Source organism: Embiotoca jacksoni, unplaced genomic scaffold, assembly GCF_022577435.1.
Source record: "Embiotoca jacksoni isolate LCO1_2020_lvr unplaced genomic scaffold, fEmbJac1.0.p SCAF_17, whole genome shotgun sequence".
NCBI lineage: Eukaryota > Metazoa > Chordata > Actinopteri > Embiotocidae > Embiotoca > Embiotoca jacksoni.
This window is the reverse complement of record NW_027185307.1, coordinates 6,487,026-6,754,477: the sequence shown is the minus strand read 5'-3', so window position 1 is coordinate 6,754,477 and position 267,452 is coordinate 6,487,026. Positions and strand designations below refer to the sequence as shown.

At 41.5% G+C, this 267,452-nt stretch overlaps 13 protein-coding genes and 1 non-coding gene across 17 annotated transcripts in view; 5 read left to right on the top strand and 9 right to left on the bottom strand.

The window, feature by feature from the left end:
• Positions 1–45,032: 45,032 nt before the first annotated feature.
• Positions 45,033–58,002, top strand: tecrl2a (trans-2,3-enoyl-CoA reductase-like 2a). The gene is made up of 13 exons (XM_069151388.1): positions 45,033–45,243; positions 48,904–48,954; positions 49,227–49,278; positions 49,935–49,979; positions 51,312–51,415; positions 51,612–51,727; positions 55,004–55,109; positions 55,477–55,549; positions 55,680–55,723; positions 55,793–55,850; positions 56,096–56,184; positions 56,284–56,329; positions 56,439–58,002. The coding sequence occupies exons 1-13, from the start codon at positions 45,127–45,129 to the stop codon at positions 56,564–56,566; spliced, it is 1,029 nt and encodes a 342-aa protein (XP_069007489.1). The 5' UTR covers positions 45,033–45,126; the 3' UTR covers positions 56,567–58,002.
• Positions 58,003–58,114: 112 nt separating this feature from the next.
• On the bottom strand, positions 58,115–95,325 carry abca4a (ATP-binding cassette, sub-family A (ABC1), member 4a). The gene is made up of 50 exons (XM_069151387.1): positions 95,260–95,325; positions 93,609–93,702; positions 93,347–93,488; positions 93,014–93,153; positions 90,479–90,606; positions 89,850–90,047; positions 86,549–86,638; positions 84,396–84,630; positions 83,154–83,293; positions 80,580–80,696; positions 79,677–79,874; positions 77,016–77,221; positions 76,757–76,933; positions 76,306–76,528; positions 75,152–75,373; positions 74,449–74,653; positions 74,273–74,358; positions 73,820–74,024; positions 73,027–73,204; positions 72,231–72,362; positions 71,875–72,014; positions 71,639–71,776; positions 70,305–70,483; positions 69,949–70,051; positions 69,167–69,372; positions 68,893–68,947; positions 68,628–68,708; positions 67,885–68,042; positions 67,578–67,702; positions 67,309–67,407; positions 67,024–67,213; positions 66,777–66,871; positions 66,439–66,471; positions 66,116–66,221; positions 65,865–65,939; positions 64,620–64,789; positions 64,304–64,481; positions 64,089–64,204; positions 62,927–63,074; positions 62,711–62,834; positions 61,860–61,989; positions 61,558–61,678; positions 61,372–61,434; positions 61,178–61,284; positions 60,741–60,882; positions 59,969–60,103; positions 59,768–59,871; positions 59,361–59,453; positions 59,016–59,265; positions 58,115–58,852 (listed from the first exon to the last, which is right to left on the bottom strand). Exons 1-50 carry the CDS (start codon positions 95,323–95,325, stop codon positions 58,733–58,735), a joined length of 6,966 nt encoding a protein of 2,321 aa, XP_069007488.1. The 3' UTR covers positions 58,115–58,732.
• A 982-nt stretch (positions 95,326–96,307) lies between these two features.
• arhgap29a (Rho GTPase activating protein 29a) lies at positions 96,308–133,701 on the bottom strand. 3 transcript variants are annotated; one of them, XM_069151383.1, is made up of 23 exons: positions 133,462–133,701; positions 131,846–132,223; positions 115,953–116,096; positions 112,674–112,770; positions 111,957–112,029; positions 111,428–111,488; positions 110,938–111,084; positions 109,682–109,746; positions 109,456–109,566; positions 109,202–109,282; positions 107,971–108,153; positions 107,390–107,527; positions 107,064–107,254; positions 104,261–104,430; positions 103,627–103,755; positions 102,107–102,205; positions 101,694–101,857; positions 100,082–100,270; positions 99,469–99,606; positions 98,965–99,200; positions 98,536–98,851; positions 98,317–98,425; positions 96,308–98,203 (listed from the first exon to the last, which is right to left on the bottom strand). In XM_069151383.1, the coding sequence occupies exons 2-23, from the start codon at positions 132,120–132,122 to the stop codon at positions 97,242–97,244; spliced, it is 4,080 nt and encodes a 1,359-aa protein (XP_069007484.1). In that variant the 5' UTR covers positions 132,123–132,223; positions 133,462–133,701; the 3' UTR covers positions 96,308–97,241. The 3 variants fall into 3 exon arrangements, with proteins under 3 accessions (XP_069007484.1, XP_069007486.1, XP_069007487.1); XM_069151385.1 differs by having other exon boundaries at positions 98,317–98,422; XM_069151386.1 differs by lacking the exons at positions 115,953–116,096; positions 131,846–132,223; positions 133,462–133,701 and adding an exon at positions 113,755–114,090.
• Positions 133,702–138,028: 4,327 nt separating this feature from the next.
• On the top strand, positions 138,029–171,482 carry prkdc (protein kinase, DNA-activated, catalytic subunit). The gene is made up of 86 exons (XM_069151382.1): positions 138,029–138,300; positions 139,156–139,232; positions 139,315–139,419; positions 139,716–139,790; positions 140,060–140,168; positions 140,272–140,384; positions 140,604–140,703; positions 141,375–141,430; positions 141,547–141,577; positions 141,663–141,820; positions 141,981–142,127; positions 142,315–142,479; positions 142,552–142,720; positions 143,086–143,135; positions 143,268–143,384; positions 143,749–143,898; positions 144,108–144,217; positions 144,405–144,564; positions 144,771–144,857; positions 144,973–145,092; positions 145,399–145,558; positions 145,660–145,769; positions 145,912–145,999; positions 146,134–146,297; positions 146,440–146,592; positions 146,846–146,953; positions 147,119–147,345; positions 147,563–147,657; positions 148,127–148,229; positions 148,574–148,707; positions 148,896–149,126; positions 149,232–149,458; positions 149,554–149,762; positions 149,885–150,017; positions 150,231–150,389; positions 150,647–150,850; positions 150,969–151,157; positions 151,321–151,425; positions 151,531–151,698; positions 151,813–151,940; positions 152,539–152,746; positions 152,955–153,133; positions 153,235–153,403; positions 153,929–153,994; positions 154,079–154,142; positions 154,377–154,525; positions 154,699–154,839; positions 154,998–155,117; positions 155,245–155,388; positions 155,575–155,726; positions 156,128–156,259; positions 156,471–156,582; positions 156,849–156,973; positions 157,183–157,332; positions 157,757–157,930; positions 158,082–158,180; positions 158,465–158,675; positions 158,776–158,950; positions 159,070–159,270; positions 159,481–159,596; positions 159,742–159,873; positions 160,003–160,182; positions 160,409–160,617; positions 161,218–161,356; positions 161,443–161,631; positions 161,974–162,198; positions 162,351–162,459; positions 162,620–162,722; positions 162,811–162,973; positions 163,061–163,235; positions 163,348–163,541; positions 163,770–163,953; positions 164,758–164,918; positions 165,470–165,681; positions 165,772–165,859; positions 165,958–166,101; positions 167,056–167,263; positions 167,437–167,504; positions 168,141–168,361; positions 168,580–168,672; positions 168,995–169,084; positions 169,282–169,353; positions 169,450–169,651; positions 169,899–170,087; positions 170,631–170,770; positions 171,103–171,482. Exons 1-86 carry the CDS (start codon positions 138,138–138,140, stop codon positions 171,305–171,307), a joined length of 12,339 nt encoding a protein of 4,112 aa, XP_069007483.1. The 5' UTR covers positions 138,029–138,137; the 3' UTR covers positions 171,308–171,482.
• Positions 171,483–172,056: 574 nt separating this feature from the next.
• garem (GRB2 associated, regulator of MAPK1) lies at positions 172,057–181,631 on the bottom strand. 2 transcript variants are annotated; one of them, XM_069151380.1, is made up of 6 exons: positions 181,292–181,631; positions 179,800–179,940; positions 179,380–179,510; positions 177,653–178,855; positions 176,158–176,312; positions 172,057–176,030 (listed from the first exon to the last, which is right to left on the bottom strand). In XM_069151380.1, the coding sequence occupies exons 1-6, from the start codon at positions 181,410–181,412 to the stop codon at positions 175,184–175,186; spliced, it is 2,598 nt and encodes an 865-aa protein (XP_069007481.1). In that variant the 5' UTR covers positions 181,413–181,631; the 3' UTR covers positions 172,057–175,183. The 2 variants fall into 2 exon arrangements, with proteins under 2 accessions (XP_069007481.1, XP_069007482.1); XM_069151381.1 differs by having other exon boundaries at positions 172,057–176,027.
• A 695-nt stretch (positions 181,632–182,326) lies between these two features.
• Positions 182,327–191,356, top strand: ncf2 (neutrophil cytosolic factor 2). Its single transcript, XM_069151378.1, has 15 exons — positions 182,327–182,513; positions 182,751–182,833; positions 182,993–183,101; positions 183,369–183,503; positions 183,829–183,936; positions 184,176–184,235; positions 188,545–188,588; positions 188,829–188,970; positions 189,129–189,194; positions 189,465–189,519; positions 189,609–189,652; positions 189,762–189,910; positions 190,002–190,113; positions 190,930–191,047; positions 191,151–191,356. The coding sequence occupies exons 1-15, from the start codon at positions 182,340–182,342 to the stop codon at positions 191,240–191,242; spliced, it is 1,491 nt and encodes a 496-aa protein (XP_069007479.1). The 5' UTR covers positions 182,327–182,339; the 3' UTR covers positions 191,243–191,356.
• dph2 (diphthamide biosynthesis 2) lies at positions 191,347–194,797 on the bottom strand. Its single transcript, XM_069151379.1, has 6 exons — positions 194,590–194,797; positions 194,320–194,432; positions 193,707–193,927; positions 192,660–193,349; positions 191,914–192,096; positions 191,347–191,718 (listed from the first exon to the last, which is right to left on the bottom strand). The coding sequence occupies exons 1-6, from the start codon at positions 194,737–194,739 to the stop codon at positions 191,591–191,593; spliced, it is 1,485 nt and encodes a 494-aa protein (XP_069007480.1). The 5' UTR covers positions 194,740–194,797; the 3' UTR covers positions 191,347–191,590.
• Positions 194,798–195,026: 229 nt separating this feature from the next.
• mcur1 (mitochondrial calcium uniporter regulator 1) lies at positions 195,027–200,772 on the bottom strand. Its single transcript, XM_069151376.1, has 9 exons — positions 200,411–200,772; positions 198,982–199,098; positions 198,666–198,769; positions 197,879–197,980; positions 197,582–197,623; positions 197,347–197,418; positions 196,527–196,580; positions 196,225–196,339; positions 195,027–195,861 (listed from the first exon to the last, which is right to left on the bottom strand). Exons 1-9 carry the CDS (start codon positions 200,637–200,639, stop codon positions 195,806–195,808), a joined length of 891 nt encoding a protein of 296 aa, XP_069007477.1. The 5' UTR covers positions 200,640–200,772; the 3' UTR covers positions 195,027–195,805.
• Positions 200,773–202,475: 1,703 nt separating this feature from the next.
• On the bottom strand, positions 202,476–205,614 carry rgs9bp (regulator of G protein signaling 9 binding protein). Its single transcript, XM_069151377.1, has 3 exons — positions 205,519–205,614; positions 203,958–204,264; positions 202,476–202,852 (listed from the first exon to the last, which is right to left on the bottom strand). Exons 1-3 carry the CDS (start codon positions 205,612–205,614, stop codon positions 202,476–202,478), a joined length of 780 nt encoding a protein of 259 aa, XP_069007478.1.
• Positions 205,615–206,739: 1,125 nt separating this feature from the next.
• LOC138199162 (kinesin-like protein KIF20A) lies at positions 206,740–213,319 on the bottom strand. Its single transcript, XM_069151101.1, has 18 exons — positions 213,308–213,319; positions 213,110–213,205; positions 212,230–212,349; positions 212,003–212,141; positions 211,725–211,909; positions 211,539–211,608; positions 210,646–210,825; positions 210,444–210,555; positions 210,307–210,369; positions 209,852–209,998; positions 209,483–209,648; positions 209,218–209,397; positions 208,295–208,434; positions 207,986–208,151; positions 207,585–207,693; positions 207,293–207,363; positions 207,094–207,213; positions 206,740–206,955 (listed from the first exon to the last, which is right to left on the bottom strand). Exons 1-18 carry the CDS (start codon positions 213,317–213,319, stop codon positions 206,740–206,742), a joined length of 2,292 nt encoding a protein of 763 aa, XP_069007202.1.
• Positions 213,320–214,927: 1,608 nt separating this feature from the next.
• rps20 (ribosomal protein S20) lies at positions 214,928–216,585 on the bottom strand. Its single transcript, XM_069151375.1, has 4 exons — positions 216,476–216,585; positions 215,654–215,753; positions 215,395–215,468; positions 214,928–215,152 (listed from the first exon to the last, which is right to left on the bottom strand). The coding sequence occupies exons 1-4, from the start codon at positions 216,476–216,478 to the stop codon at positions 214,970–214,972; spliced, it is 360 nt and encodes a 119-aa protein (XP_069007476.1). The 5' UTR covers positions 216,479–216,585; the 3' UTR covers positions 214,928–214,969.
• Positions 215,537–215,608, bottom strand: LOC138199590 (small nucleolar RNA U54). The gene has a single exon (XR_011178357.1). It is a non-coding gene; the product is annotated as a small nucleolar RNA U54 (small nucleolar RNA).
• A 10,947-nt stretch (positions 216,586–227,532) lies between the features above and the next one.
• On the top strand, positions 227,533–238,659 carry LOC138199341 (ankyrin repeat and SAM domain-containing protein 6-like). The gene is made up of 18 exons (XM_069151374.1): positions 227,533–228,108; positions 229,075–229,293; positions 229,395–229,596; positions 229,924–230,074; positions 230,877–230,921; positions 231,059–231,263; positions 231,500–231,606; positions 232,581–232,732; positions 232,992–233,229; positions 233,429–233,478; positions 234,418–234,612; positions 234,708–234,870; positions 234,999–235,213; positions 235,354–235,546; positions 235,704–235,771; positions 236,025–236,141; positions 236,418–236,514; positions 236,629–238,659. Exons 1-18 carry the CDS (start codon positions 227,780–227,782, stop codon positions 236,676–236,678), a joined length of 2,796 nt encoding a protein of 931 aa, XP_069007475.1. The 5' UTR covers positions 227,533–227,779; the 3' UTR covers positions 236,679–238,659.
• Positions 238,660–247,502: 8,843 nt separating this feature from the next.
• ahrra (aryl-hydrocarbon receptor repressor a) overlaps positions 247,503–267,452 on the top strand; it is a 69,793-nt gene continuing 49,843 nt past the window's right edge. The window contains exons 1-3 of the mRNA XM_069151373.1: positions 247,503–247,805; positions 248,230–248,322; positions 250,620–250,801. Coding sequence (XP_069007474.1) covers positions 248,261–248,322; positions 250,620–250,801 — 244 coding nt within the window. The 5' untranslated portion in view covers positions 247,503–247,805; positions 248,230–248,260. The remainder of the gene's footprint in view (positions 247,806–248,229; positions 248,323–250,619; positions 250,802–267,452) is intronic.

Genomic DNA, 267,452 nt, shown 5'->3' with positions numbered 1-267,452 from the left:
TGTCCACGGACTGTTGTTCTCGTTATACTCCATAACGTCAAAATCTGCACTCTGATAGCGCTCTGCGGGTGATAGCATCGATTCTGTTCACTTTGTCACTCTGAAAATGACGTAATCGTTGTGTTACACGGATTTCTACGCACCTGTAGAAATCCGATTGGCATCACACTTCAAACCACCTCCAAACGTGGTTTGGATGCAATTTGCAAAAATCAATCTGGATAGACTCGATATGACAAAAAACTGATTTGGACCGACAGTCTGAACAAGGCCTAAAATTCCCACACTGAAGGTTATCCTTTTTTTGTTTCTGTTTTGAGAGACTGAAACCATGCGTAGGGAGTAATCCTATTTCATCATCCCATAATACCTTGTGTGAACTGTTGGTACAACTTCTGGTCACTCCTTTCACTGACTACAAGGGGATGGGAAGATAGCCTGAAGAACTGGCCATAACACATCATATTTAGCTACTTTATTGAGTCAGTTGCTACCGGGAAAGCAATGTGACAACCTAAAATGCGTTAGTTCAGCTTGACTGTTGTTGCAACAGCAGACAGTGAAACGCGTTCCTTTCATTTAAGATCTGAGGCTACTTCTTCAGTGTACATCTAGATGTGACAAGCTGTGGTCTCGTCATTTATTTTCAACAAAGGTCAAAAAAAAAAAAAGGGAAGACTTCTGTAGCATGCTGTTATCTCTTGTAGATGCCACTTCAGAGAAAGGAATAGATGTCCATGATTTCTGCAAGGTATCATGGGGCTTAAACATAAAATAGACCCGCTTCTTTCTGTTTATTATAATCAGTGAAAAGCTATGATGATGGTGGGGATGACAGTATGTCTCAGGAAGGGAGGAAGGGATCTCCGTGCACTCAATACGAGGCTTTCTGATGGCTTTAGTTGTCCTTTGGCATTCCAATAAACATAAAGTGGCAATGAGCCACTGTGATGATTCACACTGCTCGCCATAATTTCCCCTCTCCTTACCACCGTGTCTCTATCTCCAATAACAAGGAAGATGTGTACTTTACGGTCCCTGATGGTGAGTTTTGAATATGTCACAGCGTGCTCTATCTATTTTATGGGTAAACACAGTCACGTTTTCATGCACATATAATGAAAGACGCCTGAGGAAAAGCACATTTGTATGCACACTCATAAACAAACACAGACACATGCACAGGTGGACCATAATCTGTTCATTTCACCAGCTTTCATCATTAATCACAGGGAATGGCAGCATCAGTGACTGGCCACCGAGAGAGCCTTCAACAGCCTTTGATTTCGACTACAAAATCAGTAAGTTAACTAATTAGAAAAGACGTTTAAAACAATGTCAGGAAATGAAAGGTAATGTATCACCATGGCAGCACTGGTTATAAAAAATACAGCTTTACAATTTAGTTTTTTGGCTTGGAAGGGAAGCAATTTAGCCCTTGAAGCTGAATTGTGAGACACAAGAGCATCATAAAACTACTGTCGATAGAGAGTACAGAAATATATGTGACTTGCTACAAAAAAAAACTCGCAATCTATGGATTTAACTGAATTACATGACTCTGTGATTGGGTTTTTAAGAGCCCTCACTACTACCTTCCCTCATTTATTGATTCCCCATCTGGGGATTGAGGCTACAAGTGCCACGCAGTGAAATCACATGCATCCCCAACTCCACCGCGAACAACAACGACGAAAAGAGACAAAAAAAAAAACATCATCAGCGGGTTTTGATTGAATCAAAAATGGTTCTTGCAGAGAACTCCGTTAGCATTGATCTTTCCACTCCTCCTCCCTGTCCACAGCATGTGGCTGTTTTGCTGGCTGGCTGCTTATTCATAGAGGTAGGAGCATCAGATCAAACTTTGTATGTTTGACCACACACATCTTTATCTGTGCTCAGCGGCTGTCACAGGATACACAGCACCGGCCGGATGTGCTCCAATGGTTGCTATATCAGACTCTATCAGGACAGGCCTGCATTGGCTTCAGACGATTGGACTGACCTCTGATGTGTTTTTGATCCTTTCAGGGTCAAAACCAGAAAAGCACACAGAGGAGCTGTGCCAAGTGGAAAACTGGCCAACACACAAAACATTGTGGTAGAAATTGGTTTTTCCTTCGGTCATTTTAAATTAAGGATTGTCTAAGTGCTGGCAGGACTCTCTCTTACCACTTATATGTTAACAGCTGTCCAGCGCACAACCTCTAAAATAAGAGTCAGGACTGGTTGATGGTTATGTGAGAGGTGAAACCATTGTAGCAAATACAGCAGTATTTTCAGACTAAAGCAAAATGTACATACATCAAGTATAGCAACAAGTAGCAAGAACAACAGATATCCGAGGACAAGAAATAATTGGTCAATTGAGATTTTGGAAGACTTGGAAGCATTCCAAACAAAAGGTCAAAATGCATTGTTCATGCGATGCCACTATAAATAGGGATTGCTCAGGTTTAGGAAATTTGCTGTGATAATAGCCTGGAAATCCTTTTTGCATGAAGGTTCGCTCAGCCACTCTTTAGGGTGCACCAATCAGCAAATAATGGAGGTGGTTAAGTATGATGAAGTTGAAGTATGTATGTCTAAACATAGTTCCAAAAATGGCAGATGTGACCTGCATCATACGGTGGTCAATGCTAATTGGTAAAAGGCTGCTCCAGTAGTTTAAAAATTGACCAGAGGTCTCCTCCCATTAAGCTGCAATAACTGCTAACAATCTTCAATGCAGCGTGGCCAAGCAGACCCAATCTATTTACACAGAGGATTTGGGTCTGGTAATACCACACTAAATTACTGCAGTCATGGCTAAAGAAAAAACATTGTTGACTGCCATTCTGAAACAAAGTGATCATCCACCAGTGTTTTGTTGACTCATCCAACCACCCCAACCTCTTTCATCAGTAGACTCTATAATAACATCCTACTACCTCCCTCCAGTTGCGCATATTCCCTGCATGAATATATGGGTCTGGTATCGCTTCATAGGGAATTGTTGTCAGTCGTTTCATCCCAATGGGCGGAGACCTCGGGTTAATTTGGAAATCATTGGAGGAGCGTTTAACAAATCCGCACTAACCACCCTATATTGAAAAAAACACTTGAATTTAACATCGTTGGGACACGTTGTTCAAATGAACACACCCATGAAACGTCTTTATCACTGCAATGTAATGCAATGACTGATGCTGTAATTTTTCTTGAGATGACAGTCACAGTATTGTACATGCCAACTGTGTGACATCAGCGGTGAGAGTTTGTGGTTCTGGTTTATTTTCATGTCATGATTTAATTGGTGTGCTCCAAATGTCCTTTGAAGAAGTGTTATTTTTATGACGTGAATAATAACACACGAAGTTCTAAATTTGAAGCGCATGTTAGGTAGAGTACTGGAAGGCAATGTTAAAATGGATTGTTGAGCTGGATTTGAGATTCCCTTTGGAGGTTCTAGAAAAGGCAGTTTGTATTATATGGAGTACATATAACAGGTACATTTACTGTAACTTAGTCTCAAATTTGATATTCTTTGCAAATCTGTATATTAAGCCGTTTGTGGCAACATATATTTCCACATTATCTCAAGCAAAGGGCTTGTTTGACATTTCCCATAAATGCCATGGATAGACAGTGCATTAGTGTTCATTTAATGTTCTCTGTTGCTCTATCAGAGTCGCACGAAGGACTCGTGAAATTCCAATCGAACACATTCTGTACCGTAACAGTCCCCTGCAGTTTATTTTAACAGAGATCAATTGGCATTTTTCTGTTGTTCCTTTTTATTGATCCAAATGTTGCTGTGCAGGGCTGATGCCCACTGTTCCATTTCAGCTAAATTAATGAAAATTACCAAGAAAAGTCATTTTGCTCTCATGCTGTTAATGACTCGCTGGTATCTGTCAATAATCTTAGTGAGCCCATCATTGATTTTAAATTCACCTCATCCTTGATTAGGCTGACAAAAAAGGAAGCCTTGAAACTTCCACCATGAAATCCCTGTAAAATTTTACCATGAAGGGCTCCACTCAGAGCTGCTTTACTTTGTTTTCGGTGTCACCTGCCCAGATTTGATTGCTGTGGGCCCCTATGATGTATGCCAATTCCCTTAGAAGCTGGGAAGTTAAACTGAGAGTGTGCCGCAGCTCTGTGAGACTGGAAATTTCCTTCAAGTCGAGGACAGGAGGCAGGAAACGTCTGCCAGAACTACTTTACGTTCATATTACCAAATGCAACCTCCATCTTGGCTGACACATCAACAGAAGAAACTAAACTTTCTTTGATGAATTCTAATTGTATTGTGAATTTCCCCCTCCCCTCTCCCCCCTCCTCATCTCCCCGAAGCCCTAATGTAATATACGTTTTATGAGAGACATCCACAACCACTTCAGTCAAGTAAGAGTTCTGGTGCCACGTGATTGTCGATATCAAATGCTAATTTTTGTCTTGTGGATTGCTTTCTCTCTTTCCCCTTCCCTCTGCCCTTCACTCTACTTCTCACTTTCTATTGTGTGAGTTTCAAAGGCTGGAAAATTATCCACCATGGGAGTAATGACCTCACAACCTTGTTGGCCGCTCCAGTTGATAATTATCATGTCATCATGTATAAATTGTGTCGTCCAACGTGACATGACTCGACATGCCTCGAAGTGGAGCGAGATCATTATCTATCACCAAAAGAGGGCTGAAAGGTTGAGTGGAAAACAGGTAAAATTGTCGGATTACATTGCTTAAAACCTCCAGCTATTATCACACCGATAGCCTGGGAGTGTTTTTCATAGTATGCTTGTCAACAGTGCTTTAATGCTAGACATGTCAAACACCAGTAAATGGCTGATTTGAACTTTTCCCAGCTGTACAAATGTAACATTTATGTAATTACATATTTTTTGTTCTAATTACATTGACAGATTATTCTCTTAAATATCAGCATTTGAACAGCTAAGACTACGTGTACAGTCCTTGATGTGATGTGTTTTACCCTTACACACTAGCGTAAGAGCGAACGAGCCTACATGTGCACGTAGTTACAGTTGCTAAAATATGAATAGATAATCAGTATTTGGGGGAGGGGCTTAGCAAATTCTAAAAAATCTGTCAAATTCTTTATAACAGCAAGTCCCTGGGAACGGTGCCGGGCTGTGTGGTCATTTTTAGCATTTTGGCCAAGCTGCATTAATACAGCTTCTAAGTTCATCACATGATGTGAGAAGGAGTGACTTTAAAGAAATGTTTTAAACCATCATACACCCTGCAAAATTAGGTTTGGAAAATCTATAGGAAAGTATGATTATTTTATTTTATTCTATTCATGTCTGTGGGGAAGGCAGCACGGTGGAGCAGTGGTTATCAAAGTCTCCTCACAGCAAGAAGATTCTGGGTTTGAACCCGAGTTTGCATGTCCTTCCTGTGCCTGTGTGGGGTTTTACTGGATATTTGGTTGATTGGCGATTCTAAATTGGCCGCAGGTATAAATGTGAGAATGGATGGTTGTCTTTCTGTGTTAGCCCTGCGATGGACTTGTGTCCCATCCAGGAAGCTCCCCACCTTTTGTCCAATAGGCTCCAGTCACCCATGACCCTCAAGGATAAACATCTGTAGGGGAACAACATGAGATCTATGAGGTTATGTTTATTCTATTACACCAGTGAAATATGTATTTGTGAATAAGACATGAGAAAATATATACACCATGACGTTAGCTGGGACACAAGCTTTAATCATGAATCATCAGGTCTTGTGAATTTGCTTTTGGAAAGCATTGATCAAAATGCCCTAATGATCTAATGCGTGAAGTTGTTGGTGAATTAAGCATTATGTCTCAAAGGATGCATCAAAGTTTATGTTGGCTTTGAAAGTACAGCTACAAGGTTGCCAGAGATGATTCAGCTGACTCCTATTTTATCACCGTTTGTGCCGAAGATTTCATAAAAAAGGTTGTTTTGAACCCACAACGGCTAAGTTTAGCTGAATGCCATTAATCTCTCAGGCACATTTGGTTCTGGATGCCAAGTGCCATTTAAAAAGCTCACTCAATGGAAGAAAAAAAAAAAGATATCTGTTTTTCTTCCTTTCTTTCTTCTTTTTAGAAAGTTCACCCTTTGAAGACATTTAAAGTAAAAATGAAAGGCGCAACATCCATTTGAAAGGTAGTGGGGTGCTCTATTAGGACCCTTCGCAACAACAAAGCTGAAGAAATAAAGCCACAAGGTGAGACGTGTTTCTACCTTTTATCATTTTAATCCCTCGTTACTAGAAAGGAGAAAGTATCCGAGTGTGATTCAGCCTCAACCAAACCAAAAGTAAAAGAAACTTCCAATTTCATTTCATGTTGCAAAGTCCAGGTCTTGTTCTGATTTCCATATAAATCATCGAGAAACTTTGTTGTTGCTTTTGTGGTTGGTCTATGCACATCCCGTGTACTTCCGAGGATTGAGATTGTACATGTGAAGTGATGCTCTCTGCTTATACGGATAGGGAGAGGAACACATTTGTCAGGAGTTGGAATAACCTGTAGAAAATAACTTGGGTGAAAGCCTTTCACCCTGGGAGGAGCTGGATCACTGTCATCGACAGATTTTTAATAAGGCTCTGAAAAATAAAGCTGCCTGTGAGGTGTAAACAACTTGTTGAATGGTTGCCAGCAAAGAGACAGAAAAAACTAGGCACACACATAAACACCTGTCTCTTAAATACATATCAGATAACACAGCAGCAGGTCCAAGCAGACAAGGAAGGAGCTTTTCCCTCTCCGGTGTTAATGCATGAGAGTAAAGTCAACCATTTTAAACGCCATTTCAATGTCACAATCGTCATTATGCAGACGTCCAAGTGAATGTTGGTGCTCAATTAAGTTATAAGTGCTTTGGAGACGTTTATACTGACATGGAAATCAAGAGTTCAAAAGCTCTGAAAGGCAATTTACACACAGTCTATGTCAATAAACCCAGAGACCAGCCCAGGATGGGGGACACGTGTGTTTACCGGGCTCTTTATCACCAATCCCTGCTTCAGCTGACATGTGTCAACAGCAGGTAGTACATGAACAATTACAACAGCAAACAAATACTGCTTTGTTCTGAGTGGAAGGGGTACATGATAAACAAGAACGGGCACAGTCAACCCCTATCTGTTTGACATTTCACTTTTTTTTTTTTTTTTTTTTATCAAATATGTCTCGGGTAGGGCTGGGTGTCATTCAAAAATGTTCAATACCAGTACCAATACCAATATCTTGACTTTGATAGTAGTTCCTGAACGATACTTATTTCAATACTATTTTTATTAAATCCACTTTAAGAAAAAGTAAATGACACTACACATTTAGAAGGGGAGAGTGTAACCCAGGTTGTTTTCTGCAGCTACAATTTAAAGATTTTCTCTAAATGCCTCACATGCGAGTCGAAGCCAGACGCCGCAATTTACCGATGTTCCCTAAAAGCCTCACAAGCTATCATAGGTTCCAGAAAGCCAGCTGTCCTAGTACTTGTACTCTGTGCAATGACAATAACGTTGAATCTGAATCTGTGTACAGAGAGGTTTCCAGGCAGTTACTTAAATAACCCTGAAAGGTGTGGGCAAAAACTTGGTTTTAAAAGAGTGAAATAAGGCTTCTTTATGTAAAATTTATAGATTTAACCTAAATGGGAAATTAAGAGATTAAAATTAAGAGGTACCTGCTGTGGCTCAGACACTGATGAAACAAAAGTGCGTAAATGTGAAGGTAGCCAAGATATCAAAATTGTATGCCCAATTACAAGTTATTTTTTCAATAGTAGGTAGTACTGAACCAATTCAGGTGATGCCAAGAATTGAAGTTCAGCAACGAGCCCAATCACAGGTCTCTATTATTCTTACCATGTTTTAAATCTATTATAAGCCTATTTGAAGTCACAAAGTTCCCTTACATTTCACCATAGTTACACATTATCCCAAATTACAATCTTTTTTTATTTATTTATATATGTTCAACGTCATTCTCAAAATGTATAAACCAAATGTAAACTTATTTCATGTTTATGACTTTGTGCTTTTGGCACAACATGTAACTAACTGCTGCAACAGATGTGTCAGAAGATTTATTATAACATTTGCATTTAGCAGGCATTACCCACAGTTACTAAACAGGACAACATTTACAGCTTTAAACTCTGATATAGGTCATTCATAATTATTTAACAGAGAGCAACAAATCAAAAACATGAATCAAAGCTATAGCGCCTCCTAAAGAGCAGCAAGTTATTACATCATCTTTCCACAGAACTGTGACCTGAACCTATGTTAGCCAGACATTCAGGTGATATTGAACAAAGTAATTATTCTGATTCTATTCTGGAGGCTGGGTTATCAGTGAAGTAGCTCAGTTTGTTTTTATTCTGGGAAGATAACTGTATACTCTTTCATAATTCATTTCTATCTGGGCAGCTCCAGATATTTCACATTTGTTGCATCACTGCTCTTTGAGTTTTCCATCTGGAATACAGATTGACAAACTTATCTCTAACTGTCCGAAGTAATAACGCGCAGTCGTAAGTCCTCTGTTGTCGCGTAGTGTTGCCTTTCTGATCCACAAACCACATTGTCAGCGTGCCATTTTATAAGCCGCTGCGACCTCACCTGTTGTTGCCCCGCTCAGGTGATAAATGGCTTTCATATCAGGTTAGTGGCACAGCAAGATATACTGCAGGTGATACGATGTGCATCCTGCCAGAGCCGAGGGAGGGGAAATTCATTAACAAAAACAACCATGGACACAAATCATAGTTAGCATGTGCAGTATCAGGATGCCAGAGAGATTTATCAAAGCTTCTTTATTCGCTTTTTTTCCCCGTGTTTCGTGTATGTGAGACGTCTCACTTACAGAGCCGTGAAGCTAAAAACATTTATAGTTTTCTTTGACAACCTGCTTCGTGTGTTTTTCTTTCCTGTCTGATATTGTTAATTTAGCAGTGCGAGTCAAAACATTGGTATGGATTGAAGAGTGAATCATTTAGTAACACAAAGCCAAAGTGTGTCTGTGTTGAAACAGAGGAATTGGGAGGTTTGCTGCATTAGGGCCTTGCTTAACAGAAATTAGAAAGAAGACAGGGCTTAATGAGATGTAGCTAGGGATTCAACGCTGATGGTACTATTTTTCTACAATTCAATCCAGTAAAAAAATGAGCCGCTGTCATTGGCAACTTTGATTTATTCCCACAGGTGCGCATTAGTTTCAGAGCCGGTGCTTCTTCATGGCAAGCTGCCAGAGATTAACGACAGCACATCAATATGCTTCGTACAGAGACATCCTCACTGGATGTCTTCCTCCTTTGCTGTCTCAGCTACCGCTCCGCTTTTCTTACGTTCATTTCTGTCAGCTTTATGGAAGGGTAAGCCTGCAGTCAATGTCACTGTCAGTTAGTGTGGCTTAACTTTGTCTGTCACGGAGTTGAAACTTCATCTGTAGAGCCGTGTCCAGGTGGAATTACAGGAGAGTTCAGTCTTTCTGTATTATTCTTAAGTGTGGATTCCCTGTGCGCGGCGTGTCCGCTCTGTGAGCATGAGGGGCTTCACGGGTTTAGTCATTCAACAATGTGTTTTGGCAAAATGTCAAGCTGAGACACGAACTTTAACCCACAGATCAAATCAACATTATAAGTTGTGTGTCTGTTTCCTTTTTTAAGTATAGTACGTCCGGGGGAAAAATAAATAAATTAGACTACATTCTTGAAAAAGGAAAGAAAATTATTGAAACAAATCAATGCATGCAACATTAGTCCTGAGGAGTAATGGCCAAAACTATCAACAGTTAAACCAGTAAAGCGCAATGCAGCCCAGAAGCGCACATGGGTCCATTTAAGAATTTGAAGGTGGGGCCACTTCTGCAAAGACAATTTCAGACAAAAAACAGATTGATTATCACAGCTGTATATATATATATATATATATATATAGAGAGAGAGAGAGAGAGAGAGAGAGAGAGAGAGAGAGAGAGAGAGAGAGAGAGAGAGAGAGAGAGAGAGAGAATCTCTCTCTCTCTCTATATATATATATATATATACAGTATATATATATATTTGTTGAAATCTGTCAAAACAACATGTTTATTAAAAAATAATATTTCTTCCACCCATCACCTAGGTTTATTTCATTTGGCTGCTTTATTCTTAAAAATGACCAAGGAATAAGGCATGCTGGGAATTGATCATCTGTCTCTCCTCTGACCTCGCTTGCCTTTCATTTGTGATAAATTGTATTGAAATGCTGATATTTTCTTTTTTAATGATTCAACTTCAACAACACAAGCATTCACTTTGTGTTTGGGGTGAGGGGAGGGGCCCATGGAAACGGTGGCCAAATCTCAATTATGTTACGCTGCAGGTGGGAAGGTAAACATCAGTGGTGATTAGTTGAATTATGAGAAGCAGAAAATAATTATTCCCAAGTAGAGACACTGTTGATGATGTGTCTCAACAAGCTGAAATTGTTTTCCTTCTCTCTTCAACAATGTTTATCCCACAAATACAGTATGGTACAATACAAAGTCCCACCATAGTATCTTGCAGGATCTTACTCTCCTGAAGGAGACTTCACCTTCACTTTAATGTCTCCCTTGGTGCAGGGTGGTATGGCTGGATATAGTATCTGAGCTGTTGAATTAGAAAGTGACTGATCAGAAGCTTTAATGTCAGCCTGTCTTCACTCGCATAGACAAGGTGCTCTTTGCCAGTAAGGAAATTGTGCAGCATGATTGACACCCAAATCATGTGCAAAGAAAATGAAACCCGGAGGAGCCTCCGTGGACAGGACTCAGGTTATTGGACCACCACCTTCAAGGGCACACAGAAACAACATGGAACTGGGGACTGAAATTAAAACCAGTGCTGAGGAGGAAAGAAATCCCAACACAGCTGTTTGGGAGGGGATTAAAAATAATAAATAGCTCAACAATTATTGCAGTTACACTAATTAAAATGTCTTTCAATTAATCCTGTCTGACTCTGACCCGGTCGCATCGCTTAGTGTCTGGTTGGATGCTGTATCAAAACTCTGATCATGTTGAGGTATTGTATGAAACTGCACTGTGTTATTATGATGGACTGGGTTGTGTAATTATACCTGAATTTCATATAAAATTTGTATTACTTTACAAATGGGTGAACAAGAGTCTGTTTAATTTACAGACGAGTAACGTCACACACATCACATGAGTTACTGACTTATGTGATAAGTTTGATGGGTTACGTGACTTCTAAGAAATGCAGGTTGCCGTTAGCTTACTCATGGACTCCAACACCAGTCTCTCTGGTGAAAGTCTTGTGTTTGGGATAATATAAGTTAATACACGCAAGTAACGTCATGTCATCATGTACTTTAGTTACATGATCTTCATTACATATGTTACGTAATGGAAGTAAGTTATTTGTGCTACTGAAAAGAAATCCACATGACCTTTGCTTACTACTGGATCAAACACCAGTCTCCCAGGTGTGTTTAGGATAATATAACTAAATATACGCAACTAACATTACATACGACATGTACTTTAGGTAACTTATTTACATTAGCTAAAAGAAATCCACATTGACTTTTGCTTTTTCATGAACTCTCACGGATGAAAGTCCACGCCAAAGGGCACCATATCCATATCTTCCCAACAACCGCTTTGACACATCGTTAGTATTTGATGCCCTGGGAATGAGAACTGGATGGTGTATCCTCTAATCATAAACATTTATGCTTGAAATTCCTTGTGCACGATTTTTAAAAGAGTTGGCACACTCTTCTTTATAATGTATGTTCTCCCAAAAATCTGAATAAAGATTTGAATAAAAGCATGGGTCATACATTTGACCCCTTACTTTTTATAATCTGTTGATATCACAGAAGCTCAGATGGATCCGCATTGGATTCCTAAAGTTAATCACACTTCCCAGATATTCTATCGTCACTTTATACAAAAACACACCATTATTGAATATCAAATAGGTTGAGGTCGTGGAGGGCTACAGATAACTGGGTGTTCACCTTGACAACCGACTGGACTGGAAATGAAACACTGAGGCCATCTGCAGGAAGTCACAGAGCAGACTTCACTTCTTGAGGAAGCTTAGGGTCAATTAATGTGTGCAGCAAGATGTTGCAGAGCCGCCAGTAACTTGTTGCAATTTGCAGACATCTTTTGGAGCAGCAGCGTCAGAGCTGGTGACACCAGGAGATAAAGATAGCTGGCTCTGTGCTGGAGTCTGCAGCCTCTTGACTCATTTGTTAAGAGGAGGATGTTGCACAAATTGTTTTGCGTAACGGACGACACTTCACATCACCTGTTTGACCTGCTGGTCAGACAGCAGAGTGATTTCAGTCGACGGCTCCTTCAGCTCCGCTGCAGTGAGAACCACAAGAGAAAGTCAGTCCTGCTCTCTCTATATATATATAAATATATATATATATATATATATATATACTCATCCTGCATCAATGTTGTGAGTTCTGTGATCTATGTGAACTGATCCATCCAGCCGTCCATATCATCCCCCTTCTCTCCGCACAATGCTTTGTTCCCTAGTTACAAAAATAATGTATATCATACAGATATAAGTTTTAATAAAGAATTGATTGAAGGACTCTGTTTTTTTTTTGTTTTTTTTTAAACATATTATTCCATGGTTAATTGTATTGCAATGCTACTCTGCTTTCTTGGTTTGTCCTGTCACATTAAAGTAATATTACTGTTTTATTTAATTACTAGCTGCTCTGAACTGTAAACATGCTAATTTATTTCTGTAACACTCACATTTGTCCCAATAGAAACCTGGTATTTCAATATGAATAAACTACAATTTTTTATTGTAATGTATTGTCTATAATCTGAACATTGTAAACTTTGTTTTATAGAATATCATTTTGCCAGTACCCTTACGTTGGGTCACTATGAAAGAAACAAAACAGGAAAAACGTATAAACAATTTTTTTTTAAAAAGGATGACAAGATGAAATACTCATAATAACTATGTCACATTTTAAGAACCGGTGAAAATACAGTGAAAATGTCAACAAAATGTGTATTAAACCTCAAGACACACAAACAGAGAAATAAAAGAAGAATAAAGTGGAACAGAAGTTGAGATGGCAAAAAACAATTGCAGGTTGAGTTTCTCAAGCAAATAGAAAACCTCCTGGAGTTCAGTTTGTCAGAAAACTACTTCAGCTGTATCCAAAATAGCTGAGAGACATGAATTCTGCTGCCGTCTGACAGAAAGGACAGTGAGAGAGAGAGAGAGAGACAGACAGACAGACAGACAGACAGACAGACAGAGAGAGAGAGAGAGACAGAGAGAGACAGAGAGAGAGAGAGAGACAGAGACAGAGACAGATAGAGAGACAGAGAGAGAGAGAGGCAGAGAGAGAGAGCGCTGTCTGTTAACTGGGACACTGGGTGTCTACAGTTGCATTTATGATATTATGAATTTAGACAGAATATTCATTGAGGTGACAAAAAAAAAGAGAATAGACAGCTCATAATAAGCTTCATAAAAAGAAATCAGATTTCATGCAAATGAAAGGAAATTATATTTTGGAGGCAGTGTAATTAAATTACAAATTTGGATCACTTATTTCTGATTAACCCATCTAATTATTACCTGTGTTGATCATTTTGTCAGTTTAATCGATAATACTGCAACATGCACATGTGGATAAATGCCATTAATTAAAACGTACTTATTGTATGAAGTCGTCAAATAGCCTAAAAAAAAAAAACCTGGATTTATGACAATGTAGCAGCTAACAATTCTCCTGGCAGCTACTCAATTAAAATTGATAACATTTTGATATAATGTCACAAGATTTGGAATTGATTGCAAAGCTGAAAACAACTATGTCATCATACTGATGCCAATCGTCACCTCAGTGGCATCTCTTTCTATACAAAAAAAAAAAAAAAATCGTCCCACGTTTATGTTCCCGATGTTTTCGTTTATAGCCTAAACAGTGCAATTACCCACATTAATGTAATTTAGCCATTTAATTCCAAAGTATGGCAGTGCAGAAGAGTCGTGGATGAGTTCAGCAACCTTGTGGATGGTCTTTATCACATTCATAATAACGGAGGAGAGAGTAATTCTACTGATAATGAAATGTGACTCAATATATTCACCGACCTACTTGTCATTCTGCGCACACTCTGCTCAGTGTGTCACTTTTTTGGAGTAAATTAATCATTCCAGCTGTTATTTACATCCAGTCTGTCCACTGTTGTATCAGCTAAATTATTGCAATAAATCTCACTAATTCTGCAGTCTCTCTAGTTGAGATAAGTGGTGGACTTGCATGAGCTGTACCTCATCAAAACTTTGAGTCAAGAGATGTTTTCTCCTTCTCTTGTTTGCGTTGATAAAAGCCAACAGTATTGATCGGAGGCTTTACAAGAATTTAATGAGCCCCTTCTTACCAAGAAATATCCCTGATGATTAAACACACAACTAAACCAGCTTTCTGAAACACTATAAATGCAAATTTGGGTGGCTGTAATGCAAACACTCCTCCATTTGCATGGAGAAAGTCATATCCTGACTCATTTCTTTCTTAATTAAAAGGGATGCCTGATATCGTTCTCCTCTAATTGATAGAAGAAACCGAGGTAGAATTTGAGAACATAAAAGAGAATCCCTGACAGACACTTGTTACTTACACATGATCACAGGACTGCTGTTTTTGGTACTGCAGGGTTTTTAATCCAGGTCTCCAATTTGTTTTGCCCTTCATATTCAGCACCAGATTTACATGCATCCAATTCACTCCTACAATCTGTCTAATTAGCACAAAATTTACTAAGGCTGCAGCCAAATTCATAGTCAGTAACTGGGACTGCCCTCAAGCCACAATGTGAGTGAAGGAGACCTCAAAAGATCTAGATTAATGCTGGGACGTGTCTAAGATCAGAAAAAATATGAGAAAAAAAATGTAACTTCTGTGCTGTGTTCATCAAGTTTTGTAAAATCATCCAACAGAAGTCAAACTATAAGCAAGGAGAAGAAAGTTGATGGATTGATTTAGATAAAAAGGCCCACAACAGGGGTGCGCGATATGGCCCTAAAAAAAAATAATGATATTTCAGGTTATTTCTGTGATTATATTAATTAATATTCTTGTAGATATGACAACATAGCATGACAAAAAGAATTTGTTTTTTGCCCTCAAATATTCAGTAAAACCTCAACAAAAATTATTTCTGGGTTCTTTAGTTTGTAAACAACAACAGCAACTCTGATACAGACTGTATAAAATAAAGTTGCTTTCAGCCATGTTTGTTGGTGCTGTACACAAGTTACACATGAATGTATATCATACTATTACACTGCTTGTGTGCTTGTATGTCAACAAGTCAGAATATTGGCATTGGGACTAAAAATGTTTTTATTTTTTTTAAATCATGTCAAAAATATACCAAATTTATTATGAACGATCTGATATGGAACATCGCTAGTGCATTAATTAAAATACAGATTAAAAAAAAAATAAAAAAATAAAAAAAAATTCTATGAACCTGGTCAGACTGGAGCAGATGGGGGAGACCATCAATACGTAATAACAATCTTTGGAATATCATGTTCTCAACAATCGAATACACAGAAACGAGTCTAATCCACACCAGCATGAAGCTATGAAGAGCGCTGCTTTGAGTTAAATGTTGAAACTACCATGAGAGAGCACTAAATGCAAATCCAGCAAAGGCTGTTGGAAATGTCATTCATTTTCAGGTAACTGGTCATGAGCTACAAAATGTTGACCTGCTGGTGGTGCAGGGGATCACCAAAGTTCTTACACCTGATATCAAGGCGTCATGGAAATCCACCCAACAGTTATTGAGGTTTTTTTAATCTGAGTAAAAATGACAACCTTGTGCTGGAACTGAAGGAAAAGTCAGGAGTCAAAGTTACTGGGATTCATCATCTTGAAACAGTTGAACAGATTCTGTGCTAGTCAAAGTGGATTTTAAGATATTTCACCGTATACACTCAGAGGATCATTATAGTCATTACGATTCAGCCTCTGGGGAACAATAATATCTCTACCAAATGTTATAGCAATACATCCAATAGCTGTTGAAATATTTAACTAAAAACCAGAAAATGTTGATCTGATGGTGGCGTTCACGTACCCTACAAAGCAGACAGATTTTCAAAATCAGAAATGTATCTTGACAGGCTTCAAGTTACGCGTTTGTGGCCAAACCAGAGAGGTTGAGACCGATCGGCATCCTGAGAGAACCTGCTGGCAGCTTCAACAAAGGCAAGCAGCAACTGTTCATTCAAAAACAACACTTATTTGAACCTGTGCACTGACAGATGATTCATCAAATCACCTGCCAAAAAGTTTTTTGAAAGAACCTGCCTTTTTCCAAAGTTTCCAAGGGCGACTTCTCAGATGGTTCTCTGTAAAGAACAACACAGAATCATATAATTTAAGAATAAACTCTGCAGATAATAGTGTAGTTCTTTTTTTTGGTAAACTTTACCAATTTTAGTTGCCTGAGAGATAAAAACTTTTCAACTTTTCAAACTCTTAATGTTCTGATGCACGGTGATGCTGTGTTGCTCGAAATATTGATTGATTACATCTCAGATTTGAATGCTGCTGCTGGTGTTCATCTAATCCAGATCAAAGCTCAAAGATGTGAATCCAGAGCTCATATCTATTAGTGGAAAAGGGCTTCAAACTTCTCGTGCATGGGTTGAACTTCTCTCTCTCAGTATTGGACTCGAACAGAGCGACCTGATGGCATCCTGTGTTAATTCTTTAAAGTACTTCTATCCCCCCAGAATCTTTAAATGCTCTGACTTGCAGCCAAAATGTGTCAATCACCCGTGAAGCGTGTTGACGCCACTTTTCTCCCCCGGCTTTATAGGCTGTCAGGAGTGTGAAAGGCAACACTCCATCTTCCGATGTCCTCGCTCTCCCACAGACAGCACTTGTCTACAGTTTTAATTTCCATTTGAACAAGTTGAACAAAGTGCATATAAAGGCTATCTGAGTTATTCTGGTACAGCTCCCCTACCGTCCCTGAAAAATACCAGTGTTTAACATTCAGTACACGATTGAATGGCAGCGAGGTGAATCCTCTTGATCCCGCACTAAACATCAGCCCAGACAGGGTGATAACAGTTTGAGTGGACAGCCCCTGTTATGAAGAGTCCCGCAGGTATTCAAATAACGCAGAACAATAACACATGAAAGGCACAGAGTGAGGTTCAAAAGGCAGCATACTTCACGGGACAGCACACAGCGTACCAGCCCAAACAAACTGTCAGTTGCACCAACGTGTCTGCTACTGATGCCACCATTAAAAACTGACGATGATGCCAGAGGATGAGGTTAAAAGAAGATTATCTTCATAGCTGGATGTCAGGGACAAAAATGAATAAAAAAGATGGGAAAAAAAAAAAGGTTGTTTTTTTTATCTCACTGCTCCTTTAATCTCATTAAACAGTGTAACCAATTCAGTTTTATCAAAAGCAAAAATCCAAACATTTAAAAGCACCACACATCAGAAAATGTGAATATCACAGTGTAATATACGCTGTAGTTTAAACTGCAGAATTCCTAAGCTGTCATATCTTTGTCTACATTTAGAAAAATCCTTCTTACAGCTTCTTAACAGCAGACAACTGCCAAGTTGTAACAGGTAAAGGCACTAAATGGAAAGATAAAGTTGTATATTTTTGCAATGTTTTGGTCGCTCCACTACAGAAAATAAGCTAATTGAAGCCTGAAGTTGATATGATGTGTTTTAAAACTTAGGGCTCTGATGTAGTGATCAAAGTGCAGTCTAAAGCACAGGGTACAAACGCATTTAAGGCTTTTCAAAATCCACTTTTGCTATTTTAAAGGCAGATAATCTGAGTGCAAAGTAAGGTTTATGGTTCAAAGGGTTTGTACTTGTTCTCCTAATTAATCATGGGCATATTTTGGGCGTAACATGAAATAAACCAATCCGAGTGTCATCTCCCATTCCCTTTAAGAGACAGGTGAGCTTGCACCTTGGTGGATTGCTCTTATAACGGCTTCTGTGAGGAGGAAACAGATCTTCCCGTGCACAGGTTGAGCAAATCGATGTACACAGTAATGATGTTTTACATTGTAATATTTTATTTTAAAATTTTTTTCCATGTTTGTGTGCTGCTGCATATGTGTAACAAGCAGAGAGCATGCACGTTTGGCCCCCACCTATGTAGATACATATTACTATCTTAATGTACCCTTAAAATGACAGTAAAATACTTCACCATTGACCTAAAACAAGATTTTTATTGGGAAATCACTTCCAGCTGCTACAAGATGCATTAACAATGCACCAAACCCCATTTTAAAAACAACACACACACTGGTGCTCAGATGGACGCGAGTACATTTGCTATTTAAACAAATGTCGGCCCTGGATGTGACAACGACAACTGTGTCAGTCTGACACCAACAAAGACACTTCCACTTGGTGCTGCTTTTCATTGAGACCGAGCCCATATCTGCTCGTGATCAAGACCATGACTGGAAGTATCATATCCAGCCCCCATTTTCATTTATCTCCTGAGGGAAATATCTGACCCTTTACCTGCTGAAAGCTCCACTCGTAGTCGTCTGTCTGCCATTTGGAGCGGATGGGTTGTTCGCAATTGCTTTTCAGGTCTTTTTCCCAGAATGCAGCTGTTTGTATGGGATCCTTTAGGACAAACAAGCAGTCGTGCTCCATTGTTGATATTGAAATAATAAATATAACCACTTTAAATGACCACTTTTCATTAGTTTGAGGAATAAGTAAGATGCACCTTCATCGTGGGTGTGTATATTTTGGTTTTGTGACATTTCCATCATCTACATTCTGGGTGGCGAAGCACAAAACCGCTTCACGAATGTGCCCCTTTGGTGCTGCATTTGCTCTGCAGCCTACAGACTGAAGCCTGCTCCTCCCACATACAGAGATAGGGAAACTTAGTAAATTCGCTTGTTCTGCTCCAGGTCCAAGCTACGACTGACAATTTGTTTGGAGCAAGCCTTCATCCAACAGCACAAATACACAGATTCCATTGACCTCTGGTGTAATAGCTTTGAGCTCATGGTTGTGACAACCAGGGTCACTGCATACCAGCAGAGTTGCCGGGAAATTCCTTCCTACAATATGAAAATATAAAGCTCAGCAAAATGCCAGAAAATACCTGAACATCTGTAGTCGATCGGTATTTTCAATATATAGATAAAGATGGGGCTGGAATATATGGATTCCTACATTAAGATTTAAAATGAATAAAAAGTATCAGGGCACATTCAACACAGTTAAACCAGCATGCCCAGCACTGCATTGATCCTGCATAGATTGCATAAAAACATTGAATTAAAGGTGTCTTCCAATACAGACATCTGCGTATGTTTGTTTGTTTAGTAGTATACAATGTTCTGCTCCGATTTCTATAATTCATTGCAGTAACAAAAAATAGAGTAAGGTTGGAAACTCCTGTGGTTTCAGCGAGCTCATTTGCATTCTAGTGCACCACAGCAACAAGCTATGGTTTACCAAAGAGCTCAGGCGAGGGAGACACATTGAAGGAGCTCACAAGGCAGAAAAATAGAGAGGAATACAGAGCAGCAAAAAAACAGCAAGTAAGAATGCAAGGACATGTTGGACGGGCACGTCTCTCCCCGATTCAGGCCACATACCTGCAGGCTTCACTTTAGGGGGTCAATTAATACTGTTTTGTCTCCCTAATACCATTTCAATGTTGTGTGAATGTCAGCATTTGTTCTGTGAATTTAAAGAGCTTTGATGATAAATATAAGTACACGAGGATTAGAAGGGTGCAGTGCTGTGTTGTTTGAGGTCCTAAGATAGCTCTGGCTGTTACTGTTACTGTGATCAGAAACATAGGATCTAGAGGCACATTGTAGGACACACAAATGATTTAACTGTTTTTGTCTTGATTTGCAAATTTTAAACCAGGGTTATTCCATTTTAATAGCAAGTGGGATAAATAGGAAAATCACTCAGGGAGGTCGTGGGCCAAACTGAATACTTTATCAGTTAAAGGCTACAAATAACTGACAGTATGATGTTGACAGATATTTTACTACATGGAATAACTTAGTCACACGCATCCCCGTTCTTTAAGGGTATCATTATAATCAATTCCTGACTAGAGCCAGTACGGTTCCAGCTGGCAAAGTAAAATAAATACCGGTCAATCCATTTGCTCTAAAACTAGCAATTTTCACAATCAACTTTATGTCTCTTTAGCTTCAAAGGAGACATTTTGAAGCTTGTTGGTTGCTTACCAAACCTGAGTTTCTCTGTGGCCTGCCAGCCCAGACTGCAAGCGGGTGTAATGCTGTTTGCAGTTAATCATAGCCCGTGCTTTCGCTAACACAAACCCGGGGTTTCCCTGTTCCTCCCTCTCACTGCGCTATCCTGTCGCCGAGGTTACCACACAGACTGTATGACAAAAATCGACACCACCTGTATGACGTCACCCTTAGGTTTTAAAGCTCAGTGTGGATGCCCACAACCATTCCTTTCACTTACATCTTTATATGTAAATATGTATATGATTGACTAGCAGGCAGCCTCTAGCGGGCCACAGACAAATTAAAAAAGGGCCAAATCAGGCCGTTAAGTCACTACTTGAATAGGCCTCCTTTAGATATGTAGATGTGACCAGAGTCCTTCATGTGTGTAGTGCCTCCCTACAAGAACTTATTGATGTGACCATGTGAGATGTCCCTTCTCCCTTGGTTTCTTAGCTTTCTTGAACAAGGGGGGTTCTGCAATATTCTCACATATTATCATTATGTGTATCATTCAGTCAATAGCTCGCAGTATAAAGAGCGGTCCGGGCCATGGTGCATGCTCACAGGATGTAAAAACTCACTTTTGGTATTTTTTTTTTAAGCCCAAGAGCAACAATGGAGTACAGTAGAAAAACACTGACTGAATTGAAAGGAATGAATTGAAATATTTGCAGCTGTAGTACGGCTGATTCAAACATCATCATCATCAGGGATCAGATCAGTAGTTTCCCTTCACAATGAAACTACTGAAGTGAACCCCATGCTGATGCTAGACAGTTATGAGTGGATCTGCATTGCAAGTAGTTCCTAATTAGAAAATTAAGCCCTTACGTGGAAAGAGAGGGAATGTCAAACACAGACTACATAAGATGCGTGGTTACTGTGTAACTTTTGTTATAGGAGAAAGATTACCAGCCATGGGCAACTTTTACGTCAATTTTGGCCGAGACCGACTGACAAATTGGGAGAGTCCTGACATCTGCTTCGACAAACCCACTGTGAACGTCTTACCACATCCCAACTGCTCTACGTAGAACGTCAAAGTCAAGATCAAAAGGAGAACAGATGCTCTATCAAATTGGTTGGAATTGCCCCAAATTACAAGGAATTTCAAGGACTCCTGTGTGCTAGTGTGAATGCTAAAGTACTGGATACTGTAAAAACTAGGACTTCTTAGCTACACACATTAGAGCATTACGTGTATGTGGCATATTTCTATTCATTCAAGAGACAAAATGATTGACAGTGTGCCTGTAGGCTGTATGGTATTCAATAAGCAGATACATTCGGATAGAAAGTCCTCTCTGTCGTAAAATTAAAAAAAGCAGATTCAACTCTGCCCAACAGACTCCCATATTTCTTAACCCTCACCTTTGTCCTTGTCTCATTTTCCTTCCTCCCCTGCATTTCCACAAAACCACCCAATTGTGATGATGTCGGGTCAGAGGGAAGAATGAAGCAGGGCTGTAAGGAGATTCAGTCACACAGCTGCTGTGGCTACATAGCTAGTTTTGGTATTCAAAAGAAATGTTTGTCCAGCTCCCGTCAACATGACAAATATCTGTCTGCTTCAGAGCATCCACTGCCCCAACGTCTAATCGCTATAACTAGATCATCGGCTTTCAGTCGGGCTTTCAGTCGGGCTTTCAGTCGGGCTGCGGACATTAGGTGAGGCTGGACGAGGGTGAATTCACCCCCCCCCCCCCCACACACACACACACACACCCCTCTGAATCTCTCAAACTGCTATATATCATCAATCTGGGATCTTCAATGCATTCCACAGCTTATTTTGTGATGAAGTGTTGTAATTTACTTTCTTGGTGGAGCCACGTTTTTACTCAGCCTACCTCGTCTACCTCTATTTCAGCTCCTGATTTTCTATATTCTCTCAAATTACTTCCCGGGTCTCCATGATGGAGAGTGATGGTAAGCTCTTGTCCATGTAGAGAAAAAAAAGTGAGCGTGAGAGTGAGGAGAGAAAAGTGCCACAGAGTTGTAGCCATTTGTTCAAAATTTTTAAAAATAAATAAAGAAAAAAGCTGTTGAAGAGTGTTGTTATATTGTTTTTACATGCTACCGAGAACAGAATGACTGAGACAGGTGCTGTCATGGCTGCACAATATTTAATCACTTCGAGTAATATAATATAAGTAGGACTGGTTAGAAAACTTTAATACTTTTATGGCTCTGACCAATTTGCCTCGAATACTGTGGAGTATCAACAAATGCCGTCTCCTTTGGTAACACATTTCGATACCTAAGCTATCATGTTATGATTTTAAATCTTTTGTTACACAGGAGTAAATCTAAATCTATATCAATGAGCCACAGCATTTAACATACATACAGTGGTGCCTGAAAGTTTGTCAACCCTTTAGAGTTATCAATATTTCTGCATTAAATATGACCTAAAACATGAGAAAAAGAACCAGACAAAAATATTATAGTTGGCCATTTATTTTGGGGTGGGGGAAGTGAACCAATATTGCATATCTGTGATGGGGAAAAGTGTGATATAAATGTAAATAGATGGATGATTGGTGAAATTGTTGCTTTATTCCCTGTTGTTAAAACATCAGTTGAATTTTTTTATGAATACAAATGTGGTTACGTATTTGTGTACTGTATGTAAAGAGTTTTATAGTCAGCTTAGTAAAGCTGTATTTTCTTTCTCAGTGTTGTTGCATCAATGTGGCATCATCTCCCCGCTGCTAAAGTTTCTTCTTAACAGCCTCACGCTCGATGCCCCGTCGCTCTGACGCACCACAATGAGTAGCAGCCTCTCTGGATGCACTTTTATGGCTTTGACAATAGTGGCAAGTCTTCGCTTGCCTGTTTTTTGACAATCTAAAGGGCAGAACGAGTCAGAAAAATCTAAAAAGTTGTGAAATTTATCATTTTTGTGTGCGTTTCAGAAGACCTAAATCTTATAAAATGTTTTGATCTTGACATATATCCTGCCGAAACAAATTTACCTAAATATTTACCTCTTTCTATGCACCATTCATGACAATTGCATAACTTGACGGAGTTCTTTGGCTTCATACTGTGGTTTCTCTGCTTTTAAACAGCACGTCTTGTCTGCACCATGCCATGAGAGGCTTCTTAATGTTTCAGGGCTGTAGAAGTATTATCCAACGTGTCAGCATTTGGCACCAATTAACCAGGTTTATTTGCTTGTGTACCCCATTAAACTTGGCGAACAAAAGCTTGTCTGTCTCCGATATGGAAATACGAGTCGGTTTATCGGCCCCGTGAACATTTTGATGCCAGTTTGATCATGTAACATTCACCACATGAAATGACTGCAGTGACCACTATGATAATCTAAGTCTCATGAATGTTTACATCCACTATAGAAACAAGACAGTCTGGTGAGATATTGCAAAGACATTTTCATAAATGCCTCCTAAAGGCTCTCGTAATATCTAAGTTTACTACCATATGATTTGGAAGGTTATACGAGGAGTATTGTTGGTATCCATTATTGCTGCAGATGTTATGTTTGAGAACATATTGTTCTACCCACAGGGACAGTTAAGATGCCTTTGTGTGTGATATGATGTATTTACGTGTGCAGCTTTGACATATTTCGAGGTTTCAGATTCTTCATAGGTGTCTGCTGCTCTGCGGGGAGGAAATGCTGCTCTTGAAATGCACCATTACTTTCAAAGTTAAGCCTCAGCTGAAAACGAAAGTTGATGAGGTCTTGCAAAGTCTCAGTACTCTGAAAGACCCTGCCTTATCAGCTATAGGTAGGGTAATCTCAAACCTTTCTGAAATAAATCATTTCTTAAAGCACATTTTGCCGAGAGGATTTCATGAAATGCTTCTATCTTTTTTTCAGTGAATTTTAAGCCTGCTATTCCTTTTTTCCTACTTCTTTCCTGACGCCATTTATTCAGCAGCCTAACTTCTAGACCGTCTGTGCTGCAGGCTGAAGGGTCCAGGTTTAATCTCGCAACAATCAATGTCCATTGACAGATGCGTGCCCTGAACAAGTATCCCTGAGCAAGCAACTGACCCGAAACCTGATGTCTCAGTGTGAGTCGCCTTGGGTACGAATGTCACGTTCATTTTAAGTGAACAGTATTCCTGAGGGAGAGTTCCTCTCTGCAACATTTAGGGTCATTTTTAAATAGGAAACAGAATTACGGCCATTTTAAAGTATGTACTTGTTTTGAATTCTGTATTCTTTTTTATGTGTTTCTAAATAAACTGGAATAGTTTTGACCATCACTGACAGTAAAGGAAGCATCACCTTAAATCCAGCCTACTTGTGAATTGACCTCACATTGTACAATGTTTAAAAAGTACTGAGAGTGCTCCTGTTGCACAGCACTGAAATGTGCATAGAGTAGGGAGAAGCTATAAGTGAGTAAGTATCATCAGCACCCGTGTTACATTTATTTTGTGACCACTGCTACGTGCGTATTTGCAATTCTACTATGGACTTGAGCAGAAAGTGCAAATAAAATTTGGTGTCAAACTCATGCAATCAATGATCTAACCCAGTGTCACGGTAAAGTGTGAAATAGGCACGCCCGTCCACTACAGCAAAGCGTGAGATGGCTACGCATGGGGCTGTTTAGGCCTGAGAGTTAGACGTTTTGCTGTAGTGTGTCTATTACACGTTTTTTGGGCGTGAAACTTACATGTACGTAAATGTGATGTGGCTAAGGCTTCTGTGTGTTACCACAACGGAGATCTTGAGATCCGGTACATACAACATTTTTCAGCTGAGGTTGGAGGGGTGAATTAAGTCACTGTCTGCCATGTGGAATGAGGTTTTGTTTTCCTGTAAATCACATGGCTGACACGCATGTTTACTATACGCTTTACCATGATATCAAGCTGGCTGCTCAGGTGCTGATGTTGATCAAGTAACGCAGCTTGGAATACTTCTTAAGTTATTGCTTACCCCTGCTTCATGCGCAACACTGGGCTGCACTCCTTTCACGTGCAACGGGATCAGTGTCACAAGTTTTTTTTTATTGTGCTTCCAATGCTCATTGCATTCACCTGGATACCAGAGTTCAGTTAAGAAGCTGTATGTGCAGGCAGAGTGAGCAAAAGTCTAAATTAACAAAAGAAGAAGGCAGTGACAATAAACAAGTGAGCCCACACAGCATTCACGCAAGTCATTTATCAAGGAATTATATTCTGTTCTGCATCTTTCCCCCATCTGTTCAGTCTAGCTTCTTCCACTTTACTCTCTTTTTTCATCCATTTTGTGGGCCAAGCATGCTTTTAGGATTCAAAGTAAGTAAAAGGGAAGAAAAATACAACGTGGTGTGTCTTTGTATTTTACATGCTTAGCAGTTAGCACGAGGGGCAAGGATGGGTGTGGTCAGGAGGAGATGGAGGGCTGTGTGTGTGTTGGGGGGAGGGCGGTGGGGAGAGGTGGGGGAGGGGGGCAGGATAAAATCCAACAGTCAATTGAGTCGGCACGAACGTTATCTGGAAGTGCCACACGCTTCCTTCAGTGGGAATCCACTCCTCCCAGATCATTATGGGGCACGATGAGGAAGTAAAACGTCTCCCCGTAAAATAATCTATACGGTTGGGATTGAAATGATTGAGAGATTCTTGGGCTGCGGTGCCATTTTTAAGGGTCAACCATAAAAGACAAGGAACATCCGAGGCAGAAGAAAATCATTACTCTCCTGGTTTATGCCTGCTTATCGTGCTCCAACAGCCTTTCAGCTTAGAAGAAGAAAGAAACATATGCAGAGGTGAGGAAAATAATATTCTTGTGTTTTTATGGACACGGTGTTGAGGCTGCAACTCAAATTCCATCTCATCATTCCCACAGCTAATGTAAATTACTCACTGAAACCAAAACCTCAGAGGCAGCCAGTAGAGGGAAATAAATCTGATACCACTGTTCCAGCTAGGCTGCGAGGAAATGAATCACACAATAGACAGTGTCAAGTTTTAGGCGCTATTAGCAAACCAACTCAACACACTACTGAAGAGATGAATGGAGTGAAATGTTGAACTATGAACATCAAGGTTTAACACTGTGGGTCGTGGAAGAAACACCTTTAATTTGAGACTGAGCCACACAGGATAGTTATTCATCAGAGGCCCCAGGTGTTGCTAGATCACACAGTCATTGTCTTCAAAGACATCTTCCAAGCTACTAAATCACTCATACCAATCAAAGGCAACCCACAATATCTGCCAGGAAGCTTGAAGGATAAGGAAGAGAAAGCTCTTCCCATAGTTATTTCGTGAGGCAGGCATGGCTTTGCCTTTTGGCTACGTCTTCGTCTTTGCCTCCTGCTTTTCCACATCTGACAATCCTTGGGGGCTGGTGTGCATGAAAAAGTAAGAAACTGATTGAATTTATAGCATCCTGCTCTGCTTACAGTCTTCTCTGAGAGACACTCACATACCACAGCTGTGCGAGGAACAGCAGGTTAGTTCTGTTTGCGCTAAAACATAAAAAAGGATAGTCATAATGGCATGCCACTACAGAGCGCCGTACCATTATGGATTCAGGCTGCTACGTTCCTCTATGCAACTCCAAGCAGAATGGCAGATTGGTCGCGGCAGCATATGCGAGCTCTTTCTCATTTCAGCCTCCTCATTAGCTGCCCATGGTAGTGCGAGGACTGATGCTTAAAAACACCAGGGAAGGCTGATCATTTGCAGGTCCCTTGGCAGCGGCTGCTTAGTGGCTTAGTTTGAAAATTCATGTGAAATAAGTGTTCAGCCACAGGTGCCTCTCACCGCTCGATAACAATCACTTTTGGGACGCACACAGATCATTTGGCCCCAGGCTCGGTCACCTCCATCCTACATACATACATAAAGCTTTAATCTGACTTCACGGGGAGAACAATAAGCTCCAGGTCACCTTCACTGCCAAACCCTCTCTATTTCTTTCATAATGTTGGGATGAGTTTGGTTTGATGAGACATCAAAGCACATCAACTCTAAATAATTGAAGTATTTCACATTTAAAGAGAGGAGACATGAAAATGTGTTTTAAACATTGGCTGTTTTGGACGTCAATGAACGTTAAGATGGGTTGTCTGCTTACATTTTGAACAACCCCTATACGTCTGCCATTATCTACAGCAAGACCTTCAAAGGTAATTTTAGAAAAGACATGCAGTACACGCTCAGGCTGCAAAATACCTCACTGATTTGAAAGGGTTTAAATTGGTAAAGAAATGTGCAGTCAGTGACCATGTAGTTTTTGGTTCATTCTAAAACATCTTTTAAAGCTCTGCTCACTGGTCAAATAAGGCATGTGAGCTGCAGTTCAGAGAATTTAAACCAGGATAATGCTGTGGCTCTTCACACAAAAGAAACACGAGGGGAGAGCTGATCTTTTTAGCAATATAATTTATCTCTGTTTTGGTTTCAAGCAACTAGTTTGAGAAATATTTGCCACTTCATCAGCAGAAAGAGATATTTATTCTCAATGAGACCTTCCTGGTTAAATGCAGGTTAAATAAAATAAATAAATATATAAAAATGTTCCACTATGTTCACCGGGGAGTTGCAAATGTTGTCTGTCTGCAGTCTGGTGCTGAACAGGTCAAGTACAGGGTTATTATTTAATTTTCCAAAGAAAATAGTTGCCCCCTTAAGGCCAAAACAACAAAATCCTCCAACCTGTGCGTTCACGCTGGTCATTCTTTCCCAGCCTTAAATACAACCTACAGGAGTGTTAAATTAGCGCCCCACATTAGGGTTACAGTAAAATAGTGGTTAGGGTTCAAATGATGACTTGAACTGTGTTGTGCACTAAAGTTGCTGCCTCCTTACAGTTATGCAACCTTTGTTGTCATGGCAACAATAGACAGAGGGGTTTTTTTTTTGGTTTTTTTTAAACGGTCTCATCTCATGGTTAGAAATGGGCAACTAACACCACTGTCCTTAGCAAGCGTTGTGCAACCTTTGTTGTCATGGCAACAGTAGAGATGGTCTTGACTTGTGGTTTGCAACAGGAAGTGAACTCAGGTCTCCTGCAGCAAAGTCTACTGTTGTATCAAACCAGCCACTCATCCCACCTCCTCCCGACAAGGACAAACTCACATTTCCTTGACGTCGTCTGAACTGCATCACTTCTGCGGGGGACAAGTGATACATGTGATCATGTGATACAACCACTGAAGGTTTCCTAACTTCAAAAGGTAACTGGTTTGTAATAAGATGCTTGGACGTACGGGGTAATTTTTTGGGGGGGAATCTGGCATTTTCTGCCAAAACAATGCAAGGAGAGAAGGGACTGTGAGCTGCAAAAACACACACAAGTAGTGATGTGGTTGATATAAAATATTCATCATATCCCCTTTAGAGATATCATATCTTTTTAGATGAAATGTAGCAGAGGTCGTAGCGCGTCCTATTAACAGAAGCAATAGTTCTGACAGTTATGCTATTGAAGGCTCATCTGTTGCTTTTACTAAAAGACACCCCGTCACCACTCTGCAGGGTTTTATATTCATAACCATACCCTGACCGGAGGACGGGTGTCAAACACTTTTGACGGTGTGTCAAGTACAAGAAGCTAGTATGATAAATTCCCACATCTGTGCTGTGAGCAAGCAGCTTCCTGAATAAACCACGGACGAGTCTAAATGTGTGGACACCTCTTCTGTCGTGGCCAGGGACGGCAGCGTTGAATCAACCCCAGCAGGTGTGGAACAGCCTCGGGCTACGATATGGTGAGCTCTTACTGTCAGACCCAGAGGGGAAACGGTCCTGACAGCAGCAGTCAAATGATTTGAATCAGATGTCCCGATTAGTCTTTAAACTGACGTGTATGAAGAAGTTCAGCTGGGATCTTCAGAGAAGGGCTAACAATTAGCATGCTAATCAGTGCCGCCTAACGGAGCATTCTCACAGCTCAGCAGAATTCAAAAAGCAACCCTGTTGGTCAGCACCCCGAGGATGTATGGAGCTGCACCGCAGCAAGCATACTCAAGCAAGATTTATGAATTTGCCAAAGATATAAATTGCGCTTTAATTGCATGTTGACTTTTTGGAGAAAGTGTGATGAAATCCGTAGTAATCTTAAAAGCACTTTTCTGCGTGTTCACAAACTGCGGTGGATAGTTTGTCTGCTGGCTTCCTTTTTTTTCAATCAAAACTATTTTTGAAGTTTATAATGAGGGCGCCAGGGAAGGGATTTTAATGCAGCAACAGAGATCAAATGGGGAACAGAGGAAAAACAGCAAAGAAGAACGCCCAGTAACGGAGCTGCACGAACCGCGGGGACAACTGTGCATCAAAAAGCTTCAATGCACATGAACAACCACATTACACTGTAAATATCCAAGAGGTTCACTGATAGAACGACCAGCTGAACATGAACAAACCGCCTCCGATTCTTACAACCAAATCCTACTTTTCCATGTGAAATCACAATCATACCGTCATCACACAACAATGTAGTGTCGTATTAAATGTAAATGTAAATGCAATTCAAGACCTCGGAGAATTGAGAGTTGGCCTCATAAAAAGCGGCGCAGCATAATAGAATAACAGAATATGCTCAGTGTGTGTGTGTGTGTGTGTGTGTGTGTGTGTGTGTGTGTGTGTGTGTGTGTGTGTGCGAGATGAATTGTAAACTAGTTTGTATAAAAAGGCTTTTACTATATAAATGCAGTCCCATTATCACATTTCCATAACTTACCTTTACCACAGAAAAAGACAGCCAAGTTATTTACTATGATGGATGATCTATCTATAACAAGATGGGGTGTTCTGTGGGCTGTTGAAATTATCTGAAACTACTTGCAGCCTGACAGGTCGGAAATTAATCTCGAAATTAGGACGATGTAAAGTATATGCAATATTGTAGTTAATGGACCAAAGCATGCAACACCACTGGTGCAATCTTTTAAATCCAGCAGGCTGATCCACTATTTGTTGAAATAATTAAACTAGTCCATTATTAAGATTTGTTGACATCAGTGCTTTGGTCAGCAGTTTACATTTATTACCTTGGGATATGATGTACATTCTGGTTGAGTAAATTAAAAAAAACTGACCACATGTGGGGCTGGACGGTGATGACACCTTTATCATAACGGAGGTAAGAATGACTTTGAACCTATACAGAACAATCATAAATTAAAGGACTGAATAAACACAGTGAAGTGAGTGGGAACCAATATGAGATGAACCTAAAAACAAAAGTAAACTTTAATTAATAAAGTTAGAAATTAACTAAAATATGTAAAAGAATCAGATAATTTGGTCATCTCTTGGAACTCACGGTAATCTATAGCTTCAGGTGCTTTCATCCCCTTCAGGATGATTACATATGTTCTTAAGTACAATTTCAAGTGTCCTTGGGGGTATATATGTGACCCGGGAAGACTGTCAAACAGCCCTTTAAAATGCATTCCAGATTTAAACAAAGACATTAAAATACATTAGATCCTCAATAAAGCTTATAGACACATGCTCATAAAGAACACACGTTTTTTTCTAAACCCATGTACTGTACTGTAAGATGACTGTGAGGTATTAATGCAAAATTTTGAAAATCAAAGACAATATAAAAGAAGAAATGTGTGACGTGACAATCGGTAGTACAAAGTACTTTTAGGACAAATCTGTGATGATAACAGTCAAACCAGTGACTGAAAGGTCCATTGGGTTTTTATTCGTGTATAATCACAGAAAACTAAGAATTGTTGTGTTTTTGTCAGCGAAGAATGTGCCCTTATCTACATAGAGAGCGGGTCCTCCTGCGCCATGTTGCACCACCATGTTTCTACAAAAGCCCAGAAGGGACAAAGCAAACACTGGCTCTGGTGAAGTGCTTTTGTTTCTCCTGAGTTTTTCATCCACCGTAGATTCGCCCATACGTTTGGGAGAGGGAGAGGCGAGGAGTGTTTGTTGGAACGATCCAGTTGCAATTTGCAACCCCACCACTAGATGCCACTAAATCCAAAACAATGTTCCTTTAAAAGAATAGGTGTGTGTGTGTGTGTGTGTGTGTGTGTGTGTGTGTGTGTGTGTGTGTGTGTGTTTGAGTGGTTATGCTAAGGACTATCTCTTGTAGTCACTTCCCAGGAGTGACAAGTACCCAGGAATTAGACTGATGCATAAGTCTCCACAAAAGAACAACATGTCACTTTTTTTACACTTCAGTTTGTGTACTAATGAAATAAATGAGATATAATGTGTTAAATCATGCGTTAGCGTAGCTTTAGTTGTGCTTGACTAACCAAATCGGCAGAAGCCTCATGTCAATGTAATTAAATGTTATTGGTCTGTGTTTGTCAAGGAAGTGTATTAAAGAACCACAACACAATGATGAAAGTGATCATTTAGAAGGGAGCCAAGCACCTTTTGTTAAAAAACAGTGTTTCTCTGACTACAGACAATTATTACAATAATCTAACTGTAATTCCAGTAATATCTGTATTTTGAAAAATTGTAGTGTATCTGATTTTTGTGGCACTTGGCTCACTACTACGTTCTCATGTACTTTGCCCCCTCAACAGAAGAAAAAAAAAACAAAACAAAAACAGCAGCTCTAGAGAATTGTGAAAAAAAAAAATGTGTTTAGTTTATCAAAACTGCCGCATAAAAGACATGTTTATCACAGCAGCAGACATGTCACGGCTGACTAAAGAAAACCATTGAGAGGTCACAGAGGGAGCCATCTGTTCACGCAGCATGGGTAATTTCCCCCAAACATTTCAGCTGCAACACAAGCAGGTGGCAGGCTCTTTACAAAGTGTCACCATGTGATACTTTATAATTGCAACCAAAAAAAAAATACAAAATTCTCAAATTGGAAAATCTCCAGTGAGAAATTGTGGAAACAACATTTTCGTACTTTCACCAGCTTCAATATTTTCTGATTTGAACTCATTACAGATTTCCTCTGCTTGTCACTTAGCTGTTTTTCACTGACCACTTCACTCTGCTTGGCGCACAATTATCAATTTGTATCTGCAATTTGTCTTTTTCTCCGAATACTTTGTCCTTGTCCTGTTCTTATCCCTTCAGCATCATTGTGTTTCCTCCACTAATAGAATTCTGAAGTTACCCATTAAGGTGCTCTGGTTTTTCCGGTTCTTATCTGATGTCTTTAGCTGCCTCTCTGCCTTCACATGTGCTTCACTCTTTCTCCAAATCTGCTTCCATGGGTGGTTCGCCGTTTCCTCTCCATTAGCCTCTCTCTGTGCTCGACGTAGTCCATGTGTCTGCCTCCTCTGTGGGTCTGAATATTCCGTGCCAGTGGCTTTCGCTTTCCCACGTCTGTCATAGCTGTTCCACTTTCCTGCTCCTCTGGCTCTGACCTTTACCACACACTACTGGTTCTGCCCAGAAGGTCATTTCCATTTTCTCATTTTGACTTGAGGCTCTTTTCTTGCAGTTTAATGCCTAGATTTTCTCCCAGGTGGCTCTTAGTTAACAAGGAGCGCAACATCTCATTGCCTGCTAACATGCACAGTGAGACCCTCCTGGCTGAAGGTCTTGAATTTGATTTTATCCCAATGCCCCACCGAGCACCGTGAGGCATTTAGATGCTTATATTAACAGAAAATTGAAAATAAATGTCGTGACTTTTAAAATTTGGCTGCAGGTTTTCTTTCATTTGCACTTCAGCTGTTAAAACTGATGTGATTCCCATCAATCTGAAATAATAACTGTTGTTTAAATCTCCAGCATTAGTTAGTTACCAGGTTAGTGTGCGTGCATTTTCTAAACATGGCATTCTTTGATATTCTACAGTTTACTGACAAACGACAGTGAGCGCTGGAAGCCACACATCTGTGCCTTGTTCGAAAAGAATCAGGAATATCCTGCTGTTTGAACTGGCAGACGTCAAGCTGCAACTGTTGTTCAGCTAACATTGATGTACGCGGCAGGGATCCCTACAGCTGTCACAATCAGAAAATGTTAGTAGAAAATTAATTGTCGAAAATAATTGCAATTAACAGTTAAATTGTCTTTTCCTGTATATTTTATTCCACTATTATAGCATAAGCCTAATCATAGTTTAGTAATAAACCTTATGAAGAAGAAAAAGAAACATTCATTGTTTTTTAACACTGGAAGATAAATACAAATCTTTGCCTTTTAGGCTTTGTAAGGAAACAATTACACAAATATGACATAAATAACTTAAATAAGCCTAATACTATACATACAGAGACATTACTGAGAATGACAGGTACCAATAATCAAAATAAACAATGTACTGCTGTGGCACCAATTCTCCATTAATGTACCATGAATTTATAGCAGAAGATTGAGAGCAATGGGATGACAGCATTAAAAGAGTCGAACCTCAAACAGTACAAACCGACATGGAAATAATGAAGGAAATGTGACATTTTTGTGAGTTTCATCCATCTGGTTTATACAGATGAACGGGAATGATTCTATGATTATGCAAAATGATTGTGGTCAGCTCAAAATATCGCAATCAGGCAATTATGGACTAATTATGACAGAGCTTAGGATCCCTAAAGCAAATATTTTAAAACCGTGAGAACTTTTACGTGACATGATTGAACACGTTCTGTATTAAGTTAAAACTGGGCTGCTCAATATTTGTATTTTAACATTTATTCATACAGATGTTTTACATATTAGATTTGATTCAGCCAACATATGGTTTTGCTATTTCACAATATATTTAGAGACAGATTTATCGGAATATACAGTATATTTTGTTTCTAATTTTCTGTAAAACTATTTTGTTATTTCATTAAATGATTAAATTTTTATAAAATGTTGATTTGTTAAAGAAAAACAACAAACAAAATGATATAATTCTTTTAACTCTTGGCACTCTACTGTTGATTGCCTACCATCACCTACTGCTGGGGACGCCACCGCTAAAGACAAATGATGTTGTTATTTGGTAATTCAACACATTGGTACTTTAGAGATTCCTGATTATAGTAGGAATTTCTGACCATAATATAAAAATTACCTAAAACGTCAATCAACTGAACCAATATATAACAAATTCTAGCAAAGCATGATGGGATTTTCTGAATCAGATTGACTGTAAAATGCTAACACTGAACCCCGAATTGCTCCTGATGAACAACCCGGCTCCTTGCAACGTCATCTTTTTGTCATCGGCATGTATGTGAATGTTTCAAAGGGAGTGCTTTAGACAGAAAGCATTGTACAGATGAATAATTCCCCCCCCCCCCTTTTTTTTATAGCCCTTTTTAATACCTGTGTTGCTGGATACCCTAATTGTTTTGATCATTTTGTAAAAAAAAAATGACAAAAACTGATACAGGTCAAAGTTTTTAAAACCGGCAATCTTGCAGGTAACGATTACACAAGAGCTCCATAAATGTCGTAGTGGCAGTACTTCACACAAAATACTGGCATGAGAGTGCAACTCTACCATTTACGTTTTTTGGCTTGAAAAGTGAGCTTTTTAGCTTTGGTAGTGAAATGGTTTACAACACCAACGCCTCACTTGTAGTGCATTACTGGGCTATTGTTGAGTAGTTGAAAATGCATATTAAAATGTCACATTTCCAGCGCAGAGAGGCTATTTTCATCCTGAAAAGAGGGCAGGTCAGAAAGTGAGTTTTGAAAGTCAGAAATCGCAGCACTCTGCCAGGTAATCATTGAGTCATTGCTATTGATCGACAGCTCAATCACACCCACACATATACTTTGGTCACTTTGTGCCTTTGTCCACTAAAACTCTTGTTTACTGCACATTTGCTGAAATAGAAATTTGAGGGAACTTTGAAGGATAAATTTGTGAAGGAGTGCAGATAATGCTGCTGCAATTGCTGTTTGATATACAGTGCTACACTGATCCAGTCACTCAACTGGCTCACATATAGAAAACGAAAACACCAATCTTAGTCTATTTTTTTTTTTTTTTTTTTTTTGTCTGTTGTGTCTGTCCTCTTCTTTCTTTTGTCACTCAACTGCTAGAACCACAGCACCATAACAACACAGTCTCACAATGAAATGTTGGATAACGATGTGGTTTCACGGCACAAAACATATTCACAAACATGTTTCACAATAACGGCTCTCAAAATTGTGGTATGCCAATGTTTTTGCCCTTGGTCAATTCTTTTATTATTGGCCCGTCTTTGTTATGAGACTTTCCAACAAAACCCATTGATGGCACCAAAACCACATGGTTAGGTTCCAGTTCTGGGTCTGGGTTCAAATAAGTACGTGCCTTATATTCTAGCATTACTTATGAAATACCATTACAAACGTACTTATATCTGTTACGTCAGTTAAATCTTTTTTTTTTTTTACTTATTTACGTTACTTTAAATAAATTCACTGAATTTTTCTTTCAAACGGACTTGAACACTGGTGTCACGGCTGAAAATCGTGTGCGTGATCAAGCAACCCTCCTCCAGCCTCCTCCCTACACGAACACTTTAACTCTCCCGACCTCATCACACGACTTTCTCCTTCGACAACCCGGTCTGAAAACGTTGCGGGCGTTCTGTGAAACTAATAAGTTTTACACTGAGGACATGTGTAGCTGTCACACGGAGGTCGTGTCCTCTAAAAGCAACCTCGGCATAGTTTACGTTCTACTTTGAAACCTACATGATTAAATTTGACTACCTTCAGGCACGAGGTTGTTTCTAGCAGAATTTCAGGATATGGTAATATGCTCTACTTAAAGATTGAAAATTGTCATAGAAATTTGTAAAAATTCTAAATGAACCTTGCAGAAAATCTTTAAAAATGATTGTGCAGGGATTGACACATGATCTCTGTATCAAGAAATCCCAGCTAAAGCCCTGTTTGTAGCTACTCTAGAGGTCATGCTCGACCTATTTCTTCAACGTATACATGAAGTTCAGGTAAGGTAAGAATATAAACAGAAACATTTAATTCCAAATGCAGTAAAGACTCCGTTAAGAAAGAGAAGAGATGGAAAAGCAAAGACATCAATTTATCTTGTTCATGATTTGTTTCTTGTGTTATATCTTTCAGTAGTTTGACACAGAGGGAAAGAATATGTTCAAAAACAAAATCTGATTTACAGCCAAGAAAAAATTTAAAGGGTCCAGTAACGACTTGAGACCTTTTGGTTAATAATATTCAAATAAAATGCAATGCCAAGAAATCTAGGTTAACAAGTACACTATTGAGAAAGAGTTGGCAGCTATGGTTGTGTGTACACAAGGGCAACAACTCAAAGGCCAAAAACACAAAGCTACAAACACAATCAGAAAAATGTGATCTTTAAAACCGTGAACCAAAAGGAGAAGCAAATGGGCCCTTTGACTCTTCCAAAGTCTAAAGGCTCCAACGAAACTTTCAGAACAACTGCGAGTGCAACTGACTGATCTACCATCTGTCTGGACAATAACGATGACGTTACGCAAGTACAACTAATGAAAACAATGATGTGTGCGCTTGCAGTAGCACATGGTAATGGTTTGACTGATTACTTGGGATCTCTTCCGCAGCAGTGATAATATATTTTCCCTTTAGCGCTGACAAGGCAACAAAAAGCAGCAATGACACCCCTCCTTGAGAGAGACTCATATCTGCAGTTAATGTGGTGAAACATTTCCTTCATCTTTGTTGTGATGTCGACTTCAGTGCTGTTAACAACACACATTATTGTGTCTGCAGACTGAAGACTATGTATATCAAATTGTATATTGGTAGTATGAGAGACTTGAGGAAAACTGTATCAAAAATCCCAGCATTAAAAGTTTGATAATTATCATCAGAACAAGTAATATTAGCAGTAACAGCCACATAATATCACATTTTATAGCAACTTAACTTTTTCCTCTGCATCTTGTGTCAGTGTAATTATTAGATCAGGTCAGATAAACTCAGATTATACCTGCTAATATTTTTTAAGATGCAGAATTCGTGTTTTTTTTGCCACTTTTGAGATAAAATGGAATTTATACCATTTAAATTGTACACCATTAGATTCAGTTACTTTAATCATATTCATCAGCAACATGTTTTGCAGACTGAGCAAAAACCAATCACTCTGACATTGTATTGTGGTGAATGACTTACCTGCCAGACAAAAGTCTGCCATTTTCCATGCAAATTAATTTTGATTAAAGTCATTTCACAGAATTCTCATTATTTCTTTTTTAGCAACCCATTCGTTTTTTCTCAAAATTAAAATAAAAGGTTGTTTTTGCCTCATAAGGTACATTAGTGCTCCCACCTCTTGTAGTATCCTCTCACTTCATTTGGTTCTGAACTGATGAAGTGTGAAAGAAAAATTCTCGACAAAAGTGTCTCGCTGTACTGTGGAAACAACAGACTTCAGAACTTCACTTATAATTCAATCCCGATATATCAGCGATATCGGCTTGTCACAGATATCAGCATATGCAATGTTAGCCGACATGCCCCAATGTTAAACATTTTACTGAACGTAATGCAGAAAAAGATTCTTGGGGGAAATAAAAAAAAAAAAAAAAAAAAAAATTCCATTCATGTTTCAGTGCAGTTATTTATAATTATGAAATTCTCAGTGAACAATACTGTTTCAGTGCACTGATAGCAGTGTTGACAATAGAGCGAGAGAGATATCAACAGGACCCTTTTATCTGCCGATATCAGCACACTTTGGGCCCTTTAGTACCAATTGAGCATCGTTTAAACGCCACAGCCTACCTGAGTATTGTTGCTGACCGTGTCCGTCCCTTTATGACCACGGTGTACCATCTTCTGATGGCTACTTCCAGCAGGAAAACGCTCCATATCACAAAGCTCAAATCATCTCAAACTGGTTTCTTGAACATGACAATGAGTTCACTGGACTCCGACGGCCTTCACAGTCACCACATCTCAATCCAATAGAACCTTTGGGATGTGGTGGAACGGGAGATTCGCATCGTGGATGTGCAGCCGACAAATCTGCAGCAACTGCGTGATGCTATCATGTTAAAATGGACAAAAATCTCTGAGGAATGTTTCCAGTTTCTTGTTAAATCTATGCCACGAAGAATTAAGGCAGTTCTGAAGGCAAAAGGGGGTCCAACTCAATACTAGCAAAGTGTACCTGATAAAGTGGCCGGTATAAAGATTATCAGCCAATCTATCAAGTTTCTTTTTTATACCCTGTTATCAGTATGGGCCCCAAAAATCCAGCATCAGTCGGCTCTGCTCATAATTCAAACTCGTTTGACAAAAGCACACAACATAACTGATGACTTCAGATCACCTCTTTTCATTGATCTCAGTATTTATGTAATACTACGTTGTTACTAAATATTCAAACCTACAATGTTTTCAATTCATATTTTATGTTATTTACATATCCAAACAGTCACACCACATTTCTTTTAACAAAAGCATTAGTAAGTAAAATGGAAGAGAAAAATAGACCCAAAAAAAACGGGATTATGGTAATAAATTAGTTGATTTTGCATTATTTTCTCCTGGTTTTACTATTTTGAGAATATTCACTTGTAGTTTGTGTAGTTCAATTATGTATAACAGTATAATACATTTTTAAATCCTCCCAGATTTAGTTTTACTTGAAGCAAAACTTCAGACCTGGACAGTTAATTTTCAGTTCGCTTCACTCTGTATCGACACATCAAGAGGAGCAACAGGTTGGGTTGACTATTCTCCCTCATGAGCTCGGTACCTCAACCCAAACCAGGATCTGTGGAAGACGATCAAACAGAGATACATGAAAGACAGCGATTTAAGAATTTAAGAGATCCCGGATCTACCAAAAAAAAAAAAAACAGATTCTGCAGGTCACCTGTACCACTGAGTGCTGGGTCACTATCTCCCCCTACTGGAGAAACACCATTTGTGCTGGAGACCACAATCAAATAATGCGCCACCCGACCATATTAAACTAATATATAGTCTTCTAGGCGGCAGATTAGTTTATAGATTACACTGCGGTGTGAAAGGGTTGCTGCAGGGGTTTAATTGTTGGACAATAAAACTAATAAATACATGACTTTAAGCATGCAGCAGTTTTAATGAAAAACAAACTGTTCTATACCAGGCATGTAGACTGCTGGGCATGTTTGGATTCAAGCACTGGCATGAGAGGCTCTCATGTCCTCATGGGAACCAAGTGGGAGAAGTTCTGCAGGGCCCCCAGCCGTCCTATCCCACAAAACAGTGGGCTGCATTTCAGTTTAGGAGTGGACTGCTGTTTAGAATAATTAATGTAAAGTTAATTTGGCTGAAGGTGGGGTCTTTTCATTTTTTGTGTTGTCCTAAATCAGTACTATACTTCAGCCTTCCTTTGCATAGAAATTAAACAGTTCTATCAAAAAGCCAACTTTGGTTCATAAAGATACATTTTGCTGGATGACGACAGTTTTGTCTCTGTGTCAGAGCTTTATTAATCTATAATTTGATGCAGTACCGAAGTTTCATTAAGACATTAAGGGTTTAATTTAACACATTTAAACTTTAACACTGGAATATTATTCTGACTTGATTTGGGGAATGTGTCATAGTTTTGTTTTTTTGTTTTAAACTGATAAAGAACATTGAATGAAAACAATAATACCCAACACTGTCTGATCATAAGAGCTGGGTATCAATAAAAACTGCTAAATACTGGTACTGAGATCTTGAGTTTGGTACTAGTTCTTAGATGACACTTTTTTGGATAAAAATTGTATTAAGTTCATTTTAAGAAAAGGAAAACGACATCACCCATTGTAGTAAAAATCTTTAGTTTTCATGCAGTTCAGAGGAGTATGGTTTAAACAAAGGGTATTTTCTTTAGCTACAATTTTTAGTGTCCCCTGAATACCTCACATGCCTACTATTGGTAGATACTACAAGTTACAGATGTTCCCTAAACGCCACACGTGCTGACTATTAGTAGACAACTATTGGTGTCTATAGTTAACAGACGGCACCTCGACGACTTAAATGCCGGCTACACTTTAATTACAGATGTCCCCTAAATGTCTCCCACTATTGCTACACAACAAACTACGATGTCGCCTTAAAGCTTCACATGCTTTTGGTAGATGGAAGCTAAGTCTCAAGTTAGTGCAGCACACGCAACATGCAACACATACATGGCCAAAAAGTAAGTTTTTCATTGGAAAAAAAAAACAAAGTATAAGTATGGATGTAGCCTAGGTATTGGAATTTGTTACTAAAGGTATTTTTTGATATTAGACCGTATTTGAAGCCATTCAATCGGTGCCATAAATGCATCGAAGTTCGGCACCCCGTCCTACTCATGGATGTAAACATGACGACACGACTGTCTTGGACATTTCTTCAGTTTTCTCCAGCGGTGCCTCCACCGCTTCGACATCAAACTCCAGAGACTCGGAGCAGTGCATGGACACACACGGTCTTCCTACACCGGGTCGCAGCCTCATATCTCTGCAGGGGAAGTGGAAGGAGACATCCTGCCAGCCACCATCACTCCCCCTCACCCTGCAGTGAGCCAATTACATTTAGCCATAGCCTCTAGCCCCTTTCCATCTAAACTCCACATCTCTGCACACACAAAAAAAAGCCCCAAACTACAATGAACTGGCATCCTCGGAGGTTAGAGGGTGATGCAGCCTGATGGAAAAGTCAATAATGGCCGTTGGGAGCAGCAGGCGACAGGCCCCGGCTGTGATGTAGACTCTAAACTTTTGATCATAGAAGGCAACTGCAATGACTAAGCTTTAAACTGTTGAGAAACTGCAGGGTTCAACAAACTTTCCTCTGAAATATTCAACTCATTTTTTAAAAGTAAGCAAAAGTTTGTCTCCGCTAAACTGTAAACAGAGAAAATATTAAAAACCTATTGAGGTTAAAAAAAATAACAATTCCTCAGTGAATTGCAAAAGGCAAAGACATGATTCCAGGGACCTTTTTTGCAATGATAAATGATGCATTTGTCTTCAAAGTAACCTACTAATTAATGAACCTATCGCGTGGTCATCATATGAGTGACTGTGTGGTGGCGCATACAGCTGTGACTGGAAGTAAAGAGTACACAATTATAAATAATGATCAGCATTAGCGTCACGGTAATACCGGCCACACTCACCAGCAGAGGACAGTCTCATGCCATACAGAGGAAGAATCATATGAAGGTGGGAGAGTATGTCTTATCATGGAATCAACATATTCAGCTTCAAAGCCCTGAAACACCCGCGGTACGGTGAGAAGACCTCTTCTGAGCACTGTGTGTCTGCCATGTACGTTTGACTGATATCTCTCTCATTGCCCCGTTACATTTTAACTCGTTAGGTGTCGGGGAGTCACCATATCAGATTTTCCTTGATTATTGTGACCAAAATTATTCACATAACAATATTGTCACAATATTGATTGAAAATGTGATCGAAATAATTAGAATAATGATATCAGGATGAGTGCCACATTGTGAGGGAATTGATGATCGGTTGCTACTACTTGCAAAGACACAGATGAGAAGAGGCAGCACACTAAAGTCAATTTAAATGACTTCATAAATTTTGTCTCAAAGACTAATATTTAATGGTGGAAAAGTCCATTTTTATTCCAAATCTTTACATTTACAATGATTGTTATAGCTATACATATCACCTTTCCACCTAGTGTACTTGTGGTTTACAGCCATAGCCAAGTTCTAAACATGTTAGTTATATTACAAATAAATCACTTAAATCATCCATCACTTAGACCTATTCAATTCTGTTGCTTTATTTACATAAGTTATGAGGGAAGAGGGCATGCTGGGAAATGCTAAGTAGTTTGTGATATCTCATGTGTGGGGTGTTTGGGGTAAAAGGAGGGGCCAAGGAAAATTGTTTCCACCAGGGCCAATCAGCTCACCAGTTTCCATAAAAAACATATATCCACAAAAAAAAAAACATATGAGGCTGCAGAACGAAAGATGTGCTTTCATGGAAGTGACAACACTCTTGAGTGGAGAACAGCAACTGTGATATGTTTTCTGCATTTTGCTCGCTATTCCCTGTAAAGACGAGCTTCAGTGTCATAAAACGTATCAAGAAGGACTAAAGGAGCAACTTCACTGCAAACATACTCACAATGCGACTAGAGTTTCTAAAAGAACACTTACATTAAAACATTCATCACACAAAGAAAAGCTTTAAATTTGATATATTTTGCTCCATCTCTTTCATTAATATGTCACACGGTGTTACCAAAAGGATACAACACCTTGTTCATTTTGATATCCTCACGAAGAGAATGACAGACTCCACAAAGAACTGGTGAAAGGGTTTACGTTCAACAACGACTGCGACAGACAGACAGTGTTTTGCTGCGTCTCATCCTTCACTGAGTTCTACCTAGTTTACATTCGCCTGAGGCCTTTAGGTTCTCGTCCAGCTCCGTATCCAAGAGCCTCCTCTCTCCACAAATTGAATCCCCTCAGGCAGCACAACAACAACAGCGTGAATATATGCTCCACTTGATTTTCAGTGTCTGGAACCATTTTTGAAGGGGACAAGTGGAGAAAAACAGAGCTGAGCAAGCACATGTGGAAAAACTACAAGGCAAAGCAGGCTGGAAGAAAACCTCATTAAACAGGCGAAACAAACACAAAGTGTGGACATTTTTCACCAAGGCTGCATGACAGGGAGACTGAACTTTGGTCTTGTAGTACAAACAGCTTCAATCAATCATTATGTAGCCTCATATTTGTGTTTACTCATAAATGCATCTAATATAAACTTCTTGGCTGTGAATGCTCTGTCAAAACAGGTTCGGATTAATTGCTCTTGCGAAGTATACGCAAAATGTTTCGGACAGACCAGGGTTTGACAGAAGCGATGGTCCGGAGGCCAGTCAAATTTTATGCGGGGAAAGTTTATTTTAGAAATAATTATTATAGGTCATCTTATGAACTTGTGATTTGGAGTCATAGCCTATTTTATGTATCATTATCGGATTTAAATATAATGTTCTAAAACTGCATGCTATGTTAAAAACAAATATTATTTCAAACCATCACTTCAACCTAATAAATGTAGTTGCTTTATTCAAAAAAAAGTAACAAAGGAAGAAAGCATGCGGGGAAATGCTAATTAGATTGTCCAGTGGCCGTACTCCCTGCTGTGTGTGTGGGGCGAGGGGAAAGGCCCAAGAAAAATATTTTCACCGGGCGAATCAGTTATGTTACACTGCTTTGCCGGTACTTGAAAAACATGTCCACTAAAGAAAGCCGAAGCAAGAACAATTCTCCTCATGTCTTAAAATGTACTTTAATGATCATTCATCCACATTATTTGGCCCTCTGCTCACATTGAGGGGGGGGGGGGGGGGGTATCAGCTCAAAACATATGTCATATGGTGGTCATTGCCAATTGGTTAAAGGCTGCTTCAATAATCATAAAATTAACCAAAGATTGTACGCCAACAACTGGAAGCAATATTAAATGGAGCATGGTGATACCAGGCTACCTTATCTAGTTGTATATACACAAAATAGGTTTAGAACAAACACTAAAATGACTCACTGTAAAAATCACACTTACATAAACTGATATCAGATGAACTTTAAGTCCCCTTCTTTATTAAAAGCTCAGAATGCCAAAAGAAGGGACTGAAGATGTGTCTGTGTTTTGTTTGTATTGAACACCCATCAGTTATGTGATCATCCCAAAGTGCATTTCTAGGCTGCTATTCAAGTGATAAACTGAAAAATAAATATTGCACCGAGCGGCAAACATACAGTAAATGAGCTGCTCTCATCGTGGATACAAACATTTTACTGCTATAGTATTTATTATACTGCATTTACTTTCAATGGAAAACATATTTTATTCATGATGAAAATTAAAACGACACACAGGGTTTAACCAGGAAGAATATGAGGAAATGCATCGGAAGCCATAAACTATAAAATCTCAAACGATTTGGGTGCTACAGAGGGTTTGTCGTAAATGTGTTTGGATTGAACAATGCAGTGAAACACACGGTTGGGTTCCTCACGTCCACTCTGACAGGATCACTAGACTGTGATGGTGACTTTACACTGAACAACTCAAACAAGTTTTTAAAAACAGAATTCATTCACTCCATACTGCAATTTGGAGTAAACTCAAATGAACTGCATCTTTGACTTCCATACTGTATACATGGAGTACAGTTGGACCCCACACCTCTCTGCTTGTGTGGGATATTTTGGTGCTCAGTCCCCCCCCATCCCCCCCTGGTGGGTTCATCTTCTCCTGACACAATTGCAGCTTAAAACCAAGGTGGTTCGTTCGAGTCATAACTCTTCTGCAGGCGTTTGGTGGATTGCATTAATAGAGGACTACTTTGTTGTAGGTTTCAGTATTTTTAGGACATTTCATTTGAGACTTTCAGTAGGAAATGATGTATTCTGGAATGATTTTCTTCTGCCGTTTCTATGATGTTAGCTCCTCCGCTGTAACCACAGGAGATTTTAAAAGTTGAGTGTCATCTCGTGTTTTTCATTCTCTATTGGTATTCATGTACCTCCTCCTCAGCTGTCGTGGTCTCCGGTGGGTATCTGCTTACTTGAGCCGAGTTGGACTGTGTCAAGAAGAGCTTCCTTGCGAACAGAGCTACAGAGGTGAAAACAGGAAGCAGCAGCAGAAAGGAAAAGCCAGGCTGAGACCATGTGTCTGGAGTGCCTCTGGTGATTCTGTGTCCCAGCACTATCTCAGAGGAGGAGGGAGAGTGGGAGTGTAAATGTGTGAGAGAGAGAGAGAGTGAGTGTGAGTGTGTGTGTGTGTGTGTGTGTGTGTGTGTGTGTGTGTGTGTGTGTGTGTGTGTGTGTGTGTGTGTGTGTGTGTGTGAGAGGGAGAAAAGAAGACTGTGAAGAATAAGGGGTCAGTCCAGGGATTGTCCTCGAAAGGAGAGGAGCTATTTCTGCGTGTGTGTGTGAGAGAGAGAGAGAGAGGAATGAGTGTGTGTGTTGTGTTTGCTTGTGTACTTATGGTTAGGATTTTTGTTTCACCCTGTACTCAGAGGACAAAACGACAACCAGCCACCGCCATGAGCCGGACCACCTTCTTTGAGGTAAGTCAGTGTACAGTACGACTGACACTTGATTTACTGACATTCTCTGATTGTAAAGATTACAGCAAGAGACTTCTTCGAGCAATAAGAGGTTGGACAGAATCTGTGAAATCCTTAATGAGACTGAATGAATAATTTCTTTTTCATTTGCTGTTTTTAAGAATCAGGGAAGTTTCTGAAGTCCTGGTTTCCGTGCCAGATAAACTCAAAGCGGGGGCCGTTTTCGTGACTCAGTCTCGTCTCGCGGGCCTGACGAGCACTAACGAAGAAGTAGACAAGTAATTTGCTGTAAGTGCAGCGGGCCTATGAACTCCAGTTAATTACAACATGCTCTGGGATGTGTGCCATGCTCTCAGTTGCTGTTGCAGAAAGGCTGTAAGCCAAATTAGTAAATATTTAAAAGGCTCATGAGGATGATGTACGCTTTCTCAAGTCTGAGCACAGGAAAAAGTGCCGGCTGTTAATTTTTTTTTTTACAATGAAGTAAGTGAACTTGTTTCCAAAAGCTAAGCTTGTAATTAAACTAAGGATGATCATTTCAAGCACGAATACTCTATTTGACTACTATTTGAAGACCACTGCCCACAAACACGCATAAAGAGAAGGAGACTCACTCATGTCGTAAACTCAGGCTGAACTAATAATAACAAACTCTGAAAACCCTGCTGATGAGAAGCTCGTCTTTAGCTTCTTTTCTGAGATGATCTTTACTCTGCACATCTAACATCAATCTCACTTGTCGTAATGACAGCTGGCCACTGACTGAAATCTTTGGATGGACAATCTGCTCAGTGCTTCCCTCTCAAACGACTGTATATTCTTGGTAGACTTGCGATACGCTGGCTTTCCACAGCAAAGTTTTCACTGCACCTCATTTTACTGTTGTGAAGGAGTTCCACACTGAACATTTTTTCTGCAACGGTAGTCGTCTTTGCACGTTTCTGCTTTTTGTACCGTTGCATCTAATCTCACAGCACCACGTACGTTTTACCAACACCTGGTAGTGACGGGTTCTTTTCCTCTCTTTAAGCTAAGCTAATAACCCTCATTATGACTGTGTCACATATAAGCCAAACCATGATCTTTTCCTAAATGTAACCATGTGGTTTTTGGTGGCTAAATCGAAAGCATTTTGTGTTCATCTGAGACACACCAGCAGCATTTGACAACCCACGGGATAAGAACGGGTTTGATGTCTTTAGTACTTCCTTGTAGCAATTAATGAAACACCAGGAAACCGAGGCTTTCTTTTGAGCACCAGCAGCCTCGTCTTAGCCGACTGTCATTAAGGTTTCTTTATTCTCACATCCTGGACTTTTTGTAAATGTGCACCGGGTCAGATGCCCTTGGAAAATTTGGAAACTGATAACTAGTTCGTTGATTACTTTTTTAATTGAAAGAGAAATTCAGTTTCGTAAGTGAAAGTAAAAAGCACAATGATGTTATACTGAGCAGCCATCTGCAGCTAATAAGCTTCAACAGTATCATGCTCGGTGTCTACAGTAATGACCCCCGTGCTTCATGATCAGCCATGATTCACCTGCGTTCACATTAAGAGGAGCTATTATGGTTAAGAGACGAGTCCAGTTGGTTTCAATATTAAAGCAAGATATGTCCAAATCTAGCCAGCATAGAAAGATAAGTGTTCATTTGAAAATTCACCTGACATCCACAAAGCCCTCACAAGCACGTACATGCTGCGTATGACCTGCGCTGTCAACAGTGCCCCGTATGCCCATGAGAGGACCGGGGAATCCGATAATCACATTTACAAGGGCACAGCACGACTGTTTCACAACACGCGGCCCTTGCGGCCCCCCTGGATGTCCTCGCAGACACAGCAACATGTGCCACGAGGATGCAGCCGGGGAGGTTGGCGGACGGAAAGCAAAACAAACCCATTTCCCAGGCCGCCCTCCACTCAGACGTCAGCATGCTCCGATCCCGCAAAGCATGAACTCACACTGCAGAGAGTGACGATGAAACACAGTTTTATACGTAGAACAGTGAAACGTTTTACTTAAACCCTCGCTGCACCGGCAGACTGTTTAGATCGGACTTATGTTTTGGTTTTTTTTTTTAACTACGCAAACAGCAGAAGGTATCTACAGTATGTGGAGCGTTCCCTCGCTCTCTTCTCTCAACTGTGCACTCAGCAAATCTTTAGATGTCCATTAGTGGGTTATTACACCGTCCAGGAAAGGACCCAATTTAGCAAGACAGCTCTGCTGAGCAGCACAGTATGGAGTGCTTTCAGGGCAAATTGTGAGCCCACCCAGCTTCCTCCTTGCATATGCTGTACATCACCACTGACACGGTCTAATTAAGATGGGGGAAAAAAATGTGTGCAAGACAGCAACACAATTCTCTTTTTTGTCTAACAACCTCAAGCATCCACATTACTCAGACAGAGATCACTGTACTTAATAAGGGAAACCAAACTGGACACGCTTAGGGAGGTCGAAGAACGTCAAATGAGGTTATATTTTCATTGTTTTAATTGTAGTTTGCTCAAGAAATTTAATCGAGTTGCTGTGTGTGTTTTGTACAATCAAACTTTCTATCCAGATGTTTATATTTTATTCAAAGGGGCTCTGATTTCATTTCATGTTTTTACAATAATGGCTACATGTCCAACAGTACCTATTTTGCATTTGTGAGTAAATGCATTGTGTGTTAAGGCAGCTGGAAGTGGGAAAGTTCCCATTTGGGAATGTCCCACTTCCCAGTTGAAAGTGTTCACAAACAGGCAACATGGCAGCCAGAAGAGTGACAAACCACCTCGTCATCGTCCCTATAAACCAACACAGAGACTCAATGAAGCTCAGGAGGTCAATATCATTTATACACGACATATCTACACCTTGTGAAGTACTGTCATTTAAACCTCTAACAGCTCGCAAACTAGGTAGGCTAGCCAAACCAGGTCTGGCGCCTTCCTCCCATTTTCAGAGCACGTACATTTCTTCCTTCAACCACAAACACTGACATTTCAAGTGATGTCAAATCTACTCTCAAAAACCTCCCACTTTCTTTTGGGATGCTCCCAGTTCGTCAGGCAATCAGGTGTATTTTGCCACTTGAAAGTTGAACTTCCCCACTTCCCAGTTGCTCACAAAGGCACCATAAGGATCAGGAATGGTCTAAACATGGCGGCCTGTACGATGACTACAGCTAACGCATCTATGCAGGCACAACTCACAATACACTGAAAACACAAGAGTTCCTCACCCACAGCAACACAGTTGTAGCTCCCCACCGTAACTATGCACCCGATTTGTCTCTGCAACTTCTTTCTGTTCCCCAAAAATCTGTTACAAACATTGATGTACGCTTTCTGCTCCAGTTTCAGGTGCACGATCAAATTGCAAATGTACCCATAATGCTGTTAACAAAAACGTGTGCAACTCAGGTGCCGTTATTGATCAAGCAATTAATTACGCAAGAAGGTTACAGCTTCCTCCTGCTGCATGCACTGGGCACCTTTCACACACAACAGGAGCAGTCTGGGAACCATTTGATTGGCCTTTGTATTTAAATCATATTAATGTCATTACAGAGAGCAAAAAAGATAAGTGCTACTGGCTATTCAAAACCTGTATAAGAAAAGTAGAGAAGAAATCTTGCATTTAACAGTGGTTCATCTTATTCTTTCTTTAGGTGGAGGTTCTCGATGCCAAGACAAGGGAGCAGCTTAGTTTTTTAGATAAGGTATGCTGACACATTGGCTTTAGGTTTGAATGAAAAATCTGTGAATTAAATAAGTACAGAACTATTTCAAACCCCTGAGCATGCAGTTGTGTTTCCGTTTCCTGTTTTGGTTTTGTTGGATTCTTTGTGATTGCCACAATAATTTAACATAAAGCTCTGTTGGTTCGAACAATATTTTTATTTATTTTTTTGTGTTTCTGAGTGTATGATGACTGTAAGCTTTAAGCGGTTCTGCATCAAGGTTACATACTCTGTGTTTGCATTGTATCCAGGTGGAGCCTCGCTCAACAATAGGAGACATAAAGAGCCTTTTCCACAAATCATGTGAGTGGTTTTAATTCAAATCAAATCAGTCAGTTTGGTCTTGTTTTAATATATTGAGCAGAAGTTTTGGCCTTTATGTTTCATCTTGATCCCTGACAATAAAATCCTGTTTCATACAATGGTTCACTTGTGTAAAACTGCAGGATCTGTGCACTCGGTTTATTATTCAATTATCAATTTACTGTTATACTGTTGTTTTAGTTTTTTACATCTTTCATTGCATATTTACTGTTCCTGTAGGGTAAAACTGGACGTCATTTGGTTAAATGGTGATTAACACACTTGCTATGCTGTTGAGGGAAACATCTCATCGTACTTCATATCACATCTCCTCCCTGGAGAGATGTGCCGCTAAAAAGCAATTTCTTATTTACTCCTCCGAAGCCGACAGTTGTTCTGTCAGCATTGTGTGTCTGGTCAGAAAAGTTACCAAATGTTTGCCAAGCCTGAGGCCATCAGCAGCCATCAGAGCAGCCGAGCCCAACATTATTCCATTGTGATCAATTATCATCGGGCCTGAGGCCAAAAAAACTGAGTGCGATGCCAGCTCTGTCCAACTTTATATATATATGTGTGTGTGTGTGTGTGTGTGTGTGTGTGTGTGTGTGTGTGTGTGTGTGTGTGTGTGTGTGTGTGTGTGTGTTTGATCTGCTCAGATCCTCACTGGTATCCAGCACGACAGGCCCTGAGACTTGATCCCAGTAAGTAGTAGTTATAATTACATAATTGCAGAGTGGTAACTATTCACTGTTTGATACTGGTGACAATATTTGGACTTCATTACCCCACAAACAGTGTGAGGACACGTCGGTCCAGACCAGACAGCATTGTTAACCATCCAGTCTGTGACGCTCTACACAAAAATATAAAAGAGCGGCATTCAAGTGTGGGATGAGGGCTCCCGCGCTAGTATTTAGGTCAGTTTATGTTTCAGCTTTAAGTTTGTAATGAGTCTCATTATGCGAGAACCTTACATATCCAGGATATGTGATGCTTATCATCTAGGTGGACATATATTGCTATATGATCATTATTAGAGCAGTAAAATGAAGTCCAAATGGGCATGAGGTTGTTTAAAGTTCTTTCGAATACAAATGGCTGAGGCCAGTTAGCTTCTGTTGTTTACAAAGGCTCCACTATTGTAAAAGATAGGGATGCATGATTAATCGTATTAAAAACGCGATCTGGATTCGTACCTCTATGCGATCTTATTTCTAAATGACAACATTTTCATTCGAGACATCAGTTGACGATGCAGCATTGCGCTAAATGAGGTCTCGAAAAAAAAAAAACATTTTACAAATGCCCTTCAATTCACAAATAAAACACAGTTTGGTTTGCAAATACAAACACACCATCAGCAAACCGAAGCATTTTGTCTTGCAAATACAAAACACACCTACAAACAAATACACTACGTACTTGGAATCATCCAGCAGAGACAAATACAGCATGTATTACAAATTACAAAAAAACATTATCCCACAAAGACAAAAAAAATACCTTGTGACTTTCCAGTGTCAATTTGGTGAAGATTTTCTGAAGAGTAATTCACCCTCCAATACAGCAGATGGTGCCGTTAGTCATTTTAAACTTGCTGGATTGCATTTTCAGCCTGAATTAAAACAGTAAAGCCAAATACATTCATTGATTTACGACCTTGCAGGTCTTTGGTTTTGAACAGGCTTTGAGAGCCGCTAAAAATTACAGGAGGAGAAATTTAGTTAAAAGCTATTTGGGTCAGTTCCCCCTGAGGATGTTCTAAAAACGCCATCCAATTACTAAAGCCCGATCAGTGGCTGTGGCCCAATGAGCTTCCAGGTAGAGAGAACACGTACTGAATACCTGCAACATCACTTTAAACCACAACACTCACTGTCTATTAAGTTTATATGCAACTAAACACACAACACTATGAATATTTCTGCCGCTCCTCAACTCTGCAGAGGCAGCCTCATCCACTGGGCAATCAAAATATCTGACAGTATCGCTATAGATTTTGCTGAATAGACATTTTCTTTTCTTCTTTTCAGAGGGAAAATTGCTCAGAGATGATGAAATCTTACAGAATCTACCTGTTGGGACCACTGCCACCATGTACTTTAAAGATCTCGGTCCACAGTTAGGTTGGACTATGGTAAGAAAACTTTCTAAACTACCAATATAATATATGAATTCTAGATGGAAAATAAATCAGTGTCTGTAATCAGGGTCAACTGAAATCATATTTTTCCTGATAAACCTGCTACATAATGTTGCCGTTAAATTTGCATCTAAATCTTTTACTTTGTTGTTTTTGTCTTCGTTGTATTTTTCTGTTCTTCTGTTCTCAGGTGTTTCTTGCAGAGTATATTGGACCCCTCCTCACCTACCTCCTCTTCTATTTTAGACTACCGTACATTTACTCACACACACACGCCTTTACCTCCAGTCCCTATCCTGTTGTCACGTAAGTGGGAAATCAAATATAACACACGTACAAGCTTATGACGCTAAGCATCTACTAAACATGCTGCCTACTGAGCATGAGATTAATTTATTATCTTCTGTATTCGCTGTAATGCCTCATTACAGATGGACTTTACATGTATTTAGTAAGGACTTAGTCTCAGTTGAATGAAATCAGGATAAGTAACTGCATTATGTCACATCAGTGCTTCTACCAAAATGGCATTGTTATTAATAAAATGTACATCATAGGCTGCTATGATGGTTGAGACAGTTACTTTTATTCATTCATTCATTTATTTCTATAATCCGATTTTCTGTTGCAACCACAAAGACCTTTTTACACCCTAGAAATGGGGGATTGCAACTCATGTCATCTGCAATCTTTTAATATGCACACTATCATGACTCCACACAACATATTCAAACCTCCCTTATATCTAGTTTTTGTCATTTTGTCCCTGCAGTTGTTCAGTAGTTGCAACATAACAGCAGAGAGTTCAAAGTCCGTTTTTAAAATAATCAAACTACAATACCATTGGACCATGCAACAGTAGCCTGTTTATATTGTCATCATCCACACAACAAATACAGTGTTACTGTAGCCGAAGACAACACACACACACACACACACACACACACACACACACACACACAGTGGCGACTGTTGACTTCTTCAACCGGGTCTGCTTTTACATTGAACCTCTCCATCAAACGGCACACACACACTCGCATATAAAAACACGCACCGGAGGAGCCCACTCACCGGTGGATGGCACATCTGTTGTTGTGGGTCATGGCTGAAGCATCCATGATGTCCTGCTGAATTCAGACCACGTGTCCACGGTGTTTACGTCCGTCCAGGTGCAGGCTCCAGGCGGAGCTGCTGATCAAGATGTGCGCAATCAAAACAAAATGCATGATCTGACAAAATGAACGTTTTAGCAGTCTGTACTTCTTGGTCCATTGCTGGCTGACTGGATGATGTCAGAAAGGTGCAGAGGAGGGGAGATGGTGCAGGTGCAGTTGCAGGTGCTGCTGCTGGACACGTTGCATTCACCTGTTTTTAATCACCTGGATCCTCACCGCAGTCATGACAGCCGACATGCTCGTGATCCTCACTGTTGCTCTGCTCCTTCATGTTGTCCACTCCGTTGTTGAAGACAGCGGGCTCGTCCTTCTCCGTTACAGTCGCTGACACACTAGAAACTTTTCAGGTTTAGATCTGTGCTCCACGTGAGTTCACCAGCGAGCGACATTGGCCAAGTGCACCACCGACACGCGACCCTTGACCAACGGCCCTTTGTAAGCTCTCGCGAGACTTACCACCACGATTTTATGTAGCACTTGCTAAAAGGTATTAATATAATTATTCTCCAGAATTATCAGTATCATCAAATAAAAGTCAAATGTATTTATTATCTATATACCTAATATCTATCTATATACCTAGATATATTAATTTAATTATATAAACATATGGATACATACAGTGGTGCGAAAAAGTGTTTGCCCTCTTCCTGATTTCTTTGCATGTCTGTCACACTTAAATGTTTCAGGTCATCAAACAAATGTAAATATTAATCAAAGATAACACAAGTAAACACAAAATGCAGTTTTTAAATGAAGGTTTTTATTATTAAGGGAGAACAAAGATCCAAACCCGCATGGCCCTGTGTGAAAAAGTGTTTGCCCCCTAAACCTAATAACCGGTTGGGCCACCCTTAGCAGCAACAACTGCAATCAAGCGTTTGCGATAACTTGCAATGAGTCTTTTACAGCTGTGGAGGAATGTTGGCTGACTCATTTTTACAGAGTTGTTGTAATTCAGCCACATTGGAGGGTTTTCGAGCACCAACCGCCTTTTTAAGGTCACGCCACAGCATCTCAATAGGATTCAGGTCAGGACTTTGACTAGGCCACTCCAAAGTCTTCATTTTGTTTTTCTTCAGCCATTCAGAGGTGGACTTGCTGGTGTGTTTTGGATCATTGTCCTGCTGCAGAACCCAAGTTGGCTTCAGCTTGAGGTCACGGAACAGATGGCCGGACATTATCCTTCAGGATGTTTTGGTAGACGGTAGAATTCATGGTTCCATTTATCACAGCAAGTCTTCCAGGTCCTGAAGCAGCAGAACAGCCCCAGACCGTCACACTACCACCACCGTATTTTACTGTTGGTATGATGTTCTTTTTCTGAAATGCGGTGTTACTTTTACGCCAGATGTAACGGGACACACACCTTCCAAAAAGTTCAACTTTTGTCTTGTCAGTCCACAGAGTATTTTCCCAAAAGTCTTGGGGATCATCAAGATGTTTTCTGGCAAAAATGAGACGAGCCTTCATGTTCTTTTTGCTCAGCGGTGGTTTTGGTCTTGGAACTCTGCCATGCAGACCATTTTAGCCCAGTCTCTTTCTTATGGTGGAGTCATGAACACTGACCTTAACTGAGGCAAGTGAGGCCTGCAGTTCTTTGGATGTTGTTGTGGGGTCTCTTGTGACCTCTCGGATGAGTCGTCGCTGCTCTCTTGGGGTAATTTTGGTCGGCCGGCCACTCCTGGGAAGGTTAATTTCTCCATTTGTGGATAATGGCTCTCACTGTGGTCCGCTGGAGTCCCAAAGCTTTAGAAATGGCTTTAGAACCTTTTCCAGACCGATAGATCTCAATTACTTTCTTTCTCATTTGTTCCTGAATTTCTTTGGATCTCGGCATGATGTCTATCTTTTGAGGATCTTTTGGTCTACTTCACTTTGTCAGGCAGGTCCTATTTAAGTGATTTCTTGATTGAGAACAGGTGTGGTAGTAATCAGGCCTGGGTGTGGCTAGAGAAATTGAACTCAGGTGTGATAAACCCCAGTTAAGTTATGTTTTAACAGGAGGGGGCAAACACCTTTTCACACAGGGCCATGTGGGTTTGGATTTTTTTTTTTCTCCCTTAATAATAAAAACCTTCATTTAAAAACTGCATTTTGTGTTTACTTGTGTTATCTTTGACTAATATTTAAATTTGTTTGATGATCTGAAACATTTAAGTGTGACAGACATGCAAAAAAATTGGAAATCAGGAAGGGGGCAAACACATTTTCACACCACTGTACATACATACTTACACACATACAACTTGTTTTTCTGCAGCAACCCAGTTTGGATCAATTACATTTCATCTTTTCTCATCTCAAATTTGACATCCGCCAAAATAAAGAAGCACAACAGCATCAGAAACTAAGTTCCATGTATGCAGCTGTTCCTCTGACCTCATCCCTCCTCTGTGTCGCTCAGACTCGCCTGTGTCTGTCATACCCTGCACTATTTGAAGAGGTTGATAGAGACTATCTTTGTGCATCGTTTCTCCCACGGGACCATGCCTCTCAGGACCATAGTCAAGGTGAGGACGTGGCTCACCTTGAAAAGAAGAGCCTCTGATTTTGAGCTCGGTTCTTTCACAACGTGTGGCCTCATTTGCCAGCTGTTTTTAATGTTTATATATGGGGACAAGTATATTGCATGGATCATTACCGTATTGCCACGTGCCAATTCACATCCTTAGATGGGCCTTTAATGAACAAAAACCCAACAATACCATAAAGTAACATAAAACCAGAGCAGAAAACTAATGCAGAATATTGTTTATCTTTACGCAGTACAATGTCTTTATGCCGAGTTATTCCAGTGATTTATTTAAAGTAGTTCAAGCAATAATTTGTACATTTTAATATTTCTGTGTTTCTTTTTTTTTTTTTTTTTTTTTTCAGCATTGTGCCTATTACTGGTGTTTCTCAGCTTGGTTGGCCTATCATATCAACCACCCTCTTTATACACCTCCGTGTAAGTAGGTCTATGGGTGCACGCACACACACACACACACACACACACACGCACGCACGCACACACACACACAGGGGGCCGGGGGGGTGTTTTAAGCAGCATATCAATACCAGACTCTCTCTCTTCACAGCATATGGAGAACTACAAGTCAACTATGCACTAGTTATGTTTGTGGTACGTATGCTGATATTCACGGTGGATCAACAATAATTCAGCCCCCTGACTTGTTCATTTCTGCTGTAGATATGTGAACTGGGCAACTTCTCCATTCATTTGACTCTGAATAATCTCAAAGCAGAGGGTGAGTTGCTGAGCGTTGATCTGTTCACTTGCAAAGTCTTTGAAAAAGGAGTATTTTACAGATTCTGATATGAAATTATACCATTCACTTGTCCCCGAATGATCATTTCATAAGTACGTAGTGCTATTTTTGTTGATCCACCATGGAAATATGATGAGTGTCTACAGTACATGATTGTCACTGAGAGGAATGCTACACAAAATAAATATTACACAATCTTTTCTTTCTCTTCACAAACTTGGCAGGGTCAAATGTCAGAAAGTTTCCTATGCCAACGAAGAACCCCTTCACATGGCTGTTTTTCTTTGTATCCTGTCCAAATTACACATATGAGGTAACACAAACGATGTACAGCAATTCATCATGGTTGTGAATATCTCACCCGCTTGTGTATTCACCCCCTCTGTCTCTGCACACTTGCCATGTACTGTAGGTTGGAGCTTGGGTGAGCTTCACCATCATGACCCAGTGTCTGCCAGGTACGCTCTGTTGTGTATTAACATAGCTGACATGAATCTGTAATGACACCACTTACAGTTGAGTGTGGACTGCAGGGTTGCATGTGTGATTCTTTTTTTTGTCTTCCAGTGGCGTTTTACACATTACTGGGCTTCATTCAGATGACCATCTGGGCCAAAGGGAAGCACAGAGCGTACAGCAGGGAGTTCAAGGACTATCCCAGCCTCCGGGTCGCCATCATCCCCCTGATTCTCTGACAGTGGTTGAAACCTATAGAGGGGTGTAAACAAAGAAGTTTGCTGCTGCTGAATCCAACTATGCATTTATTTTTTTTTAACGAATGAATGAGCTGAGAAATGTAGGAATAAGCGATGTTGGCATTATTTGGTTTTAACCCGTCTACGGTTTTAACGCTGCGTTTATGCTGCCTTCATGAGCAACTGGGAAGTAGGAAAGTTCAAACCTCCGACTTGGAAAATACACCTCAACGCCTGCCAAACTGAAAATATCACACTAGGAAAGTGGGAGGTTTTTAAGACCTCCACAAAGAAGATTTTATGTCACATGACAAGGCGGCGTTTGTGGAAAAAACTTAAAAAGTAAGAGGAACCAGCCAGATGTGGTTAGCTTAGCTTTGTTTGCCAGCTGTGATAAATGTTAAAAACAGAAATACATCACAACATAGAAATTAAGTGTTGACCTCCTGAGCTTTACTTCCTCTCTGTGTTGGTTTATTTGAACAATAACAAGGTTGTTTTTTCACTTTTCTGTACTCTTGACAGCAAAATTGATCACATTTTCTAGAGGCAGCTATGTTGCCTGTTTGTGAACGCGCTCAACTCGGAAGCGGGACGTTCCCGAGGGAACATTTTCCCAATTCCCAGCTGCCTGAACGTTTGATTTGGCATTGTGATAGAAGTTGGAAATTAGATTAGATCGATCTTCATTGCTGTCATATTCTCTATGCTTTGATAACATTTGTCACAACATTAGATTTTCTCTTTTTGGCTCCTCATATATTGAATAAAGGCTGGACGATGTTGCATTTTAAAGCTTATATTCAAATGCTGGATTAATATCCAACAGGTTTTGTTTTTCAGTTACAAAAATTCTCATGGTTCAAGTGAACATACACTTCGTCATAATAAAGTGCCTGTAGAAGCAAACTAATGCATTTAAAATGTCATGGCATCTATTTAAGAGTGCAACATCACTTGTAAGCTCTCAGGAGGAATGCTGATAAAGCAGATGTTCAATTACATTAATATTAAGCTTTTCAGACTCAAAGACAGTTTCCTTCAGAGGAATGGAAACTTCACTGTTAAAATGTAACCCACAACATTGATGTGTAAAGGCCTCATAGGGTCGTCAGTGCCACCTGCTGTGGTTCTCTAGTCCATACTGTCTAATCTCAGGTTTTATTGAACTGTTTTTGTTCATAAAAGTGAATATAAGGTCAAATATGAGGTATGTTTGAATAAAGGTCAATGTCTTAAAGAAAAATGAGAGTTTATTTGACAAATGCTCCTTATAGAAACATCACTTTTATGACATTGTGTCATCCAAATACAAGTACTGTATATGATAAAGCGCAAAGGATAGAACAAAAGGTTTATGGCATTAAAATATGACATGGTGTCGAAATGAATTTAACTGCAGCAGAAGGATTTTTCTAACAACTATCAGCTGGATTGCATTGAATCTTTGCGATGCTTCGATTAATGCTGCATCAATAAAGTGCTGCCGCTACGCTTCTACGAGTGCTTCATTTTTATTTCAAGAAGGCAATAAAAAGATAATCTTGCTTGGCAACTGAAGCAAAAAGGATCTATGCTTATTTTCTTTTACAAGTTAACATGTGATGAATCAAAGTCACGGACTTTGTCTTGTTTCTAAATCTGTTTCATTTAGTTTGCAAGGCCTACGAGGTGAGCAGAACGTGGAACATACAGCAGGCACACAAATGCTCCACACTTTCCAAATTCAAAGCCCGCTAACCCTGTTTACTGCAAAAGCAAAGTAGGGCATGTGCAGTATTGCCGCATGTCAAATCAATCAAAGGGGCCACCACCTTCAGCCTTAATTGTAAAGTCTATTGCATACAAACAATCAACTTCCCCGTTCTAAAGGCTCCTTCCATCGTGGATTAAATACGCAGACTTCTTTTTGCTGGAGGACACAACCCATCCATCCTCTGTGGTTTTTAGTATCCCAAACTTGACGCACCTGTCGCCGGTCTCTATCAGGCTACCGGTGACGACACTATTCTTCTGTACACTGTCTCAAACAAGGAAACGGAGGCTCCGTTTCTGCCGACTAGCTTTCAGTCCTCCGACGTGCACGCATCCTTAGGCCTTCGAATGTGGCGGCCTTCGTCATGTAAACGGACAGCTCTGTTCCAGCTGAGCTCAGAGAGGGGAAGTTCACTTCCTCAAAGACTTCCAGGGTGCGTCTTCCACAGGTCGCTGTGCTCCTGCAGCTTTAGGATGCAGTACAATGTTGTCGTCCTCTCTTGACTGCTGCTTGGCAAAATTCACAAACACCTGCGAGGACATAGAAACATGAACATGAAGGCTTGTTTAAAGAAGCAGATTGACATGCAGCTCAGTGTTTTTCTGTCATTTTGACCGTAAATAAAGAACAAAATGAAAGATGGTTAAAATCAGATAGGACAGATGTAAGCCTTCCTCCTCGATGCTCCTTTACCTGGTCCAGAGTTGTCTGTGACACAGAGTAGTCCTCTATGTTGAGCTGGTTTTTGTGAGACAGGACTACTTGAAAGATCTTGGCCAGGGAGGAAGAGGGGATCTTGTACTGCAGAGTGTTGTGGTGTTTCTCTCTCTGGATGCAGCCGGGGAAAGTGCTGTCCATGAAAGCTTCAGCAGGGTTCAGGTCTGGGACACAACCGGGTTTAGCTGCCCTGATCTTCATGGTCACCACGTAGCCGTCGCCATATCTAGATCAGCATTTTCAAACAATGGTTGGTTGAGTTTGTACTTACGTTTTGGAGTATTTTGTAACAACAATATGAAATAAAGGAAATGGACCAACTTGTATTTGAGATGCTGAATGGTTCCCAAACACTTCAAGGATCCATTGACCATAATGGCTAAGCGGGTACACAGCGCCTCACATTCCTCCATACTGGGAAGACCAAATCATAACAGTTAATTCTACGCTCGCAAAGACACATGCATGTGTGCGCACACACATATACAGTAGGGTTGGGTATTTCAAGCAAAACTACTATTTGAAATTTGCTCTGAACGATTCAATTTTTCTTTGAATATTCCGCCATCTTCTGACGGGAATAACGCATTACAACCAGGCGCTGGGGACAACAGGGGAAAAAAGGAAGAACGGAAGTCGCATGTACTAATTGATTCGTCGTTAAAACGACTAATCGAATATTCATAATTCGTGACCCATCCCTAAAAATAGTTATATATGTAGTTTACCAGTGTGACGTGAGGACCACAGCTCGTCTGTCCTGGATAACACTCATGATGGAGTTCCACAGAAAGCGTCTGGAGAGAGGGTCCATACCTGTAGTGGGCTCATCCTAAAGGAAAGTTACAATAAACACTTTAAGATAAACGCAAAAGCAGTTTTTCAGTCCTAATTCCCGTAATCCAACCCAGCACCAGTGTTGGCCTCACCAGCAGCACCAGAGCAGGACAGCCGATCATGGCGATCGCTGTGGAGAGTTTCCTCCGGTTCCCTCCACTGTAGGTCCCGGCGCTTCGACCTGCATACTCTGAGAGACCCAGCTTCTGGATGGCCCAGTCTGCAACCTGAGTGTGAGGAGGGTAAAGGGCTTTGTGTTATAATAAAAGAAAGTAGGAAGTAGATTTATTTTCTTTCAAGAATAGAAAATGTGCCTAACGATAAAACACAATAAACTTGGGAGGCATTCTAAAAGCAGTCAGCAGAGTGGAGAGATTGTAAGTCTAAAAGAGTACAAGTCTCCTTTTGTCTTGAGGCTGGAGTGAGAAGCAGAAAATAAACCTTGATCAGAGGATCAGATTTCTGCAGCCTGTCCATGCAAGGCTCTACACGTAACAATCTTGACCTGATTCTGAGTTTGATGGGAGTTCACGGTAAGGAAATCCGGATTGGAGTTGCATTAGTCCATTTATAGGATTTGGTTAGGAACTTAGCTGGAGCATTTTGCACCAGCTGTGTGAGCATCAGGGATGTCTTGTAGGACAGGAGGAAAGGGAATTACAGTAATTAAGCCGGGAGGAAATGAACAGGTGTATAATCATTTCTAACTCAGCTACTGACACACTGTAATACATTTAGCAGTTGTTCAGCAGGTAGAAACAGAACTGAGCCAAACAAATGCTGGTCAAGACTGTAGTTAGACTTTCTGCTTATGATCATCAAAAACAGCTCTCAGGATTATTTATTTCAGAAGCTGCCTCTCACCCTGCTGATCTCAGACTCTGGGACTCCTCGGAGGCGGGCATAGAGATGAAGATGTTCTCTGCCCGTCAGCAGCTCATCTATGGCATCGTACTGCGGGCAGTAACCCATGTTCTGGTGGACATCCAGGATATTGGTCAAAATGCTGCAAAGATAACGCAATGGAAACACAGTAAGACATGAGGAAGAGTTCTCTGTAATGTGCTTCTTAATATCTGACTAATAACCAACAACCTCTCATAAGACTTTAAATAAGTATTTGTTATAGAACTGATCCAGATTACAGTTACAGGAAGCCAATAATCTGGATTTAGTAAATTATTTCTATGCCTTAACATGTTGAAATTACAAAGATGAGATGGGTATCAAGCATTGTTTTTCACCTAGGATATAATTGAGAAGAATCTTTGTTTTAATATTAATATGGGTTCATTAACAACCTGTGACCAGCGACTGAGGCCTCCCCGGAGGTGACATCTATGTTTCCAGTCAACATCTTAAACGTTGTGGTCTTCCCTGCTCCATTTACGCCCAGAAGACCGAAGCACTGCCGATGATGAGGAGAAGAAAAAGCAAACAGTAAAGTTAACAGCTTGTTTCCGCTGAAAAGTAAATCAGTTCAAACTGTACAAACCTCTCCGGGTGATACTCCGATACAGACTCGGTCCACTGCGGGGATTATTGTTCCTGAGTACGTCTGCCAAGGCAAGAGGAGAACAAAATCCAAGTAATATAGTTGGTTTAAAATATTTTTCAAACATTAATCTCATTATATTCTTCACACTTTTGATAATTTATCATAATTAGAATAAGGTCTGACCTTGGACAAGTCTCTTATGCATAAAATGTCATTTGTTTTTCCACCCCAGTAGATTCGTTCTCTTTCCTTGGCCACATCTACATCTTCGTCTGAGATGGGAGGCTTTGGGCCGTCTTGTGTCCTGCCAGTGGAAAAATAACAAGTTAGCAAACCAACATCTGGTCAATCTATGTGTCAGTAACATCACATTTTAGATTGTGTTATCTGGAAAGAAAAATTACAATTTCCCTGCATTTCAATACGTGTGTAAATTATTCAAGTACATCTGGCAAACTTGGCATCTGATTCAATGATGCACTCACCACTTATCCAGGAAGAAGTGATACTGGAAGAGAATGTTCAGGATGAAATACACAAATCCTTCAATGGCCATGAAGACCAGGTTCTTCCCAATAAAGTCCCAGTTATATGGTTCTGGACTGTAGTCCTCACCTGAGGAAACATATCAGCATGACACATCTGTGAATCCTGCTTCCACATTTAGTGTTGTTTGTTTTTCATTGACAACCTTTAATGAGTTTTTACAGTCTATTTAATATTTAACACACTGAAATACATAAAGATCAGAGACACATAATTAATATTTCAAGACTGTCCTCCTTAAGAAACAACCACACAGTTCTTTCGCAGCTAATTCTGACCCAGTTAGGTATTAAAGTTAAGCGACCTCTAGTGGTCGTATAAATAACAACAATCTGGGGTCTCAAAGAAGGGACGTAGATTACATGGCATTAGTTTTTATCGTTCGATATAACAGCAGACTTTGGTACGCGAGACCACTGTTCACTTCCTGTTTCCAACCACAAGTCAGGACAGTTCTTTAATTAGACGTTTACTGTTGCCATGACGATGAAGGTTACGTAGTCTTTAAGGAACTCGTTGAATTTAAATCAGTTTAACGAAACCATAATCTTTTCCTGGGTTGTTCATCAACAGTGGAAAGTCTGTTGTTGGATTTGGTCCACGGGCGGTTTTGTAGAGCGTGTTACAGCTCTGCAGCTGGCTGAGGCCTTAATGGCAAATGTACGCTGTCAGATTTCTGACGCAACCTTCATTCAAAGTGTTGAGATGGTGTCCGACAGTCGGATACTTTATCTCGTACGACCGTTTGCTTGCTCGACTGTGACGGATGTTTTGTGTGTGTTGCAGTTACCAAAGCGAGCGTAGATGTCAGTCACAGCCTGGTTCATGGCCATGTCGATGAGACCTCGGCCCAGGCAGTAGTGAGGGAAGACGAGCAGCACCGTCTTTAACAGCTGGTTGATCCTGTACAGACCCTGGGCAGAAACACAACACGCACAAAAGTGAGTGCGAGATGGAAGAGACGGATGGATGAAAGGATTTAGATAAACAGGGACCCTGAGCTTACTGTGGTGCCCTCAAAAAGGTCCAGGATGAAGGTGATGGCGCTGCTGTTGATGCCGATGAAGAGGTTGATGCACGACAGAGAGACGTAGGCTGTGCTGGGGACACTGAAGATGTAGGACATGGGGTACATCATGGGTGTCACAGACCAGCTGAGAGAAAGAGAGCAACAAAAGAATCAGTGAAGCACAGGGAAAGTTTGATGTTTTTCACCAGTAACTTAGTATTAAGAAAATACAAAAAAAAAAACATTAATAAAAAAAAAAGCTGATTGACAAAAGCTGATACAAAATGTGAATTCAAAATGTGTCAGTCACTATAAAGTTGACAAAGCTAATGAAGATATGAAGCAATAAAAAACACGGTACAGTGTGGAACACAGTCACACAGGCATGACTGCATATGAAGTGTACAATTATAGATCTAATAGTATTTAATAATATATTCCTTTGCTGATACTTTGACTGCACAAACAGCTGACTCAGCTTGTCTCTGGCCAGCTGAGCCAGCTCAGTAAACTTAACCCACATGAGAGTAACAACGATCTGGTGATGACAGAAGCTCACATTCAGGCAGGATGATGAAAAATATCCACTGAGCGAGGCGTTTAAAAATCTATCCATACTGTGTGTTGATTTGGATGAAAGCAAAAACCGTACAGAAATCCATACAGCTACTGAACTGATCATTGTGGGATCAGTAAGAAAAATAAACAGTTATGTAATGAAATTACAAAATAAAAGTAACTTTAATCTGTTAAAGTAACTGAGAAAAAAAAAAGTGTAATGAAATTAGCTTCTAGTTTCTTAGTTCTTCAATATGTTGGTGATTACAAAGGAGCTACAACATCATAAGTATTGTAGTAAGTTATATTACTTTGATGAAGTCAGTGAAATAGTTACATTACTTATTATATGTTTAACAGGGTAACTGGTAATCTTATTATTTATTACATTTCAAAAGTAACCTCACCAACACTGATCCAATATTTATTTTTTTAATCTGCCAGGTGTGTTATCAATTCAGCTGCAGGAAACACATTTGTACTGAAAACTGGATCAATTTAAAAGTCATTATAACTATTTTCACAAAGTCCAGCTGTGGCTGTGATATGTTGATTTCGGGTTTTTTGTGTTTCATAAACTTGAGAAAAGATTGAAGCCTACCCATAAAGCATAAGCAGAGCAATCAGTGGTTCGAGGTTGGCTGGTGAGGTGTAGCACTTCTTATCAAAGAAGATGAAAATCTGCACCACCATCGCTGCACTGATGGAGTAATTGACCTGGAGAACACAGAAAACACCAGTGTCTGCAGGAGCTATTATTACATCATACTGGCACTGGCAGTGACACACTCTCAGAAGGTAACGGTGCTACCGTACCATGTCCCACAGGAAGTTGGCCATCCAGTACACCAGCGGACTGACGCCACTGACAAACTGCAGGTGTTTGGCCTGAGTGACCCTCTCCTGGATGAGATAGAGGACGAAGCTGGCCGGGACGAAGGACATGGCGAAGATGACACAGATGGCCACCACAGCATCTACTGATGTGTTCAGACTGAGGGGAGGACAGAGAGATGGATGAGCTGCTACAAGCTAATGTCACAGAAGGTTACTCCACATGGGTCACACCTGGGAAAAGTTTCAGAGCTTCAGATATAAGGGGATAACGACTATCTGGCTGGTGGTGACTCACACAGTGATCTCAGAGAGCTGCTCCTTGGTGAGGTTCAGAGGGTGGTTGATGGCAGTGATGCCGTATTCATCCAGGTTCGCGCTTCTGGGCAGGTTTGCACGGAGGATGGCGTTGTTGGCCACGTTCATGAAGGATACCATGGCATGCCAGCCCTTATTGTTATACCACACCTGGGAAAAGCAGTGGATGCTGAACTTTGACAAGTGTTGATTTATGATGGCAACAACAGGCTTGTATCTATGAACTACAGCCTTTACTGGGTTTGTGAAAGAAAAAAACGTATTGTGGATCAATAAGTTAAGAGACTGCTCCTGTTGCGTGCGAACGATGTGCAGCACCGTGACGTGCACGGAGCAGGAAGGGAGGTATAACCCGAATGAGTCAGCGTTACACATTTTGTCGCCGGATCATCATCAGTTCCTGAGTTACACACGTTTTTGTGAGTCCTGGTTTGTGTACATGGAGATTTCTCTGTGGACTTGGGCCAGAGGAACCATATTTTGTGTCAAACAGAGATCCTTAAAATGCTTCAGGAAGTCTACGGCAATGAAGCAATGAGCAGGTGATGTGTTTTGAGGGACATTCGTATTTTTGAGGCAGAACGTCACTGTCCAAAACTGAAAAAAGGTGCGTCAGGTCAGGCGCTCAACCAGGTGTTTTTTTTTTTTTTACATTCATGAGGGCTGTAAACTGTGAATTCGTCCCCCGGGGTCAGACTTTCAACACCAAGTTCAACTGTGATGTTCTGACGTGTCTGAGGAAAAACCTTCAGTGCAAGTGACCTGAACTGTGGCGCAAGAGCAGTTGGGTTCTCCAACATGACAACACGCCCACTCAGCGCATTGGAAACGCACAAGTTTATTGCCCACAACAACACAGTCGTTGTTTACCACCACCCCTACTCACTGGATTCAACTCCCTGCTGCTTCTTTCCGTTCCCCAATACTTTATGACAAACTTTAATGTGTACATATTGCTCAAGTTTCAGGTGCGTAAAACATCACCGACGCACCCGGATCACTGCTCACAAAAGCATGTGTAACTCAGGTGCTGATTTTGATTAAGGAATGAAACTTGGAGTACTTACTCACGAAGGGTACAGCTCCTCTGTACTCCGTGCACGTCACGATGCTACGCTCCGTTCACGTGCAACAGAAGTAGTCTCTGAACTTATTGATCCATGGTCATATAACACAAGGCGAGCTGATCACACAGAGATCCAACCATGAGTGTTACTGGACTGACCTTGACATTGTTATGAGTCTCCATGGACCTGAGGAACGTCCCTATGTCATTCAGTGTTTGTTTGGAGTATTTACCCTGGTAATAAAAAAAAAAAAAAAAAAAACCCCACAAAAGAGTAAGGTGGTGAATGCAGGAACAGAGATAATAGTAAACAAACAGACACTCACACTCACACACACACACACACACACACACACACACACACACACACACACACACACACACACACACACACATCTTAAAAGCCTTACCCCAGTAACATTGAGCAGGCGTCCCAACTGAACTGCCACATCCTGGATGGTCTTTGGATCCAGCTCTAAAACAGGGAGCTGTCCTCCCACTGATATCCCTCCATACCTGGACACCCCAGAGAAAAACCTTCTGATATCTATAAAACTCTTCTGCAACTCCACCTGCTGTACATCAAAACTGTACTACCTATTATAACCACTAGAGGGAGAACTGGACCACTACACATCCTTCCAGGAAAAATAATGTACTTCAAAATGCCTGTAAAATATCACTACTTGAACATAAATGTAACCTTTCAATGGATCAGTTGGATGCCAATTACCTTTGTTCATTCACCCAGTATTTGCTTTTCAAGCTGGAAAGAAATCACAAACCCACAAAAGATTATATATTATTTCTCATACAGGAACACATTACAATTTAAAAAGTTTTTAAACATCACCAATAGGATCACAACATGTTGAAATGGTTTTAAATGAACAGTACTGTACTATATTGTTGTTTGATATCTTATGTTTAGATCAATGCAGAACTCTGAATCTATAATAAATGGATGCTATTATGTTCTATAATATTAAGTACAGTAATCTAATGCATCTTATGTCAGTTTGCATATATATACAGTTTTTTAACAATTAACTTTTGAGAAGATTCCAGTACCTGGTTCTGATGAGGGTGGGGTAGGTCTTCACCAGATAGTCAGAGATGTTCCTGCCTGTCAGGTCCATGAGAACATCGCCTGTTGACTGGATCCTCTGAAGAACAAAGCAGCACAGGTGTATATTTTAAATTCGACACTTATTAGCTGTGATGGAGAAGTGGAAGTGATTCTTCTTTATTTGTGTGCTTGAAGAGGATGATGTTGTGTTTGTGTCTTGTCATGTTTAATATCAGTTACCCGACCTACCTGTGGAGGTGGCAGACCTCCAGCTCCTGCAGGACACACAGGGAGCATGGTGAGCTTCCTGTTGGTGCTGCACTGACACTCTGGAGATGGTGTGAGGGAGCTCCACTCTGGGCCGGCCAGCGAGTCGATCAGGGAAGGGTTAACCAAGGGCATCTCCCACTCTGTGGTGATGTTGTTACATGGGAAATCTCTGCCGGTGGGAGAAATAAACCCAAGATGTCAGACAAGCAGCGCAGCAGACAGTGTGGAGAGAGAAATAGATCTATAACTGAGAAGATTTCTTACTCTAAAGGTTCATCCACCATGCAGCGAGTCCCAAAGCCAGGCCGGTCCAGCAACACCTCCGCAAAGTATCTCATTGGAGCATCCGTTGGACGCTCATTACTGCAGTGGACAAATTAAGCAAATACAGTCACAAAAATAAAAACAAATTTGGTTAATTTGCCCAAATTTTATTAAGAAACATTTTAGTCATTTGAGCAAAAATCGTTTTTTTGGTCTCATACTGATCTCATTGAAGAGGTAAATCTCCTCAAAGACAAGCTGTTGCCCACCTGAAGAAGGTGTACTGTCGTCCGTATATCCAGGGGCTGAGGGTCAGACTAGGATACTCTCCAAAAGGTGGAACGATGAGAGTGAACGTCAGCGCCAGGAAAACAAAACTGGCTGGCAGCAAAATCTACCAGAGACAGACACAGAACTGCAATTAAAAAAAAGCTAAATCTTTGAGACGTTGCCTCGGTGGGACTAAAAATGTGCAGATTACTTGCTGTTTCATTTGCAAAAACCTGGAGATGTTATTATAAAAAATATGACCTGAAGTTCAAATACGAAATGCTCCAGTGTTTATTTGAAGGTTACCTGGGCAATGAAGTCTTTGTAGGAACGTGTTGCATGATGCAGCCTCTTGATCAGCAAGGCAAAGAACTGTTTGATGGTCAAACAGAGGCCTCTAACCTGGTACGATCCCCTGCCAGCACTGCCGTCTGAGCTATCACATGGGCCCTGGCCATTGGACTCTGCAACAAGAGCTCAGGTCAAGTTGGCACAGCCTAAAGCTTGCTCCAGTAATGGCCAAGTCTAATTGGAAAAGGAAGCCAGCTACCCAAGCGTGTTTAGTCTTCTGTGTGCAGTGTTCAAAAAGCATCAGCCAGCAGCAATCTTCAAGTGTTTCAGGGATACAGTCATCATTTGGACTTTTACCAATGTAAAAAAATATATATATATTTATGATCAACATACAAGTTGGTCACAAGCTCTCTGCATAACACTGTTGTCTGGAAAAACACCTTTAACCAAAGTGTATTCTCAGGAAGAGATCAAAAATGTTTTAAAATAACAGTTTGTAGTCTCATATCCTGAGAAATACTTGCCCAAAGTTAGATAAGAAAAATTTGGTAGCAATCTCTTGTCCATGTAGTAAATACAAGTTTCAAACAGATGCTGGTTAGCTTAGCACAAAGACTGAAAGCAGGGGCCAACAGCAAGCATGGCGCTTCTTCTTCTTCTTCTTCTATTAGCATTTTGTTTGGCGGCTGCAGTGAAAATGGTTTTCCTACAACAGCAGCAGTTGTCCAGAGCTGTCAGCTGAAAGCCACTGTCACCTTTTAGTGGTTCCATATCAACAGCCACCCTGTTGAATCCACAGAAACTAGCACGAGAAATCTGCTGGAATGATTTATTATCTGAGAGAGTTCAAGAACAAACGTGAATGACATGACACACATGATCAGGGGTAGACTGAGAAAAAGAGGACAACAAGAACGACCACGACAACAGAACGACACACCAAGACTCAAAATAAATCAACAGGACGAGAAAAGGAGGAAAATCCAACTAAAACTGCTGCTGTTTTGTTATTTACTTTACCTGTAATACATTTCCTGTTGGTTGCATTCCCATCTCCAGTGACCTTTAGGAAGATCTAAAAGAAAATAAATCATTTTATTGTTAGCAAAGACTAAAAGAAGCTCTTTATGAACAAAACCTCATGAAATAGATCCTGATTGTACAAATTGCTGTTTTGCTGTCTAAATTATTTTTGTCCCGAGACCACAATGTTATTTTGAAATGCTAATTAGGCTACTTTCTGAAAAGAAAGTCCAAACAGTTGCATGAAACTTTCTTTTGTTTTTCCACACACCTCCTCCAGTGACGTGTCGGACACACCGAAGCTGCTGAGGCCGATGTCCACCAGGGTTTCCTCCAGCTCCCTGAAGAGGCTGGCATACGTTCTAGGCTCGAAGTTGCGGCTGGGCAGCAGAAAGGTGAGCTCCTGACCGATAGCCTCGATGAGACGAGCCTCCGGCACGTGATGATGAACCAAGGCTGTGATCGTCTCGATGTTACCTGGAGATGAGGGGAAGAAATTAATTTAATCTTATCTTCAACTTTAATCCCTGCGACTTGTGTTATTTGTCGTTTTACTTTTTCTCCTATTGAGTTTGCACACTCCATACATTTCCACATGCAACATGCACTCAGTTGGCAGATATCCTATTTTCTTTGCTGCATCGTGTTACTATTAATGTTGGTGCTGCAACTCATCTATTAAAGCTTATTCTCACATAACCTTAAGAACTCCAGTTACACCGAAAGCCCAGGAGGGGCAGTGAATGAACTGATTGTAAATTTAATCGTCATATTTATTGAGGACATCTCCATGTCCTATTGACTTTTAATAATGAGCATACAGTGGCTGTGGGTACAGTGAATACAGGGTGTTTCTAGGTGTGTTGACAGCAGGTACTGTACAGTAAGTAGAAAAACTACAATCCAGTGCTAAGGAACAAAGAGACAAAGATGACAAAGAGATTATGTCCTATTGTGTTAATCTTTTTAAAGATGGAAAGACTAAAAGCAGGTTCAACAAACTGATCTCTGAGGTTAACACTCGTACAGTGTTTGAACTGATGGTGACCTTACCCTCCATCTGTCTGTCCGGTGCCTGGCTCTCCTCCTGGTTCTCTTTAAACTTTGAACACTTTGAGCATTTACAGGAGCAATCTTCTGTGCAGTCACAGCTCGCCTGCAGGACAACACGATACCAGAAGGACATTTTTACTTTAACAATATAGCTAATAGTTACATCGATTTTCTTCCCCCTCAGTCTCACAGGAGACTTGCGCACAAAAAACAAGGAGAAAGGTGAAACCACAGTATTAGTCTGATGTTAAAAGTGTAATCTAGTCTTTACCATTTCCCTTTCAAAGCTACAACTCTGTACCATTTAAACACGGATATATACAAACACACACGGTTCCATTTTTATTAGTTCCCACCTTGGGCGTATCGTGTTTAATCCTGCGGACGAGAGTGAGGTAGAAGCCAGCACCGAAACAGTTCTTGAGGAAGATGGGGGACCCGCAGCAGTAGAGGCGGCCCTGCGAGATGATGGCCACCCGGTCACTCAGCAGGTCGGCCTCGTCCATGTGGTGGGTGGACATGATCACCGTGCGACCTGCACAGCGAGGGATGATGAAGGGACGCAGAGAGAAAGAAAAAGATGTTTGATGTTTCTGATTCAGGACAAACTTTTCTCTATTACAACGTAGCTTTATAAAGATCAAAGCGTTACTGTTCTGCTGTGAAATGATAAGGCAGATAGGCAGATTAATTGTGAATATACAAATATATTCCATATACTTATGTGTATACCTGACTTTGTATGGTGCTGATCGACTTTCCCTTTAGTCTACATAACTATACTCAATAATACTATTACTGTGCAACTTGTCCACATTATGATTGTGGAAAGGTGGCAGCAGCCGCTGAAAATGTAACTAATAGAGGTTGGTATCATCTGCCATGAGGCTGTCCTGTATGCAGACTCTGTGCTATAGTTTAGTATCCTCAGGGCAGCGAAAAATACAGAAACTGTTGAGAGGTAGAAGAGAGATTTTAATTTTTGAAAGGTGGTGTGTCTGCTCCAGAAGTCCCACTGGACCTGACTCTCTCAGAGGCTTTTGAAATTTGGTCTTGGTCCCCTGATGGCAGGTTAACGAGGGGGATGCACTTTGGTCATTTTGCTAAACAAGGAGGATGGCGTCCCCCTTCATCCCCTCTCAAACCGCCGCCTGGGTTTACTGAAAGAACTGACACACTCGCCGTCAGTAGTGACATAAATGCTGCAGTGATTTGTGCTCGGCTCTTCCCTGAATTATGTGTGACGTGACCAGACAAACCTGTCAGAATTGTTTATACTCTGGCCTCTGCATGTCATTTAATCCAGCATTACAAACTACGCTGTCACAGGATCTCTGATTGGCTCAGATCAGGTAATATTCAACATAATCCATTATATGAAGGCTTTTGTACTGATAATGCTATGATGTCATGAACCTTACTTGCCACTAAGCTACCTCGCATATAATACCATATTAATGGTTGGTTATTAATGAGGTGCTCATAACAAAATTCAAGGTATCATAAATACAAATACTGCAACTACATGACGATGACAGTGAAACTTAATGTAAGTCAACTACAGAAATATAAAACTGGGATTTGTACTGTATATTTACATTGTAGGAATTGTTTTGTTGTTTTGTATATCTTAATATTAATGCAGTATTGCTATCACTGTAAAAGTTTAAAAAGCGAGGGAAAGTGTTACCTGGACGGTATTTGAGCAGCAGGTCCCAAATAGAGCGTCTGGAGTAGGGGTCCACCCCAGAAGTGGGCTCATCCAGGATCACCACTTTGGCTCCACCAACAAAAGCCAAAGCGACTGACAACTTCCTCTGCATGCCCCCTGCATTACAACACCATTATGTACTGATGGTGCACATATCAGTGTGTGTAACAGTGAGCATTAATGAGTTTGTGCGTACGACTCTTTTCCCAACAGACCTGAGAGGTTCTGGGTCAGCTCGTCTCTCTTGTGAGGAAGACCCAGATCCTGCAGCATGTTCTCCACCTCTTCCTCAGCCTCGGCTATCGGACGGCCTTTCAGCAGCGAGTAGAAGAGGATGTGCTCTGCTACGGTCATACTGAGCAGGGACAGGAGAAAGACGAAGAAACAATAATGCAGTTACAGCTATTTATTTCTGTTTATTCATTATATTGTTTTAATATTCTCAGTTATGAGGTAATATATAGTGTTAAAAATATACTTATTTGAGTTATTTTTGAGTATTTTTAATACATTACATCATCTAATTAATCTTTTTTAATAGTTTTGATCTATAGTGTAGGGGGTTACATACTGGTGAAAAAGGATGTTGTGCTGAGGGCACATCCCCAGAGACTGACGGATGGTGTCCATGTCTGTGCGGATGTCTTTGCCATAAATGGTTGCTGTCCCCGAGGTGGGCGGAAACATGCCGGTCAAGATGGACCTGGGAGAGACAGAGACAGAAATACAGATGTGCAGAGAGAAGAAGACAGATGTTTTAGACTCAGGGTTCCCACCAAGTCAAATGTCGAATTCACTGACTTTTTCCTGACTTCCACAAACTAGAAAGTTGAAATTCAAGGATTAATAATAACCAGAAAAACGTGCTGCAGTTGTGCTGAGCAGACAAGAAACAGTGACATTTCTGTTAAAAACGGGCTGACCCTCCAGTGCGCACTGATATTGAAAGAAATTAAATAAATGTGTTAATACTGGTTTCAGAGACAAAGAAGTTACCTAACAATAACAGTAATTAGCTCACAACCTAATAAACTACATTTTCAATTTCTGTCAGTGACCACTAATGCTACCAAACATACACACTAGTTAACTAACTCTACAGCTGCATACATGGAAATATTACATTTTGATAAATAAATGGAAACTAAAATCTAAACATGCAAACAAATTTCCCTGATATTCCATGACTTGGCCCAAAACATTCTCAAATTTGAGTTTCTCTGTCTGGAAAAGAGTTTTTAAAAATTCCTTGAAATACCCTGAAATTCCATGAAATTCCCTGACCTGTGGGAACCCTGTAAATGATTTCCTACACATTCAGCATTCAGTGTATGAACATGTGTATGTACAGAATCTGTGTGTCGTACATGGTGGTGGTCTTTCCAGCCCCGTTCTGGCCCAGAAAGGCAGTAATCTGACTCTCGTAGAAGTTGATGCTGAGGCCGTCGACGGCCGGTGTGGCGCTGCTGCCGAACACCTTGACAAGGTCCTGGATACAGACACCCTTCATGAGATCAGCCGGCTCAGCCTCGAAGAATGACTGCTCTGTATGCCGCAAAGACAAACACATTTCTGTTACTAATTTGTCAGGAATCAGAGGATATAATCATATCTCCTTTAACCAGGAAACAACTATTTTATTTCAGTCCCTAAATGTCTGTAAAAGATGCCAAACAAACATGAGATCAAGCGATCGGAATGCCATAAAGTGTAAAAAACAACGTTTCCATCACTTATTAAGCTAAGCATGAAACTGAGAGGCTTACTGTGTCCGTTCATATATGACAGCAATTGCAAACATACACACAAGGCCATTGAGTTCCCACACAATGAATATTGACTGGGAGATAGGGAGTAAATGAGGGAAGTGAACACTAATCCCTTACTGAGATCAGCTGTTTGCTTGGAGAAATATGACATGATTACATAATTAATTGTGTGTCAACGTATGCTGTAATACTGTAGTTCTTTGGTAATAGAAAGTAGCAGAGATAATGATAGATGTAAAACTGTTAAATATATTGAAGTGCATCTACTCCAGGAAGTTATAATGTATTGAAAGCACGTCGGTTATGAGTTTAGCAAACTGCATCTCTCTTTGTAAGACAAGCAGCTTTGTACAGAAATCCTAATGAAAATCAAAATGAGCATCCATTATACCGTCCTTCTCCTGGTTCTTCTCTGTCTCAGCCTGGTTCTCCTTCCTCTCACGCTGATCCTGGTGCTCACATGACGGTGTGTTCTCCACAGTTGTGGGTTTCTCCAGATTTTGGTCGTCCTCCTCCTCTTTTTTCGGCTCCTCTCCCTGCCCGTTGTTTGCCAGGTTGTCAAAGCCTTTTTTATCCAACCCTACAGAAAATGGGGGCTTATATTAGTATATGTAGATAGAAAATTCCCAATCCAATCCAATCCAGTCCAATCCAGTGTTATTTTAGACATATCAGTTTAAAATTAATCTTTCCTAATGCAAAGTTAATGAATAGGGAACGAGTGTTCGGGTAGTTGACTTGTTTAATTCATTTCAGGCTGGAGACCTTTGCCCCCAAAATCACCCTCAATGTCATGCAAAAATGCCAAAAGAAATTCTAACAAATGAGCAAATAGGGAAACTACCAGTGTACCTGAAGCTGGAGCCACACTGTTGAGCCAATAACAGGGCAGGAAAGGGAAGTAAAATGGACGACCAATTCCATACTGCCCTGTAACGAGAAGAAATAAAAAATATGAGCACATTTGTTTTAAGTGCAATAGTTGAAAACATACCTTTCATTTCTCTCTGACACACTGACCGGGGAAGACATTGTCCAAGTACCAGGCCACGACAGCGTAGAGCACAGTGTCCAGGCCCATCATGCAGATGGAGGTGAGGAAGGAGAACTCGTCGCCCTCCAGTGGGCTGGTCTGGATGTTGTCCCACTGCAGACCCAGACCCTGCTCCTCGTACCGGGACAGATACTCGGTCCCGAAGCCAAACGCCACTTGGGACAGCAGACTCTGGGTGAGGAGGCAAAGGGAAAATCATCTACGGGTTTGATTCTTCAAGTTCCATCAATATTACTGAGTTCACTGCACTACAAATGTACTGTCTGTTAATTAAGCAATGATTGGTATAATCTGAAAATCTGTTTCATATCCTGTGCTTCAATTGGGCCGGTACTTACCAGTCCACAGTACCATGACTTCTACATTTTACTCTTTGGTGTACCGTTACTTTTTTGATGCACACCAGCACTTTATGTGCACGTATTCTTTTCGGCTCTTTCTATATTAAGCTATTTAGGCAGTTCATAGCTGTTTCAAATTAAAAGCTGTTGTTTCAAATTAAAAGCTCCAGCCATATCGTGGGTTTTGACAGAGTCTTGTACCTCAAATAGCTGAGATTGTTTTCCCCTTCAGTAAATCTAGTTTCCAAGTTTTCCGATAAATCCTGCTCTTTTACTAAAACTGAATAACTTAGTCCTGCGTAGCATGCTCTCAGTCGGAGACACCCACCACCAGGATCTTCATATCTTTGGTGATGCGGTCTTGCCAGGCGAAGCAGAAGATGTGCGGAAGGTAAAGGGTGAAGTAAACGATACCACAGCAGGCTGCTGCCAGGTTAGCCTGGTTGAAGAAGACGCTGAAGAGGAAGCATTGCATGATGGTAGCCGTAGTAAAGGTAAGCAGAAAGAGGAAGAGGATGAGGGGGTTGCTGTAGTTCAACACTCCCCCTTCCTGCAGACAGGAAAGAAACACACACGGTGATGTTTTCATGTGCAGTACACATCTGCATTAAAATACCAAACAGATGTCTGTATATAAATATTTAAATGATTTTGGTTCAAATGTTTAAAAGTGACCTGGACAGAGTTTTACTGAAAATGTGTTTGGTTATATTTACATGTAGACAACATAAGACATGTTATATTTTGTATCTGCATCTTTTATAACACTTAAATTGACAGAACTATGCTCGTCCAGTATAAACAAGCAGGTCAAAATGTACAGTATCCACATGCATTTGCCTATTATTTGAACTTTTGTGAAATTTTTGGATGTTGTAAATAACTCTAAAGAAATTGTAGCCAGCTGTCCAAAGTAAAAAAAAAAATAAAAATAAAACAAAAGCGGAATTTTTACAATAAATTAGGATGTTTTCATGTTTAATGTTTTACATAAAGCTTCCTCCAGAGGTCACAACAGCCCATTTTACAATACTAACGTGTCAGCTGGACAACAAGACTTGCTGACAACATGAAGGAACTAGTGACTGAGGTAGGAGCATTAATCATTGACCAGCCCAGTCCTGCAAAGCCATTGACATAATTCCCATGATGTCATGGTATTCACAGGTCTTTCATTAATTATTAATAGTGTTGGTTTGCACTCGGTGAAATACTGTTACTGATTAATTATTTCAAGGCAAAAGAGTGTAATGATTTACACTATAATAAAGGCAGATTATATATTACTCTAACTGTCAATAAATTGAATGGTGGTGGAAATCAGAAATGTCCTGTTATGTGGTGAAGAAAAGTCTATATATAATATGTAGGAGCTCCAACATTTATGTACTATTTATAGATTGAATTATCCATTCTTTATGTGCCTAAATATAAAGAACAAGGATGAGACAAAGAAAATAATTTCAGTGAGTTTTTCCTCACCATGATGATGATGGTGAGGAGAGCTGTGCTTATGCCCATCATGATGAAATTGTCAATAAACCAAGTGGACCAAATGACGCCGTTGGTGACCCCCGTAGCTTTCAGGGTCTCCTTCAAGCGGAGCTCCTTCTCCAGGACGATACTCTTTACTATCATGGAGACGGAGTAGACCCAGGCCAGTACCATGAAGATGGGGAAACAGCGGCTCAGCGTCAGCATGAAGCTGGACGGACGAGAGAGACAGAGGACACGCAGGATGAAAGAGAAGCAGTCCTGATTAATGAATGGAACCAGAATTGTGTGATTCTCACATATTTTAAGGTTCATTAACAAAACAAGAAGTGTAACACAAATTCATGACTTTACCTTGAAAATCAAAAGCTAAAAGAAAGCAAACCATGAGCTCTGCTACATGGCTGTTAAATGTGTTTAAACTTGTGTTTCCACTCACAGATCATCCACATAACAGGGGTACGGCATCTGCTGTAGGTAAACACCCAGCGGCCACTCCTTCCCTGTCTGAGCCTTGATGATGCCGTGCTCGATTAAGTCCTGAAGGTAAGCAAAGCCACCCCAAACATAGCGGAGGTCATCCATCGGATCAGCTCGGGGGCCCGGGTCCCAATACCTGAGCAATACACACATATTCAGTCTCTAAGTCTGACATCATTATACTAAAGACATCATTTCCACCAGGGTTTGATTCTGACCTGTCTTTGACCTTGTTGGTGCGCTCCACTGCATCAATATCCATACGTATCTTGAACATTACATGAGGCGGAACATTGGTGGACCAAGAGTACATATTTACAAAGACGAGGCCGGCCCAGAACTTGCTGTCCTCCATCAGGTCCAAGGCCCGATAAGTGACAGCATCCTCGTCAGGCAGAGGAACAAATTTATCCAGGATCACACACTGAGAAAAGGAAAGATGACCGAGAGACAGACAGACATGTGGTTAGACAGACCTGTAGGAGGCTCACCAAACTGCATTTCAGGTGCTGTCTGTTTAAAAGTTTACAAAATGAGTTTCATTATTCCTGCATTACAGGAGTTTACCGCTGAGGATTATTTACTTTCAGTTTTACTTTTCCATTACTGTATCCATACAGGTAGTCTGGAAGTCAAGATCACCTTGAACGCAAACATTTCCCTGTTAACATAAAAATAACGACAATGCTAGCATACTGATGTTAAGCAGATGTAGTGGTTCCCAGATTCTGCGTCTTAGTTTAACACATTAGCATGCTAACCTCTGCTAAGTAGATCTAAAAGCAAAGTAAAGCTGAGGCTGTTGTTAATGTCATTTGTATGACATATATATGATCATAAACTCAAGAGTACGTTCAAGTTTGGACATGACGATTGCACCGGGTGGTGGTGCAGTGGTTATGTCATCTCACAGCAAGAAGGTTGTGGGTTTGAACCTTAGCTGGGGCGGAGGCCTCTCTGTGTGGAGTTTATGTTCTCCCTGTGCTTGCGTGGGTTCTCTCTTCTTCCTCCCACCATCCAAAAACATGATGTTAGGTTAACTGGTGATTCTAAAAATTGCCCGTAGGTTTGAATGAGAGCATGCAAGTCTGTTTCTGTCTGTCCCGAGTGTACCCTGCCTTCGCCCAAAAGGCAGCTGGAATAGGTTCCAGCCAACCCGTGACCCCGTTCAGAATATTGTGGGTACAGATGATGGACTGCACCGGGTGAAATGTCAGTGGATCACCAAGTGATTGCACTTCATCCTGAGGTGAATATAAATGTCTGTACAGCATTTCCTAGTAACACATCCAACAAAACATTTCGCAAAGGCCAAAAAAGTAAACTTCAAGGTGCTGCTGAAATAAAAAAAAATTTAAAAAAGTCATGAGAAGTCAAAAGGATAAATCAATGGAAACCATGAATCTCTTTACAAAATCGTGTGCGCATCCATTCAGTGGATGAAAGATGCTGATCTGCTGGCTCTAGCAAAAAATCTGACATTTACAAAAGTCATTTTGGATTTATCCTTTAAGAAGCACATATATCAAAGTTTCACATCAAACAGTTTCATACTTCAGTCTGAACAAAGATTTCTGAATGACAGACCAACACTGCCATCCTTTGAGCTAGCATATAGTTTAAAAGGTGAAAAGCCCAGCGATACCAGTGTTGACCCGAGTCATGGTGATCCTCACACATTTTCAGGGGCCATTTGAAAAGCCTGTCTGATGCAGCCATTCACTGTAGGCTAATGCAAATAGGGAGTGCCTTGATCCAGTCACTCCAAAACAGCTATTTACCCCTGACAGTACACACACACCCTCCAAAACACAAAACACAAATACACACCATTAGCCATTCAAACACAGATATGCATCCAAAATACATGCATGCGTGCATTAACACAATGCACACTAAACATGTCCAACAAATGATTCACATCTAAAAGGCCATTCCTTAATTCGCGCGAGCATTCACCTTCTAACACTGCGGCCCCGCTGGGTGGTGGGATACGCTTGCATGCCACCAACGTGAGCCAGGCAGCCATCAAGCCCACGGTCATTGTTGTCTCTCTATAAAAGACGGTGGGCAGAGTGACAGCTGTATCTAATCGGCCTCAATCGTTCCCACTCTCCCTGTCACACTCAAGTGCTGTAAGCTTCAACTCGGACAAAAACAAAGAGCAGCAACCATCCACCCGGCTGTGCCCCCCAGGTACCCCCCGTGTCACCCCCTGGCGCGACTGGCCTCTCATCCCGATTAGCCTCCGCAGGGAAAGGGGCAATTTGAACTTTGTTTCAAACACACTTGCCCCCACTCAAATGTGGAGGGCCCTCACAAGAGATGGTATGTGATGTTTTGTTTTGTTTTTTTTCCTTAACCCTCCCCTAAATCAGCAGTAAACAAAAGAGCTTCGACAGCTAGTGTGTTGCTCTGTCTCATGCCCACCTGGGTGGATTTCCATGTCTCTGGACAGGGGGACAAATTACAGAGCCCAAAAGACGGTTTATCTAAATGCTCACGTCACGTCAAGAGCGGCACTGAGCACAGACTGTTTGGGTAACCAGGGATGGAAATCAACCAGTGACAGGACCTGTGCTTAACTGGATTATTTCCTGAATAGGCCTGTCCTCGAACTTAACAGTTCAGGTCACATGAAACGGCAAGACAGTCCACATTCTTACTGTCAGAGTCCAAAAGGGAGTAAAAGGTAAAAAGTTTGCAAAGATGATCCTGACACTTTATATTCATCTGGAAATGTGGAGCCCCCTTTTGACTAGTCAGTATGATTCCACACACTGATAAACATCTCTCAAAATGTAGTCAGTGGTATTTGGGAGGTAGTTTAGCTTCCTACAAAAGGAAAGAAGAGCTAAAAGAACAGATGTCACACTCACATCTCCATACTGGTTGAGCATCCGAATGACGCTGTCAGTAAGGTTGAAGATGTCTCGCCAGTCGAAATTGGGCAAGTCGTCTGGACGCTCCTCCGGTGGGCCGTTGTACAGGAAGTTGAGGATGTGTTCGGAGGAGAACGGCGCCATCTCGAGACTCCTGTCAATGAAATCCATCACCGACGGATTGCAGATGGTGTCCTGAAACAAAAGGAAGTCGGGTAATGATGCTTATTTATCCAGTTGTTGTTTTTTCATTAAGTGCAGAGACACCGGGAGGAACACAATAAACATGACACAACAAGTAAGACAAAAAAAAAAGAAAAGACAATGAATGAAATACTATAGTGAAGAAAATGTAGTGTAACATGATGAGGACAATTTGAAAGGGACAAAAAAACTAACAAACAATGCTTCTATCAAGGAAGAGGAAGAGAATAATACGTGAGAAAAAAGGACAGTTAGAGAGAGGGATAAATAGAAAAGGGAAAGAGATGGCATATTGTGGAAAGATAAGCATCTATATTCAAGCAGGAAATTCCTGAGAGCTCAGAAAAATTAGTGCAGAAAAAGACCAGGATAAAATAACAACAACATCATTAATCATCTCATTCAAACAGACAATTGTTGGGCATTGGATGTCAGCTGAATGGCAACAATGAGGTAGATCTTTATCATACAAATCTCATGTGTCACAGACTCTATTTTTTCTATTTGTGAATGTAATTTCCCCCAAAAAGTTCAAGTTAAGTCCGCTTAGTTTAAGTAATTTACATTCAGTCGTCTTATTAAGGAGGTTGTCCATGGAATTGAGTCTTTTGTTCATTTATTTTGTAGTTCTATCATGTTAAAAGAATCCAAACCCCTGACATGGATGCATTCAGTCACACAATATTTTTGTCCTACCCGGATCATCTTGACTTGGACTCCTTCTTGGAAAAAAGTCCAGATCTGAGGAGCCACTTCCTCCCAGGCCTTCCCCATCGTCCTCAGCCTCTCCAGCTCCTCAAATGTTGTGTTTGCCTGCAGGGGAGATGGAAATGTGTGTGTCAGTGGTTGGTGCTTCAAAATTGGAAATGCTGGACATTATTCTTAAAAACACAAACACAACTACTCTCAATGATGCACATATTGCACATATTGTAAGTCGCTTCGGATAAAAGCGTCAGCAAAATGAAATGTAATGTAATGTAATATTTGGGTGGAAAACAGGCAAACGTAGTGATTTTGGACACGAACATGTTGGGGAAAACACCGAATCCACACGTGTGTACACAACATTCAGGCTCTCAAATACACACACTGTCACAGATCTCCCTAATCTCCTGCTACATACCATTCCCACATTAAACTCTCTGTGAAAACAGGCTTTGCTAAGACAACACACACATTCTCACACAAAGAATTCCCGCGGGCTCGTACAGATAACCAGCAACTGTGCAACAAACGCACTCGGGGGCCAAATCGACAAATATTTACTGCACGCTTATCGTTAAAATCCCTCGATGTGTGTGTGTGGGTACAGTGTTTTGTGTGGCACACACCCAAGGCTGGCCATTTCAGCAATCAGTCATGTGCAGTGGGGGATGAAAGCACTCAAGAGTACACCCAATTAAACGCCTTCCTCTTGTGTGTGTCTGATTTTGGGTGACAATGGGGACAATGGAGCCGGGGTGACAATGGAGGCCGTTGGTGACAACTGGCTGAATGCATTCAGCCTGCCCAGTGAATCCCAGTCAGGTTCCCACAAGTGAGCGCTTCCTCATTCCATGAGGCAATTTAAAGCAGCAGGCGAAGGGAGAGGAGAGGAGAACCGGGGGATTCCTGAAGGTGAGTTCGTCAAAGGGAGGAGTTGAAGGATCTTAGAGCGACGGTGTTCTGTACGTATGCAGGCGGATAAATACGAATAATGCTGCAACGTAGTGATACTCTGCTCCACAAGTATTGAAGAAACCCCTGTGAAGCCCTGAAACATAACCACGATGCATCTTACCCTTTATGTAAGGGGTACTCAGTCCTGTTGATAGTCCTATCATCACTCAGCATGGAGTCGATGTATGTAGACTTGGTTTGAGGTTACAAGAACATTTATGCTGTACAGTTATTTGTGATCTTCATACTTGTGATTTGTTTTGGTGGTTGTGCTTCAAAATCAAAACATCCCAATTTGAATTCAAGTTATATTAAAGAACTTCTGCAGAACAAAGTAAAAGCCAAGTGATGGCAGGACACAGGAAAGACCTCCATAGCTCAACATTACGCAAGAGCAGTCACATGAAGCGTGAAAACATACGTTTAAACGCACTTTGAGTTTCTCCTGAAATACACTGATGCATGAAGGGTTGACAGCATGACAACAAAGAGCTTTACAGAAGCTATGTTTTTAGTCCTGGAAAGTAATGGATTAACCCCCTGGTTAGAACTTTCTTAGTGCAATTAAGATCCCAATCTGAGGAAAGAGGAAAACAAAGAGGTCATTAAAGGTCAGGAAGGAGGAAACACAAGTGTGTGTCTCTGTGTGTGTGTGATCGCATGTCTTTAAGGGAAGACTTTGGCGCTTGCATAACAGTGTGAAAAGCCATGGCGCCAGTAGTCACCACATCCGATCAGGCTTGTGTTCGTCAATTGCGACTAAGCCATCCATGACTGCTGCTCCCCCTCAACAGGGCTTTGACCAACACGTATCTACATCTAGATACAAAGGGCTGGACATGACATGAGGAAAGCTGATCCCCTTTTGGGGTAAAGTGCATTGTTCACTGCAGTAGACCTGTCCGCTCCGAAGAAAAACAAAGATATGGATGTCATGGACTAACAACAAAAATTAGAAAGGTCGTCATCTGTGATTTCACCTTTAGTTGATTTTATTTTGAGATATTTTTAGTGGCGGGCCTTTCTGTGTGGAGTTTGCATGTTCTCGCTGTGCCTGCGTGGGTTCTCTCTTCTTCCTCCCACCATACAAAAAACATACATCTCAGGTTAATTGGTGATTCTACAAAAATGCCCTTCGGTGTGGATGGTCTTTGTTTCTGTCTCTGTGTGTTGGCCCTGTGATGGTCTGGTGACCTGTCCAGGGTGTATCCTGCCTTCGCCCAAAAGTGAGCTGGGATAGGCTCCAGCTCCCCCGTGATCCTGTACAGGATAAAGCGGGTATAAATAAAGGATGGATGGATATTTTTAGTGTCTCCTCCCATTTGTGTTTCTTTCGGGCCATTGCTTGTCTTTACTTGTGACCGTGCTAACTGCCCAGTTACCTATTCCACTGTATATTCAAATTAAGCCCAGAATACAAAAAATAAATCCATCACTTCTTGTCTGTTCTAAGACTTTTCCCAAAGGCTCCTACCAGGCATCAAGTACATCAAGTCAAGCTTCAGTTGACTGGTTATATCGATCAACAATTGAACGTAACTGGCATATTTCAAAGCTGTTAAGTGTATGTGACAGGATTAGTAAACCATGTTTTATAATGCTGCTTACATTTCGTATGATCTGCCTGACAGCTGGCGAGTCGGGGGCGTACAGGATCCGTCCCATCAGCATGGGCTTCACAGAGTTCCACACAACACTGGTGACAGGGTTGGACTCCAGCTCTTTCATCAGATCATTGCAGAAAGGAGCTGGGGAGAAAGATTGTGTGTTATATGATACTGCTGTTGCAATTTTAAACCTATTTACATATAAATGAATGTCCTTTATATTCAAGCTCTTGCTAAATGAGTTCACATGACACTGATTAAACCTACTGCTGCCTGATAAATCTGTATTTTAGCAAAGTACAGAGTTATAAATCTGGTGTCTGGTGGGACACGCCCGTGCTGGCTAACTTTCAGATTAGCCCTTAAAGTCCCATCATGCAGCTGTAGACTTTCCAAATGTTATTAGACCAAATGGATCAAATTCTGACAATGAATAAGTTGTTTTATAGGATTTGTGAGGCCTTTTACCGAATTTATCCACCGTTTTGCAGCTGCAACAGTACCGAGGGCTTTGACAGAGTCTATGATGGAAGCACTTGCTGACGCAGTTTTTGTAATACTCTGGCAAGAGGGGCAGACAAAAATTCTGCACAACAGGTTTAAGTTAGGTAGGGCAATTAGAGGCCTATAGTACAATATTAGGTCCATGCCACCAACAAATTTAGCAATTATGAGAAAACTGTACGGCTCATCAAAACACAAAGGGTGGTTTGTTTTCATTTGGCAGGTGAAGACTGGATTAAATTTGCAGGTGAAATGGAGAAAAACCTGCTTTGCAAAAATACAAAGAGCAATTCATCCTGAACAAAGGAATTCAGAAAAAAAGGAAAAAGTTTTTCTCTTGCATGACACATTTCTAAAGTGGGCCAGAGTACACAGTCCTGTTTATTCTCTTAGACTCTTATCCATCATGCAATAACATGAGGGAGGCATCTGGTTTGTCCCCAAATTCATTTTGCAGCATGAAAACAATCCCAAACAAACATAGAGTCACACATCTGTGGGCTTTGTGATATCTTTCAAACTAACCATCAAAGTGAACTAAAAGCATAAAGTGACACAGTATAAAAACAGTGGGTCTGTCAAATCAGGGACATCTATTAAGCACATTCTACATATTAAGCACAATTGAAAGAAAGTGTACTCCAAAAAATGGACAGAAACATTGTTCCAGTCTCATGAACAATTCCTTTGGTTTGGTATAGTCTAATATCTGTTACACTATGATATGGTGTTTACTCACTGGTGCTGTTGTCATACGTGTAGTGGGCCTCAGACCAGCCTCTGACGATGCCCAGGAAAGCTTTGTAGTTATTGTCCTCGTACCAGTTAAAGGAGGTGACTCGGGAGAAAGCCCCCTCAGTGTAGCCACACACCAGGCTGGAGGCAGCAGCCATCACCTCCCTGAAAGACAGGTTGTTCTGGAAGAGAGGAGTCGTGACCTGGATGAACTCCCTGAAGCTACTCCTCTGGGAGAACTGGAGAAAAACAAGAGACAACAGAGCGTTCGTTAAAAAGGATCAGTGGAAATGTGTAAATTCATTTGTTATATTAGTAAAATGAATAAGAGACAGCATTAAAGACATCTAGCTCATTGATTTAAAAACACACAAAAGTACATCCAAACGGTGGTGGAAGGAGAATTCAGAGCATTTATTTCAGTAAAAGCAGCAATATCACAATGAAAAAACACTCAATTACAAGTAGAAGTCCTGTATTCAAAATATTACTGAAATCAAAGTACATGTCAGTAAAATGTACTTATAGTATCAAAAGTAAAAGTACTAATAACGCAAAATGTGCCAGTATATAGTGAAATTGCTGGATTATTGCTCCATAGACATGTATATGCGAGCAGCATTTAATGTTGTCATGGTAGAGCTAATGCCAACACATGATGAAGCATCTAAATCTGAGTATATTAATGCATATATGACCAACTGATCGTACACTTTACAGTAGGTATAAAATATTGGTCTGAAAAGTAAGTGAAGCTGTCAGTGAAATGTTGTGGAGTAGAGAGTTCAATATTTCCCTCTTAGATTTTGTGGTGTGGAAGTATAACGTTGCAGAAAATACTCATAATACAGGAAATACTCAAGTGAAGTACCTCTAAATTATACTATAATTACAGGACTTAAATTCATGTAATTATTTACTTTCCTCCACTACATCTAAACTTTAATCAGCTACATCTTTCAAGGAGCTGCATGGGAAATTGTAATGTCTTAAAAAGTGAACTATTTATAACTGAATGCCTCAACATGACCCTTTTATATATCCAGTAAATCATCAAAGACTCTGGAGTAGTTGTATGTTGAGGAATATTAATTGTACTGTTGTAATAAAACATGAAGTTAACTTACAGTTGGAAAAACACCTCCAGAACCTGTGATTTAAATATTAATTTACAGGATCTGTGATGTCATTGTTTCCACATAAACTCAACACAGGACCATGAAAAATGCTATCCTGTACACATGACCATCGCACATGTCACATTTAGTTCAGTTTACATTTCTAAATAACATGTAGCTACATGCATATTTTCATGACCACCTGATCTTTGGAAGAGTTTTGGGGATCTTCCGTCTCTGATTTAAAATAAGAGGAATGAGCAGATTGTTTTCCATCTTCCGCTTTGACCAACGACTGCTTCGGTCCTGACGGAGATGAATGTCTCGCCAACAGGACGTCAGACTGTCCGCTGCGACGAACATCCCATGGAAACATCCACAACAAACATCACAGTATGTATCTACACCCGTAAACTGAATGCTTTAAATACAGGCACAACACAAGTTGTCAGATCCAAGTCCAAGTCCGACTTGTTAAAGACACTGATCTTTATCCACTGCATGCAGCTCATATGTAGTAGTGACTGAGCTCAGGGTGACACTGAAGACGTTAAAATATGCTGACGAGGGTAATCTAAGCAAAGGAATATGATTAAATATAAACCTCATGTCAGTGAAAGAAAGAAACACACAAACAGATCATTTAATCATCACTGTTGTTTAACCTTTTCCATGGCAGGAGGCTTCACCCGCACTTTCGGTGTGTGTGTGTGTGTGTGTGTGTGTGTGTGTGTGTGTGTGTGTGTGTGTGTGTGTGTGTGCGTGCGTGCGTGCGTGCGTGCGTGCGTGTGTGTGTTTTTCCAGTGGGATGGCACCATAATGATGATGTATCTGTTTTTAAGGCTAAACGGGCCTGTTCTGGATTTAGCCTTCCTTATACGCACTAAATGATATCCACCTACTGTCTGTGTTTACGTAAAAACTGAGGCGAGAGGAAGCAACTGTTTCCTGATGTCTAAAAATAGCAAGCGGTGAACCTTTGAATGGAGCTACTACGTGGAGGCTGCGGGGGGCTGCAGGGGGGCTGTGGGGGTCTTACCTCGTTCAGTTTGTCCGAAGCAGCAGAAACGATCCGTACCCAGAAGTGAATATCGATGCCCTTAGAGTGACTGTCCAGAACACGAGGGAGCTGGTGGCAAACACAAATACAGAAGGAAAAAATACTTGAATGTCTTTTTCAACTTCACATAATAGATCAATTATCGTAATAAAAGCTTCATAATAAATGCATTTCCCATAAACCCAAGTTCCTCCGAACACAGTGGCTGTTACTAATAGATTTTATGGACATATGGGAAAATTAGATGATAAAATCTGTAGAGATATAAACATGTTGTAGTTAATAATACCTGGAAAACTGCCTTTATCACTAATACTGTATGTTAAAGCCAGTGGTGGAATGTAAATAAGTACATTTACTTCAGTACAAATTTAAGGTACTTCCACTTTACTTGAGTATTTTCATTTTATGTGACTATACATCTACTTTGCTACATCTTGGAGGAAAATCTTGTACTTTTTACTCCACTATATTTGTCTGACAGCTTCAGTTACTTTTCAGATTACAATTTTCAATACCTCTCTGTCCAGAGAAAACCATGTGTCTTCCAAATTTGAGTGATTTTGAATTTCAATTTTTCTGATACACTGAACAAATAAATGTTCCTTTATGGGTCCAGAACATTCTTCGACTTCTTAAACTAAATAAAGTATTTAAAAAGCCGCTTTGAAAATGCATCGTCAGAAAGTTGAAAAAAAGGACTATTTGTATGAGCCTGTTGACTTTTTTAGCGACACGTGGTTCTCACAGGACAGCGACGCTACAAACACATGACGATCTTATGGAATAGGATGTCTAACTGTCGATTAAACAAACCAATAGTGTATAAATACCTATAGATACTTATATCAGTAAAACGCACATTAATGCAGTCTTTAAGTGTATTTCACTGATGCTTACATACTTTTACTTAAGTAAGGTTTTAAATCAACTTTATCTCATACAACTGTAGTTAGTTATAGCTTTCCCTTCTCTTTACCTGAGACTAGTTGCTATTGAGGATCTTCTGGTTTTTGCAGAAAGCTTCCAGAAAGCTCTCAACACAATAGACTAAAGGTTCAGGAAGCAGCGCGAGGCCAAGACACAGAGTTGCCAACGGAAACATCCTTCCTCTTGGACATTTCTTCCTATCTCAATGCATGAGGGTAAAAGAGAGTGTGTGTGTGTGTGTGTGTGTGTGTGTGTGTGTGTGTGTGTGTGTGTGTGTGTGTGTGTGTACGCGCGTGTGTGTGTGTGTGTGTGTGTGTGTGTGTGTGTGTGTGTGTGTGTGTGTGTGTGTGTGTGTGTGTGCGTGCGTGATTTGAGTAAAATTAATTAAGTCTGTAAAATTACAAGCAATGCCAGTGTCTGTAGTGATACTGGACAGCTCCCAGTGGCCAATATTGCAAAACAAATACTGATGTTTAAGACTGAACGCAGTGGGAATAATAACACAGACAGAGACAGACATGCTGGCACATACGACTAAGCACACTTGACCCAGTCTGACATGATTGGATGAAGACGAATGCCGAGGGAAGCCATTGATGTTGTTTTGGCCCATGTTTACTTGCACTGATTACTTAAGAGAGCAGTGACTCCACACCAGCCAACTACAGGAAGAGACAAGAGCCAAGTCTGGCTGGTCAGCTCATGCTTACCGTTGTACTACTTGTCTGCATTATCCCTGTCTAGTTGAAGCATGCAAGCACAGTCTTAATTTAGTCTTTGGCAGCTAATTAATGTTTTTTTTTAGTTTTAATTTATTGTCTTTGTCTAATATTAAAATACTCAGATCGTATATTCCAGCCAAATTAATGCACTATAATAAGATCAAATAAAATCAGATAGTGACATGAAAGTTATCTTGAAATCATATCTCGTACACAAAGTGGCGTTTTGTATCTTTGAGGTTTTTGTTTTTAATGCATGCAGGAGGAAAACATGTTTACTTTGCTCTGCATTTCCTCTGAGAAACATGTGTGCCACCCAATGAGTCACAACCCTTGTAAAAATACTGACAGCTGTTTATCTGTTGTGTCTCCTGACTCAAAATGTATGTGAGACGATGGGCTTGTGTGAGCTGGTTAGAATTTGATCTGGATGTGATATGAGAAGAAACCGCTGACGTGAAGTCGGACGTGAGCTGCAACCAGCTAAAACGCAAAATGTACACAAGTGTGAGTGGACTTCATGTTGAGCTGAGGGTGTGATGATGATGCAATGAGATAAATAACTGAGACATGATAACTTTTACCTGTAGCCGATCAGTGAAAGTGGTAGGGTTTTTTTAGTTGTATAATATAGTATTTGAATAGTAACGTAATAGTATTATAATAAACACTTCTGTTCAAGTAAAGTAAGTAAAAATGTCATTAACATCATAAATAATATGAATTGTGTGGCAATTTCAATTTTCTCTGGATTACATGTGTTGGTTGCAACATACACTATCCATATGAATGCATTTATTAGACACCCCTTACAGAACAAACATGAGTCTCACGTGCAAAAACCCATGTGATCACATGCACACGGTAAACATGAGTTTTGCCAATGGAAACATGTCGTTTTGGAACATTTTCATGGTGTAATGTGTAAAAGACCCATGTATGATTCCCATGGGAAAACCTTTCCACATATTTTCCCCATGTTATCATGTGTCAACATGTGGTAAACATGTGTCATACAAAGGATCACATGTGTGCCATGTGGAAAACTCTTTGTTTTTTTTCTGTAAGGGACAAAGTGTGGCTAAAAGTTAACACTTTCTGACACTACTTGATAACTATCTTACAAATGCCATTTCCTGCCAAATCATGCCTTCTGCCAGCTAAACTTTAGGTCAGCCAGCACTTGGCTCTGTCCTCTCTGATTTATCCCACATAGATCTCTGCAAGTAAGTTAATAAAGATGGCAAAATCCCAAATGGGACACATCCAAATACAGCGCTATACTGCCCTTGTTCCTATTCATTAACTAATTGGATAACTCTGCCAAATTGTGATGTAATGATATTTCCATGGACTGTATACAGTCAGACCACAAAGGATGGCTTAATAATTTCACTGGCAAAGCTATGAGCAGTGTGTAAATGTGAACAAAGGCAGTCCCAGTTAATTATGGCACAATTAAGTTTTGAGGCTGCTTTAGTAATGAGAATTTAGCTTACTGTATTTTTGCCACACATTTTTTTGTTAATCTCTGGTGTGTGTTGTGATTACACACTTGAATTTGTTTCAATGTGTTCATACTGTTACACACATCAGGCCTCTAAATCCAAGAGTGAACCAGCACTGACCAGCCGGAAGAGTTTGAAAAAGTCGACGTTGGCGTAGAATCTGTCCTCAATGATCTGCAGCCGCTGTGGCGTGAGGATGCACATGGCGTTGCGGACGGCGTAGAGTCCTCGGTGGTTGGGGAAGATGAGGAATCGCTCCAGCAGGTTCAGGCTGCAGGCGATGTCTTTTAAATGGAAGTCTGGGACCCCAAAGGCAAACTGAAAGACAGCGGACAGGACATGAGCGAAGGTTCGAGTTATGTCAAACAGAGATTTAGATCCTCGTCATGTCTTCAGTCCAGGCTGACAGATGAGTCGTTTTTCCTCCATTTCCTGAGTCAAATAACCGTGTTACTGTGTGTATATTCACTTTACAGTGTCATCAATACATTTTGTGCCTGTGGTCTGTACAGTTTATGTTGAACTCCTCGAAGCCCAAATAGCTTTTCCAAGAGGGACAGCGGAGGGAAGAAGTGATTACCGGGGGGAAACTTTCAGGTCCTCAAAATAAGCTGAGGTCCCCCTTCATGTTTTACACTCTTAAGTGCTCCAGCAGAGTCTGACTGGTCTGTGCGCCGGCTGCTGCTCGCACTAACCCAGTGGTTCTGATTTATGTGTGTGTGTTTATATGTGTGTGAGTGTCTAAGTACCTGTTCAGGCCTGATTTGGGCATTAACCAGATGATTGACCACAGACTCTGTCAGAGGAATGTCTCTCAGCAGGAATGACGTCAGAGTCTCATCGTCCTTCAGGATCATCTCCACCTTCACTCCTCGACCTGCAGAGAGAGACAGAGGCCGCTCACGTGACATGAAATTAATGAGGTAATGTGAATGGATTCCTTTAGTGTCCTCACTTGTACATTCATGTGCTGTTTGGCTTTAATAACTACGTGCTGTTATTATGAAACTTCCCTTTGAGCCGAGATGTGGGAAGGTTGGAAAAATGTGGATCCTTAGTGACACATATTTTCAGGCATGTCTGAACAAATCTGCTTCATTAACAGGATAGAAACATCGGATGAAGACACTCCACCTCTGAACTGTCACATTATTGCCAGCGGCCTGTCTGTGCATGAATATAGTTTGCTTTGCTCGGCAAAGTGCTGTTTTGGCCTCTCTCCCGGTTCTGTCGGAGAACCTGCCTCGTAGTGCACCCGTTGAAAACAACACAGAGGGTGAAAGAAGGAAAGGGCGTGGAGAGGCGGGAAAAGTTCATTACACGTTCATTACACTTTTTCATTGAATGGAAGTCCTGAGAGCATGTTTCTGCCAAGAGGGCAAATCAATTCCAAAAAAGCTCTTGAGATTATTTGATTTCTACACCTATTTTATAATAAAAATACGTTTGTGCTTTATAAACTCACAGAAAAATGTAAAAGCTTTACTGTGCCACATGATGAGAAAAAGGGGATATATCTGTTGACGTAATACATGTTTTCGTGGTGACGTTGAGGACACAGAGTATTAGGAGGCAAGTCACGACAGAGTCGTTAAAAAATGATATTTCATCACATGTATGTTGTACAACATCTACATCATTGTGCACCTTGGGCATTTAAGCTTGTAATGTGGTAATTAAGAAACGATTACATTTTGTTAATAATTGCTTATTCACATCCTGCCAGAGTTACGTAACAGTAAAGATAACACGTAAATATAATACTATAGTCAGCAGCCAGTTAGCTTAGCTTAGCATAAAGAAACAGGCAGCCTAACTTTCAGTCTTTACTAGTTGCTTTGTAACTGGCCCTGTCCAAAACAAAGTCCATACAAATTCCCATAAAACAGCATTTTATATTTCATTTTTGCATGTTAGGTTTGTGTAGATCAAAGGTGCCCAAATTCTTTCCCATGAAAGATCAAAAATGTAACTAGATTTTTTTATTATTTGCACAAATTATTGTCAAACGCAAAACGCTTCCATATGTTGTGTGTGTGTGTGTGTGTGTGTGTGTGTGTGTGTGTGTGTGTGTGTGTGTGTGTGTGTGTGTGTGTGTGTGTGTGTGTGTGTGGAGGGGGGAGGAGGGGGGGCAAAGCAAGAACTTGTTAAATGCCAAAAAACAAATAAAGTATGGACCAAACTTGGTCTTTGGGCCATAATTTGAGCAGCTCTGGTATAGATGATAGAAAAAAAATCTGGATTGATGTGTTAATTAGTGAGTGTTAGAGGTGCTGGTGGGCACTGGCTGATCATTTCTCTTCCCACTGTATGCCACAAATCAAACAAATGTACATCTAAAAAATGTCAAACCATATCCAAGGTGCCATCATACAGAAGGCCTTTCTGTTGGGATACATTATTATGGAGCACATACAGCTGGACACACACATATATACACTTTCGCTCATCATCAAAGGCCTTGCACTCCTGAATGTGAACGTCTGTTCCAACCATTTTTTTGTTTTTTGTTCATCCCTTACATAAGTTGGTTCTCAACATGATTCGGTTTTCTTTCCCGGGGTTCCTGGGAACTTGGCCGGAATGTGGATCCATATCTCTGTTAGCTCTGTTAGTCCATCTACATATTTCTCCATGAGAGTGGCAGCACAGAGAGCAGCCAGACATAATCACTCACAGGCTGGAATGCACTCACGCTCACTCCACTCCCATCATAAAAAAGCTTATTTTAGTAGGGAAACACGGTCCAGTACAGCACAACATACCGTCCATGTACATGTATAGATGAGCAGATTAGTGTTTCTACGTTCACTAGTGGGGAGAGGAGTGTGGACGGGTGGCACATTAACCGTTTTCCCAACAAATAAACAACATGCTGGCAGAAAAAGTAAGCAGTTTACATTACAGGCCTGTCTTAAACCCATGTGATTTAACTGGGTTACACTGTACAGACTGTGGGGAAATATGTGAGGTGTCATGTAGACTGTAGTGCAGTTTATTACCAGATGATGGTTTCCAGTTTTAAAGCTTGACATTTATCCTCAAAGATTAGCAAATCAAAACCATAGATGTTTATAATACCTTTACAAAATACACTTAAACGGTACTTGAATGTGCTTCCAGGAGCACAAACAATATATAAACTTCCAACTTAAAGCTTTTAGCGGGAAGCCTATAAAGTATATTTTATTGCGCCAACTACCCAGAATAAACTCCCTGACCTTTTTTTTTGCTTCTATAGATATTGTTTTTGTAGGATGTTGATGAAAGCCTGCAGCACTGACCTGAGACCCATTCAGGATGGGTGCGCAGAGTGTCCATGAAGTTACTCATGGCATTCACTTCCCTCCAGAGGCGACCAAGCTGCAAAAACTCCGGGTCACTTAAAAGAAGCTCTTGTGCATCCAAATACAACCGAGCCAATCTGAGGAGCAAAATCAATCACAGAACACACGTGTCAACAGATTAACACCACATTTAAGTCTTCTAAACAAGTTAAACTAAATGTATTCTGTTTGACTCCATTACATAATTCTGCCTCTTCATCTTGGATAAATATATTTCATAGGAATTCAACACTTCTGGATTAAAACAATCACCCTCAGAGTGATGCTTACATGGAGTTGTTGTAGTTGGACACCAGCCCAGGAGATTCACCGCGGGTTGGATATTGAAAACAGGGGTTGTTGGCATTACAGAAGATTCCCTGGATCCACGGCAGGACTCCAGCCGAGGGCATGGCCTTATTGGGGAAGTGGCCTGAGGTAGATGAGATACTGTTTAGCTGTTATGAACATTTATGAGAAGGATTGTTGTCTTTCTGTCTCTGTGGTCTGAAATGTTGCAGACAGTTTCTGTTTTAAAAAGTTCTTTGCTCACATTCATGTTGACGGTACAGAGGATTCACTTTTCTCAGCCACACCAGTACCATGAACAGCATAACAGGCCACATGATCTCCATGAAGAACCGGACCTGGTTAAAATACACAACACACGTTATATGTAATCTGCATTTCACTCTGAAGGTTGTTTTCAGTCCGTGACTCATTCACTTAATATGTCAAAAGTGTTTGGTTTCTGAATAGATGCAAAAAGGACTAAAAAACATAAACATACATTTCTCTAGTTTGACACTTGATAAACTGGTGCAGTAGGCAATTAATCCTTTAACACTTGAGGTGTATGTTACCACTTCGCTTGATGTGGTAGTCCTGACAGTCTTCAGTAAGTCAAGGTGATGCCACTATACATATCAAACAGCCTGTATAATATTCTACTCAGAAAATACAATAAACTCTCAGTTGAGCAGCTGCAATAGAAAGTTTGGTATTTGAAATGATGAAAAATAGTTGGATTAATTGACATGAATGCTGAGTGAGAATGAGTTACTAGTGTATATGTAACAGTAGAAAAGCCTACAACTTTCAATATTATACAGTGGTGCTTTAAAGTTTATGAACTCTTTAGAATTTTCTACATTTGTACATGAATATGACCTGAAACAACATCAGTTTTTCTCTCAGATGTTTGTTTGTGACAGTGATCTTGAATTTCCTTCATTTGCACACCATCAGTCTTAACTGTGCAGTCCAAACTCTTTAGAGCAGGTTTTGCAACTTTTTCTAACCTGATGAACATCAACAACTCTTTTTTCTGAGGTCTGCAGACATTTACGGTATTTATGGTGTACAGGAGAAGAGTCCATATGAACTCTGCATAATGTTGTAAAGTTCTGCTGTAAGTACTTTAATGTGTTTAATGCCATGAAATAACCTGTGTTGTGATTTGTGTGGTATTCACATCGTCAGAACACCAAATTTTCTATATGTTCACGACAGAGCAGACGGTGTATTATGTCTATGGTGCACGCGACTTCCCATGTTGTGACCACGAGCTCACGAGTTCTATTTGAACGCAGCAACACTTTAAATAGATCTGTTCTTTGTAACACGCCTCCAACACACTGACTCTAATTTCACCTCAAATTAACTGCTAATCCTGGCGGTTATACTTTTATAAATACTCACAGATGTAATATTGGTTCATTATACTCAATAAATAAATGACCAGGTGGAATATTTGTGTATTATTTTGGTTTAATTGTGTTCTCCTTATCTACTTATAGGACTCCTGTAAGAATTTGTCATTGTTGTTGTTTTTAAGTTATATTCATGCAGAAATATTGAAAATATTCAAACATACAGTTATATGCTCAAAAGAGAGCAGCAATGAATAAGTTCTTCTCTTGAACTGTCTAAACTGTGTGCATCAATGCGAGTTAGTTCCCCAGTCATCTCAGGTCACGGTCAGTCTAGTTTTCCAACTCATTCAGATCCGGAAGGATTCTTCAGTTCTGCGAAAACGTGTTCTTTTGGATTCAAATCAAATGAACTCTTAAATGCATGTTTTGGTCAAAATAACCTTTAAGGTAAATTAGTTGGTATCATGTGCATAGAAAAATACCATTTAGTTAACCGTAACCTTTTCTGGCATAAGTGTATGGTGTAATTAATGGATGATGGGATTTTACCCTCTGCCTCCAGCGGATTGTCCAGTTCTTCCACAGCAGGAGTCTGACCTGCCGTCCTGCCCCCATGGAGCCTCCCTTTCACCCCCGCAGGGGCTGGCTCCAGCCAACGAACCTGTGTTTAGCCAGACAATCATTTCAACAACATCTCTTTATCTAGTTTTACCGAGACATTTGCGACTTTAATATAAACGTTTAACTCAAAAGACGACACTCTGTGGCTTTGCTTCCATGTTCACCGCAAACCCGGCCGTCCATTCCTCCTCAGCTCCAGGTGAGGACCAGCAATAGCTCAGTAATTAGGTTAATGAGCTCAACACTTCACATGATCAGCATAACTGTTACAGACATTTCCCCCAGTCTACAGACATGCTGTCAAGTAGTTTGCAGTTAATGGTACGACTAAAACTCATAAAATGCGTCACAACCCTGATGCACGTATACAGCACTACGTCTGAGCAAAGTAATATACAGATATCACGGCATTTTAAGACGACCACGTCAATAGGATCCACTGTAACTAAACTATAAAGCATATAAAACAGAATAACGTATCACTTACCTCAGAAAAACACCTGCGCAGTAGATTGATACCCAATAGATAAAGCATACCAGCACATAGTCTCCTGAGTGTTCCTTGTGGTTGCTAACACAGCTTGTTTGTGAATAGTTAAGCAGATTGATTTAATCTCCTTTCTCAGTGCAGGGAGACTGCTCACGCCTCTCTCCCATTTGTAGATACCTAAATGCCCTAACCACCTGGCCTTCTTTACACCGTATAATCCAACCACTGTTATAATCCTAACTCCATTAAAGAATGAATATTTGAATTTTAATTACAGTTCAACCAAATGTAGCAAATGTCATAATGAGCAGGTTATTCTTTTCATGGCATCAGGTCAACATTATATTCTTATTATATTCTTATTATCTACATAATTTTTTTTATCATGTAGTAACTTCTTCTAAACTTCTGTCACGACTGAATTTCAGATAACCTTGGAACAGTTGTTGTGGACATTTAAAGAAAAATAAAAACAGCAGACCATCATAGTTGTCAGGTATATTTTAATAAGTTACAAAAGGGTGTTTGTTTTCATGTACCTGCTTTCTTACACTGAACTTTTCCACATTCTGCCAACCTTGTACAATACCATGAAAAACATATACCATTTAAATAAATGATGCTCCTCCTATTACTTACAAAGAACCTGTAAGATTTAGGTTATTGATCAGACTACTTAAATTGTGAAAAAAATAAAAAATAAAAAACTTTGGCTATTAAGAAATTTAAAATGTTATATAGAATCCAGTGGCATTTCTAAAAGCTTTTCAGACAAAGTTGACACCATCCAAGTTGAACAGTATAAAAACAAGTGGATGTATACCCTTTGCAACTGGTGCTTCATAACGATACTCAGTACGACATTGTATTGCTTTATACAGAAGTTATTAGCAAAAATGATTAATTAAAACCTACATGTAACAGTTTAAAACACTCTTACTCACAGTAGGGGAGACATGACTTTGACAGGATTTGTGGAACAGTATTGACGTCAGGTAAGTGCACCAAAAGGTTTTCAGCATTGTGGCTATATGCACTATTGTAACATTTTTTTTTTTTTTTGGTATATAAACATACATAGATAGTGAGCCAGTAAGAAATTTATACAAAATATTCAAACAAATTGCACAGTTTAAAAAAAAAACATAAATATTCTGACTAGACGTCAGAGTGTACGGAGCAACCGATTGGTAAATGAAGGATTTGAGGAATCAGGTTAATGATATACAGAATTTTAAGTGCATCCTGTTTGTCTTTTGAGGACCAACGGGACAATAATTGGTACAATGATTTTACACGCAGTGCCCGCAATCATACATCTGTTCATTTTCTTTGCAGACGAATCGCCGATGTTTCTTCGTCTTTTTCTAAAATAGTATGGCACACAATCGACCCCTGTTTCTTAGTGTCTTTTAGTGGATCAAACAAAATGAGCCTCTCTGTGTTCGACCTCTTGGAGGCGCCTGGGCCGTAGTCTCTGGTACATTGGTTTGGCCTGGTTTGAGCCCAGTTCCTCTGGGCTAGAACTGGGAGACTGAGACATGGGAGACTGAGACATGGCCGCCTGCTCGACCTCATTGTCCTCTTCAAGAGGCTCATCTACAGACACCTCTATCTCAATCCCCAGCTCCTCTTCCTCATCCTCATCTTCGTCATCGTCATCATCTTCTTCCTCTGCGCTGTTAGCTAAGGCACAGTTCTGCAGCGCTTTGGCTTTGCTCCTCGATGGCGGCTTGTAGAATGTTCCTGGGGGAGGCTGGAGAGTCCTGGGAGGTCTGAAAACCGTCGCAACGGGGTTATACCTGGAAACATTGTCCTCCCTTCTCAAAGTCCTGCTGGGTCGCACTGCGACTGCGTAAGGTCTGTTGGGGTAAATGGTGCTGATCGTGCCCCCTGTAGTTCCAAGGGAGAAGGTTGACGGTACAGAAGCTGATAAGTTGTTGGCATCCCCCGCTGCACTGTCCGAAGGCAAACTGGCCACGAGTCTTACAGCTCTGGAAGCATCATGCTTGTACTGTTTGTCCCAAGTTCTGCGTAATGTCTGGGTGTCGATGAACGTACTCCGGTAATGCATGCCCGCTCGCAATTTCGTGTTTTCAGTCTCGTCCACCTCTTCGATGGACTGGTCACAGCTGCCTCCTTTCCGGTCATCTTGCTCGGCGCTGTTCCGGGTGTTGTTCTCGTTTATTTGGCCTCGGTTGAGTATTCGCTCTGCCGGCATGCTAATTGGCCGAGAGGAGAGTTTGTTGCGAGGTTGTCGAAGCTGGACCCTGGCCACTGTGATATGTGGAGAACCACAGAGGCCTTTCTCGCCAGGTTTTGGGACCTCAGGGACACTTGATGACGAAACCGCATCGAGGGTCTCTGAATCCATTTCATCAGCTGCAAACACAGATTTAAAAGAGGTTAAACACACAAAGTAAAATAAAGCAGACTAGGGCATTCATGGGCCTACTAACACTGCCTTCTGTTATTATCTGGCTTTGGAAACTAACCAGGTTCAAAGTCACTTCCGTCGAGGCTTGGCATGGTCTCCTCAACCTCAGCCAACAGATGCGAAGAAGGAATAATGGAGGAATGTCTCTTGTAGACCTTAGAGCTCTGCTGTGAGGGTAAGACAGACAGTAACGCTGAATGAGAACTGGAAAATGATGTTGTATACATTATGTATACTCAAGCAGTACCATTAATATAAGCAACTGTCAAACTGTTACCTCCTTAATGTCTCCCAGCGACTTGGAGTGCCTGCTCAGCCGCTGCTCCTTCTCCTGTTGGGTAAGGCGGGTATCGTGGCAGTGGTGGGCGTCGACCTCAGTAGGCGAGGTGCGGCTTAGAGGACTGAGGGGCGTGTCGAAGACCATCTGGTAGTGTTTGATCAGGAGCTCCACGATGAGCGCCTGATAGGGGTAATCCACCAGGGAGGAAAGGGAAACTTCAGCATCGGCCTGCCTCGGTTTGATCAGCGTCGGGCCAAAGATGATTCCCAGATTGCTGGCCGTCATCTTGTTCTCATCTGATTGCTCTGTCACCCTGGAAAGAGGAAGGAAGAAGGAGGGAATGATGAATTATCAACGAAACTGAGTCCAGGAACATGTTTTACGGCTTATTTGATGGAAGCCCAGAGCCGGTGCTCGACTCCCTACCGGTGAAGATGCTCCACGATGAACTGCAGTGTCTTGTAATGAGCTGGTGGCAGCTGCCTCAGCAGATCCTTGATCTTGAACAGGACTCGGTTGAGGTCCACGCTGACCTGGGCCGGGCTCGCGAGGGCGGGACTAAGCCGCAGCGCTTCGAGCTCCTCCACGATGATACTCTGGCTTTCTTTGGCCAAACCGATGAAGTCGTTGTAGTAGCGGAACAGGATGAGCGGCTCTGGAAGCTGGAACGTACAGAGGGAAAAAAGAATTGGAAAAAATAAGCAAAACAAGGAAGTTAATAATAAACAGACTACTGAAATATGTAAGTAAATACACAAGAGGTACGGAATTAGAAATGAGATAAGATCTGGTGGGACGAGAGGCTAAAAATGTGCCAAAAATAAACAAAGACAAACAAACGGCACTGCAGGGATTTTGCTGTGCAGAATTTTGAATCACATTTTGGTGACTATCTTATGTTAAAAGGATGTGGTTTGAGAGGCCACCTACTTGTCTCAGGTAGAGTTTGAGCACATTGCTGATGTCGTGGGGATAGAGGTCCGAGAGCTCCACCAGGTCCTTGCCATTCTCAAACGCCTGGCACAACTTCTCCACCCGAGACTTGGCACCGTTCACGCGGTAGATACCCTTCAGAGCACAAAAACAAAATGCATTCAACGTGGGAAAATTAGATGCAATTTTTCTGCATCACCATGGAAACACTGGGAAAACGCAGCTGCAGAATATTAACCCGACCCACCAAAGAAACTGCATAAAAAGTGAACACTGTTTTTATTGTTGAACTGAGAATGAATTTTATTTAGACAATAACACCTCATTTCTGTTTTTTAAGTAGCTTATGAGTATTCACTTGGTGCAAACATCAGGATTGTGTCTGCAAAGGTAACAAGTGCATCATTATCACACATTTTGATACATTAAATGTGTCCGGACTATCCCTGGAAACACTGTACCAGCTTAGTCACACATTATACTGCACATTACAGTAAAAGTAATGACTCTTCAAAATCAAGTAATTAAATTAATAAAAACCTCTATTGATCTGTCAGTAATAATTCTATGGTTGAAATGCTAAGTGTCGTTACTATTTGAGTAAAAATACCTTGATGTTAAGCGCTCTGTTCTCAATTTCCGATGTGCACTTGCGTATGATGAAGGGGATGCCGTCCTGACTGTTTTTAGCCGCCTGTGTGAAGTCAATCCCGAACAGGTGAAGCTTCCCCTGGAGCTTCTTGTGGCCACACTGGATGGCCAGAGTTTCCAGACACTTCTTATGACAGGCCAACGAACACTGCAAACACACAGACAACATGTCTCAGTTATGAAATGTTATACACCTTCAGATTGTACAGAACTCAGATGTCAGACTTTTAACAAGAACCAAAAGAAGGGACCACATCACACCTGTTTCAGCTCAGTATGTTTTAAAGTTGATTTTAAGCTCTAGTAAGAGCCTTAAGGGTCTCTCCATCCCATTTATCTGACCTCATTGTTGGATACCTAAGGTATGGAAATCAGGTCTGCAGAGTCAGTGATATCTTTTAAATCCCTTCTTAAAAACATCTTTTTATCAGAGAGCCTTTCCTGATTTTAGTCGATCTTAGTGAACCACTTTTGTTTATTTTTATACAGTTACTGTTTTATTTGTTTTATGGTTTACCATACAGTCATTGCTTTACTTTATATTATCACTGTGTTGCTGGATTTTATAGCTGGTTCGGCTTTATAGGTTGTTTGTGGTTTTTTTTTGTGAAACACTGTGTATATATACATATATATAAAGATTATTATTATTATAATACTACAAAAACACTGATTATTTATACTGCAAATGCATCTAATGTAAAAAAAAAAAAAAAAAAATCTGGAGAAAATGCACAGAATCTTTAGATTAAGCTGCATGTTTTAAGGATCTATGGACACCATGTCTCCTATTGAAGCCATTAAAACCATCAAACCCAGCTGGTTCCGGTTTTACAGTTTAGGCCCAAAAATATGTCCTCATACTTTTGTGCAGCTACTTTTGCCCCTTGAATTAAACCTCCAAAAAAAACCAACAAGGAAGGCTTCACATCACGTAACCCCTTCAACCAGCAGCAGTGAATGATTCCAACACCCTGCAGCGAGTCACATTCTTCTGTTAGTCTCTCATCAATACGTCTACCAGCGTTACGTAACATCTTAAAGAGCTTTTTATTCCAACTTTGTTATTGTCTTGTTCAAGTGTATCTAATAAATATGGACAGAAACTTGATCTTAAGTCAACAGTGGTGGGGGAGGAGGGGTGCACAGGGACGGTGGAAGGGACTCCTCGGAAGACGAACAAAAGGTCTTCAGTTTCCACTGCCCGTTCCCCCGACCGAGACCAGTTGGTGGATTTGGTCTCTGATGAGTGTTTTCCCCCTTTATTCCCTTATTCAAACATTTTGATCAGGAGAGAGGTGGCCTTTTCTCTCTTTTTTTTTGTTTGATTTTTGTTCGCCACAAGTGATAAAAGAAGCCGTTGTGAGACTTTTTTGGCCGTCTTCATCTTGAACTTGTATCACTCTGGATGCTGTCGACTACATTTACTAAAGGTCCAAATAGAGGATGGGGTTGGATTGTGTGTTTTTGTTCTATTAGTTAAAAAAAAAAAAAAAAAAAAAAAAAAAAATATATATATATATATATATATATATATATATATATAAAAATAAGAAGGAATCCAAGGTTACCTCCTCACACTCTGCCCCATGAAACACCACCAGGCTGTCGCACTCACGACACTTGGACGGCGCTCGCAGCTTCCTCAGCTTGTGGGTCTGAGCTGCCTTGGACATCTGGGTGTTCCTGAAGGGTCCCGGGGAGCTGGCTGTCTCGATGATCATCTCACTTAAACCTGCAGCGAGGAAGGAGCAAAAGAGGATTAATAGAAGCCCTTTTCGCGCCTTGTCAAAAATCCTACAAAAGAAACGGGCACATTCGCTTATAAAAAACTAAATAAAAATGCATATCAACACGAAATGTGACAGACATTTCAAGTATAACATTTCCTGTGATAACAATACAGCAACAAATTGAATATATGTTGCATATATAAAGAAATAGAAGATTATTCAAATGGTATTATAGAGTAGAAGTGAGTTACCGTTATCGGAGGGCGACGGAAACTCTCTATCATCCAGGTCATCGGCGGACGACATGGTCCCGGTGGATGGGGTTCTAGGTAATCTCCTCTTGAAATCCCCTGCACAGTAAGGCAGCACACACCAGTAAGTCCACATCTCCACAGTCACATCAGCTCACTTCACCTTTCTGCCTCCTGTGCTCCACATCACAGTGGTCTGAATTTTCAGAACTTAATGCAGCAAGTGAGGGCGGGCGTGGTCAACTTCCTGTTGTTTATAGCTAACAACCACATGACTGATCAATCAGTGCCAATAGGCCCATTTTGATAGAGGTGATTTTCAGATGAGCCCTTTAAGGAGGCTAATCATGGCTAAACTGCTGTAAACGTCGTTCATACTCGGTGGGTGGGGGGACCATCGGAGATGACTTCACACTATTTGATACAATGCTACTAACCTAGCATCCTCTCCAAGCCAAGGGCATTGCTGATCTGATCTCTACTAGTAAACGTAATTACCAGAGGTGTATACAGAAAAAAAGATGCAGCACTGTGTAAAAATCTACAATGCAAATCCATTTCTCAAGAAAATATTCAATAGTAAAATGTGTAATACTCCCAATGATTAACAAAGATGTGTTGCAACTGTGTAAATGACATTGTGATTAAAGACTCAGCTTTAGAAGTCAATGCAATGAAAGGAAAACGTGTTCTCCAGCCACAGGAAATGGCCGCAATTTTACTTAAATTCTCCTTTGCAAACATTTGGAGAAGGCCTGACCCATTCGCAGTTTTCTATGACATGGTGGCCCTGAGAGCTCAGTACATCGCATTTTAAGAAAACACATGCAAATAGAAAAAAATCTTAGCATTTAGAAAAACCTGTTATTCGTGAGAAAGCAGAGCCCAATACAGAAAAGAGGTGGAAAACACAACTAAAAAAAACAAAAGGCACTGCAAGTGCAAAAACAAGCAGACAATATTTAAAAAAACTGAAACATGGTGCAAGAAAATTCCACGGTGACACATATGTGCTGTTGCATAGCAAACGAAGCAACAACTCGAGTGTGTTTGTGTACGTTGGAGAGTAATAGAGTTGCATAATGCTCAACAAAGAGGCACCACTGTCTCTAGTTGCTAAGCCCATAGATTCTAAGATAACATGGCAACAAAGTTGGGTGAACATCAAGTTCACTGTGAAAAAATATTTGTCCTGCCCCCGAGGCCACAGTCAGTGCTGAGGAATGTCTCTGCTGTCTGTCATTTACCGATTAAGTTCACTTCATCAATGACTTCACACGAGTACATGAGATGTTGTTTAACTAGAGGGGGAAACGTGGGTCGGCTGCCTTGGCGAGGTCGGAAACATAAAAGCCTCGCATGAAGTTAATGTGTTACAGTTTCTTTGACGGTGTAAGAAAATACAAAGATATAACCAGAAGACTGAAATAGTGCATCAAATATCTTGCTGTTGAACAGACATTAGGTGTGCTGTTAGAAATAAGACGGCGATCAGTTGAGGAGGGTCTACGTGGTCCTACCTGGGCTGGCGGTGGGTGAGTCCAAGGACCGGGACTCGCTGCTCCCTCCAGCGCTTTCTGAGTCGCTGCACATCCCTCCGCTCTGATTGGCCGAGGCCCAGGGACGAAACGGGCCCTGAATCCGAAGTGCTGGATAGAAACAAAGTACAACAGTGAAAGAGAGGAAAACACACATCAGTAACACGTGGCAAAAAGTTCATTACAAAATATACGTAAAGTATCAATGTTACTTGAATCCTTGTTTCTAATTCATGTCTCTGATACTAAAAAAAAAAAAAAAAAAGTATATTTATTTTAGTCTTAAAATAGCCTTCCTTTTTCATAATTAATAATGGGTATTTATATAATCATAAAATAATAAATATGGTGCATACAACTGCAATCTATTCACCTGCATGGGCTGAAACATTGTGAGCTTATTAAACACTAATGCACCAAAAAGTCCAGAGCTGCTTTCCTACAGTTTGATCAACATGGGAAACTGGCAATGCAAAGGGTGAGATCTCTTTTCTACAGACATTCACCCGGCCAGATCGGTAAACTGGGTAAATTATAGCTCATGAAACGAGACTGTAGACTGCCGTCGGTCAGTACACACTTAAAAAGCGTCCCTGCTAACCGTCACCCCATGTACCTTGGATATCAGTGCTACCATTGGAGCGTCTTTCTGCAACCTTGGCGTGTTGGGCACTGATGGGACTGTCCACGTCATCGCCACCCAGGAGGTCAGAGGTCACAGACGCCTGAGAGAGGTTGCTGTGGGAGGAGTGGCTGCCACTTAGTGAGCGCTTGTTGAAAGGCATCCTGGGACAGATAATGAAAAAGGGAAAATGAGGACACTTGTTGATACTTAACTCGGAGTGCAGCAGAAGATAAGGAGCAACATGTATTATTGAAGGATAAAACACAAGACACAACTGGGTTGGATACAGTCCACATATTTATATATTATTCTTCTTAAAATTCAAGGATAAAAGAGGCTTTACTGCAGGTTTTTCAGGCTGACATCACTGACACTGCTGAGTAAAATTATAACCTTTTGTATCCAATTATATACTTTGATTAAAAGCACATTGTTGGGTATATTGATGAAACCTTAGAAGACGGCCATGAACAATAAAATATTTTTTACGTTTAAGCGAAATATTACTTATCACAACAATTTATTTAAGTCCTTTTTATTAATATAGACCAAAAAGTTACATATTTTTCTCATTGGGCTTTACAACCTGTCCAATACACTGCAGCCTTTATCCTTAAAACCTAAATTCAGCTCAGAAAAAAAATCCATCCAAAAAAAGGTTTAAGCTGAAAAGCTGTAAGCAGCTCAAAAAGAGTACAACACGACATGTTCTCCTTTCTCCATTGTTTTCTGGCTACTTTAAAAACTGCTAGAAGTTGCACACACGTTATAGACATTGAAGGCCAGCAGTAAGACAGGCTAGGACCCGTTTCGCAACAGTAACACCTTTCTCGTCAGACAATTTTAAATGTGATCAGTGTCTCAAATTTCTCCTCTGTTGCAGCACCAAACACACAATTATGTTTGCAAATTCTATCAGTGCTGACAAGACCTCTGAATAACGGTGAGATCATGAGATCAGACCTTCAACGACAGCTGTTAATTAGAGCATAAAGAACTGACGGCTGCTGTACATCTACAAACGATGTCATCCATTGTTCCCCGAAGTGCCCTACTATATCTCACAACATACAAGTAGGTCAGTGGTCTATAGTTAACCTTTTGAGGACCATCGCTGTAGCTGCATGTGAGCGTGTGTGTGTGTGTGTGTGTGTGTGTGTGTGTGTGTGTGTGTGTGTGTGTGTGTGTGTGTGTGTGAGAGAGAATATGTGTGTGTGTGTTGAAGTTTCATTTCCTCTCCCAAGCTGAACTCTTTTGATCAGCGAGATCAGAGTCAAGGGTGTGTGTGTGTGTGTGTGTGTGTGTGTGTGTGTGTGTGTGTGTGTGTAGGGGGAGGAGGGGTTGGAGGGGGGGGTGGGGTCGGGACTAAGTGAGAACAAAGCACTCTCTTATTTCCATCTGTCTGGTGTGTGTGTGCGCGTGTGCGTGTGCGCGACCACAAACCTGCGTCAACAAGACTCTCTCAAAAGAGGAAACTAACTATTTTTATTCCAAAGCCTTCACTTGAACTGGGCACTAAAATTGGAGCTGAATGCAGAATAACCACTGTGTTTTTCACCTTCGTCAGACGTATGTGTGTGCGTGTGTGTTTAAAGGCTACCGAAAATGTTCAAAGAGTTCAAACTGATGGTAGAGCCCACCGCCCGAGCTCCTCTCTCCCGTGACCGCAGTGGTTTCCGCAGGAAGCCCAGACCCACCCGATTGTTTGAATTTTTTCCCAAAACAAGCCCGCTCACTCCGTCACTGCACCTCTCTCACCAGTGAGGTCCACATTCTCAGAGTGTACAACAGTTACTCCATGACACGTCATTTAAAACCACATGCTCACCACAAATAAACATTTGTGTTCCCACAGTAGAGCCGGAAGATATATCGATATTATTTCATATCGTGATACGAGACCACAGATTGTGTATAAAAGTGGACGAAGCTTCTGGGTCTGACAAGTGAGGACAGCGTGAAAGTGCCTTAAATTGCAATACCACCAAGGGCCACTAGGGGCTGGCTGCAAAAAAAAAAAAAAAAAAAAAAGTTGTTTTTTTTGGGGGGGGAGGGGGGGTAGTTTGATTGACAGGCCTGTGGTGCAGTCAGGTTTCCACTATAGGTGGGCAGGTGTAGTGACCATCATTGCTTCCCAGCTCATCCAAATATGGTCACTTCTGACTCCAAAATAACAAATTGACGACAATCAGAATTTGAACATGAGGCTTCAGAACAGCAGTTCATGAAATAATGGGCAACGTGTTGGTTACCGCTGGTCTGAGACTGGATATCGTCTTGGAGTTTAGATATTGTAACACCATGATATGGCATAAGTGTTTTCTTTTCCTGTAAAGTGATGCCATTTAACAGACTGTTGTAACTGTTCTACTGTGTCTTACACACTTAGTCATTATATGCACATTATTCCCATTAATCACATCTCATTATGTACATATTTTGTGAAAGCATCAATAGACATCCCTAGAATATCTCTGCAATATCGATGTACTTGGTTTTGAAAGCTTTGGACTGTATGCACCGACTGAAATTTTTTACGGAAAGCCACAACTTTGAAAAATAACTCAGTTCCCCTGATAGCATCTGTCACAGTAAACACAAACAGTGGTCACTGAGAGGGCTGATCGAGTTCAGTTCAGGCTCACTACCTTAAAAAGAACGAGAGCAAAGAAAAGTGGATGACCTATAGATCTGTTGCTGGAAAAGAAAGGCTGTGATCAGATTAGGAAAACCACACCAGGAATCACGGGAGGCTTTAGAGATTGCCCCGTATCAGTGTCTTGGCGTGTCTTACCCTGTGTTCTGCATGACAGCCGAATCAAACGAGTGAGACTCCAGCCGAGGGCCGTCGCAGGGCAGACTCCTGACGAAGTCGATGTAGCGCTGGCCGGGCTCGTACAGCTTGGCGTTCTCACACAGAGTTTGGTGGTTGACGGGGAGAGACACGACCTGGGCCTGCTGGAGCTGGAACCAGTTGACGCTCACCTGAAATAAGAACCAATCAGCATCATCCTGTGCACTCTCGTAAGCGCTAGTAATCATTTAATGCCTCCTTATCAGTCCAGTGTAGTACTGTGCATTTTTCTACTCTTTAAATAAACATGTTTGATGAAAACGTACAGCCTTGAGCGTGAGGTCGGACTGGGAGACCAACTCTCGGATCTGAGTGATAATCTCACTCTTGGTGTTGGCCAGATCGACTCTCTTCACGCCGACATCCACCTGGCATGCTTTGCAGTGCTCCCTGGCCTCCTCCGCCTGCCAACAGGAGGAAGACAAACTATTTAAAACTCTAAAATCTCTGGTGGATCACATTCATGTGATGGATTTGACTCTGGATTGAGCAGGTTTAGTTTCAACATTATCTGATGAACCAAAGATGTTCAGAAACAGGAGCTAAAACAACCAGAGACTGATGATCTTTGAGATGACGGTGGCATTTTCTATTTTTCAAAAAAATGATGTTATTTGTCATCCTCCAGTGGAAAACAAGAGCTGATCACAAGAAATACAACAACTTTTAACAAATTAAAAATACAAATCTGTCCCATATTCTTATTTGTTTGCAGAAAAGATGTTACTGCAAAACAAAACCTTGTAAAAAAAAAACAAAGCCGGATAAATCAAAAGATTAAAACCGAAAAACATTCATAACCATCAGAAAGGAGTCCGTAGGAATCTAAGAGGAGGAGGTGCTGTACCTTCTGGAGGGCCTCCTCCTCCAGCCTGCGCCTCTTCTCCAGCTGTTTGGCAGCTGCTGCTCCTCCTCCACCTCCAGTCTGCTCTTCCTCAAGGCGGCTGGTCGATACTTTGGCCTTCTCATACTCCTCCTGCCGCTGGGTCTGCAGCAGCCGAGCCTTCCTCAGAGCGCTGTCGGCTTCATGCTGGAGATGAACACGTATGAATATATATATTATATAGTGACACTGGATCTGTAAAAGTGCTCAAATAAGATCTGTGGTGACCATGATTGAGGCGATGATTGGTCATGCTTTTATTTATTTTTGTTTAGATTATTATAATTTCTCTTTTTAACTGTTTAAGTCAGAGTCAAGTCTTTGAATTATCTCAAAAATATTCCAAATTGCAGCGACTCGACTTTTAACTGGACGTAACAAGAGATTACATACCATGCCAATTAAGTTCTGCATTAATTTTAACAACGTTTAGGGCTCTGTAGTGGTCAAACACCCCATTACATAACCAATCTCCTCCTTCCTTATGCACCCAATCAGGCTCTAAAATCTGCTGATCAGAAATGACTGTCTTATCTTTCGAACCTCCTTTAAAACCCAACATGACCGAGCTTTTCGAACTGCGATAGCAACCTCTCAACTCCTGCCACATTTCTAAGAGACGGTTGAAAACGTTTCTATTCAGACAAGCTTTTGGTTATAGAACTGCTCTATTTTATTTATTACCTTTCTATTGGATTATTTCTCCTCCTGTGTTCGGAGCTTGTTTGGTGTTGCTGTGATCTTAACTGTTCAGCCTTGTGCTGTTTGTTGGCATTTGGTGTTTTATTGATTTAGACTTTGTGATTTTATATCTGTACAAATCAACTTTACTTACTTAGATTTATGTTGAATAGCAATTAATTTACAAATGACTAATAACTATGTTCATTGTTAGCATTATTAGCCTAATAAATGATACTACTTCTTTCACAGGTGGACCGGAAAGATTGTCCTGTCAAGCTGCATGACAAAACAAAGCATTCGTCTGTGTGTGTATATTAGACTTAAGCACTTCAAGAGCATTCTTGGACCGAGGCCGCAGGTCAGTGAATCTTTTCATTCGCTTTTCATGTGTATGTGTGTGTGTGTGTGTGTGTGTGTGTGTGTGTGTGTGTGTGTGTGTGTGTGTGTGTGTGTGTGTGTGTGTGTGTGTGTGGCCCTCTTCAAAGTGCAGCCTCCACAACTGTCAACCCACCATTTTCTTTTGCTCTCTCTGCCACTGCTCCTTGACCTCTTTTCGCAATTTGTCCAGCTCGTTCTTTCTGGCCAGGAGAGGCTGGATGGATACACACCGCACACGCGCACACACACACACACACACACACACACACACACACACACACACACACACACACACACACACACACAGAGAGAGAGTAAGACTGGTTGTTTCCATTATATTCAAATGTAACTCAAATCACCTTCAGAAATGTTGCTTTGATGAAATACCTGCATGAATTTGTTGCTTTGGAGGACGGCTGCGGTCTGAAGTACCAGCTGGCTGTATTCAGTGTCATTTTTGAAAGCCGTCATGTAGAGCTCACGGAAAGGCATGAACTCCTGGAACAAGGAGGACAAAGTTTTAAAGTCACACCTTTAACAGCTCTGAGTTGGCAGCAAAAATCAGAACAACAACATGATTTTAATACGTCTAGCAGCTGCAGCATTTCCTCACCTGTTGACTTGCAAGCGTCTTGGCGGTCTCGGCCATTTTGGCGTAACTCTTTGCACACTCCATATCTGCAAATGGACGACCACAAAGTTTGAACATAAGAAAAGAAATGCACCAACATACACAGTTAGTGCAGCTCATACAAATAATTTAAAGTACCTTTCATTTAGTATTCACTTCAGTAATTGGATCTTAAGTATTTTCTGAATAAATCACACCCTGTCATTGTGTAATAAGACTCATCGGTAAAAAGATATCAGTAAATAAACCAAACTCGATGTGTTAAAACAAACGAGCTGATAATAAATGTACTGTACAGCTTGACTGAGTGCTCTGTGTCATTGGCCAGTAAAAGCATTCATTAACCAAGCTACCAAACAAAAGCTCTCTCACTCCAAACTCAACCTTGAGCCTGAATAAGACTTCATTGTCTCTAGTCCAGCTCAAACAATCAACTACATTTCTCAGGATAATTGGGCCAAAATTAATCCCAACATTTGAGCTCTGGCTGAGGATGAAAATAGTACATATTAACTAATAAAAAGCAGGAAAAATGTCCGACTTCGAGTCAAAGTTTTGGACAAGAAGTTAATAAGATCACATCACTGCCACAAGAAATTAAATGTGTTAAGTCTTGATAAATTTATAACATTTTCTAATGTTCAATTCATTTATAAATGCTTTTCTTGTCCAGTTCCGTGTTACAAATGTTCACACTTATTGATGAGTTTGTGATTTGAACTTTCTCATGTGTTGTGAAGTGTTGCATTTGTTGTATTAAAGGCCCATCGAGGGACGAGCACTGCAAATTACAATTACAATTGTGACATCATAACTAGCTTGGAAACAAACATGGAGCAAAATATAACCCGAGTTGTACATGTACAGTGAATTAACTTCTCAGTGAAACAAGAGTCATCTTGTATCAAGCAATTAACCTGTTGATGAACAGTATATCTATGTTCAGAAATGATTCAATGACGGAGAAGATTAGATGTAATTTTAGGAAGAAAAAGCAACAGACAGCGTCCGGTATAAATTATTGTTCAAAGGAAAATATTTTTCATTGCTTTAAAACTGTCTGGAAGGAATGTATGACAAAAGTGCATGACATATCCATGAAAATATCTCGTGAAAACAGCCTAACATGACTAGTCAGACGAAGAAAGAGTATGTAGTTCAACACATGGTAGAGCTTTGGACCGACAGGTGCCGTTTAGCTGCTGCCTCTTCATCAATCCACCAGTGTCCTTACTCACCCACACTGAGACGCTTTTCCACCCACGCCAGCAGCTCTTTGGTGTACTTGGACCAGGCCTTGGCGTAGAGCAGCGCCGACTCCACTCCGCTGTCCTGCCGCTGCAGCGTCCTGTCCACCTCCTCGGCCCGAGCCGGCGGAGATGGTCCTGTGACGACCACGGGAACCCCACGAGGAAGCTTGTTAACGGTGGCCTTAAGCATGACGGCCGGCAACCAGCCGCACACATCTCACTACCGCTGCACGCCCTACATGTGTGCTTATCTGGCAACATCCGTGACTGTCAGTCAGCAGGAAAAGCCCACGCTGACCTCGGGTGATCGAGATATAGGCTAATACCATTTGAAGGCGAGTAGTGCTGACAGCAGACTGACTACATGCATTAATACGTGGTTAATGTGACTGGTCATCACCCCGGATAACTCACACAGACACAGCACAGAAAACAGCAGAATAGAGGACAGTATCAGTGTGTTAGAGATCTGTCTTACCTGGCGGATCATCTTTCTCAGGACCGGATCCTCCAGATTCCACAGAAAGGTTCTCAAAAGACTGAAAAACAGACAAATGTATAAAAAATTTAAAAAAAATCACCTACAAGGGAGGGTGAACTTCCTACCCGAAGCACCGCAAGCTCGGCTAACATGCTTAAAACGAGGCTTATCAGAACCCTGACTTCCTCCATATAGCAGTTACACAACCTGCAGCGGGAAAACAACAATACATATAATCAACTCATCATGTGAGGAGGCCATGTCAGGAACATGCACTGAACTCTGCACTCTGCTTCATTTCTTTTACTTGACAATTCAGGGGCAGTAGGCTGCATCCTGCCAGGAGGATGATGAATGAACTATTGATTAATGCAAGTAGAAGAATAGTGGTCCATATGAAAACAATAATATCAGCCTTTCATTGATGGTACCGAGTACACTTCTGGAAGGTGATACATCTCTTGTGCTAAATTAATTAAAAGACCTATCAGATGGTGACAGAACATAAAAACTGTACTTTTCTTACCCTGCTTCTCTTAGTCAGGGGGAGCCCCAACACTGATCCATTCTCTACATCTCCCATAAGGAAGTCAGACACTCTGGAAAAAAATACACAATATGGATTGAGCAAAGGATGAAAGTTGTCATAGAAAACATGCAGAAATCTGTTTAAACTACTCAAATTATCTTTGCTGTTTGAGTACCCTACTAAAGTGCTTTAGGGCTGCATTTCCATGAAGCCGGGACACTCCAAAAAAAAACTGACTTTCTGATTTTCTGACTTTCTGAATCTGTTCAGTCCCCATGGAGATGGTGATCCTCTTTTTGCCAGAGCCTTTTGGTCAGGGTACTGAGAGGAGTATAAACATACATGTTTTTGATGGTGGGAGGAAACCAACATAAACACGGGGAGAACATGAACAGAAAGTACCTGGAACAGCACACTGTGACAGTAGGTCACAGAAATATCTGTCTTTCTCAGGTTACTATCTAGTTCTGAATCTATTCTCCTTTTTAGTCCCTATTATTTATATAGGATATATATAGCTCTTTTTGCTGTGGATCATTAAAAATATGCTGTTTACATATTAACAAACCTACATTAATAATTTACTCAAAAAACTGACAGAGCAAACACACACACACAAATTAAATCTGATTAAAAATCACAATATCAACTTATCTGCAATTTCATGCAGTAATAAAGATCTCAAAGTGAAATGAGTCATCGCATCATACTCACACATTGCCAAAGGTGAATGCCAATGTGTCGATAGCAGTGTAGATCTCTCCGAAAAGCTTCTGCTTGTTCTCGTCGTTCACCTCCTTAAAGTTCACTCCTGTCAAATCAGGATGAAGAAGGGTGGAGTCAAGTGTTGGTAGTAAATCTAACCCCCCGCAGACTGAAGATATCCTGTGTTTCAGGCATCAATCCCATTGCATGATTCATCATCCTGTGTATGATGTCGAGCCTGGAGTCAGTGAAAATCCCTTTCCGAGTCATGCTGTACTCCTCAAAATGCCAGAGAGCTGTTCACTTCGTATCTTAAACGTGCAGACGTTATATATTTGAGAAGTCCCATCGGAGGAATCCAAAAACAACTGTTATGTTAAATCAGAGAAGATAAGCAAAGACTGCAAAGTGTGTATATTTGGCTGTAATCTGGTCGGGCAGTAGTTTCCTGCTGCAAGTCTAAACACAGCGATGACTGAGGACAGAACGGAGGGGGGGAAAAAAACAACAGCAGTGTAAATACGCCTGTAATCAGTCCTCACAATAAACTTCCTGTCCTGACCGAGCAGAGAGAAAATAAACCTGGAGAGAGATGCTCAAAAAACGAGACCAAACTGCCGGTAATAAATCAGTGATGTCACGGAGCACTCTGCTGCCTCCACGATTTCCTCAGTCTTTCCTTTCTATTCGAACAATGGAGATTTCTGGAGTTCAAAGACTCAGAGGAGACATTTTAATGGAAAACCGTCTTCATTTGATTTATTTTAGCCGAGCTCAAACAGCGGTTTTGTTTTCGAATTTCGTTTTTGTAACAGAAGCAGAAAATTATATTAAGATTAATCTCAGGTTGGGAAAAGTCAAAATTTTGTTGAACTTATCTTAAATAGTTTCTTAAATGTAAAGGAAGACCAGTTCTAACTGTCCCCACAGTTTTAGTTTTATATCTTCAGTTAGGCCTTCCGTATCTGTGAGCGTCCTCCTCCCATCGCCTACCAAACACGAATGCACTTCCTCGGTAGCTACTACTTACTGACTCAAGGTTTTTTTGGTTGTCAAAGAAGTACAAATGGCAAAACTACCAAACACCTACCTCCAAATGAGCTTTTCTTCTCCTTTTACACAGAAATAAGCCTCATTGATCATGACGACTAAACATCTACTTGTGAATACTTGTGAAGTGCCAGTTTTCTGTCCCAACACCTTAAACATGGCATCGACGAAGCTACATGTCTTTAGGGGATCCAATAGTAGCTTCCTCTGCCCAGCAAAAAGGAAAAATTGACTGAGAAATAAATCCGGTACAACAGTTCTTCTCTTTGAAGCACAGGAAGTGTTGAGGTTCTGACAGAAGAGTGGGAAAAAACAGATTTTAACAGGATCCCATGTCCATGGGGTCCTGGAAGCCTCTTGTCAGCCCCAGAGCAGCTACTGTAGCCACCACCATTCAAAGCACACACAACTCTTGTGCTGTTACATCTCCTCTTCTTGTGTCCAACCCCTACCCCCTACCTCCCCCCAACAGGACATCCTGAGGCTTGCTGGAATACAATGCCACAACTCGCTCAGGCCCCAACCCAGTGGTCCAAATGTGGAAGTTACATCATCAGGAAAAAATGGTATTGTTTCACTGGAAAAGCACAACACTCTCGAAACACTCATCGGCAGCAAAGTCCTGCACAGCGTTCGGGGCATAAAGGAGCCGAATGTCCAATAGACGGGTAACATGAGGGTGTAGCGACACATGCGAGTCAATGTTAGGTATCACAGGACAGAGGTTCAGTTTTGTACGAAGAACTCGAGTAAGGGTCTACTTAATGGTGCGATGACGTAGGAATGCAAAACAAAATGCTATGTACAATAAAACAGTACAAGTTAAATCTTTTCACTATCTAAAATTAAAGTTAGGACACAACACAACCGCCAGGTCACATGACATAAATACAAGCCTGCTAAATATAACATGTAAACTTTTGTGTGGCATCAACAGCTTTGAGACTTGGTCGTGAAACGTAATGGCACAAGTGGACAGCTGATCACACACTGCCATTGGTGGAGGGTCGACAACTGAGCAGTTCTGGCCACCTAGTGGCAGAAGGGATGTTATAGCACCACACAGTTAATAATAATTACAGTTACTGTCAATGCTAAAGCTGCTACATTATTTACTATTCAGTAAAGGAACCTGTTCAGAGATATAACATCAGTACCCATTAATCAGTTGCTAATAATTAAACAGGTTTGAGAAACAGCTGAAAATTTCTATTTACATTCCTAACAATCCTTCCATTTATTAATGCTATGTCATTAAAAGCCTAAATAATAAAGCCTCTATACTCTTCAGTTGACAAATCTAAGCCACCCTTATTGAAAAAGCTCAAACTCTTTTAGTCTCTTGTGCATCAACATGTTTCACTGGCACTTAACTGGTCAAGTTACTGTGTGAAAGACAGGACTTGTGTGCATCTAATGATTGTTTATGGCACACACACACACACACACGCACGCACGCACGCACACACACACACACACACACACACACACACACACACACACACACACGCACAAAAGTGTGCGTACTCCTTCCAAATATATCAGCGAAGGTAAGCTGCATTCATAGGCTTTGTTCGACCTGTCATGTCGTAATTCCATATGAAGTGAACGCTTTTCAAAAAAAGCTATGCCCCTCTTTGCAATGCAAATTGAGACAAGGTATACTCCGGGGTGGGTGGGGGGGGATTCTTGTGTGGCGGCCAAGTTAAGAATTGACCTGCATGCCAGATCATAATCTCAAAGAATGAGAGGTTGAAAAGGATTCCTCGGTGTAGTTCCCTCTGGACGGGCAGACAAAGCACAAAGGACACCCGCTTCTCCCTGCATCTTCAAGTATCGAGTATCTGACTCCCAAATATTATTCTCTTACGCTCCCCGTACGGGGTTCGAAACAGACGCTGCTGCATTCTAAGCACTCGAGTGACTTCTGAAGAGCTTTGAAGCTAAAAGACCACTGGTCAGAAACGCTCCCTGCGAAGCTCTTCAGACTGGTTTATAAGACAGTGTGAGACAGGACGTAGTAACACTGAACGTCCAGGAGAGAGGACTGTCAGAGGAGAGGGGAGGATTAGATAAGCAGAGACAGAAAACAGACCAAAGGAAGAGCGGAGGAGTAGCTGGTGTGTTGTACGGGAAAGTTATGTGTGCGTGTGTGTGTGTGTGTGTGTGTGTGTGTGTGTGTGTGTGTGTGTGTGTACACAGTGTGTGTTGGAGAGAGAGCTGGTCATCTCGGCTCACCTTTGACCGTGGCGATGACGGTTCCAGCCGTACTGAGGATGTCCACCGAGTTGAGGCTCTGGTGTTTGCTGATAATGGCTTTCAGGACTCGCAGCAGCTCACCGAGGCGCTCGTGGACCGCGTGATGGAGGCAGTCCTGGTGCTCTGGAACATGACGGAGACAGTTTTATTGTAGCGAATATTGTGTACTCAACTTTCCTCTGATGTAAAATCATTATCATTGTTATATTACATGCAGTCAGAATTGTGAAGCAGAGTACTCTCTTAGTTTTGTAACTAAACTACATTCATTGTACTGCTGGTTTCATAATATGTAGTTTTAATATGTAGTTTTATGTAGAGAAGCAGCCCAGTATCGCACCAAAGCCAGTAATCCTGCCGTCAGCCCACTAAATGATTAGCCAGACTTCAGGAAACACGACTTGCATTGACATATGTTGAGCATTTCTTTTCTAAATGTAGTTGCAGCACGCTCGACGTATCCCGATTGGCTAAAGCTCCTCCAATTGTTTCAAAATGAAGCTGAGGTCTACACCCAGTGGGACTCAATAACTGCAAACAACTCCCTATGCAGCACCCAGAACCATATAATCAGTGAATTTACTAGAGGACACCATGTCAGTGTGACTTTTTACCTCGAGTAGGTGTGTAAAATACATGCATGTTTGACCAAGGTCAAAAAAAGGGACAAAGTTCTCTTGACGGACATTTGACAAAGTTCAAGAGTGACTAAGTCCGGGTAGAGTGATTGAATGGATCAAACCAGGACTTTTAGAAGATCAGGGTTCATCTCTAAGAGAAAGTGATGTTGATTTATTTTAAGAAATATTTACCCAACCCTAACCAGGTAGTGTTTTCCTAAACCTAACCATATGGGTGGCTAAGCTAAGGCACATTACTTTTTGTGCCCAGGCGAGACAAAAACATGACACGGACATAATATCACAATATCATCGATGGACTAAAGACTGGATGACACTTATTGAGGGATGCTTCATGGTTTTGACTTTGGATATTATATATTTTTTAAGACAAGCCCTTATAGTAGATACCACTGCAAATTATACAATTCTAGAAATCATGGAGGCAAGACTTATACTTCAGCCACCATAACCCAACATAATAATAAAAAGGACTGCATCTATATTTAGAGCAACATATGGAAAAGGTTTTAGAAAGGCCAGTTTCTTTAAGAATGTTTTGGTATGAACCATCACATGCTGTTGAGATTTTGGAAACGCTTTTCGCGATCAACCCTCAATCTACCATTTAACGTAATAGCACTGTAAAAGATGTCGTATTATACAGCTACTACATTACTACCCATTACTTAACCTTTGACCAGTAAGATAGGAGCTCAGTATTGTTCCATGTTCCTCTGTTATGAGATGACATGCTATTTCAGAGGCTAGAAAATGACAGGTTGTCAAGGGCCTATTTAGTAGTATGTAGTATGAATTGTGTCAGCAGTCTGACATCCCAAAAATGGTAAAAATCCTGAGCAGACAGCTATCAAAATAAACACACATCGTCACAAGGATTACTACATGACATTCCACCTTTGTAGCTTTAAACTGCGGACATCGGGGCCACATGAATGACTACAGCCATTCACTGTGAGCAGTTCTGGTCAACCCAGCAGCTGTCAATGGCCTGTCCAGGCTGCTAGACCATAAAGCAAGGATGGCAGAGGTTTTGTACACTAACCTGACTTCTAAGTGCGTAAATAAACATGACCTACAGTGGTCTTTCTGCAATTAGCGGCTATCTAGTCAGGTAATCAAAGAGAGCGTGGCATCTCAGGTATGCAGTTTTGTGTAAGAGCTGTGACTTTACCAACAGTGAGTCATCCCCACTTACAAAGGGACAAAATGCACTTTGTTATCAAGCAACCTTGAAAATGTACTCTTGGCATACTTGAGGAATGAGGTCATGAATGGGAAAATGTAAATGCCTCTTTTTTTTACTACTTATTGGAAATGTACAAGGTTGTGTCACTAAGTTGTGACACAGCTAGCGTGGGTATTTTTCCCAGGGATGAATGGTACAAGAGGGAAATGGAGATGAAAGGGGAGACATATCTCTCCTCTCCTCTCCTCTCTCACACAAATACACATAATTGCCATTGTGACTCAGATATGTTCCGGTCCAAGGCTGTAATCACACTAACTACACAGTAGGGCCGCTGGGCAGGTTGTTTTCATTTCATGTTTTCGACGTAATGATCTTACAGGCTGAAATTACTTTTTTCCAAAAGCTGTTTTTTGGTCAGTTCTCCTTACAATTTGTGTCTCCAAATAAAGATCAATTTAAAAGCACACAGACACACACACACACACACACACACACACACACACACACACAAACACATACAGAATGGACACATGCGGTCAAAGCCACATTTTGTGCTGACGATCACCCCCGGATTACCCTTCATGGAAAGGGGGATCAGAAAGACTTTAGCTGTCTCCCATTTTTTCTTTTATTCGTTAGCCCTCTTTTTCGGTGTGGGACAAATAGTGCCGCCAGTGGGGCTAATAATGTGGGCTCTTTGTGTGGCCACCGTGACAATGCTAGCTGAGGCCTGACCCGGAAATCCAGCCAAGTGACCAGTATGTGACGAGTTCACACCGACCAACAGGTCAGGTAAAATATGATGCGCAAAACTCACTGTTGTGTTCTCCATTTATGATTCAAGAAAGACACAGTTCATATCCCCGATAAAACTCTGGCAGTGAGACACAGCAGTCACAAGGTGCAAAAATGTAAATATATACCGCTGATTTATTGACAAGTTTATTGCAGCCAATCAGAACAATGGACCACTGAGCATACACATAAACCGTGGTTGACTGTGTAGGGCACAGTAACGCTTTGAAATAACATTGTAAAGTGGTCAAGAGGCCACACACACACACACACACACACACACACACACACACACACACACACACACACACACACACACACAGCTTAAAATCCATAGTAAATTGTGCAACCTGTTGCGAAAAGATTCAAGATTCAATATTGAGGTTTTGTCGTAACATGCAGAGTAAACTGGTCCACTGAACGACTTTCTTATTCTGCATTCTTTTCCGTTTCGACTTTTAAAAAAAAGCAGCTCGAGTTAAATGACGCAATCACCGTGCGTCACTTATCATTATCAACTGTGACAGACAGGTGTGTGTGTCTTGAGAAGCTGAGAAAAAATTGTTTATCAACCGTTTCAAGTTAAATTGTACATCAGTAAGTTTTTGCTTTAGGTTTTTTTTATATATATATTGTATTGTATTATATATATTTTGATTCACATACAGGGAATTTAATGCATGCATCCGACTTTTTTTTTTTTATATTATCCTAATGCAGCCTCATTTGCATACATTGTCATTCATACACTCACTCACGTGCCTTGTGGCATCCCAAACCATCTAAACTGTCAACTCAGCTTAACAAGTGACATGTGGTTATCACGGAAGCACGTTAAAATCCGCCCATAGACATCCATTTGGATTAAAATCAATTAAAAGCCATCACAATAATAAAATAAAATAAATTGAAAAAGGAATATATTATGTATATCTGAGAATGGCTTTATTGAGTATGTCCCATTGAAGACACTGAAGAGAGTGATGTTAAATGTAAAGTATTCATTGAAACGTAGTGGTGGCTAAGAGCAGTGAGACAATAATTACATAAGTACATAAGACAAGCAGCAATCCCAGACTGGTCCAAATGAGCTGCTCCATGCCAACATGCCCTGCTGCTTCCAGGTTGCCAAAAAGCCTCTCCACAGGACCTGGAGAGTCCTATCTTTCCCCATAACAACCATCTTCATCCATCTTCATCAGATGCCATGCAGGGTTCCTTCAAGTGCCGAGGACCTGGTGCTTTTTTTCTGATGACGTAAGCCTCTTGTCTTTTTGTTACAGCTGCCCAAACTCCCCACGAGGCAGGAAAAGAGCCAGCGGTGTGCTCCTGGCACGACTGCACATCAAACTGAGACTCAGTGCTTCTGTACAATCAAAGCACACGGGTGTACAGACAGGGTCATCTCCACTGTTGGTAGACTGGACTGTTTTGTCATTTGAAAAGTGACAAAACAGTAAAAACGTTATTTTGTAGTGGTACGACATGTACTCTTGTATTCAGTCCCGATCTCAGACCATTGAATGGTACACATTTCCACTGGCACCACATTAACTAATGTAAAATAATAGAAATACATAATTTATGTACATATTTATCAAAAAATAAAATAAAACAATATTAGATAAACTACCAACTAGTAAAATGTAAAATGGTTTTCCTGAAGGATGTGTTTTTATTTTGGCCCTTTCTTGTTTACAGACCCCCATCCTCCCAGAGACATTATCTCTCCCAGCCTTATATGGGGACCCCAACCAACAATGATTTGATAAGGGTCAAAGTTTACAATGAGCCGCTTCCACCCTTAAGCCCTTAATTGGCCCTGGTCAGTTTAGATCCCATTTATGGACATTATCCTTTGAATGACAACATACACACAATGGCCTAAATCATCCCCACACAGGCAATGTACCCTATTCATCAGCCGAGTAACTGAATCCCAAGTCCTAGAGGCATCAAGCTTGGGCAAGCTCGGGGTTTATTAAGGACAAGCCTAAACTATGAATGCCCACGAGACAGAGGGTCTTCCTTTGCAAAGCTCCATGGGCTTCAGTCGTCAATGGCGGTTGTGTGGCCTATTGGAAAATCCTAAATGGAGGCTAATTAGCAAGACATTATGGTTGCATCCACCAGCCCAGCAGGACACGGGATAATGTACAGAGACTGATTATTTAACCCCTCAACTGCCACTCTGGGCGAGACACAAAGAGAGGCAGACTCGTTCCCACCAGGGAGGGCCTGTTAAAGGAGCATCTGACCAGTGGCTTTTGTTTTAGCAAAGGTATTGTCATTTTTAAGACGGGAAATGTTTGGAGGGGAAACTTCTGCGGAGAAAGTTTCAGAGACAGAAGATGTTTCAATTTGCAAATGTTAGTTCAAGGCCATCTGAAAACGGACTAAAAAAACAAACAAGCTGCTGGGAAGATCTCTCTGTTTTTCCCCAGGGAAGTCTGCAGAGTTTTGAGCGAGGACTTGTTTGAGTGCCGAAAACTCACTATTGTCCCTGGGGCCAATAGCAAACAGTGGGACTGGTCGCCTCATGGGCCTGCCACATGAAGCATTTATGGAACAATAAATCACAACGACGGCTTTTCACTTTTCACGGGAAAGAAGGATTGGAGTTGGTGTGTGCGTGTCTTTGTCCGAGTGTGATGGTTAGCTGCGGAAGGATTGTAGGGAGTAACAGGGGAGGAGTTCTGGTGGGTGTGGGAGTCAGAAAAAAAGAGGAAGGGGGTTGCGTGTTATTGGAGGTAGTACTCTCACTTGGGATTTGTCCCAAATTTACCCCTGCACCCCACATCCCCGCTTCAGTGGGGGTTATGAGAGAAGGAGAGAGTGAGAGACATTCCTGGGCATAATAAGCCCTGGTGAATGAAGGCTACAGGGGGATCAGAGTCTGATCCTGATGAGAAGGAGGCCGCGGATCAGGAGCTGCTCAGAGGCTGCCAGCAACACATTGCCAGGTTTTTACTTCATTAGCGTCATGGAAACCCAACATTCCAGCCTCTTGTTTGGGAGCGGGGACGGGAGTCGCAGGAGCGAGGGGTGGAGGGGGATCCATAATGAAAACATTGTCGGATCATTCACCACTGAGATGACACCTCAACACCAAAACATTGTGATGTTCCTCTGGAGAACATACTCTTTTGAAATCTTCATGTCGTGGACTGACAAATAAAAATGAAGGCCATAGACCCCCAGTTGATAACATTTAGTCCTGAGAATCTGGTACAGAAAGAAGCACTGATTTAATCTACACAGTACACAAGAAGGCAATATCGGCGAGCATGAAACCCCGCTACAGCAACATGATCTATCTGGAATATTTGGGAATTCATTATTATCTTGTGAGGTTCTCCCACGTTGATGAGGAATGATTTTATTTTTACCTTATCAAAGTACAAGGCACTACACAGGTCTACGGTTAACCTGCTGGACTGATGCAATGGTCAAGCTTGGTTATTTCTTTATCATCCTGTTTGAAGACAGTAGAATAAAGTTGGTACGAGTGTCATCCAAAGCATGTTCTTGGCACATCCTTTGGCAAGAGCTTGTTCCGATTTCTGACTTGTAATATGCAAAACGTAAACGTTATGCAGGACAAATCTGGTGGTGTCATGGAGAGCCACATCTGGAATGCACGCTCTTAGTCTTGCACAGCCAGATCTATCACGGTGTCTGCCACCGTGTCGTCCCAGTGCTGGAGAATGGTCCGGCTGCACCAGTTAACAACAGTTAACAGACAGTGGAAAAGGAACAACGGCAGGTTTATACCAACATTCAACATCTGCTTGGTTAGACCAAGACTTTCCATAACAAAGTGAAGCTACACTTGTCTGTGTTTCATCTTTAAATGTGCACAGCAAGTTGTTATACCACGGGTTAGTTTAACAGTTAGATTCTCAAAGAAAACGGAGATATAAGGAAAGAATGTAAATCCAGAGATTAGAGGAGAGTCCGACTGTCCTAGACTCATTTCAACTGAAAGAGTTGTCCATACTTAACATTTCCCCACAATGAATGGACTACCGTATGGTAAAAGGGATTATTTTTGTTGTGCAACACCATCAATGTTGTAAAACATGCTGATGCTTTTCCCTGCATGTGCATCATATGGTAACTCTCACTTCTGGATCCTCGCATCAATGGCTTGACTCTTTGAAACACAAAACTTCCACTTAGGCCTGACACAATATGACTTTGCAACATTCCTTTCGTTGCGACCCTAGCTATGCTCAGTCATGCATTGCAAATCATGGGAGCAATGTATTATTTATGCTTCAAAACATTTGAGAGAACGGAGGGTCGCTTATCGCCACAAAACAAGTGTGAAATCACTAAACATGTCACAACCGGGTCTGCAGAGGTCCGATCAGATGGGGACAGCTCATGGCAGAGGGGACTAAATAGTATGTTGGACAGGCAAGCCATGACTAATGTCAATCAAAACCTCTCCATGTGTCCTATTGAGACAGACCACGGCTGGACATTCCTTCCACTCACCCCCTAAATAACCAAGTACTACCCTGCATTGGCTGCTGTTTCAAAGAAAGTTGTGCATTCATCGGAAGCTATGGTAAGGTTAGGTTTCAAGAGGCTCCTCTGAGACTTGGGCCCTTCTTTAAAAGACAAAAAAACAAATGTGGGTCTAATAATCAATCACTGTGTGACTCAATAACCTTTGTTTTGTTCAAATGGATTCTTCTTTAATTGGTCAGGGTGAAATGCCACATTCTTTTAACATTTCCTTCTCACCAGCATGACACCTCACCGCTAAAAATGACCCCAATGGTTTCAAGCCAAATTTGAACTATTTGCACAACTGAAAGGCAGCCTCGCGAAATAGGTCCACTTAACCTTTAGCACTTTGCAGGGTCACTGCAATGGGTGGCCCGTACATCCCTTGATATCCCCCTCCCTGACATACTTCCTACGGTCAGCGGCCCTGTTCCACCTCCGTCGACGGACCACCGGCGGTCCACTCTGCGGATTAGCAGATTACAAGCAGCTGGTAAAAGGCAGGGGAACTTTGCCTTCACAGACTTCTATACTCATACCGAGGCATTCCCTGTTGCTTTACCTTTGAAGCCATTTTTCCCATGACTGCATGCACAAAGAGCTGGCGTTTAAGAAAAAGACCCCTCGGGTAGACACACAGCACCTTCCACCTAAGTGGGGGGCTTTTTTTTGTTCCCGTTCTGCTGGCTACTGTCAGGCTTGTTAGCGGTCAGCTAAGGCAAAGCAAATGAAAAATTATGAATAATTATGGCAAAATTGCCTGCCATTAAGGAAACAAAGAGGTGCACAAGATTAAACCACACACTGAAAACTTCACGAGTAAAAATCCAATAACAACTGATGAGGGTGAAATGTTCCAAGATCTCTTTCTAATCAACAGACATATTTATCCTCAAATATTTCTCTCTGTAGTCCTTCGCATATAAATGAGATACCCAGGGTGGAGTGAAGAATTAGTTTTTCCCCCTCTTTCATTTCTCTTTGGAGCTGTCTGTCACAGTGAGGAAAGACAGGCAACCTTTCTCTACATATCCCCCCCACATCACCGCCGCCGCCGCCGCCCACTGTTGATGCAAAGCTCTGAAGGTTGGCATTCCAACGATGCTTTCTTTAAAGAGAAACTCCAAATCCCCCCACCGTGCAACCTCTAGCTGGCAGCCAAACTGCTCAGGCACTAGGCTGAAGAGACTGTGTAATGTAGGCAAAAAGAAAATCAGCAGGCCAGGGAGTTGGGAGACCCGTCCAACAAGCGCAGAGATGGGCCCCTTTAGTACACCTGTCAAGGGGCAGAATCGGGAGGTGAGGGGGCTGAGTTTGAGGGCCAAACACAGCGTTGAGAACAAGAGGATACTGTTTAGCTTTGCTCCCATCCTAATCCCTGCGAGAACGGGCTTTGTGCACTAAAAAGCTTAAAAAGGCCTTCAAAACACAGTTACTTTCATAACTGTCAAGGCGTTTAATTGACTGAAATAGTACATTTCAGTCAATTTGAAAAAAACATTTGTGAATCCAAGTTTCTGTGAACTCTGGGCATCACAAAGTGTTGACTTCAGGGGGATGTTTTGTGTGCGTCCAACTGGAACTGGAACATACCTAGCATTTCAAGAATATAAAGAAGAAGAACATCTGAAGAGTTTCAGGAAAACCACTGTTGTGTTCTTACCGTGGCTACAATTAACAGCTTGAGCAGACACAGATCTTTCATGGGAGTGAAGGTATTCAGGGGTGAAGAGCCGATGGTGATCTTCACCTGCCAGACTTGTCAAAAGTACTATACATTGTTATGTTACTTATGAAATATGCAGCTTTCTGTCCGATTAGAGGTAAAGACACTATTTGAGGGCACCATTATCCATTTGGAGATGCTGGATCAGAGGCTTATACGGGTATTGTTGCTTGGGTGCTGTTTGCTCTGGCAAGTTCAATCAACAGGTCCACTTCCCTCCATTGCCCTATCTACACCCCAATGGGATCAAATTTGAGTCTTACTTGACAGGACAGACGTCAGTTGGTCCTGGTTATGCTTCAGGCTTAGTCTGTTTATGACTATATCATAAAGGGTCTCTGTTCCTTTTACTCAACACGGCAACTGGGTTCCTAAAATTACCGAATGTTGTGGAGAAAGACAATGGCTGGTTATCCATCTCGCTCCCACCAGCTCCATCGGCCTTTAACAAGTTGTGAGTTGTACCCAGCATGGGGCTGACCCAGTCACATGCGAGCACGCCCCAAGGTTGGCACTGGCAGGAAAACAAGGCCAATTATGCTGAAAATAGCTCCTGCTACCCAGGGAACTACAACAAGAGATGGAGACAAAAAATGTACAACAATTCTTTGTTTGTACAAGACCCAGTCATCTTCAGTATCAATTTGTACACTATTGGACAAAAAAACATCAACTGTATAGACACACAGAAGCTTTGTGTGCCGAGTTTCTCTAATTCAGCTTCTCATCAGAGCCCTCAGCCCTCAACCCTCAGCCTCTTGTGTCCAGTGTGGGAATCCTGGAGCTTTATTTTAGTGTGTAATGGCGTCATCAACAGCCTCCTGCAACAAAGCTGCCCATAACCATAAATTTCTCCAGAAGGAAGGAGGGAGACACACACACACAATACACAATACACAATACACAATACACACAGACAGAGGGAGCTCCCTTGGGTTCCGACTTGAAAACACAAATCTTCAAGTTGAGTTGGGCTATTAAACTTGACAAGTCAGCATGGTTTTGCCACCTGTATTTGGCGTGCCATCATGAACATACTGCGCACAGCCGAAAGATAGATTTTCAGCTGATGGTGTGCGTCATTTAATGTTTTGTTTCCTCGGGCAGAGGGGATAAATGGACCTGCCATATGTCACAATACTGTGCACTTTAATCCTGGGGGGTTAACCACCCAAAGACTTAACCCCTGCAAATCAACTAATGCTAAGACAATAGCTGTGCTTTTAACCAAGGATCACCCAGAACAATTAAGCTAATGTAATAAATCCTATTAGGCAGCTTAATTAGCGGAATTACTCCACAAGATGATTAAATCGAGATCTTTGGAAAATTAAATTCGCTCCCAGACTTCCAAACCTTGAATGTAACAAGATATTTACAGAGACAATGAAGCCTTGGAGTCCTGTGCTCAGGATAATTTACAACGACGCTAAACATGGGCACCGTATAAGAACCTTAAAAGGAACTATTTGGAGGCAAGAAGAAGCAATGCAATGCTTTACAGTGGATCCCAGACCCAGTGGGATAGACTGTCTAAACAGAGCAGAGCTGCAGCCATCAAGAAAAGTCTGGAATGGTTTGTGAAAAGCCCAAGTAGGGCTAATTTTAGGCTGGTATTTCACAAGGGGTGAATTAGAATACAAATTACTAAGATAGCATGAAGGCTTTCTCTGAGGACCCAGACCAGAATTACTTTCCCACGTAGCTTTTGCATCAAGGCAGAATACTCAGCTCGCTTTCAAAAAGAGGAAAAAAAAAACAAAAACAAAAAAACTTATTTTTCCACAACTTAGCAACATAATTCATCTGAAAGGTAAAAGACAAAAACAAAGCCAGAATTCAACTCAGCGAAGTTACATTTAACATTAATACACCAGTGGTACCAATTTTTTTTTCTTTTAAAGAGAAAGATAGATGGAAAGCTAATGTTCAGGTGCATGACAGTAACACTGCCCATTACACAACACCTGCAGGACATTTTTAGTAGCCACCTGTTAATCATTAAAATGGTGACTCACACATTCACTGAAAGAAAAGAGCCTCTAAAAAACCCAACAATTAACTGAGGACACTTATAACTCAGTGCTTCCGACTCAAAGCAAAACACACAGCTAACTGAAAGACAGCTGGTATACGAGTCATTCTTTAACACTGACATATTACACCTGTGACTCATAGTGAGGGAGCTGTTAAAAAGCTCATTTTTATGCATACGCAATCCTTCCTAGAACGAATGAGGTGGACTGCGCAATATCTGAGTCAGAGAGCTGGTGAGGTCCCAGGCTCAGACAGCTCGACCTTTTCAAAATTTGATTTCACTCAAGTAGAGGATGGTAAAATACTTGGCTTTGAACTGATCGCAATTATTTCGCATTATCGATAAAATTATTTTGTTCATTTGTTGTCTAAAAACAGCTGGATGAAATAAATAGAAACATCAGATTCCAACATAATTTTCCTCCATTTAAGGTGTGACTGTTGCTCTTTTGATGATGTCATTTCATTTTGCCACCTTCGTCTGCGAAGGTTTAATGGCCTGAGAGAAGAATTAGCGCTGTCGGTCGTTTATGCGAAGGTGCCCAACCTCTCATATCTGTATAACAATGAGCATCTATCAAAATAAACATCATGGATTTAGTTGCAAAGCAAAACATTACACCACTTTTGTGGGAACATTTTGGTTTTAAGCCAGATGAAATAGGGTCAAATAACTTGGAGGCAGTGATTTGTAGCAAAAAGCTGGAGGTTAAAGTTAAATGAAGAGAAAAGGATAAATTGTTAATCACAGGGTGTTTCCTGGTTTCTGGAGGGCTTAGGTGCCGTGGTAGTTGGTTTGCAGTTATTGGACTAAAAACTATGTATTTTCACATCATTTTGGACTATTATCATCAAAATAATTATTTAAAAATGCACTGTCTGCTATAAAAATTATAATCACCAAACACTGGTAAAACAAAGCTTATAGTGAAGCTACAGTGCCCGAGAGGCTGCGAAAAATGCTGCACCCAAGTGTTGTAAAGGTAGGAAAATATTTGGAGAGAGGTAATTGGAGTCATTATTTGTATGGCAACTAATTGTCATGACTGTGACTGCCCCAGTTACACTTTGTCATGTTTCATCGGTCTGCAAAGCAACAACTGGGTGGTTTATTCTGTAGGAATTTAAGGTGTATGTAGGACGAGGGAAGTAGGAGATGTGGCGGGGAAATGAAGCAAGTGGTGCTGTCGATGCATATTTCACTATTAATTTTCAGATGTTGTACGTGGCACTGTAGATTCATAGTGGAGACAATACTGTATATCACTGCAAAAGCACATAACAGAAAAACACAGCCTGGCAAAAGAAGTTCATAGATGTAGTGCTGCCAATGGGCACTGGAATAATATAATAAATGTAAGAAGAATAAATTCACATTTCTCTTTATCAGGTTGAAATTTATTTAGATTTTTTTTTAAGTGCTTGAAGATCCAATCATCTCTACGCATATGTAACACAAGAGACTCAATAAAAACAAATGGAGTGGTCAAAGTTATCATACAGGCATTTGGAGTGCATTGATTGATTCACAATGTCAACTTGAAGCCTCGTTTTGATCCGCTACCGTTTGCCCTGTGAAAATTACTGCTTTAATATAAACCCAACACTTCCTGTATACGCTTCAAATTAAAAGCCCTTAAGGCCTTTATTTTGAAACATTTGGATGAACATGTTACGACTGAAATCAGACAATAACATTTGAGTAATCCAGAACAACTGTAAAGAAAACCTGGATTATCTTAAATTAAAGTGATGGAAATATACATATTGACTAAATATAAACCTGCCCCTGTAGGAACGGTGGCTACACAACTTTTGGAACAGCAACACCGTAACTATGCACCCCCTTGTGTGCACAATTCACAGGTGCACTACCGTACTTCAAAAATAGGACTACACCTTTGACCAACGTGCGAACAGGGAACTGAAGCATGACCAGGCAGGCTGCTCAAAAGGAGGCAACATTAACTTATTAAATTGAAAAGCCAGCAACAAGAAGATTGAGATAATTGTTCATTGTACACGTGACTGTTTCTTCCTGTGCCACCCTTGTCATCTCAGCTTTACCAAGTGAATTGCTTACTGTTACAGTTTTCATTCTTCAGCAGCTGACGCATGTAATGGGGCCATCGTTCTGCGTGGCAAGAGTCAGCATTAAAACACTGATGACACACCTGCGCCATTAAGATAGGCAGCCACAACAACACCCTCAATCCTAAAAATAGACGACGAGACATCCTGAAAAACACAGACACTTCAAAAACAGCGTGGAGTCGGCTGTTTGTTTGAATGAAGACATGCTCGGGCCAAATGTTTGCTGCGCTAATCTTATGATGGAGAGCCTCAGAGGCCCCCATTCACCGTCAAACACAAAGGCCACGCAGACCACCTCCACGGCTCATCTGGTCTCCAGAACGTCCTCACTGACCCCTCTTAAGAGCAACCTTCAAAATAATAATCCCCTCCAATTACTGACATGTCCTTCACAAGTGGCCAGTGGACAAGGTCGCAACCTTAAAATAAAAAAAAATCTGTCACACATGTCCTCAACATTGAGCTGACAGCAACACAGGCATGTAAACAGTTCCTTCTCAGGCACCAGTAAAAAACAAAGCCCAGTCATGCGTCACTGACTGCAACTGAAGAGACACTGTGTAATAATTACCATTTTAGGTTGATGTGCGTCACTAGAAAAATAACATGGGCTTGAGGGAAGCCCCCGAGGGATCAATCCTGCAGCCCAGCAGCTATTCTTGACTTGGGAAAGAATCATTTCTACAAAAAAGCTGCCGGTTAGCAGGAGCATGCTCGTCTGGAGATGCCTCCTGGGACAATGGCTGTCAGACTCACATCATTGACTGTGAATGAAGGCAGTGTTGCGAGAGATGCAGGGCTCTAAGTTGACTATTGCTCGTAACTATTGGCTCTTAAAAAAAAAAAACCTTTCGGTTTCAGTGAGTGGCAATGGGTAATGAGAGGTTTGAACTATTGTGAAGCGCCGCAGAGACAATATGGCCATAAATTAGAGGGGGGAGGATTTAAATCACATCCAATCGAAGCACAAGTCAGCAACTCCCAACAAGCTAACAAGCTGTTGCCGCTCTCCTAAAGCCCAGGGTGATAAACGTTTAACAATGACACGGCAAGTACGAAACACTGAGATATCAGAGAAAATAAAAGCTGATTTTCAGATTTCAGTCCTTGTGACCAAATTTGATGACCTCTCTTGTAATTAGGCTTGCATGAAAAGTGGAATAAGACAGATCTGAAACCTGCTCTGTGCTGCAATGGGGGTCACAATGTAAAAATCTGAGGTTTTAACTAAATCTAAGGCAACAATAGTCTGTGACATTTTCCAAAACAGCAACAGATCTGTTTTCTGCACCGTAATCTGCCCTATTTTCCCCAAATCGAGCCCTTCCTGTACTTATCCAAAATAAGCCGTCCAATGGGAATTCTCTACTTTACAATCACGCACTGGCATGAAGGAGCCTGTGCTTCGTAGACCTGCAGTTACATTAGCAGCAAAGTTGACCGAGTTATGTTTAAGATTTGAGGGTTTAAAGTCAGCTCTATCTGCAGCCGATTGAAATTAAAAGCGGGAAAGAGCACAGATAAGAAACCGCTTCCTTAATGACAAGCAGCAAAAGCCAAAATGACGAGGATGACAGTAATGCAACCTTCTTACATAGCAACACCCTGTGCTCGCATGATGTCTGTAGATCATTTTTAATAAGCTATCAAACAGGCCAGATTTCTGAAGCTGCAGACATCAGTCTCATGCACACGATGATTTACTGCTTTGATCTACAGCATGCTGACAGGTCACTGAAAAGTCTCTCAAGCTGCTCTCTGTAATGTCGCCCCAGCCAGGTCAAGCACCTCTACTGACCTCTCCAGACAAAAAAGAAAGACAAAAAAACTGGGATTCCTTTTTCTAAGGGTGAGGCGTCATGGCAGTGCTGATGGGGGAGGTGTGTGTGTGTGTGTGTGTGTGCGTGTGCGTGTGTGTGTGTGTGTGTGTGTGTGTGTGTGTGTGTGTGTAGGGGGCTAGCACCACCACCATCACAAGCACCTTGACCCTTATCTTGTTTCCATATTCCTCACCAGGGCTGGGAATGAACAAATCTGGGTCTGATCCAAAAGCCAACGCCAAACATACCAAAGCAGGAGTGTCACAACCACCCACACAAATACACACGGACCGCAGCAACCCAATCTTTACCTCCCTCACACTTTCATCAATCAAAAGGAAGCCTTATTGATTATCAGTTTTGCGAGTGGTTTATTCCATCTAAAATATTTGGCCGTCAAAAAGTTCCTGTTTCTGTCGTTTCACGTTCTCTTTGCTCAAAGCTCCCTGTGTGTTTGTATGAGAGATTAATTAATGCACATTATTCCAGGGACGATAGGAAGCAAAGTAAAAAGTGAGATAAGGCCGGTTGACTGACCGCGCTACCAAGGCCGCCCGGCGACAGAGCAGGTACACAGGCCTCGGACTGTGTACACAAGACTGGATTGGCAGCTACATTCCGTTATAAATCCCTTTTCGCTTTACCGGCACGATTCAGCGTTCCTGTTGCTCTCCTACGCTGCTACAAGCTCTGGTTTGAAGAGGGAGTGTGTGTCTTGTGTGCACAAGCCAAACAAAGTTCAGGGGATAGGGACAGGGATACAAGATCCTATTACCTAAAATAGGCAAGCAGTCGCATGTGTAACTTACTGAAAAGCCCGGATCTACAATGGTCAACCGTGTGGAAACAAATCATTTACAGTTTACCGCCAAAGACACTTTGACAAACAGCAGCAGACACAGCTTTGAACAGGTGAATCTGTTAGTGTGAGAGAACTACGCTGTACATCAGTAGACTGTTGTTGAGTGTGTTAGAAGAGTGTGGGGTGTCTGTCAATTTGCGTCCACAGCTATAAAAAAAAAAAAAAACACAACTTTCTTCCAACATACCTTTGGAGTTGAACACTTCCTTGAGTTGCAGAAGCACATCAGCAAACTTGCGCACGTCGCTGACCAGCTGCATGATGTAGTGTGGGTCTGAGGTGGGCACGTCTGTGTTGTCCGGGGTCACAGAACCACTCTTGGAGCTTATTGTAGGCCCTGCTGAACCCAAGCTGGAGCTGGAGAGTCGGGAGATACCCAGAGGGAGTTTGGTTCCACCGCCGCCGCCACTACCACCACCTCCTGATCCTCCGCCACTACTCTGGCGCAGCATGGCAGCAAGCATGCTTTCCTGGTCCGGTGGCCCTCAGGGCCCTGGTGGCCGGTATCCCTCAGTTCAGCTTCGTTCTTAGACCAAACTGTGCACCACAACAGGGATGAAGAACACTGCCAAGGAGAAAGAAAACGCTTACTTCTCCAGACAAAGATCAACTGCAATAGCATTACATTATTGACCACCACTGTGACACAACCACAGATCAGATTCAGATTCAGCCGGAGGTACACTCTGACAGCAACAAGTAAAACTGGAATCTTCTTCACGCTGCTTTAGTTTTCCTCATTAAAAATTTCCCTTGAAATTGATATTACTGAGAGTCTGCAGGGAGTCAGTCAGAAGAAATGATGTGCGCACCTGGACAGCTCCTGAATAGTGCTGTTGTCTGCCTGCAGTATTTCACAAGTGGTGTAGTTTTGAACAATGTGTGAGCATTTGTTGTTGTGCTGTATAAGTCTCCTTGCTCTTAATACAATAATGACACCATTTACAACCCCAAACATAGCAGACCAGACTTTCTTTCTGTGCTTAAGTTTGGTACTACATTGAACATATGCAACACCTGACAGGACTTGAGAGTTCAACCTAAAAATCCAAGAATCTGAACAATTAACATTTCTAAATTAACCTTTCTATAAGCATCGGAGTCTCATGTTATAACTGATGTAAATCTGCATATGCTGCACTTGAATGCATTTGAAATTTAAGACAATATTCATTAACAAAATCAGTGTCCAATCAGAAATACGTTATCTGAGCACATCTCCACGCTTACACGTAATTTAAGTACGCAGCACTTCTAGTTAAATATCCGACAGCGTTATGGTTTTTTTTTGCTAACTGCAAAATAATTTAAGATGAGTTCAATCCACATTGAGCCGATCAGTTCAATAAAGTCGACTAGTTAATTCGGCATCCAAAAAAAAAAAAAATCTACCAAGCAAGACTTTCTGTAATGAAATCTGGGCTTTTGCAACCTGCTCTTAACGGCATGATCGCGGCTACACCACTTGAATGTCTCGACGTAAAACCTGGAGTTCAGAGAAAGTCTTGCATCCTTCGTGTATTTAACGAATGCCGAACTGGTGTATTAAGATGGTACAAGAAGTACAAAGTAATTTCGCCCTCGATAATAAACGAGGGTATTTTGGCCGCAAAAAAAAAAAAAAAAAAAAGACGCACGAAATGTGAACGGAGTTCGCCTGAATTTCAATGTGTTAAGTGCGGTTTACGCAGTCCTTTTCCAGACTCTTCTCCACTTTAAAAAAGAAAAAGTCTGTTGCAGTGATTCCCCAGCAGCAATTTGCGATCAAATAAAAGTCGCCAATGATCAGACTAAATTACTCACCTGCTGTTGGATCCTGAAACATTGTAGCCGAGAAAAAACCCTGAAGTGAAAAAGTGTCCGATTGCCGGTATCGAGAGAGACATTAATCCTCAGAGACTCTGCGCTGTCCGGATCTTTCACACTTGTACCTCCCAGCTCGTCTCTGTCCGGCTCAGCTGTGTGTTCAATCGTGTCCTCTCTCCATGTGAGATACACTATAACTTGTGATTGGTGTGCGTGTCTGCGTGCTGCGTGATTTTTGTGTGGAGTCCCCCCCTTAACAACAGGTGCCGAGAGTTTTAAAAGTGGTAAATCGATGAATTATTATTAAACGGTGGACTTCCTCTTATGCCTTTCAAAATAAACGTCTTGGCCGGAAGCTCCGAACAACTCGCTGCGTGACAGCTGTTGGGAATTAAAAGTCTATGGAATTAACAAATTAAAATAATTTGGATTTTAGTTAAAAAAAATAATGGAGTTTCTCCTAAAGTTAAATTATTTGATTTTGTTTAAAAAAAAAAAAAAAAAAAAAAAGTCATGAGAATAACGTGGTCTAGTCATAGCAATAATAAAGACGATTTTAAAACTATCACAAAATCCTAATATAGAGTAGCCTATTTTTTTATGAATATTTTATATATATTTTAAACTAAAAATTTACACAACTAGTCTTATCCCTGAATGGAAAGCCCACATAGAAACAGCCTCTAAACTTTTATTCTGAAAATAAAGTCCTCTACCTCCAGTATTTGGTTGACTTGACCTTATTCGACCAACCTGAGTAGTATGAGATATCTTCAATACGTCATTGTTCAAAATCACAGACTCCATAAAAGTCTGATAACTGGCATTCACTCTACTGTGCACCAGCCTGTTGTTTCAAGTCCACTGACAGACATTTTACTGCCTCTGCCTGGACTGTAATTCATTTATTTGCAGTAACAGCTTACTGTATTAACTCAGTATACAATGTTTGGAGATTGGGACATTCCCCTCGGGAAGAAATGCTCTCTGTCCTTTAAGAATAAGAATAAATGGGAACTGTGTTTGTAATATCACCTGATGCTCACTGACTTCTATCACTCAAATGACTTGTGACATAACCACGGTGTAACATGAGCATGAATTTACTGGCTGTTTAGATCTTTGACGGGAAAACTTTCTCACTTCCAGCTCAAACTTAAATGGACTCCTTGTGTGTAACTTTTGGGGATTGTACTTGGATGATCAGTTTATCTGAGTCTTTAGCACTTTTAAGGGTTTTTCCCTGATAGGATTTTTTTTCTCAGGGACAAACTAACAGAGAGCAGCTAATGTAAACAAAAGCTGCTCCACCAAATCTAAATCAAGCAGAAGGGCTCATTGTCAGACTGAAGTCTTTAGCACATCCCTCAGGACAAACAGTTTTGTCTTGATCATGTAAAGGTTTTTGTTTTTAATTACACCTGAACTGTTTGCAAAGTATAATCTACTCACAGGAAACAACTGCTTTCCGTCTATGACTCAAACCTTTAATGTGTGACTATATTCAAATTCTTAATTGTCAAACAGACCCAAAAAGGATTTGAACCTTCAGGTAACAGTGCACATGACTGACATCTTCTGGTGATATCTATGTACTGCATTCAAATAAGGCAGACGCTCATTGTGTCACACGGGAATCTCGATATTTACAATAAATAAAGCACCGTTGTGCTCACAACGTTTTGTTTATAGTGTGAATTTGAATGGTATTTTACCTTCATCGTGCTACCTTAGAAAACAGTTTTCCCATACGGTCGCAGTTCATAGCTGTTTTCTTGTGGTCATGCAGTGATGAGCTTCTTTGGTTCAGAAGAGATGCATTATTTGGTACATCACCAGCTTTCGCCCGTGTAATCTTCCTCCACTGTAGGCTGACCACTGAAACTGCTGATAAACGTCCTGTGAGAGAACCAGACACACTGCAATGAAACCCTTTCATGTGACTGAGTCCAAAATATTTTTACAAGCATAAACCAACTTCAACAACCTCTTCCTGGGCCTGAAGGAGGAATGTTGTACATCTTAACAGACAACCGATTTCTTAGTTCACATTAGGCAACACGTGTATAACAAAGTGTATTACCCTTTCTTTTAAATCAAAACTCACCAAATGGCTCATAAAACAAAAAAAACAACCACTGAAAATTATGAGCCAACGTACATTAATAAGTGATGTAAAAACTCCCAAGAGTTTTGAAAAAAGATATGAAGTGTTTTATTTCTGTTAAAATAACCATAGTAGTGTTTTGGGATTTACTTTGTATTTCAAATTGCCAAAGTAAAAAAAAGCTAAAAAACCTAAAAAAAAAAAAAAAAAACTAAAAAACCGCATCAGAAACATACAAACATACAAGACTGTATGCTGCGTACAGAGTGAATAGAGCACTCAATCCATGATGACTGCGATACAAACCAGTATTTACTGCCCTCTGGTGGTGAACATTAGAAACTGCAACGTATTCAATAAATGGCAATTTTATAGTATGATAGACATACTGACAATAACTTTTCGTCGATACTCTTGTTTTTTAGAGGTATTAGTTACCGTGTTAAAACCATACAGTCTGAGAGACAACTATAAAGCACATAAAATGCAATATAAAAACACAAGAACAATCAATAGTCTTGAAATGAGCGTCTCTGCCCTCCGCCAACTACAAAGCAAACATGGCATAACAACAATAATTAAAACTGCAAGCAGTGATATGCGGGCCCTCGCAGCTGCACGTCGGGTCGGGGCCACCGGCTCCCCGACGTGCAGCATGCAGGGTCGGCATATTCCCGCTTGCAGTTTTATTTTTTTTTCTCGATCTTGTTCCTTATTCTTCTTTTTTTTTTTTTTTTTTTTTTTTTTTAAAGGCTTTTTTTGGCAGCTTTAACATCTTCAAAAACTCATGAAAGTTGGTGCTTGATGCAAGTTTCATGAGGTTTAGAGCATTGTTTGACCTTAAACATCAACTTCCTGTGTCAAGGTGAAACATCAAACTTAGCCGCATGGCCCTGGCTATACTATATACTCCATACTATATACTATATACTATATACTCTATACTCTATACTATATAATATACTCTATACTATATACTCCATACTATATACTATATACTATATACGATATACTCTATACTCTATACTATATACTATATACTCTATACTCTATACTATATACTATATACTCTATACTATATACGATATACGATATACTCTATACTCTATACTCTATACTCTATACTATATACTCTATACTCTATACTATATACTCTATACTATATAATATACTCTATACTCTATACTATATACTCTATACTCTATACTCTATACTCTATACTATATACTCTATACTCTATACTATATAATATACTCTATACTCTATACTATATACTCTATACTATATACTCTACAAAAATGAATTTTGGGTCACTTTTTGGACCACTTACATTACTTTTCTTTTCTTTGAATATTTTGGACAACATACTTTGGATATTTTGGGTGACTTTTCATGACTTTTGGAGTATGACCTTTTTCTGACATGCATGCCTCAAGTTACTTCTCACACTGAGCAACTGCTCTAACACCAACATGTGGGAATCGCAAAAAAAAGGCACTAAATTCTAAATGACGGACTTCCTGTTCAGGTGACGTAATGGTGCAATGTAACTTTTTTGTTCGTCTGGTGTAATACACGTGTCCACCGGATTTCGTGCATGTAGCTGAATGGAGCCGCCGGGGCATCTGTGTAGGGGGCGCTAGAGAGCCATTTGGCCACGCCCACTCGCGACTCCACTGAAATACCAAATTTTTCGCCGGGAGAGATGGGTGTAAAAACTTTCACGAGTTTTTGAATATGATAAAGCCTCCAAAAATGCAGTTGTTTACGGAGAATCATAATAATCGCTTGGATAACAATAGGGCTTTCGTACCATCGGTGCTCGGGCCTTAATGATGATTGTATAATTAGTTAATGATATAATTGGTCATGTTTAGTGCTCGGGTTTAAAATGAAACGTTTATGACAGATTGAGGTGCATGCTGTGACAATTGGAGGGCACTGAATGATGATGATGATGGTGATGATGATTAGACTGTAAATGTTCTCATCTGAACGGTTAATGCAGACATAATGTTGAATTTACATTTTCCAGTAATCTCTTCAAAGTAAACCTTCAGGCCACTGTACACTCATTATAGCCAGAAACTCCAAGAGGGTCCAAGCAGGCATAATAATAATATACTTTTCACTGATTAATATAAAACCAAAGTCTGTACTCTCGCGTGCAAAAGTGATTACCAATAGACATTTCAAAATAAAACTCGTAAAAAAATAGGAAGACTTGTATATACACACAAAGTCTGCGGGATACTTTTTTTCTGAAAGGTTGAGTTGTGTATTTTGTGTAGAACATCCCCCTGTCATCATATGGTAGTGAAGATTCAGTTGTACTTGGAGGGGGGGGGGGGGGGGGGGTACACACACGCTTTTATTTTGAAACGCCTGCCGCTGGTATCCTGTTGTGAGTCTTCCTGACGTGCGGAGGGATTTGAAACCGAATGACTGCACTGGCAACCTGATCAACTGTTGTTCAGCTCGTTGGGGGTGTTGTTCTGTGATCGTGCACTTATTAGTGACGTGATATTTGGTGCTGCTGATGTTAGTTTAGGTCACTGCTGCAGCCATGGCTTCCAGCAGCATCCCTGCTGGAGGGATTCAAGGGCTTCTTCTGAAACTTCATGAATCACTCTCAGACGAAGACATCCGAGCCGCCGCTTTGAAGTGTCACGATATCATCGGGGATTTGGGACAAGAGTGCATGCTGACATCAACCGAGAATGAACTTGGTAAGACTGCAAAGTCCGTCAAATGCTCCTCTCGATATCTCCCACGGACGCATTTAACTCGCGCCAAAGTCCATTAACAATCTGGTCATTTTCAATCAATAACACTTCTATTGTTGACGGACGTTAAACACCTCGTCGTAAAAGGTGCTATATGGATTTTTAGATACTACTTATCACTTCGTCATACAGTAAATACTTCAGTAACACTGATAACCTTATCACGAACCTGTTTAATGTCGGGCTCTTCCGTCAAATCTCACTCGCTCAAAGCACAACCTGAAAACACGTAATTCTTTGATAATAAACAAAGCTTGCAAGAAGTTACAAATAGAGCTCAATCGGAAGTGTGCACAGTTAAACACGTAAAATAAAGATTACATGTTGCAGAATTCCAACACTTGTTTGAGTTCAGAAGTCTGCAGGATGTCGCTCTTAACCACATATTCCCTCCATCGTGGCACTTAAACCTTTAGGGGGAGTCAGTCTTCACTTCATAACATATGCACTGCAGCGCACGTGCTCATATCGTTACGATCACAATCTATATGACCCAGGTCATTTCTCCCTCTGCCTCAGCATCCAATCAGAGAGGTGGAAACATCTTCTCTCAAACAGTCACTTCCTGTCTAATCCTGTAAAGGAAACTTTTCTAAATGCTTCTCCTGCCTCCACCCAACTTTTATGCAACTTTGATGTTTGCCTCAATAGGTCGACTGCAAAAGGTCCAAGTGGAAGCTGCATTTGTTATTCAGTGGTGTTCTCGCAGTACAGATGTCATAGCGATGCACATACTTTAAGGAATATACCAAAATAAGTATTGACATTCATGATTCTTTGCATCTTTATCTCGTTCAGCTTTACAGACGTCCTTGCTGTTCTCAAAAGACGACGGACTGCTCAGCTTCCTCAGGAAGTCCCTGGCCCTGGAAGAGGTAGGTATCATGGGCCGTCCGGTAAGCAAACAGTCACATAGTGCACTGAGTTCTGATGTTGACAGAAACATCTGTTTTCCAGCTGCGGGACACCCGGGTCGAGATCTTAGGTTTTTTGGATAAGTTTTTGGACAAAGTCTCGCCGAGAGTCAAAGGTTGGGAAAAGACTTACGCCACTGACATAAGAGTGAGTTCTTCATTTGATACCAGAGTAAATGTTTTGTTTGTTTTTGCCTTTAGAAAGACGTGTTGGACACTGATGGTCTTTAGTGACAAGTGTCAGAATTGTAATCCAGAGCTAGTTCATACCATCACTGGCTTTTTACATGTGCTCATGTGCACAACAAAGACTTCAGAGAGGGATGGTATTGCTGTGACAGCAGGCACCGTTACCACATTAAGCATTGTTTCTACTAAACATTTGCTTATATGCATCGAAGAACTCCCAATTATTGCGTCGTTTACTCTGCTTTTGCTTTGCAGGACATTTGCATGACTGTGTACACAAAGGAAAAAGTAGCCAAATGTAGGACTCCAGTGCTGGATCTCCTTATTAAGGTGAGTTTTGTTGGCTTGTGATGTATTATTGTTTTCTAGGTGAGCATCAGGAGCTGCTCTCAGGCAAGAGCAATAGATCGATGATAAGCAGACTTAACTATTCCTCTGATCTCTGTGGCACGTTGATATTTGAGAATATGGACTTTGTCACGTAACAACATTACAAATAGTCGAATTACATTTGCTGCATTTTTTGAAAATGACCTAAAAGTAGTTGTTCTTGTGTCCTTTTTAATCATCATGTTTGTTAATTCCTCTCCAAACTGCAGGTTCTCCAAACAACCAAAGCTTCCAGTGTTGCTGCAGACTTCAGAATCGGTGAAATATTTAACAGATATTACAGCGAGCTCAGTCAGAGGAACAAATTAGCCGATTCAGGTGAGTGGTCCTTTAATACCAATCTTCGGTTTAATCTCATAATGAGGATGACTTTTTCAGGCATAAACTCTTATTCACTTTTTTTTTGTCACTTTTGCACTAGTTCTTGGTAAAATCTATGAGTTGCTGGGAGTTCTTGCAGAAGTTCATCCCAGTGAGATGGTCAACAACTCAGACAAACTGTACAGGGCCTATCTAGCAGAGCTGAAGGAGCAGGTATGTTCTACTGACGCTGGAGCATCGACGGAGATAAAAATGAAGAAAAAAAAATCGGAATTAACTTTATGAGTGCTGCTAAGAGTTTGGGCAACATGCCGGTCCTGTACATGTATTGTTTTTTCCTGATTGTTAGACTCGCCTGCAGGTTTTTATAGACCAAGTTTCCTGAACTTGATATAACAGAAACAGATGTGATTTAACTTTTTTTTTTTCCAGATGACTTCTTCGACAAAGGAACCGAAGCTTTTTGTAGTTGCTGGATGTTTGAGAGGAATCACTGCTCTAATGGTCAACTTCACTAAAACCATGGAGGAAGGTGGGTGGTTGTGTGTTTCTCCTTCAGTGGCCCATCCCTCCAACTGTACTCTCCTCCACCTTGCAAGGAACAAAATATTGTTTTAAGTGAGTGTTATAAGGGAGTTTTTCCTTCCAGCTCCCACTCATGCGGGAATTATTGAATCTCTCCGTCATGTTGTGAGCTTCTGTTGTAAGCTCGTTACTGTGTTAAGTGCCTGAGATGATTTATGTTGTGATTTGGCACAGTATCAAAACATTTAATTGAATATTTATGTTATTTACCAAATTTATGTGCACCTGTTTCATTTGAACCCAGTGTGAAAGTCTCTGCTGTGTTTTAATGTCACCGATGGTTACACCGGTGACCATGACAATGTAACGAAAGCTAACAAGATGGATCAGTGAACGTTATTCCAGCTGACGACAACTACACTCCTTATGTTACTGTGCAATAAAAGTGTAATGAAAGCCAACTAGATTGATTCATTCAACATATCAGTGTCTTTTAAACACACCCAACCTGAATGTGGCGACTGCACAATAAGCACTGGAGTTCACGCTTTGATCCACATTGGTAAAGTGAGGTGCAAAACTAAATGCACACGTTTACTCTGGATAATTTAGTGCATTTTACAACAAATATTTCTCAATTCCATTTCTGCTGAACTAATATTTGTGTCTAAATTGCAGACCCAGCTACGTCTAAGGACATTTTTCAGTATGCCTTGAAGGCAATCAGTCCCCAGGTAATTCAATGTGTATTAAAGTCTTTTTTTTTTTTTTTTTACTTGTATGTGTACATACTGTTTCATGGCACAATGAGCTGCTTTGTGACAGCTTGTTTTTCTAATCTCTGATGTAGATGGAAATGAGTCGCTACGCTGTCACATTTGGTAAGATTCACCGTCTCGTGACCAAATGGAGATAAAACTTATTGAAAACGAGTCTCTCTCTGACCCTGTTTTTGTTTTCAATCAGCTGGACTCAGATTGTTTGCCAGACACGCGTCCCAGTTCAGCAGCTGCCTCATGGATCACTACAGAGCTTTGTTTGACAAAATGTGTAAGCTCTGCGGACACATTAATGCTGAGATGAAGAAGACGAGTTATTATGCACTCGAGGCCTTCCTCAAACAGGTAAACACCGCAGACCTTTTGTACATAAGTACAACCAGCTGACTGACAGTTTATTCCATGATTAGGATAACTTCTTTTCAGACGTTTTTCAGGCTAAAGTACAAATATTTCTGAATTCCAACACCACTGCTGTGCATTGCTTTTATGAACATTTTCCCAGGTTGCCATGTTGGTGGCAGAGAATATTGAGGAGCACAAAAGCAAGTTGAAGTTCTTCATGCAGACGTTCTGCGGCATCATTAAAACCATGGAGTCCACACACAAAGAGCTGTCCATCGCCATACGAGGATATGGATTATTTGCAGCTGTATGTTTTACTGCTTTATTTGCTCTAACTGCAAAATATAGACGACAATGTATAGTTCATCCACACGAATGAATTAAGTTATTGTAATCTACTTTATGCTTTATGTTTAGTTTCCTGTTGCAGCTTCTGTTGTTCATATATTACACTCGAGTTCTTCATACAAAATGCAAAACTTGTTTTTCTTTAGCCATGCAAGAAGGTTTGCCCCCAGGATGTGGACTTGATGTACACCGAGCTGATCCAGCGCTGTAAGCAGATGTACCTGACAGAGTCTGACTCTGAGGACGACAACTTCTACCAGCTGCCCAGCTTCCTGGACTCCATAGCCAGTGTCCTCATCCACCTGGACAAGGTAAAGGTATCCGTATGTTGACCATTACGTCTTGCACTGGTAACGGTTGTCTAATACACACCTCTGCGTCAGATTCCAGAGGTGTACACGCCGCTGCTGGAGCGCCTCCTCGTGGTGCAGATCGACAGCTACCCTCAGTGCAGCGAGAGAATGCAGACCGCCTGTTGCAGGTCCATCCTCAAGGTGCTGGTGGCCATGGCCTCTAAAGGACCTGTGTTGTGGAGTTTTATCAGCTCTGTGGGTACGTTGATCATGAGCACATTGTATCTGAGTCGAATAGTCAGCATCTTTAACAGTAAAACGCTGTCTATTATCAGATACTGGTTTTAGAAACACCTGGTATGGATGTTAATATGGACATTGTTTCAAAAAAGTTATTTATTTCGCTAAAATATATGTGATTGCCAGTTTATTGTATCTGTTCTATGAAACTGTCCTTATTTACAAAGAAAGAGATCGAATCTCAGAGTCCTTCAGAACTCCTGGTAACAGTAAAACTAGAAACTTGCCATTAAAATTAGATTTTAACAGCAGACTGCTTTTGTATGGCTGTTTTCTGAGAGCACATAACATCGGCTACAATATCCACCTCTGCTTCTTTTTCAGTGCACCAGGGCTTGATTCGAGTGTGTTCAAAGCCCATCATGCTCTCTGAGGTCAGACTCATGTTTACAGATTTTGTTTGTATAACAACATAAATGTATATTTACTTGGCTAAATTCAGTCCTCTTAAAAATATATTTCTGATTAGATTAAATACTGTATGCCTTCTGTCCTTCTTTTCTCAGGACACTGGAAATGGTCCGTCTGAATCTTCCCAAATTCAAACTGGAAAGTGGAAAGTTCCATCAAGTCAAAACTACCTCGCTCTGTTTAAAGGGCTTTTAGACTGTGATCAGTTGAAGGTACAGTTATGTCATGAAGTTACGTTAAAATATGTCTATTTTCAGCAGATTTGTTTAGCCTGCTATATATTCCTCACTACATATGATCGAGTCTCTTCATTTTGAAGACAACATTAACGTATTTTATAAATATTATAAAAATGTCTCTCAACTTCCTACAATCTACATCACCGACCATCATACTGTAAAACTACTTAAAATGCATGTGGCTACATACTGTGCCTAATAAACATTATAGAGAGGTACTTTCAAAGTCTTGTATTGTACACTTTTATATGGCCAATATATAGGTGCATTTATCTTGAGATAAGTAAGTATTTTTTACTACATTTATTTTTTTTTATCTTTGTTGTTCCGCTTGCAGGATTCAGGATTTTTAGACGGAGCTTTTGAGAGTCAGAATGCGTCTCTCGGGTCTTTGAGTCGTCTTCTGTATGATGAGCTGGTGAAATCGATTCTACGCATTGTGGAAAAATTGGACTTGTCTGTGCAGAAAGTAGCAACAGGAGAAGAGGTGAGGTCTCACTCTGATGTATTTCTACAAGATGTATTTCTATTTCCGTATAAAGCGAACTAATGTGGTTCCTACCTGTTCCTTGTACAAGAGGCCAGAAAGAACATTCTTGTGGATGTCATGAACATCCAATATTTCTTGAGTACTTACTAGCATCAATTTAAACATAACTGGTGTGGTCTGTTAATTCATGACGCTCACCGTGTTAGGCTCCGAATGATGCCGCCCACGTCCTGCCCTCCTCCGACCCCACAGCTCATCTGTTGCCCAATAAGATCAAAGACTTCACCGCCTTCATCAACCTGGTTGACTTCTGCAGGTAACAGAGACACAACATCATCATCATCATCATCATCATCCCTCACAGGTGTTATAAGAAGAACCGGAGTGTGTTGGATGCGTCGTATCGTAGTGAAATTGAACATATTCTGTATATTGAAGCACATTTACAGCTCATACAAAGATCTCAGGTGATCTTTTTTTCTTTTTTTTTTCTGCCTCTGCAGCGAGTTGTTGCTGAATAAACACGTGGAGTATTTTCAGTCTTGGATGTATCCCCTCAGCCATGACCTCATCCTCCACTCCATACGAAACCCACTCGTTAGTGGCTTTTACAAGCTGCTGTCTGTCACCATGAAAATCGCCAATAAAATCAAGTACTACCAGGTAATATTTCACTTGTTGCTAAGCAGTTATTTTGGCCACAATGCCAGACTCTTCTGTCAGAGCATTCAAAAAAATTACTTGTGGGGGCCAAACTACCAGTGGAGTAGACAAATGTATCTTCAACTTCTCTTACAAATTAAATACACCGGATTGTGTCATCTTTCTTTTGTATAATACCAATATATAACACATTTGCTTTTGAATAGGGAGTTGGCGTGAGAAGCTCCACGTCCCCCCAGACCGACACGGTGATAAGTGCTTGTTTCGCACTCTTCTCTAAGTTTGGAAAAGAGGTATTTCTCCTTCCAATGTCTTCTGGGATTATTGTAAACTTGCTTGCTGGTGATATATACTGAAATGATGACGGTCGTAGACGTGTGATATAATGTGACGCGTGTTTCCTACTAGGTGTGTGTGAGGATGAAGCAGTACAAAGATGAGCTGCTGGCGTCCTGTTTGACTTTTGTCCTTTCGCTGCACCACAACATCGTCGCTCTGGACATCAAGGCCTACTGTCCTGCTCTTGAGGTGGGATTTTTATGTCATCGTATATTTGTGAGCCAAAAAAAGATGACAGAATGCAAATGTACTGCAGCTGCTTTAGTGGAGTGATACTTGTTCTTCATTAGCTCGTGTAATTTGATTACAAAGGAATTACAATTTGAAGTTTAAATTTTGAACATGTCGACGTTTGTGGAGAACTTCTCCATACGAGGGAAAAACAAACCAGGTTGGGAAGCACTGGTTCAGTGTTGTAAAAGTGTTTGAAAGTGTTTCCTACCTGACTTCGAAGATGTACATATGTGTGTGTGTGTGTCCTCTGAATGAGTGTAGACGGCTCTGAAGTTGGGTCTGAGCCACGTTCCTTTGGCCAACGCAGCCCTCGATGCTCTGGAGGACTGGTCCTCCCACATTCCTCTGGACACCATGCAGCCGTGCTTCACCAACATCCTTCCTCTTCTGGACGGATACCTGAAAACCACCTCCACTCACAGTAAGATGGATGACGGACGCTTGTGCCGAATCGTAAATGCTTCCACTTCACATTTTGGACATATCAGCCAGCTTAACAAAATCAAATGTTGTTCACTTTAGACAAAGATGAGAGCAACTGGGAGGTGATGTCATCTATGTCTTCAAGGAGTGAAAGAGGATACAACAGAGTGATGACAAGGCTGCTGAAGAAATCCAACCAGCTTGCCATGGTAAGAAACATCTCTGTATTCTGGGAGCAACTTGCTCTTAAAATATTCTGATGTTATTTTACAGTACAAAGATACAACTGAGTGTAAAAAAAAACAGTTAAATATGTGTTTCAGCATATTGTTAACTTTAATGTGAACGCAGGAAGATGCTCCTCTTGTCACGGTGAGGCTCAGGGTGGTGAAGCTGCTCGGTCACCTGGGAGGAAAGCTGAACAGAAACCTGGTGACCAGTAAGGATTTACTGAATATAACCAACCTGCTGTCTTTGGACCTTGTTTTAGAGGCATGTTTTAAGAGCACCGTGACTGCTCATCGGGACGCTGGCTGTTTTTGTTGATCACAAGCTTCTATATTTGTCATTCAGTGGTCTCATCAGAAGAAATGATGAAGAAGTTTGTCGCCTGGGATTCTGAGAAGAGACTCAGCTTTGCAGTGCCATTCATGGATATGAAGCCTGTCATCTTCCTCGACCCGTTTCTGCCTCGCATCAGTGAGCTGGCTCTGTCCACAAGTGACAGACAAACCAAAGTATGTCATCTGACATCTATTTCAAGAGTTTCCTTCATCCGTGGCAGTAAATTGAAAATGCTGGTGAAGATTCCCTTCTTTGACATGATGTCAGTGCTAACAGCGAGAAATAAATAAAGGATTACGCCATGTGTCTTTGCAGGTAGCAGCAAGCGAGCTGCTCCACAGCCTGGTGGTCTACATGGTTGGTAAGAGTGCTCAGATGGTTGAAGGGCAGAACACCTTGCCACCTATGTACAAGCTACACAAAAGACTGTTTCCTGTGCTGCTGCGTCTGGCCTGCGATGTCGATCAGGTATGTGCACCCCGGCCAGATGTCCGCCACAGATAAACTTTCACTGGCCATAAAATGGCCTCAAATATCATTGGATTAGGATGGATTGTAGTCATAAAACATATTGGTTCATCAAACACTGTAAGTGGAAACTTACTGTACTTTTAATAACATTTTTGTGCACAAACGCATACGTGGATATTGGTGTTTCCGACAGCGATGCTCGGGCAGAAGTTGTTTTCTACATCTCTCTGAATGAGGAATTCTTTTCCAGGTAACCAGACAGCTGTTTGAACCTCTGGTCATGCAGCTCATTCACTGGTTCACAAACAACAAGAAGTTTGAGAGCCAAGACACAGTAGCTGTTCTGGAAGCCATTCTGGTAAGCATTCATATTTTATGAAGAGCTTTATGGGCTCACATTAACGGCAGCTCTGAAATGTACTGGCACGGTCTGTCCTCTCTACCATTCAACACACAGTTGAGTTTTTAGGCTTATGGTGATAAAAGTTATTTTCTCACTCCTGGTTTGGTTGCTCCTCTTCAGGATGGTGTGGTCGACCCGATGGACAGCACGCTCAGAGACTTCTGTGGCCGCTGCATCGAAGAGTTCGTTAGATGGTCCATCAAACAAACCACCCCTAAGCAGCAGGAGAAGAGCCCCACCAACATGAAGTCCTTGTTTAAACGCATCTACAGTTTGGCTCTCCACCCCAACGGGTTCAAAAGACTCGGTGCCGCCTTAGCTTTCAATAGTATCTACAGACAATTCAGGTACGATGCATCTCTATCGGTCTCTGTGAGATGCTTTTGTATGTCTCGACTTTTAAGAGATTAACAAGCTGTACTGTGTTTTGTTCGTGATGTTTAGAGTTAAGTTTTTACTCTAGATTGTGTCCCTGACAGGTCCTTTAGAGAAATTGTGTCATGTCACCTAAATGTAGGTCTATTGCGCCGTTGCTGAATGATTTGTGTGTGTTTGTCTCTCCAGGGAGGAAAATTCCTTGGTGGAACAGTTTGTCTTCGAAGTTCTCGTCGTATTTATGGAAAGTCTGGCTCTCGCACACTCAGATGAGCGATCGATGGGTAATCGTTCTTCCACTTTAGCTCCAAAGACACGATACTTAGATTTTCATATCAATTTATCAACTTTCAATTTACTGTATGGAGCAGATACACCTCAATGTTTTAAGCTTTTTATTATTATTTGAAAAGGGATGCACCTTTGATATTTCAACCATTGCAGAATGTTTTCTGCTCAGTAACATGATTTATTGATTTATTCTTCTTGTGCCAGCATTTATTTAAATCGTTTTGGGTTTTATATGTTTATATTTGTATTCAGAATTTTGAGTATTGTATTGTGTTTATAGGAAAGACTTTTAAAGTTCATGAAATACATGTATGTTCACAACACAAGCACAGTATATGATTTGTATTGATGTCTTGGTTAAAAGTGTTTATGTTTGGCTCCATTGTGAATTAGTGGAAACTTCTGATTGCGTTTTATATTTAAAGCAATAAGAAGCTCTTCTTGCTTCTCATTCATACTCAGGTACGTTGCAGCAGTGCGGCAGTGCTATTGACCATCTGAAAAGAATCATCAAATACAAGGGCCCCAGTCTCAATCAGCACAATGCGAAGACACGCGTCCCGAGGTTAGTACTCCGTTTATATATCAGTCTTCAACCTTTATCAATCTTCACATCTCAGACAAAGTGAAAATGCTCTTCAGTTAGTTTTTTCCTTTTCCTTAATTTACATCCAATTATACTTGTACCAGTGTCCTGTTTGTGCAAACAAAATCTGCCATTGCTTTTTCTCTTTTATTTCTATATTATGAAAATATACAAAAGAAACAACACAAAACCTTTAGGATAAAAAAAAGAATCAGAAAACATACAACTAGAATGTACGATGTGGTCACTTTTAAATGAAAAGTTTGCAGTTGCCTACTGCATTGTATGACAACACATGTATTCATTTATTTTTCTCCCTTCAGGGGTTTTCCACCTGATGAGAAGTTGTGCCTGTCAGATGTGGTTTTATGGCTCCTGGAACAATGTGGCCGGCCGCAGACGGAGTGTCGCCACAAATGCATGGAGCTCCTGTATGAATTTATTCCCCTCCTCCCAGGTCAGAACCAAGTTCTTCATTTTCTGAGGTTACCTTGAAAGAAAAGGAAAAACAAGAATAGATACATAATTTAGAAAAAAAAAATATGAACATTATCCCATTTTATTCTTCATTTCAATTACATTTTGAAAACAACAGTTGAAACCGTCTGCTTCTCTACTGTAAATTTGTGGATGTGTGTGACTTAGGAAATAAATCCCCACCTCAGTGGTTGGAGGGCATGCTGAAGGATCACGGCCCAGGTTTCCTGACGTCGCGGTTTGAGGGCGGAGGTCTCCTCTCGCAGCCCACTCTCAGGGAGCTGAAGGGCCCGTTCAGTGTCAGAGCCGCGCTGCAGTGGATGGACCTGCTGCTGGCGGTTCTGGACTGTTACAACACCTTCATCGGCTTACACATAATCAAGTCTCAGTGCATTCTGAGTAAGTCCTAGTTGGGTTGACGTTAACGAGTTCCCGTGTTTATACAACATTTTAAATTAAAGATGATAATAAGTGGTCTTATTAACTATTTCCTTTGCTTCCAAGGCTCCAAAGACCAGTCGAGCTTTCTGAAAGCTACACATTTCTTTTTGTCTGAGTTGGCGACTCACGATCTGGCAGCAGCACAGAGCTGCTTCCCTCTCGGCGAGAAGACCTCCCACTTCAGCCCGAGAGAGGCGGAGCAGTACAACTACAGCAAGTGCACCATTATCGTCCGCCTGCTGGAGTTCACCTCGATGATTCTGGTCAAAGGAGACCAGGAGTTCTGGAAGGTATCGCTCAACTACAGACGCTCCGACATCAAGAGGCTCAGTCCTGATTCTACCTCTGAAAGTTTGTACTCATAATTTCTGAATTTTATTCACAGCTTCTGGAACAAGAACTCTTTTGCAGCGTTTTCTTTGAGCTGACTGCAACGGTGGTGTGTGAGCCGTCCACTGTGGGCTTCAACATGGCCGACGTGGAGGTGATGAAGAACCTACCGGAAGTGTGTGTTCCTCTGCTGAAGGCACTGCTGGCCTCACCTTACAGCAGTGCCATTGAAAGCAGCTTGCGGACAAAAATCTCCCGTAAAAGGTGTTTGTGCTCTCATTTGTAGTAAAACACAAGCGACATGCCGCATCCTCAAACATAACAACATCATATATAGTTGTGCCATTATCAACACCTCTAACATTTTTTTTTTTAACTGTCCACAGTGTGGAGGACTTGTGCGCTGTAGACCTTTACCATTCCAGCACTCTCCGCCGCCACGACCAGATGGAAATGGTTCTCTCTTCCTGTAAGCAGATCCACAAAGCTGGCTTCCTCAGCTCCATCCTGCACAGCCAGGTATGAACATCAACTTTAATATTTGTGCCACAGGTCTTTAGTTGTCCAAGTGTGGCACAAAGTATAGCTTTCATTATCAGCAAACTCACAAAACATTGAGACAAATGAACTAAAGTAATGCATTTAATTTATGGGCTGATGACATATTTAGGTGTAGAAGTATTACATAGATTTTTCATTAGCTTCCACACTTTTCTCTGTCTTTTTTTAAAGGATTCATCTGACGCCAGATCTCTCGGGTCCCAACTTCTAATGACGGTGTATAAAGGAATCGCTCCTGGAGAGGACAGAAAGGCACTTCCATCCCTGGATATAACCACCAGGAGGGTCGCAGACGGCCTGCTTCAGCTTGCCTTTTCTCTCAGTCAACAGGTCAGTGTTACTACTGTTTACACAGGTTTGGTCAAATCTGATAAAACAACCAGTAGATTCACTGGAACTGGATAAAAGTCTGAAAGTAAGAAGTAGTGGATTGGATCTAATGAGATTCTCAGGTTGGAACAGAGTATCAATACAGAGCTTGTAAAAACTAGACGTTGCAATAAAAGACAATGTTATAAAAGCATGTATTTCTGTGAGGGTACCAGGTGTTTTACTGCCTTTTGTTGCACATTATTATTTCCCTGCAGAGTGAGCAGCTGGTGGGTTTGCTGTTGAACACCATCATGCTTTCTGTGCCGATATCTGGAAGTCACAGCCACAACTTCCTGAGTTTCTCGCACGGCGAGTACTTCTACAGCCTCTTCCAGACGACCGTCAACACTGAGCTGCTCAGAAGTCTGGACACCACAGTGCCACGCCTCATGAAAGTCTCCTCTCAAAATCCCAGCATGGTACTTCACATGTAGATAGTATAATAACCTTAATATTATACAGTGTGTTGTAGCCATGCACCTGTAAAGGAAGATACCTCTTCTTCTGAACGTGTTTTATTTTTTCTTCTTCGTTCAGGTGAGCGTGCTGCTGAACGGCATGGTGGACCACAGCTTCAGAGAACGCTCTGTGAGGAAGACTCAGGGGAAACAGCTGGTTGAAGAGGTGCTCAGAAGATGGATGAGTCTGCAGTCGTGGTGGGATGGAGACTCTTCGACTCCGGAGAGCAAGACCGCCACTCTTCTGCTGCTCTCAAAGCTTTTACAGGTCCAGTATTAACACGTTGCAGCTACATTTGCAGGCACCCTATCAGAACACAACCAAACAAATATACATCGACGCCCTTGAATAATAATAAAAGTCATCATTTATGTGAAAAACCATGCCGTCCATTCTTACCGTTTCCCATTGTTTTCCCATCTCTGATCAGATTGATTCCTCCGTCTGCTCCGATATCAACCATGAAGCATTCAGACCGGTGTTTTCCACCTTCACAATGCTGCTGGTGGACCTGAATCTGCCACTGAATCTCAAGGTAATACAGAGTTTACATGTTATCGCATCGTCAGTATATTTGATGACTTCAGATTACTCTACATTTATCACCTTTTCTGTCCTTCTGTCCTCGTCACCTCTGCAGAGCCAGGCCCTGCTGGTGTTGCCCTTCTTCACAACCCTCCCAGAGGAGCCACTAGCTGAGCTGCAGAGAGCCCTCGACACCCTGGTAGCTTCTCACTTCCCCATGCAGTCTGATGAGTTTGCAAAGGGCTCCCTGCACCGCAACAACTACATGGACTGTATCCGAAAGGTAAAGATAGGGCTTCAGAGAGAGGCGGATGCAAGTTTCAACTCAATTTGCTTTTAACGACATTAAAGACTTGTTTTACTTGTTGTTTCGGGCCAACCCTGCATGTCTTTTTAGTTGCTGGATGCCCTGGAGCTTTCTCAGAGTCCTCTCCTGCTCCGACTGCTGGCACAGGTTCTGTGTCGAGACAGAAAACACATCATGGAGGAGCAGTTTCAAACCTGCTTCCAAAGAATTGCGAGGCGGTCAGTAAAAGTTCTTCATTTGTGGGGAAAAGTAAGGTTAGCATGGAGTTTAGACACACACTACAGCAGTGATTTGAGCTGTACTTGCGAACCAATTGGGTCCAGTCTACATCCAGGACATGGTCCAACCTTACATCCCAGCCCGTTCACTCCGCTCTGCATCGGCCAATCAGCTTGTCCCTCCCTCACTGTGAGCTAAACACTCTACAAAATCATGACTGTTTGCTGTCCTGGCTCCTAAATGGTAGAATGAGCTCCCCAATGACATCAGGACAGCAGAAACTCTGTACATCTTCCGCCGCAAACTAAAAACACACCTCTTTAGACTTTACCTTGAATAGGAAGCACTTTAGTAGCACTTAAAATGGCACCTACTTATAGCATTTTGTAGTTTGGCTTTCTTGAAGAAAATTGTACTTTCTTGATTGTTGTCGTTCTGAATTTGTACCCTCACGGTTGAAATACACTTATTGTAAGCCGCTTTGGATAAAAGCGTCAGCTAAATGAAATGAAATGTTATGTACTGTTCCACCACAGTGAAATACAGGAGTTGTTTTTTTATTGTGTCTTGTCCCTGTGTTTGTCACCGTCTGATTAGGTCCAGCAGTGAGCGGCAGCTCCAGCTACTGTCCGCAGTATACGGTGTGATTGAGCAGGGTGATGTGCCGGTGAGCTCCATGCTGCAGGCCATGATGGAGAGAGTTCTGCTGCCTCTGGCCTCTCACTGCAGCATCAAGGGTCTCAACGACTTCTTTGCGGCAAACGTCTGTGACATCATCGCTTTCCTGCTCAGTCGCTTCACCAAGGTCTGCCTCTTAACGTACATGAAGATTTCTTTATAACACAATAATTAATCTGGTAGCTGTTGTAGTTTTTTTTGGTAAATGAGCTACATATACCTTTCAGCAATGTTTTTATGTTCAGTTTTAATGATTCATTAATGTGGTATATCTAGCTTTTAATCAAACATGTTATTGTATTATGTTGTTGTTGTTTTTGTTTAATTCATTTCAGTCAAACGAAGCTGCGTTTGAGATCCAGTTGCTGAAGAAGAATGGCTGCTACAAGCTGATGGAGCTCCTGTATTCACGGCTTCCCAAAGAGGAGGTTTACTCGAAGGAGTCCCGCATCAATCAGGTCTACTGTCGCTCTGACAAACCAGAAGGAAACGAGTTGTCCAAGGCTTTGATGAAGTAGGACTCCCCAACACTTTGGTCATTTTTTATTCCATTTTATTCTGTGAATAAATCCTGATTTTATATATATATTATTTTATTTTTTTTTATCTTATTAGGTCGTGTTTTGAAGCCTTCACTGAGAACATGGCTGGAGAGACTCAGTTCCTTGAACTCAGGAGACATTATCACTGCGCTGCATACAACTGTGCCACCGCCGTCATCAGCTGCAGCTTCAGTGAGCCCAAATTCTACCAAGTCTTCCTCTTCAGTGAGAAACCAGAGAAGGTACTGTTTATGAAAACATCCAAGTCACTCCAACACTGCACTCTATCGTTTTAGTTCAATTAATCACGGACATTATTTTGCTGTCTAATGACGTGGTCCTCAAGTGGTGGGGTGGGACCCAAAAGTGGGTCAGAGGGTCATTTTGAGTGGGTCGTGGATCTGTGCCGGAAAAAAAGAGTTGGAAGAAAAAAGTCAACCTTTTGATTATCATCACTTTGAACTTGTTCAAGGGAAGTCTGCCTTTGTAATTTATTGGATTTTTAGCCCTAGTTGCTCTTTTGATTATTTTTTGTTTTTGTTTATTTCATGTATGCATGACGACACTGTATTACTGCACTTTTTTTTGCTAAATGTGGATAAAAAAAAAAAAAAAGGGGGAAATTTGGGCCTAAAAATTTGGTGACGAAGGAAAAATGTTGGACCTGAGCTGGCACCAGTTGACAACCACTGCTCCACACAAAGACGGTAAGAGTAGTTGCTTTAAGAGGCCCTCACTGATGGTGTGCTTTTTCCTTCCTCTTCCAGAATCAGTTTATTCTTGAAAACATCATCGATGCTAGTAGGACCTACAACTTTCCAATTGAAATTGAGGTATGTTGTTTGTTTCACAGTGTACTTCATTGTTAAAGTATATCGTTAAAGTTGTGGTTCATTCTTTTTTTGACATCACTGCAGGTCCCGCTTGAGAGAAAGAAGAAATACATCCTTATTCGAAAAGAAGTGAGCGAGGAGAATGCAGGTATCAACGGCTCATGTTTTTACTCCTTTGTGATGAGGCCGTCTTTGTCACACAGCATTTTAATTGTTTACTTTTACTGCATGTACTGACATTATCTCAAATTGCAGACTTGTCTTTAGGCCAATACAAAAAAATGTGATGGTTTATAGTTAATATTAGGTGAGTACAGAGGTCAGTGAAAGTAAATCAAGTTGATGACGTTTGTTGATGTGATTTATATTGTGGTTTCCATAGAAGCGCCCGTGTATCTGTCCTCCCAGTCTTACATGGCCGACAGCAGCCTGAGCGAGGAGATGAGTCAGTTCGACTTCTCCACAGGAGTCCAAAGCTTCTCCTTCAGCTCCCAAAACCCAGAAGGACAAAAACGCACAGCTGCAAAAAGAGTTTGTTTTTGTTTTAACATTTGATGGTCTAAACATTGTTTTAGAGGGTCCTCGGAGCCAACTAACATTTGCATGTTTAGGACTTTTACACTTCATTTAAAATTTTTGGCTGATGAATTATAATCTGTTTTTGTTGGTGTTAAGAAGGTTTGTTGGTGTGTTTGTAAATGTAGGAGACGGAGGAGATGCGTCCTTCCCAGGATGCAATGGTGGATCTAGAAATGGATGAGCTGAACCAACATGAGTGCATGGCGAGCATGACTGCTCTGATTGGACACATGCAAAGGAACAACATCACCCCCAAAACTGAACAGGTCATTTGCAATACATTTCATCTGAACATCAGATGTTCTTACTTTACATAAATTACAATAATTTAATCTCTTACTTTAATGAATGCAATCAATCTGTAAACATTATTTGTGAACTTGTGTCATTACAACTGATCTATCTCTGTTGTTTATGAAAACAGGGAATTGTGCCTAATGAGCTTCCTCCATGGATGAAATTCCTTCATGGAAAACTGGCAAATCCAGCAACACCTCGGAACATTAGACTCTTCATCTCAAAGCTCATCATCAACACAGAGGAGGTGAGTGTCCCTCTATATTTATTCAGTAACAGTAGTCATAAATTAATTAAAAAGTATTTTCCTGCATGTGGCATCTCATACTCACTTTGCATTCATGAATTGAATCTTTGCTGTCGTGTCTCTCCAGGTTTTTCGTCCGTATGCGAAGCACTGGCTCGGGCCGCTGCTACAGCTCGTTGTGTCTGGAAACAATGGAGGAGAGGGGATCCATTTTATGGTGGTGGATATTGTGGTCACAGTGCTGTCATGGACAAGTCTGGCCAGCCCCAAAGTTGGTTATTCTTCCATTTAAGAAACAACACATCATATTTATAGTGTTAGAGTTTCAGCAGATGTTAATACAGTGTCATAAAAGTCCTCGTGTCCTTTCCTTTTGCTATTCTTGTCTTTTATTATGATATAAAATTGCTGTCAAGCCCTAACAGATTATTATCAGTAACAATATTTTTTATGTCAGGGTAACCCCAGAGATGAAGTCCTCGCCAACCGGCTGTTAGAGTTCCTGATGAAGAACAGCTTTCACTCGAAGCGGGCCGTTTTCCGCCACAACCTGGAGATCATTCGCACTCTGGTGGAGTGCTGGAAAGACTGTCTGCATGTGCCTTACAGGTAGTATTGTACGGAGTGGGACTGAAGTGTGAGAGCGGATTCAGACACTGGATTAAACTGCATTTTATCAACTCTGTGTATTTTAGGAAAAAAATTAAACTTCAATTTTCAGGTTGAATATATGAGAACAAAACAAAGATAAGATAGTCTGACCAAGAGTTTCTGTTGTTCAGTGTTCTTTGAAATCTGAGAAGAGATTTTATTAAATTCGTCTGTCGTTCTCAGCTGTAATTTCATCCCATGAGTTACAAAAAGCAAGAGAAGGGCAGCAATTGTATTTATTATTAATTTATTGTTTTGCTTTCTAGTCCTAACCATTAAATCTAGGAAAGCGTGTGTTAAAACATTGTCATGATTAAACAGTTGGTCCTTGGCTTTCATCTCTTTTCTTGTCTTTGTAGTTTGATATACGAGCGCTTCTGTGGCACCAACCCGAACAGCAAAGACAACTCGGTTGGACTTCAGCTGCTGGGAATCATCCTCGCCAACAACCTGCCTGCTTACGATGCTTCATGTGAAATTGAATATGAGCGGTAGTGTAGCTTCATTGTCTCACCTGTTTGAAACCTTGATTTAATTTGATAATATTAACATGGATTGTCTTTTACAAGTAAAAAGATGCCGGTTCAGGGGACATAAGTGGAGAGCAGTTTATTCAGACATTAATAGTTTATTTTCAAATGTGTGTACATGTGTGTTGTAGCCACCTTGCAAAATTCCTTAAATCATTTGTGTGTGTTTCAGGTACATCGAGTCTCTCTCCAACAACGTGTCCTTCGTCAGGTACAAAGACGTCTACGCAGCCGCTGCTGAAATCACCGGCCTCATCCTGAAGAGTATGACCGAAATGGGCAACGTATGAACCTGAATTACAATTATCATCATCATTCATGTTTGCGTCTGAGGAGAGCTCAAAGCAGCCTATTAGGGAAGATGTCACATGGAGAAGACTATTTATATTCAGAGGTTCATGTTTCGGTGAAGTAAGCAGATGAGGATAATCAAACCTTCTTCAAATGTCATCTGTTTGACATTGTTCTTATTTTTCCATTTTTAATCCATGAAATTGTTATTATTTTCACCCAAACTTTTTCTTTTTTTTAATCTTCTTTCATGTCTCAGCAACATCAAGAACTTCTCAGTCTGACTGCAAAAAAAATAACAAATCTGAAAATAAAAGACCTGGATGACAAGTTCATTATCTGCTTGAACAAAGTGTCAAAGCACTTTCCTCCATTCATGGATCGGTGGGTTTATATTTGAACTATTTATTATATTTTGATATAAAAAATGATTGTCATGGGTGTATTTTACAAAAATGGCCTTTTACCTAACCACAGGCTTTTAAATCAACTTTATTTTTGAACCTATCTATTTGTTGTCTTGTCTAGTTGTTGAGTTAGCTACAAAGCTAACTACAGCTTTTTTTTTAATTATTATTATTATAATTTTCCAGGTTTGTCAACCACGTGTTCTTCCTCCTGCCAAAGTTGCACGGCATCTTAAAGACTCTTTGCTTGGAGTGCGTGTTGAGCCGAGCTGACGTCATTCCAGACATCTTTCTGCAGCTGAAGATCACCGGCTTCATTCAGATGATGGGCCACAGGTGAGTCCGAGTCACTCTCAACCACATGATCAACGGGTTTCTTTCTGGGGTTTTTTATATCCATCTGTCATTGCAACGAACATTTTGCGACATTGATTTATAAATGAAAGCACAGAAAAGATTGATAAAACCAGTCAGACCTAGTTTTGGAAGGAAATCTTTTACACAAACGTTGCCAAAGGTTTTTTTAAAGGTTATTTTTTTGGGCATCTTATGCCTTTATTTGACAGTGACAGTGGAGATAGACAAGAAATGATGGGAAAAGATGGACGGGCCATCAAATACATGAAAAATACATGAACATCAAATACAGGAAATTGGAAGAGAATTGACATTCTTCATTTAGCTTCTGAGCCTTTAAATAACAAGTGTGAATGAATAACGTGTATTTGTGAACCATGTTGCTGCACATTTCTCTTCTCAGAGATGAAGCCAGACAGAGAGTGTGTCTGGATATCATCCACAAGATCATCGGCCGCCTGACACCCGGTGAGCTTCAGGAGCTCCTGGGAGCTGTGACCGCTTTCATCTCTCATCCTTCACCAGTTTGCAGAGAGAGGATGTACGACATCCTCATGTGGATCCAGGACAACTACGGGTCAGTCTTTTTCTGCCGCCTGTTCTCAAACAGATCTTAATTTTGTACTCTCTTTTTCCTCTTATTTAAGCCCAAAATATAGTAATGTTTCAGTATTTTTGCTTCTCTTGACTGTATTAATAATGTGATCTTGTTTTGTTTTTTACTCCAGTGATGAAGAGAGCATGAAAGACGACACCTCACAAGAGGTTTTGAATGCAGCTAAAGAAATTCTGCTTCAGGGATTGTCAGAGGAAAACCAAGGCCTTCAGTAAGCATCAACTATTTCATGCTTCCCTACTTGACCTATTGATTGAACCCAAACTAGTTTTTAACACAAGATTTCTCAGTCTAATGTAATTAAAACAATTATGTACATTTTTGATTTTCTGTTATAGTCATACTAATATTTTATTGTGGTCTTTGAATTTCTTCTTTATATAATTAAATTTATATTTATTTCTTACTTATTTTGTGTTTTGCCTTCTGATTTGTGCAAGATACAGAATGTTAGTTATCTAAAACAGATCCTCCCCCTCTTTATTATCTTTTCAGGCTTTACGTTCGCAACTTCTGGAGTCAGGAAAAGCGCCTCCCCACAGCGACCCTCCAGCGAATGTTGATGGTGCTTCGTTCTCTGTACTCCTGTCAAATCGAACGGTGTTTTCTAAGCTTGGCCACCAATCTGCTGCTGGAAATGACCAGCCAGAGTCCCGACTTCATACGAAACATGTTCGAGTATCCTCTGTCGGAGTGCACCTTCCAGGTCAGCATTTCATTTTAATTAGCTGAACAAAAAAAAGGAGCTAATTTAAGATTTTGATTTGCATGTTATTAAGGTGCCTGATGATTTTTCTGCTCTGCAGGACTATGTGATTGATTCCAACTGGCGCTTCAGGAGTACAGTCATGACTCCCATGTTTGTTGAAACCCAAAGCTCTCAAGGTCCAGAGAGTGCAGCAGCGTCCCAGTCTGGATCCATGAAGGGGAAGATCAGAGCCACCCAGACTTCATTACAGTTCTCCCAAACCCAAACACCAGGTACTGCTTCTAAATCACTTAACTCACGACGATATTTATGTGAATTTTGGGTCCACAGACTTAAGAAAAGTTCCATTGTGGTCTAGTTTTCAAGGTAAAACTGGTATTTTTCTCCCCAGGTCGACGTACTGCTTATAATTGGCTGACAGGCAGCAGTGTGGACACACTAGCAGAGTACACACTGGGCTCTGAGTCACTATCATCACTGTTGGTGTTTGATAAGAAACAAGAGAGACAAACTTCGAGGAGACCGGTAGGTGAAGGTTTTGGCCTGAGGCGCCTGAATGCAGCAACAGATGAGGTGGACAGTCGCACAAAAGGTGAGTGTCCAAGAAAACAAGGAAAATCTGACCTGTTACGTGACCAGTTTGACTTGTGAAGGGATTATTCAGTTTAAGAATTTGAGCGAGAAAAGTAAAATACGAAATAACCACTGCAGCAAACACATTTTGGTTTTATATGCAGAAGTTAAACATTTCACTTTCATTCAGATGCTATAAATGGGACTTTTTTACATTTTATGTCAACAGCAGAAGATGAGCGACGTAATAACATCCTGAGATTGAGACGCAGATTTCTGAAGGATCAGGACAAAGTCAGTTTGAGCTTTGCACAAAAAGAGATCCGACATCAAAGGCAGAAAAAGGTATCCAACAGACTGGGGCTCCACCAGGAGCCAATCAAACAACACACATTAAACATGAAATGCTGCTTTGCTTTATTTACTGTCACTGACGTTTCCAACCTGTGAGTGTCTCTAACCAGCAGTGGTTCTGTTGGACGTCCCACAGGAAGAAAAAGCTGATCAGAGGCTGAGAAAAGAGGCTCAGGTGACTCTGTATCGTAACTACAGAGTGGGAGACTTTCCAGACATCCAGATCCCGTACAGTAGTCTCATCGCCCCCCTTCAAGCACTAGCACAGGTAGGACTGACGCTGCTTTCTGGGCCAATCCCAAGTATGTATGTTGTAGAAATCCTCAGCATGAAAATAGACAAACATTTGATCCCTTTTTGATTAATCTTATTTTGTTTCATTGTATGTCTCCTCCAGAGAGACCCAATTTTAGCCAAGCAGCTGTTCAGCTCTCTGTTTGCCAGCATCCTCCAAGAAATGGAAAAGCAACACAAGCCCGAGGAGAGCGGGAGGATTAAAGAGGAGCTGCGGTGCAACATGAACACGTTCCTGAGCAAGAGTACGCTCTGCTTCCCTCCGTTCATCACATGTGTGCAGGTGGGAAACTATTTTGGGATACTTACACATGAAGGTTATATCTTCCTCCAGCTTGGTGCACATTAATGTGCAGCACGTTAAAGGTGTGTTTGCACCAAACAGGAACCGTCTTTGAACTTTTTGACACACACCTCATATTTTATGTTAGACAGAGTGAAACTACTCAAAACTATAATTCCTGAGGTTGAAGGCTGACGAGTTGAGACTCTGCTGGTTCTTTTGTTAGGACATGTGCTACCAGCATAAGGACCTGCAGCAGCTCAATCCAGCAGACATCAGCTCCACTTGTCTCATGAGTCTCCAGCAGCCGTCGGGCATCCTGCTGCTGGAGGAGGGCTTGCTGCATGCCAGCGGACCCGATGAACGTCCTGCCAAACGCTCCCGAGGACGCAAAGAAATCCCTCCAGACACCAATAAATGGATCCACCTCGCACGGTATCATAATGTTTACCTCCATACTGGCTCGATCACCATTAGCTCATAGCTGAGGGCACATAATAACATACTACAGTGTTTACTCTGGCCCCAAAACATATTTTAAATGTATGAATTTTTATTGTATTAGATAACAAAATGTCAAATTGTTGCCATTTATTTTAAAGAATGACACTTTCCAAGCAAATAGTCCTCAAAAAGAAGTTTGTTTAGTTTTAAAAGGTAAGACAACAGATATGCAGTCCAAAGTGAAGGCGAAAAGTAATTGGACACCCAATGTTGACTTCACCGAAGATGTCTTAGTGTTTAGTTTGCTGCCCTTTAACCCCACAGAGCTGCTTGACACCATGTGGACAAGGAATCAGACAGTTTCTTTCATAGCTGTGGTGAAAGTTTCCTCCATGATTCAGCCAGCAAAGCTTTCACTTCATCCACAGTAGAACAAGTTGGGATCCAAATTCCTCTGTTTGCTTCAGTGTTCGTGATTCATTGTAAGAACAGCAGCAGCTCTGAAGGACCTTCATTACACTACGTGGATGATTGAATCTGCTTTCGTTAAACGCAGTGCTTCATGTGCAGTTTGTTTCCTCTGCTCTCCAGGCTTTACAGGTCTTTGGAGGATTATGATGTTGTCCGCGGCATCTTTGGTGGTAAAGTCGGGACCAAGTCGGTCACCTGTGCTGCGCTTCAAGCTGAAGCCAACAGCGACTTTGCGGAAGCTGTGAACCTTTACAACGAGGTGTGTAAGTCGTTGGTTTCTCCCATGACTTTTGATGGACGGGTGCAGCACCGTTTAAAATCGTGTACCGTCTTCCTGACCGACAGGCTCTCAACACCGAGGACTGGCCTGATGGCGAACCCACAGACTCCGAGAAGCACTTCTGGGAAATAGCTGCTCTGGAGGCCTACAGTCATCTGACTAAGTGGAAGTCTCTTGAGTACTGCTCCACTGTGAACATAGATGAACAGTCCCCACCCGACCTGGAGAAGATGTGGTCCGAGCCTCTCTACCAGGTAACACAAGGGACATTTAACAGCATAGGAAGTATCAGCCATCTACCAGTGACAGCTGACATCCTCCACGTTTTAATTCCAAATTATAAAAACAAGTAGTTCAGACCAAGAAACCTGTTTGGTCAACTGTACATTGTCGGTAACACGGCTATCTTAAAAATACACGAGTCCATGGATTTCTTTTTACAACAGATAGCTTAGTTACAACAAGATTGAACCAGCAAAGCAATTTTGTGTTTCTGTGTGTGGTATTTATTCAGTTTAAGAAATCCCACGATCTCCAGAAAACATTCAAACAGACTTGAATGCTGTGCTGACATGAGTCTCTTGGCCGTGTGTTAGGAAATGTACCTGCAGCACATGATCCGCAGCATGCTGAAGCAGCTGCAGCTGGGCGAGAGGAACCAAACTCTCCTCAGCTTCATCGACAAAGCCATGAAGGTGGAGGAGCGCAAAAAGCTGCTGGAGAGTCAGTACAGCCAGGAGCTCAGCCTGCTCTACATCCTGCAGGAGGACTACGACCGGGCCAAATACTACACCAGCTACGCCATGCAGCTCTTTATGGAGGTCTGTTAGAAGCTTTCGATCAACAAAGATAGATATTAATCCGTATATATATACTGAGCGTGCATGTCGTATTTACACACATCTCAGAGAAAACGCAGAAATATTTTGATATCTGGGTCTCAACGACAGCGTTTTGTGTTCGTCTCACCCAGAGTTACTCCAGTGTGGACACACTGATGACTCAAAGCCGCCTGACTATTCTGCAGTCAGTGCAGGCCTTGACCGAGATCCAGGACTTCCTGCTGTTCATCAGAGGAGAGGGTGGGTAGACACTGTCTTTAAAACTCAAACAATGAATATCCAAATAAAATGAACAGTTAAAAGTATTCTTCCCTTTTTTTAAGAGTTCAGAATAAATTTCCTGCAACCGTCTTTGTTTAATACTTTGAATAAAACAATATTTATGTTATTGATCCTTTAGTGTCTGTGAGCTCCGTCAAGCGCCTCATCAGATTGTGGACTGAGCGGTATCCTGATCCTAAAGTGGATCCAGTGATCGTTTGGGATGACATCATCACGTCTCGGTAAGAAGAACAGGATTAAAGACTTTGCTTACAAAAATATTTTAAAAGAAAAGCTGACGAAACTTTAAATTTGATCTCTATGGTTCAGGTGCTTCTTTCTGGACAAGATCATGGAGAAGCTGCGAGGCCCCGCCCCCGGTGACAGCATGGAGGTGGACGGTTCAGACGACCCGGCACAAGAGATTGAGACATTAGTAAACGACTGCAAGTTCAACATGAAGCTGCAAATGGCCGACAGCGCATGGAAGCAGGTGAGGAAGGAGTGCGGGAGGTAGTTTGTCTGTGTTGTCCCATGGCGTCCTGTCAGACTCATCTTAGACTGCTAATCTTGTTTTCAGAACAACTTCCCGGTCACCAACAAACTGCTGAAGGAACTTCAAAGAGAAGCCAAAACAAACCGAGGCTGGCTGCTGCGGTGGGTCCACAGTTATAGCCGATACAGCCACAAACGGAGCCAGACTCAGGGTCCCGTGGAGCAGATCAGAACCATGCTGAAGACCATCCCACTGCTGGGTAAGAAGGGAAAAGGACCGACCAGTTTAGAGCACTCGAATATTAAAGACATGGACCCTCAGATCATCTTGTTTCCTGTTGAGTTGTCTCTTATCAGCTCTTCTCTCTGCAGAGGACCTTCAGGACGACTGTCCGAGTGCCACGGCTAAAGTTTTCAGATACCAGAAGATCCTCCAGGGGACATCTTTCCACATCTTGGCCACCGCTGTGAGCAGAAGCCCCTCAGTGCTGGAAACTATTGAAGCTGACAAAGCAGAGACCGTTGTTACTCTTTCTGGTGCTGCGTGGCCTTCTGACGATCCGAAGGTACTTTATATTCACAATATCAGTCACAAATTTACTACAAAATAAACTGCACAGTTGGACGAGAGAAGGTGGTTTATTTACCTTCTTTTAAAGACTTGGTCGCGTACAGCTGATTGTGTCCTGCTAACTCTGTTGTGGTTTTATATAGAACTCTAAACATGTATTAAGACTCTCTGTAAATGAAAAAGAGATGATGTCATTAAGGATGTTGTGTTTTTTTTCCTGTAGAAAGTGGAGGAGGGTTTGCACTTACGGGCGCTGAAGTTGCTGTGTGAAGCCACCAGGAAGGCCGATGAGGAGCTTCAGTCTTACTCTCAGGACTGCGTGGAGACCGGCAGCATCACCGAGACGTACATGGCTCTGGCGAATTTCTGTGACAAGCGGCTGCGAGAGGAGGAGCAGAGTGATGCCGGTGAGAAACCACAGAGCATTCTGGGGAATTTTATTAAAGACTGTCTGCTGTTTAAACTACAGGTCATGAAAACTCAAAACAATTAAAGCTGCTTACAGAAGGCACTTTTTCTTTGTAACTGCACCACAAGGATCTGACTTACAGCTGCGATGTCCTGGACTCAAGTCTGGCTGACTTTCCTGATACATTTATCAAACGAAGAAAAATGTGCCATAAAACAGTGAATAAAAAGTTGGGAATAATTTGATCATCTAAATATTTATATACATTTTGATATAAGGTGTTTGTTTGTTTGTTTGTTTTTGGGCATTTTATGTAACCAGTATAAAAGCAGGTACTGGATGAAGGTCAAAGAACTCAAAACCGTCATGAATTGATCATTTTACAGTAAACAAGACATTTTCACATTTTTATTCAAATTATGCTTACCACGAAAGCACCTATCATATATTCTTTTATTTGTGGAAATTCAATTTATGAAGATAAAGAATTGTGAAAATGTCTAGTTTTGGATGAATGACAGATCAAAGTATAACACTTGCAGTAGGTAGAACAACTTAAAGGTCATCGGGGTCAACATGAAACACCTTCAACAAACACTTCTACCGGGTGGATTTAAAAAGGATCATATACAGACACACATAACAGCGCTAGAGGTGGGTTGGGTATATGGTCATGTGGCTCCAGGTCGATTGTTATTCCACGCTAACAGAGAGGGAAGTGACGCGTCTATTAAGGGACGAGATCGAGGGGCTTCCTCAGATTGATGCAATTCATCACCCTGGTTTCTGTGTTTGGTTCCAGAGAACCAGTTTCCCGACCTGCTGGTTCTGCCTATTCATGTCGTGGAGAGCATGTTGAAAGCACTGAAGATGAACTCGGAGGAAGCTCGCCTCAAGTTTCCCCGTCTGCTCCAGATCATTGAGATGTACCCGTCGGAGACGCTGGACCTCATGACGAAAGAGGTCAGTTTATCCTCACACGCGGTACGACTTTATACAAGTGTGGCTTTACGAGTCCAGTACAGCTGATAAATGTAGTATCTAGTGGTATTTGACACTCGAGGGGCTGCAGATAGTACTACTTATTTTTTTTTTCAACATTTCAATGTAGATCGGGGAGTTAATAACACGTTTTCCTGAACACACATGTATTTCTAGCTGACACAGACTTTTACATGATTTTCTGGCCGGTAGATAAAGTCACTTTTTTGATTTATAGCACCGGTTCTTTGTTTTTGTGTTGGTCCTTCACTATTTGTGATGTAGACACGGTTTACTGACAGTATCACTGACATGCATGTTATTTCAAAAAGTAACCATAGAAAAGAAAAAGTATCGTCACATCTACAGCGGAAACCACACTGTTGTTTATTTATTAAATCTTATCAGACAACACCGTAAAATGACGATTAAACTGACACTGTGGAGTTTTGGAAGGAAAACTCTTCATCTGTGCTGTCATGAGGAGTCTTCATTTGGCTTTGACGGTGACAGACCTGTCTGTCTGTATGTAGATGATGTCAGTTCCCTGCTGGATGCTGATTGGCTGGATCAGCCAACTGGTCGCCCTGCTGGATAAGCATGAATCTGTGGCAGTGCAGCACTGCATCAGGCAGATAGCAGAGTGCTACCCTCAGGCTCTGGTTTACTCTCTCATGATCAGCGGCGAGAACTACCAGTTCGAGGACTCGGCTGCAGGACACCAGCAGCAGGAGTTCGTCAACAGGTAAACTCGTGTTTTGTCTCGAAGAAAACTGAATGAATGCTTTGTTTGATAGTAAAAGTGTGTGTGAATATTGTGTGTGTTTGTCCTCAGACTCAGGAGTCTGCTGGATATGGGAGCAGCTGTGAAGAACTTTGTGGATGCTCTGCAGCAGCTCACAAATCCTGAGATGATTTTCAGGGTAATGAGTTCAAGTTCAACCAGGAAGTAAACAAGCCGCCTCCTTTTGTTTTGTGTTTTTTCAGCCTGACATTGATTATTGTCCTTTGGTCCAAACAGGATTGGTGGGATGGCTTGAAAAATGAACTGGAAAAACCAAACTTTGACAAGAAGCGGATGAGAGACATGTACGACGAGATGCGCTCTTTGCTCGGGGATTGTAACACCGACGGTCACGGAAAGTTCCGCAAGAAATTTATACAGGTTTGTCCTTTTTATGCTTCTTTTTTATTTTATTTTTTTTATCCTCTATTCATTTTAAAATGCCAAATGCAAATATCCAAGACATCTTTTTTCTAATGTTTTCATTGAAGTTTGTGCTTTTGTATATGTACAACGTATCTAAATTTCATTTCACTTTATTCCAAACCCAACCTGCTTCACTTCCAGTCCAGAGGATTTTACCTGTAAAACACCTGCTGGAGTCTGGAGCACCAAAAACTGACAAAATGTTGTGAAAAGTTCCACAAGTCAGAAGTAAAACTGAATACATCAGTTTGCAAGCTGATGTTAAATGTTGAAGCTCCTCTTTAGAATATTTTATAGCAACAATATTCAGTGTGGCACATGGCTGAGTAACATCACATTCATTGGCTGGTGTCGTTTTGTCATGACGGTTAGCTGCTGCTAGCTGAGAAGGCTAGTGCTCAGTGGATGTTTAGTTACTCTCAAATTCTTTCAATGGTGTTACATACGTCCACAAACTCTGGCAGAATCACTGCTTTAGATATTACACACTCATCTCATTACCATACATGTATAAATAAACTTCTTCATGTGATAGAAATAATTGTTACCTGGGAAAATAGATGAATGACTGTGTGTCAAAAATTATTAAAACAAATGGAAAACAAATTCAGTTACTGAGGAATGAATAGAAGATTTTTTATTATTATTATTTGAACTAAATCATGTAATTTAACTTAATTCTATGTATTTGCAATGTTATTTATTTAGTTAGTTATAGTTTTTTTTTTTTTTTAACAAACTTAGAATCTCGTTCTACATTTGGTAGTTGTGGGACTCAGTTATGACACCAGCAATAATAACAGTAGCAGTCAGTGAGAAAAGACTCGACTTCTGAAATTACTCAACAAGCTGCAGCTCCGAAGCCCCAAAGTTCAATGCCGCGCTGTTATTGTCTTGTTTAAATTGCAGAAATTTTCCAAAGATGTGGAGAAGCTGCTGGGATCTGACGGCAGCAAGCTGTTTGAGAAGAGGAAAGACAAATGTTTTGTCCAGTCGGTGAACCAGCTGGCTGCATCCATGCGTGGATTTCCGAAGGAGCCGGGGAACCTGAAGGAGTACTCGCCCTGGCTGAGTGGATTCAAAGCAGACGCTTTCAGCAACGAGCTGGAGATCCCAGGTCAGTCCGTAGAAATCCTGGTAACCAGAGCTCTTTGAATGACGAGTCTTCTGCCTGAACACTTGTGAGTTGTTTGTAGTTGCTGCCTTGAGTATTAATGACTCATCTCAGTCAACAAGAAACAACTATTATTCTGTTGCCTGATGATGCTGTTTTCTTTCCTCTTGTTGCAGGACAATACGACGGCAGATCTAAACCGTTACCAGAGTACCACGCCAAGATCACTGGCTTTGATGAAAGAGTAGGTTTTCGTCAACTTTCAGTGTAAAACAGGAGTCGGGGTTCCCGCTGGTCATGGGATTTATGAAATATCAGGGAATTATAAAAACTCTATTCCAGACATGGAAAGTCAAGCAATTTGATCATTTTTTTGGGGCCAAGTCATGGCATGTTATGAAATTATGTTCGTAGTATGTTTATATTTTAGTTGCCATTTATCAAAATGTCACAATTTTCCATGAAGTATTCTTCTACATACAGTAGAATTATTTAACTTGTTTCCTGATTGGTTTTATCTTCTTCCTGCTCATCAACAATCACGTCAGTCCAGATGTGCTTTTTCCTGTAGCTGCTAATAAAGGCAAACATGTCAGGAACGGAAAAAAAATCTACAGCTTTGGCTTACAAAACAACGACTTCAAAGATTGAGAAAAGCCAGATGTAAAGTTGTGGGAGGATTTTGTTTGATCAGCACAAAGGCGACTGTTTTTTAGTTCAATATAGGTCATGAAAATTCAACTTTTCTATCTGGCGAAGTGACTAAAAATGAAAGCGCCTGAGTGGCAACCCTGGTTGATGGTCTTTTATCGTCCTGTGTGTGAATGTAAAATCCCTTCAGGGGTTCACCAGGAAGTTAATACGTGTCTCCGCCCTGCAGGTGAAGGTGATGACTTCCATTCGTCGTCCCAAGCGTCTGATCATCCGCGGCGATGACGAGCAGGACCACCCCTTCCTGGTAAAAGGAGGCGAGGACCTCCGCCAGGACCAACGCATCGAGCAGCTGTTTGCCGTCATGAACATTCTGCTGAGTCATGACACGTCGTGCACAAACCGAGGACTGCAGCTCCGCACCTATCAAGTCATCCCTATAACCACCAGGTGAAGAGTGTCTCTGTCCTTTCAGTTAACATCACGCACGGGATCAAATTTGGTTCTATTTTCTTTCACAGCGACGTCTACTTCCCTCATTTACCAACATTATCTTATCTTATTATGTTTATTTTTACCTATTCTGCTCCACACTCATTATAGATTTTTTTTTTTTTTAAATGTAAGAATTTAAAAAAACCAAGAAACTGACTTCACTGTGTTCACAGAATCGGTCTCATTGAATGGATGGAAAATACGAGTACTCTGAAAGAGTTTGTGTACAACACGATGACTGAGGAGGAGCAGGAGAGGGCGAAGAGGTACGTTCACTGTTCACCGTAATACCTCTGGTGTCATGCCACTGTTCAGTGATGAAGATGAATTGTCATCTTCAGCGCTACAAACACCTGGCTGTACTATTTCAATAGATTTTTTTTTTTAAAGACTTTTAAATCATATTTTTTTCCAAGATACAAACTTTGAGCTTTGAGTTCTTTCAAAGGAAAAATATCCAAATATTGCTTTGCAGTCAGCAGTCAAAACAAGCAGTCTGATTACTTAATAAGTATTGTAATAAAAAAACATTGTATCACCTCAATACAATCTCAGTAATATTTCCATTTTGGTGTTTTTCTCTTCAAGCTGTGCTCTGGTCTACCAGAATTGGCTCTCAACCTTCAAACCTCCAAAATCCAGCATGGACGGTGTCCCTCTGTATGCTCAGGCTTACGAGTAAGTCTACCGAATTCTTGTCCATATAAAACTGGCTACAACCAGCCGTCATGACAACTGAGTTAAATGAACGTTATTGTGACGTGAAACCACGTGTTATGGTCTGTATTAAGATCAGGTGTTACCACAGAGGGAAAACATTTTTATCAGCTCTAAAACATCAGACAATCGTGACCTCACACTTTATTCTTCGGCAGGAAAGCCAAACGTGCCGGTACGGTCAGCAGCTTCCTGAAAGTACTGCAGCATGTTCCCAGTGACCTCCTCAAGTAAGTTTAAATAACTTTACAGCACAACTTCTCCTGGAGGGCAACACTTGCTATAAAACGTGTTCTTTCCTTCTTTTTTTGTTTTTCACTTTCCAGGAGAGCCTTTCTAAAGATGTGCAACAGCCCCGAGGCCTTCCTGTCGCTGCGCTCCCACTTCATCAGCTCTCACGCTCTGCTGTGTGTCAGCCACTGGATTCTGGGTATCGGAGACCGCCACCTCTCCAACTTCATGATCAACATGGAGACAGGAGGCATGATCGGCATTGACTTTGGTCATGCATTTGGTTCCGCCACACAGGTAAAATAATAAGGGATCACATTTATGTGGGTCACAAAGTAACTGTAAAACTATTATATGAAGGGGGAGATGATATATTCACAGAAACTATACAACAAATATCCTAAAAAAAAATCTGTTGACACGATGATTGCCATTGTATAAATGTAATATAAATCCTAACAGTAGATAATTAGATCGTTGGTAGATGATTCTGTCCCGTTGTATCAGTGTGAAGCAGGTTGTCCATCTCGTCTTTGTCTCCCAGTTCCTCCCCGTGCCCGAGCTCATGCCTTTCCGGCTGACTCCGCAGTTTGTGAATCTAATGCAACCTCTGAAGGAGTCCGGTTTGATCCAGGGCATCATGGTGCACTCGCTGCGAGCTTACAGGGCCGAGCCCGACCTCCTGCTCAACACCATGGATGTGTTCGTCAAGGAACCGTTGCTGGACTGGAAGGTAACCGTCGCTGCTGCTCGGGCTTCTCCTGACCAGAGAGACTCTGGACACTATTTTAAATGTCAGATGTAGACAGAGAAAGAAGCGCAGATCATCTGATCAGTATGTTCACACGTGAACTCGTTGCCCTCTTTGCAGCCTGTTCCTGATCTGATGAGGATCGGCCATTTACACGGAGCATGAGATCAAATAGATTCCATCTGCACTGTTACTGGAAGGAATGTAAATCAGACTTTGTGCAGTTTCAAGTTTTATAGGATGTTTATATTTATAGGATATATTTTCCAATGCAGACAGAACGTGCTGAGTTATTCATCATACTGTAAATCAAGATAGTATTGTTATATATATATATATATATATATGTGCTTGTGGTTAGTTTGTGGACTTGGTCACAGTATTGTATATTTTATTGTGTAAATTTTTTAATCCTTTAATCATATTTTGCTAATCTAATTTCTTTTCTTTTCTTTATGTAGTAAATAACTTGAGCCTGTTTTCAAACTTCACCACTAATGAATAAAAAAAAATTCTGTCACACAGAACTTTGAGGTGAAACAGCTGAAGAAAGGAGGCACGTGGACCGAGAGCGTCAACACCAAAGAAATCAACTGGTATCCTTTACAGAAGGTCAACTTTGCCAGAAGGAAACTAGAGGGAGCAAATCCAGCTGCTATAACCTGGTATGTAAACCGGTCCTACTGCGACAGGCCAGTCTGCTGTGGAGCATTTCTGTACTTTATACAGTAATTGTGTTTGACTGACATCAATATGGTGGAAAGTAATGTGAGGAAAGGCTTCAAAAAACGACCTTTGTGACACAATGATCACTTTTTATTGCAGAGATCTGTTATAGTTACTAATCTCCTGCTCATAATCTAAACTCTGCTTCACAAGCTTTTTTTTTTTTTTTTTTAATCCTTCTTGATACAATTAATTATCGGTTTAAAATAAAAAATGGTATTTGTTAAGTGTATTCAACTTGTGTGTGATCAGATGTTGTTTGTGTTGTCAGTGAGGAGCTGAAACTGGGCTTTGAGAAGGACAGAGCCTTCCCTGGGATGCAGTCCGTCGCCTTGGGAACCGAGGAGCACAACATCCGTGCGAAGCTTCCAGCCGCAGGCTTGTCAGTGGAGAAGCAGGTGGAGTGTCTGCTTGACCAGGCCACGGACCCCAACGTGCTGGGCCGAGTGTGGGGGGGCTGGGAGCCGTGGATCTGATGCTGCCGTGTTTCCGTGTTGTCATTCCCAATAATTCCAAAACAAATGTTTTTGTAGGCGCACAGATGTTTACTTGTTGGGGGAAAAGGTGGGTAAGGAAATTTGATGGCATGTTATTGTTGTTTTGACCCCTGTAATCTAAAATATCTTTTGTACTGGTTCAAAATAAACCGTGTTAAAACAAAGAGTTTGTACGACATCATTATCTATTCAAAAAGAAGAAATCAAAGTGAGACGTAACTGCATAAAAATGTACCGAAGTGTTTAGAAAGCAATACGGTCAATCTCCATTCATTCTCCATTCATTCATTTCTGATCAGTATAAAGTCAGAGGAACTTAAATTAATGGGATTTTTATAGATATGACTGAGGCACCATGTTTTTATTATTTTTTTTCCAGACGCAAATGTAATCAAAACTGTGACTTGCAGAAGTCTTCGAGCGTATAAAAGTTCTGCAGATAAAAGCAGAACTTGTTTTTACCTTTTGAACAGCGAGACCTGCTTGACGTGAGGCAGGAAACAGCTGCTGCGGTCTCACAAAAGCAGAACGGATGAAGCATGTCGTCACTCCCGAAACGCTTCAGATCTGATCTGTGATCTGCTGCTAAAACCCAACAAAGCTCCGCCTGCTCATTGGTCACTTTCATCATCCCAGTTTTGTGTGACACTTGTGAAACCAATCTGGGGAAATGTTGGAACTAACTGCTCATCTGAAATGTGAAAGGTCGTGAAGAACAAACACACAAACACCAGTTAATCCATTTTTAATAGATTATACAATCAAAAATAGGGAAACGAGTTAAATCGAAAGGTAACTTCAGAAGTCAAGATTTCAGTGATGCCGTCAAACTCGGTGTCACAGTCAGTTTATTTGCTGCCTTTTTGCATCGAAATGGCCACGACAGAAAATGTTCAGACCGCCTGACGGTGGTGGATTAGTGGGAGTGGGCCGTTCGTCGTCTAGTGTTCACAGTTCATATCTCAGAATTATTCAAGTAAATGATGGAAGAAGTCCTTTGGCATGCACAGTTCTCAGAAATGAACACTGCGGCAATTTCAATACACGTAATACTCTCGTTGCCTTTCACTGCTTCGTCGTTCCTTCCCACGGCCTCTTCGGGCATCAACTGCCACATAATGATAGTTTCCAGAGACACGGGCCATCCCTCATTTAAAAACTATTGATTTTGCGACAGAGTTGTGAGGAAATCTGGAAAATTACCTCAATGTTAATATAATTTTTTTTTGGTCGATGTAGTGTGTAAATGCCCCAAAAAGAACCCACATTTTACAGAATAAAAATATTTGAACATAAGCTTCTTTTTTTTTTCTCAATAAAAAATAACCTCAACATTAGTAATCATTTTCTTAAAAAAAAAAAAAAAAAAAAAAAAAAAAAAAAACAACTTGCATTTACATACAAAATAAAAAATATCAAGTAAAATATGTAACACCCCCTCAGCACAAAGTATCAGGAGGGAAACCATCTGTTGGAGGAGAGACCAGAGCCGCTGGATAATCTGCACATAAATACATCGATCCAGAACGAAGGGGACAGAAAAAAACGTTTGTTACCGACACAAACACGTTTCATTATAGCACAACGCGCCTCTGAGGGTCTGTGGGGGGGGGGGACGCAGACCGGAGAGGACGTACTTAGTCTGAGCTGTTCGACTGAATAGCTTTTCATGGCGACAGACAAAATAAAAAAAAGAGTGAAATCGTATTAAATATTTTAAGGTCTGTGGGTTAAGGCGCGTTAGAGGACACGTACGATACAAACGATGAGAACTAAGAACAAGTAGTACCATTGCATTATGGGTGAGGGGGGGGAGGGGGGGGGAGACGTAGTGCATTCACTCTCTAAATAGACACTCTTTTATAGGTTTGTATTTAACGACCTTAACTGTAATTACTTCAATTGAAATCTACCAAAGTGCATGATGCGTGAGGAGCGGGTCCGTTACCTCCGTGGTAGTTTTTCCGTTAGACGTCGAGAGGAGAGTCGCCCACTCTGAATAAAACCTCCGGTTCTGTTGAACTTTTTTTTAGATTTTAGGTTGAAGAATTAAAAAAAAAAAAAAAAAAAAAAAAAAAAAAAAAAAAAAAAAAAAAAAAAAAAAAAAAAAAAGGCATCAAATAGAAATTAGAAGTTGCGTGAGAAGTGTTCTCGTCACGTCTGGTTGCTCTTTAGAGATGATAATCATCCGATTTGGCTTCTTGTTATCGGCGTGGTTCCTTTAAGTCAAGTATAATACAGATGCGATTTCTGATGGCCGTCAAAGTCCAGTTGGTTTAAGTTCGTGCAACAACTGGTGTTGAGGCGTCACTCTCACCTGGTATCAGACCGATGTGCAGACGACCCCTGGTCCTGAAGCTGCTCTTCTCGTTTGTTTGTTTTGTCCCTTGTTGTTTGTCCCAGTAATGCCACAGCTCACCTCGTCTTTCTCTGCATGTCGTTTTGTAAGGAGCTGGACATCAGCCTGACACCACGCGCTCAGGGACCAGGTTCGTGGCATTTACCAATTCTTGCCGTTTCAAAATGTAAAGAGTGTTTAAGCTTACGGCTGACGGCGAGTTAAAGCGGGAGATTTTTAAAAGGACGCGGGAAAGAGGTGCGATCGAATCCGCTGGGAATCTTGAAGCGCGTCGAGCACCGTCGACTGTCTGAGCTCGAGCTCCTCCGCGGTTTCAAAAAGGTGATCCTTCAGCTTCAACCTGGTTTGGGGGAACAGAAAGAAGTCGCGCGTGGCCGAATCCAGCGAACACGAGCGGTCGTGTTTTCAGCGCCGTGAGCGTCACGAGGCCGTCGAGTGGCATCGCAGCACAGTTCGGCTCGTTTGCATTGAATTTTGTTTCCCCGCAGACGCCTCAGGAGGGTCACAGTGGGTAGTAAGCTTATGTGGGAATTGTTGAATTGTTGGGTTTCTCTGTATAATGTTGTAAAGTTCTGCTGTAAGGACCTTAATGTGTTAAGTGCCGTGAAATAACCTCTGTTGTGATTTGGCGCTATATTAATCAAATTGAATTGAATTAATTCGACCCCGGGGGACAAATTCCAGTGCACAACACGGCAAATGTCCAAAAGCATCGTGGTTGAGCTCTTTGACCTGACGCTCCTTCTTCGGTCTCAGAGAGACTTTCTGTCATCGAAGGCACCGAAGACCAGCGGTCACAACAACGCATGAAACCCGCCGTGCTTTTGGATCGCACCTTGTCGTATCTTAGTAGGTGTCGGCAGGAGCTCGGTTTGGACTTCATTCATTCCAGTAGTGAGTTTAAACTGTCTGGATTCATGTTTAGAAAGGCCTTGAAGCATTTTCTGTCGCTTCCCTGACTTCAAGAAAACCCTGAATGCATCCCATAATGATCTAAAAACAGAGTCCCTCACAGGACACATTTAAACAGCATGTTTTGGATGTAAGCTTGTCGTTCAAATTACTTTACAAATTAAAAAAGCACTTCTTTTTTTTTTTTATCTCACGAAGAACAGACAAAGTTCTGTTCAAGCCGACCTCTAAATGATGTTTTTGTGTCTTCGTGTTCTCAACATCACCGTTGATTTCCTTTAAATTTGTTGACTTCAGCCAGGATGTGTGTGATGACATGAACACCAGGAGGATGTGGACGAAAAGTAGTCGACATGGAAATGTCTTCGTCAAAGTGCCAAATGGTTCCATTCAGTGAGCGAGTAGCCGTCACAGACTTTAAGCGTGCCGGGACATGTTCCCCAGCTTTCACCCCCTCAATGTAGTAACAAGGAAACGAGTTCATATAATACAAAAAGAAACTCTTTGTGGCTGGATGTGCATAGCATATATACTGAAGGCATGTCTTCCTCTGCTTTACAGCAGGATGTAGTGTCGTATACTGTTTATATCTTGGGTCTCCAGCCGTTTATGAACTGCACGAGTTTCTTTACCTGCAGTTTGCTCAGCTGGAAGTCCTCCGACAAGATCTCCTCGGTGAGCTGCAGCAGCAGATTCCCGTCGATCTTCTCCGACACGAAAAGAGAAACGACGTCGTCGGGCAGGCCGATAAACTTCAGAGACTTGGACACCTCTTCGATGGAAATGCCGGCCAGGCTGGACGGCGGCTGCCACGCCGCCGCGGGACAAGAAGACGGACAGTCGAGAGGTAATGAGTTCGAGATGGAGTAGATCTCCTTTGCGTCCTGCTCGTGGGGACTCGGTGAGGACGTTTCCTGCGTGCCGTCGCAGACCGACAGGAAATCGGCGCACTTCTTAATGGCGCCGGATTTGGGTGTCCTCGGTGGCAGGATGGGGCACGAGAGGCTCTGCTTGGTGTTCGACTCTTCTATCGGTTTGTCTCTGTACATTTCGGAGTTGTAACTTGCAGATTTGGTGGCGAAGTGGTTCAGAGAAGCTTTCTGCAGGCTGAAGTCGTCGTCGCCGCGGCGCTCTCGGCCGTCGAAGTCGACGAGGCTGGACGTGCAGGTTTTGGCGGCGCTCAAGGATCTCTTCCTCGGGTAACTGTAGTAACTCCGACAGCCGGATGGGAGGAACTCGTCGGCGCAGCGCGACTCTCCTCCGCTGAAGTTATTGGGCCAAGACAGCCGGGAGGACACGACGTCCGACAGCAGGCTGGCGGTGGGCGAAGAGGCGGTCGGCTCGGTGCTGTTGGATTTACCCCAGTTACAAAGGTAGCACGCGTGGCTTTGCTCTTGTGGGTCGGCTCCTTCTTGCTCACATGCTCCGCTACTGACGGAGAGAGGAAAAAAACAACAGGAGTTTAATTTGTAGCTTCCTCATACAGATCACGTGATGTTAGGATGTGGGGAAAGAAAACCATCTGGGTTAAGGAGTCCCAGTGCGCTCCAACTCTTACATGTTATGGAGCCCGGAGGAATAGTACGAGAGGGTCGGACTCGGAGACCGAGTGTCCTGCTGCCGCGGCTTCGACGGGACGGGCAGCGACGGCATCTGTTTCAGACTTCGAGGAGGGATTGGAGGTGCGTTCAAAAGACGACATTCTTCCTTCACCTGGGATGAAAACGACACGACTTTGAAACAGACAGCAAACTCTGTAAATCTGGACGTGTTCGAGGCTGCTTCGAGGTTCTCGTGAAATCAGAGCTCACTTTTGATGCATTACTCATTCAAAGTCTTTACAACGACCTCTCGATAGAGGAGTTTTATTGGTGGTGACGAAGTTTACGTGGATTCAGAGATGAACAACGGCTGCGCGCCATCTCGTTTCATTGATAACAGCCTCACTGTCTTCACACCGTGTTGAAGTTACAAATGAAACGCTCCACTGCCGCTTCACATTAAAAGCCTTCAAAAAAACACAAAAAAAACAAAAAACTAAATGTGGTTGTTGCCATGGTTATGTGACCATTTATTAAGAACTCTAAATAAGTCGATGGTCATCTGTGGTATTGTTTTGGTCAGCCTATTTGTCAGTTTTACAAGGGAGAGTTGAGATGAGAGCAGCAGGTCAAACCATTTTACTGTGTCCGGCTGACGTGTGGAGAATTAACTGTACTGTGTGCTGCAGGAAATCTGATCTTCAGCCAAAATTAATTACTGAGAGCTTTCTTAAAATTGTGATTTTTGTTGTTGTTGCTTGTTTGTTTGTTTGCACTGTAAACAGTTTTCAACGTTGTACTTTGGACAAAGCTGTCACGAGGGCTCGCTATTGTCCAAAATTATTGGATACTGATACCGATACCTTGACTTTAATACCAGTTCCTGAACCATATTTCTTTTAACGATCCACTTTAACAAAAAGAAAATTATAAGAAGCATTACAGTACAAATGTTCCATTTTCAGGTAGTTTTGAGACGCAAAGTGTAACATGGGTCGTTTTCTGTAACTACACTGAACGCCCTAAACGCCTCACATGCAAACTATTAAAAGATGCTACAATTTACATATTTCCCATAAAACCCTCATTTATAGACTATAGATAGAAGCTACAGTTTACAGATGGGCCCAATACACCTAATATGCAGGCTGATGGTAGACGCCAGCAAGCTGCTTGTAGTTACCGATGTACGCAACTTAGACAGATGTGTTGCAAATCATTTTGAAAAGACTGAAATAGGGTGTTGTAATGTAAGACTGACGTCAGTCGAAACCACACTGGTGAAGTCTGTATGAGAAATGATGTAGAGGCTCACAGACACTGATGACATTCACTCCTGCGGAAATGCAGCAAAAGTTATGGCTTTTAAAACCGGAACATGTTCATGTGGACGAAAGGCCAGGAATCCAAATTTGGTAAACGACTGACAAGTTATTTTTCAACACTTCACAATATTGAACCGGGCCTGAAAACGTAACTATTAAAAGTTGAAATGTGACAGGTTGGACTCACAGCTTCAGACTTGGGTGGGACTGGTGGCGGAGTAAGCGGCGCCTCTGAACCGGGTATGGCACCGAGAGGACACGTGACCGGGTGGGACGGGGCAGCTGTTGTAGCGCAGCCGTTGTTGACGCCGCGGATTCCTTCGTTGGAAGAGGATTTTGGGATGTGACCTCTCAAGTGGTCCAACCACAGCTCCTCATAGGGGACGTCCAGCTTGTTGAGGGCCGGCGGCTGGTTCGTGCTCTCCGACAGCTCGGGGAAAAAGTGCTCGCTCTCTCCGGATTCTGAAGGGTTGCTGTCAGACGGCAGAAGAGCCCAATCTCCACAGAGGGTCATGCAGCCCTGCAGGTTGACTTCACTGTTGCCGTGCAGGTTGCTGCCGTACACGCACACGGACAGCCGGTGGAACGACTGGGTGAGTTCGTCTCGGGCGTAAGTTAAAGAGCTGGGAATCTGCATGTGGCTGGGACACCCGTTGGAGCTGCTGCTGCCTCCGCTGCTCCCGCTGCAGCTGCCGTTGCCACAGCTTTTCTTGGGACTCTTGCCGTCGTCGCTCCAGTCCGTCCGCACGTCCCGGACGGCGCGAGAATAGTCGTCTATGTCAAACTGCTCCTGGCAGAAGGAGAACCAGCGGTGTACCATGGTGTCGAGCCACAACTCCCCCAGCAGCATCTCCTCCGGAACGATAAACCTCGGCATGGCCATGTGGAAAGGGAAGTGGACGGGGATAATTTTGTTGCTTCGCAAGATGCAGCACACGACCACCGTCTTCGTCTGAATGTTCACTAGTTTGTAGCGGTGTCCCTCCCGGATGAGGTGGAGGTCGTGCTGGTTGCGGGGCGGGCTGCTGGGTACCGTGACGTTGACGGGCAGGCGGGTTTTCTCCACGATGTTCCGGATGGTGTGCTCGCCGTCCTGCATCTGAAGCTCCAGCGGACTGCAGGTGCTGAACCTGCCTTTGCACTGGAACGGCAGGCTGATGCTCTCGTTGGTGCGGTGGTTCATGCAAATCAAACAGGGCATCTTGCCCCGGCCGATCTTGCTGATGGAGTTCAGCTTCCCGATCTTCTTAAAGATGGTGTTGAATCTTGACTTTTCTTTGGAGCTCTTGGCGTAGAGGATCTCAGCCTGGCCCATTAATGTCAGCTCATCGCCGGTGCTCAGTGTGATGTTGTAAACTTCTGTGTCTTCGTTGCTTTCCCCTGAAGCCATCTGCCAAAAGACGACATTAGTAAAAACCCTGGTAGTCCACAAACAAACAGATAGGAGTTAGTATATTATAGGAATGGACATTTCAAACAAAAATATTATTTAATATTCACTGGGAACTACTTGACAAGTATTTCGAACACCCTCCCAACAACGCATTGTAAAAACCAGGGAGACTATTTTTAAGACGAGACGAAAGTCAAATAAACTATTAGATTTAATTTTTTTTTTATTAATAACCAATTACAAATTCTAAAATCATGACCCATCCCTTGTACATTATCATTTGCTGAAATTAACACATACATCATGTAAATAATAAAGTAAGTGAACACATAAGAATACGAGTCAAAGCAACAGGTATTTAATAACATGAGGACACCCAGTTTACGCTGTCTGAAGAGCCTTAACTCAGCTTTAACTGGGAATGTGAATATATTCTTTGTGATGTCAGAGCTGGGAGTCAATAGTTTTACAGGGTTTAATAACATGGTATCATTTAGAATAATCTTTTTTTTTTAATGTACCTTAACATTGAACGTGATTTCTTCCATGACGTACACCCTCTCAGGGAAAGCTTTGGCCACCTCTTCCACACTGTTGAAGTACTGCACCGGCTCCTTGACATCTCTGTCCTGCTCCAGCAGCTTGAACTGACCTGAAGTAGGAAAAAGACACACCGAGCCGGCAATGAGTGACCAATATCGGCAACACATCCTCCACTGCATTGTGACACTTCCAGGGTTCGCCACATATCAACCTGGAGAAATCATTGTTGATTCTGACAGGAAATCATTTGTTTTATAGAGCTGCGTGCTCCGTGTCAAAATGAATTTTTAACAACAATAAAAACTTGCACATCACGTTATGCTCTCGTGAATAATGATTAAATACAGACAAAGAGCCGTCATCAAAAGACAGTAACAATATCAGTGTCTGTGTCTCACCTTCATAGTGAACTGGGATCTCTATTTTGGGCCCTATGACATAGTGTCCCTCCTCCAGACTGTGAGCAGTGATGGTCGTCCACTGACGGCAGGAATGAATCAAGAGGTAGTCATTGTCTCTGAGCCCTTCAACCAGCTGACCTGCAGGGACGACGATAACAACACCGTTGGCAAAGCAGAACATCGTAGCTTTTGTACTTTTGACTTAACTGTCGAGTAACAGATAAAACCTCCTGTGACACAACTTGCAAAAAGTAAGATGCCTTTTATTAAGTTTAGAGAGGGGGACAAATCTGGAGTTTACATTTTTTTTTGCCTTTTAATGTGGTTAATTAGCCTGATTAGACATATAAATATGACTGTCTTAAATGTGGGTCATGAAATCCCTTTAACGAACCACAACGACCTCGTATAATAGGCCAAATCATTAAATGACATTATGAGGAATACTACGAAGACTGTTTCCTTTTTTTTATACTACTGTATTTGTGCGCTTTACAGGCCTCTCCACTTAATTGAAGGTATTGGATTACTGAGCACACTCAAGCCACTGTCCTCCATGGACAGTGGCTAATGCCCTAATCCATACCACTAGGGGGGAAAAAAAGCATGCACTAATCATTGAAAACACAGGACACCACTATAATCCTGAACAGCACTTAGCACAACGTGACCAGTGATGGGAACAAATCGAAAAATATATATATATCGTTGCCATCATAAAGACTTTATCTGAAAGCACATGCTGCAATCAACACGCTTAAAGTCAGGACACACCTGAGAGGTAAAACTGCAGAACAGATAAGTTTCCTCAGACAATAATACAGGAACGATGTTTCAATTAAACAATTAAGTTCACTACTGAGTGATGTGATTGAGGTTCAAACTTATCCTGCAGCTCTGCCTTTGTTCTCTCTTTTTTTTTTACGTTATTATAATCTTAAGACATATGAAAACTGACTGTTGACTTTTTAAAGATCTCACAGAAAGTGATGCATTACTGCAGATTAAACTAACTGATCATATTAAATTAGTAACTGTGGTAATAAAACACACATTAACGCGGCAGTCACAGAAACAGTAAAACTGCATCGGATGAAGTTTCACTTCCAACACTTTAAGTACATTTTACAGATAACATTTACATACTTTTACCAACTCCAAGTTTTGAATGCAGTACTTTGACTTCTCGTGCAGTATTTTCAGAGTAAATTATTTGTACTTTTACTTCAGTGAAGGATCTAAATACTTTGTTGTTGTGTTGTTGTTGTTTTCCTCCACTGCAGTTTCACTTCGTGTTTATTTGGTTCAACCTGCACGAAGCAGCAGCAGGTGCAAACCTCGTGTCGTAAACAACAACTTTAGTTGAGAGAAGTCAACAAAAACACTTTCAAACATCTGTTTACTTTGCTGCTGACGAGCAGCTTAGCTGGTCGATAGCTTTAAAAAAAACAATGGCGGGGGGTGGAGGGGGGTGGGAAAAGTGACTAACCGTTATCCAGCTTGACAATTTGAGGCAACTTGTAAGCGCTGACGAGTTGATCTAACAGCAACGACGTCGTGCTCCACGTAACATCTTTTAAATTGTTGTACAACATTGTTCCGAGGTCCATTTTTGCTAGCTCGCATTAGCCCCGCTGGAGAGCTAGCTGTGTGTCAACGCGGTCACAAAAGGCGACAAGTGAGCAAAACCGACTAAAATGACGCAGCGACTCTCCGTCGACCACTTCATGTCACCCGGCACATATTTGTTCCTTTTCATGAAGCCTCCGTGTCGTGCAGGTCCGTCGTGGTCCGGTAACGCTGCACAGACATGTTTGTTTAGCTCGCGACGGGCTGCATCAAATACCGGAAATACGTAACTTTCTCTTTCAAAATAAGAGCATTTGTTTTGGTTAAAGAAAGAATTTTGGATGAACGATACGCCAACAAAACAACAACAACAAAAAACTATTATTGTTGCTGTGTGATGTTGTTTACTTCTTTTTGGAATACAGAGTAAGATATTTTGTGCAAGCGTGGATGTAATTAGCTATTTAGAGATCAATGGCTGGTCACGAGAGGTGTATTTTTAAAAGTACGTACCGGAAGTTGTAGTTTTGTGTAAAGTTGGGCACTGTTGCTTCTGACAACTTAAAGACAAGACAGAATAAAGAGTTATTCCAAAGTAAAAAATTGTACCTGGTGCTGCAGTTATTGGACTATAAATCGTAATTAAAAAAATAAATAAATAAAAAGAATTACATTCTAGCTCTCCGTCACCCCTCTTCATCCTATGATGTTTGGAGAGCCACATGTATGACATTATCTTTTATGCTTTTATGTTAAAAGGTAAACCATGATGAGAAAGTATACCAAAATTAAATTACCTAACACACACAAACACTGAAAAGGCAGACGTCAGAGCATCACATCGGAAGACTTGGCTGTGGTATTGCGTACAGATAATATCTGTCATCACACTTCCTCATCTCTCTGTTATAAATAAGAAGAGCTTCCTTAATTTGGTCTGTCGCTCAGTGTACTCCCAACCAGTAAATATGTCTTTTGTGGACACTCTGCGCCTGTGGGATGAGGCTGTAACTTGTGTTGACAAACAGGATTTTTCTACAGCACTCAAGATCTTCCTTTCTATCCAAGAACCAAACTCCAAAATCGGTTTTGACATTGGCTGCCTCCATCTTCTCAACCAAGACTTGGATGCTGCTGAAACGGTAGGTCTATGTCTGACCTGCATGGTAAAGTGCAGGCTAAAACATTGTACACAAAAATATCCACAGTATTCATTTTGTAATCGTACAAATCAAAAAGAAAAATCAGGTGGATATAGCTGAGATGAAGTGTGGCGATATTACACTGTCTGAATGTGCAAGTCACCGTGAAAGAAGAAGTAAGTCTACCATGTTTCTGCTCTTGGAGAGGAAGTTACTGTGTTTTCTAATGTTTCTCAGGCGTTTGATGGCAGCATACGAAAGGATGAGCATTTGGCCATCGCCTTCTTTCAAAGAGGAACCACCTTTTACAGAAAGGAAAGGCAAGACACACCAGAGATTTTAACAAAATTGCCACATTCTGCATGCATTTCTTGAACAATTTGATTCCTTACATCACTCTTACATTCATTTGTGGGTTATTATATGCAAAAGTGATTCCCCAGATTTCTTTTTTAATTTTTTTTTTTTTTTTCCCAAAGGTATGAAGAGAGTTTAGCTGATTTCCAGATGGCCTTCAAAAATCTGCGGGGAAACCAGCTGATAGATTACAAAGCACTTGGTCTCAGATACATATTATATGCATGTGAGGTAAGTGTTTAAAAACTTGATAAGTTTTACTTTTCAGATCCTATCAACTAATTTCACATTCAAAAAGAGTTTCCAATTAGCATTGCTGATATCAGTCATTCCTTCAACACTTTTCACTTCAGGCTGAGAGGGAAAACATCTTAAAAATGATACCATTATTATAGTATTACTTCAAAACTCTGTGTCTGCATGAGGGATCTAAGTAGCTTTAAGGATTTTGAATAGGGAAGGGCTGATCTGATTCGACGTCAATGTTTCCTGCTGCAGATTCTCCACAACATGGCCCTGGCGGAGGCTCAGCTCGGTTACTGGGAAAAGGCCCAGGAGAACCTCGTGAAGGCTCTCGACTACAAGACAGACGCCAAGCTCAACGTCATCGACAAAGCTCTGCAGTCAACCCTGGTCAGTTATGATGTCGTCAATATTATGAAGATGAAACCATTGGACATATAAAAACCTTCAGATTTCACCTATCAGTAAAATGTCTCACTCAGTTATTCAATATATTTTGATGTAGTTACATCCATGACAATAAATGCTGCATAATTACTGCAGCTTAGTTTCTTCAGAGTGTTTTCCTTGTCGGAGTAGAAAGCCTCGTATTAGCCACGTGGATTTATAATTATTCACATTAGTGTAGCTCACAGCTTGTACCGGAATTAACAATGTTTACATTAGAGTTGTTTGACAAATATCTTGAATATCACTTGTAATGATACTTCAACAGAAACAGAAACTTTTCAAGCTAGTTGAGTTTCCATCAAACGTGCTATTCAAACCAAAAAAGGGCTACATTGCTGAGCTGGAGAAGAAGGACTACCTGGGCAAAGCAAAGGTAAAACAATATGTTTTTGCATTAGTAACAGATGATACCACATTATTGATCCGTATGATTATGAACCCCATTAAACTGAACCTTATTACAGCTTATTAAGTTTAGTGAAATGTCCATCACTGAGTTTATAGTAAATGTATACAATACGTACATTTTCATTTGAGATCATTTTCTAGACAAACACTTCTGTTATTTTTCAGAGTTACATCAATAACCTACTTTTCCTGTATTATCATCAGGTTATTGCTTCTGTTGTCCCACAAGACGAGTTCTCTGGATTTGCCCCATTACAGCCACAGGTGACACACGGGCAAAAACAGCACAATGCAGTCTGATGATGAAGAAATCAAAGTGTTATTAGCTTTTTTTATGCTACATTATAATATTTCATATTGGAGACTTAAAAACATGAATGTATATATATATATATATATTTTTTTTTTTTTTTTTTTTTTTTTTTTAACCTTTATTTAACCAGGTAAAATCAATTGAGAACCAATTCTCATTTACAATGATGACCTGTCAGCACAGTCCACACAGTGACACAAACAGCACAGATACAAAACAGTATAACAAACACATGAGGAAAAGGCTAAAGACAACATGGGTAAATGAATAAATACTATGTACCAAAATAAACAATACAATTAATAAAAATAAATAAATAAAATGAGAAAGGCAGATTACTGGATTTTCTTTATAAAAATGAGAGAAAGAGAGAGGGGAGAGAGAGAGAGAAAAGCAAGGGCTGGTCAGCAGGTACAGTAGTCAACTATGATTTGTTGCAGCTTTAGTTTGAACATGTTGAGAGAGGTGAGAGCTGTTAGTTTGAGTGTGTTTTGAAGTGAGTTCCAGTCATTTGCAGAGGCAAAATGAAAGGCGTTATGACCAAACACAGTACGGACTTTTGGAACGATGAGCCTAATGAAGTCACTTGATCTTAAATGGCGATTACTGTCCGAGATGTGCAGAAGATTTGAGAGGTAGCGAGGGGTCATTCCCAAAAGGGATTTGTAGACCAAGAGCAGCCAGTGTTGTAGCCGCCTGGTGTGAAGGGAGGGCCAGTCCACCAGTCTGTAGAGATCACAGTGGTGGGTGGTGAAGGGGGCACCTGTGGCAAAACGGATTGCTGAGTGGTGGAGTGTGTCCAGTTTTCTGAGGGTGGTCTTAGATGCCATTTTATAAATTATATCGCCGTAGTCAAATAGAGGAAGGATGGTCATTTTCACAAGGGTGAGTTTGGCAGAGTGTGTGAAGGAGGCCTTGTTTCGATACAGGAAACCCGGTCTAGCTTTGACTTTAGCCAGAAAGTTATTGATATGTATATTAAATGAGAGAGATGAGTCCAACCAGAAGCCAAGGTATTTGTAGGAGCTGACAAACTCCAGCTCTGAGCCATCAGCACTGTAGATGTTGGGGGGGCTGGGGATGATGAGGTTTTTCCGGTCAAACAGCATACATTTGGTTTTTTTAGAGTTGAGGAGCAGATGGAGGTTGTGGAAGGACTGTTGGATGGAGGTGAGGCTTAGTTGAAGAGTGGATACAGCAGAGTGGAGTGAAGGACCAGCTGAATATAAGATGGTATCATCAGCATACAGATGAATCCTGGAATTTCCTGCAGCTTTGGCTACATCGTTAATATAAATGGAGAACAAAATAGGGCCTAAGATGGAGCCTTGAGGCACACCTTTAGAGATGGTAAGAGGTTCAGACATGATGTTTTCGGTCTTCACCCGCTGGACACGACCAGCCAAGTAGCTAGCAAACCAGTTGCAACATCTACTGGACAAGCCAATGCTGGTAAGTCTATGCAGGAGAATGTTATGGTTGACCGAGTCAAAAGCCTTGGCTAGATCTATAAAGGCAGCTACACAAGTCTGTTTGTTGTCCATGGCGGAGATGACATCATCAAGGACCTTTAGTGTAGTGGTGGTACATCCGTGGCCTTTCCTAAACCCAGACTGCAGGTCAGACAAAATATGATTTAAGTCAATGAAGTGAATTAGTTGTTTATGTACCAGTTTCTCTAAGACTTTGGCCAAACAGGGCAAGATGGAAATCGGCCTGTAGCAGTTCGGGTCAGAGCCAGAGCCTCCTTTAAAGAGGGGGAGAATCGTAGCCGATTTCCAGTCAAGGGGGAAAACAGACAAATGAAATGATAGGTTAAACAGTCTTGTAATAGGGGAAGCAATAATATAAGCCGCTGATTTTAAAAACACGGGGTCAAGCCCATCAGATCCAGCTGACTTGTTTGAATCTAATTTAATGAGCTCATCCAGGACTTCTGAAACCTTAACAGGTTGAAGGGAGAAGCTGTTAACGCTGGGTGATGAAGTAGGGGTGTTAGGTGAATCTGTTACAGGGGCAGCTGCACCAAGGAAATTAGACGAGTTCACGAAATGTTGGTTGAGTTGTGTGGCCATGCGCTGTTTATCAGTAACGACAATGTCATCAAAGATCAAAGAAGTGGGTAGATGCAGAGAAGCAAGTTTGTTTTCCATGGATTTTACTGTTTTCCAAAATTTCTTGGCGTCAGAGCCACTGGCTGAGAATTCTTCTTTGTAATAACTGATTTTGGCCTTCCTGATCGCCTGTGTTGTCTTATTCCTGTATTGTCTGAAGGCCAGCCAGTCAGCAGCAGACTGGGAAGACCTCGCTCTCCGCCATGAGGTGTTTTTTAGGCGGATCAGAGCCGCCAAATCATGACTAAACCAGGGGCTGTATCGATTCTTCGTCCGGAATCGTTTCAATGGGGCGTGTTTCTCAATGATTCGGCTAAAGGTGTTTTTGAAATAAGACCATGCGTCTTCCACTGAGGGGATAAGATTGATTCTTTCCCAAGACGCAGCTGAAACATCATGCAGGAAGGCCTGATTGTCAAAGTTTTTCAGTGAGCGCTTGGTCACAATCACCGGTGGATGTTTGACAGAGAGGCCGGAGCGAACGCATGCAATGGCACAGTGGTCACTCAAGTCTTGACTGAAGACTCCAGATTGGTAGTTTGATGGAGTGTTAGTGAGAATGATATCGATCAGTGTGGCAGACGACGGTGATTTCAAATTATGTCTGGTTGGCTCAGATACAATTTGAAAGAGGTTTAAAGCATCAAATTGCTGTGTAACTAAATCAGGGGGGTTGATCATATTCCAGTTTAGGTCACCCAGAAGGACAAACTCAGAGGAAATGTGAGGGGCCAACAGTAAACCGAGAGCTCTTAATGTGCATGCTGGAGCAGAGGGTGGTCTGTAGCAAACAGCTACAGACAGAGTGAAATTTGTTGATAGTTTAAGTTTTAACAGTAACAGTTCAAATTGTTTGGGGACTGATTTAGACAGCGTAACAGAACATTGCAAATGGTCTTTTACAAATAAAGCCACGCCGCCACCCTTGGTGGATCTATCCTGACGAAAGACGTTGTAACCGGGTATTCGAATTTCTAGATCCGAGACACCTTTCTTAAGCCATGATTCAGAGACAGCCAGAACATCAGGGTTTGCAGTGTGCACCCAAGATTTTAAATAGTCAAGTTTTGGCAACAAACTACAGATATTGACATGTAGAAAGCCCAATGATTTACGGTCACAAAAATCATTAAACGACAGATTAGAGGCAGTGGGACAATGAATAGCGGGCCCAGGGTCTGGGTGAACATTTCCAGAGATGAATAACATAAGAATGATTAATACACGGCTGAGGACAGTACTAAAATGTTGCATTTGGTTATCTTTCAATGACTGTTTGGTCAAAATTAAAGCAGAGGAGTCGTGGAACTGCTGCAAGAACATGTGAGAATACAAAGAAATAGGCTTTGTTACATACCAAGTGGGAAGTCCAAAAGTCTTTGTAAACCAGAAGGTTGAAATGTCCCTGGTTGATAAACTAAAGTCCAATGTACCAACACCGTTAGAAATGATGGCAGTCTCCCGTGTGTACCTGCTAGAAAGGCAGCTTGTAGGAGCTGATGTGATCCAGAAAATATAAATGATTGAAAGCCAAAAAGGCCAGGAAGGTTTTAGTGGATGAAACATGTCCAAACCAATAAGCAATAGGTTAGGCTGTTGCAGATTGAGGAGGGTCAGGCTGCAGCCACCAGAGGAGGCTAGGTTGTAGTAGCAGCAGCAGATGGAGCAGCAGCAGGTGGACAGCAGGTGGAGCAGCAGCAGCAGGTGGAGTAGCAGCAGCAGCAGGTGGAGCATCAGCAGCAGGTGGAGTAGCAGCAGCAGCAGGTGGGGTAGCAGCAGCAGGTGGAGTAGCAACAGCAGGTGGAGTAGCAACAGCAGGTGGAGTAGCAGCAGCAACAGCAGGAGCAGCAGCAGCAGCAGGTGGAGGCCAGGCTGCAGCAGGATGAACAGGCCCAGGCCGCAGCCACCAGAGGAGGCTAGGTTGTAGTAGCAGCAGCAGGTGGAGCAGCAGCAGCAGGTGGAGCATCATTGATGAACATGATGGAAGGGAACTTGTATTTACATATGCTACATTATACATATATGCATTAATGACATTTTCTGTTCTATTTCATCACACAGTTCTCACTTTAACATTGCAGGGATGTTGTGCTGCACCATGTCAGAGACCAATGAGATGCTTTGTGTTTTTGTTTACATGGGACAGGTTGAAGACGGTCCAACTTGTCCAAAAGAACCCGAGGTTCTGAGGTACAACAGTTTACAAGCTGTACAAATACACATCATGGATAGATACACGTTAGATAATATGATTTGTTTTCAGTTTTCTTTCTAAAGATGATTGCTAATTACCTTCCTACTCGACAAGATTTTGACATTGACGAACACTGAAAACAGCTCTTAGTGGAAATATGAAATAAGAACCAATATCAACCATATCTATGAATTTATATGCTTTCGCAGGATGAAATGTGTCTCGTGTCTTTGCAGGGCTTTGGAGGGAATACCGCACACTGTGATGTTTGAGTTCGTTCCAGAGACCAGTGATGAGTTGGCTGTCGTCCCGGGCAACATTGTGTTTGTGCTGCAGAAGGATGCCGATAACTGGGCGTCTGTGGTCTTCAATGAAAGAGTAAGACATCTGCTTACAGAATCTCAACCTGACAGGAGACTCATTGATGGAAGATGTTTTATTTTTTGTGCATAAAACCCACTATTCACATCACATTATGAGAATTCATGTCAATGCTGTTGTCAGTTAAGAGTAATCGTCATTATGATGTCAAATAGAGGGGGCTTGTTCCTTATAATTACCTGGAACGTTTGGACATCTCTTTGGCCTCTAAAACCAACAAGGTGAGCAGTTATTTTTTACATGATTTGGTTGGTGTCATAATATATTACTGTCATAGTTAGATACAATTGTGTAACAATTACAGCAGTATGAATCATTTATTGTTTTGCAGATAGCCTCGTAGTATTTTTAAGAGCATTCTCATCTCTAAAAAACAATTTTCTTTAAAATGTGTGTTTAAATACCTCAACAGTCGTATTTCTGAAATTTTGGTGAAGATATTGTTGTTATATCTCTATTTTTGTTTTTTGAATGGGAATGGCCATAAACAGGGAATAACTGCATCTCTGAGTCAAGAACCACCAATTAGACCTGAAAGAGTACAAGGTACACTTAATTGAAACACAGTTTGAAGCAACAACAAATATTTAAGCCGCAGATGACCCAACTTCTATGTCTCATTCTGTGTATTTAAGGTCTTACTCCCGGTGGTAACAGCAGAGAAAACGCTGAACGTAAGGTATGCTGAGGCATTTCCCTGATTTGTCCAGTCCTGTGCATAAATAAGATTCATGTGAAGTATTGAAATGTTTAAGTGGATGCTCCTTGTGTACTTCCATTAATGCCAGGAGGAGCAGTCCAACGACAATTCATGTGTCGTCAAGGTCCGTTTCACATTCACCTTTGCTGTGTCAGTACCACGTGGGTCTCCCTACGGGATCCTGATCGAGACGATCAGCAGGAAACTGAATCTGCCATCTACTGCTGTCACCTTGAGGTAGGGAGCTCATTTAAAAAAATCTTGGGAGTGAAGTTGGTAGATCGTCTTACTGCTCGAGAATATAATTCACTGCTTTTGTTCGATTTAGTTTCACCTCCGAGGCTGGAGGACAAAGTGTGATCGATGCCGACACAGAGATGGACAGTGTGTGGAGCCGTGGCAGCGGTGGGTGCATCACTTTGTGGTGTAACACCAAGGAGGTAAAGAGGGGGGGGGATGCTCTGCTCTGAGCTGTCCTCATAAAACACGTCCTATTGGTTGACAGAGCAGTTTCGTAATATTAGTTTTGAGACGTTTCAGAGGATCTTCTTCATAAACTATTCATGTTTCCTGAGAATTAAATTTTCATCAGGGTGGAAAAGCAACACTGCCACTATGGAAGCCTCTGCATTATGTACTGACTGAAAGAATTTGAATGCAGATTAACTGAAGTCTGTCCCTGTACATCCTGGTATCACAGCAGAGTGTAATACACCCTTCAGTCCACTGGAGGAGACCGTGTCAGTGTCAGTGTCACTTTGCGCCTCACCCAGTTGTGAAAAGTACAGGCATGAATGACCCCGGTTTAAAATGAAGGTCACTTAATTTAACTCAAACCACCACCCTTTGCTGACCTTAAATAAATGATTTTTGGTGGCTAAACCTAAAACACCTTTCTGTTTACAGCTAGGCGAGGCTGAAGGTGACACAGATACAGTACAGTATAGTCTGGTGGACTGAAGGGTGTACTACAACCCTCTGGCATTATGTTGCCCTGAAAAGGAATGCAAATACATACAACTCAAAATATTTTCACTTTTCATTTACATTCACTATAATTTTGAAGATAAATGTGTCTGTGTGGGTGAGCGACTAAACATACAAATTCTATTGATTCAGTGTTAAACATACAAAATGCAGGATAAATATGAGGCCCACTTTTCAAAGTTATTAAGTTTAAGTAGAACTTTGCTGGAAAAAACATTTGGCTTATAATAAAATTAATCTGAAAAGTATTGTTTGTTTTGTGATTTTAGCAAACTGTTGAAAAGCCACAGAACAAGATTCACTTTGTGGCACTTCACTCCTACGACTCGTCAAACCCAGAGGACCTGAGTTTCCAACGAGGGGACAAAATCACATTGCTGTCCAGAGGTGATACTAATATACTGTCCAAATATAAATATGAAACATTTGGAAACACCACGATTAAATCAAGAAATATGATTCTAATTGATGATATTTTCTTTTTCTTTAGTAAACCAGGACTGGCTGGAAGGGAAATGTAACGGGAACACGGGTATATTTCCTGCATCCTTTGTGGAAGAAGTTCCTGTGAATGGCCAGTAATTTATATAAGTTATACGGTTCAGTGACCAAAGATGAAAACTGGTCGGTACCTTCTGCAAAAAACGATTTATAATCAACCAAATTTTCATTAATTAAGGCCTAAATCTTTTTGCATATATTTATTTTTTACAATTAAAATACACCATGATCTTGACAGCAGTATAACAGCTTCTAACTGTTTATAACACTCGGAAAGTAATACGGTAATTAAAACGAGCGGAATCTGGTACTGACTTTGTGAAAAACATAAAATACTTACAGCCTCCAGTAATTACAAGTTATATATTATACATTTGGTGCATTTGTGAATGAATAAATAATCAGTTGAAGACTTTGCTGGTGAAATGATCATGAAGATGTTCCCTCCTCTTCATATGCAATAGCGATGCCTCTCCTGCCCTTCACTGCTTTCACCACAGGCGTCTCTCCCAACTTCTGCTCTAAACCCTGCCAGCTTCGACCTGCCAGAAAAGATGCTGGAAAAAAAACAAAAACAACATGTCAGTTAGGGATGTTTACTTCTGCGTCTGTGTAAAACTGTACAACACCGTGCAGTTTTTGTCCTGAGAAAGGCTCTCATGCATAAAGTGTAACAATTATTGTGCACATGCAAAATTCAAAAATAAATCTACATTCAATAAGTGAAGCAGAAGTTTGTGATCGTCTCGTACCGGCTGAGTTTGTGTTGGCTACAGTCAGCGCCTGGTTCCTCAGGACCACAGACGTCCCGAACGGGGACTCTGCAGGCTCGCTGGTCAACAGATTGTTGCTGCGCAGAGCTCCAGTGATCAATGAAACGTCCGTCTCATCGCCCTCCTCCTGCTCATCAGCCAAAGGCACGTGGCTCTGTCTACCTGGAACAAGTTTGAGGAAACACAAAGGAAGTTGGAAACACAAAAAAAAACTTTCACAACCTTCATTTTCCTACTTTTAATAAAAATAGATAGCAGCTACAACATGCTAATTAAGAGCTGTATTCAAATTTCTGAGGACGTGTAATCCACCTAAAAGCATAACATACAATAATATTCACTGTGCCTACAAATACATATATTAAAAGGACTATCACTGGGAAACAAAACATAATGGTTATTAATCGAGCCACTATGCTTTTGAATAAAGCCTAAACAAAAGGCTGAACTTAAAGTGTTTGTCAGCTTTAACTTTTCTGGTAGGTACAACATTGAATAACTGTATCAGATGTTTTGGATCACTATTAAGTTCATATGTATTTGGTGTTTTTCCAAGATAGGAAGGATTAGAAACCCTTCACAGCTCCCACAAGAAGGCCAAACTTACGCTGCTTCAGCAAAAATAAAATTACACAACCCGTCCCCCGTAACATTTTTCATACAGTTCCTTAGCATAGAAAATAATTCATTTGTAAATTTGTACTGTGAATAAATCCCAATCAGACCTGGCAGGAGATGTCTAAAGTCTGTGACGTATTCCTCTGACCACTCCCTCTTCTTGTTGCAGGCCACCTCCATCTCGAACGGCGTCACCACAGGTTTATAAAACTCACTGGAGTCCAACAGCGAGTTCTCGGGACACGCGATTAAAACAAAGATGTCAATTTCGAGAAAGTTTGCCAGTTTGGGGACATTCAGTTTCCCCATAGCGAACATGTAGCTCTTCTTGCCGGCCCGGCGGACGGTCTCCTTCAGCTGCTGGATGATGGTGAGGTAATCGGCCACGCCCAGCGTGCCGACCAGGATGCCGACCACGTTGGCGTCTTTGGCCCTTTCTATTGCGTAATATCGCTTCATCAGAGCGCGGTTGATGCTGATGGACTCCCTCCTGCCCTTCGTCGTCGCAGGGTCGAAGGAGCAGAACGAGCAGCGGTTCCACGTCATCATGAAGTTTCGTAGCGTCGCTCCCTCCTGGCCGACGTAGAACATGTTGTAATCTGTAATGCTTGAGCCACTTTTCAGGGAGAACCGTCTTCCAAACCGACAAACAACCCGAGTGTCGTCCTGCTCGGACGGACAGGACTCATTGCTTTGTGTTTTAATCTGGCCGTGACTGTAACACTGCTCCCCTTCGACGACGAGTGCTGAGGCGACGAGGTTTGGATACTCCGGTGACAGAAGAGTCAGAAGATCATCTGGAAAAATGATAACAATAATAATCAACTTTATTTGTGTAGCACCTTTCATACAAGAAATGCAGCTCAAGGTGCTTCACAGCAAGAACAATGACATGCAGTGTTTCATATAAAAACAGATCAAATGCATAAAATTCAACAGAAATAGAGTTAAAATGCAAAATAAAGCAACGTTCATTTTCAAAGGCACAGTAGGGTGTATTCACTCACTGGAATTTATGTTTGTGGACTGAGGATGCTCATAATTAATCATTTGTCCTACTGTATTCATCTTAAAGATATCATAGATTTGTGAGGCATTACACATTGTGATTAGCAATGATGTCAGACATCAGACACAAGAGGATAATAACTTACCGATGGCGTGAACATAGTTGACATCGTAGAGGATGATGATGTGACTGCGCGTGTCCGGGTAGAGCTCCTTAAAGGAGGAGGCACACTTCTCCACATCCACCGGCCTCCTCTCAAAGACGTACATCAGCGGCAGCCGGTTGGACGGGCTGAGGCAGGCGCTGCCGTAGTGAACGATGCAGTCAGCTCCCACATGCTCTGCAGCTACCTCGTCCACACAGCAACTGCACACAAACCACATAAAACTTCGACTTATACCTACTTACTGTTTTATAAGCAGTGTGACCACGTTATGGATCTATGCTCACGTATCGAAATAAAAGTCACAGTATTAGAGGCAAAAGCTGGTGTTTTACAACTCTGACATGCCACTGTACTGAGTGAAACAAAAGAAAATCAGCGAAATTATATGAAATACACTCTCACAAGTTTAATATTCTCATTTACTAAAACAGAGTCAGAGAGGCTATTACAAATCTTAAAAAATGACAAGTGTGAGCTCGTCAAAATGGGGAAATTAGCACGTAAACTTGACTTCACATTCACCTGCTAGACTAAAGCTTCTCACCTCAAAGCAATAAAAACTGTAGCATGAGAGCATTATTACAACAGTTACCTGCCATAGGACGTGTCTCCCAGAATAAAGGTCTTGGCACCGGTGTTGGTCCTGATCTCCTCTGATACTGCAACTGAATCCACCAGCAACTCGTCAGGAAACTGCAGAGCCACCTGGGAATTGCAACCATTTTATACAATATTAATAAAAGTATGAGCCACTCCTGCCCTTCAGACAACTCATCACAGAGGTTTACTAAACCAGAAATAGACTATCAATCTCATGTAAACAGATGTTTGCATGATCAAAGACTAAAAGAGTTGCCCCCACCTTTTGAAACTGATGCTCACGAATGAAGTCGCAGGTCTTGTTGATCTGAAACAGCTCCTGGAGTTTCTCCTCGGGGGTGTTTGTCTTCACTGTAACGTCGACCACACGCTGGATTACAGTTTCCGAGCTGCTGCTAAACGCATCAGCCATGACTGCAGGAAACACTCACAAAAATAAATAAAAAGGAGCCTGCAAAACTACAACAAACTACAACAAGCAACCACGCTAATGACAACACGACTGACATTTATAAAGTCCTTGTTAAATGGTGAAAAATATGAACGCAAATACGTCATGCACACACGTCTCCAACAGCTACACACGTGCTGTCAATGCAGCCCAGCGGCTCCACTCGGGAAAACACTTCCGGTTCAAGTGTGTTTCAAAATAAAAGCCAGGTATAACGCCATCAAAAAAAAAAAATAACAAACTCAATATTTTCCGTATCACTTTATTGCTTATAGATTACCAAAATACCTCGAAACCCAAAGGTAATACAATAAATCGACCTTATTTAGAAATCACTACACAAAAACACAAATTGAATCAAACACTTCATTTGTTTGGAAAGGTAAAATTTTTTTGACAATTTCATTCAAATATTAAATAATATCAGTCCACAATTCTTTCCGATATTTTTGACACCACAAATTGTAAAGATAAAAACCAGTGAAATATTTGTGAAAACAGACTGGAGTGATTAAGAGTCACACTGACCGCATCTCCTTCTGATAGTTGTGTTCAGTATCAACAGCTTGATATGTATATATAATATTTACATAACAAAAAAAAGTTATTCTTCAATGTCAGACAACATTAGAGCTCAGTGCTTAATTTTCTGCATTTTTTAAATGGAGACAGTAAATTACCATCTGAATAAAACATCTAGTGCAAAACGTATAAGTGAATCTAGTAACTTTGTTCCAGCAGCCAAAAGATGACAATGGGAAGTAAAAAAAAAAAATATTAATTAGCTTTCAGGCTATAAGTTTCATTAATCAAAAAGTTCCACCAGTGACCAGGTGGGAGACCCGTTCTTCAAAACTTTTACTTCTGAGAAAATGAATATGATTGCACCAGTAAAGGCAAATTGATCAATACAATGCAACAAAATGAGGTCAGAAGGGAAACAGAGGTGATTTTGTTGAATCTGCAGGATCCATTAAAGGTTCAAGTTTTACCGCGGATCATTTGAAAGTCATAATAAAAGCCATGTTTACATCCAAATACGATAGAAACCCAAGACCACGGTGAGACAGGTGAACACTGAACCTGAAAGAGAGAAAAAACATTCAACAATCAGAAGTCTTAAAGGGCTTCGACGTGTCGCTGTGACAGACTCTTTTTTGTATTCTCAAAAATGTTATATCAGCTACTTTTCAAGTGTTAAAAAGTTCAGTTTTCTGATTAAGTTCAAAATAAAGATGTCCAAATTAGCACATTCATGTACTCAATAACTTTTAAATGAATAATTTACAAATTGCACCATTGGTTCTCTTCTGAATAAGACTCTGAAAACAGTTTCTTTTCCACTGAAATGAAGATGAAACTATTCCCCTTCAAAAGGAATAATTTGACATTGAAAGACATTGTGATGATTGCTGACTAAACTTTCGAAGTGCCATCGTGCCCTACCTGCGAGGTATTTTATAGTATCCAGTTTATGAGACACTAAAATGGTCTTCAAACCAGCCACTTCAGTGTCTATTTTCATGTTTGTCTGAGTCAGGTGGCGATCTTGTTCTGCAGTCTGTAAAGAAACGGCAAATAGACAGAGATGTGAAAGAAAAGCCGACCGAACACCTACCAGTCACTACGTTTATAACACAAAGTATGAACTATGGAGAAGAGCCCAAATCACTGCTTGTTATGTCGATAGCAATAAACCAGAAAGGATATTTAATAAGACTCTGTAGGTGTCCTGCACGTATACAAACCATTTCCATGATCTCAGTCCGCGTTTCTAGAAGCTTCTTGTCATGCTCTGCTTTCTGAAAACACAAACAACATTTTATTAAACCCCTAAAAACTCATCTCTGTCCGACAAAATGACAGTTTTAGATGGGGTTTTTTTTCCAAGAGAACAGTGGCTTAGATGTAACTCCTTTGTCTTAATTCAGTAGGGATCAGTACGGCGGATCTATGAATATGCAACTAATCCCTGCCTCCGCCTCCACCCGTCCCTCTGGCACTCGCCTGCTGCTCGAGCCAGCAGCTCAGCGATATGGAAAACTCCACCCTGCACCCGCCCCGTCCTTTCAGTCTGTCACCGCAGCTCCAACGTGAAAATGCTCCTCCTTGGTGCTGATTGCTAGCTCTGCTCATGATACGTCTTGTTGTTGTCAGAAAATACCACGTTGAGTTGTCAGAAGGTTAAAAATGTGGTTTTCACGGTGTTTACGCAGATGTTTCTGCCATGTTCACGTTTTGTTCATTACCTCCACCAGCTTTCTGAGGCGAGGGAAAATGAGCTCGTCTGTCACACGTGTGGTTTGCTTGTTCCGAATTTACTGTCAATATTCCTCCATCCGTTTGATTAAAAACGTACACTTCTCTGACAGGTTTCATAGCCGTGTGGAGCATTAGATACAGTATTGATATGTGTTAGAAGAGACACATATATTAAAGAGAGCAACTTTCAAAACATCACGTTTCAACAATAAAGTCATCTGTGATTTTAAATACAACATTTTAAGTCCAATCCACTGATTTCTAAACAATAATATCACCTATGATTTGCTTTCCTCAAACACTTACCAATTCTTTAACACGACTTTTCTCCAAATTCATGTCCAAAATAGTGTCTGAGCGCAATTTATTCATGACATCCTGCAGCGTGGTGGAGGAGACACACAGAGGAAAAGTCACAACATCACGACAGCGTAATAAAACATAATACAAATACTTCAACCAAGTCAAGTTCAATTATCAATTATTAGTACTATGGAGGGTCTGATTTAAGTAATAATTAATAATAATAAGAAGCACTTACAGCCAGTTGGACCTTCAGCTGTAAAAACTGGTTCTTTAATTTCTGGAATAAATGTTAAAATACTGAAAATGTCAGGTCAAAAACAGAAGGAAACGCTTATAATTTACTGTACAGTTATTCATGTTTGACAATCATAAAGCAAGAAAGTCATACAATCTTCTACTTTGGTATCAACTGGGTTCCCCGACAACTTGATCTGCAGTAACACTGCTGGGACTGATTTATATCGATCTAAAATGTATTAGTTACTTATTTTTAATAATTAAATCCAGTTTATTTCAGCCTTTGTCTTGTTACCTCGTTCTCTGCCAGCAGAGTAGAGAACTCGCTCTTCTCAAGGATGATCATGTCCTTCTTAACCGCTGCTATCTGAGACATCACACGCTGCAACATGATCTCCTGACAACAATCACACAACACACACAACAGTTAAAAGGAGAAACACAAGGACTGCAGTTCAAAGGTACTTATTTACATCACAAGGTGGATGGTGAACTCTTTTAGCTGATATGGCTGAGAACTGCAAATCATGATGTAAATCTAATGCCTTTAATGAAGGGAAACTGTATTTCATTGAAGGGCAAATAGGGAAATGATAGTGAATACGAATTTCTGTATATTTTATTACAGTAACTTTGCATAAAAGGTGTAAATTTCCTCAAGGAACAAAAAACATCAGATTGTCCATAGATTTTATTTCCCTCCTCTATTTACAAAAGACAATTAATCTCAACATTGTCTAAATACTGAGTTAGTGACGATGGTCCAGAAGACGTGTGGTATAATAACTCTTATTCTCCAGGTTCCTCAGACTTTCCTGTGACTGGGAACAATAATCCCACATCAAATCATCATGCCCACGAAATGTTTTCTAAACAACCAAATTTGACAGTTTGTATTTAAGTCAGTGGTGTTCGAATGGTATAAATGTGCCCTGAAAGATAAACACAATGATGTTGATTTATTGACTTTTACAGGATGAGAGACACAGATGTTTGAGAGACTGACAGACACAAACAGGACCTGCTTACTATTTTACTTACTGTAAATATAGAGTATAAAAAGTTCCTCTTATAAGTCTCACCTGCTGCATTTTGGTTACCATGTCACTATAAATGACGTCCATGTTGGAGTTTGTCATCCTCACCAATACATTAACCATCACTTCAGCTTGCTGAGTCGTGAAACCTGTTGATGGAGAAAAAAAAATGTTCTTCATGAGGAAAATCTGAATCAGAATCAGCTTTATTGGCCAGGTATGTTTACACATACAAGGAACTATATACATATAAAACATAAATAGACATATATACAGCTAAGAAACAAATATATACCTATGTACACAAATCAGAAGTTTGTTATTAACAAAGTCATTTTTGAAGTAATAGAAGAAACCAAACCATTTTCCTCGAGGAGTCGCACCACAGCATGAGTGTCAAAAAACAGCTTGCGGCCTTGAGACTTTGGGACATCTGGTTTCAGGTCATACTGGAAGGTTTTGGTCGAGGTACTTAGCTCTGAAACCAGGAAATGAATACACAGGACACTGGAGTTACACAGATATTACTTTTCCCTTCTTTACTACTGTATGTCACGATACCATCTTAAATCACACTGTACAGATGTTTCTTTTACTGCATGTAACCTCTGTACTTTAGAAAAAGTACATAAAATAAATAGTACATTCTCCAGCTACTGTGAGCTGTCGGCATTTATCACATGGACGATGAGGTGCTTTTTAAATATACATTTTATTAAGGCCATGTACGCAGTCAAATTCCTAATGTAAAGTATATCTGCAGGTGATGTTTACATCTGTAAACATGTCCTTCTTGATGTTGGACTGTACAATTCATTCTGCTTCACTTTTTCAAACAATTTACAGATGATTTATGAAACGTTGTTATTTAAAAACAGTTTGTGGGGGGCGACACACCTGGAAAACAGGGAGGCACAGTTTCATATTATGCAAACACAGAGTGGGATGTGGGCAGTGGTTTAAACTGAAAACACTGATGTAGCATCAGGGTTTGGCTCGAGAAATGTCAAACACAGCTGATCACAAGAGTTGTAAGTCAGGAGGTTTCATCCATGAAGACTGGGTTGTCCATTCCAGATGTGGCCCGTGTGACCAGAATAACGAAACGCTGGTTCCCGCTCCAAAATGCACTCTGTGGCATTTATGTCATTAAGATTGCAATGCAAGCAAGCCGTAAAATAAGATAGTGTGATGTTGCCCTGTGTTGATTAGTTACAGGATGTTAATCAGAAACTTTTAAGATTTTTAATAAAAATGCTAAAATTCTACTTAAATCTCTATTTTCTGGTTCCTTTAATCCTCACTAATAATAACAACCTTTTGGCTTGTTGGCCGGAACAAAACAAAGTCATTGTAGGCGGCACCACGGGCTTTAGGACTCATTAGTCGTTACATTTAAATTACACATTTAAAAGACCAAACAGCTAGTTTATTAATCAAGAAAATAATTGACGTATTAATCGATAATGTAAATGATTTTTATGTGCAGCCCTAGAGTGATTAATCTAATGCAGTAAAAATGACCAAACAGACCGGAAGAGGGCTTTTATTTTGACATTCAAAAAGGATACTGAAACTCAACAGAGATTTTAATTCAACTTTAAAGTCTCGCGAGGGGTTTTGAAGGACGTCCAGCATAAGAAATTATGCACTTTTTTTTTTTTAAATTTCAGTAATATATTCAAGTCAGTCCGTCAATGTCTCCAGCCACAAACTGGAGCTAGTTTTGCTGATAAACGCTTTTAAAGTGATTTGATTTTTGATTTCCAGTATAACTAAAAGTTTGTTACCTCTGGCGGACGTCCGCGTCCCGGCAGGAAGATGCCTCCTCAGTCCAGGAGCTCGTCTGCCTCTCTTCTCAAAGTTCACAGGAGATGGAGAGATGACAGTCCGGAAACACGCCGAGATGTTGACAGCTGTCAAACTCGACGCTCCGTTTTGAATAAAACGAGGATTAAACCACTTTTCTGGGTTAAAACTCAACCGGTTAAGTCGCGACTGCCACTGTTTCAGCACCATCTTCAAAGCTCGTGTTTCGCCTCTAACAACTTTCTGTGAAGACTTTACTTCCTCCTGTGAAAAGGATTGACTCCCTCCGTCGAGCCCGCATCGCCACTTTGCACCCAGTGTTTGTCCCACCCAGTGTTTTGTCTGTTTGTCCCTCCCAGTGTTTGTCCCACCCAGTGTTTGTCCCACAACAATTACAGCCGATGAGGACGCATCACACTTCTGGTCAGGCTTTTCAAAATAAAGCACACTTCTCAGTCTCGGAGATCATGTCATATAAAACTGAGCAATTTTTTTTTTTTTTTTTTTTATTAAATGACGTTACACTTGTCCCCTTCAAGGGATTGATACTTCTATAGGCTATTCCTTGTCAAATTAGGATATGTTATCTTTACTGGTTGTCTTTCACCCACAAAATACAGATTACTCTTCAATTCTGTAAACAGAATAAAGATTGAAAAATATTTTTTTTCAAAGAAATTCAGGCCTTGAAAATTTTAATGTACAAAAACAAACAATTATTTCTGGTATCTTTAATGAAATGAAACATAATGCATAAGCCTCATGCAACAGAAAACTGTCATGTTCATGACTTTACTTGTATTTAATCTTTGAAAGGTCACACTGACCTTCGATCTTTGACCAAACAAATCGTATCACTTCATTTTCAAGTACAAGTGAATGTTTTTGCCAAATTTTAACAAATCACCTCAAGGCAATCTGGAGATATTGCATTCATGAGAACAGGATGAATGGATATGACAGACATGAGGTCACAGGGATTTTGACCTCTGACCTTTGATCATCAAAGTCTAACCAGTTCATCCTTGAGTCCGATTGAATGTTTGTGCCAAATTTGAAAAAAAAAAAATCCTTCGAGGCTTTAATGAGGTATCACGTTCACGAGAATGAATTGACATGCGGTGCCAGTGACCTTGACCTTTGACCCCTTTAAAATCAGTTTCTCTCCGTGACCAAATAAATGTTTGTGCCAAATTTGAAGAAACCATCAAGCCCTTCTTGAAACATCACGTTCACGAGGATGCGACAGACGTATTTACGAAGGTACGTATGGAGAGCTGAAAAAATGCCTCCAGCTACAGCGGTCGCCAGGATGGAGGCACAAAAAACAATCGTATAATTAGACGTTTAAAACCATTTCAATCCTCCAGATTTGTTGCTGCTCTGCATACAATGATTGAATGCTTTACCAAAGCGCTAATCAATAGAAATGAATGAAAAACAACATGGTGTCATATCCAAGTTGATACTTTTATAATGCATAACTATAATATATATTGTGAGTTGTCTACAGCACAGGTTATGTACAAAATAAATAACAATGAATCCCCGAACAGTTACCAACTACCAAGCATCAGCACCTATGTAGTCTTAATGGCAACAAGGAACAAAGTGTGACAAGTGGTGGCTTTTTAAAATCAGAAGTTGTTCCTTTCATGTATCACCAACTAGTCGGGAAAATGTACAGGAAAATATAAGCTGTATCTTTTTACATTTGAATAGATAAAATAACCCCCCTCTCCCATGATCATGTTTACCAAATCAGTTGCAACCGGTAACCATGTACTGTTATTGTCACCTTATCCAACAAAGATAGTGTATGGCAGCTTTGTATTCACTGCAATAAATGGCATCCAGATTTACTTTAGTGTATATTTAGAGAACAGATGTCATGCACTCATAAATAATTGAGTTGCTATTACAAAATAAAAAATATTGTAAAGTACATAAAGAGAAAACAAATGTACATGCAACACTTGCCATTTTTGCAGTGGGAATTTCTGAGGTTGCACGGAAACAAACAAGTTGAGTGCATTAAGGTTTTGTTCATGAGAAAAGGACAACACAGACAGATAACGTGGCCACCACAAAAACAACAGAAATCAGCACAGAGAGCGCGAAGATGTGACTGCGCTGGCACAGAGGCTGGTGTTCAGGCTGCTCCTCGTCAACAGAAAGCGGAGCTAGCGAGGCGCTGTCGGTGCCGCTGAGCGGGTCTGCATACTGGGGCCCTTGGGACTCCACCATCCAGCGCAACACGTTCACTTTCATCTCCATGTCGTCGATCATGTGGTCAATTTGGCTGATCTCTTCCTCCATGGTGCTGCGTTCCTGGCTCTCGAAGCCTTCAGGGAGGGTTGGAGTCTGAGCCTGGTTCAGGTCCGGCAGACTGAGTGCTCGAGCTGCTACCTCACTGCCTCCTCCTGCAGGACCAAAATTCTAATTTGAAATTTCCGACAGTCAACTCTTATTGCCGTTTACTGGTAAAAAAAAATAAAAAAAAAAAAAAAAAAAAAAATAGTCGTAAACTGTGGCAACAAACGGTGATCGTACAATCAGCTGATAACTTCTGGAAAACTTGTATCTAAACTGTGAATATAAAGTTAATAAAAAGCAAAAACTGAACCCAGAGAAACAAACATACATCCCAAAAATTCAATCTAAAATCCAACAATATTGTAAATGAAAAATTGCATGGCAGTCTATGTCATAGCTTTTGAAACAATTAACTCAAAAACACAAGAAAAGTCAGGCAGTTTTTAAAGTCAATCATCGTGGATGAACATCGGTACATACTTGTGTATGAAAGACAAACATCCATTCAGCCATGAACCTAATGTGGCTCAAATTTACAGAAAAATCACTGAGTCTGATGCTGAAAACACACTTCTATCATTCTCACACTTTTTCTAAATTGAGGATATTTGTTGTAATTTTATCTTGGCTATCTCTTAAGTTCCTGGCTTTTTGCTTTATTGTAAATTGTATGGTTTTCATTGTAAAGCACTTAGCATTCTTGAAAGGTGCAATATTGAAGTTTATTATTATCCTAACTGTTGCAGCTGTTCGACCTAATGATACGTAGAAGTGAACAATAAGATTTGGAGATGCGTGACCAGCTAACTGAGAGAGAGTTGCCGGTCACAAACGGTTTCCTTATATCAGCTCAAAAAGGCACCGGTCACGAAGAACACATTTCCTCTTATTAGCAGCACTTTCATTTTGGGGTAACTTTAAAAGCTCAATTTAATTGTGATGACAGAAGAGCAATCAATATTGAATCATTGTTCGTCATGAAATAAAATAGTGTCATCTGGTTGTTTGTATGTTGATGAAGAATCTCTGAAGACTACGATGTAGAGCAGATATTTTTTCAGAATATAGCCTAAATTTAGTTTTATTACCTTCAAAATGTTCATATCAGACACCCTGGTTAAACTTTGTTTTATATTATCGACATGCCAGATATCACTTCTATCACTTAAAGTACAGTTTGCATGTAGTCCTGCAGTAAGAGCTCTCATTTACCTTGCAGGCCAGTTTGCACCAGGCTGACCGAGTTAGCCAGGGAGAAAATGTTCCCCATGTTGAAAACTTTGCACATGTCAACATGGAGGAGCTCCAGGCTGGAGGAGAAGGCCACCCAGAGGAGCTCCATCTCCTTACGCTGCTCCTCGGGCAGGCTCTTGTCCCGGAGTTGTGAGGTCAGGTGATGGCAGATGGCCACGGCCAACTTTTGGGCCTTTTCTCGCGTTTGTCGCAGCTCATCCCGCAGCTGCAGGCTGTCTGTGCTGCCACCTACACACGAGGCCAGATGCCGGTAACACGCCACCACCTGCGTGAGGGAAGAGAAGCAACAGATATAGTAACTCAATATGCTGAGCCAAAGGAACTTCAAAGTTCAAAGTTTTTCAAATTCAAAGTTTGTAAGAGGAACTTTGTGTAGGTACGGACATGTTCATCACCTGATCAAGTGTGTAGACCACTAATCTTCATGAGGTATACATCGATTAACTTTACTTCTGAGCAGCTGACCACTACTGAACACATCAGTACACATCTATGTAACTAGTGCACCGCAACAGAAAGAAATCCATTCAATGAACTGTTAACTATTGAAAACATTTTTGGATTGATATCAACATGAACCATTTTAACCTCTTTGAAACACTAACTGGGAAATATGGAAAACAGAACCGTTCTGATTTCCCTATATATATATATATATATATATATAAAAAGTGATACGCCAACACATTGTTTTATTAATAGTTATTAGCTTAATCTTGGCGGATTAGCAGGTGTGGTTTCATTCAGTAAAAATATTATAAATAAGCTCATTATCATTGATCTATTTCTAGATAAGCCAGAGCAACCTTGTGCACTCAGAGTACAAGCGGCCCATTTTCACAGATGAGACGAGGGAACACAACGACAATGACTACAACTGCTACATTATTTTTCTGGATGCAAACAGCACTTCAAGCCTGTACAGGTGCAACCTGAGAGCTGTTTGTACCAAAATAAAAAAATACCATTTGCAGTTGTAAGCTACCAAAAATGCTTTTTGCTGATTGTGCAAGAATTATTCTACAACGCAAACAAACTAATAATATTTGAGTTCAAACAACTAAATAGTTGCTACTAACTGGGGTATGAATGCGAGGCATGGTCATGGCATTATCTAACAGTCATAAAGAAGCAGTGGACCAAGAAAATCTTTTCAGTGAGAGTGCTTTTTTAGCTGAGGGGGAAGGAAAAGACGTTTCAGTGTTTCATGTGCGTTTAGTCTGTCAAAGATGTACGTGGTGGAGATGGTAATAATTGCTGAAACAAAATATATTTAACTTTCTATACATTCTTTCCACTGTAACTGCCTTTTTGTGAGACTATATCGGATATTTACATATAAAATACAGGTGTAGGAATAGATACATTTCATTGGTATGTTCTTCAGTTAAATTCTTAGAAATGTATGTATTTGATGGCAACATGGACTTTATGTAAAATAAATGGAATAATACAGAATTATGCCACATCAATCATTATGCATTACACAAGGTAAATCTTCAAACTTGGAGAAGCTTACCTTGACCAAAGAATCCACCAGAGCCTTTCCATCAGCCAAAGCCTTGTCTGTGCCGACTGTGCAATCATCGCCCACTTTGTTATTTACAAGTGGCATGAGGATGATTTGTCCAGAGTCTCAGACTCTGCCACAGCAGGCAAGATTTTGGCCCAGCTGCCCTTCACTTCTCTGGCTGCCCCTGCTCCTCTTACTCCCCTGGAAGATGCTTCATTCAGCGGCCGAGGGTCAAGACTGACTCAATCCCCAGGCAGCATGATGCTTTGCAGTATCCCACTCCGGCGACTAAAGTGCAACCACAGGTGCCAAACATACTCTCGTACAGACGCTGGGAAACTTGAGCCAGTTGTGGGAAAGTGAAAGTAAAGAGGAGGAAAAAAAAAAAAAAAAGTACAATAAACTGATGTAACTCTTAAGCAAGGTGCTAATCCTGTGATTGACCCCTTTGCACTGACACAGGCTTAGAAGAACAGCTAATCTCATTAACCATCACTGAGACCAGAGAGATAGGAGAGCAGCTGGCTGTCTACCACAATGGCCCTTTCACTAACTGAGAGGAGGCTGTGCTCCGTTACCTCAAGCGCATCACACTGGCTGCACCTCCTTCACTCAACTGGAAAGGTCAACATGCAACACAACGAATCAGCAAGGAGGGGCAAGAGTGAAAATATTTGTACATCGCACTGGCAGAGTTAAGGGATTTTACAGACTGAGTGTAAAGATACACGAATAAGAAAATTAAAGCGTGAATAGTGATGCACTTCAGTGCTTTACTTGGTTTCCTTGTCCCATCAAGGTCCTTTGTGGTCCTTTTCCCTCAGGCTCTGGAAAATGAATGACCTCGTTTGACCAGGTTGTTATATTCAATTCTGACTCGTAAGAAGCACGTGACATTTCTATAGTCGTGTATGTACTCATTCATAAGGCTTCCGTGTTGGAATAAACCCACCGCAGTGCAGTGACCATGAAATGAAATCACGCAAGTGGTGCTTGTAATTGAAGCAACCCAAACACTTACAGGAACACGTGAATAGAAGTCAATATGTTTAAAAGAAGGAGGGATTTTTATTAAAAACTAGAAGAACGTCACAAAAATGAATAAAAGAAATATTCCACCTAAAAAAACAAACAACTAAAACTAATACTGTATAGCATATATGGCAATTGTTAAACCTGTCCAAGAAAAGTATTTAAAAACTGGTGTGCATGCAGATGTTGGACTTTTCATTGGTGGACTGTCCTCACTGTCTTACTGCGTGTTCGGCCGATCGTACTCGTCCGCGGCGACGTGACCGCCTCCTTGATGTTGGCGAGCAGGCCTCGTTTGGTCTTCGGCTCCACGGGGGGCTTCTGGGAGAGCTTGACAAGTTCGGACTTCAGCGACGCAATCTCCTTGTCCTTTTCAACAATTTGCCATCGGATGTCCTCCAGAGATTTTTTCTTGAAGGGGAAAAAAAAAAAAAAAATGTGAACAACTTTCAAACCAGATACAGAAACTTCCACTCTGGTAAGATCATGGTTACCCGACATTATATTGACATCCAACCCTTCACCTTATACCCTTCAGCACCGCCTCACCTGATCTTCAGCCTTCGTCTGCAGAGCCTCCAGATCGGACACTTTCTCCAGGAAGCTGTTTCTGACCTTCTGCAGAGTTTCACTGAGCTCCATCAGCCTTTTTTCTAGAGACAAAATCAACTGAAGACCAAAACACAACACTGACGTCATTACATAACCAGACTGAGTTGATGTTTGACTGAAATGTTGTCCTCTTTACCTGTTGTTTATCCTCACATATTCTCTCCAGGATACATTTTTCTTTGTAAAGCCATTTCCATCGCTCATCACCTGTGAGGGTCAAATGTGTTGACTGTCACTTTGCCATTTCAACAACAGGAACTTATTAAGCACAGAGTGATGTAAAACAAAACATACAACATGTTATAGAAATCATTAATATAAAATACACAAAAAAATACAGAAAAAAACATATCTATATTTCTCTTCACATTTCCTAAAAAAAGGGAAGATGTTGAGGTACGTCCATGAAAAGATGAAAGTATGCTAACCTGGTTCTTTTGCTGCATTAGCTGTTTGAGTCTGGCACTGCTGATCCATCGTTTGAACAGGTGTAACTTCTCGGTCACTGGACAGCTGAGACACTTTACGTCTGAGGGCCTACACAGTCGGTCGGAGACAAATCCGATATGTAAATAAGTAAAAGATCTAAAGGATTTTGAATACTTTGATTGTGAGCCAATCAATCTGAAATTTGAGAAGATATTTCCTTCGTTATATTTTTGCCGCAGTTCAACATGACCAATTTCATTCCTTTATAAGCTTTGGCTCCTTGACGTCGGGCCCGGGACTTTTAGTGATAGAGTTTAAAGTCTTAATTTATCAAAAACCTGGTAGGGATTTATATTTTTTCTGAACTGTTAACAGCCAATAAAAAAAAAGTAAAACCTACATCTACTTTCTCCTGTTCAGTGATGAACTCATCGAGTGGTACGTAGTCATCTTCCAGATTGTTCATGGCACTCTGGTAGGCGTGCTCTTTGATTGCATCTTTGTACATCTCAAATGTGTTCTCCAGCTTCTCCTGGTAGCTTTCCTTCAGCTCCTCTATCTGCCGACTGAACGGTTAAAGAACATGGTGTTTACAAGGTTTGGTTACATTGGAGGCGTTGCTGCTCAAATGAACACGGACTAAAAACCTATATGAAAGAACTGCATCGCTGGTCTAATCCTGCAAAATTAAACCAAAGTAGCAGCATACGTGCGGAGCTCTTCACTCTCCATGAGCTGTTGAAACATGGCTTCTCCCATTTCCTTGCGAATTCCCACTTCTTGTATCAGATTTGTTTTGCGTTCAGCCAGTAGTTTTGCTCGTAGATTCTCAACAATAGTCAAAAGCTCCTGGGAACGTTAAAAACAAATACAGTTTAACAACATTAGAAATGGAGTAGATCCTGCAATGAATGAATAGCGACTATTTACCAACTACTGTATTTTAAAAGTGAAAAAAAAAAAAATTCAAACCATTACACGTGATCAAAATGTTCTGAGACTGTTCTTGTTGCAGACAAATGAAGAGCAGCACAGTAACGGACACTGATACCTTTTCTTAAGTAAGAGAGTGCACGTCGGATTTTTTGTCAGATTTAGGAAATCAGCAACAGAGTTCCTTGAAATGCTTCAGAAAATCTACAACAGTGAAGCAAAGAGATAGGCGAGGTGTTTTGATTGGCATTCGTGGTTCAAGAGGGAATAAAAAGTTGTTGCAGGAAGCCAAATTAGTTGAGGAGGAGCAACGGGTTGGGAACGACTGCGGGCGAAGAGCGGACACGTTGTCACGTTGGGGAACACAATTGCCATCGCACCATAATTCAGATTGGTTTGCATTGAATGTTTTCCCTCAGAAGGTCACAGACGCTTTGTTCCTCTTGAAACATTAATGTCACTCAGAAAACCTCGTCAGGTCGCTGCTTCGCTACTGTAGACTTTCTGCAGTATTTCGAGGGTCTTTTATGTGCCCTCTTTGCTCAAGTCCACGGTGACTTTGTAAAGGTGAATGTACTGCTGGTAACAGGTGCTGATGTTCATCAAGCATTTTTTTTTTTTTTTTCAAATAACAACTGAGGGATGTCTGATGTACTGCATCCGATTCATCTGTAAAATAAAAAAAAAATGCAGTTGTACGCTCTGTGGCAGCAAAGACATGTCAGCATCATCTTCCTCATCCAGCAGCTCCTCTTCGGACAGGTAGCTCTCCAGGGCCTGCTTGTCAATCACCCCATTCTTCACCAGGGACTTCCCATCTCGACCGACCAGACAGGGAGCCACAGGTACCAGAGGCTTGTCTGGGATCACCTGCACCACCTGCAGAGAGCACGGGGGAGGTCACTGCTTCAGCTCAACCAGATGCTCCCCGATTAATCTCACTTCATTATGTCCTCAAGGTCACCTGTTTGGCAACGGCAGAGAACTTCATAACATGGAGCGTCTCATCGTAGGTGGAAGCGCACTGGTTAATGTTGACGATCATTGAGGCTCTACCTTTGCCGCAGAAAACAGCCTGGAAGAGTTTGGTGAGTTTGCTCTCTCGGAAAGGAACGTAGCTGCTCTTCATTCTTATGAACAGGAACGATGTAAAAGCACACAGAGGGGGTTCATGGAGGTCATGTTCGTCTCACTTCAACTGAATATCCAGTTGGGAGATTTCACTTCAACTTATTGCTTATGATCAACATGCATTTTACTGTAGCAGTCAAATCCTTTACAATTCAAAGTTTTGGCATCTTTTGTCAAACATAAGTCAGACAGCTATCCGTACCTGTCGAACTGATTGTTACGAAGGGCAGTGATGCACTTCCCCAGAATAAGCAGCGAGTTGTTTATGTTTCCCGCCTCCTTCAGCCTCTCTCCAAATGTCTTCGTTTTGTTGCATCTTTCAGAGCCAGCCAGGTCACACAGAGAAAACCTGAGAAACAGATCAAAAAGTTACTTCTTGTATTATTGCCGTGTTTATGATGCTGGACCTATCATAAAACATTTTCTGTGATTGGAAATTAAGCATAACCAACTAGAAATTTGGTTCAATAACTCAATATTCATCAACCTCACTTCTATTTTTCCAATTTCAAATGCCTCATTTTATTTCCCTTCTCTTTATAGTTGAACTTATTCACTATTTAAATTATTTCTTCGCTTTTTCAGCTGCATTTTCTGTAAGAAAGATGCTATAAATATGTATCATAACTGCAACATGTTTATGTCTCCGATACTTACTCTGAGATCCTTTTCACTGCACCTCCATCAATCTTCAGTAACTTCATGGTAAATATGCTGTGGCTGTAACGAAAGCTGCTGTGAGTTTTGAAAACAGAAGAGAACACCAAGTAAGGACAAGTTTTACTCAAGTTTGCCTTCTGCTGGAGGACTGGTTCATCTTAGTGGATGCAGCACTTCTGTTCTTATTTCCATATTGCAGGAGCTTGCAGGCTTCCCCGAGGTTCTGGATGTTAATCCACTTGAGGTCTGAAACAAAATAAAAACACATTGTTCTCAAGTGGGAAGCAACATCTAGACTATGTTTGTATTAGATTAAAGGTAAAGTCATCGTCACACCTTTAACGTAAGCATTTCCAGCACCGTCGTCACACATACGAAGAGAAGTCCCCTTCTTGGACTTTGAGCACAGGGACGGTTGAAGCAGATCGTACACGCACTCATTGTAGATTTCAAAGAAAGCCACCCACAAGGCAAACTGGATGTTGTTGCTGGCTTCTGTTGGGGTGTTTGTCAAAACTTAAGTGGGAACAACGTAAAGAGCACAGAGGACAATAAAAACCTTTGAGGAACAACAGGTATCCCATTGACCTGGAATTTACGATCATTCATCTTGCCGAAATCCCAGCAAGTGTGTAATGCACCCATCAGTCCACTAGAGGACGCAGCGTCAGTCTCGTTTTTTCCTCAGCTCGGCGTTGAAAAGTGAGCTAATGTATGAGCAGGGTTGTAAAAGGTCAAGTGACAAAGTATAAAGAGTGATAAAGTCAGTATTACAAGGACGTTGGGGTAACAAACACGGGACTTTACCCTGGACGACTGTTCTTTGAAGGGATGCAAGTAAGTTTGTACATAACGTAACGTACGTTAAGCAATGTAGTTGACATACGAAATTTGACTTGTGTAAAATGACTTGCAAACCATGAACCAATAGCTTTGATTAGCGTTTTCAACCACTAGCAAATAGCTGCAGCAAACCACGATCTTTACCTAAACATAACCACGTAGTTTTTGGTGCTTAAACCTGAGGCAACTTACTTTTCACGAGAGACATGACACTGACATTTCATTATTTGATCAATATCTGGTGGACTGATGACTGGATTACACACTTTAATCCCAAAGTGGCACTTTGCACTTGCTGAATAGAATTCCCATGTGGACAAAGTATATTTGAACAATTTTAACTCCAAGATATACCAAATTCAGTGTGCAGAGTTAGTGAATGTTACCTGTCTGACTGTAGGACAAAGAAGAGGGCAGGGACTCTGAACATACACTGGGTCTGTGAGGATCACACTCCTACAACAGAGCAAAGACATATAATAAGATGTTATGCGGCTAGTTTTATGTTTATGGATGTTTCATTGTTTATTTTCCATGTTCAGCAATAAACTTTGGCAGAGCTGAGTCCTCACCTCTTTGACTGAAGCAAAAATGGCAGCTTTAGCACTTCTCTCCTGCTTCAGTTGGTCAGGATCCAGATATTGTGCATCATTCCTGAGGTAGGGCTTCAGGTCCATTCCCTCATACTGATGACCTCCGATGTAGTGAAAGGTGGCGTCCAGCATTCGAGGAAGTATTCCTGGCTCTTTTGAAGTTCCTAAAGCACGTCACAACAAAATTAGGTCAACTTCAGGTGAATTCTGTTCATGACTAAAGCTCAGAGACTTGATGCTGCTGTTGTGTTCTTCACCTTGGATAGTGAAGGTTTTCCCAGCATTGGTTACACCATAGCTGAATATCAGTGCATTCTTCCCTTCCAGGAAATCAGACATTTGGCTTTTGACTGTGTTCTCAAACAGCTCAGCCTGTGTGGTCTCTGGTCCAAATATCTAAAGGCCCAACAGAAAGAGAAACAGTTAAAAATGTATGTGTGCATCGACATAAAATGGCACAAAGCTTATTTTAGACATTTCTGACTTGTGAGAAGGAGAATTTGTGGAGCGACATGCCAATCCCTTTCTCACTGCTCTTCATGGTGGCAGAGCCCTTCGGTGCATTCAGTGTCACCCTCTGGCTGTTTTCAATCACAACACAGTCCTAAAGGGGGGGGAAACAAATGGAGGAAAATTGGTAGAGCAGCCTAAATGAAAAGAAAGGACAATCGCAGTAACAATGGAGCAAACTACCTCTACAGTCTAGGATCACCACTGCCAATCGTCATGGATCTTCATTAATAACTGCTCCCACCATCATTTTGTATCATAACAGACTAACATAGGGTGAAACGTGTCACAAAGTTAACATCATATAAATCACGGAGTTAATAAGGAAGGCTGTGAGAGTGTACGTGGCTTATAGAGCCATCTCGTCTCCCAAGTCAGGAACTCATGTTACTTCTTTTTTATATGCTACTGTTTTATTTTGACGGGCAGTCAGACATTTCCATTCAAACCATACTCAAACACAGTGGGCTACAAAAAAGATATGACCTATTGATGTTAATTTGTTTGTTTTTTTAAATACTATTTTCCCCAAATATGTAGAGAAAAAAAAAATAAACAATGTAATACAATTAGTTATTTCTATGGAATTTTGAGTGGGGTGAAAATATTGCAATATGTCATTGATAAAATATTTGTTCTCCTTTTTCCTCTTTTGTTATGTTTGAGATATTGGAGAAGTGTATTAGTTTATTTTTTCTATGTCAAAGCGAGTGGAGTGTCTCACCCATACCTTGGTGGCAACCAGGTACATAATGCAACACTTGCATAAGTAAGAAAACAGGACAGACTGTAATATTTATAATCGACTCCTGGTGAACATGATGAATTGACACCATTTCTTTGACATACTGTACCTTATCCTCATCGTCAGAGAGTTCGTCTTTAGAGAAGGGCCTGACTCTGAGGTAAACGCTCATCGTCTGCTGCTCGGCTCCACCAGGCACTTTCATCTAACAGCACAAGAAGACGAGTCAGACCGCAAACTAACGTCAGGGCAGAAGAGCTGAGTTTATACAGTTTATTTCAATCCTGCCTGTCTGTTCATGACAAACCTGGAGGGGCATCTTAAGTAAGCACTGAAGTCAGATGAGAACATTACCTGCAGGACTGAGGTGCTGAAAGGAGGATCAATACAAGTCCAGTCCATGTCAACAGATTCCAAACAGACACTTTCCTCCTTAATTGAGTCGTTCATTGTGCTCATGTTGAGGCGGGTCAGCTCCAAAACAACAATGTTTTTGTGCACTTAATTTCTTTCACGCACAAATGTTGATTTAACAGCCTCTGACTCGATTAACAGGATCCTTTGGCCTTGAAATGATTTATTTTACCTCAACAAGAGCCACCAGGTCTGCTGACCTTCTTCCACTGAAAATCAAGTGGGAGCTTGTAATCACTTCTAATTGGAGGCAGATGTGAACTCAAACAAATCATCAGGTTTTGACCAATGAGCTTGGAGGTCTCTACGTCTACAGGGTTCATTTCATAGACGATGTGTCAGAATCCTCATTTGAGGTTCTGTTCTTGGTGTTTAAAGGATTATAGATTCTGATTTAACCAAGAATTTCTTTGCAGCTATAAACGAGTTTGAAGAAAGTCCTTAAACAGATATCAAATGATACTGACAGAATTATGTTTCTTGATGGTTTGGTGATTAATTATTTTTCCCCTGTGAGTAGAAAGACATTCTCCATTGGTCAGATGATGCTACCAAGGAAGAATCTTAAAGAAAAAAAAAGACATTTGTGGACTCTTGTTTTTCAGGATACATTTCTATAACTAAAATCCCTTTGCCTATATCAGAGAAAAATATCCATATAAAGCCTAATCAATTTTAGGAGTATAGATTTTATGTCCAAAGGTGAAGGACACAGTATCAAGTATCTGACAGGTCTCAAGAGGAATTCCTGCCTACCAAGACTGAATACCTTATTTCTGGATTAAATATATCCAGGTTGGGATGTCAGAAAAAACATCATACATTAATCATGCACCCTCTCTTGTTGGGTTAAAGCAAGTTTAACAAGGAGGATAGATAAAGAAGACCTTCAGAGGTTCCTGGAACAGCATACCTGACATTTTGTCATGCAGGCGTCATCCTGAACTTAAGGTTTCCCCAAAAACAAACATGGCCATCACCCTGGTTATGTTGAATTTGTATCAATTGTAGTGGAAAGCAAAGTTATCATGTATGCAAACATGTCACTTCTACTCTTGTGACAGCAGAGGGAATAGAAGCAGTGCCAGGCAAAGGGGATTTATATTTCTTTAGGTAAAAACAGATAGTCAGTGTAAACAAAATTCAAACAAAACAAGGCAACATCGTGGGTGAACTCAACAACTTAAATTCTTCTGGACTGAACTGCCAGGAAACTGGTTAAGATGCATTTTGTGCTCGCTCGTATCAGTCTGCTCCAGTTGTCATGGTGATAAATCATATTCACCAAAATAAAATTTAAAAAAAGTTAAATTAAACTGAAGCTTTACTTTGAATTATAAACCTATTAACCAGTTTTTAGTATCAATCTCAAGTAATAAATCTTCAATTTAAAACAAATATAATAGAAGTTCACCAGTTATAAATGAAGTTGATTAATCTCTAAATCCTGATCCCACACTGCCCCTTTAAGGCCTAAAGTCAAAATGCCCCATGTAAGAACCCAAACACCATGTCAGTTTCCTTATTAATTTCTTTATTGAAACATCTGCGCTGTTTATGCGTCTGCGATGGTAACTTCGACCTCAACACCGGGCTCGATACTGATGGAGGTGATCTGCTTGACGATTTCAGACGGGCTGTGCAGATCAATCAGGCGCTTGTGAATCCTCATCTGGAAGCGATCCCAGGTTTTGGAGCCCTCACCACAGGGAGTCTTTCTGGTGGTGATACGCAGAGTCTGGAGGGAGGCACAGAAGACAGATTTTAGCTCGATCAAATTGTAAATAACCCAAAACACTACATCTAAACTGGTGAATAGGGCAGTCGTGTAGCGTTTCATATTTATACTACATTTGATATATAGGAACAACTGGACAATAAAATTGTATTGAACGTACTTAAACAGTGCCAAGAGCTGATCGATTTGTTATACTAGTACAGTGCTGGGTTAATATTTGTCTGAGCAGTGATCTTCAGTACCTTGGTCGGCATGCGGACGGGTCCCTTCACCTTCAGGTTCTTCTCCTTCGCCCCACGGATCAGGTCTGCGCAGACTGCAGATCAAACAAGAAACTTTTAAACACACAAGCGACATCAGATCTCTTGGGAGACACTTCTCAAATCATGGCTCAGAATAGCGTATTTATCCGTCATCACGGTTGATCACGTAAAATGTTTTTATCCTCATAGCTCAGATCAACATTTAATCCACAACATGAACTAATTTGACTTTAGTTACCCTTCTCCAGAGATTTGACGTTGCGGCTGGTGAGGGTGATGCGGATGCGGTGGATGGCGACCTCGGTCTCAACGGGTGCCTTACCGGTGTCCTTGAAAGCCTGCGGAGGTGGAAACGAAAGTTAATGAATCAATAAACTTTTGTTCGACATGATTGAAACGCGTCACAGTATCAACATTAGTTTACGAACAAGTCCATTACCTGCACACTATTAATTGGTTTTCATCACTTCCCTGCGTTAATATGTGGTTACCAATTAACACAGTGGAAATGTAAAGACAGTATTAACAGTCCAGTCTCGGATATATTATTCGGACTTGTTTACGACTCAGAATAAATCCACCTCCACCAGCTGACCAACACGTGGAGTGACTGTTACGCTGCGTTACTTACGCGAGTGATTGACAAAATGCGTCTTCAGTTCAGTCAACTTTGATCCAGTCTAAATTTGAGTCATTTACTCCATTTGATTGTCGTGATAAGCCACAAAGCGACAACAGAGCCACCAAGACAAAGAAAGCTTTAAACACCATCTAAAAAGTCCGCTACTGCACTTGAAAGTAGGCCGAATTGTTAATTGTGTTCTTAAAAATGTCCAGTCGCTATCTCAAGTACCGACATATTTACAATATTGACAACAATCACAATATTGTTAAAGATTGCGCTTTGTGAATTGATTCCGGCGGGACGTCTGCTCCGAGCGCCATTAGCTGTGGGCGCCAGCTCCCTCACTCCAAAGTACAATACTGACTTAAAATACTGAAACCAGTAACACAGTCCCTTCGTAAAAGTGAATCGAAGGTCAACTCAAATAGCTCATACCATTATGATTATTCCTGACCGACTTATTCGGAAGAAATTCAAGCGAACAGCGGTGAGCCAGGAACGGACGCCAGCAGCGTGGTGAAGCTCTTCGGGGAAAGAAAGAACAGACGCCCGTTTCCGGTTATGTACTCTTCATCCGGGTTCTCTGCTACTTCTTCTTTGGTGTTTTTAGACTAATCTGTCACTAACAGCGACCTCTAGCGGCTAAATACAGTTTTGACGTGGAATTCTGTTTTATACCTCTGACCACTGGAGGCCAGCTGAACTGTCATCCTCGAAGATCTTCAAAATAAACATGAAGGAAAATGACACCATTAAGATTACTATCTGTATTTCGAGGCCATGGAAGAAATTGAAGTGGTTTTTTTTGTTTTTTTTGTATCCAGCTGATGGTGGGCTGCTATTGTGCCCTGGTGGGAGACACCGTAGGGACGGGAGGGACGTCACAGGACTGGTTGTAAATCCATCACAAAGTCTTTCTTCAGTTTCCAACTAGTGATCCAGTCATTTGTTTACCATGGTCACCATCTCAGTGCAAGTGAGTGATAAGAATGGCAGCGCTTAAACACAACATGCCTATATTTGTTTTGATAATTAGACACGAGTATTTTAAAAAAGTTTGAAGAGGAAGCATATTTTGTAAAGTGCTAAAGTTCAAATTGTGCTGATGGTTGTATTGTAACGTGAAATCCAGCACGATGGAGGAGCCTACACAGTAATATTTAGTCTGTAAAGTAAAATGTTTTGAATTGAAGGTGAATGATAGAAAGCTGTGATGAGGGTGTTGTGATGAAATGGTGTGTGCTCATGTTATTTTTTTTTTTTTTTTGAAGGGTCACAGTGTTGCAGGGACAGAGGAGCATCCCAGAGCCTTTCCCATGTTTTCTATTGTCACTTTAATGTAATTTAATCACTTTGGGCGAAGGCAGGGGACACCCTGGACAGTCCATCACAGGGCCAACACAGAGACAGACAAAACCAAAGCCTATTCACACCTAAGGGACATTTGTAGAACCACCAATCAACCTGAGGTGCATGTTTTTGGATGGTAGGAGGAAGCCGGAGCACCCGGAGAGAACCCACGCAGGAACAGGGAGAACATGCAGACTCCACCCAGAAAGGTCAATCAGTGGACCGACTGTTGGCTGTGAGGCGACAATGCTAAACCACTGTTTATTATTTGTATTTATTATTTATGGATTTGGTCACTATGGTCAGTTGATCAATGGACAGGCGATTGGATGAATGGAAGGACGTTCAGTTGGACGGGCGATCGGACAAATGGACGGATGTTCAGTTGGACGGCAATCGGACAGATGGACAGATGCTCGGTTGGCGAGCGAGTGGATGGATGGAAGAATGGTAGGACGTTCGGTTGGATGGACAATTGGACAAATGGGCAGATGCTCAGTTGGATGGGGGATTGGACGGATGGATGGAAGTTTGTTTGACAAGCGATCGGACCGATGGACGAATAGAAGGATGCTCAGTTGGACGGACGATTGGAGAAATGGTTGGATGTTCAGTTGGACGGGCGATTGGACGGAGGGACGAATGGACGGAGGGACGAATGGACAGACGTTCAGTTTGACGGATGGATGGACGTTCGGTTTGACGGGCGATCGGACGAATGGACGGACGTTCAGTTGGACAGACGATTGGACAAATGGACGGATGTTCAGTTGGACGGGCAATCGGACGGATGGATGGACGCTCGGTTGGCAAGCGAATGGATGGCTGGACGAGTGGACGGATGTTCGGTTGGACAGACGATTGGACAAATGGGCGGACGATTGGACAAAAGGACGGATGTTCAGTTGGACGGGCGATTGGACGGAGGGATGGACGGCCGTTCAGTTGGATGGACGATCGCACGGAAGGATGGACGTTCGGTTGGCAAGTGAATGGACGGATGGACGAAAGGACGGACGTTCAGTTGGACGGACGATCGGACAAATAGATGGATGTTCAGTTGGACGGGCAATTGGATGGAGGGACGAATGGACGGAGGGACGAATGGACAGACGTTCAATTGGACGGCTGGACGGACGTTCGGTTTGACGGGCGATCGGACGAATGGACGGACGTTCAGTTGGACAGACGATTGGACAAATGGACGGATGTTCAGTTGGACGGGCAATCGGACGGATGGATGGATGCTCGGTTGGCAAGCGAATGGATGGATGGACGAGTGGACGGATGTTCGGTTGGACAGACGATTGGACAAATGGGCGGACGATTGGACAAAAGGACGAATGTTCAGTTGGACGGGCGATTGGACGGAGGGATGGACGGCCGTTCAGTTGGACGGACGATCGCACGGAAGGATGGACGTTTGGTTGGCAAGTGAATGGACGGATGGACGAAAGGACGGACGTTCAGTTGGACGGACGATCGGACAAATAGATGGATGTTCAGTTGGACGGGCAATTGGACGGATGGACGGACGTTTGGTTGGACGGGCGATCGGACGGATGCACGGACGTTCAGTTGGGCGGACGATCGGACAAATGGATGGAAGTTCAATTGGACGGACGATTGGACAAATGGACGGATGCTTAGTTGGACGGGCCATCGGACGGATGGACAGACGGACGTTCAGTTGGACGGGCGATCGGACGGATGGACAGATGCTCGGTTGGCAAGCGAGTGGATGGATGGACGAATGGTAGGACGTTCGGTTGGACGGACAATTGGACAAATGGGCGCATGCTCAGTGTGACGGAGAATTGGACGGATGGACGGAAGTTCGTTTGAAAAGTGATCGGACCGATGGATGAATGGACGGACGTTCAGTTGGACGGACGATTGGACAAATGGATGGATGTTCAGTTGGATGGGCAATTGGACGGAGGGATGGATAGACGTTCGGTTGGATTGATGATTGGACAAATGGGCGGATGCTCAGTTGGACGGGGAATTGGAAGGATGGACAAAAGTTCGTTTGACAAGCGATTGGATCGATGGACGAATGGACGGACGTTCAGTTGGACAGACAATTGGACAAATGGATGGATATTCAGTTGGACGGGCAATTGGATGGATGGACGAATGGACGGACGTTCGGTTGGACGGGTGAGCAGACGAATGGACGGACGTTCAGTTGGACAGACGATTGGACAAATGGACGGATGTTCAGTTGGACGGGCAATCGGATGGGTGGATGGACGCTCGGTTGGCAAGCGAATGGATGGATGGATGAGTGGACGGATGTTCGATTGGACAAATGGGCGGACGATTGGACAAAAGGATGGATGTTCAGTTGGACGGGTGATTGGATGGAGGGATGGACTGCCGTTCAGTTGAACGGACGATCGCAAGGATGGATGGACGTTCGGTTGGCAAGTGAATGGACGGAAGGATGAATGGACGGACGTTCAGTTGGACGGACGATCGGACAAATGGATGGATGTTCAGTTGGATGGGCAATTGGATGGATGGATGGACGTTCGGTTGGACGGGTGATCGGACGGATGGACGGACGTTCAGTTGGACGGACGATTGGACAAATGGACAGATGTTCAGTTGGACGGGCCATCGGATGGATGGACAGACGGACGTTCAGTTGGACGTGTGATTGGACGAATGGACAGATGCTCAGTTGGCAAGCGAGTGGATGGATGGACGAATGGTAGGACGTTCGGTTGGACGGACGATTGGACAAATGGGCGGTGCTCAGTTGGACGGGGGATTGGACGGATAGACGGTTGGATAGACGATTGGACAAATGGGCGGACGATTGGACAAAAGGACGGATGTTAAGTTGGACGGGCGATTGGACGGAGGGATGGACGGCCGTTCAGTTGGACGGACGATCGCACGGATGGATGGACGTTCGCTTGGCAAACGATTGGACAGATGGACGAATGGACGGATGCTCAGTTGGACGGACGATCGGACAAATGGATGGATGTTCAGTTGGACGGGCAATTGGACAGATGGACGGACGTTCGGTTGGATGGGCGATCGGACAAATGGATGAATGTTCAGTTGGACGGGCAATTGGATGGATGGACGGACGTTCGGTTGGACGGGTGATCAGACGGATGGACAGACGTTCAGTTGGACGGACGATCGGACAAATGGATGAATGTTCAGTTGGACGGGCAATTGGACAGATGGACGGACGTTCGGTTGGATGGGCGATCGGACAAATGGATGGATGTTCATTTGGACAGACGATTGGACAAATGGACGAATGCACAGTTGGACGGGCCATCGGACGGATGGACAGACGGACGTTCAGTTGGACGGGCGATCGGACGGATGGACAGATGCTCGGTTCGCAAGCGAGTGGATGGATGGACGAATGGACAGACGTTCAGTGGGACGGACGATTGGACAAATTGATGAATGTTCAGTTGGACGGACGATTGAACAAATGGACAGACGTTCAGTTGGACGGCAATCGGACGAATGGACGGACGTTCGGTTGGACGGGAAATTGGACAAATGGAAGGATGTTCAATTGGACGGGTGATCGGACAGATGGACGGACGTTTGGTTGGACAGGCGATCGGACGGATGGACGGGTGAAAGGATGTTCAATTGGACGGGCGATGGGATGGACGGACGTTCAGTTGTAAGAGCAATCGGACAGATGCACGGACATTCGGTTGGATGGGCAAGCCGGAGCACCCGGAGAGAACCCACGCAGGCACAGGGAGAACATGCAAACTCCACACAGAAAGGTCCAGGCCCGTATTCGAACTCGGAACCTTTTCACTGTGAGGCGACAATGCTAACCACTGCACCACTGTTAATTCTTTTTATTTAATATTTATGGATTACTTTTTTATGGATTTATTAGTTGGTCACTATGGTTAGTTGATCGATGGACGGGCGATTGGACAAATGGACAGATGTTCAGTTGGACGGGCGATTGGAGGGATGGAGGGACGGACGGACGTTCGGTTGGACGGGCGATCGGACGGATGGACAGAAGTTTGGTCGGTGTGTTGGTCCGCTGGTTGGTAGGTGGATTTAATGTTTGAGTGGGGGCTGGGTTGGCTGGTTGAGGGGTTGAGGGGTGTGTGGCTGGAGCGATTGGTTGATCCAGGAGAGGACCTGCACACGTGGTCTGGTGTCCATTACTTGAGCCAAGGATGGAGCCATAGGTCCTCGAAGGTGCCTCGCTTCTCAGGCTGTGTAGCCAGACACAGCTCAAAAAAATCCTTGCAGTCTGAAAAGCAGGAGAGAGCAGGAGAGCATAGTTTAAGTAGCAGCTCAAAAACCAATAGGACTACTTAATATTCAAAGATGTATTTAGTATATGTACTTGTGTGTCAGGAATTATCTACATTATCATCTACAATATATTGCAGTGTATCGTGGTTTCATATATCAGCTTTTGTAAATGTATTGTATTTTAGCTTCTTCTGGTCTTCTAAAACTCATTAAAAACGACATGTTCGGTAGAAATAATTAGTAACAATGTCTTCTTAAATGTAAACTCTGTGTTTGTCTTACTCGTGGATAGACTGGTGTCTAATTTAGCTCTCCCCCATAGATACTTCATCGTATCAAATGAGGTTTTCTGATGAAGCAGGTCATATAATAATACTCCCAGTTGCCAGACAGTTGTGGGAGCAGCATTATAATTTTTCTGGAGGAACCATTCTGGAGGGGCCAACAATGGGGTACCTAGAATACACAGTGATGGACACAAAGATGGAGGGAAGGAGTCAAAAAGTCAGTAAAGGAGCAGAAGCCTTGTTTAAACATCCAAGTTGTGTCTTTCAAAGACTGATTGAAATCCAGGACAAAGAGCAGATATCGTACCGCTGAAAGAATTGTAAGACCCGTTCTTCACAAGGCAGCTACATCCGAAATCTATCAATCGGGCTCGAGGGCCATCTGGTCCAACTTCCACCAGGACATTTTCCATCTTGATGTCCCTGTGAAAGACTCCATTTGAGTGGATTTCAATGACAGCCTCCACCATCTGCCTGAGGATGACCTGTGATAGAAGGAGAGTGAAACAGTGAGGAAGTGGAGTGGAGTCTGACTTAATGTCCAGTCAGACATGAGCTCACATCCTTGAAAAGGTGGTGCTGGAAGCTCGGATGACAAAGTGACGACTGTAGTTCTGACTTGCTCTCGGACGGTACTTTGAAGCAACTGCGTGACATTTTGGGATATATGCTTATTCAGAAGATTGATGCCACTGTCATGTCTGTTTGCTAAATACGAAACTACCACTAACAGCAGATTAGCTTCGCTTACGCCCTGAAAATATCTAGTCCAGTACATAGTCCTGATCCTTACCTTGGCGCCGTCTTCTGTCAGGTGGCCTCCTTTTTCTATGCGGTAATCCTCCAGATCCATGCAGGGGACTGGTCTTTCCATCACCAGGATGAGCTCCTCGTCCAGATCAAAACAGTCAAGCAGAGCGATGGCAGCAGATTTCCCGCATGTTTTAGCTCCGCCTGTTGCTTTTTCCATGAGGGCCACTTCCTCAGGGATCAGATACTGTTTTCCTTTTTGGACCTAAAGGTAATAAAAGCATCCCAATTCATGAATTAGAAAAGAAATCCTCGGTTAAATGAAAAATGATGACCGTGTAACCGAAACCGTGAACACCTACCATTTTGATGTAGAAAACATTTTCTGTTTGAATGTGTTTCATGGCAACCTGCAGGACAAATAACAAGTATTTTACTCTGAGCATTGTGTGTGTGTGTGTGTGTGTGTGTGTGTGTGTGTGTGTGTGTGTGTGTGTGTGTGTGTTTGGGGACAAAGAGTGAGATAAAGAAACTTACTGGTACATTGTCTGTTCTACGGTAGCCTGAATACACGGACCCATATGCACCTTCACCAATCTGGCAAACCTCCTGATACATTTCTTCAAATTCATCTACAGAGAGAGAGATACATTTATAATTATTAGCAACATTTCAAATAGAGATTCTGATGAGAAAATAAATGCCACTCTCACGTCTACCAACAACGTGTGAAGCTGTCTGTCAGCCGAGCTTAGAGGAGCCTCGTCATTGGAGGTGCCGGTAGGTGGATGTTATTAACTTTAGACAGAGACAGGCCAGCTATCTGTTTCTAGTCATTGTGTGAAGCGAAGCTCATCAGCTGCTGGTTGAAACTTCATATATGTGGTAGAGACATGAGGTGGTATATATCTTCTCATCTAATTCTTGGCAAGAAAGTAAATAATCACATTCCTAAAATTGTCGGACTATTCCTTCAACCTTGACGACGACCCTAACTTTCTTTCACTCCATCTGCTCACCTCGGCTTGTTTTTATTAGGAAGGGGAAGTCGTACTGGGCCTCTTCGTCAGAGCTGTGTCTCGGGCTCTCAGACGTCTTTGGGGTCTCATCTGAGTTGGTGCCCCTCTCGCTGCTGCTGGTGTCCTTGGTGTCACTCATCTCTGTCCTTGGGCTTCCTTCAGCAGCATCAGCCCTCTGATTTCTGCCCTGTACACTGGCTCCCTCTGCTACCACACTGCAGGAAGAGCTGCTGTAAAGGTCACTGTCAACCCTCAACCTTTTCTTGAGGCACTCTCCACAAGCGTCCGCCTTCCGCTTGCTGCCCCAGACACTTGCATCTTCCTGTTGCACATTGGTGGAGGAACCAATGTTGGTGTCTCTGTCACTCCTCAACCTTTTGTCATCTGAAGTCGCCTTCTTTTTCCCCCCTTGCGCTGTGCCATCCTCTGTCGTGTTGTAGCTGGATTTATTAACATTGGATTCATTATCTAAATGAAGGGAAACACAGTGAAATACCTGTTTGTTGACAGCAGCAAAATGAAATTTGTAATTGTGTAAAATGGCCATTCTGCCAACTTACTACTTTTAAACGTAGCATAGCATGGGTTTATTCTTTTAATGGTTTGTGTTATGAATGTTTCATATGGTCGGTGTCAGTGGCACATACTGATCCTACTGGTATCCGTTTTCTAACACACATGCCGCTTGGTGAAGAGTGGTTTGTTGTTGAATTATGTCCCTGTTCACAAACAGTTTGTACCGCTGGAATACGAGCAGCATACCAAAGTTGTAAACTCGTCAACTCCAACTATCGGTCACAGAAAACTATAAGAGTCTTGTTGGATTTCATTTATAATGTGTTACACATGAGAAGCTAACCTCAGCTAACATAGGCATGACAAACGTTCGCCTACAGAGAGGCTGCATGCCAAGATGGCAGCCATCCAAGACAACGTGAAATATAGATAATAGAAGTCGTGATGCTACATTTAAAAGCATTTAAGTAAAAAAGAGCAATAAAATGATGAATGACCTCCAAGTAGCTCAAACACAATTCTCTCTTGTCCAGTGTTTCCAGTGGGAATAGGGAACTCTGTGTGTAGAGCCATGTAATTGATCCAAATCAATTTGTTTATAGTTGCAAAAAAAAAGTTTTTTTTCGCATGTGTTTGTGATTCAATAAATAGTTTCGCTTCAGCAGTAAAACTGAAAAAAAAAAAAAACAAAGCAAAAAAGTCTGTGACTGAAACCAACAAAACTGTAAACTATAACTTGTTTTAAATCCTGCTCATTTTAATATCAGCTCATGTTTTCATTTATTCATTTGTTTTTTTCACTGCAAATCGGACAAATTAGTTCTGAAACTCTCTTTTGTGTTTTTATTAAAAATACAGAAACACGTGGAAAAACGTGACTCACTGAGTCCGAGTCACTGACCATCCCACCATTGTGCCAGGACGTCGTACTTACTTCTATGTTTCTCTTCTGCAGAGTTCCTGTGTTCCATGTTGTTCAAACGAAGTTTCAACGTAATGATACGAGAAGAGATATCGATAATCTGTTGTCACTTGTAGAGTGTGTGTAACTCTCTTGAGTGTGCGTGGCTGTTCTGAGGTGAACTCGTCTTCTGTGTGCTGTTACAACGATCTTAGAATGTTCCACTCTAACATCACAGTAGTGACATCACAATGACGCCAGACTTCAAAGCACTTCACTAAACCTCCACAGAATTCTACAGGCACATGATTTTAATACATATTACCAAATACTGTAAATGTGATGAAGACAGGACGGCCTGCTGCAGTGAACTAGGGCGGCACGGTGGTGCAGTGGTTAGCACTGTCACCTCACAGCAAAAAGGTTCCGGGTTCGAATCCGGTCCTGGGCCTTTCTGTGCGGAGTTTGCATGTTCTCCCTGTGCTTGCGTGTGTTCTCTCCGGGTTCTCCGGCTTCCTCCCATCGTCCAAAAACATGCACCTCAGGTCAGGTTACCTGGCGCCGCGCTAGTGGCAGCCTGTTGCAGCAGCTCCCCCCTGAGAGCCCCCCTGCTGTAGTGAAGAAATTTCCCCTCGGGGATTAATAAAGCGTATAAAATCAAAAACTACTTCAGATCTACATTATTACGAGGACAAAATACATTTTTAATTAAACTTTTCATTCTGTTTGTGCTTTTTGTGTTTACTTGGCTATTACACCGTATGAATCACTTCCTGCCTGGATAAAGGTACAACAGGCTTCAGTGTTTACAGAGGGGCATAAGACACCTTGAAGTACAACACACTCAGTGAACAAAAAAATAGAAAGGCCTTTACAATCTAATCCAATCCAATACAACAGCCCTGCAAGGTACACAACATCCATGAAGATCCTCTGAGTTTGTGTTGACAGAGAGATGTGCTACTTTTACTTTGTTCGGTCTTACTGCGGTGACAAATGGAGAGTCGGATTTGTAGTTTTAATGTTCACGTTTACTTTACAAGAAACATCTCTGTGAGGCTCCAACAGTCACTTTTTAAATGTAACATTTGATTCTTGATAATTAATCTTGTTAAATGGTTGAATATCCTGAAACGTTTCCTTATTTATGTAAAGCACATTATCACATGATATTGGTTTAATGTAAAACTGTAATAATCATTTGCTGAGTAGGAACACAAACTACATCGTCAAGCTCAAATTACATTTTATTTTTATTAAAACCAAGATAAAAACACGAAATGTTCTTACAAAGCTGCTTACGATAAAACCATAGAAACATGTAACATGGTTAATATCTGACATGGTCAGACATGGCTGTGACGACTAATTTTCCCCACTGTGGGATTAATAAAGTCTAAAGTCTAAATCTAAGCTTTGATAATTGCAATAGTTTACTCACTCAATGTATTTATACACAGTATAGTGTGTATTAATCTTGCCAGGCTCCACAGCCAGTCTGGCCAACTCGGTTAAATAAGGACAGCTGTAATGTAAACGATGCAAAGGATTATTGTTCGTAAAAGGGAATAACGATGATACCCAGAGTTTGTGGATTATATCGTTGGTCCCTTGTAGCAGTTTTCATGTTATCCACTGTTTAACATCATTTAAAAAAAAACAAAAAACGACTCTTCTGTGAATTAGCATGATAGATTAGGATGAGTAGTTTTTGTACAGGTCATACAGCCCTCACCCACTTACATTTTAGAAAGTTACATAATACTACAACCCCGTTTCCATAAAAGTTGGAAGGCTGTGTAAAATGTAAATAAAAACTAAATGCGATTATTTGCACCGATTTCCCTTATTTGTCCTGGTGATTTCAAATGTGTTACTAATATCCTTCCCTACACAGCAGCTCCAATTCTGATTTTTTTTTTTTTCAATAAAACATTTGATTTACCTAAAAAAAAAAAACACGTCTCATTTTCAAAATCATAGGTCGGTAAAATATTTCCTTGGGTGCGTTTCCTCAGTTGTCTGTCTCATCTCCATTATCCCTGATTGCCCTCGTAACACCAAGGGTGTAGTACATCTGATGGCAAACTGGGCTGCACCATGTCACGGCAGATGTAACACAAAACATCCAGTCAAAACTTTCCGGATAAATCAAATATAAATACAAATATAAAACTACACAAACTTGCATTTGCAATGAGTAATTGTGATAATCTTTTGACATTTTTTCTAAGGTTGATGTCGGTTGGCGAAATACATACGTGTTAATTTTAATAAAAGATGGAAAAACCTCAACGTGTTGATAAATGATCCGACTTTTATTTTGAAAGTTGGAAGCGGAAGTCTTGTTGTGAGTGTGTACACGGTGGTGAGCTTCCCGGACAAGTAACGGAACCGGGCAGTGCCGGCTGGTTGCCAGAAAACTTTTTGAGTCGAAAAGCTGTGACTAAAAGTGGAGACTTTAAAAGAGTTCCTGAGGGTAGTGTTGGAGAGGACCTGAAGACGGACCTTTGTTTTGCTGTGCGTCATGTTTTTAAAACACAGGCCGTCGCCAAATGACAGAGGAAAAGTTCTGGACTGTTTCCGTCGATGAAAGAAACCTCAGTTGGACGGAGGAGAAACGGAACATTTAAATGAAGACATGAATTTCGGTGTCCCCGCGAATTCGCTGCTGCTTTTACGCGCCTGCGACGAGGGGGACTATGAAGCGGCCCGGGGTATCCTGGAGCCCGGAGCCCCGAGAGAGTCCGGGCGGCAGAGCAGGCTGCGGTCCGAAGCGGGTTCGGAGTGTAACGCCGCGGACATGTTGTCTCTGGTGCCGGTGGACTGCACCGACGAGGAGGGCAACACCGGCCTGCAGTTCGCCTCGGCCAGCGGCCACGAGAACCTGGTCCGGTTTTTGCTCCGAAAGGGGGCCTCGGTGGACAGCCGCAACAACTACGGCTGGACCCCGCTGATGCAGGCTGCGAGGTGGGGCTCGTTGCACTACTTTCTACGAGTTACACCAGACTCCGTGTAAAAAAAAAAAATGGGGCTATTTCATCTGTCATTTAATGTCTTTACAAGACAGAATATGAATTTTCAAATGCCCCTACTCATTTCGTCGGATAGAAAACACATTTTAATGAGAAAAAACAAAAAACTGTCGCTTGGTTTGATTGTTTTTCCATCATAAATCTTTTCTATCATAAAACTTTTGCAGCCTTATATTGGAAGCAGGCACCATATGATTACTTTAAAATTAAGACTGCGTTGTATTTGTGCTGGATTGTGTGTGTGTGTGTGTGTAAATCTTCACTTGACAGCTTCCACTTTCTTGCATTAAGTTTGGTGGAGCCACATGTCCATTAACATTCTGTTCATTTCTATCAGAGATCACATTGCTAAAGTTTCATGGAGCCAACAGGAGTTAAATTAATGTTGACTTAACCACAAAATCTCAGTGTCAGTGCCGTAAAACTTTGGCGAACGACCTCAGATAAATGTAAGATATTGCAAAATTAAGACGAGCCTTTACTGATCTTCAGGAAATTTCAATCAGTTGAACATTATTGTAGTTTTCATCTTAGTGCTGACTCAACAATCAATAGGGATGCAGGATAGTATTGGCACATCATTATTATCATTATTTCTTAAAAGGAAATGTGACGTGAACTATAACATCTGCCAATGTGCCATCATGATAAGAGTTGACATGTCAGGAAAGACAAGAAAAAACACGTCCATTTATTGACAATTAGTCAAAAATGTTGGAAAAAAAATGACAGTAAAGAAGCTGATGTGTCTGTGACCATGCCGGCTTTACACACTTTTAGCTGGTTCATCTGAAGGAAGAGTATCCTAGTGCATCTGTATCTGTCATAGTTGATGAACTGTGATGCTTAAAGCTCCACTTCCTCTTTCACTCTCTGTCTTCTCTCTTAATTCTCCGCTCAGGTTTGGTCACCTGACTGTCGCTCACATCCTTTTGGAGAACGGGGCAGAGATTAACGGCCGGAACCGGCTGGGTGCGAGCGTCCTGACTATGGCAGCTCGTGGGGGACACGCTCATGTAGTCAAGCTACTTCTGGAGAGCGGGGCCTATGTCGATGACTACGATCATCTGGCGGTCGCTGCAGAGGCCGTCTCCAATGGCAACAACAACAACAGCTGCAGGTTTGTTTTTCCACAGAAAGACTTTGAATGACATCTTCAGTCTGACAGGGTGCTTAATCGTCACGTGAGAAACCTATTTGACTTTTTTTTTTCCCCCACAGTGCTGCTGGTTTTGGAGCTGGTGAAGGATGTCCCGTAGGAGGGAGCGGCAGAGAATTCATGGACATCACAGCCCTGATGGTGGCGTCCCAGCATGGTCATGAGGCCAGTGTGCGCCTGCTGCTGGAGTGGGGCTCTGATGTCAACTTTTCCCAGAAAACCACCGGCTGGGGACCACTGATGGTGGCCACCCTCAGTGGAAAGGTGGGGCCAATGGATGGAAATATATTTGGATAACACATTTTGTATATTGTGGGTGTCATGTGCCTCTTGAACGTCACATATTTTACACTTTTATAGTGTTTTATTTGCAGCCTCGATATCTTGAAGAAGATATTTTTGTGGTTTGTCTTCTCTGGAGCTTCTTTCTGGGATTCAAAGAAATGGCTGTTTTTTGTCTGTGTCTTTAAGGCATTTTTAAATCAACAACCACCCCCCCCCCACCACCCCATTGACTTGAATGCAACTTTGTGACATCATCAGCCCAGCCTACAGATACAGGCATATATGATATCTGTGTGTGTTTCAAAGGTGGCTGTGGCTCAGCAGCTGGTGGAGCGTGGAGCTGACCCAGACCGACTCAATGTTCTGTCCAAGACAGCATTTGAACTCGCCATGCAGCTAAAACAGAGAGACATCAAGGCCTATCTGGACTCCATCACCACTGTTCGACCCCAGACGGGTACTGTAGGACTTCTCTTTGATTTCAAACCTGCTTAATTGAGGTTAGGGTTGATGATGAGTACAGTTTGATGATGATGATGAAGTACAGTTTTACAATGTCACAATGTCATTTAAAAACAGGAAACAAGTTGGTTCCACACAACTACAATATATAAACAGTTTACAGCTGAATGAATATACTACACAAAAATCAAATAATATCACAGCAAGATGAGATACTGTTTAACAATGAATGTGATAAAGGTGAGAACCATCATATGTTTCAGCTGTAAATATTTAATTTACTCATTAATTCTGAGAGTGCATGACATTTTTTTTTTTTTTTAATCATTTTTGACTTTTATTTTGGAGAAAAACACTTCTTATGTTTTAACAGGACAACTTGGCACATTCTGTGTGTGTTGTCACAACAAGACTAGATGTATGCCAGATGTATGCTTTCACTGCAGTTCACACTGCAGTGAAAGCGAAGCCAACAGTCGGGGCTCTCGGCCTCTTTGATGTTGAATAGCTCCTCTCACCAGTGTTTTAGCTTTTAGCTCAGTTTACCGACACGTTGATGCAGTTTTCTTTTCAAAGCTCTGATCGTGGCATTAAATAACAAGAAAACCTTTGACTAGAGATCACTTGTGGTTGTATTGTTAGACACCAAATCAGACCCCCCCCCCACACACACACATACACACACACACACACACACACACACCGACTGACAATGCCGGGCCACGTGGACTCTTGCCAAGTAGAGCTGTATTTTCAGAGTATCACAGAACTTTTTTCTTTTCTCCGTTTCTTCACAGATGACGACAGAAGAAGACCAGATGTGTTCAGTGCTCTCAAATTGGGTGAGTTCATTTAAATAGATAAACCAAAACTGTGAGGAAATTAGGTTTTTGTTGTAATATTATATTTTAGAAATGGTGAGTCAAGTCCATTTTTTTGCATATTTATGTGGCCATATATGTGCGTCATGTTGATTCAGGAAATTCCCAGCTCGTCAAAGAGATCCTGGAGGAGGATCCTGCTCAGGTGAATTCATCCAATCAGGAGGGAGCGTCGCCTCTCATGATGGCAGCAGTGAGCGGTCAGTTAGAGGTGGTGCAGCTGATGGTGGACAAGAACGCCGACATCGACAAACAAGACGGTGTCCACGGGTGGACCGCTTTAATGCAGGCCACTTATCACGGGTCAGTTGCAGCTGCTGGTTTAGTTTTGTCAGAGATTTTATAAGGAGTTCGTTGGTTATTATATTTAATTGAATAAAATCAACATGTTGATTTAATAGGGTTCAATTTCAGGGCGATAAAAAGTGAAAACTTGATGGTATTTAAAGGCGTTTGACTTGATATAGTTGTACATTTAGTGTGTATGTCATCACTCTTTTCCTACTTTCTTCTTTTTTCTCTCTCCCGACTTCTTCCAGCAATAAAGACATCGTGAAGTACCTGCTGAGTCAAGGGGCTGAGGTCAACCTACGAGCAAAGAATGGATACACAGCCTTTGATTTAGTTATGCTGCTCAACGATCCAGGTAGTTCTCACTATTATCACTCTGTTTGACAACACTTAGGGAAAAACTTCTTAATATACAGTAGTAAATTGCAGGATTAATACAATTGAACTTCAATCATTTGTGGTTAATAACAGGTACCTATTACATAAAGACTTAAGTCTGAGATACAGGGCAGAGGTAGTGAGTTCTCATATCAACCAATCAAAATTCAGAAGCATATTTTTCCAAAATATACATTAAATATTAAGACTAAAAATCGACAGATGTTATACTTTTAGCCTGAAAGATATATCAGCCGGTCGATTTTTGGCCCATCACAGATATCTAGATATTGACATGTATGTTAGCAGATATTCACAACTTTTTCTTATAGAACATAATACTGTGAAAGATGCTCCATTAATTAATAACCAACAGACCAACAGATAAAATGGCACCTAATTTGATAATCAGTTAGTAGTTTCTTTTTTTTAAATGAAAAATACCGGATTTCACTGGTGTTCCCTTCTCAGATGTCATCATTGTCTCAAGGTCTTTAATGTCACCAGGAGTAAATGATAAACTTAGTTTTTTGGACTGTTGTTTGGACAAAACAAGCTATTTATACATGTCAACTTGTGATTGGCATCTGCTACTATTTTCTGAATTTCACAAATCAAACCAAAAAAACATTAATGTGGAAAATAATGAAGAGGTTAATTGAAAAGGATCAGCCTTATTAAATTGTCACATTTAAAATTTTTGTAGTCACAAGTTATTGCATAATGTGGCTTGTCATGGTAAAATGGTATTCTTTTTATGCTTGTTTCAGTGTTTGTAATGTGTTATGAGCAATATCTGCCCACATAATCAACTGAAATCATATTCTAACTATGTGTTGACTCGTTATCTTTTTAAGGCCGTCTCTACCGGTTTCCATGATGTTTGATTGAATTTTATTCTCTCAGTGATTCCTACTCTGTTTTCCTTGTGTCTGGTCTGGATTTTGTCAGACACAGAGCTGGTGCGTCTGCTGGCGTCCGTGTGTATGCAAGTCGACAAAGACAAGTCCAAACACCGCGGCAGAGCTTTAATGAGTCGCTCCAAAAGCCGGCAGTCCCTCAACAACGTCCCCGTGCCGCCTGATGACAAGGGAGGCCTCAAGGTAAAGAAGTGACGTCCTGTTTTGATTCAGCACGCATGCACTCACTCACTCACTCACTCACTCACTCACTCACTCACTCACTCACAACTACACTATTACTTGAGGCCCTCATTTGCTGCCTGTTGAGAAAAGTTGTTGTTCAGTTTCTTATTGTTCACTTCACATCGCAGATGTTATCCATGATGTCATGATAATTACATCATGGATAATTAAGCAACATTTTTATGGATAAGATCTTTACGTCATTCCCCTCTTCCAGTCGTGGTGGAGCAGGATGTCAAATCGCTTCCGGCGGCTTAAGTTGACTCACACCCTGAGGCACGGCCTGTCGTCCAGTCGCCTGGCTCCATTTCCCGACGATGCTGAAACTTCATTGGACGCCACAATGAAGGCCAGCAGGAAGCCCGCTGCTGCATCTAACGGGGCCGTGGCACCGACTCCTGCCCTGGGAGGAAATGACATCAGCACCGCCTGGGCCGTCAAGACCAAAGACGCTGGTGAGCCGTAGTGATAACAGAATTAATTGCCATATGCACATTGATGACATCAGATGTTTATTTAAAATATAGTTGAGCATTTGTCCATGTTGGTCCTTGAATTCAGTAACATACAGAAGCTTCCTATAGAGACTCGTATGCTTTAACACTGGATGTGGACAAAGCTCTTTGTAAATGTGATGTGTTCTCCTTTTCTCAGGTCATTGCAGAGCGTCCTCAGAAAAGGAGGACTTTCTAATAACCACAATGGTAGGAGCTGTTGGTTTCAAGTAAACTACATTGATTGAACGATTGTCTTAGCTTGGCCTGCATTGTAATTTAAATCAATTATCTTTCACAGCCTCAGAGAGTTATCATCCATCGTGAAATGAAATGAAAAACTTGTTCTTTTGCCTCAAGTGTTTTTGATGTTTGTCTTTTATCTACAAATCTACGGGGGCCAATCAAAAAGCTCCAAGACTGCTGCTGTTGTGCTTGAACGGGATGCAACACAGTATGAGCAGTGGTCCGTTCGTATCTATTTCATCATAGTATTTTCTATTTCATCATCAGCATGAGCAGAGAGCAGACATCAAGATTTTCTGTCAAACTCTGGAAATCCACAAAATGCTTCACAAAATCTACAGCAATGAAACAAATGTCTCTGGGAGGTATTTTGAGTGGCTTTTGCATTTCAAGTGGGGCACAACGTCACTGTCTGAGACAGAAAAAGGCCCATCAGGTCAGAAGGCAACCAGGAGGTTTTTGTTTTTTTTACATTGGCAGGATTGTGCTCCGTGAATTCATCCTCCAGGGTCAGACTTTTAATACTGAGTCATACTGTTGATGTTCTCTGGCGTCTGAGGGAAAACATTCATGTTCCAGTTGTCACAAAAACATGTGTAATTCGGGTGCTGATGTTGATGAGGTGACGTAACTTGAAATACTTACTGAAGTTATTGCTTCGTGTGCATCACGGTGCTGAGCTTTGTTTGTGAGCAAGAGAAACTTTTTGAATGTCCCTCGTATATAGTGCATAATGTGGCGGTAAAGAAAATGTTAAAACTAGTTATTTTAAGTCAGAAACATAACTGGTTTGATGTGTAGGTTTAGACTTTGTACTTTTAATAAGTTGTGTATGAATAAATTAGGATTGTGGTTATTGCTGTATGAGTGCTGCTCCTATACTGTGTTTTGTATCTCCGTTAGCTGAGAAGTGGTGCACCCCTCACCCGGCTGCCAAATGACAAGCTGAAAGCAGTGATTCCTCCTTTCTTACCTCCGTCCAACTTCGAGCCGTGGAACTCGGACCGCTCCCGCCTGCTAAAAGAGGGGAAGAGCGAAGCGCCCCGCCTGCCCATGCCACCACAAAGGAAGCTAAACAGCAGTGGAAACTCCGATATTGTGAGTGTGAGGGAGAAGGGGTGTGTGTTCAAGTTGATGTCGGTGTCCTAGCGATCCTTATGCTATCCTCTCTGCCTCGCTCCTTTATTTAACAGACGTCCATCAGTCGTGTGGTGAGCAGGTCCATCAAGTTTCCTAGCATCCCCAAGGGTCCATCTTCATCCTCTCCTTCCAACTCTGGTCACTACCACTCCCCCCACTCCTCTGGGGGCTCAAATGGAGTAGCAGGGCTCAACCGGGACTCTCACAACCGTTCAGGTTCACAAAAAAAATCCCACACAAAAACAATACAAACGCTAGCAACTACATTGTCAAGAAAACATATGATATATGCATTATACAGCAGCCACAAAACACAATCTGCTCTTGTCTCTTCCCGACACCAGGGGGCAGTGCAGACAGTGTTCTCTCCCAGATCGCAGCCCAACGTAAAAGAGCCGCTGGTCTGATAGAAGTAAAGGCTCACGCTCCAGAGAAACAGCCCAGCCAGACGCAGAGCCAGCCCCCAGCTTCAGGACCAGGCCTGCCCCCCCCTGACATCAGCCTCCCTGACATCCACTCCCACCCCAGCCTGGTTGCCCCCGACATTCACTCCAGACGGGTCTGTAATACGATTACTTCGACATTACTGTCAGCAATGTTTCTTTATGATCTTCATAAAACAGCCAAAGATGAAAAAGAACCTCTTATCCTATCAATGAACCGGTGCTACTCTCCATCCTCGTTTGTTGTTCTTTGTAGAAGATGGAGTTGAAAAAGAGACCCCAGTCAGGTAACTCCTCCACCTCCAAGAGCACATCGCCCACTCTCACACCGTCTCCTTCCCCAACGCCCAAGCTTCCTACCGGGCCGGGAGACTCTCTGTCCTCAGCCTCTTCGCATCCACGCTCCAAGAGCAGCGGAGGCTCCAGCAGTGGAACCATCACAGATGAAGGTGACGCCACATTGTATTAAGCATCAACTCAAATCATCAAGGAAAGATAATCAACACTGTGAAATACAAAATTCTAGTGGAATTGTAAACTAAATCACAAACTAAAGCTGGTTGCAAATGTGAGCGCCAGGCTGAACCTTGTTTTTGTCTGTTTCAGATGAACTGTCAAGTATTTTGAAGAAACTGTCCCTTGAGAAGTACCAGCCTATATTTGAGGAACAGGAGGTAATTTATTTATTTGTATTCAAAATGAGAAGAAAACATTTTCCTTCACCTATAAAGTCAGATTTTCCCTTTTTTTGAGTCATGGGTTTTCAAAATGAAGGACACTGTTTTCCCATCAATGCTTTAGTGAATTGCAGTGTCTGAAAGGACTTCATGGATCGGACGGATCTGCACTTATATTAAGCAGAAAAGTATTTGTGATTACTTGATTTGACGTGTTTCATAGAGTGTGTTTCTCTTTTTTCTTCTGCAGGTGGACATGGAGGCATTCCTGACTCTAACAGATGGAGACCTGAAGGAGCTGGGCATTAAAACAGACGGACCCAGACAGCAGATCTTAGCTGCCATATCAGAGCTCAATGCTGGAAAGGTGCATTTGGTTCAACATACTGTAAATGGTTATGCATATAATAATTGTTCCCTTAGCGTGTTTCAGTGCTTAATTTATAGTCTTTCAGCTTCAGTTTCTTTACAGTATAATCTAACACTATCATATTAATTATTATTGGAATTATTTAAACATGGATGGTAATTGCTAAAAGGAGCATTTTATATCAGAGGGACACAATGTATTAAAATATTGGAAGAGCGTTTTCAGCATCTTTGCATGAAAAGATATATAACAGTCGTTGTTGGCTGTCATCAGGGTCGAGAGAGGCAGATTCTCCAAGAGACCATCCATAACTTCCAGTCTTCCTTTGGGAGCAGCGCCAGTAACCCGAGGCAACCAGGACAGCCCCGCTGTAAGTGTCAACTATTAAAACCATGCGTGAACTTTCTACAAATGTTTCCATCTGGGTTTCCAGCAAAGACAACATCTTAATATGTTTGTCTTTCTCTCCACCTTTCTTCATCAGCTCCAACAAGTTGGATGAGACACCAGGTTCGCTCCTCCAGCAAGCGGTAACCCAACAGCCCACCAGGAAGTACGATAAAGGTACTTAGAGTAAGAGCAAAATGCTGGTGACTCGCTGCCAAATAATATGGAGCCTCCTGAACGCCAGTGTCCCAAACTACTAGAGGTCTCAGTGCGAGAGGACACTGTAGCTAAACGACCAACCAGGCCCTGTTAAACTGCCTTTATAGGACCCTCCTGGAACAAACTGCTGTAAAGTATCCCTCTGATGGATTTTAAAGCAGGGGAGATGTGACAGGGCTGGCTGAGTTCACTGCCCTGCTGCTTTTAACAAAGCACATGATGTGTGACAAATGGTACTTTTTGCCGTGTTAATGCAGTCGCCAGATCTACTGCTGATGCAGCACGGGGGTTAAACAGAGAGAGCCGGGAGTGCTGAAAGACAAGAACCTCAGATACGCAGCCGAGAGAGGGAGATTGAGCCATTAGAGATATTTACTTTATCTCAATAAATGTCAGAGGCAGCAAATGTATTGTAAAAGTGGTAAATTTAGTCAAGAGAAAAGAAGACAGACATTATGTGTTCACCATGAAACAGGTGGCTGTTTTCCAAATCGCAGTGAGTACACTTACATGTGCAGCAACCAACAGTGACATCATCCATTGGTTTGTACACGGCCGTTATGAAGCCTTGGATTTTGGCCGGCGCCATCTTGCTTGTTCGGAGCGGTTTGGAGCCGGATGGGACCATATTTGGACGAGCTGGGGGAGGAGCGAGCGGTGGATCTGACTCTATCTGATTGGAAACCTGCTGACACTACGCCCCGCCCACCAATAGCTGTAACCTGGCTGCACCACAGGCCTGTTAATCAAACAGACACGCCCCTAAAAATCTCAACTTTTTGGAGCATATTTTCTAATTAGTGACGGGATTATTTTCAAATGGACCACCACAAAACTAATAAGAAGGACTGACTTTGGCTAACGGAACCAAAATAACTCATGGAAAATATTTATTGACTTTTATGAGACTAGTTGAATGGGAGTCTATGGAACTGGAGTTTTTTTTGGAGCCGACCTCTAGTGGCACTCGGTGGTATCGCAGCTTCAGGCACTTCCCCATCAGCCTCGTTTTTCAGACCCACCGGCCTCGTCCACTTTTATTTACAGTCTATGTTTGTACTCGATTTTCAACAGGGTCTCAATTTGCACATTTCTGCACTTAACAAAAATAATCGGAACGTTTGAATTCATCACCTGCCAACATATCTGCCAGCTTTGATTTTTTTTTTTACCGTAAATGATTTGATGTTTTTCGTGTTTCACGCATTCCATGAACAAACTGATGACTTCTGTCCAACAACAGTATGGTGGTACTCAGTGAAAATAAACACTGTTCGTTGTTCCACAACAGCGGCATCTTCCCCTGCATTCGCAGTTCGAAAATACTTTTAAGTCGGTGGTCCCTTCTTTTCCGCTACACAGACATAATGGTGACTGCCGAGTGTGAAAAGTGTCCAACATTGCATACTCAGTTTGTGGGCCGTTTGAATTCACCACCCAGGTACTCATAGTTGCATGTTTCTATACTTGACGGTCTAAATGCACTTATGCACTCAACATACAAGGTGTTCATATGTAGGTACGCAATTTAAAACACAGCATGTGATTCAGACCTTAAAGTGAAACCAGTATATTTCAACCCTGACACTATTTTCCCGTCATTTTGGTGTCAAAGTGGGGACAATAACTTTTGAAATCGGTCCAGTATTGAGCGAGAGCGTTTCAGTTCTCAGCTGTGAAACAAACTGTATTGTAATACTTTGGTGCAATCGCTCTCCATCAATGTACTTCCACTAAAAGTTATTGTTTTTGGCTCTAACAGTCTCAGATTCTTAATGTGTCTGACAACATTATGGAAAATATCCCTAACCTGAAACAAAGGCCTCGCTCAACTTTTTCTCAACAGAGTAACTTTAACTGACAACATTACCTGCAGTCTGTCTGCAGCAACTCTTGAAACAGCTAAGCTGGGGGGGGGGGGGGGGGGGGGTTCGGGAGAAAGTGCTTTGTCGTACGCCAGCAGTGACAATCAAAATGGTCACTGCGTGGTCTCCACAGTGCAGTGCATTGACAGGAGTGTTGGCATCCATTTACAGCCTGTTTCACAGCTGCCAACTGAAGCAACCCGAAATGATGGTCAGGGCTGAAAAATACCAAAGCTTCCCTTTAAGGTAGATGCTGAGTCAGAAGGTGCACGGATGAGGGGAGCAAACAGAGAACAGGACATTAGCCAGGCTGTTTTTTTGTCTTCCAGTCTGGACTGTTTTTACTGGTGTGTTTATGTCTTGAATCCACAAACCACTATGTACACAGATGATTTTTTTTTTTTTTTTTTTTTTTAGCAAAGACTGTGCTGTCATGAATAAATAAACATTATGATGATGTAATAACAAAAATGTTTTTTTTTTTTTTTTACTGTTTAATATCTTATTTGACTCGAGATGAGAAAACTTTGGGGAAAACATTTTGGAAGCGTTTTATGGGGCGTATAAAGAGGTGCACTGAGCGTTACTTTCCACTCTCTGTTGCTATATATTTGCAATATCATTAAAATATCAGGTACATATGATTCAGGTCTTAAATCCAAATGATGGCTTGTGGCTTTGGGATTGTCCACTCGAATACGAGATTGGCCGGATGTCATTTCCTCTTTAGTCATGTGGAGTCTGAGAAACATCAATAGGATGATGAATTGAATCACTGAAAAAACTAAATATAATGAGTGTCCAGAATGAAATGGCAAATATAAACTGCATTTAGTGGTGCTCGGGTTTACGAGTTGGAAACCAGGTTTCAAGTCCAACTTTACTTTTGTAAAAAAAAAAAAAGTATATACTGTACATAAAAACAAATAAAAATCTACAGCATGATGTAAAATTATATTTCTTCCACAAGATGGCAGCAACCTCCGGTTGATCAGCTGTAAAGTAACTTTCATGTTACATTCCACAGGTCTGTTATCCAGCTTTTTGACTGAGTTCTCTTCAGCTGCAGCAGACATGTTAAAGTTACAGCTTCATCTCAACTAGCTCATTGTTTTTACTGCTAGTCATGGCAAGTATTTAAAGTGTTCAGTGTGTGTGTACATATTTGTATACCCTGAGTGCAACAAACCACCAACCCGTGGGGACATTGGTCACAGTGGGGAACGAAATTGAGATCCCCAGGGGTCCAGAATGCTTATTGAGGGCCAAAACTTGTTTTTAAGGTTCTGGTTAGAATTAGGTTAAGGCTAGGGTTGGGGTAAGGGTTGGGGTACAGTTAGGGTTGGTTGAGGTAAGGTTAGGGTTGGTTTAGGGTAGGGTAAGGGTAAGGTTGGGGTAAGGGTTGGGGTAGGGTAGGGTAAGGTTAGGATTGGGGTAAGGTTAGGGTTAAATAGTTAAAAAAGGTATTTAAAAAAGTATTGCAACTTGTCATTTCAAAAGTTTAGCCTCTGGATGTAAAATGTCTCCTACTTCCTCCATGCTTTTGTACTGAAGGGTTCAAGTTTCCAAATCACAATTGTGCAAAAACAACAACCATTGTGTGATAAATGTGAAAACAAACTTGTTTGAATTTTTATTTACAAAAAGAAAAACATGTTTTTGACTCGAAGAGAGGACTCTTAAGAAACAAGTGTTCAGAACATAAGCCATTTCTATATTGACTGTTAAACACACAGTGTGTCCTCATTAATGCTGTAATTCTGAATAGAAGAGGTGCAGTCCGTTCTTGGTGTTTTTTTTCAAAGATCGGCTTCAAAATGATGAGCGCCTCAAACCACTTTCTCTGAAGCTATTTGGTCCAAACACGACCAAATAGCAACACGCTGGCGTTACTGAAATTGTTATTGATGACCTGGCTGTAGACTGGCCCGACAGGCAGGCGACAGGGTTCCTGCAGAGTTTAATGAAAAGCATCGCTCAGCAGAGGAAAAGCGCTCCTCTCCAGGACTCTGGCAGATGGAGCGCTCAGATGTACAGTCATATGTGAGCTGTAAGAAACTGGAGGAGAGAGACGTACATTTGGAATATATTAACGTCGCTGTGGCATGTGGGCAGCAAATGGAGTGACTCATTCAATTTCCTTCCCAATAGTTTTCACTCGCATACGGTTTTGATTGGATTGAATAACATTTAATAATATTGTTTGTAACTGTCAACACGGTAGTCTTCCAGTAGTGAGGAACAACGGACGTAGATCTTGGGTGCATGGGGTTCATAAACTGCACACAGTGAAGCAGGAAGAGGATTGTTTCTTTGAAGACTAACAAAACAGAATCCTTCTTTCTTTCTTTTTTTTTCTGTTTAGGATTAATTAAAACTGGATTTTTAAGTACCCCTGTTCATGCTGAGATCCCGACCAGCTTTTTACCTCACAGGCTGACAGAGGACTCCGTCTGTGGTTCAACAGTCTGACTGAAAGAATCTGAGTCTGTCTGCATTAAAGCCCAACTTAAGATCCCCAACCTTTTCCCTTCAGGGGCAGTTTTTCCATCTCCGTTCCCCGTGCTCCTCCGCCGCGGTACAAACTGTATTCAGGGTTCCCACAGGTCAGGGAATTTCAGGGAATTTGATAATGTTTTGGGCCAAGTCATGTCGTTATAACGTCAGTTAGCCGGTTATTGTCAGTGTGTATGTTTGGTAGCATTAGTGGTCACTGACAGAAATTGAAAATGTAGCTTATTAGGTTGCAAGATAATTACCGTTATTCTTGGGTAACTTCTTTGCCTCTGAAACCAGTATTTACACATTTATTTAATTTCTTTCGATATCAACCAGAGGGGCATGTGACAGCCTTTTTTTTTCTTTCTTTTTTTTTTTACAGAAATGTGTCTGTTTCTTGTCTGCTCAGCACAACGGCAGTCTTTTTTTTTTTTTTCTTCATTATAGGTCATCGAAGTTCAGCTTCTTAGGCAGTGAAAGTCAGGGAATTTGACGTTTGACTTGGAGTGTGAACCCTGTGGGTTCCTCAGCAGAGACACGCAGGGCGGACTGAGGAAAATTTCACAAAACCCACAAATGCAAATGTGTCGCAGAATCCCGACAAGTCTCCTGCTTCAGATCGTTCCCTTGAAAATCAGCCAATTTTAAAGCCATTTCATCTGGTTTTAAAAGTGTTGGAACATGTGACTGCAGTGACGAATTTTACTTGGAAACGAGCGAGTCTGTCTCCCCATTAATTTCACCTGTTAAAAAGAAATACAAGCTTTTACTAAACCTGAGGAACTGTGATGCTGCTGTGCACCATCAGATGTGTGTGTGGAGATATTTGGGATTGCAGCAAACACCTAAACAAGGGACTTCCTGTCTGGTGGTGACAGGTTCTGCCTACGTTGACAGTTTTGCAGGATATTTCCAGCGTTTGGGAGTCTTCTCAGGAAGATTTAGTCCATTACCATGAAATTCACTCTGTGGCCATCGGCCTCTGGCTGTACAAGCCGGTGCGGTTTTTCAGATGCACATCACCTAAGGCAATAGCTTTACTGCACTGTGTGTGTGTGTGTGTGGGGGGGGGGGAATCTTGTGTGATAAAGTGGGCAGCAGTGATTGCAGGTTTGAAGTCTCTGAAGCTTTTACTGTCCTCATATTTTACATTTTCCTCTCCTTAGCTGACTCATTTCTCTCTCACGTTACCTCTCTGGCCCACTTCTCCCTCTTTCTCTCTGAAGACCTGCCAGTTTTAAACAGTTTAGAAAAGTCAAAGTATCACAGCCCCGTGTATTGTTTGTGTAAACTGTGTCCAAGCAAACAGTTGCTGCCTGATTTCACATTTGTGCTCCATTGTCAACATCCATCCTTTACAAAAGTGACTCATTTGCTCGCAGGGTTTCTCAGCATCCCGGGTGTTACACAACACCGTGGCCCTCTCTCTCCGTCGGCCTCTCCTCTCCGATCCCTTTGGTTTTTTTTTTTTCTGTGCGCTTCACACAGATCGAATCAGAACCGCAGCCGTGGGATGGAGCAGATTACAGGGAGATTGAGGGGGAGCTGGAGGAGGAGAAACGCTCTATCTGACCCCTTATTCTGACCACAAAATGACCTCCGAAATACACAAATCCACATGTCAACAAAAGATTATCCCCACACAGTCCCAACAGACAGTTTTCCCTCTCAAACCAATTGACACAGCTCTTGATACAGAGGAACGTGACAGCACAGCACGAGTTTAAAGGGTTTTCTGTAATATGTGGTGCCTTATGGTGACATTTCTCTGCTGTGTCAACAGCAAAAAGCTCAAAACTACTGATATTGAACAACAACATATTTCGTGTTACTGTAAGATTAAGTGGGAGGCACCAGTTAAAAAATGCCAGACTTTTTCCACATGTAGGACTTTTATATATAAATGAAGGTCTGTTACAGTCAAGTCCTTTTTAAACAAGTTCATAATGCTGAATAAACCTGCCACTGCCACATTAATCTCTGTATTTCACAGTAGACCGTTTTAAAATCTGGTGTCTGGTGAGACTCTCTTGGCTGGATGAATGAATACTGGGCATGCTCCATGGGCGGAGCATTAGCACTGGAGACTAACCACCGATTTAGCCCGCTGCTAACTTGAATGGGGAGAAAATAATTAAATCGAGCGGCTCTTTCAGACTTGATTATTTATTGAAATTAGTACTCCAAATGTTATTGGTCTGCTTTAAATTCTGATTGTGGAACAAGTCAATTTATGGGTTATTGTGACACCTTTTTTTTTAAATTTCATTTATCCACTCTTCCCCTACCATTTTCCTGCCTTAACAGTAGTGGTGGTGTCGACTATAATGGAGCCTGTAATGTGACCAAGCGCATGTCGGCAGTGTTTTTGTAATTACTCTCCCTGGCAGTAGGTGGAGACAAAAGTTCTGCATTGCAGGTTTAATTAATTTGATGAGAAAAATAAAGGCAGTATTGATTTTGTGATCGTCTGCTTATGTCTGGAACACCTCATGTCTTTTTGATTGACATCACCACGAGAGTATATAAGTACAGCAGTACAACTCAAGAACAGCTTCACAGTCCTATCGTACGTGCTCATTAAACGAGATCCAAGAGGCACCTCAGACACTTCCTGTCAGGTTTTGCAGCGGTTATATAATGTCCATTTTTGTGTGTCTGTCTTTTTCAATCTGTGCTTTACCCTTCTGTCGTCAAATTTTGACCTGGATTAGAGCTCAAAGGAGATCTGTTCATTGTCCCTGAATAAACAGTCAGCTCAAACATGGTATTAAACAGTTCAAGGTCAGTGTGTGGTCGCTCCAGCGTTTCTGCACATGTAGGGAAACGACTGGAACCTCGCCGTTGTTTTTGTGCGCTACATATATAAGTGTATGTCGGCGGGGTCAGAACATGCCACCTTGTCTGACATAAGAGCATCCCCTGAGCTGCTCTTTTGCATTAACAGCTATGTTGTCATGGCTTATAGCATACTCTTGACTCCACAGGTCCTCCCAACAACATTCCTGCTTCGCGACAGCACCGTGAACTCCTCAAGCTCTCTGGGGTCATGGTCCTCTGAGTGAGGTCATCACCTCTATTAACACCACTTCCATAAAAAATTCAGCCCAGCTACTTTAGTTCCACCATATTTTCTCCCATTCACAGGATCACCGATGTACTGCAAGGTTCAAGGCTGTCAGGTACACTTTGCGTTAGTTGTGTTTTCGGTTGTGCGTCTTGTTTTGGCGAACAGCTTTGCTTCTGACTGAGCAATCATGTCGCACTTAGTGGAAACGGGGCTTGCTCTAAATGACAGTGACAGAGTGTATGTGTGGTCCTTTCCAACATCGACCATGCCATCAATTATGAATGTCCATTAGGATCAGACTTGTCATGTCACAGCGCAGCGTGTCCCCTGAAGTCCCACTGTGATGTCTTAATCAATGAAAGCCACACTATTGCAGACGGCTTTCACCGAGTCCTCTTTGGCTCCATCGTCATTATTCACAAATGTGTACTTAGCCACATCCACAACGCACGCATACATTACACACACACACACGCACGCACGCACGGCCGTGCACGCACGCATGCGTGGCCGCACACGGCCACGTGCACACCCGGTTGCGTGCGGAGGTCTGCCCCTGCAGCGTTAGCAGAGCTTTAAGCCCGGGCTAATCTGGAAGGCAGCTTGGATGGTGTTGACAGTGAATTTGCATCGATACCAAAGCTCACCGTAGCTGTGACGGCAGCCGCTGACGGTGTCAACAGGACCTTAGGACCCCCTCCAATCCACAACTCCACCTGAGTGACATGAAACGTCTCCACTGATGGACACTTCGATACAGCCGCATGATAAAACAGCCATCTGCTCCGTCACTGGTGCAACTTGACTATCGTGTGCCTCACGTTTCCAAACAGTCAGGAGCCTGGGGAAATGGTGATTTCATGACAAATATATCGGGTTTCCTTTGTCGCCTCAACCTCAAGCCACAAGGCCGTTGTTCTGCTCGCTGTTTCATACTCTGCATGCATTTGTTGTGACATTATGGAAGAGCAGTGGTGATTAAGCAGAGACGTACTCTGCTCTCATCGTGCTACCAAAAATACCCGCTGGCTGCTGTCAGGGGTTTTCATTAGCTCACAGATTAAAGTTGCAGTTACACAAACAGTACGCAGAGCTTTTCAGAAATAATCCTATTGGTTGTCATGAACCTTAGTAGGAGGAGCCAAATCACATCATCTCGTCCGTGTGGCGCAAGACTTTCTATAAATAATGTGGTAACCCTCTGTATTTGTGTTTAATTCCATGTGTCCCAGTTCCCCTGTATATTTTCGTTTCAAAGAAATGCCTGAGTGGTAGTTTGTTGTCAGGAAACGAAGGAAATTCACACTTTCTGGAAACAAACGTAGTTTGTCTAACTTTTCTAGTTTATTAGGTGTGTGGCACATCACCAGTGAGCGGATTCTGCTTTACTGTCATCTTTATTTGAAGTATCTGAGGGTAACTTGGCTTGCAGGATAAATACACAATCAGCTACTGTGTACTTCTGCTTGCAGCGTATGAATTTATACACTAGGGTGCAGTAGAGGAGACTACCATACAGTCACAAGACAACAGATTACAACAGCACACTTTAAGTTAAAGTTTTACAAGCAATCTTAACATCACAAATGAACATTCAAAAGTCAATGGATACAATTAAACTCTTTGAAAACAAAAAGTTAATCAAAAAAACATTTTAATCAGCAGGAAGAAAACATGTTTATTGCACAGGGTTCAACCAGTGTTTAGAGTATTTGAGCATTGGGGAGCAGATACCAGACCAGTAGTCAACAGTCGGTATCCTTTGGCTGTTTCTTTTTTTGTAGGAATTTGTAGTTGCAGAAGGTCGACTGCAGAGTTATCCACAGATTTCCTTTTGCAGTGCCCTGATACAAAACAGTTTTGCTTGGCTGTCTGGTGCAATATTGAATAAATACTGGATTTATAAATGGGATTTTGGAGACAGTTTATACATAAAACATGGCACTGAAAAATCAAACAAAGCCCAGAAGCTTTGTCCTTGTCCTATAATTAATGAATCATCTGCTTTGTTGTCCACCACCGGCCAATCGTGATGAAGGAAGTTGCAGCTACTATAGCTTTTACTGATTACGAAAAAGTAGTTTCCGTCAATCAACTAATTGATTACTCGACTTAAGCTTCATTAAGGAGTTAACTCGAGCCACATCAAACTTTGATGCCATAAGGCCTCATTTTCATTGTATGCCTATCCTTCTTGTGTCATATGGCTTAATTACTCAATGAATAATTAAATATTAAAACAAAAAAAATTAATCGGAGCATAGTTCCGTCACATCCATTAGATTAACAGCGTTTTCCGGTTATACAACTTAAAATGAAATGTGACTAACGGCATTCAATCACCCATTAAAAACTATACATTAGTTAAATAAATACGGTCTTCACAACCTTGATTAGTCCTTCCACACTCACAGTGGGGTTATATTTTACTCCAGAGACTTACAGACGAACCCCTTCAACATTGCAGACAGATCCGCGACGCGTAAATGCTTTTATTTTGAAGGCGCAAGCATCTTACTTCCGGCGTATGTGCGGGCGCTTGAAAGCAGCTGGTTCAGTGAACCCGTCCCAGAGAGACAGTTTCTGGAAGCGACATCCGCTAAATCAGTAACAGGAAACACAGTCCAGTACACCGCACCTTTTTTTTTTTTTTTTTATATATATACAAATAAAATAAGTTCTGTTGTAAAATGTCTTTCTCCTTATCGGGTCGTGAACGCAACCCCTTCCCCTTCCCCTCCCCTCCCCAAGGTTCGCGAGCGCCGTCCACCATCCGATAGGTTTGTCCGTCTGTCGCCCCTCGCGTGTGATCCCTCCCCTCGCGCTGCTCTGAAATGCGTGTCCTGCGTCCTGCGCGCGGCTGTACGCTCCGGTCGGGTTATGGCTACTTTCAATGACTTCTCGGAAATATACAAACTACAGCAATTTCAAATGAATTACGAAGAAAATTACTTTCCCACCGGTTGCACACTAACATAAAAGCGACTGCAGTCGTTTCCAGTGGCATTTTTTGTTTTTTTTTGTTGCTGGGTTCGAATTTGAGTTGAAAGCTTTTTGTACAGAAGAAGAAAAAAACCCACTTTGTAAACACGCGATTTTTTTTTAATGTTGACTAAAACGTTTAAAATGGATAGCAGCCAATGTGATAAAATAAACCCTCGTTTTTTTTTTTTCTTTCTCATAATCCAAATTAAAGCAAAATTACCACACCAACACCAAACAAAAGCCTAATGCCCGGACAACACCTGAAAGCATCATAAAGCTCGCGTGTGTGTGAGCGTCCGTGTGTGTGTGTGCGCTTGCGCCGTGTTTGCGAGGCAGAGAGTTGCGTGCGAAGAGCTCGACATGTCATTCAGTGGAATCCGCCACCTGAAACGCGAGGAAGTGAAGGCGACTCAATTGGGTATAAAGCATCAGCCAACATCTGCCCCGAGCAGTCCAAAGCTGATGAAAACATCAGCTCGGAGCTCGTGCAGGACCTCTCCCGATTTATTTGATTTCCTTTGGATTTATCCGTCGAGTCGGTGCGCGCCGGGAGTCTCATCTCTTCTCTGCATTTACTGAATGTGACTCCACAGCCAACACTATACTGGAATTAACTGTAACCCGCGGATATCCTCGGTTGGTGCTTTATTCTGTGAAGCTTTTATGTGATTTAAACATTTTTTTTATTACAACTAATAATTATTTTTTTTTAAGGCTCCAGCATGTCTTCTGCACTTTTCTAAAGAGGCTCTTCAAGTTGCACCGGCATGTTATTTATTTCTAGTCTATTCTTGGCAGTTATTATAAAGCTATTAAGAACCATCACAAATCTAAATACTGTTCTAATTCACTCAATGTTTTGTTTGCAGGATCTTAACTGGACTGTCAATTTAATTCAAGGGATTTCCTGTAGTATTTTATCCCGATGGCTGACTTTTAGTGATGTGATTGATGTGCAACAACTAGTCTCAACATGATTGCACGCTCCTCTTTCTTGCACGTGTGTAAAGTTTTCTCTCTGCAGCCTCACGTAAAGTTGCTCTATGTATCTCCTCCGCAGCGCACCTGTTACCTCCACGGAGAGCAACACCATGATTCCTCCGGGAGACTGCATGTATGCGGGCAGAAAGAGGAGGAAGCCCGTCCAAAAACAGTTAAGGAGCGCTGGTTGATATTTTGCATGTGTTCAATCACTGTTTGCCGATGTTGCACATTTGTGTTTGTGTTTTTCTTGTGCGGTTACGTGCAAAAGAAATTTCTCTCTCGAGGTTTATGATTTTAAGAGTAAATCGCAGGAAGTTGTTGAGAGGACTGATGAAGGTGGGAAAATGAGGGCATAAGCATTTAATGCCATTTAATGGCAATGTAGCACTAAATCACACATACAACAGTGATCACAGCATTTCTAATAATATAGAACTTATCATAAACTTGTTTAATTATAAGTCTTCACTTTGTACTGGCACATTTTTACTTTCAAGAATTGGACCCAGAAAGCCATAAATGGGGGAATTATGTGTAACCTGATGTGAACTTGTTTTATATTTGATCCCTAAATATTTAAACTTTTAGTATCTTTTTTTTTTCTTCCTTTTTAACTTTGCATGGCTCCATGCAGCCTTATAGATCTCGCTTGTATGCATTTATTTGATGCTATCTTAAGTGCCCACAGTTTTCGGATGACAGGACACCATATCTTTTTTTTTTTTTAGGTGACAATCTCTTCAACTGATGTCATGAATAATGACAAGTACGTTATATAAGATTCTGAAGAAGGAAGTGGTAATTTAACAAGGCCTGTGGCATTTATAAAGTTTTCATGTTTCGCGCTGCCTTTTGCTGCTGATCTGAGAGGAACTCTTTGCCTCATCAAACCGATAAAGAGTGAGGACAGAAATAAAGGTTTCACTTGCTCCTTATGACACCAGACCTTTCAGGACTTTTGATTACAATTTAAAGGAATTTTATATATATATATATATTAGTATTTTAAAGTTATTTTGGTGCCTTTTTTTCCTCATGCTTTATGTTTAATTACAAATGAGGTAAACTTCAACTGAATAATCAGAGTCAAACCTATCCACTCACGTAAAAGTACTTCGTCTCGGCGAACAGAAACTGTCAGCCGTGAAAATCTGAGCTGACCAAAACGTACGTGGATCATGTACCGATCAGTCGATAAAGCTGTGGTACACCACCAAAATACACAAATAACTTTAGGAGGGTTTTTGATTCTCTCTGCCGCGCTGCGAAGGATCGAGCCGTCTGCCCAGTATACCTTAAACATTAGGAGACACTCAGAAGAATGGAGCGGCCACAGTAGACTTTACTGAGATATGTTGGCGGGACTGACACCTGATATGCTTCAATCATCTGTTTTGTCTTGTTGTGAAGAAGCAGATCTTTTATTATTTTTTTTAAGAGACGTGTCTTTGAAAGAAACCGATCCGTGAGGTGTGTGTGTGTGTGTGTGTGTGTGTGTGTGTGTGTGTGTGTGTGTGGGTGTGTGTGTGTGTGTGTGTGTGTGTGTGTAGGTGTGTGTGTGTGTGTGTGTGTGTGTGTGTGTGTGTGTGTGTGTGTGTGTGTGTGTAGGTGTGGGTGTGTGTGTGGGTGTGTGTGGTGTATTGGGGAAAGCTGAGTCAAAAGGAAATGGAGTTAAAAGAAAGACAGACTTGTGCACAGAGCGTGTATTTATTTGGTCATGTGTTTCTACTTGGGGTTTGCAAGTTGTGCTGCTTTCCATACATAAATAAAACAAAACATCATCCTGGAGTTTATGTCCTCCTGATGAGGAACAATGAATTAACTGACAGTTATCGATTTAGAAACCATGTGTGAAAGAAAAAGCAGTCAGACCAGTGCTTTCTGGAACAGTTTTGTGACCTATTTTTTTTTTTTTTAAATTGGTGTAAAAAAAAAAAAAAAAAAAATCTGTCACACAATAAACAGTCTTGTGAGTCGGCCACTGCTTCACCTCAACTCCAGAAACAGGCGATACGAGTGTGTTTTAACACATTTGTGGCAAAACATATACAATACTTGCTCTTAGTGCCTGTTTAGTTTAGAAAATGTACATCATTGATATTGTATAGACCAAGATCATTGACCAGCTAAGGTTTTTTTTTTTTTTTTTTTTTTTTTTTTTTTTTTAAAGGGCTGTCGTGTGAATCAGATTAAAACTTTTTTATATATTAGCAGAGGCATTTGTCCAACAAGTGAAGTAAACCTTCAGTTTGTGTTGCTGTCACTTAAGTGGTGTTGTCAAGTATGTGGAACGTCCTCTTATTTTATTACATGACTTCTGATAGTTACACATGTTTACACACACACACACACACACACACACACACACACACACACACACACACACACACACACACACGCTCACTCACACTCCCTCATGTCCCCTCGGCCCTGTCTACCTCTAACCTGCGTCCCTCTCGTCATCAGGAAGCCGTCCTCCTCCAATGACAAAACCAACCCGTCCAAACGGCACCGGGACAGGCTGAACGCGGAGCTGGACCGGCTGGCCAGCCTGCTGCCGTTCCCCCCGGATGTCATCTCCAAGCTGGACAAGCTGTCAGTGCTGCGTCTCGCAGTTTCTTACCTCCGAGTCAAGAGCTTCTTCCAAGGTAAAGATTGTGTTTAAAGTGGCAGCAGTTGGGCTATTTTATTTATGTCTCTCTCTCTCTCTCTCTCTCTCTCTCTCTGTGTGTGCGTGTGTGCGTGTGTGCGTGTGCGTGTGTGTGTGTGCGTGTGTGCGGCGTGCGTGTGTGTGTGTGTGTGTGTGTGTGTGTGGGGCTTTGAGTCAGTAGGTAGCTGCTGGTATTGGCTGTATGTAGCCACAGAGGTCACTGTTGTCCACCACAGATCTATTAGTATGACACCGCAGGCTGATTGACATATTTCCAGTGAAGCTGAGTGTGATGAAAATAAACCTCTAGTTTCTAAAGAACCATGTTAATAAGATTTTGCATAAGTATACAAACACACAGTGTTATAAGTAGAAACTTGAGGGTTTCAATTTACTGGGAAAACTACTGACTGTTTTGTGGTTTACCTTGAAATCAGTAAAGATATTCAATATCATTCATAAATATTGATCAGAAACTAAAACTAAAAAGTGCCCACTACGTAACTTAGTTAAACCCTGGTGCTCTGTGACTGTCACACTCAGGCCTGTGTGTGTGATAGTGATGGTCAAAGGCATTTAAGTAGCGGATAAAGAAAGGGTACATTTTATTCTATCATTTTTTTCCCTTTCTTTGCACTCTTTCACCGAGTATTGAAATAACTCACTAACTTTTTCTATCTTTCACAAACTCCATGACATAAAATGTCTGAAAAAAGTAATCTGATTACACTTCCAGTTACAAGTTTTATTGAGCTCGTGAGGAGGGTTTTTGAAGATGAATTGCAGATATGAGGAAGCTGTTCGTCTGCTCGTACACCCCTCATCTCCCTCATCCCTTTGTGTCACATGTAATTAAAAGGCATATCGAGCCTTGCTCCTGTTTTCCCACCCTCCCGCTGTCCACTGAATGCCTCACTTCCTCTCCTCGTGTTACTCCGCAAGCCGCTTCAAATATTCATGTGCTGCCTTCGGGACGTATTTTGTTGCCGGTGGCCGTGACAGCTGCCTTATCAACACAGAGGCCAGCGGCACAGCTGGATGTGACGGCTCTTAAAAAAAAAAAAAAAAAAAAAAAAAGAGCTACTTTTTTCTCATTAACAACAACAACAAAAAAAAGGAGCATCTTCGCCTTGGCTTTTCATGGGAAAACTCGTGATAAAGCATGAGAAGGGAGGAGGGGGGCGGTGGAGAGGAAGCAGCAGAGGTCCTATGAGGCTCACTACCTTCTGCAAGCTGAAAGAAAAATTCCCTTTGAGAGCTGATGTGTGTGAGAGCTGATGTGTGAGAGCTGATGTGTGAGAGCTGGCGTGAGCAGTTGTCCGAGGAGCAAAACGTTTTGTAGATCATCGCCTCTTCGTCACGTGCGGCTCCCTTCTTTCACCTTCTTCTCCTCTGATCCTTACAGTACCCTTAATCTCCATCATCCGCTGCTCTGGTTTGACATGGCAATCAACAACCGGCATCCTGCAGTCATGCAACTTTTACTCACGCGCGCACACACACACACACACACACACACACACACACACACACACACACACACACACACACACACACACATACTGTTATTTTACCCTGAATGCTCATTTAGCTTAGCCATCACGCAAAGTTGAAGCACAGGTGCTAATCGGCGTTATTAAAGGTGCCTCTCCTGGATCAGGGCTCACGCAGAGATCAAGGCCGCAAACCGCTGCTTCGATGAGGAGCGATGCTGAGGGCTGTCAGACCCGAGCCAGAGCGGCGACGGGGGAATGACTCAAGAAGGTTCAGTCATGTGTGGGAAGCTGCTAAATGTGTTGAAAGGCATGTAGAAGCTGTTGAAAGTGAGCATCATTGCTTGTATATTGTCTGGCAGTGCTAATAGCCACCCGAGGCTCACATACAGCTCTCAGCTCAGTTTTAAGTATCTAAAGTGACACAAAAGGTGTCGTTTATCTGGAAATGTTTCAGGACCTTCTGTTCTGAAGTCTGTGTGCATGTGTGCTTCTCCACTGCTGGGTGCCTTATTATCGGTGGCAGTAGTGACCAGCTTAGCTGTCTTTTGATGCTTCGCTAATGAGATTAATTAGAGTGGAACATGAGGGATTTAGTGGTGCACATCTGGAATCTCTGCCCTCCCTCCGTTTGGTCGACTCGCTGACTCTCACAATAGCATTTAACTCCTCCCTCACACACACTGATATTTAAACATGGAGTGTGGCCAGAGCTTTTCCAGATAAATCTAAGGAGAGCAACAAGTACATTTCCACATCCTTCCTGTGGTTTGGAACAACAGTCATAATTGTCTGTGAGTCACTGACAGAGAACATGCGATGAAACCATGAAACCTGCAGCTTTAGGTTTCATTTGCCTTCAGAAATAGTTTCATAGAGGAAGTGGAGATTTTGAAGGTGCAGTTATCCTTTATGTCCACTGGGGGGACAGTGAAGTTTCTACCAAGTCATGTCTGATGTCCATCTCATGCCCACTACTGATAAAGTGGGTATGAGATTTGGCTCCAGTTTGAGCTGTGTCGCATTAATCTAAGATATTAACTTACAGTTTGTTTAAAGGTTCAGAAAGGCAGGAAATAAAGAAAGTCATGGAGCAGGTGTTTTTTTTTTGGAAGCTCCCTAAGATTCTGCCAGTTATCTGTATTGCGTGACTACAGCAGGGTGGAGCAGAGAACACTGTGTACCTATGCACTTTATGCAAATATACCCTTAGGCTGTCCCTCTCTCCCTCTCTCCCTCTCTCTCTCTCTCTCTCTCTCTCTGTGTGTGTGTGTGTGTGTGTGTGTGTGTGTCACTAAAAAAACAACATCAGACAGAGATTCACCTTAACGACTTTCCCTCGATCATCATATTTCATGGGATTCAACCGTTCATCAGAAATTCAAATGAAGTGTGTTTTTTTTACAGGCACACTGACATACGACTTGAGGTGACTCCAGGTGTTGTTTCATATGCATCTCAAGCAGAAAAATAAATAAAGGCTATTTGTGCATGATTTAATTTTTTTTAAATTTTTTATCCATCATCTATATCCGCTTTATCCTGACTAGGGTCACGGGGGGGGGGGCGCGCTGGAGCCTATCCCCCAGCTCACTTTGAGCAAGGATCGAACCTTGTGAGGCGACAGTGCTAACCTCTGCCTCACTGTGCCGCCTTCTTTTAAGTTGAATTTTATTCAGTCTTCTGCTGGCTTGCAAATATGAAAGGAAATCCAGGTTTTTACAAGGATGCTTAACGTGGAAATGTGTTTGGCTATAAGGAAATGTCATTCAGATTGCAGGAGGAGAAGCATCTCTCCAGGTATTCAGATTCACACAATTAAAAAGTTCTATTGTGCAGTTAAACTATAAAAGCTGATTTTATTTTCTAATAGGAAAACCCCACTGGGCAAACATTTGTTCTTGATTAGAAACTGTATAAAATGTACCGAAGGCTTTTTAAGTGTCCTTTTGTACACAACCGCTGACTCAAAACTTAAATGTGAACACGCCATTCGTTGCTTCGTCTTAGTTTGTTTGTAGTTTCATTTGCCACAATTATCCTCAAGTAGAAACTTATATGGTCACGTTTCCTTAAAACATGGCTCTGGTAAAGTTTGCAGAGCCAGTGAAAATGCACTACACGTCCAGAGGGGCAAACTTGTCCTTTAAAAAAAAATTATAATAATATGCAAAAAATCATCAGTCCATAGCCTCCAGGCTGTGTGAATCTCTTTGTCCCATTTCAATTTAATTTTCATTTTAGGTCAGAGTTTCTATATTTTCAGCATTTTTAAGCAGATGCCCAATCAGGTATGTCTCTCTCTGTGTGTGTGTGTGTGTGTGTGTGTGTGTGTGTGTGTGTGTGTGTGTGTGTGTGTGTGTGTACAGTCAGCAGGCTGTAATTCCCTTCTCTTCCATGTTAGGTCTCTACCCTCACTGTAATTGCTGAGCTTGTTAAATATTTACCCTTAGGATTAACTATCCCTCCTCATTTGTCTTTCTGCCCCGATTGCCTGTATTTCTCCTCCGGTGTATGTGTGTTTTTTACGCTCTGTTTTGTGTGATTGTGTTTAGCCGAGTTTTTATCTCATTATTTGAACGTAGAATATGCTTTGTCTCTAAATTTTAATCAGGCTGCTGCTGTAGTTGTGGAAGGGATCTGGCCATTAATGGGAAATCTTTAAAGGAACGTTCCCTTTTTTAAATAGATTTTTTTTTATGTGGGTGAAATGCCGACGGGTTTTTTTTTTTTTTTTTTTTCTTCTGTTTTTTGTATTTCTGTGGCACAAAAGCTTGTAAAATGAAGCAGCTCGATGAGGAGTCATCGCTTTGGTTTAAGCTTTCTTTTCTCTCTTATCCTCCCTTCGCGAGCATATATGTATTCAAACTGGCTGTAACAAGAGAAGAAGTCAACAGAGCTGGTGATAAGAATCAGATGGGAGTTTTAGGGCTGAGAACCTGGAGACCTTATAATAAACCACAGACCAGCCTCCTTAATGCACAGCCTGCCTTCCTATAAATGAGGGTACTGTGTTGTACCGTTACAGCCTTGATATGAGTTGTTGTACCACAAACTGCTGGCACGACATGCATCTGAAAAACTGTCGAGCATCACTGTGCACCTTTTGTGGGCTTGATTGCTTCTAATGTGGTCATATCTCTGCAAGTTCGAGTATAGCTTGTGGTCGGTTGTCTGGTGTGTGTCTGTGTCTGATAAAGCAGAACATTAACTCTTTCAGAAAAGGATATTGCAAAACGTGTGGAGTTGCTGGAAAAGTTTTCAGCTGGCACTAAATCTCTCCGGAAAACTGAAGTTGAAGGACCCTTGAGCAAGGCAGTGGACTGCTCGTACTGGGCATTTCCTGGGTATGAACGTCAAACTCTGATGTTTATGTATGTTGTGTCTGTCTGCTGAGACCGTGTGTGAGTCTGTGCTTTGCTACGGTGTCTAGTTTAACTGCGTCTTTGATGAGGTGCGACAGCAGCTTATTTTATAGACATCTGTCCATGGTTATCGGTCACTGCGATCAGATTCCCCGTCACACCCATGAGGAAAAAAGCAGCGTTGGCATGAATCCATATTTATTTCTCACTGCCCATATCTATCTCTGTCTACCCTCACCGTCCTTCTTGAAATCACATATCAGGAATGTGTCCTTCGTCTCTTCCTGTACATCAACACTGAGTCACAGCAGTTTGTGTTTTTGGACCTTTAAAGCATATTTCTCTCTCTTCTGGGCATGTTTTTGAATTTGTTGGTGTGTCTTTCCTGTGTGTTTTTCAACCTTTGACCCAATTAGAAAAGACAAGAGGAAATTGTAATGATTGGTGAATGTTATTTAATTTTAGTGTTTATAGATTGCAATTGAAATTTCCAGCGTACAGAGGTTGTTTTTTTAAATTTTCTGTGACACGAGGAAATTGTGTAACAATACAGTATGCAGTGTTTGTCTGATACGTAATGAATGACTCGCTTAATTGTTTCTTATTTTATTATATTGTTAACCTACATTGTAAAGAAGGGAGTTGATCTCTCATTTAATTTTTGAACAACATTCATGAACAGTGTTTGGCTTTTGCCATCTCTATTTATCCCTTTTCAATCCACTACTGTACTTCTGTTCCAGACATTAAGCGTTAATTGGACAGAAGCCGAGGCTCGTTCTTTTCCTGTCTGCCATCATTGCACAGTGTTTTCAACCCAAATAATACCTCCGTCACCACTGTTGGTGGAGTCAAGATAGTTTATGACTTCTACCTCGTGGAATATCACATGTATATATGTCTCAAGGTGGTGCGTGCGAGTTGGAAAATAAGGATTTTTGAGTTTGGACAGGGGAAGATAAACAGTTTTGAGGAATGTACACTTTCTGATGGACTGAGCAACAGGTCGTTCTTTAGCCGGGGACATCCAGTGTGTTTTTAGGATTACTATTGTTACTTGAAACCACCTGAAATCTTCCTCTATTCTGGGCTTTCTAAAGTCCCTTAAATACTTCTTACACCAGCCCAGTATCACGCCAAAGGGTGTAATACAACCGTCAGTTCCCTGGAAGATATTGTGTCAGTATCACTTTTTGCCTCACCTTAGCACACACATGTATGAGCATAGAAGAAGCAGGTCATGTGATGAAGCACAACAAGTGATAAAGGGAGGAGGTCAGGGTTGGTTGGATGGAAGAAACGCAATGTTTTCACCTGAGTGTTCGAGTCCCTGAGAAAGCAAAAGTTCATGTTGCTTACAGAACGTAACGCATGCGAACTTATGAGACTCACGTAACATTACTCGTGTTAAATTACTTATTTAAACCCAAACCATGATCTTGTCATAACATTAAACACTTAGTTTTGGTGGCTTAACTTAAGGCACCTTACTCTTCATGTCCAGATGAGGCAAAACGTGACATTGACATAATATCCTCTAATGGACTGATGGGTGCATTGCACACTTTGGCATGATGCCAGGTTGCATACGCATGCACTCACTCACACATTCACCAGTCAATACAGTGCAGAGGGATCCTTCAGTTGGGCTTTTGTGCTTAACTTGTGCTCACTCTTGCATTGAAAAAATAACCAAAAACCTTCACATTGCTCTCCATGATACATCAACAACCTGAAAACCGTCCAGATGACTTCAGTGCAGTGCTGCTTTGCTTTCAGTAAATAGCATGCACTGAAAATCATCAATGTCCTGTAATATATCATAGCAGCCCCTAATGTTACCACCAAAACAAACCTCTTGCCCAAATATAAATGCCTGTGGTGTAAGTGTATCCACATGGCAGTGAGATGTATTTATGAGTGTGAGTGTGTGTGTGTGTGTGTGTGTGTATGTGTGTGTGTGTGTGTGCGTGTGCGTGTGCGTGTGTCTGGAAGCCCTCAATTGAAACCCCGCCTCTTATAGCTGTCGGTCCACTCAAGGTGTTGACAAGGGTACGAGAACACACACAAACAAATGTGATGAGAGGCTACAGTGCACCTGTACATGCCAAGTTTGGTAACCTGACATGCTGATCCCCTCACTGGGTGTCTGAATTTCATGCAACAGCCGTCGATTCTTCCATACTATACATCTGTGTTGCCAATTACCAAAAAGCAAGTTTCAATATGTGTGTTGTCTGACTCGATGTGCTGGCTGAGCTATAATAAAAGAGGAAGAGAAAGGCCTCAGAGCCCACACTCATGCCAGGCATGCACGATCCATGACGTCAGCCAGCAGACAGGAGACAGTTTTGTAACTGAACCACAATCATGCAATAGAGGAAGGATGGAACAAGACAAAAACAATCAGTCTCAATCTTTATTCTACTATCCACTAATTTGGGAGAATTAAATGGATTTAACCCTCCTCACCGCTATGTGTGTTAATCCTTTTTTACGTCAAGTCTGTATCCAATTGAGTCAATACAAGAGAAGACTGTTTGATTTCCTAAAGAAGGAAATGGTGCAGCGTGATAGCTGTTTCTGAATGGAGTCTTTGCTCAGGGGTGGAAATGTGCATCGGGTCACATTATAGTCAGACTTTGTGTTTACTAAACTCTCAGTGAACCACGGCACTTTTTCCTCCCCCAATACTGTGCAACCCGAAGTCAGACGAGATGGTGCGGGGCAGAGGGCGAGACACGTCAGCAAGCTGCACAGATTTTAAATGAAGTGAAAAGGTTTAGCAATACAAAGGTCAAGATGTGATCAGTTTACTGTTGTTTGGAGGGTTTTTAGAAGTAAAAAATGCGTTCGCTCTTGAAATTTCCGATGAATCGTGGACTACAACAAACAGCCGTTCCCATTCTTAAATAATGTCAGAAGATGGCAATAACAGCTTGTTGGCTTTTTTCCTTGACCCATTTCACTGCAGTGCAGAACAGATATAAAGATATTTATGACTTAGACTCATTAATCACCCTTCATTTTTCTTACCCACTTACAGTGCTTCTGTTTTTTTGTTGGCCTAGAGCTAAGCCCAGCATGGGGGGAGGGCACGGAGGCAGTCTCAAAGGGTTCCTCACAGTCCACCTAACATCCTCTGTCTTAATATTTATGTACATTATATTCTTAGGCAGCACCCTTAATAGTTTATACTGAATAAATTAGCAGATTTCCTGATGTTGTTTCAAACTGTCTCTACGACTTAGAAGTCACGATGAAGAGGAAATGTCCTTCGTTTCTTTATGGTCAAAACGCTGAGATGCCTTAAAAATGAAGAAAGATGAAGACTGTTTTGTATGTCAGTTGGTCTGTCCATTGATCTGCCATTTGGTGCAAGAGGACATTGAATCCAAATGTCCACCCTTTGGACCTCGAGACATTCATTCTACTTTATTCCACATAGCGTTCAGTCGTGTGAACTATGATGTGTTCACTGTCATCGTTTCCAGTCTGCAAGGCTGCGTGACTGTAAGGTTGCACAATACACCGAAAGACAGGCCTAACGACGACAATAATCAAAATCATTGTGGTTACCTCTCCGACCTGTATTTTTACATATTTCTGTATCATGATGCGGTTGAATATAACATGATTCAAGTAACCTATATGTGGTGGCGGGGCGTGGTTAGTTCAGCTGCAGAGGGTAGAGAGTGGGAGGAGTGGTTCGGGGAACGTTGCCGGGCAGGTGTAATGAGCACAGCTGAGCCGAATGTGGACTGATGAGCTCTCCCCTATAAAGTGAGCAGGGAGAAGGAGGCTGGAGGAAAGCGCTGGCACAGAGACATTGGTGTGTGGTCAGGGCGAATAAAAGCATTTATCCCCGAACGTGTGACTGAGCGAGTCATCTGTGTCCAGGAGAAACCCCGGTAGCACAAACCTTGCTACAGTATAGATAAAGTAATTGTTCTACACATTTATAGTACGTTCTTTTTGCAGACTTCCCGGGAACACGCCCACAAAGTCTGTAAGTCTGTAAAGGCGCTGAAGTCCACACATTTGGATTCAGCCGATGAATACAAGCACCATCATCAGGGCTAATTATTTAATTGTCCAGTAGTTTGATTTATGACCAGATACCAAAAAAACTGGCAAGTTTCCCGTCAGATTGATGTAGAACAGGGGTCTCCAACCTTTTAACTCTGAGAGCTCCTTGATCTACGGGGGAGATCACAATCTAGTGGTTGGAGACCGCTGATCTACACTTTGTGTTTGGGTTTATTGAACGAATTAAGATGGAGAACATGGTAAACAGACCGCTAAATGTCAAAAAGTGTTGATCATGTTAGGTTTCTGACATTTTCTAACCATTTCATGAGAATCGGGATACATTTGGGTTTTCCAAGGAAGACGTTCCTGTTGTGGCTCTAGTATCATATGCTCCCCGGTTGTGACTATACACCGAGTACTTGTCTGCACAGCTCATTAAACCATCTGTCTATATCTTTTTTAAGGAGAACACTCAAACCTTGTGAGGGTCAGACCCTTTGACCTTTTCATTCGCCCCTGTTGTTAGACCCAATTACAGCTTTAGAGGGACTAAGAGGTATGAGTCACTGGGAATCGGTTGAACTTTTTGGGTAATTAGTGCCAACTTGACAAGCTGTGAATCAATGCTTGCATGTTTTCTGAATGCCTTCGTTGAACAGGACGACTGTACAGTATTGCATTTGTCTCTGTCCCCTTAGCACGCAATGCATCAAAGTCCAAAGGACAGAAGAACGAGAAGCCCGTCAGTCCATCAAATCAGTTAAATGTCATATGTCACAACAAGCCCGAAGACAGATACGAACAGATTGCCCAGTGCCGCACTGGTGTTGGTGGCACGAAATCTCCAGCGCACCCCGAACTGTTGCACTGCGAGACTTTCTAAGAGTACAGAGGAAAAGAAGGGGAGAAAAAGGTGGCCATGTGGATGGGAAATCTTTTCTGAAAGTGGACAAAAGCGTCCTTTGAGCTTTTCGTGACAGAGTAATCAGAGTTTGTAGCCAGCAGGTCACGTTCTCACGATTTTTTTTCAGACAATTCATCAGATCATTTAATGTGGCTTTATAGGATCAACTGATGTGTATTGAATTCGATAGTGGTTCACAACATCCAAATGTGTGTGTGCTGTTGAAGCAGAGCAAACGTGCTCTTATAACTGATTATCATCTTCAAACGAGGGTACAGATCCACGCTGTCACCCCTTTTATTGCCTCTCTATCTTTTCTTTTTCCATTTCTGCCTCTCTCCTCCTCCTCTTCCTCCCTATGGGGTTCTGCCCTTCTGTTTGTTTCACTGACCTCTGTGAAAGAAAATCACCTCTCATCTCCATGTGCTTCATGAAGAGTGCGTGATCAGGCTAAATGCCACGGCTCAGGCTTTTCTTCTTCCTCTTTCCTCTGCATGCGATGTCTGTAATTCCGTGCTACGCACTCTGTATACAAAGGTAGATGTATGGCCGCTTAATACGTTTGTGTAAATGTTAATGTGTTCCCACTGTTATGACTAGCCTAATGCCAGCGCTCCCGGTCTCATCATTCCTTTTCCTTTATTTTGGCATCCACAGATCCTGTTCATTTGATGGGAGATGGGTTTGACTGGAATTGGTTTTCAAACTACACAACTTGATTTGATTTTTCTTTTTTTTCTTTTTTCTTTTCCTACCCAAAGTCTAGTCTATGAAATACCAGAAAAAAACTTGACCCAGTACCAATTGGTACATATCTGTTGCACAGCCAATCAAAGCCAAGATAATGGATGGTTTTGACCCAGTATTTGTTTTTCTTTCTTTTACAGCTAACAATAATTTTTTGGGCATTTTAAAGCAACCCATTATCAACTTTTATGTTTGATTTGATTGGTAATCCAATGGTTCATGACTACTGGGTAAAGTTAACCAAATATTTTTTTAGATTTTGCTGATATGAGGGTTCATTTTGACCACTTAATTTGACTGTGAATACATTTTTGTTCAAAAGTTCCAATGATACAACATTAAGATCACCATTTAAAACCCAACTAATCAACACTCTTAAGGTGTGCTAGACCATCTTTCTTACATAATCTCCACATGCTGTAAAGGAGAATCACACCAGTACTAGTTGTTTGTGTAGTTTTAGTTTGATCGTTGTTATATTGTCCGTGTTGTGGCGAACACAAAGTTCTTACCCGCCCAATGACTCCACGTTAAATTGCAACTCTCCCACCCTCTCACGTGTGTTCGCCGCCTGCGCAGTAATCAACCACACAATAGCAGATAAACCAGTGCGACAGGGCAGCCATGCTAATCCCTTGTATGTGTGGAGAACCATGAATGGAGAAGCCGCCGTGTGCGTTCAGCATCCTCACAGCTAACTCATTACTTGCTTGAATCAAAGGCATTACACTGGCTTTGTCCCTGCCTGGCCTCTCGTGCCATAGACACTGAACTCGCTTGAGTGGAGTTGGACTCTGCGGGCCCGGGGGTGGCAGGGAGGGGCCCGAAAGAGCCCCCCGGGATCACAAAAGGCCATAAGTGAATTACTCAAATCAGTTCTGAGGGGGCCCCCCCCCGTCAGACCCTCACTGTAACAGCTAGTGGCGACCATGCAGCAACGGGAGGTGTGTTTGTGTGCAAGTGTGTGTGTGTGCAAACACACGGGTAGAGTGTGTGTGTGTGTGTTGAGTTTGAGTGAGTGTGAATAGACAGCTAGGACTCATGCAGAGGGAGCAGAAGCCTTTGTTGGCCCAACACTATTGTTGGAAGCTTTCTTGTGCAATTACTGTCACAGCTACCGCTTAGCGCAGCGCAGCGCTCCGCCTGAGCGAGGGGAGCGCAGAGGCACCGTGAGGGGAGCAACAAACACACCAAAACCCCCGGAGATTAAGTAGATAATTATATTATGGCAGCACTGTAAGGATGCAGCGAGGCTACAAACATGCTGACATCTCCCAGCTGTTGGTTTTACATACTTTGTAATAACATCGCATGCGATTAGAAATCTGACAGGTTGCTGTGAAGTCGAGAATATCTGAAGTTCACTGGTTGTGCAAACTGCAGTTAATCTACACTTATTGACGGCAGACAAACTTCTTATTGCAAACATTTGTTCTGCTTTTGGTTTGCTGTGTGCTATTTTTACAAGCACACCACTCAAGCCATGCTTAACCCCACCTACACCCCTTGTGGTTTACATTAGATAATTTCACATTGCCAATTTATGTTCATTCCTCCCCGCACAACAAACAAATAGACTTTGTTGATCTCCATGCAAACATGCAATATGGCTTACAGAGAGAGTATTGCCTAAAGCCACATGTTGAAAGCCCATTTGGTAACTCATTAAGCTTCGGAGCAGTCTTTTTTTTTGTACATTTATTTATTGTGGCATGCGGGTACTTCAACACAGAAACAGCTTTTGGAGTTTTGTGACTGTTTATTGTGTGATCAACAATGCTGGAATGCATATAAACAATAATGATTAAAAAAAAAAAATCCAAAATGATCGTTAGAAAATAAATATGAAGTCCAAGAACAAGACTCTTGTTGTCCCTCCATTATCCTGTTGGCAGGGATTAGAGACCGTCCACAATGAACTGACTGATGACATTCACAACCTAATGTTGGTTGTCATCCTGGCTCACATCGCCACCAGTTTTCCTCCCAATGGGCACCCAAGGCCTATTAGCTACAGCACAACCAATTTAACATGGCCACCAGCATAAAAAGCTCACTGGTGTCAGTAATGCGATCTGTTGATGGCTTAAACCGAGCGAATGGAGAGGCTATTCACAGTTACTGATGAGTGAACCCAGTGACTGTGCTGCTCCGGAGAGATACGGAACAACATCTTCCCAAGAAAAACATTAACCAGCACAAAAATGGTGTGAGAGGAAGAAATCAACGAGATAGTGAAGACTAAATTTAACAAAGTCAGACCGAAAACATTTGACGTGAATTTAATGTAACTTATTGTGAGTCTCCCACCTCACCTGAACGGATCGTGATTCTGGACTCTCAAAACTGTCAAGCTGACGTCGAAAAAGAGCTCCAGAAGGGAAAAGTGATGGTAAGACTGTAAAGGAGCTGAAGCACATATCTGCAAGCCATATTACTGATAGGGATCTTGTTGTTTCTTTGATGAAGGCCACTCGCGTGCCACAACGACCACGCGTCTTACATGTCGCCGGGCTGCGTCCGTGTGCCCAATCGTCCAGTATGTCAGGCCATGTTTGTTTTGTCTGTCACCTCCATTTATCTTAATTGAAGCATGCTTCAGTGTGCTACAGCGGCCAGTACCGGTCCCTGCTGTTGTTCCCTAATGTAAATCGATATGCTTCCATGCGGTTGGAAAGATCACTAACCAAAGGTGGCATCTGACCCGATACAGCTCGATACGCTTACTACTGTCAGCCAGATGAGGTCTCCTTTCATCAGCATTTGATATGGGAAAACATCAGCATGTAACTCGCCCGAATATAAATAGTCCCCCAGATCATGTCATGTAAAGTTAAGGTTATTTGTAGAAGCTTTGAGCGAGAGTTCCTTTTTTCAGACTCAGACAGTGTGTTGGAGATTTACCTTACAAATTGAAACCCAAAACATCAGTAAAAGGTATATACTGCTGTGAGAAATGGCCATAGTGACGGCTAATTAAAGAGGACAAGAGGATGTGATGAAGGAGGGTGTTTAAAAGGTGTGTGTGTGTGTGTGTGTGTGTGTGTGTGTGTGTGTGTGTGTGTGTGTGTGTGTGTGTTTGTGGGCTGGCAGGCCTATGCTGCACCCTGCACACCCGGAGCAGCCTGAACTCTGAGTGAACTCCTGCTCCATGCCGAATTATGATTGAATGAGTGAGCCTGACAAAATATTTTTAGGGCAGAGAGCGATGCAAGTTGAGGGTACAGCAAGTCAGTTCTACCTTCCTCATCATACATGCAGACAACATGCGAGGGCAGTGTGCAGAAGAAAGACGAAGCGAAGCCGAACATCAGTTAACAGCAGCGGCATCGTCTCTGGCTTGACAGCGTCCAGGCGCATTGTTAAAGAGGGAGAGCTCTGCAGGGGCAAAATGTCTCACCAGGGCAGCTAGGTGTCCTGTGTGTGTGTGTGTGTGTGTGTGTGTGTGTGTGTGTGTGTGTGTGTGGAGGGGAAAGGAGTGACTAAGACAGAGAGCGAGAGCGAAGCCGTTGCGTGACTTGTGCTTGGCTCAGCCCTGCAGTCCCCCCCGGCGTTATTTGTTAGCCAGGAGAAAGGAAGGTATATCTTAAGTGTTCTACAGTAAACAGAGCCACAACCGGGGGCCCTGATGCTTCCTGGGATTTATTTGAGATGTGCACATGCGTTGGCGCATGCTGGCATGCATGTGCACTGAAAAAAATGACGAGCAATGTAAGGGATTTCATTTGGTGTTCCTCATGTGTCGAGTTCACTTGAAATTTTATCACAGTGTTGTGAAAAACTCCGGTGAGAGTGATGATGTAGCATAACCACACAGGTGTACACACACACACACACCAACACACACTACAAGATGTTATGAACTCAATACGCTCAAACAAGTGTTTCCTTTGTTTATAAGTGTGTTGAGACTAGGTAAGGCCCCTGAAAACCTTGGAACAGCATCGTTTTCCTGGTAAAAAAAAAAGAAAAGAAAAGAGATTCCCTGGAAGCTGCCGGATCGCCGGCTCCACCGGAGGAGTTCATGGTGAAAACTCTGAGGCTTTCTGAGTGACTTTATGTGTAGTTCTCAACTGAAAAAAGAAACGAATCAAAGATGTGGATTACTGTATTACTGTATTGTATACAGTGTAAGTTTGAAATATTTCTAGTGAGAAGCTGTTGGTTGACTTTCTTTAGTTTTATCTCCCCTCTTTTTTTTTTTTTTTTTTTTTCATTTTTCACTGCTTCTACTTCACTCACGCTTTAATTGCTGCAGGTCTCAGATCAAAATGACTTCAGCTTTTCTAACTTGCATGATTTCATCTGTTCATACACCATTTACTACAACACTTCAGTGGACACTTCAGCTGATATTGTCTTTGGATTTATACACTTGAGATGACGCACATTTCTCTTCAGACTGACACATTCACATCACTGCATCGCCAACATTTTGACTGACATTCCAGCTCCTTTTAGTGATTAAAATTCTGCTGAATCATTACCTCCTCTCCACACATTCAATTCAAGAGAAACTCCAGCATCCCTCTGTGTTTACACTTCAAGTTAAGACATCCCCACTTCCTTTCTACATTTTTCAGTATTTGCATTCTGAGTGCTACTTTAACTCCAACTTCAACAGTTTGAACTATTTCAAACATTGGAGTAGAAGAATTTCAACAATGAGCATATTAATCCGCCTCAGAAAATGCAGCTTTTTCTAGTTAAATCTGATGTTTTTGTTCCCACAGTTGTCTAAAATGTCCCTCAGTTTTATTATTGTCAAGAACCAGGGCAGAGCTGTTTCCTGTCACCCTGGTTCCTTTGTGTTTGTGACCTTATTAGAAATGGAGCCACAGGCACAGAGTCTCCGGACCTTTCAGGGACTAACGCAGCGCTGATCTAATGACTTATTCATCGGGCACAATGGCAAGACTTCTTTTAGATGGTACATGACAGACAGTAAAGGGATCAAGTCAGATCATCATATCAGGTGCATGAACTCACCGCGGCCACGGCAGCGAAATAAGGGAGTTCTGTGTACAGTGCAGCGAGAAATATTCTGGTGTAGAATTCAGATTTGAAGTCAGGGAATATTTTCTACAGCACGAAAAAGAAGAGACGGAGATGGTGAGGAGAAGTGTCAGACTGTTTCTGTCCCTGAGGATCGCCTTTAAATTGGCATGTTGCAGAGAGAGCACTGAATTTAAACAGCTGCCGGCTTCACCCACAGCAATACACACACACACACGCACGCACGCACGCACACACACACACACACACACACACACACACACTCACTCACTCACTCACTCACTCACACTGGGGCCCTCCCCTGCTCTAAGTTTGCGTGCGGAGCCGGGAAATTCTCCATGCTAATGTGCCAGGGTTTGTTTTCATCATCAAATTGCAAATGTTTTAAATATGCATCACATGCGCGTATGCACACACTCACACATTTACTCACATTTACCCAGCCAGTGCACTGACAGTTTAATCCTTGTTTTCATACAGCGTCATCTGTCAGATGTGGAGCTGGATGTGGCTTCCACCCATGTTTATTTTTCAGACACCACTCCCATAATTTTTCAGTGATATTTGATTTCTAACGTAGGCTTTGGTGAAGTATAACGGCGCTCAGTGCTTACTTTGGCCATGTGTCTAAATTAACACACGCAGTGTGTGATAACCATTCGCTCAAGCACAGGAAGATTAATGAGTGTGGTGTGTCAGCATGTTTATGTGTTGACTGTGAAACCTAGAATTATATGATATTGATTCATCAGACATTATTTTTATTTCCAATCTATTTCCAGCTGTTTTAAATAGATACGTACATTATGTACTTTTGAAAGAACTAGCACTAGTGTCAAGATGCGTGTGATACAGAACCTTCATTTTCTTTACAGGAACTTAAAACCACAAGACAAAGTAAGTGTTGTTCAAATCTCTGCACTGTTATTTGACAAATTAAAGCTGATAAAATTGTCATTCTGTAGTCTAACCTAGTTTCTTGCTGTCAAAAGTTAGCCCGGCCCAGCGAAAAATTCTGACACAGAAATCACGCTCATATGACAGCCAGCGTCGACGTTGAAAGCCGGTGTAAATATAGCAGCCAAATCAAAG

Bases quoted from the DNA above. Each gene is read 5' to 3' on its own strand.
- mcur1 (XM_069151376.1), bottom strand. From the start codon at position 200,639: ATGGTGCTGAAACAGTGGCAGTCGCGACTTAACCGGTTGAGTTTTAAC. The intron at 197,624-197,878 runs GTAACAAGACAA...CATTTATTCCAG, and splicing joins CTCTGCTGGCAGAGAACGAG to AAATTAAAGAACCAGTTTTT. The intron at 196,340-196,526 runs GTTTGTATACGT...GTTTCTTTACAG, and splicing joins GGACTGAGATCATGGAAATG to ACTGCAGAACAAGATCGCCA.
- tecrl2a (XM_069151388.1), top strand. From the start codon at position 45,127: ATGAGTGTGTGTGTTGTGTTTGCTTGTGTACTTATGGTTAGGATTTTT. The intron at 48,955-49,226 runs GTATGCTGACAC...CATTGTATCCAG, and splicing joins AGCTTAGTTTTTTAGATAAG to GTGGAGCCTCGCTCAACAAT. The intron at 51,416-51,611 runs GTAAGAAAACTT...TTCTGTTCTCAG, and splicing joins CACAGTTAGGTTGGACTATG to GTGTTTCTTGCAGAGTATAT.
- rgs9bp (XM_069151377.1), bottom strand. From the start codon at position 205,614: ATGCCACTTGTAAATAACAAAGTGGGCGATGATTGCACAGTCGGCACA. The intron at 204,265-205,518 runs GTAAGCTTCTCC...TCCCTCACGCAG, and splicing joins TGGTGGATTCTTTGGTCAAG to GTGGTGGCGTGTTACCGGCA. The intron at 202,853-203,957 runs GTAAATGAGAGC...TTGGTCCTGCAG, and splicing joins GGTGCAAACTGGCCTGCAAG to GAGGAGGCAGTGAGGTAGCA.
- dph2 (XM_069151379.1), bottom strand. From the start codon at position 194,739: ATGGCTGATGCGTTTAGCAGCAGCTCGGAAACTGTAATCCAGCGTGTG. The intron at 193,350-193,706 runs GTAAGTTATTAT...TCATTTTTCCAG, and splicing joins CAACTATGTTCACGCCATCG to ATGATCTTCTGACTCTTCTG. The intron at 191,719-191,913 runs GTACGAGACGAT...TTTTTTTTCCAG, and splicing joins AGCCAACACAAACTCAGCCG to CATCTTTTCTGGCAGGTCGA.
- arhgap29a (XM_069151383.1), bottom strand. From the start codon at position 132,122: ATGCTTGCTGCCATGCTGCGCCAGAGTAGTGGCGGAGGATCAGGAGGT. The intron at 116,097-131,845 runs GTATGTTGGAAG...GTCATGTTCCAG, and splicing joins GGAAGTGTTCAACTCCAAAG to AGCACCAGGACTGCCTCCAT. The intron at 99,607-100,081 runs GTATTTTTACTC...TGTGCTCTGAAG, and splicing joins ACAGAGCGCTTAACATCAAG to GGTATCTACCGCGTGAACGG.
- rps20 (XM_069151375.1), bottom strand. The intron at 215,469-215,653 runs GTAACTAAAGTC...TTTGATCTGCAG, and splicing joins CGTCAAATCTCTGGAGAAGG to TCTGCGCAGACCTGATCCGT. The intron at 215,153-215,394 runs GTACTGAAGATC...GCCTCCCTCCAG, and splicing joins CCGTCCGCATGCCGACCAAG to ACTCTGCGTATCACCACCAG.
- prkdc (XM_069151382.1), top strand. From the start codon at position 138,138: ATGGCTTCCAGCAGCATCCCTGCTGGAGGGATTCAAGGGCTTCTTCTG. The intron at 146,298-146,439 runs GTATGTCATCTG...GTGTCTTTGCAG, and splicing joins CAAGTGACAGACAAACCAAA to GTAGCAGCAAGCGAGCTGCT. The intron at 160,183-160,408 runs GTGGGAAACTAT...TTCTTTTGTTAG, and splicing joins CGTTCATCACATGTGTGCAG to GACATGTGCTACCAGCATAA.
- ncf2 (XM_069151378.1), top strand. From the start codon at position 182,340: ATGTCTTTTGTGGACACTCTGCGCCTGTGGGATGAGGCTGTAACTTGT. The intron at 189,195-189,464 runs GTGAGCAGTTAT...GGCCATAAACAG, and splicing joins TGGCCTCTAAAACCAACAAG to GGAATAACTGCATCTCTGAG. The intron at 189,520-189,608 runs GTACACTTAATT...TGTGTATTTAAG, and splicing joins TAGACCTGAAAGAGTACAAG to GTCTTACTCCCGGTGGTAAC.
- garem (XM_069151380.1), bottom strand. From the start codon at position 181,412: ATGGACCTCGGAACAATGTTGTACAACAATTTAAAAGATGTTACGTGG. The intron at 179,511-179,799 runs GTGAGACACAGA...TTCCTACTTCAG, and splicing joins GATCCCAGTTCACTATGAAG to GTCAGTTCAAGCTGCTGGAG. The intron at 178,856-179,379 runs GTACATTAAAAA...GTCTTTTGGCAG, and splicing joins AAATCACGTTCAATGTTAAG to ATGGCTTCAGGGGAAAGCAA.
- LOC138199162 (XM_069151101.1), bottom strand. The intron at 208,435-209,217 runs GTACAACTGCAT...TAACGTTCCCAG, and splicing joins TGTCTTTGCTGCCACAGAGC to GAGCTTTTGACTATTGTTGA. The intron at 207,214-207,292 runs GTAAAGAGGACA...TTTGGTCTTCAG, and splicing joins TATGTGAGGATAAACAACAG to TTGATTTTGTCTCTAGAAAA.
- LOC138199341 (XM_069151374.1), top strand. From the start codon at position 227,780: ATGAATTTCGGTGTCCCCGCGAATTCGCTGCTGCTTTTACGCGCCTGC. The intron at 234,613-234,707 runs GTGAGTGTGAGG...TTTATTTAACAG, and splicing joins GCAGTGGAAACTCCGATATT to ACGTCCATCAGTCGTGTGGT. The intron at 235,547-235,703 runs GTGACGCCACAT...TGTCTGTTTCAG, and splicing joins TGGAACCATCACAGATGAAG to ATGAACTGTCAAGTATTTTG.
- abca4a (XM_069151387.1), bottom strand. From the start codon at position 95,325: ATGGGGGCAGGACGGCAGGTCAGACTCCTGCTGTGGAAGAACTGGACA. The intron at 77,222-79,676 runs GTGAGTGTGACA...TCCTTTTCTCAG, and splicing joins TGCTCAACCAGTATGGAGAT to TGTGTGATCCTGGATAAATT. The intron at 60,104-60,740 runs GTGAGAGGCAGC...CCTCACACTCAG, and splicing joins CAGAGTCTGAGATCAGCAGG to GTTGCAGACTGGGCCATCCA.